Here is a 288,358-nt window from a genome sequence, read left to right on the forward strand (position 1 = left end):
GAATCATTGACTTAACTCTCTTAGAGTCAAAATGGACTTCCAGTGATCATTGGCATAATATTAAGTGGAAAAATCAGGATACTGATGAAAGGCATATATAACAGTGATGTGTTCCATTTAAAATTCAGATACATAGGGGAAAAGATCGGGAAATACCATCCAAAAAACCTTCAATGGTTTGTTATAGAGTGGGGTTATCAGGTTTTTTCCCACTATCCTCTACTTTTTACTTTTTCTTAATGTGGTTTTTTGTTGGGCAGAGAGGAAAAAGTGTTTAGTTTAGAGCAATTATCTCATGCTCTTGTATCTTGCACCATTACTATGATATGTGGATTTATGGGTAAAGTAAACCACTCTTGGCTTTTAGATATGCTTATCAAAACGTGACATGGGAGGAACAACACTTGCGACCAACTGTAGTTCAAAATAATTAGGATTCTGGGCCTCTCTGGTGGCGCTAGGGGTTAAGCACAGCACTGTGAAGCTATCCGCAGCCTCTGCAGCATGAGTTTGATTCTGGCCAGCCAGGGAGCATCCCACATGGCGCAGCAGACCTCTCCTGTGTCATTCACTGCTCCCCACAGCAGTGTATTTCAGTTGGTCTACCTGTTCTGCTCCCCACTCTGTCTCTGGTGAATCCTTTCACCCCCCACACCTCTGGCCTGTACCTCAGTTTTTGTATGCATAAATAAATAAATAAACCTTTAAAGAAATAATTAGTTTCTTCCCCAGGGGAATGGGAAGGTTGCTTTCAAAAGTGTTCTATTTACTTGACGCCTAAACAGATCTTAAAAAGAGTTGCAAAATGTGGCTTTAACCATCAAAAAGGGTAGGCTCCATATTTAGAATATCTGTCTGTTCACCTGGTTAACAGAAACCCTCTGGTTTATTTCATATATGGGCACATGCTACAACAATCAAATGGTTTTAAATTGGGGGAAAATGGAATATTTTGGATTTATATATATATATATATATATATCTCAAATAAGGAAGTACAGGGAAGTGATCTTTTGTACTTGAGGGTGATTTTATAATTTCTTTTATCTGAATGAACTTACAGGAAGTTGAATAAATTTTTAAATTTTAAATTGTGGAGGAAACATCTTTATGGAAAAGAATTCTCTTTTCCTGAATTCCATAATTTAAAAATAGGTATTTCCTCTATGCCACATGAAAATAAGAAAAATGCATTACTGTTTTACAAAGAGAAGAATATATAGATAATTTTACCTTGTTCTCTCAGAAAATTTCTAGGAGTGGAAGAAAAGCTGATATATCCTTAGGGCACAATAAATCTATTTATTGCTTCATCAACTTGAAGCCTCCACCCAAAACTGTCATTCTGTCAGATAGTCAAACTGCTCAGGAGATAAAGCTGATTTTTTTCCTACTTGAAAAATAATGCAAACCTCTGAGTGGTAGCAAAACTTAACACTAATTTGCATTTGCAGTGCCTCTAACCATAAAATGTTAGACCTGAATTGGAAGTTAAGATGCCTAATATAAACAGGATGTGAATGTCCTTCTCTGATGGGCTACTACAGGGACCTATATGGGCTCTGGGTTGGTTTTTTGTTTTGTTTTACCAAATCCAGACAGTCCCTATAAAGGGAAGTCACATTTCTAAGCTCTGGCTTTGTGGATTTAGTATTGCATTCACAGTATTGGTTATTATTGCATTCACGGTATTGGTTGACCTTCTGCTCTTAGCTGGCTCTTGAAGCTGTGTTGATGGCCTGGGACTTAGCACTGAATCCAGTGAAGCTCACTCTTGGGAACCAGGGGCTCCTCATGTCTGTATGAAAACAACAAAATATCTTCAAGTGCCCTGCTAATTCAGGGAAATTAAAAGCAAGAGACTTTCCAGGAAAATGCTGGGTTTAGAAGGTTCTGGGTCTACTGACTGCTGACTTTGTTGCCCAATCCAATATTCTAATATACTTTCTTCACCCCATAAACATTTCCAATGGGAAGAGCAAACCTCCCTGCTGGGCCTCCCCACACTTGTCTTTGAATCCAGGGCCAAAAGGGAACGGTTAAGACATTATGGACTGTTGGGTGTACAAAGCCAACCAAATTTGGAGAGCCCTAAAAATTGCTGAACTCAATGAGTTTTCAGTGAATTCCTAGAAAGGCTGAACCTAACAAAGAGAGACCTTGGGTGGTTTGTGGGGTGCTGCCCTGCAGCTGCCATGTGTTTGTCAGGGATCTGGCTCCTTCCCTGTGCTGTGGACAGTGCTCCTGTGTCCTGCGAGGACAGAGGTGATGCTGCTCATTTCAACCACTGGACTTGCTTCTCTAGTAATTGCAAAATGTGTGAGCCCATCCTCTTAGTTCACTTTGTGGCAAAAGGCAAATGATGTTGAGATAAAGAGAACCATGGACATGTATAGTCTAGGGCTGCAAAACAGGACTTTCTCTGGGGCCTCCCCAGTGGCGCAGCGGTTGAGCGCTGGGTTGTGAAGCTGCCCGCAGCCTCTGCAGTGCCGGTTCGATCCCCGGCTGCTCCCCGGCCACCAGAGGAGGGTCCCACATGGTGCGCAGACCTCTCCTGCCGCCCGCTGCTCCCCTCAGCAGTGTACCTCAGGCCCTCTGCCTGTTCTGCTCCCCGCTCTGGCTCTGGTGAATTCTCTCACCCTCCCGTGCTTCTGACTGTACCCAGTGCTTGTATAAATAAATCTTTTTTTTAAAACAAACAAACAAAAAAAACAAACAAACAAAAAACAGGACTTTCTCTGGTCAAAATTGCTCAAAGCTGGGCCTCCCTGTGAAGCTGTCCGCAGCCTCTGCAGCGTAGGTTCAATCCCGGCCAGCCAGTGAGAATCCCACATCGCGAAGTTGACCTTTCCTGTGTCACCCACTGCTCCCCTCAGCAGTGTATTTTGTCAGTCTGTTCTGTTCCCCGCTCTGTCTCCGGTGAATCCTCTCACCCTCCCGTGCATCTGGTCTGTACCCAAGTTCTTGTATAAAAATAAAAAATAAAATAAATTGATCAAAGCTGACTGGCAAATGTAAAAATCCAACTGATAGGCTTTTCTATTCTGTCCTACCTAGAGGACAGCAAAAAAATCCTTTAAATAACTGGTTGAAGGCATGTTTTGATATCACAGTCCGAAGAGTTGGGAGCTTGTACCTCCACTTAACCAGTTCTCTACCTTGGGCATGAGACTGAGCATCCCTGTGCCTCAGTTTCCATGTATATGCAGAGGGGATGCAGGAAAACCCACCTCATAGAATTGTTTTGAGGATTAAAGGAGTTAATATGTATTGCACTTGGACTTGAGGCAGGCACATAGCAGTTTAGTAGATGTTAACTACTACTGCTAACTGCCTCTGTCACCTTTTATAAAAAGTTTGATTTACATTGTTTTCAATTACACTTTTGAAATATTTTTATAAAACTTCCACATTTTTCTGCAGGTTATGATTGACTTTTCCTAGAAAGCCTGATGGAATGTCCTGTCACATGGGTTATCAAAGATTAGCACATTTAATTATAGTGAACTTTAGGGGTCTTATGATCAGATTCTTCAGTTATAATGACTTTTCATAGAAAGAATTATCAAATAGCTTTCTAAGTGCCACTATACTTATGTGTTTAATTGGTTATGCATTCAATCACATTTATTGCACACATAGAGTTGAGCCAGACTGTTCTGGACCCTGAGAATTTAGAGCATGTCATAGAAAGTCCCAGCTGTCACCTGGTTATGTTCTAGTGAGGGAGACCAACCATTTGCAAGTGAACAATAAACATGATCATTCCAGATAGTGCCAAGTACACTAAAGAAAAGAGGATATTGTGGGAGGGGCAAGAGTGGGTGTATGTGGGATGGCCAGGAGAGGCGTCTTTTGAAGAAATAAGCAACACGAGGGAGCTATCAATACATTGTTGGGGGTAGGAGAAAGCTATTCCACCCCAAAGCTAGTGCAAAAATAGAGAAGGTGCATCCCTCACACCACCTTTTCTATCAACTTCCAGCTAATCTGGTTTTGTCTGTTCTTAAATATTTAATTCTTTCATTTTCAAATGCTTTGATTCAAAACAGCAGCATTTATTAAATAGTATCCTGTGCCCTATCTTGTATTCTATGAGTATATAAAATTGAAAAAACACCAGTCTTACATCAGTTTATTAGGATCAGAAGACAGAGACTCATACATACAAAGGTTGTATGCTGTGATAAATAACTATAATCCAGATATTATAGGAACACAGAAGAAAAAGCTCTTAATGCTTTGCTGAGAAGTGGAAAATAAGGAGTTTGATAAACTTATAGAGTATGGTTGTACAAATGGTGATAGGAAGAGAGGAGAGTAAGGAAAGAGCATGAGAAAAAAGTGGAGTATATTGGAGGGGTAAATGATTAGAATTAGAGTATTTAGGGAGCAGTGATGGAGATACAGCTAGAGGCAAGGACTAGATAGCATCCTGAAGTCTTAACTCAACATTGTAAGAAGTTTAAATTTGGGCGTCCCTTGTGCCCTAGAGGTTAAGTCTCAGCTCTATGACCCTATCACCCTATGGCCTGAGTTCAATCCCCAGCCAAGGAGCTAACCTACATGGCACAGCAGACCTCTCCTATTTCGCCCACTGTTCCCCTCAGCAGTGTATTTCAGTAGATCCACCTGTGCTGCTCCCCACTCTCTAGTGAATCCTCTCACCCTTTGTACCTCTGGTCTACACCCCAGTTCTACACAGAAATAAATCTTTAAAAAAAAAGAAAAAGGAGTTTAAATTTTATTTTGAACATAACAGGAAACAATACAATATTATTAACAATGAGCCAGAATGAGCAGCTCAGTATTTTATCATAGTCTTCTGATGACCATAATTTATTAACAGTAATTCCGATGGGGGCTGTCTAAAGTAGAGCTGCCTTTAATTGTAAACATGACTGAACCCTTGTTCAGTTCAGTGAATGCAGAATGAGCTTCTAAACCACAGACTCACAGTTTCTGTTCTGGATTTCAGGTTTCACCGTCCATAATGAAGTGGGAGACTCTTTGGAAACAGACTGATCATCTTTGGAGGAAATCTCACTTCCTGAAAACCTGATATTGCACTGGGATTTGAATGTGTGTGTTTCCTTTTAACTGGTGGTGCGGGAAGCATGTGCAAAGCGCTGGGAAGTATTCCCCACCTGCAGCCCGATGGGGCCACAAGCCAAAGGGCGGCGTGCGTGGCCTTTACTCTCCAGCATGTGTGGAGACGGTAAGGGACACCATGGCTACTCCAGTTACTCTTCATTGAGAGTTTTTAATCAGAGAAGATGAGCAGAAGACAATCAATTGCAGGCTGCCTGTTAACCAGAAAGCCAAGTTTTAGAGTGCAGGTCAAAGAAAAATGTGGACTGGCATTGCTGGGGAATGGGATGGGGTGGGGTTGAGAATCAAAAAGAAAGAGGAATATTTCATTACGTTAATGAAAAAAAAGAAAATTGAAGTATAAGTGTATTTTTGAAATGGATATTGGAGAACTTTAGAAATTTGGGAAATCCCAAAGTGGATTCCTTAAAGGCCTGATTCTAGAAGAAAGTTCTTATTTCACCATTATGTTGGTACAGTATAGAACCATTATTTTATGTTGTGCCAGTGAATCCAATTGCCAGAAAATAAGTCTGAGTGTTTTCATGCATCTTTTTCTTAATGCAAGCAGCTTCTACTGACTCTTAACAAGCATGCTTAACCAAATTTTGTTGCATGCTTTAAGTGGCATAACTATTCACACTTTGCTTTTTTTTTAATATTCCTTACCTAATATGCCAATATGTCTGGGAATAAAATCAGATACAATGTAACCCTAAAAATCTGTAGCAAGCTTTAGAATGAAGTCTCCTGATCTTTCCCTTTATGTTTATCCTCAAAGTCAAAATAACCATACTTTACCTAAGGAAGATGATATTGACAATCATGATACCTTTAAAAAAATCTGAATCCAAAGTTAGAACTTTAAAGAAGTACAAGTCTGTTGCCAGCAGTTAGTCTGAGTGGGAACACAAAGGATTACCTGTTTTCAGCACTGCGTTAAGTTGAATTGCTGCTATTATAAGAATAAAGCACATAGTCAAAAAAATACTCAACCAAAGGCTTAAAATAACACGGAAAATTTTGGCAAAGTCGCTGGTGAGGAAAACCTCATCTTGTATTTTAAGAGTCTGTAGGTTGTATCCATGAATATATCAACTTTCAATGAGAAAGAATCAGTGAGAATAGTCACTGAAGGTTACTTATGAGCCTGTGATCAATATTGTTTACATTAAGAAATCCTCAGTTGTCATCTTGCTTTTTCCTGTGGAGACTTGGGCATAATACCACTCCCAAATACACATGATGATATATAAATACTGCTTTACATTCACGTGTCCTTTTGAGTGTGTTGCGCCCCTTTGATTAAACACACACACAATGTATAATAACTAAACAAAACCTAAATGGACTTTATTTTACTCACAGAACATAAGCTAGCATGTTCTGAAATGGTTCTGGTAATAGTATAGAAGATTCTAATTTTTTATCTCAGCCAACAAGCCAACATGTAATCTGGAGGATCACTTTGGATCCTGCCATTCATTTATGTCTTAAAGATTCATGTAAATTGGATGATTTTGTTTAGAAATAAAAACAGTTTAGTCCCAGTTGACCTGTCACAAAAAGCCAGGACCATTTTGTCACTAAAACAAGGAGCCAGCATCGCTGCAGCCTTGCCTGCTCTGTTGTCATCTCATTAATAAGATAAGGCATATTTTTACTTTAAAACATTCTCTGCCTTCTCAAGTATCTCCCTGAAACTAAAGGTTTGTCCATTTATGTTTAAATCCAGCCATAGATCTGTTCTAATTTTTTGCCGGACATCTTTTCTTTTTGATAATATTTTAGTACCATCTTAATTGCTTGGGAGAAAGAACAGGCGGTGTCAGTTCTAATTTTATGTACTTAAGCTTTGAACATTGTTTTGATTTCTAATCATAAGGCCTCTATAAAAAAAATAGCAAATATAAGACATTACCATTTTATCACTCAACATACCTAACATAGAAAGTCTCTATTTGGCTGAAAAAAGGAACAGTCTTTTGCCACTAGTGGTGCATGCATGTGATGCATTTTTTTATTCCATGCAGTGAGATGCACCCAGTATAGAAATGAGACTCTGGCACCTCAGTATATTGTTTTCCTCGTAGGAGAGATCACATTTATGAACCACCCACACTTTTTCTTCATACAGCTTGACATGCTTAGAGAAAATTTTTAAAGAGAGAAAATTTTAAAAATTACTGCCAGCCTAATATTTAAGAATGGAACCACCAATTATTTCATTAAAATGAGTCTTCAAACAGCAAGCTCTGGCTAGAAGCGAAGGATTATGAGCTAAACTTTTTGCACAATAAGGTTCAGTTATAGTGACTAATTTTAAAAAGCAGAAACACTGCACATCTGCCCTAGCAGCCCATTCAGTGGGCTCTTCACTGGCAGCCATAAAAGGATACAAAGGTGTAGACCACCTTACAAATAACCATGCCTCTGCCCAGTGCAGCCATTAGCTGCAGCTCTAGAAAGAAAATCAATGTGTATGTGAATTGGGTGGTTGTAGCAGAACTGCAGGTTTTTCCCTGTTTGAAGTGTGACATTAGATTAACAGAGAGGAAGTGAGTAGATTTTCCTGAGTCCACAAGATAGGGTAAGGAAGAAATCAAGCCCACCTGCAGGAAGGTTCCAGGTAAGAAGGAAAGGCAGCCCAGAGAGAATGTAAAAGCCCAAGCTTTTTTCCCTTTTTCTTAAAATGAAGCAAAAGAACATTAATATTATGGTACTAGGAAGATACCATGTGCTTTATCCTCATCTTGTTGGTCATGACCGATCCGTCTGACAAAATCAGTTCTCTGGTGATCAGGGTTAATTTAAGGTTACCTGCCTGAGAATGTCTTGTGTAGGTGAAATGCCTTGCATTTTTTATAGTCAATATTGTTTATCTTCATTAAGTAACCTAGATAAAAACTATATTCAGAGGATCATTTCAGTTATTTAAATAACTGATTTAAAAGGATGAAAAAGCAAACTCATTTCTCTCTGATTTATCCAGAAAACACATTTTTCTGGTATTCTTATCATACCCTCTATAGACACCTTGGTGATAGTCACTTATCTTCCTCTATTGTCAGTAAATCTATTGTTAGCAGAAAGTTCTGAAATGGAAGTAAAAACCTGTTAAGGCAGTAGAGGAATTGAATACACCCCTCAAAAGCACGAAATATCGAAAATAAGTCCTTAAATCCCATGCCAGGTTTTACACAATGCAATTAATTTGGTGATAGTATCATCTTTCTCAGAAAAAGCACTCCTCAAAATAATTCAAAGACAGGTTTCAAAGAGCAACCAGCAGGTCCAATTTTACTAGTGACCAATGGTGGTGGGGACAAAGAATACGCCAAGACCATTCTCATATTCACTTTCCATTTACTTTTTACAATCATTAAGCTTAAGCTCTTCATGGAAATGCAAACCATCATTAATATTACTAGAAAATAACTGAAACATAGTCAACCTATTCAAAATAAGAATTCCAAACGCTGTAAGATTTCTGGCAAAAAAAAAAAAAAAAAAGAATCCTGTGGCAGCTGTCCCTGCATCAAATCAACCCTATAGGCAAGAGTCACTTTTTGCTATGCTAGAATTTATTGCACACACACTCAAAATGTCATTCAGCTTGTCGCATTGCTAGCACAGCTACACATGTGAGCAAATCACTGTTGATCGATGTTTCTCAATTTACAGCTGGGCAATTCTTTGTTGTACAGAAGTCTCTACTACATTGCAAGATGCTTACTATCCCAGGCCCCTTTCTGCCTAAATATCAATAGCATCTCCAGTCTTTGTAAAATCCAAAAGCAAAGAGCCCTCCACCATGTCCAAATGCCTGTTTAGGAAGGCAGGACCTTCTCCCTTGAATACCACTGTCAATTTGAGGACACAGGGAAAGTGCCTACCTCAAAACAATATCTTCATTCATTGCCTTGCATTTCCTTGAGCCCTTTATAATGTCTTCCACCTCTGCTTTTACAAGCCTTCTCCTTCTGTGCAGCTTTCATTTGCCAGGTCTTCAGGGAGACGGTTCCTGGACACCTGGGTAGTTCCAGTGGGAGTAGTCTTTTGCCTTGTACATAAAGGAGAGACTTTACAGTAAGGAAACTTCTTTTTTTCCTTTGCCTCACACTTTTACTGGAACTACACTGTAGGTTTTAATGCTTGTCAATATCATCAGAATAGATGCATGGCTTAACCGCAGCTAACCAGTCACATATACAAAACTGGTATTCTATGAAAATCACCATTAGCTTTCACTTGGTAAACTGCATCCCCTAAATTCCAAAACAAGTATTCAATCTATGTACATATGCTTAATTCGATCCCCCTGTATAAATGTAGTCACGCAGTTGGACCTTTGTGAGATATGTGAATACTGAACTATGAGGAAACCTGCATTAACTATGGCTTGTGTACACATTGTTCATACTTTGATGTTGGTTCTAACACAAAACAAGATGGTTTTACTGGGGTGGAACATTATTAAACTATACTAAGAATATATAAACATACTTACCCTCTGCCTTGTTTATTACTGAAACTGAATGATAAACATGTCTTGGCATTATTTGGATGAATTGGCTAATTCATAGTGGGAATTATGAATTAATAATAATTAATTAGCCACTATGCCTTTTTTAAATATTAAAATTTCTAAATATCCTTTTTGAGGCAGAGCAACTGGGAGTCGATAAAGCTGGGTTTCTATTGTGAAATTTTAGATGGTGCTTAAGCCTTATCTTGCTGTGTAGCAATTTTTTAAAAGAATAAATGGAAGGGAGTAAATGGGGCAAAATGCCACTCAACCCTCAGGTCAATTTTATGGTGTATTAAAATGCCAATAATATTTGTGCCACTTGCCAATTTGGAGGGACTTTTCCCTGACTGGATACTTTTGCTCTAGTTTGTGTTATTAGGTCTTGACAGAGCATATGCAGAGAGAAGTCGCCATTGTAATGCTAACTAGCATCCAAAAACAAGCTGAATGAATCTAGGGTCAAACCACTTTCATCCCTAAAAATACAGGCACTAATTTTTTTAAATAATTGTTCTGTGGCTTAGAAATGTGCCAATGTGTTCAAAACATTCTGCACCGATTTCACCAGATTTAGAACTAAAAACTCAAACTTTTCTCTTTTTTTCTATGTAACAGTGATTTTAAAATAAAGACTATATGCATTCTTTTGTTATTGCAAGTTTTGGTTAAAATGATAACAATAGTAAGCTGTGATCATTATCAGACTGACTGAATGATTCCTGATTTCCAGTGAGTGGTCTAATTCTATATATTACACAGGTATAATATCTGTGAGTGTAAATAACTGGAACTGTATACTGATTAACATGACAGTTTCTCTTTTTTGTGGTTGATCTTGATCTGTACTGTATTATAGTATGTGGGTATAAATATCTACAAGTATACACACATATGTATATGTATTCCACTATTGTAACATGAAAGAAACTATGTATTATCTTTTTTATTCTGTATTGCTGTTTGTGTTATTTAAAAAGCAAAATTATGCTCTATTTAGTTGTATAATATTATAGGATACCTTGCTGTGCACAATTCCAAGTGCCTTAGAACATTGTTTAGCTTTCAAGTATACATAAATGCATATATGTATAAAATTGGGAACGGTTACCTCAATAAAAATCATTGGGAAATCCCTACCTTTGCTTGGTTCCAATTTGTCTTGTATTCAGACAGTGCTCGGTTCATTTAAGTAAAAAACTCACAAAGTCAGGCCTCCCTGGTGGTGCAGCGGTTGAGCGCTGCCCACAGCCTCTGCAGCACCGGTTCTATCCCCAGCTGCTCCCCAGCCACTGGAGGGGGGTCCCGCCTGGCGTGCAGACCTCTCCTGCTGCCCACTGCTCCCCTCAGCAGTGTACTTCAGTCCTTCTGCCTGCTCTGCTCCCCGCTCTGGCTCTGGTGAATTCTCTCACCCTCCCATGCTTCTGACTGTACCCAGTGCTTGTATAAACAAACAAACAAAACAAACAAACAAATAAATAAATAAATAACTCTTAAAAAAAAAAAACAAACAAACTCACAAAGTCTTCACTTGTAAAACAGGAATGAGATAGCTATTCTAATTGCCTATTTCTTCACCTTGACCAAACAAAATGTTCTTGTATAGAAGGCCTTGTGATCTGTACATTTTATTTAAAATATTTATCTAAAGAATTACTGCTTTAAGCAGCAACTTGCAGTATATATTTTTTAATTTTCTATCTTTCTATATCTGAGAATATTTGATGTTTGATTGTTTTTATTGATGTTATAGTGTATAAAAAGAAACTCCCTTTAGAGTTTATAATATAGAAAATAAATTTCCTAATTATGTTTACTATTAATGTATTATACACAAAAAGAAAGGCTAGAAACATAATTTGTCCAGAAAAAGAAAATGGAATATATTCTTCATGTTTTTCCATGTCTTTACAAGCCATAACTTAGCCTCCTTTAACTCCAGGTCAAGGGCAACACTATTGAGAGAGAAGCTGAAAAACAATCTGGTTACTATTAGCCTAGCCAGATTTTATAAGAGATGAAGATTGAGACCAAAAAACTGAAAATAGGTCTGAAAATTTGGACTCAAGTGTGCTATTAAAAATTAGCAATACAGGGCCTCCCTGGTGGCGCAGCGGTTGAGCACTGGGTTGCGAAGCTGCTCGCAGCCTCTGCAGCGCCGGTTCGATCCCTGGCTGCTCCCCGGCCGCCGGCGCGCAGGCCATATGGCGCGCAGACCTCTCCTGCTGCCCACTGCTCCACTCTGCAGTGTACTTCAGTCCTTCTGCCTGCGCTGCTCCCCGCTCTGGCTCTGGTGAATTCTCTCACCCTCCTGTGCTTCTGACTGTACCCAGTGCTTGTATAAATAAATAAATAAATCTTTAAAAAAAAAATTAGCAATACATTGCTGTTAGGTATAATAGTTCAACAACTACTTACCATTTTTGCTCACACTAAACCAGCTTCTACATTGAAATATACCTTTCTAAAGCCCAAGAAATGGATTTTTTTTTTCATTGTATGCTGTGCTTTAAGCCACTGGATTTATTGTAATCGAATTTCTTCTTGGACCTCAACTCAGACATCTGTACAGAATTGCTGCTATTAGCTGCTATGGCCACAGACAACCCAAGTCCTTGCTCAGCTCAGGAGTTTTGAACTCTTTGTCCTTTAAAAGGTGGTCACTAATAATAGAGCACACTAAACTCTAGGGACAGCCTGAGAAGCTGAAGTTTGTATGTTGTGTTATGAGAGGTTTTTTCTGCTCTTTTGTGAAAAATACACCATTTCTAGGGACTAAATAGTGGGGAAGTTGTAGAAGATAACTTTTCGTAATTAGAGAACTGTGCTGGGGAGGAGAAAAATAGCATTTTCAGTGCTTGTTGACCCAAAGATTTGTTCCTGGATGGACTTTTGACCTTGACTGCCCAAGTCAGACAATCTAGAGCAAGGAGCAATCAACATTGGAAAAATTTGTCTTATAAAGTGTTCCCGGAGGGGTACTCAGCAGTTCAGACTTAAGCTATAGGACATCTTTTCCCACAGTCGGTTTAAATTTAGTCCAGTGTCTGATTACCTCTGAAATTGTGGTCATTACCTCTCTGAGTCTTCCCCAACCAATCCACTTTTAATCCACTACCACATCATTCTTCCTAAAGGGCAACTCTCCTAGTCCTACTCAGAATTCTCCATTGAGTCCTCCTCCCTTCTGACTAACTCCCAAGTTGTTCATCTGGCCCTCAAGGTCTTCTGTACTTCTGCCACACACCACAGTTTCAGATCAGTCTCCTTCTGTTCCTTACTTAGGTCACAAAGAAGGAAGCCCATTATTTCCCCAATACAATATGCACCCTTCCAATTCCACAACTTTGTTTACACCATTCCCACCAACTGGAACCTCTACTAATGTCCCACCCATTCTCCTAGGAAGGATTTCAAATGTCTTCTCCAGCTTTTGCATTATAGTTTCTTTAAAATGTAAACTGCACATAAGAATTTCACAAATTTGACCTCTTATAAGCACTTCAAATCCCCAGATGTGACTATGCATAGCATTTTATCAACATGTTCAAATCTGATACATTGTAAAAGTTGTAAATAAGATTTTCTTAAGCACTGCATTATTGTTTACAAATGTAAAATTATGTTTTTTGAACTTTATAAATCTGAAACTAGTTATATAATTTAAAATTGGAATTGCATGGCTAATTGGTCAGATTCAACAATATTCTGTTTTTTTTTTTAACACAAATACTTTAATGCCAAGGACATATATTAACAAATTGTCCCAATAATTGTAAGATATAACATCACACAAAATAATGTACCCACAATTCTAAATCTTCCTTGGTTTTTAGAAATATTTAGGCACTATGAAAAGCAGATTTTAAAACTTTAAGCAAGCTGAAATTACTGGATTAATGATTCATCATTTGCTTAAAGATCAAAAATCCAGTACTGAGAAATGCATTTTATGAGCTTCCTACTTCTGGGAAAAATCTGTTTGAACAACAGAGATATATTCAGAATCATTTTCAATCCCTTTAACTTGAGAGGTTTCCAAATCCACAGACTTCAGCAAGGATTGGCCTTGTTAAACCAGATTTGAACTATATCCTAAACTATTCTTTTTTTTTTTGATAAGACAGAAGGAAGTCTGTACTCCTGGGTTACACTTAAATCTGTTCAACAATATTTCACTACTTGAAATTTTGCAATTTTTATCATATGCGTTCTCTTTTTTTTTTTTTTTTTCTTTTTTTTTTTTTTTAATAGAGGCATGTTTTTTTTTATTTATTTATTTGTTTGTTTGTTTGTTTATACATGCACTGGGTACAGTCAGAAGCGCGGGAGGGTGAGAGAATTCACCAGAGTCAGAGCGGGTAGCAGAGCAGGCAGAAGGACCGAAGTACACTGCTGAGGGGAGCAGCGGGCGGCAGGAGAGGTTTGCGCGCCATATGGGACCCTCCTCCGGTGGCCAGGGAGCAGCCGGGGAGCGAACCGGCGTTGCAGAGGCTGCGGGCAGCTTTGCAACCCAGCGCTCAACTGCTGCGCCACCGGGGAGGCCCTCTTTATTTTTTTTTAAAAAAGGTTTATTTATTTATGTATTGAAGAACTGGGGTGTAGGTCAGTGGAGAGGGGGAGGATTCACCAGAGACAGAGAGGGGAGCTGAACAGACAGATCCACTGAAATACGCTGCTGAGGGGAACAGAAGGCAGGGCAGGAGAGGTCTGCTGTGCCATGTGGGTCAGCTCAATGGCCTAGGATCGAACTTGTGAGGCAGTGCTGGCAATAGCTTGATAGTGCTGTGTCTCTAACCCCTGCTTCACCAGGGAAGCACCATATACTCTCCCTTTGACTAGACACAACTCACTTAAATGACAGTTTAAGTCTGCATTTGCTCCATAGCCAAGTCCAGTTTCATTTGTCCCTGAGCCCTAACTCTGTAATTATGCTGACATGGCACAATTAAAAATGAAAGCTGAGCTGAAGATGGAAGCTAAGAGGATTGAAGAATAAAAAGCTCAGCAAAGTCCGTATCAACCTTCTAAAAGTGGAGTTCATCCTTAAGACCAGAGGGATCCACTACAGTATTTCAGCTCAGGGGTAACATCCTCAGATTTATTTTCATCACATTGGCCATGAAGGATGAAACTGAGGATGCGATCTCAGAACCCTGGAAACTCACTATTGGGGTAGTCTGGTTGGGAAGTCATGGCATCTCAATCAAGGTGTGAACTGTTGGAATAAAGAGACTGAGAGAATTCAAGGGACAGCTGAGAGATAGAAGCAATGCTACAGAAGTGGAAAGACTAATGCCGTGCTTCTGACTTGGGCAAATAGGTGGATGGTGACAGTGCTGCTTGCTGAGAAAGAAAACAGCGAGGGGGCCTCCCTGGTGGCGCAGGCGGTTGAGCACAGCGCTATGAAGCTGTCCGCAGCCTCAGTAGTGCCGGTTCGATCCCCACCACCCTCAGAGCAACCCACATGGCGAGCAGACCTCTCCTGTCTTGCCCCACTGCTCCCCTCAGCAATGCATTTCATCAGTCTGCCTGTTCTGTTCCCCGCTCTGTCTCTGGTGAATCCTCTCACCCTGCCGCGCATCTGGCCTGTACCCCGGTTCTTGTATAAATAAAATAAATCTTTAAACAAACACCAAAAAAGAAAACAGCAGAGGTAAGATGTTTGTAAGATGGGAGGTGGAGGTGAGAAGAGGTGAGGCAGTAGTGATGTACTCAATTGTTGATATGAAATTCATTTGGTTGAATTACCTGCCTTTTGGGACATGTCCATCTGGATAGATGCTCAGTAGTTGAATATATGAGCCTGAAGACTGGGAAAAAGTTCTGGGCTGCAGAGAGGAAGTTGAGAATCATTAGCACATCTAACTGAAGCTATGGAAACTGATAGGCCTCCCCAACAGACAATGTAATTCAAGACTGTGAAGAAAATTACTGCAGTGAAAATTTAGTAAACTATTTTTTCATTGCTTGGCTTTGTTTCCAAGACCACAAAATCATAATTTGCACATCATCTGAATGCTTTGCAGGGTGCAATCTTCTAATTTAACTGAGTTTTACTGGTTAACTTCATTTAAATAAAATGGAGTAGCACCTTATGCAGGGAGTTAAGTTGGAAAGCAAAAAATGTGTCTGAAAATAGCTTTTATTGACCCAAACACAATATACAGATATACTATCTCAATGAATCCAAACAGCCTATTTATACATCTACAATCAAATATGTGGTTATTTCCTTAATTTAGCTACATGTGAGAAAATTTACATTTAGGTGCTACAGTATGTTTAAAAAGGTAAACCCTTACCTTTAATCATAAGAATTACCCCAGTGCAGTGAGGTGCTCATAACAAGCACAGGGAACAGAGTGTTGGAAGACAGGTAGTAAAAGTCTCAGTTCTTTGATGCAATAACTGGTAGCATCACTCCATAGCAATGTAATCCCTCAATAGTAATGCTACTCAAATTTTATTTCTCTCATTTGTTAAAGCATAAAGTGAAATGCATAAATTAAATGCATGCATGATGTAATTACTCCATAATTTCCACACGTTTTCATCTGTCTCAATAGTGTCATTGTTACTCGAAAGAAAGGGGATCAGAGCAATTTGTGAGCTCTTCATAAAGCTATAATGAGTGCAACTGAGACATAACAAGAGGACTCAAATATCATTTGGGAGTTAGAAATGCATAGTAAGGAAAATTAATTTGGATCACTATTTCCAAAGAACACTCATCAATGACGTGTATGTATGTTTGAGTCTAAGAACAGAAGTCAGTAAACAGAAAGTCAAGGAACAGCAGGAGTTTGAGCAGTTAAAAAGACCTTTAAAGGGCCGCCCCTGGTGTCGCAGCGGTTGAGCGCTGCTGGGCTGCGAAGCTGCCTGCAGCCTCTGCAGTGCTGGTTGGATCCCGGGCCACTGGCGAGGGTCCCACATGGCGCACAGACCTCTCTTGCCGCGCCTGCTGCTCCCCTCAACAATGTATTTCGTCAGTATGCCTGTTCTGCCCCGCTGTGGCGCTGGTGAATTCTCTCACCCTCCCGCGCTTCTGATGTGTACCCAGTGCTTGTATAAGTAAATAAATCTTAAAAAAAAAAAAAAAAAAAAAAAAACTTTAAAGAACATACATTACTGAGGGATAGAAGCAAGGAAAAGAATGTTAAGTATATAATCCCGACCTGTAAGGTACCAGAATTTGAGAGAAAGCAAAAAGGATACCAGGAAGCAGATAAGATGGATGAAGATACAAGGTAACAGAGTTCCATGATAGGAAACTAATTTGAGGCAAATCACATGACCCCTAACAAATCCCAGATGCTGGAGGCACTAGCATCAGGGGATGGTCCTCCTGTGGCCATAGTGCAATGGGAGGAAAAACTGCACTTAGCTGAGAAGCAGACCATGAACACTTCATCGCACACTATCACAAGGCAGGCACAGGTCCAAGCATTTTACCCAACAACAACCCTATGGGGTAAGTATTCAAAATACTGTCATTCCTGTTTTCTACTCAGGTGAGTAAATAGAAGCTCACTTGCCCATGTTACATAATAAGAATGACCACAGCATTTGGGTAAGTCTGATAACAGTGCATGTTGGCATAGTAAGAGGATTTTCTAGAGAATATGAGAAGGGACATGTAGGGGCAGGAAGGGCACAGAGCAAGATCTCTATGATCCAAGCAGATGGGTAAAGGAGAGTCCTGGAGCCTTTGGTGGCTTTTTCAGGCTTTTATTGAGCTTTTACCAGGTACAAGGCAGGCAGTGGTGCTGTGGGGCAAGGAGGCTGGCAGGTCTCCCAGCCTTCCCAGCCCTCGGTAAATCCTAACTCTTTCTGGCTCCCTGGCGTTCTCTTGTTCTACTACTATTTCTCTTGGTTCCGTTCCACTGGCATCCCTGTAATGCCGCCCTTATAAGTCCAGTCTCAGCCCAGGTGTGGCCACCTATGCATGCCCACACCCCACTCCAGGCGCCCGCCATCAGGCATGCATGTAGGACTGCAGGGATCCATCATCAACGCTAATGGTGGGAGGGCAGAAAAGCCTGATAATCACTTATCCTACAGAAAAGTAGGTAATGTATGAGTAAAGCATGAGTTTAATTAGAAGTAATTCAGTCGAGATTTTGCCTCCAAGAAGAGGGCGGTAAAGGGTCTATTTATACATGTAGGCCAGAAACGTCCTCAGGGCTAGAGATGGGCCTGCATGGTGTGTGGCAAAGATGCCCAAAGTTGAAACAAAAGAAAGGAAGCAGGGATGGGGTGTCATGGTAAGGAGAAAAGAGTACTCCAGGCCTGAGTTCCCCAGAGTTCCCTGCAGCACAGTGTGAAATCTCAATCCAGTCTCCTTAAAGGTCTTCATCAGAACCTGAGCATGCAAATGAGTTTTCTTGGGGGCAAGTCTCTCACAAATAGATTGCTACTCCTTGTGTTTCATCTTTGAAAGGAGACTGAAATATATAATCACTTTGAGGGGTCTTCTAGTGAAAAAGAAAGGTGTATCACAGAGTCCAGAAATCAGCAAGCAAGTCTGCCAATAAGGTTGGACCAGTTCTGGGAGGAGAACAGCCAGGTCACCCCACTGTCAGGAGGCTGAATTAGCAGGGTGCTATTGCTGGAGACATTCTATAGGTGGAGTTAATGGAAACTTGGGGAAGTGCAAGTTTTAATTGGAACTTGTCCCAAGTGCTCTTCCTCGTGTCCAACCAAGACTAACTCCAGAAGGACATACTAAGTGGAGGGTGCTAGTGAAGAATCCATGCACTGACCACATTGGCTCCAGGTGCAAGGGATCCTGTAGAGAGCTGCACGGCCTAGTGGGGGCAGGCAGAAAGGAGGCCCCCTGGTAGAGCGATGGCTCATGTCTAGACTGTCCATCTTGGTCCTCTTTATTATTTCTCACCACACGTAATGGAGGTGGGGGAGTACATTTATAATCCTTATTTGACTGCCAAGGAAAGTGAAATTCAGAGAGGTTAGGTATTTCAATCAAGATCATAAAGTCACACTAAAATATGAACCCAGAGATGCCTAACTCCCAAATTTATACTATTTTCTCTTGCTCTTTTTTTAAGATTTATTTATTTATGCATACAAGAGCTGGGGTACAGGCCAGAGATGCGGGGGTGAGAGGATTCACCACAAACCAAGTGGGGAACCTAATAGGCAGACTGAGTGAAATACACTGCTGAGGGGAGCAGCGGGTGAGTCAGGAGAGGTCTGCTGTGCCATGTGGGTTGCTCCCCGGCCGGCCGGGGATTGAACTCGTGCTGCAGAGGCTTCGGATTGCTTCATAGTGCGGTGCTTAACCCATTGCACCACCAGGGAGGCCCTATTTTCTCTTTTTTTAAAGATTTATTTGTGCATACCAGAGCTGGGATGTAGGGCAGAGGTGTGGCAGCAGGTGAGAGTATTTACCAGAGACAGAGTGGGAGCAGAACAGGCAGACTGACTGAAATACACTGCTGAGGGGAGCACAGTCGAGACAGGAGAGGTCTGCTGTGCCATGTGGGTGAGCTCCCTGACCAGGATTGAACTTGTGCTGCAGTGGCTGCAGAGCACTTCACAGTGCTGAGACTTAACTCCTTGCACAACCAGGGAGGCCCAGAATTTATACTATTTTCTATAAAATGCTCCCCACTAAAAAAAAATTGAAACAAAAACCAGGAACTTCATTCAGTTAGCACAGGAGGCTCACCACAGTTTCCACTTAATACTGTTGGGAAAATTTTGTGCTTCATTGGAAAATAATGCATTTTTTAGACAAACACCACCCTTCCAATTCTGACGTTCCTTGCCTTTGAGCTATTTCATAACTTTGCAAGTTGTGGAAATCTGATGGTAATGCAGAATAATTCTTGTCTCTAGACACATACATAAATTCTGTCCAGTGGAGGTTTAACTGTTTTCCTTTGCTCACTGGGGAAGAAGCCAGTTTTGTCTCCATTTGCACAAGCTTCTCAATATTCCGGTTGTATAAATGTTTCTGTTCTTTTGTCGTCTGAACTAATTGTACCATCTTACTGGTTCCCTCATTGATACTATGTTAAATAAAATACTGAACATGTGCTCATGTTATCTTAGGTATGGTCAAGATTTTACCATTGAAAAAACTACCTTTCAACAATTTTTTATTCAGCCAGATTATAACGCTATCTAGCTTGCCTCCATGTTAGTTGTTGTTTTAAAGTATCTTCAATTTTTTTGTATACCAAATGTAATATTTCAAGTCCTCACTGTAGTCATGTCAACAATAAAAAAATATCCAAAATAAACATTGAAAGTTCCCTTCTTTTGGAAAATTGCTCTGGGCAATTTGCTGCAGAGTCAAGCAGGTCCTTTTCTGTGCTTGCTCTATGATACATCTTGAAATGTTTTTATGTGCACATATCTTTAAACAAACAATGGCACCTATCATGGCATTCTGCAATCTACTTTTATTCTGACTTAATACATGCAGTATGTGTCCATTTGCCTTTTCTTTTCTTTTTTTTTTTTTTTTGTGGGACCCTCGTCTGGCGGCCGGGGAACGAACCGGCGCTGCAGAGGCTGCGGGCAGCCTCACAGCCCAGAGCTCAACCACTGCGCCACCAGGGGAGGCCCTGTCCATTTGCCTTTTCTAACAGCCTCACCGCAGCCTATAGCTTGAGTGGCTTGTTTTTTTCCCCAAACAATCCCTAACTAATGCAAATTTAATTGTTTTATTTTTCTTTAGTACACACAGTCTTACACTGTATGTCTTGGAACATTCATCTGAATGTATTTATGCTTTTTGTAAATTCAGTCCCTCCATAGCTCCATAAATATTGTCAAACCTATAGTTTTTAATTCCCAAAGATACTGTTTCAGGGCCTAGTTAGGTTAGCTATCCTAAGCAAGTTTCCTCCACTTTTGTGTACATTGGTTTCCTGGTACTTAAAGATGCTAATAAAAAACAAGCACTGAAAGTGAAATAAATGGAGCTAAGATGATTAATACAATTTAAACAGGCAAGCTGACTTTATGTGAAAAAATAAAAAGTCAAGATTAAAACAAAGATTCTGCTTAATTATTTTGAAATGGGGCCCACTAACTAGTGTTAATATGATAGTAGGAAAAGTATGGCTTGGATTTATCATCATGACTATAAAATATCAATTTGGGGTGATTTTAATGATAGGAAATAACATTTTACTGTGTTAAGACAAACCAGGGTTTAATATATATATATAATTTTCATAATATGTTTTGCTAGATATTATGTCCAATATCTACAGATATTAAATGATCTACTACATAAACAGTACACGGAAAAGTCTCTGACACATGGTAACTCACAGATGTGTTGACTTTTTGCAATGGGGTTGTAGGGTAAGGTAAAAGTTTCAGGCTTTTCTGCCCTCCCGCCATTAGGATAGATGACGGAACCCTATGGTCCTGAAGGCATGCCTGATGGCGGGCACCTGGAATAGGCTTTGGGCATATGTAGGGATTCACCTGGGCTAAGACTGGGCTTATAAGGGCAGTGTCATGGAAACAGACACTGAAACAGAACCACAAGAAACAGAACCAAGAGAAGCAGAACCACGAGAGGAGCAGAGAACAAGGCCATGAGAGAAGGCCAGAGAGCCCAGATAGAGTGAAGACTTGCTGGGGGCTGGGAGGCCTGCCAGCATCCCGGCCCCCCAGCACCCCTGCCTGCTGTGTATCTGGTAAATCCCAATAAAAGCCTATAAAAGCAACTGAGGGCTCCATGACTCTCTCCTTCTTTACCTGGTCTGCTGGATCAGAAAACCTGCCCCGTGCCCATTCCTGCCCCCTTACAGGGGTATATTTTAATAGTTAAGTGTATGACTCTCAAGCTACCCCTGGGTTCACATTTTTACTTCATTACTTGTGGCTGTGTGCCCCTGGAGTAAAAGGCAAATTAGCTTTCTATTCCTCAATCTCCAATCCTTTTGTAAGATTTAATGAGTAAATATATGTAAAGTGCTTTGAACAGTGCAATTAAGGCTTTTACTATGCTATGCTAGGGAAGTAAAGTTGTCAAGACAAAAATCCTTGTCCTCAATCAAGTAGTTTACTGAACACAGATGAAAATAATAAGGATCTAAAATTTAGTGTAACTAGGTAGTGTTAACAGAATGCAGTGGAAGCATTTTAGGCCCTAGTTTTGAAGAGTATGTTTCCTAGAAGCAGAAATGGCTAAACTAACACTTGAAAAAACAGAGTGGAGAAAAAGTACCTTTTAGATGGGCATGGAAAGTCAATCTTTTATAGGCACATTTGGGAACTGCAAAGAGTTTGCTAGGGTTGCATGCACGATGTGGGGGAGTAAATGAACACAATGTTAAACTAATAGGTGATATAAAATTTCTGTTTAGACTTTATCGTGAGGCCAGAGGGTAGACATTGAAAGGTTTTTATAAAAAGAAATGCCATTTTGGATTAGGTTATTTAAAATGTTCAATTTGATCAATAGGCCAATAAGGTACTACATTTGGATATTTAGAATGTGGAATAGATAGAACTGGCTGATTGGTTGCCTTAGAAGGTGGTGTGGTATATAACTAAGGGTGTTGCTTTTGTGACCCATATCAATGGGCTATACATCTACGCTCTTCTGCTTGCTGTCTGACCTTAGGTGAATCACTCCAATTCTCTGAATGCCAGGCTCTACAGTTGTAAGACAGGCTTAGTGCTATCTAACTGTACTTTGCAGGCTTAAGGCAGGAATTAAATGATGTAATGAATACAAAATGCATAACACCATGTGTTTAATGTTGGTGTTAGATCAGTAAACATACAAAGTAACAGACTATTTCTCAAAAGAAAAACTAAGTAAGTACTGGGATTAAGTGTCTTTGCACAAGACAAATTCTGTGGTTCTATCCAAAATTGTTTCCATAATTTTGTTGTGAGAAAATAATATTCCATAAATAAATATAGTGATAATAGGTAGGCCATAAAGACACAATCCAAGATAACTCAGATTGGAAAGTGTAAGGGCCGGACTGGCCACAGTGCAGGTTTTCTGATCCCATGCAGACCGGGTAAAGGAGGAGTCAGAGTCCTTAGTGGGTTTTTTGCAGGTCTTTTATTGGGGTTCACCAGGCATATGGCAGGCAGGGGTGCTGGCTGGGGGGCTGGGAGGCTGGCAGGTCTCCCAGCCCCCAGCAAGTCTTCACTCTATCTGGACTCTCTGGCGTTCGTTCTGCTGCTTCTAGGCTTCTGCTTCGGCTTCTGCTGCTGCTCCCGCTGCTGTTGCTGGCGTCCCCACCGTGAAGCCGCCCTTAAAAAGCACAGTCTTAGCTCAGCTGAATCCCATCTACCTATGCCCACACCCTACTCCAAGTGCCTGCCATCAGGCATGCATTCAGGACAAGGATCCATCATCTATCCTGATGACAGAAGGGCAGAAAAGCCTGACATTTTCTTTACCCTACAGAAAGACATCAGAAATTGAGAAAAGGAAACACAAAAAATATTGAGGCGGGAAAACAATCTTCTGACGAAACTTCGAATGTATTTACGAGGAAAATCTGAGCCAGCCAGCACCTGCCTGAAATTATCCTAAGGTGTGCTTCTGGCCTGTCTGCTTAAAATAAAACTGAGGAAGGACTCGGAAGAGGGAAGAACACCAGGTCCACTTTGTAAGTTGAGGTTTGCCAACCTCAGAGACTCTGTATTTTATTAGTTCAAATATCTACCGTCGAGTCTTTAACTCAGTTCAAAAGGTGGAAAATAAAAGCCTAAGCCTGGCGCAGCCAGACAGGAAGGCCCCTGGATCCTCCGTTGCTAGGGCAACCGACTCTGCGCCAGCCCTGAAGAGAGGGAGCCCCAAAGCTCGGGGACCCGGAAGGCTGCTCGCCCTCGGCATACACGGTGTGTTTGTGTGTTCTTTTCTACTGTTAGGACTAGGCAGTCACAACGATCCGCGGGCATGCTAGAATCGTCACCTCAGTTTCTCAGCTGAGGACCCAATGATGGGGTTGTCCTCCCGCAAGCCGCCCCCCGCCCCGGCGACGCAGCATCACAGACGCCGCAGAGACTCCCCTTCCCGCAGCCTAACTCGGCCCGGAAGAGCCCCGCCCACCTGGGGGTGGGACCAATGCTTCTCGCGATCGTTGCGGGCCCCGCCTTTCCGGCCGCGAGCTGTCAGCTGCACGGTGATTGGTCCATTTCCAGGGCCGGCTGCGCGACTTTCCTTCCGGGTCCCGGGCGTGCACGTGCGGCGAGGCCGGCAGACGCGGCCGGGAGCTGGGCCGGGGGTCGCCCGGGACGTGGCTTGTCGCGTCCTTGGGACTCGGCGTGCAGGCGCCGCTTCTCTTTGGGGTGAGCGCCGCGCGGCTGCAGCATGGTGAGCCGGCCCTGTTGTCTCGGGGGCGGGGCGCCCTGGGTCTGCCCAGGCCAGACTGGTGCCCCTAATGCCTGTGGGTACTGCGGCCTGGACGGGGGGGCTCGGCTGTGGGTCCCCCTCACCACCGCGGCCGTAATTTTCCAGTTAGAGTGAGTCTTCCATGGCCAAAACGCCCCCAATAAAGGACAGGTGAGGGCCTCCCTGGTGGCGCAAGGGGGTAAGCACCGTGCTGTGAAGCAATCCGCAGCCTCTGTAGCACGAGTTCGAGCCCCGGCCAGCCAGGGAGTAACCCACATGGTGCGGCAGACCTCTCCTGACTCGCCAGCTGCTCCCCTCAGCAGTGTATTTGGGTCTGTCTTTTCTGTTCCCCAATCTGTCTCTGGTGAGTTCTCTAACCCCCCCATCTCTGGCCTGTACCCCAGCTCTTGTATGCATAGATAAATAAATCTTTAAGGAAAAAAAAGGACAGGTGACCCGAGTAGCCTAAAAACCCGTGACGGAGGACCAGCCGCGCCACCCAGCCCTTCCTGAAGTCGGATGGAGAGAGAGTTGGCTGCTCTCCCCAGGAATTAACAGGTGTCAGCTCATCTGTTTACTCTGGGGAAAGGACCTTGCCAGAGAGTGTAAGGTTGGGCCCAAAGCAAGCCCTCTTGCTCAACTGAGATGATGCTTTCTCAGTTTGGAAAGTTAAGATTGAGCTGGGGAGTAAGAATCTGAAAGGAAGATGACTCTTACAACCTTTAGTTGTGGTTGTCTCCTGTCTTGTAATAGTTGGTATATGGTATGTACCCTGTTTGGAATTGTCTGCCCCACCTTTTCTTGTGGTAGACTCCTTCCCATTCTGGTTCAGGCTGTCAGGAACCCTCTCCCAGCAACCCAATCTAAAGCAACTCATGGAAAAATAAAATAACTCATCGACCTTGTTTGCACTCACTGTGTTTAATTTTTTCTTTACCTGAAATCATTTTGCTGATGATTTGTTTACTAAAAATAGGAACTTTGAGGTTACCGTACCTGTATTTTCATTACCCATAATAAGGTAATGAAATGTTTATTGGAGAAGGATAACTACCTTGAGTAGAATATTGTTGCTGTTGCCTGCCCTAGAAGTGTAGGTTTTAAAAATTGGTTGAGCCATCATATAACTTACTGAGGATGCCTACTCCCTCTTGTTTTCTGCATTAATGGCTTGTTCTGATTCTGTTCCTTTGAAGCCTCACAGAAAGAAAAAGCCCTTTATAGAGAAGAAGAAAGCTGTGTCCTTTCATCTGGTCCACCGGAGTCAACGGGATCCTTTAGCGGCAGACGAGACTGCACCCCAAAGGGTTCTGTTGCCTACACAAAAAGTAGGTCTTGTTTTAACCAATAGGTTTGTAAGTAGACTTTTTAATAAATAAGGCCGCTCCCTGCTATTCTCAGATAACTGACCTTATGGGAAACAAATTGTTGATTTTTGCATCATGCGTGTTTATTTTGATAGAGAGGATATGCAGATTTGGGGGGGGATAAATTTAAATGAGCAAATCTTATAAAATAAAGGTAAACTCTTAATGTTATTAACTATCAACTACAGTGCTGCATGATGTATTTGGCACAGCCAGATACCCAAACTCTGTTTTCCTTAAGATCTTGCCATTGCTCAACCACAAACTGCAGTTTGCCGCCTACTCATCTCATGAAACAGAAACCATTGGAACTCATGAGTTAGCTTTAGAAAATGCAAGATGAACCTTTAAAAGGTTCATTTGTTAATTATCAGGATAAACTTGTTAAGTGTTAATTACTAGGATAAACTAAGGAAATGTTGGGGGCCATCAGCCATGTTTACTTTTTCAGTAAAGCCAGTTTGTCTTGTATATTGAGAAGTTTCTTTGCACATAAATACAATAATCTACTTTCAAGGCCCCTTAGTCTTGTTTCTAACCCTCCAAGTTTGTGTTAAAACAGTATGTGTTTGTGTCTTGAATATTTGCAAAGAAATAATGAAAGGAGACACTCTTCAGTCCATTTTAATTTAGGTGCGCTCTCGATTAGTCTGTTTTCTGAATTTTTAAGAATTTTGTGTGTCTTTCCTATCAGCAAAAATGTTCATGTACACTCTGCCACCTATCTGAAATCTGTCTTTATTGGAGGATTCCTCTGCCTTACCTTGCAAGGGGTACTAATTCCACTATGTTATGATCCTAGGTAAATGATGAAGAAAGGCGAGCGGAACAGAGAAAGTACGGAGTGTTCTTTGATGATGATTATGACTACCTGCAGCACCTGCGGGAACCATCTGGGCCTTCAGAGCTTATTCCCACAAGTACCTTCAGTGCATCCAACAAGAGAGATGAAAAAGAAGAAACTTTAATAATTCCAGTAAGACTTTTTAGCAACTTAATTGTGAGGGAAAGTATGTAGGAATGAGTAACCTTTTTTTTTTTTTTTTTTTTTTTTTTTTTGGTGGGACCCTCGCTGGTGGCCAGGGATTGAACTGGCGCAGCAGAGGCTGCGGGCAGCCTCGCAACTCAGCGCTCAACCGCTGCGCCACCAGGGAAGGCCCAGTCAAGTAACCATTTTTAAGACAACATAACTGTTTAGGGCATGAAGTGATATCAGTCTGAAGAGCACAGAGATAGTCTGCGCCAGCATTTAAAATTGCGTGTGTGGAAGTGCTCACATGTGCCATTGAGAGAGAGAAGGTCAGTCTGTTCACTGGTGGCAGAGAGTCAAGAAAACAGCCTCTGGGCTTCCCCGGTGGCGCAGCGGTTGAGCGCGGGGTTGCGAAGCTGCCCGCAGCCTCTGCAGTGCCGGTTCGATCCCCGGCTGCTCCCCGGCCACCGGAGGAGGGTCCCACATGGCGCGCAGACCTCTCCTGCCGCCCGCTGCTCCCCTCAGCAGTGTACTTCGGTCCTTCTGCCTGTTCTGCATCCTGCTCTGACTCTGGTGAATTCTCTCACCCTCCCGCGCTGCGCTTCTGACTGTACCCAGTGTTTGTATGAATAAATAAAATAAATCTTAAAAAAAAAAAAAAAAAGAAAACAGCCTCTGACAGTGTTAGAGTTCTTGATTACAGGACATGGTGAAAGTAGAGGGAACTTTTCACTCAGTGAAAAGAAGCTTGCATTCTAGATGTTAACTTGATTGTTTCAGCATCATCCACACTGTCCTAAAATAGAACTTTTGTGGAAGGTGCAGATCTTTAACTTGTGAAAATAGCAGGCTAACCATAAGAGAGATTAAAAGCAACAGATAGAAATGAAATTCCTGTTAACGGTCTTAACAAAAGTGTGATGTACTTTATTACTCTCTTTTTTTGTATTTTAAATTTATTATTAATACTTTATCCCTTAAGTACAAGTGAGTACATATTTATATGAAATTAGTGTTATTAATTGAAGTTCTTTTTTTCCCCCAGTTTATGTTAAGGCCACCCATGCGGCATGCCTCTGTGATCTTATTTAGTCTTAGTATAAGGAAATTTCTCTGTGAGACTTTTATGTAACCTGACAGTTAAAAAAAATTAGAAGCCATTCATTTGTTGGGTTTATTGACACGTGGCAGAGAGTAAAAAAAAGAAAAAAGACAGAATGCTTCTCATTCTCATTCTCCAATCCTGTTGTGGTCTAGGCATTCTTTTCTTCAGGGAAGATGTGATTAAGGTTTCTCCTGTCCATAGTTTATTGCTTAAGAATAGTTCAAAGAATTAGGTATCAGGGTACTATGCAAAGAAATTGATAATAACTGTAGTAGTTCATTCATGCCCTAGGCTCTGGCTGTCTTGCAAAGCCACAGACTACTACTATATCTCTACCATGGTAGAACCAATCTCTACTCTTTCTTCCCAGAGCTCCACATCAGCAGTAAGGAACTAAGTGACTTATTCATTGGGGGGGGGGGGGGGGGGGGCGGAGGGTCCAGTGATGGCTCGACTTCTTTATTTTATGCAGAAGAGTTTGAATAAAGTTTTAATTCTTTTGGCAGAATTGTATTAATCAGTACAAGATTAGCTTGTAACCCTTAATTTATTTTGGGTGAAAGTAGTCTCCATATCTAGTTGAATTTTAACAGAATAGGATTCTTAAATAGACACTCCAGTAATGTTTACAAGGATGAGGGAATTATGTTTAAGGACAGAAGTGCCTTCGGTTTTCTGTTGCACAGTGTGACAATATGGGTGAGTCCCATGTGCTTTTTTGACTTGAAAGCAATTTGTCACAAACCACCAAAATTGAGTAAACCAGAACTATTGAATAAGCTATAAAAATGGAAAGTAAGACAGTAGAGAACTTAGTCATGCTTGAATGACCCTTGATTTTCCCACGGAGAAAAGCAGGTGCTGCCATGGTCAAGGCAGCTGTGCAAACTCATAATTCAGAGCTGTTGCAACCCTGAAAAAGCATACTCCTCTTAAGAAAATGGTAATCACTATCTGTACTCTGATTGTGGATGTGATTCTTTGTTCTTCTACATCGAAAATTGTTTCCAAAGGTAAATTCACTTAACACAAGCTGATCCTTTTTCAAAATCTCATTTTCCAAAGATAATGACAGTATTTTTAATAAGAACCAACACCACCTATATAGCTCACATAATTAAAAAAAAATCTTTAATATATCAAATCTTCTGTGCACTTTATATGGGTGAATTATTTCTCAGTAAAACTTAAATATGAGTCCACACAATAATTAACTCTTTGCCCATTTATGCCACCAATAAACTCATTATGGAAACTAACAGTTGCTAAGTATGTACTACTGTATGTAGCCTTTACTCATGCTCCTCAGAGATTTCATTCAGCTCAGCATGCTTTGTGAGCCATTGACTGTGACTTCCCAGCTTAGGGCCTGCTACTAGACTGAGGACAGGTTGGTGGGTGATGAGGTACATGAAGATATAACTTATGGTGATCCTCTGAATATTGACTATTAAGTTAACACGATGAACTTGAGGATATATGGCAGCACATGTTGAAGTGACTTGTGTGGTGTGAAGAGTGAGGACAGTTCAAAGAAATATTCTGGGACAGTAATCTAGAGACTTCTATTGTAGATTCTCATGGAAGAGGGAAGAACTGAGCAGTCCAATAAAGGGTAGGTTCTATTGCGGAGGAAGGAATATTCCAGTCAGGAAAGGGACCCGTGATAGTATTATGCCTGACACGTGTGCTTCATGAACTACTTCTTCCACAGGATCTTGAACATAAAGAGTGAAAAATCAAAAGGTGGTACAAATTTAGGAAGGTCACATTATAGAATATTCAAGGGGCTTAAACTGGCTTGAATTAGGTGTCCAGCAGCCAAGCAGTGATTGCAGTGAACTGTGTCACAGTTAACCATGAGTGAGATGGTGCCCAAAAGTCTGGTGTGAAATCACTATATAAGAGAAATCAAAGGTATCCAAGGATAGCGAGAAATGTTTCATGACTGACTGGGGTTTATGACTTTAGAGAAAACCTGTGCCATTACCAGAGAATGGGACTTAGTTTCTGGTTTAAATGGGAAAAATAATTTTATTTTGAAATTTAAGAATGGCATTATATGGGGTGGATTTGAATCCCAGAACTTGACTAGTATCAGGCAGACATTCCATTTAAACTTTCTTTTGTTTCGCTAAAACATGCTGAGTCCTCATGAGGATTAAAATGGAATAATATACTGGAGAACACTTTATGAAGTATTGAGCTGATGAAGGGATATTCATGTTTAAAATAACTGGAAGAAGTAAACGCGAATGCAGAATATAGTTGTGTTTGTTTCCTAGGACTACTGTAACAAGTAACACAAATTTCCATTGGGTGGCTTAAAGCAATTGAAATTTATTCTTTTGCAATTTTAAAGACTAGAGTTTTGAAATCAAGGCTTTGGCAGAGTTGGTTCCTTCTTGGGGGCTGAGAGAGAATCTGTTCCATGCCTGTGTCTTATCTTCTGGTGGTTGCTGGTAATACTTGATCTTCCTTGTAGATGCATTGCTCCCATCTTCCTTGTCTTCACAAGACTATCTGTGTGTCTTTGTGCTTCATATGACTTTCTTAGAAGCATATACTGATTTTTAGATTAGGTCCCACCATAACATAGTATCACCTCATCTTAACTGGTTACATCTGCAGGTCTTATTTCTTAGCTGTAGTCATATTCTGAGCTTATGAGCAGACATGAATTTCGAGGGGCCAGGAAAGGAGACACTTTTTAACCCTGTATACTGGTGTAGAACTATTTCTAAATAAACCTAATCGTGTAATTTTTTTTTTCAAGAGCACTGGGATTAAGTTGCCTTCATCGGTGTTTGCATCAGAGTTTGAGGAAGATGTTGGATTATTAAATAAAGCTGCTCCTGTCTCAGGTGTGTTTAATTTTCTTAACTGTTCAGGTGGAAAGAGAAACAGTAATGATAATATTTTTATCTGTAGTAAATTACTGAAACAATTGAAATATGACTGAATTCAGATTAGAGTTCATTAGGTAGGGACGAGTATGATTAGCATCCTTTTATCTCCATCAAATTCTTGGCTTTTGGCATTCCTTCTTGGAGGCAAAGTGGGAATATTATTTTTGTCTTGACCCCACCTCTTTTTAAGGAATCAAGCATTCCAAATCTCAGTCTGTTAACTTTCAAAATTTCCCCTGAGAGTATCGAAGCGCTTTATAGAAGTCTATTTTACCATCTATTCCAAATACACTAAAAAAATTATAATTTTTTTTTTTTTTTTCAGTGCCAACATTGTATTTTAAGAAATGGTGTTTGGTATTTCCTCCTAAATTCCCTTAATTATTGGCCAACATGTAACATCCATTCACTCATTAATTCACTCTACAGATTTTTGAGTTGCTTCTATGTGACAGAATTGGGTTAAGCCAGAATAAAACATTACCTGACCTGAAGGATTTACCATCAGTTTGGAAAGAGAAATAATAAATGGGAAATTATAATCACAGTACAAGTGAACAAATAGTGGTTGGCACCAACCCTCCTGTCAGGGAGCTGGCCAAAGCGTCTTGAGGAAGTGATAAGTTTAGATTGACTTCTTACACAGAAGGTAGGTAAGTAGATGATGGAGGATGAGGTGAGGAGGAGAGGATTTTCCAGATAGGAAATGATGTGCTAAAGTAAGAAAACATGAATATAGGAAACTGCATGCTTTAGCATGAATGAAGGGTAAGAATTAATATGAAATGAGGCTGGAGAGTTAGACAGTGACCATGTTAAGGGTGTTGGCAGCCAAGTTTTAATTTGAAAGTTATTCTTAGATTTTGTGCTTTTACATATAGAAGACCAAAGATGAAAGAACAAGTTAGGATTTATTAAAATTTCATAGTCTGAAAATGGAGAGTTTAGCAGGCAACAGATACTTTATTTGAGTTACTTCTAACAGTTGAATTAAAAGCCCAGTTTCTTCCTGCAGGTGAAGGCTTTCACTTTGGCTAAATAGACACAGTTTGATATTGTAGATCTCTAATGGAAGAGATTTTACCAATGGTTTTAAAGGGGGAAACATTTTTTCCCCCACATTTTTTTGCAGTTACCCATCTGTGTGTCTACTCACTAGACTGAACTTTTTAAAGTTCTTAGTCATTCTTTTATCTTCACTATATAGGTAGAATCTGGTATATAATAGGTACTCAGATTATGTCAGTTAAGTGAAGTTATCTTGCTTTCTTGAGAATTGCTCAATTTTTGTTTGCCTTCTAGGACCTCGACTGGATTTTGATCCTGACATTGTTGCAGCTCTTGATGATGATTTTGACTTTGACAATCCAGATAATCTGCTTGAAGATGATTTTATTCTTAAGGCCAATAAGCCAACAGAAGAGGAAGAGGGAAGGGATATACAGTATGTGTGGTTTGTTTCAGAGCCAGGATGACTTGGCTGTTGCTTCGTTAGTAGGGTGGCAAACAATGGATGTTCTCTCTGAAGATACCTTCAAGATTATTTAGTCTGAGATTTCTGTATTTTAGAGCAGAAAATGTGAGACTTGAGGTCTTTAGAACTATCGATAGATGGGGCTAAAGTCCAAGTTGCCTGATTACTAGTTCATTACTTTTCCAACCATACCAGATGGGTCAGGCAACACAGCTGTTCCTGCCTAAACAAGAATCCTCCCTGAAATACCCTCAAATTTTACTTGTGTAAAGTCATCTAGTTCTGTTGTTTTTAAAGTTGTTTTGACAGTTAATTTGACTCTGACTTTAGGAAATCTGAAGCTGACGATGGCAACGAGTGGGAAGATATGGATGATGAGAATGAAGGCGGTAGTGATGATGCTAACTATGACTCTGTAGGCTCGTTATCAGATGATACATCTACCCCTGGAAAGCCTCTTGGGGTTACAGAAAATCACTTGTTCTGGGAAGAGGAGACGAAAAGTCGCTTTACTGAGTATTCTATGACGTCCTCAGTCATGAGGAGAAACGAGCAATTGACCCTACATGATGAGAGATTTGAGAAGGTAAATTTCCTGAGTGAGGGACCTTCTAATACTAATGCCTAGTAAGTTTTATGTAACGTCAGAATCAAAACAAAACAACAACAGGGCCTCACCGGTGGCGCGGCGGTTGAGCGCTGGGCTGTGAAGCTGCCCGCAGCCTCTGTAGCGCCGGTTCGATCCCTGGCCGCTGATGAGGGTCCCACGTGGTGTGCAGACCTCTCCTGCTGTACCCGCTGCTCCCCTCAGCAGTGTACTTCAGTCTGCCTGCTCTGCTTCCCCTCTGGCCCTGGGAATTCTCTCACCCTCCTGCGCTTCTGACTGTACCCAGTGCTTGCATAAATAAATAAATAAATCTTTAAAAAAAAAATTCCACATTAGAAACAGCTTTTGTCTTATACTAAAATATACTATAAAATCCCCCTATCTCTAATTTGGAAAGAAGTAGTATAGGTCAAAAGATGATCAGACTTGACTTCCTCCTAAAATTCTGACATTTTGAATTTGAACTTCTATGATCACAGTCCCCAAGATTGCTGTTTCCCTGAGCATAAGTAAAATATTTCTTTTAGGGTTTTTTGGGTATATTTTTCTCATTGGTGTATTGCAAGACCTAAAGTGAATTTGAACTGTTGAACAAATGTTGAATGAATGAATGGATGGTTTCCTTCAAAGTGAAGTTAAGATAAAGGTTCTAACTTTGCTGCCCTTTCACTGAGTACTAGTTTCTCTTCTCTCCAAGAGACAGTCATACTGTTACTATTATACCTCACTGTTGAATTATATCATCCTGGGCTTGCTTTCATGAAGACAAGCAATGTTAATAACTTTTGAGTAACATAGTAAACATCACCTAAAAGAAATGAAATGTGTGCATTAATAAGAGTCTATTTAAAATGTTGCATGACCTTTTAGTGTGCATGCTCATATTTGAAGGTATATTTGTAAACTATTTTATGGTAAAGATTTCTATTTAGCCTTTTGTTCGCCAAGCTGAACAGAATGATTGCCTTTCATTTTCGTATTAGTGTCATCCTATTTATAATCTAAATGTTAAGTCTTAAATTGCCGCATATAGAATACCTTCCATGTCATATTGTTAGGGTACCAAGTCTATGCCAATATGTTAATTTAGTTGTGATCTCATGACAGTAATTAAATATTGTGTAAGAATAAATTTAATGTAAAAATGACATTTAAATGCTCTATTTTCAATGAATACTTGCATTTTTCATGGTACATTTTTCCTTTAAATTCAAGTTTTATGAGCAATATGATGATGATGAAATTGGGGCTCTGGATAATGCTGAATTGGAAGGTTCCATTCAAGTAGACAGCAATCGCTTAGAAGAAGTTTTGAATGACTACTATAAAGAGAAGACAGAGAAGTATGGTGACTTTTTCCTGCTTACCCTTTTTTTTTTTCATTTTTAAATAAGGTCTGTGATTATAGCTGAATCTAGCAAATCATCTAGGCAGAATCCTTTTGAGAAAAGTAGTACGTCGTCTGTAACCATGTTTTGCTACTAAGAGTTCTGTAGTTGGATATGACACTGGGTGGGAGCATACTGAAAACAGCTTGTCTACAGTTTTGACCTAATCGTCCTGGGGAATAACAGGTCTGAGTGGGCAGATGGAACTCACATTCCACCTGAGAATAAGGTAGCTTCTAGCGTCTTTGGCTGAAGAAGAATTCTGACTTCTGAGTGTATACATTCTTCGTCCTCCTGAAATGTCAACAATTTCAGATGTAGGTATTTATGGCATATAGAAAGATAGGAATTTATCTCTCTAGTCAGATTAATATACAGCTGGTCAAATTAATTGGCCAATCAGCATCCACATCAAGGTGATGTCTCTGTTTATTGGAACCTGATGTTCCATCATCACTGTTATGTGCAGATCCTACAATAGGGCAGGGGCTACATACTTTAAATTATTTGAATACTCTGGAAAGAGATGGGCAGTGTTTTTCAAGACTTTAAAAAAAAAGACCCTGTGTGGGAAAACTGCTGTCTTGTTTAATGAGTTCTAACCTAGCAAACATGTGGATGCATCTTTCCTTCCTGTCAGAACAGTGAATCTCTGAAATCTGCTCGGGGGGAGGGCAGGGCTGGGTAGAGCTGATCTTGACACAAAATGACAGAAGGCACATGTGAATTTGCGGATTTTTAAAATTGCTGTTATTTCCATGGAATAATAATAGGCATTTCTTTTTCCCAACCCCCATCTTCAATGAATAGTTGTGTGAAGTTAAATACTCTTGAGCCCTTTGAGGATCAGGAGCCACCAATGAATGAACTTGATGGGTCTGAGGAGGAAGAGATTGTTACTGTAGTTCTTGAAGACTCTAAAGAGAAGTGGGACTGTGAATCTATTTGTAGTAAGTATCTCATAGGGTCCATTGTACTGCTAAAATTATGATAATTTAAAAATATTAAGTACACATTGACTTTTTGAAAAATATGAAAAAAAATGTTTTAGAAAAAGTAATATTCCTATTACTGAGTTGTAATCAGTTTTAAATCCTTTACAAGAGAGACTTGAGTGTTATTTTGAATTGTAAAACACCAAAGTTGGGAATGTAGTAGGAACTCAGTAATATTTTGCTGAATTAAAAGTACATTTATTGATACATAATTTTTTTTTTTTTTTAGGTACATACTCAAACTTATATAACCACCCACAACTTATCAAGTATCAACCAAAGGTAAGTCTTAGTGGTGAGAACTATTTGAAATATGAAATAAATGCAAGAAATGTGGTATACAAATTATTTTTCACCATACCTTTATCCTTTTGTGACAATACTGTTAGGAAAAGCAACAGCAATATATTATTATCTTTTTTTGGTAGGAATGGATAATAACACTAGTGCCATTTTATCTTTATTTCAGCCCAAACAAATCAAATTATCTTCTAAAACAGGAATACCTCTCAATGTCTTACCTAAGAAAGGACTCACAGCAAAGCAAGTTGAACGAATGCAAATGATTAATGACAGTGATCTGCCTAAGGTGTCAACCCAACCACGTCCTAAAAATGAAAGCAAAGAAGATAAAAAAGCAAGGAAGCAAGCTATAAAGGAAGAGCGCAAGGTAATGTACTTTCCTCAATTATGAGATTTTAAAGAGTTAGGGGCGTGGGGAGTCATGGGAATTTTCTTTTGTAAAATTAGTTTTGCCTCCCTCTGAAGGTTTGAATAACATGAACTTGTTCTTCTTCAGGAACGGAGAGTGGAGAAGAAAGCTAACAAATTAGCCTTCAAACTGGAGAAAAGTAGGCAGGAAAAAGAGCTGCTGAACTTGAAGAAGAATGTTGAGGGTTTAAAGCTTTGACAGTGGGACCTTTAGGGTAAGGCGCATTCCCCACTAGGGGCTCCTTGATATTTACAATAATGACTGAGTGTCTTCAAAGAGACACAACTGTTTGATCTGCCATTTTTTACTGGCAGATATTGAAAAGAAAGTAGTACAATATTTGTATTTATAACAGTTAAGTTTTCTCTGCAGTTTTGTAAATATTTCAATATTTTAAAATTTAATTTTATAAGCTTAGATTTGCTGCTCTGAAATAAGTGACTTCAGGAATATAAATGTTTGGACACATTAAAGGAAAATATCTTCATAACCTAAATGGAATTGGTTTGTCTTTTTTTTTATACAGTTGTCCCAGTTGTTTTCTGCAGATGTTCTCAAATATTTCTTGGAAGCCTCTCCACTCCTTTTCAGGAATTAAGTGACTTAATTTGCTATATGAAGACAAGTGGCACTCATTTAAACTCAATTTTGAAATGGTGAGTGCTACGAAGAGTTTTCCTGAGAAGGTCCCACTTGCAGGAAACTAAATTTCCCCTTGCTCTGCACAAAGAGCTTTTGCAAAATGATGATAAAACTGAATATTAAAGTTGTTGGGACTTGGTCACTGGAAGACTTACTTTTGGGATTTAGGAACAGTGAAGGCAGGAAACAGAAGACATAATCAAGAAAATTTCCTTGGCTCAGTTAGTAACTGGCTCAAAATCAGAAATACTCAGATTAAACTAGAAAGTTTGTCTTTTAAACATTATTTAATGCTTGGAACAATTCATACTTGATTAAAAAACATAGTTGAAACCTTTCCCTGTTTTTTGGTGAGTTATTTTTTCTAAGTTCTTCAAGCCTTTTCAAGGTTCAAGCTGTGACACCATCACAATTCTTAATTATTTGGTAAACTGAATTCCTTGCTGCAGACAGGTTCTCAGTGACCCTGGTTCATATGCCCATGAACCAGGGCACATGAATGTTTTATCTGGACTATTCTGAGAAAAATCTCTGGGCACTGGTCTGAGTTTGAAACAAAATGACTGACGCAGAACTGATTTTAGCAGGTGAGCTGCATTTGGTATCTAAATTATTAGCATCTTCATCTGTAATTCAATTGACGATGGCCTTTTCAAAACTCTGGTAGGTGTTACCTTGCTCTGAGTGTTATCAATTCTAAATCTTAATTGTATTTTTTTTGAGTGGTGGAAATAAGTAGCTTTAGATAGTCTACTAACATCGATGCAAAAATCTTGACTGAAGAGCTCGTGGAAGTGGAATACTGGAAAGTAAGCACTGAAATCCCAGATTGCAGAAGCAAAGGGTCACATAATGGTTTATGAGAGTGTTGGGAATGTGCTAAATTTAAATTCTAAAAGGTCATTTCCATTATTTTCATAGCTCTCTGTTGAAAGTTCTCAATTAGCAAGAATCATGTAGACATGGAATGTTACTTCTTTTGGTGCTATTCAAATTCTAAAGAACTAATTTTACTACACCTGGTAAAAGGGTTTAAATCAATACATAATGTATTTGGGAATTTAGAGAACATGACTTCATGAATCTTGTTGAAGCATATTGTGGCTGTCTTCTAAATCTACAACTCTTAAATTTTATTTGGAGAACAAATTCTATAATATTTTGAATTACCTCACAATATTTTAGAATATATATATGATTTTAATCATTTATGATCAATGGCTAGTAACTTCACCCATGGAACTTAAACTTCCTACTAAATGTTGGGAGTCCAAAATGTTAGTTTTTTGCCTTCCGGGACCTTATCATATCAGAGGCAGGGTGTATGCAGAAAATATAACTAGTAACGCCAAGTCACTATGATAAGTACCACTTGAAATACAGATCCTGGTACTTGCTGTTCCCCCTGAAGTGCTCTTACTGCAAATAAGCCTTCCTTAAGGTTGGTGCTCAGTTGTCACCTCCCTTATAAACTCCCTGATCATGTATTTAAAAATAACCCACACATCCTTCCTCTGCATTCTTTATTGTTCCTTTCCTGTTTTGTGTTTTCCACAGCCCCTACTGGTATGTAGGTGCTGTGGAGTTATGCCTTGTTTTTCAGTCTCCTCTCTAGAACAAACAATTTTTGGTTACTGCTTTATCCCAGGGTCTGTAACTCTGACATTTGGTAAACTAAGTAGTATATGAATGAAAGGATAGTAGGGAAAGACATTTCAGTAAAGAATTGCTTAAATAGTGAAATAGAAGAGTTAATGCTAGTAACAGGAAAGAAGGGAAGAATTTACTGTATCTTAAGGATCTGTTTCATTTAAGCATTATCTATGATTGGTTTAAAATAGCTTTTTCAGATAACTTAGTACCACTTATTTCACAAGTCAAGGTATTCAAAAGCTGCTACCATTTATGTATATTACCTGTGATTTATGTATATTACCTGTGTGTGTTTTGTCATCACACCTTCATTGTGATGTCATCAAATTACCTCAGTTGGAAGACAGCTCTGGCCACCTTAGAACTTCATTGATACGCTTAATGCTTATGTGTTTCTTCCCTGTGTGTTTGATCCAGCCTGTATGTTAAACAAGTTAAAGTTAAGTTGGTTGAAGTTCAGGAGAAGGCAAGAATTCTAATGGCCTGCCTTATTTTCTTTTTTTTTTTAAGATTTATTTATTTATTTATTTATACAAGCACTGGGTACAGTCAGAAGCGCGGGAGGGTGAGAAAATTCACCAGAGCCAGAGCAGGGAGCAGAGCAGGCAGAAGGACCGAGGTACACTGCTGAGGGGAGCAGCGGGCGGCAGGAGAGGTCTGCGCGCCATGTGGGACCTTCCTCCGGTGGCCAGGGAGCAGCCAGGGATCAAACCAGCGCTGCAGAGGCTGCGGGCAGCTTTGCAACCCAGTGCTCAACCACTGCGCCACCGGGGAGGCCCCCTGCCTTATATTTTCATTGTGAAACAATAGTGGAATGTATAATAAAGCAAACATACCCACTATTCAAGTTAAAGTAATAGAATGTAGAAATTACCTGGGTCCATCTTCAATTTCATTCTCCTTCCCCCAGTAATTCTTAGGTAATATCCAGGCTTTTGTATTAGTCATTACCTGTATGATAAATCTCAACATAATGTCTGGTTTTGAACACGTGTAGAGCATAAATCTAGGTAACTAATCTGACTCTTAGAGTTCTTGGAAGGCAGCATTTGCTACCATTTGATGAAGTCATTGAGAAAATGAACTAATTGGTCTGTGAGTCTGACTAGCTTCTAGACTTTACAAGAATCCTATGTAGAGATAGCAGTAAGTAAGGTGATGAAGAGTCCTAGAGGACTACAAGTCCTCACAATTGAGGGTATCCTGGATCTCCAGCAGAAATATGCCTTGAGATTGGATGCTTGTTTTGTATTTTCTGGCTCTGTGCTTTCCATGACCTACCTCCATCTCTCAAAATCCATGGAGAACCTTCCTGTGGAGTGAAATGAGCTGTTCTGTGCATCACAATAAGAAGGGAAGAGCAGGCACTTCACTGGGACATGGTCAAGCCAAATACAGAACATATGTATACTAGGACCTGCCCTTGTCCTCAGATTACAATGACAGTGAATATCTTGGTGACAACAGTCTTCAACCTGTCTGCCTTGAATCACACACTTCTGTCTGATTGATTGCTATCTAGTTCTAGTGGCCAGTTGTTACCCTGAGAACTCCCTCCTCTTCTATGTTGAATTGCTTCTTCCTGTTTTGTAGAGCAAGTTCCCCAGTAATTCTTGAGACAGGGTACATGGAATGTAAACTTTTAAAATCTTGCACGTCTAGAAGTGGATTCTACCTTCGTATTTGATTGATAGCTTAACTGGGTATAAAATTCATGAATTTTTTTTTTTCCCTCATAAGTTTAAAGGATTTTCCCTATTTTCGTTTTTTACTGTTGGGGAATCTGAAGCTATTCTGATTCCTAACACTGTGTGTGTAACTTTTTTTTTCTCAAGGTATAAGAATCTCCAGCATTCTAAACTTTTATAATAATGTTTACTATTATAGATCTATTTTCATTCATTGTGCCTGGGTCCTTTCAATCAGATGCTCATATATTTCACTTCTGGGAATAGTTTAAAATTATTTTTATTTTCTCATTTATGTTTCCTCCTTTTCTCTCTTGAACTGTTATTATTTGGAATAATACCTCTTGACAGGTAATCTGATTTGTTGCCCACCATATGTTTTGCTCCCATTTCTACTCCATTTTCTTCTACTTTCTAGGTGGTCAGCCTAAGTTTATCTTCCACTCTTACTATTGAATTTTTCATTTCTCCTATCAAGCTTGTAATTTCCAAGAGATTTAATTGTCCTTTAAATTGCTTTTTGTTTGTTTTGAGTTTAAATACTAGAGACCGTCCTCAGATCTTTGGATATTCCTGTTCATTATTAAGACTGGAGGAAGAAAACAGCAGAAATTGAATGATTAACATTTGATGATTTTGAACTTCAGTGTAGGGTTGTCTTGAGTGGAACTCTAGCCATTGTCAGCATCTTTAGCTCTTTCCCCAGGGAATGGTCACATTCCCAAGGAAGTTTACATTTTGCCTTGTGAGTAAGGGTCTGGTAGGCAGAGTTCTGTGAGTCAAGTAGAGGAAAGTGGGTGTGAGGTATTCTTTGCTTTCATCTTAACTATGAGATTATTCACTAGATTATATATGATTACACATACATCATAATTGATCCTCATTTTTCATGGAGCCCCTACTTGCAAATCTGCCTACTCACTAAAACCTATTTGTAAGCCCAAACCCAATACTTGTGGCACTTTTATGGTCATTCACAGACATGCTAGAGTAGTTAGAAAGTTGAGTCACCAACATGCCTATTCCCAGCTAAGGGAGAGAAGGTGATGCTCTGTGTTCTTTCAGCTCTCGTACTATAAACAAGTTTCCTTTTCATGGTCTATTTAGTGCCATGTTTTTCATGTTTGCACATTTACTTGGTGATTTCATTTGTTACAAATGGTCTCCAAGCATAGTGTTGAAGTGCTGTCTAGTATTTGTAAGCACAATCTGTGATGTGCCTTATGAAGAAAATACATCTGTTAGAAAAGCTTCATTCAGGCATGAGTTAGGGTGTTGTTGGTCATGAGTTAGATGTTATTGAATGAATCAACCAAACATATTAAATTGTGTGTTTAAGCAGAAATACATAAAACAAGGTTGTGTTTTCATAGGTTGACAAGAATGTGCTAGAGGCTCACAGGCACCTTATTCTGTATTTTCCTAGGAGTAATGGTTGGTTTTTTGCTAAAGAGATGTCAGTCAAGGGGGAGTTAGGGAGGGGATGTAAGAATCTTTGGATTTTTACTGTGAATCTTCATATTTAAGCAGCCTCTTGTGACTTCCTCACCACCCCACCCACCTTCTCCATCCTGTCCCAGTTTCGGAGAGATGTACTGCTCCCAGGGTCCTATGACTTTTTGAGGGTTCACAGTGCAAATCGGGATGGTTCTCAATTCTCCCTATTGTCAGTTTGAGAAATGAATTTTTATATAGCTTTTAAGTCCTCCAAGTCAGCTACTACATTCATCAGTTTTCCAGATCAAGTTTATTTCATTGTTACCTTCTTCCCTCACTATCCTTGTGGTTCTCTCTGTTTCGATACCCCTTTACTGTAGTTTTACGGGGACTTTGGAGAAAAACAAAATTAAATGGGGTATTTTCTCTGCCATCCTAACTCATCTGTCTTATTTCCTTATTTCATAACACGTGTTCCTGGGATAAGTTATTGAGACCAGTATGCCACCCCCTTGCCAAGGGGCCATGGAAGGTGCTGATATTGCTAATGTTTACATGTTTTGGTCTACAAAGAACTTAAAAGACTTTTGGGCTCTTTGACAACTGAATGAAAACAATGTCTTCCTTTTTCCTTCCTGCCCTGCCATTAAAAGAAAAATGTGGATTGATAGATGTCTTTACAAAACATTCTTAACTTCCAACTCAGAAAGAGTATGTAGTGAAAAGTAGAATATTAATCAATTTCACTTTAGCTATAATTCAGGCTTCTTATACAATTTTTGAACTGAAATTTTTGTAATGCTTACTTTTCATTAACATGTTAAACTGTTGATCATTTCCAGATCACTTTCCTCATGTTAAAAATTGTCTTAAGATTATAACCCAATGTATAAAAATAATAGGCACTTTAATAGTCTAAATTAGACTCCAGTTAGGGTAAAGATAGAATCTTTTCTATCAAAAAGATTCTTTTTTGAATATCATGTTTTCCTTCCGATTTTTAAAATAGTAATGAATAATCTTTGTAGAAAATTGAATATGCAGGAAACTGAAGAAATAATGTTTAATCTTACCACTCAGATATATGTATGTGTACAACTGATGTCTTCAGGGTGCTCAATTTAATCATATTGTGTCTGTCATCATTTTAAATTTCTTTAACTTGTTAAAATTCTTTGATTTAAATCAAAGGCCATTGATCCTGTAGGGACTTCCATTTGCTTTGCAGCTTAGTACTGACAGATCTATATTATGGTGAGGGCTGAAGAAACAATACTTTGGAAATAGAGACTCAGTTTTAAGTCTCATTCAGTGTAACCATTTAATACCTGTGGTCTTCAAGACATCACCTAAACTTGAGGTAGGTTCCATTTTTTATCTGTTTAAAAAAAAAACAAACCGTCTCTGAGGATTAAATGACGTTCATAGGAAAAGTGTTTGGGAACAGGAAAACAACATGCAAACATTCATAAAAAGTGTCCTTTATTAGTGTTTTTTAAAGTTTTATCATTAGGATGAATAGCTTTTATTAACAGATAAGTATGGGGGATTGGAATAACGTGGCTGAAAAAGAAAAATGAAGGTTCAGTTTTACACTTGGAAGGAGAATAAAACAGAGGAGAGTGGTGTTTCTGTATGCTGTAATGGATGACCTGTGTTACAAATCCAATACCATTTGGCAGATGTGAGAAGAAATCATTTAAATCAACAATGTCTGTAATGAGCTACCATCTGATTTCTGTTAATCAGGTCTTTCTTTTTCAAACTATCTTCCCTTGGTTTCCATGACCTTGTTCTCTCCTGCTTCTTCTGGCTTATCATCATCATCTTTTTGGCCCTTAAATGTGGAGTTCTCTAGGGATCATCTCTGTACTTCTCTTTCCATGACCTCTTCCCTGGCAATATCACGCCTTTACATCACTCTCCAAACAAAGCCTACATCTGTGTTTCTAGCCTTGACCTCCCTCATTTCCATCCTGCTGGCTGGAGTACTTGCTCTCAAGTTCAGGGTTTCCAAAACTGAGGTCATTTTTCTTACTAAGATGGCCCTTTTCAAAGTATCTCTTTCTCTCTACTCCCCTACCATTTTCTCAGTCCCTTAACATTCTCTTATTGCCACCTCCCAGCTCCCCACAAACCCAGTCAAGTGGACTCTCTGACCACATTGTGTCTCCCATTTTGTTTCCTTTTCAGGTCGACACCTTTAGTTTTTTAATATCACATTTTCTCTCCTTACCTCTGTAACATTCCACAACTTTGTTCCTGTTCTTCACTCAGGGTCCTTGATTGCTTCCCTTGTTTGTAGAATAAAGTACAGACTGTCTACTATAAAATCTGCCCTATAATCAAACTGCTTTTTAAATCTATTCAACTGCAGATGAATATGAAATGAAACTTTTCTCAACATTCCATAATGTTTTGCTTCTCTCATGACACTTTCTAACCTCATTTGAAGTAATTTATGTGCATACTTCATCTCCTTTACTATGCTAGGCCCATGTATGGTTTCTCTTAATATTCCCACAGAGTTGCATAGAGCAGATATGTAGTCATTTATTGAATGAATGATTGGTCCTATGATAGAAACAAGCTTAATTAGACCATGCAGTCAGGGATCACCTGCCTATGGGTCAAGTACTTTGAGGCATTGCAGTATCTCAGCCTTTTTTTTATTTTTCCCTTTTATATTTTAGTTTGTCATTTAAATTTTAAGACACTAGTTGAATAGTAAAACAAAAACACTAGAAACCAGTGAGCATATTGGGATTTTAGCCTTTCACTTGTACAGGAATGCATACAAATGCCAGCAGCGTTATTCACTAGCCCTATTAAGAGGTCTGACACACACCACCACTCTGGGGTAATGAGTCACATCTTCAGATGCTATTCCATTGTAATGGCACCATCTTTCCTGATTGGATCAAAGTCCTCCAGTTCTACTTGGTCCATTTCACCAGTTTCTTTTACTTTCTTCCTCTCAGGTAGACTTTTTTCCCCAAAAAATTTATTAGGCAAGAGAAACCCATTCTCAGGAAAGTTTACCTTAATTTAGATGATTAGGCAGCCCTTTTCATATGGTCTATGATAAATTGATGTGCCTTCATTTTGCACACGCACAGAACTTACAGTCTGGTAGGAGTCCAAAAGATGTTACTGTTGGAATATTTATGGCTTTTATAGAAAGGGATTAACATTGTACTTATGTCCAATGCCAAACCATCAGCCACTTAGTTTAAGAAAATCTTGGATATAAAATAATTATACTCGGGTTGCCTGAAGAATATGAAATTTACCTGTTCAGTGAAGTCAAGTTTGCTAGGAGAGGAAAACACAGGTGAGTAGACAAAGGATCTTCCTAAGAGAAGTAGTTGGTGGGGAGGGAAAAGAGTGAGGATATCAAGCTATTGAGGTCTACTGCAGTTAGTCATTTCTTCTCAGGCAGGCAATTCCATGAAACTAACATAATGTGCTCTTGGATCTTCTACAGATGGCAATCAGAAATTGTTTCCCTGTGAAGTCTGTGGAAGACGCTTTGCAGCAGATGCTCTGGTAAACATAACGACATTTTGTAGATGTGTTTCATTGGAGTTAAATGAACTGTCAAGTTAGTAAGGAGGCCACAGTGGCAAAGATTAAAGACAGATGTGGAGGGTTAGCTAGGGAAGACAAGTCCATAACCTATGGCTGGTGGGCCCAGAGGACACTGAGTTAGGTCGATGCTGCCCCATGCAAAAGAGCTTGCTAGGCTCAGCCCTCTTACTACAAGGCTGCCAGATGAAAGTGTCTTGGCAAAGCTGATGTCTCTTGAGAGGTTCTGGCTTTTTCGTCTTTTCTATAAGCATCAAAAATTCAAATTTTAAGGCCAAAGCACCAGGGAAATTAGCTAGTTGAGAGGAATGAACATTGAATTTGGAGCATCTGGAAGTTTGGCTTTTAGCTGCATATTTGTCACTAATTCTGACAGTTCCCTTAACCTCCGTCTGTTTCCTGCTCTGCCACGTTTAAAGACAGAACCCTTCAATTTCAGGCGTTGTATGTAATTTGAACAAAATGGATACAAGACCTGTTCTAAGATCTAACCAGATTCAAGCTACTTGCATGTCAAGTCCTCTGATTGCTATAAAGTTGAATAAAAACTTTATTTTAAAATTAGGGAATCAAACAGGTATTAGGTCTCAATATTGTAAAGGGATTTCCAAGAAAGATGATCATTAAAAAATTAAAATGATAATCCAATTGTTAGTTGGGACATTTCAGATCAAGGAGACATAGCAGACTTAAGAGATCTGAACTATAAGCCTTGTAAGTTTTATTTCTCTGGGAATCTTTAAAATGAAATGTTTATTCTTCTAATTAAGTGTGGTTCAAATGTTCTAAATTTAGAAGAGGAATTGACAGGCCTGTTGTAGCCTGGTAATGAGTTTGCACCCCAAAAGAATGGGAGGTACCATTTGAAGAGGGACCACTTAATATCAAGTTCATCTGGAGTCCTATTGAGTTTTACTTCCTACAATGGTCTGTAGGTCACAGAGCATTTGATTAAGTGATCCGATTTACCCCTCCTTTTATTTAAACTGGTTTGCTTGTAACCAGGTGAGTGATTTTCATAGACCCTGTACTTTGCTGGTTCTCTTCAAAGCAATTTGGAGATTGTTATTATATTATATAACCACCAAGGAAGAGGATTTAGAGTGAAAGGTTGGTATAATCCCATGATGGTACAGTAGCAGACTTTATAATGGTGGCACAACCATTGTTGTTCCCTGGTTTTTGGTCCACAAAGCTGCCTACATAAAAAACTACTGGCTGGAGTGAAGAGCATTATCCCTGCCAATCATCTTGTACATACTGAAATATTTTTAAGTGTAATATTATAATAAGCTTAAATTTGCTCTGAAATGACTTCGTGAGTATGACATGTTTATATTAATTAGAGGGAAATATCTTCTTTAACTCAAATGGAATTAGTTTGTCTTCATTTATTTGTATGGTTGTCCCAGTTGTTTCCTGCAGATGTTGTCAAATATTTCTCTGAAATCTCTCCATTCCTTTTTAGTTAGGGAATTTAAGTTAATCTACTATATGTGGAAAAGTGACACAGTTCAACTCAGTTTTGAATTGCTGAATAGTAAGAAGAGTTTTATTGAGGAGATTTCACTAGCAGGAAGCAGGTTTTCCTTGGTGTGTAAGGAGTTATTTCACAGTGGTACTAACTAAGAGGTTTGTCTTTTCATTAAATTTAATGTCTTTTTATTAAATAATGATTTAATGCTTTGAACCATTCCTATAGCCCATTTGGTAGAATTAAATATGTAAAATCAAATTTGAAGTCTCTTTTTCTGTAAAGGTCTTTTATTGTTCTTGCTCAAACACAGCATCTTGTTATGTGTAACTTGGGTGAAGAGAGCCAGATGGATTTGCTCTGCTGTGATTTGAGAGTAAGAGAATGAACTTGGCTCTGAAGGTGCAATGCAGTCACCTTAGTGGGAACGGGCTAAGTGCACTGAGGCATGACAATTTGGGGATTGTAAATTTAAAAAATTTCTTTCCTAGGAAAGGCATGGACCAATATGTAGGAAACTCTTCAACAAAAAGCGTAAACCTTTCAATTCCTTAAAGCAAAGATTACAGGGCACGGACATTCCCACTGTGAGGAAGGCCCCTCAAACCAAGGTACTATCCACATCCCCTCTTGTTCCTGATTACATTCTTAAGTACGTTAAATCCCATTTCTGGCTCACTGACTCGTTTTTCCTTGATAGTGCAGTGTAATGTCATGTAAGTATAATCTACCTTTGCTATTTTCTTTTTAATCATGCTCACTTAGATTTCCAAGTGTATTTCAGATACTTTCCAGATGTGGGGAAAAAAGAATCTCATTTATATTTTCATTAGAGTAACATTAAGTCTAGCAATTAACTTCGAAGAAAGTCACTCTTAATCTTACATTTAAGTCCTTGAGTTTTGTAGTTTGTTTTCTTACTGTTATTTTGTGTTTTCCCCCAACTACTGCAACTTGCCAGTTTAATTACTCTATGTTCCAAACCTCTTTTGGTACCTTTGAAAAACAAATTCTCCTTTTTCTCTAAATTTCACAGTTCTGTTTCCTACAAATTCAAATCCCAGCTTAAAAAAACTTAAGAGTTACATAAGATGGGTTAGTATATGTTGGTTTTTTTTATTTACTTTTTCATAGGCTCAACCTGTGAGGAAATCTAATTGGCGACAACAACACGAAGACTTCATAAATGCAATTCGCACAGCAAAGCAGTGCACACTGGCCATTAAAGAAGGCCGGCCGCTCCCACCTCCACCCCCTCCGTCCATCAACCCAGGTGTGTGGCCACTTGCTTTGCTTGTGCAGTTTAGTCCTCACTTGTTGAGGTCGTCCTTGATTTGGGGCCAAACCATCATGCCATCCTCCTTTCTATAGACTCTAAAATTAGCAATCACAATTAACTAACAGAAATTAGATTACAGAAAAATTATATAAAATTCATCTTATCCTATTATTTCAATTCTACATAAAGATTATTTGCTTCTAGCTCTCAAGAGCATTTGAGTGAACCCACGGGACACCACTGTGCCAGGGCCTGGCCTTGCCCAACTCTGGGGGATGCCATGCGCACCCTGAGAACAGAGCTGTGCTGGCGAGCGGCTCCACTCTGGCTCCGCAGCTGCGGACACTCACAGCATTCTCTTTATTCTTTCTTTAGTAAAATTCCCATAAAATAAAATTCAACCCCTCTAGGTTGTATACTTTAGTGGTCCACAGTTTTCTTATTTTAAACTTTTTATTTTGCAAATTTTTAAATCCATAATAACGAGGCAGGAATATTACAATGAGCACTCCTAAATCTTCCACTGGAAGTTGACAATTGTCATATTTTTGCGTGCTTTCTCTCTGTGTTTCTTTGTTTATCTCTCTCTCTTTCTTTCTTTCCTATTTAAAAGTTTCAAACATGATAGTTACCCTTCACTGTTTCAGTAGACATCTCCTAAGCAGCAACATGGTTTCTTATGACACAAAAAGCACAATTTAAAAAAATTTTTTTTTAACTATTTATTTATGCATACAAGAGCTGGGGTACAGGCCAGAGGTATGGGGGGTGAGAGGATTCACCAGAGACACAGTGGGGAACAGAACAGGCAGGTTGACTGAAATTATCCGCTGAGGGGAGCAGCAGGAGAGACAAGAGAGGTCTGTTTTGCCATGTGGGTGCTCTCTGGCTGGCCAGGGATCGAACTCTTGCTGCAGAGGCTGCGGATTGCTTTATAGTGCATTGCTTAACCCTTTGCGCCACCAGGGAGGCCCAAGCACAATTTTTAAAAGGGAAATTGATGAATTAGTCTTCACCAGAATTTAAAATTTCAGTTTTGAGAGAGACACTGCAGAGAATGTAAAGGCAAGACACAGGCTGGTAGAAAATATTCATAAATGTTATGAATTTTGTGACATATGTTTGATAAAGGACTCATATGAAGACTGTATAGAGAACTGTTACAACTCAATATAAGACAACCCAATAAGAACAACACAAGAGTTATATTTGAACAGGTACATCACCAAATGGCCAATTATTATTTTTTGTTTTTTTAAAGATTTATTTATTTGTGTATACAAGAACTGGGTGTAAGCCAGAGGTGCGGGGTGTGAGAGGATTCACCAGAGACAGAGTGGGGAGCAGAATAGGCACATTGACTGAAATACACTGCTGAGGGGAGCAGTAGGCGAGGCAGTAGAGGTCTCCTGTGCCATGTGGGTTGCTCCCTGGCTGACCTGGGATCATGATGCAGTGGCTGGCTGTAGCTTGATCACACTGTCTTTTAACCCCTGAACCACCAAGGAGGTCCAAATGGCCAATTATTACATGAAAAGATAGCCAACCTCATTTTCATCAGGGAAATGCAAATTAAAATCACAAGGAGATATTACTGCACACCCTCTTGAATTGCAAAAATTAAAGGCTGACAATTCAAGAGTTAGCTAAGATGTGGAACAACTAGAAGTCTTATACACTGCTGATGGGAGCATCAAATCATGCAACCATTTTGCATGGGTATTTTCTTGTTAAGTCAAATATACACTGACCTATATAGCAATTCCATTCCTAAGCAAAAAAAAAAAAAAAAGATTTTTTTTTTAAATGACACACATATTGCTCAACAGCAGCTTTATTCATGCAGAATGAACTAGGAAAAACTGAAAATGTCTATCAACAAGTGAATGGAAAAACAAATTGTGGAATATTTACAAAATGGAATACAACTCTACAGTGAGACGCATGCTGTACTGCCCTGCAGTACTGTGGATGTTCTATCATGTGAAATGATACAACATGTCAAACTTGCTTTTAGAGACAGAAAACCAGATCTCTGGTGGCTAATGACTGGATCTGGGGGAATATTGACTGAAAAGGGCCATGAGGAAATTTGACAGGGTGATGGGCTTACTCTATCTTTTAATTGGGGTGGTTATATAAATATATACATTTGTCAAAACTCATTGACCTGTCCACTTAAAATTGTTGCATTTCATTGCATGTAAGTTACCCAAAGTTCATTTTAAAAAAGTAAAAACAAAACTTTTAAAAGATTATAATTACATTGTAAAAAGCATCTGAAAATGAAATTATCGAACTTCTATACCAAAAAATAACCTCAATAATTGCTTCACTTTTGCTGGGTGCTAATGAAAATGTAGCTTAGAATAATGAGTTATCTTAAAATGTTCAGGAAATAGATCTATGGCTGTAATTTTGATAATACTTCGGCAATAAGCTTCATATACCAAAACCATCTTTTATGAGAAATAATATCATTTTAATAGCAGAAGCTACAGGGTTGATGACTGCCTTCTAGTTCTTTATTTGAATAAGTGAAGCCTTGTCAGATGTCCTGCTGTGTGAATTTCTCTCATTTCCATGTTAGATTTAAAATGTGACTGTTTCTTTAAAACAAATAATTCCCTTTGTTAATCTTCATAAAGGATACAATTTATTTTTTTCCTTTTTTTTTTGCTAAAATCAAATTTTATAATTAAATTCTTTCCTGTGCCTTTATTATAATTTTATGCACCAAACAAAATGATTATATACAATAGCACATTTTCATTACTATTCAATTATTTTGATTGTGCAAGGATTTTATATTAGCCCATATATTCTCAGGCTTAAAAACTAGAAAATTTATACAGAAATAACTAGAATTACATATAAAGGGCCTAGTATGCATGCGTTTGCAAGTAAATTCCTTTTTTTTCCAGCATAATTCCCTATTTCATGACTCAAGTTTTGTGACATGCATATATTTATTCTAATTCTTACTGACTTAAGTAAGCCTGTCAATTATTCAACTTTCCAGGATGTTGTGACAGTTTATGGGCACAGTGATGTAGAATATTTATAACAGGGATTTTCTGTGAGGCCCGGGACTTGTGGTCAACCATTTTATAGGGTTGCATAGACAAGGGTAACTCAACAAAATGTTTCATTTTAAAACGATGTTTGTTTTTCTACTTTAATTTTTTATGAGTCCAGGTCACCTTTTCTGTCGTCCTCATAAGAATCCATTTGTAGATGGGCTTTTAGAATCATTATCTATTGGAATAAATAGTGCATAGTAATTTCCATGACATCATTATTGATAGAGAATGAGGTGACTCAGATTGAGACGAGGACAGAACATGCGGTTCAGTCACACTGTGTTCAGATTATTGTTGCAGGAAAATATTTTTCTGTTCTCAGAGTATATGAAATTCCCGTCCTCTGCCCCATGGGTCTGGGCTTCATGCATGTCCCTACTGGGGGTTCCCAGAGGACCCCATACCTCATCCTTTCATGGCTTGTCCCATGGAGTGGAGATAACCATCTGCCCCTTCGCCTCCTTCTCTCATTATCTCTGAAGTTTTTGTTGGCAGGGTGACATTCTTCAACTTTTCTGACTCCAGGGTGGCATACAGAACCCAACACAGAAGTGTGGCAAAGAATGAATGAACAGTTGGGATCAAGGAAGCAACACACTCATGGTCATAAGCATTGTCTTTGCCTGAACTGAGAGGGTTTATGGTGGCAGCATTTCTGATCGAAGACTTGACTTTTTAGCTGGCAAAATGGAAGAAATAATGACCAAGTCAAGAGCCAAGTTCTAAATGGTTTTCTACACCATCATGAATGAGCTCTGCCTGATAATGCACTTTCTGTTTTTGCTAAGTTGTTCCTCTCCTATTTGGTGGTTGGAAACCTAGCCTTTCTAGGCCGTTCTCATGTTCTACCCCACCCACTGCAACAAACCCTTGTGTGGATTATCTTAGGTAACTTTCACAATAGCCCGATGAAATGGGTGATACGTAGGTCCTGGGGAAATTGAAACTTCAGGAGGTTGAGCAACTTGCCCAAGTTTGCACATATAGAAGTGCAGAAGTAGGGATCAAAACCAGTCAAGCAGGCTGCAGGTCTTCACCAGTTCCCAACACTGTTCCTGTTTTACTTTCAAGAAATTTATCATGATGGGAAATAATTGTTTCTGTACCAGAATACTCAGGCCTTGAATGCAGAGACCTTCTGTCCCTAGAGATATTATATAAAATAGGGCTTGGGGGCCTCCCTGGTGGCTCAAGGGGTTAAGACACAACCTATGAAGCTGTCCGCAGCCTCTGCAGCACAAGTTCGATCCCTGGGCAGGGAGCTACCCACATGGTGCAGCAGACCTCTCCTGACTCGCCAGCTGCTCCCCTCGGAATGTATTTCAGTCAGTCTGCTTGTTCTGTTCCCCACTCTGTATCTGGTGAGTCCTTTCACCCCCACCACAGCTCTGGCCTGTACCCCAGTTCCTATATGCATGAATGAATCTTTAAAAAAAAAATAGTGCTTGGTACATAGTAGGTAATCAAGAAGTACTGAATTAATAATTAAGTACTGCCTTCCAGAGTGTAACTAAAAGATTAGAGTCGGTGTTATTTTTAAAATTACATTCAATTTCTTTCATTTCTTACATATGCTAATTCTTACATTTTTGTGTATTCATTTTAGGAAATGATTTATTCAAATAGAAAACTCCACAAATAGTTTAAAAAGGTAGCTTCAAAAAAACTCTTTGAAGCCATCACTACCTTAACTATCCATCCACACATGAAGAAACTTCAGCTATACACTAATCCAAACTTTTAGGCAGAGTCTAAGGTCAGTGCTGTCTCAGATCCTTCCTGGGGAAGGATGGTCTCTTAAGTTGCTCATATCTGTTTTGTCATATCTTAAAGGCATCTAAAATAGAACAGTAAAAACCAAAACAAAATCCCACATCCCTGCTTGCTTTAGATTGAGAGGGGGAACCCCCAATCTGGCTTTGCTGTGTCTCCAATGTTCTAAGAAGACCCTGGATCTTTCTCTCTTCCCATTTTTCTCACTGTGTATTAATAGCAAATGAAGCTCTATTGAGTCCAATGGGTATTACCCAGAACCTATTACCCAGAGCCCTGGGACACGCGAACATTGGAAACCCAAGCTGTCGCTGGAGTCACTTTCTTCTTTTCCCTTTTCTGAGCTTCCCCCCGACTCCCTCCCCGTACACATACCTTTTTTCCTTTAGCTCCTTCCTGAATACAATGAGTCCTCTAACGATGTTGCTTCATGTAGTGTCTTTTTTTTTTTTTTAAAGATTTAATTATTTATGCATACAAGAGCTGGGGTACAGGCCAGAGATGCGGGATCGAACTCGTGCTGCAGAGGCTGTGTATTGCTTCATAGTGCGGTGCTTAATCCCTTGCGCCACCAGGGAGGTCCTCACATAGTGTCTTTTTGTTAGAATGTTGATGAGGAAAAAACTCCAATCCTATCCAATGTTGAAAGAAACAGTGTCATTTGAAGACCTGCTTTTGTTTTATGTTGCTTGTATTACCATTGCCGTTTCCAAGAACCTATCGATGATGATGAGTGAGGACTCACTGTTTATTTACCTGCTTATTGCCTTTCTTGCACTGCATAGTTCAGTGCAAGAATCTAGCTGCCACAGAAGCAGTGGTATCTTGCCACACTTGCCTGACAGCTCCTGAATGGTCTTCTGCTCCACCCATGACCCCAACCTGGGCCTTTGAATCTTCTTTGTCCTTCTGTGTCATCAATACTGAATTCTGTGCTTCTAAGACAATTTTGTTTTCAGAGATCTCATTAAATAATACCCTAAATTGGGAAGTTCCTAGTTATAATCAATTTTCTAAAGATTATATCATGTAAACATTTTAAGGGCACACCTTTAAATGAAATAAGTGTCTAGGTAGTGAATTTTTTTTCCCTCTGTCATGCCCTTTACTTGAATGCTGACATACTCCCCCTCTGCCGCCTTCCCTCCCCCTCAGAACAGACAGTCACTTCTCAGAGTCTGGGACCTTGTTCTTTCACGTTGGGGCAGAGTTCCTTTCCTGTCTATTTCAATTCATATAGTTGACTCCAGAGATATTTTTGAAATGTTTATTGCCTTTCATTGTTATCTTTGCATTCAGATTATATTCAATGCCCATACTGTAGGAGAAGGTTTAATGAAACTGCTGCCAGTCGACATATTAATTTCTGCAAGAACCAATCTTCTCGCCGAGTCTTTGATCCAGCCCAGACAGCAGCCAAATTAGCATCCAGAGCACAGGTAAATATCTCTCCCCAGGTATTGGCTCTTGTACCCTTATAAGCTTGGGGCTAGGAGGTAGATTTACCCTCCTGAGAAGTGTAAGGATGAAGATAGTATCACAATCCTTTCTCCCCAGGAGAAGTGGGTACTTTTGAGGCATGCTTTTCAGCTAACAGCATGAAAAGGTGTAGAATATATTTCCACAATGACTGAAGCCTCTTAAAATAAAGACTTGAATATACCAGTAGTGTTTCTACAGTATTATCGCATAACTCTGTTTATACAATGTTGGTTATCAACATTCCACCCAGAAAACAGTTGTAAACTGGCCTGAGTGGAGGAAGATGTTCTAGGGTGATGTGTTTTGCTCTGCAGGGAAGAGGGACCTTTAGCCCTTTATTAAAAGCCACAGAATCAGCAAATTAAAGTGGGTCGATGGAAACAGCAGTTACAAATAGGTACAAATAAATAAAATGACAATCTGACTAGGTAGGCAATAGATAAACCAAGACAGAACTGGAGCCATCAGACAACCGTTTATATATCAAAGCTCCTGGGACATAACTTATAGCATAAAAACTGTTAATTTCATAACCAGGCTCAAATACCAAGAAAAGATTAAATTTGTCTAAATACTCGAGAATGTAATTTTTTTAGTGAGATTTCCATGAGATCCAGTATATGATTTCCTTTTTTTCTTTTAATATTTATGCTAGAAGAACTGGGGTATAGGCTGGGGGAAGTGGGGATGGTGAGAGAATTCATCAGAGACAGAGTGGGGAGCAGAACAGGCAGACTGACTGAAATACATTGCTGAGGGCAGCAGCAGGTGAGACAGGAGAGGTCTGCTGCACCATATGTGGGTCAGCTCCCTGGCGGGGGATCGAGCTCAGGCCTTAGCAGTGACAGGGTGATAACACTGAGACTTAACCCCTAGGCCAACAGGGAGGCCCCCAGTATATAATTTCCAATACAATCCCGCATTTGTATTTTGAGCTCATTCTCCATATCCATCAGATAGCTAGTTAATATCTACTCTGTTCAGATGCAAATCTACCTGCTTAGTTGACCAAGGATTTTTAGTTCAGAAGAGGAGGGTTTGGAAATAAAGCAGCATGTCGGTGTGTTAGTTGATCATATAGGAATGCCGTGTAAGAAGAGGCCACTGTGATTCATGGGAGGCTTCAAGGAGGCACAAACATTTCTCCTAACACATTGCGCAGGTTCACTAGCTGGGAGTTGGAGTTGGGAAAGGTATATGCAGCGTCCTGCTTTCACTCCTGGAACCCAGCATGGGGTGGGAGCCCAGAGTGCCTGCGGGGAGTGGCAACAAGGTGGGCAGGCAGATCTACAGGGGCTTCAAATCCAGCTAGTTCAGAGAGGACGGAAAGAAGAGTTGATCAGGTGTGTGCTCTAAAATCTGAGGTCAGCCCCCCTGAGGGCCCTGAACAGGAACTAGAAAGCCCCTGGGGAACCCACGGAGTCTTCCTTCCAGCTTTCCATCATCTCTCTTCTTCCTCCGGTGCTTCTGAGTTCTCTTTTCTCCACAGACCAAATTTCATGGCTTTTCTCTCTGTCCAGTTGTCAATTATTGGACTCAGGAGTCATTCTATAGGCAGTGTAGACTGGAGTGACTTGGAATCAGATTTTTTAGGAGAAAAAATATTGCAATTAATTTCAAGTTGAGTTGGTAGGAAACCAGTTAGGAACCACAGCAATAGGCAAAGAATGAGAGCCTGGAATAAGAGGACAGATGGGATGTAGGTGGTAGGGGTGTTTCTGAAATAGTTGTTGGGACTGCAAAGCTGATTAGCTAGAGCGTGAGAGAGAATTGGGGTTGACAAGGTTTTCAGCTCTAGAGCCTAGGCTGGTAGATGTCAATGCTACCCATCTAGATAAAGGGACACAGGAGGGAGGAGACAGGAGTGTTAGGGCTGGGTGGGTGTGATAAAAATAAGCGTAGAGATTCAGTCTGTACACTTGAAATAGTGTGGGAAGCAGTGTAATGTGCAAAGAGCCACATCCTGCAATCAGTAGGGTTTGACGCTAGATTCTATACTTTGCCATCTGTAGGTAAACTTGGACAAGTTACTTAAATTCTTTGAGACTCACTTTAATCTATACCTTGCTGAGTTGCTGGGTAGAGTATAGATGGTATCAGTGCCTAGCTCAGTGCCTGGCACACAGGACTCCTTTGCCTTTCCTCCTCCCACATCACCCCAGCCCTCTTCCCCTCTCTGAGAGTTGGGGGTGGGGGGTATGTCTGCTTTTGCACTTGAATTCAACTTAATTTTGAAAGGGTTTTTTCTGTATAATTCTACCTATGCTTTGAAAGAAGCAAAGGGTTTGTTACATTTCTTGAAATGGTTCTTCTAACCCATCCATGAAGTTAGTTGGCCATGAAGTCAGTGGGGCCAAAGGGAACACAGGGAAGCTGCGAAAGGAAGTGCTTTTTATTCCTGAAGAAGGCCAGCTGGCTGTCCTGAGCGTAACCAGTGACTTGGCCCTGTTCCTCTCCTTGTTTTCCAGAGCTAAGTGGTGATTGGGGACACAGAAGAAAAATTGCTTGCTTTCTGAATTGCCTGCTTTCTGAGTAAACTCACTGTAGAGTGTATCTGAACAGCAGCGCTGTTCCCCTTATGCCAGCTTCACCACTCTAGGGCCTTGCCTAATAGTGAGGCTGATTCAGAAGTGGAACGAAAAGGGAGGGTTGTTTCAGTTTTGAAGGGCTGTTAACAGCTGAAATGTGTTTCTATTTTAAACATAATCAGCTTTAAAAATGTGTTATACCCTTAACCAAAAGAGACCAATATGGGCCTCTAAAAATAGTGTTCTTTGTTTGGATGGGGATGAGCTGCCTTCTGTAATCTCATAGTCATTGTTGCCCCAGAGAGAATTTTCAGAGTAACAGGTTATCTCTATACTGTAGCTTCCATGGAAATGGAGGTGGGATCAATAGCAAGGTAAAAAGGAATTCCCAAGGAAGCTTTTGGTCCTTATTCTGTATGAATACAGCTGCGCTGCTACTGCTGCTGGGTAGGAGGGTATGAGCGGAATGTTGGAATTCCATGTTTAAAACATTTGCTGCCTGCCAATGTCTGTTTTTCTTCTCTGTTCATGTATTTAAAAACAAAATCATCTTCAAGTATAATGAAAAACTAAAATGTTCCATAACTATCCTTATTGACATTAAGTGATTTCTTATGGCTCCTTACAACTGATTTTGCAGGATTAACATATCACTGCTCCCTCAAGGGCTTGATTATGGAATGAAAGTTCCAAAACCCAGACATGGCTTTGTGTACCAGCTGGGAGGACAGCACCCAGGCTAACTTGGGTACTGGGTGTATGTCCCTTTGCCCTGGGTACAGTGGGTCCCCGGAGATAGATTCAGTTGTCTGCTAAGTGCAAACAGCTTTACCTCCTATGTGCTACCTGAGAATACAAAAATATCCCCCACCTTTCTCTTTCTGTAGGGTAGGCCTCAGATGAGTCCAAAAACCGACCCAACTGTAACAAGAGCTGTGGGAACTCTGCTACAGAACAGGGCCCTGGAGGGCCCCAGTGTGGTTTCAGCTGGGTCGGGTGAGTCGGAGTGAGCATCACAGCTCAGGTGATAGAGTGTGAGGGGCACCCTTTTGGTTTTGGGATTGATCAGCTGTTGACAATAGCTCCGACATTCAGTGTTGCGTTGGGGTATAAAGATATGTGGGTTGGTTTGAGGTTAATGATTACTTACTAAGACGGAATGTCTCCTAATTTATCAGAATTAGATAACAGACAATATACGAAGTCAGAACTGAGTATAGCAGTGGGGTCTAGAACCAGCACTCTCTGGTCTAGTAAAATTGTAAAGAGACTGAGCACGGGAGATAAAAGTTGTGTTGAAAATAAGGGAAGAAGTGAAATGAGTATCTTGAGCCATCTGTACTCCTCCGTTCATTACACTATTTCTCACAGTAGCCCTGGTAGGAAAACAACCTCAGTACCTGTTGATGGATTAAATGATAAAGATATGGTATATATTGCATGGAATATTACTCGGCCATAAAAAAGAAGGACATCCTGCCATCTAGCAATGTGAATGAACATTGAGGTGTTATGTTAGGTGAGATAAGTTGTATCTAAGACAAATACTGTGTGATCTCACCTGTGGAATCTAAAAAGTCAAGTTCATAAAAACACAAGTTGAATAGTAGTTGCCAGAGTTGGGGACAGGAAGGAAGGAATGGGGAGAGATGATGATCAAAAGGTGCAAGATTCAGTTACAAGATGAGTAAGTTCTGGGAATCTAATGTAAACCATAGTGACTCTAATCAGCAATACTGTACTTGAAAGTTGTTAAGAGTAGATCTAAAATGTTCTACACACACACACACACACACACACACACACACACACACACACACACACTAACAATGTGAGGAAATTTAATTAACTTCAGTATGCTAATCATTTTGCACCAAATCTTTACATTGTATACCTTATTCTTACACAATGTTTTCTATCTGTGGAAAAGGAAATTCAGGCTCAGAGAGGTTATTTGTTCAAGGCTCACCGATAGTAAACCACAAATCCAGATTAGATGCCTACTGTGATATCACTCTCCATTAAGCTGCATGAATAAATTGACATGCACCAGGAAGTCTACGTGACTTAGTCTCTGACCATACAGCCCTCTGTGATCAGGAGTATTATTTCTGAGATCTTAGCAAAACTAGAGAGGAAATTGCCAGTTTCACATAAAGTATCAGCACCAGAAAACCAGTACACCCTCGCCCCTTCCCACCACCGCCAGTCTGCTCTGCTCACTCCCTTCAGTTCTCTGCTGAGTGTCATCTTCACAGTGAGGGCTCCCAATGCCTATATTTAAAATGAATCAAGCCCTCTTTGATTCCCTTTGTAGTTTGTTGTTTTTTTTTTAAAAAAGCATTTAAGGCCAGATAATATTTAACAGATATTTGTTTCCCTGTCCCCTTCACCAAAAGGAAAGTATGGCTCTAGAAGGCAGGACTTTGTCTAATTTGTCAGATTTTTTATTGTCATAAACCTGCCTGCTAGAATTGTTCTTGGCACATATGAGGCGCTCCATACTTTTTGAATGAAATAGATGGCAGACAAGTAGGTGTCTTGATATCTTAATTCTCACTTGAATTATCGGCATACAAATGGAATTGTCATGTAAATTAGCTGTATGGGACAGTTTTGTGGCATTATTTATTATTTTTAACATTTCGTTCTTTCCTATGACCTCACCTGTTTACATTTAAAATTATGATCTGATGAATCCTCTCACCACCACCCCCCCCCACACCTCTGGCCTGTACCTCCGTTTTTATATAAATAAATAAATAAATCTTTTTAAAAAAATAAAATTATGACTGCCAGGTTTAGAGAGCCATTTTATTAGTCACATTTCATTTGGAGCCATTCTTGGGGTGGAAGCAGAAGCACACTGAGGGGAGGTGAACTCCCCAAAATGCTTACAACTCAGAAAAGCATTGAGTGCCTTTCCTTAATGTAAACTGGTCTCCTTGAGAATCAGATTCGCACCTATTGTCCATTGCTCTTGTTCTGGTCAGTATTAACCTATTTATAATATTAAGGTTTTTTTACAATCACTATCGATGGGCTTTGCTACTTCTAAACTGACAGTAGTGTCATCTCCCTTCCACATAAGTCCTATTACTGTCTTTCATCTGGTCAATAGTTAACCCCCTACAATTCTGGTTTACATTCTTCAACTCTCTTGAGTAAGAGAAGGATTAGTACTTCCCATGTGTGTTTTTAAATTCACACTCTGGGGAGATATGTTTAAGTCATAATCCTTATTCATCCCAGGGTCCCCATGGATTCTTATAAGTGTAGGGGGAGCCAAATCCAACAGAGATCAGCATTTCTCAAGAGCTCTTATGGAGGAGGCGGCAGTCTGAGAGAGAGGAACCTTGTCAAGGTGGAGGCATTTGGGATGAGCTTTCAGAAGAGCTAGGTTTTGACCATTGGAGAGAAACTACAGAAGGAATGAACAAAATATGAAAGGAAGATTGCTGAGGATTTACCTAAACACAAATATGGTGCATTTGGCCAAAGCATGGAGAAGCTTTGGGGTGTAAAGAGAAGTTAAACTTAGAATGGGAGGCTGGCAATAGGGCTGGGGCTGTCACTGCTCTGCAAGGGACCCCAGCTCTGTGACTGGTGCTGATGTCACATCCATGGGCTCTCTCACCTATGTAAGATAGGCAATTGTGATGGCCAGGAACTTTCATTTCTAGCGGCTTTAAGTTATCCTACTAATTTCTTTTGAGAAAGAACATTTTAAAAATGATCATGCAAGAAATTTATGCTTACTGTAGAAGGTATTGGCAAATGGAGAGAAAAGCATAGAAAATAAAAGTCACCCACAATTCCAATCCCTGAGCTGGCCCTCTTAACATGGATATCTTCTTCCAATTTTTTTCTACATATACTCCTCTTTTTTGGTTATTGTTCTCTTTTAATCAGACAGGCTCACAGCCCCATGTGCACATCCTCATTTTTTCATTAATAACTGTTGAACTTTTCGCTATGGGAGAAGAATTTCTTTAAAACATAGTATCAGATCAAAAGAGCCCAATGCCATTTATTTAGCTATTTTTTCTGATGTTGAGCAGATAGGATATTTCTACGTTTTTTGCTATACGAAAAACATCCCTTTTCATGGAGATAAGCCAGACTTACTTTGTATCCTCTTGTAAACACTTTGTGTATTAACTCATTGAATCTTTCCAGTGACACAGGGGGTAAACCTCTTTTTACCTCTACAGGTGAGGAAAGCTCAGAGAGGGTAAACAACTTGAGTAACTGAATAGGAAATGCTAGAGTCTATTGAACTTTTGTCCATCCATTTTAGTGTACATGTACCGTTGACCCTTGAACAATGGGGGATGGGGCTTGAAGGTGTGGGGGTGAGGGCCACTGACTTTCCTCCAAGTTAAAAATTCATGTATAACTTAGAGTCCGTCCTCTCCTCCATACACACAGGTTCCACCTCTGCTAATTCAATGAACCGACAAGAGGGGTGGGTTGGATCTACAAATGAGGAATCCTCAGACAGAAAAAAATCTGTCTTGTTCAAACTCACATTGTTCAAGGGTCAGCTGCATATAATGTATGCATTTATATTTAAGTGTGTGTGCGTGTATAAAATTGTTTTAGGAAAAAGTATGACTCACCACATTCTCACAAAAATTCTTGTGTTGAGGTGGGAAATGAGTTTATAGCCTCGTAATCAAATAACTACTAGTGGCTTTTTTAGGAGGGTTTTGATGTAAGAGGGACTAATTTACTGTGAAAGCATCTCTCAGTAGCAGTTTCTCCAGTGCATTTATATGGACAGACTTCAGATCACCATGAAGGTATCGTCTGGGTTCTAGAGCTGTCTTGCTTCATCAGTTGAGTGAACTGTGTTGTGTTAGACAGCTTTGTTGGAGGGAGCTCTGTTTATATTTTTGGAGCAAGTGGATTTGGTCAAACAAAGCATTTTACCTCCTGACCTGATTCAATTGTGTGGCAAATGTAGTATCAAAAGTTTAGTTGCTGATGCTTTGGAAAAAGTAAAATGTGTAGCTGTTGAGTAAAACTAACACTGAAATCCCTTTCTAGTCCTGGGTCCTTTGATAGGGTTCTTTGGTTACTCCTCGTCCATACAATGTTGATTAGAAAGAAGGTCTCCAGGACAAAGGAGACTTACTTCCTTTTCACGAAAAAAAAAACAAAAAAACAATTTCTCTGGGAATTCCACCCCCTATCATGTACCCCAGAACAGACTGTGGCATAAGTGCCCATTTCTATAAACTCCTACTTGACCATACCTCCCGTGCTGCTGGCATAAAGGAAAAGAATGGTTATTCCCATAGTAATTCCCATTACTGTGGGAATAACCTGAGAGATGGAAAGGCTCTTATGCTTTCATAGGCTCATCAAATCCTTTCTAGCATGAGGACAGGCAAAGAATTGTGTGCATCCTGGTACATTTTGAACGCCTGTATAGAAGTGGGGAGAGATGTGAATAACCCAGTTGTATAAATGTGGGTCTCAAATATGGCAGTCCAAGGGCTTCACCCTGGGTGGTGAGTTAGGGGGAGGGGCAGAGAACAGAAGGGTCCTGAGACAGTCCCTGGCTTCCTTATTTGGCCCAGGAAAGAGACTATGTGTCTGTCATTAAAAACACAGCACAGCAAAAAAAGAAAGACTTTTGAATCTAATGTGAGGATTTCATAATCATTCCTTTTTTTTTCTTGCTAATGTTTGCTTTTACATAATAACAAATCTGTTTATGTCTGCAAAAGATTAGCAGTGGACCCTGCTTCTGGAGCAAAACTCAGACCAGGATTTACTAAATCTCCTAAAAAAGATTAACTCGTCGAGGCCAGGTAAGAATAAGAAATAATCTCTAATCCAGGTGTTGTGGTCATCTAACATGTAGATACAACTAATTAGCCTTTAGGAGAATAAATCCTTAATAGGCAAACCAAAGAGAAGTTTGGGCACACCCTGGAATGGGTTAATAAAATATCTCCTCTTGAAATTTACTCTTTTGTTAAGTGACATTGTTCTTGATTATTGATTTAATAGCAAAAGGGAATGATGCCTCATTTTGACCTAGAAGGCTTCTGCCCTGTTCCCTTTTCCAAACATCCCACCAGAAAAGGACAGTTCCCTGAGACTGACACTGAATAGGAGTGCTATGAAATTGGAAACTATTTTACATTGTGAATTGTTTAGAACAATTAAAACTTTAATGAGGCCTAGATTATTTTCTCATGTGGAAACAATGGCATTCTAAAGTAAATGCCTGCACTTCTTGCTTTCAGACTGGCTCCCTGCAGCTCCTCAGCCGGGGTGACCATCTACCCAGGAATGCCACCTAAGGAGGAACAGCAGACATCTGTTTATAGACCTCTTCAGACATCACGTACAAGTAAAAACTAGCCTCAAATTCTCCTGTATACACCCTACAAAAATTTTAAAACAAAATCATTAAAGAACACCTCCATATGAATAATGCTTGACTTAAAAATTCACTTGAGTTTTTTTAATTTGGGTATTTAATAGGCTTTTAGACAAAATGCTTTGATATTAGAGCTTTGTAGTGAAAGTCTTTGGAGGACCAGCATTATTTACTTATGAGGAAATTAATTTTTTTAGCTTCATTTTTTATGTTAGCTGTGAAATCTCAGCTTTAACATTTGCCTCTAATAAATATTAGTAATTGCTAATTAGTAACTACTCCTGTTTTAGATGTAGGATTGCCTCTATGCCATGGGCATGTATACACGCGCAGTAGACCATGTAGAACTGCCTCACAGACACCAGTGTACAGAGATTTGGGGGAACACGGCAGTGTGCAGTGGAGGGAACAGGATAGAGCAAACTCTCCACCCTTGGAAGGTTATTTACTCGTCTTGGCCAAGTCAAGCTGTTCATTCCTCCATTGCTAGGTTCACAGAGCACTGCTGGGAGGTGGTGTGTCAACTATTCCTTTTCTTTGCCATTTTAATAGGTAATAAGCCCTTTGTAGAGTCATTGATACTTAACTCAATCTAAGAATTTTTATTTTTTTCTTAAACTCAGATAATTTCAATTAGGAATTAAGCCATTTTTTCCCCACCTAAATGTAAGTAGAATTCCAAGTTCCTCCACTTGTGGTGTAGCAACACAACATCTGAAACTTGCATGACCTATATGGGGACCACACACTGTTCTGTGCTCAGGTAAATGAGGTATGCATTCTGTATCCAACTGAAGACAACTAAGCATGTTCAACTATTTGTGGAAGATGAATGGCTCTTGGGAGATTTCAGCTGAGGTGAACCTTGCTCCTGCCCCGGCCTGTCCTTTCCTTTGGAAGACATTTGCCCTTGAAGAGGTGAGAGGGGTGTGGGAATTGACTTAGACATCACAGAGCTTGGCTTTTTACTGATGAGGTTTGCTGTGGCCCCTTCTCTCATTTTCTTCCCCAGGTACTTCGCCTGCAAAGCCCGAACTCTTTATGGTCATCAGCATCACAGTTCAGGCCTGTCTCACATTTGGCAAACAAGCTTCTTTGATGGGCAAGAGAACTCAAGCATCCCTTTCCCTGCTGCCCCTCCTCCCTGTATGCAGGTAAGACCAACACGTGCCCTGAACCTGGTGGGCAGAATACTTTCTGACGAGACTGCAGTAAGGAATAAGCAAATATCTAATTTATATGAAAAATGGTAGATTCCATTATAAAATGAAATGACAGTAGCCTCAACTGCTCTAGTATTCTGACCTACACATCAGAAATCATTAAAGAACTAAGAACCTACTGTATACAGTAAGTTCTTAGCACTGTCAATTTAACTGTAGCAATGTATGTATCAAAAAATAAGATAGCTTCCAATAGATGCTGAACACAGGTCAGAATAGTAGTTTCTGTGGGGGAATTAATGACCAGGAGGGGGCATGAGGGAGCTGGAAATGTTTTATATCTCTATCTGATGATTAGGTGGTGTCGAATGGAAGAATTAACCAAGCCATATGCAGAATTTGTAGTTTATTATATGTAAGATATATCTTCATATAGAAAGCCTCTAAACACAAAAGACAAAAGCTTTAAAAAAAAAAAAAGGTTAGGTTTTATATTTTTAAAACTCATTAGATACCAAATTCAAAAGATTATAGTTACATTGCAAAATATTTTTTGAATAAAAACTAATATTGACTTAAATGCATTTATTTATTGATTAAAAATAATACTTAAGAACTTAAAGCAGAGTAGTATTTTAAGCCAGACAGAGCAAAGAAAATTCTTGTTTAATATATATATTTTTAAATTCCAGTAATATTTTTCTTAAATTCCTGTTAAAAATATAATCAATATTAAAGTCAGCAAAATGCTTTTCTTGACTGACGCCTGGATTATTTTACCACTTAACCTGGCTACACAGTGTTTTTTTTTTTTTTTTTTTTTTTTTTTCTGTCAGCTGTAACTGACAACCAGTTTAGTCTTTAAGATAAATGAAATAAGTGATAACTCACATTGTAGCATCTTGTGGAAAATATTCAAACTACATTTAAAATGCTTTTTTAAAATGGAGACGTCTATTATTCCACAAGGAATTGTTTCTGTAAAACTACAGGTTGGCTATGACAATAGTAACTAAACTACATCCAACCCTGAAGGTAGAAAAATCCCTGAAAAGAAATACACAGCCTAGTTATAAGATGCAATATAAAGGTTATTTTCTTATCTTAAAAATTGTCCCCTTTTTGGAGAAATCCAGACTTTTCCATGATTCCTTACTAGGCAGTGCCACATAAAGTTATTTAGTTAACATTATTATGATCATGGCTTACGATTAAATTCAATATGACAAACACCTAAATATAGCAGCCCTCATTTGGATGTCGGTTATGACAATATGTGTTGCAGAATACTTGCTTATTACATTTGGTACAAAGCGTGAACACTCAGGACAGATTGGCACAATACATGCAGTTCAAGAACTTTATCTCAAAGGCAGTCATTACTGAATAAGCCATAGTCCAGTCCTGTTTTCCATGTCTTTCTTTGTATTATAACTGATGCTAAAATGCTTCTTAAGAACATCTTCCAGAATACGTATGCCTTACAAAGCAGTCATCTGAATGCATGATGGAAATGAGGCAGGATAGCCGGACCAGTGCCAGCTGAGAACACATGAGGGATGGGAGGCAGGGCGAGCTGGCCCAGGCTCATAGTGCTCATGGCTAGTGAGGGGTCTTGTTGCTGCTGCCCCAGGCAGCTTAACCTATGGGGCAGAGACTCCCCAGGCCCCAGGGTGAGAGTGCTATTCCCAAAAGCATTTTGGGAAGCAGGGGGCAGCTGCCAGAAGCCCAACAGAGGGGAAATGTCCAAAGAGGCAGGTATTGTTAGGTTCACAGCATCTGCAGGGAGCTCCTTGGGCAGGTTTATTTTACCAGCACTTCCCTTAACCAGGTCAAAACCTGGGCTGAGCTTGTGAGGTGACTGAGGCTCTTGCAGAGGCAAGTCCTCAAGCAAATTAATATTGCAAAATCCTTTAGTTTCCGTTTTGAGGGGCAGGCTTGCAAGTGGGGGGTATGAGGTAGAACCGGTGTTGTACTTGTGATTCTGGAGAGCTGAAGGAGGGGAGTTAGGAGGTGCTACAGGGTGCATGGGGGGAAGGGGCTCTGGCAGCGGCTGTATGGGTTGAGGGGGTTGCTCTGCAGGATTGAGGGGGTGGACATGTACCTCAGCTGGCAAGCTACTTGCAAGCCCATTCTGTACGGGCGCTCCTAACGGGAAAGGAGACAGTGTGGTGGCAGCCTTCAGCTGGAACTGGGGAGAGATGGCATGTAAGGTGCTCAGAAGGTCTCCAGGCTGCAGACTCTCTTTCATCAGCTCCTGCGAGTGCGTCTTCTTGGTATGTCGGGTGAGGTGGTCTTTGCGCCCAAATCTCTGGGCACAAAACTGGCACAGGAAGTCCTTGCAGCCTGTGTGGACCACCAGGTGGCGCCGCACGTCTTTCCGGGTGTAGAAGCATCTCTCGCAGTGGTCGCACTGGTGCTTCTTTTCCTTGGTTCCACTAGGGGGCTTTTCCTCTGCGTGGGCCTTGAGGTGGTTGAGCAGCACCTCTGTGCTCCCTAATTCCAGGGCGCAGACCCCGCAGGTGAGGTCGCCGCTGCTGGCCGCGTGCAGGGCCAGGTGCCTCTTGTAGCCCAGCATGGTGTTGTACTTCTTTCCACACTCCTCGCACCCAAAGGCCATTTTGTTGGGGTCATGGGTTTGGAGGTGGTTCTTCAGGTGGTCTTTCCGGTTGAAGGTCTTCTCACAGTGCGCACACTGGTGAGATTTCTGGGGTGAATGGGTCGCCATGTGCCTATGAGCAGAAGGAAAAAATTCACAATAGACACTGTTTTCTAAGAGCTGGAGGAAGGTGTAGAAACAATATTCAAATGTTAATAGTTTTCGATACGTGGTGGCAGAAGAGATCGTTTTCATTTCCAAAATACTTTTCTATATTTTCCAGATACTACGAACACATAAAACCTTATAATGAAAAAAGCAGGCACTACTAAAGGCGTAATGTGATTGTCACACCTGCAAAGAATACTCTGAGAACACACTTTCCTCTATGTACAGATAGATTGCTAAACAAATACAAGAAATAAAAGCTTGTGTGATCATGAAAAATAGTTTTTCAGAAAGGTTTAAATGGCTATACCCTATGCTTTTTAGAAATTTCTGGATTTCTAGAAGTGACTTAATTTGCTTTCTACACAAGAACCCTAGTTTTAGGTTATTATTCTTATGTATGATTCCAGCTTTATCTTGACAGAGAAAAAGTTCAGAAGATACTGGAAAGGCTATTCTTAACCTCAGAAGTAGTGTCTAATTGGACCCGGAATGCCAACCCACCACCTATGCTGTGAACCTTCCACAAAATCTTTCCATTAAGTCTTGGTTCGCTCATTGAATAATTTGCTGTCAGCTGTCATCTCAGGTATGTACAGCCCCATCTCCCTCTCAGACACCTTCACCCTCCTTCCTGAAAGTCAATGGTCGTTTCATAAGCAGAATTCAAAAGGACATTTTCCAGAAGGACTCAGCAGTGACTCCTAACAACAGTTATAAGCTTTTAGCTGGGCTTCAGGACACTGTCGTCCTAGTCAATCTGAAATTTCTAAATAGCTATTTCACATTGATCTTCAAAAAGTACAAATCAGTCTGGGAAAACCATCTCCATGCCATTTCTATCATAATTATAATGAATTCCTAAAATCTAAGCCATTGTTTTTAAAAAACTCAACAAATGTCATATTAAACACCAAGTACTACATATCAGTATTTCTTACAAAATAACATCCTTAATTGCAACTCTGTCTTACAGGCACAACATTGTAAAACCACACATCTAGCCTTTCTCCCTTCCAAAATAAAAACCAAAAAAACACCATGTAGCCTGCTGTGTGGCAGAGGATAGAAAAAGTCAGTTCCAACCCTTCCCTGGAGCACACCAGAGCCTAGCATGTGAAGGGATCCTGTGCCACGGTGGGTTCTGTGAGGCAGGGACCAAGGGTGCTGAGGGTAGGAGCCAATGCACTAGTCCTGGAGAATGAAATGGCGCTGGTGTCACCAAGTTCCAGATGCATTTAAACATATTTGTAAGTTGCAGAAAAGGTTTTCAGAGCCTATCAGAGGGTAAAACAACCAGTATCTACAAGATACTCAGATAGATCATCAGGAATAGATATGAGGGGAACGGGTCTACAAACTTGTCATTTAAACCATTTCCTTTCTTTCTGGTTAGTGCTAGTGAACAGGACCCCAAAGCTGTCCTGGATCATCAATACTTGCCTCTTTGGGGGGGGGGGTATCTGATTAGATTTCACTATCACAGATTAACAGTTTTGGACCTGTTATTTCCTTACCATGCCCCCGGACCACCTTGGAGAAGGGCACAGCTTCCCCAGTATCTGGGCAGTAACATCACTTCCAGCCTTCACCAGCGCCTGTCCCTCGAATTTTTTCCACTCTTTGCCTTGTATCCAATTCTTTCCCTTTTCATTCATCCCTTACTTATTAATGCAACAGTCTAAATTTAGAACATTATCATTTTATTCTTGAAATTACTTTTAACAACTTGTTTCCTTCTCTCAACTTCCCTCAGCTTGCTTCACAAGCTACAAAGTCAGTTTCATTCTGTTCTACAGTCAACACCAAATACCACTCCCTTGGGTGTCACCTGGATGGTGTCAATGATCAAACTCTCGGGGACAACTACTGACATTAAGACTTCCACCCAGGGACTCGTCCACATCATCTTGTCCACCTGTTGCTATCTTCATCTGGCTGCTTTCAGGGGATGCTGTGCTGGGACCCATGCTCTCCTTTTTAGTGAAAAGCAAGTCAGTTATTTTCTCCTTCAACCTCTGCTTATAAAATGGCGCTTATGTTGCGACTGAGAGAAATGGGCTAGGATACTATCCACCCCCCACCTTAAAAAAAAAAAGGGCAAACCGTAAAGCACCTGCCACCTCACCCTTCTGTTCCTTTACTAGGTCACTGCTCGAGCCAGAGGGGCAAGAACTGTCAGGCTGTGTCAGCAAAGGCGGTTCTTGCACAAAGTACACTGCTTCCCTTTTTCTGCCTCACTTCACACCCTTAACTGAACCAGTTGTTTCCCCTGCTCAGAATTACCACCTCCTAAATATTGCTTAAGACATCTTCAGTGTGGTTTACCACAGTAATCCCTCCTAATTCCTGTCATTCCAATAATCTGTTAGCTGCACTGTCTTTCCCAAATATTTATCTCCTATATGTGTTTCGGTTTTTACCCAGTTATAATATCCTCATTGTGGCTTCACTGCAGCAAACGCTGCTTTCAGTTTGGGGAGGATAATTACTGTGTACACAGCAGCAGCCTGTTTGCAAAACAGGAAGCCCTTACAACAAATTGGTGCACACAGTAGGCACTCAGTACTTACATTTACAGCAACTCGAGAATGGTCTATGTGAAGAACATATATGAATTTTAAAACACTTAAAAATAGGCTCATTTTAAAAAGCAACTTATTTTACGTTACATAGAATACTGATATTCTTAAGAAATAGGCGCGTAATTTCTATTTCTTTAAAGTCTTTCAAGTGCCTCCCTCCAGCAGCACTCCACAGCTTAATAATGTGACCATGTTAATACCACTCTTCGGAAAGCCTCTCTTCACCTGTGGGTGCATTTACATGTAAGCAGCCTTAAGACTGACGCTTTCTATTAGAGGCAAACAGCACATTTCCCTTAACCAGGTACCACGAGGAGGGCACCCTGGCGGGAATTCTGCACGGTCCACATACTCAGCACACACAGTGTTCGCTGTCAGTCAGAACACGGCTCTGTTTACTGACTTAAGAGCGTCACTTGTATTTTCCATATTACAAATATCCTTGGATGGCAGAAACGACATCTTATTCATTTCCTTCTTGGAATGAGTACCTAGTAGGCGTTTATAAAATAATCAGACTAAATGTACTTTTTTTTTTTTTTTAAAGTTCTTGTCTGCTGAAACAGTGGCTTTTATCCTGCGGTATATCATGAATACCTTGAAAATCTGATTAGATGCACTTACTCAACATGTATACACCTAACTGATTCCACCTGGTCGGGTGGTTTTAGACCCAACTTGAGAAGCTGCTGGAAAACTGAAGCTAGGAGTGGTTTCCTGCTCTCCATCCTCACTGTGAGGATCTGCACAGCCCTCCACCTTTCACACCTCAAATCAGTCTCCTGGCCTCTTCTCCAGATACTACCAGATACTCTAACATCCTAAGCTCCTCGTGTTTTCCAGCACTGAGACCCATGAGCAGAAAACCAGCCCTTCGGGACCACGGACACGGCCTGTCAGCAGCTGCTCCGTTTCGCCTACACCGAGCGCCCACCCCGTCCCTCTGAACACGTGCACGTCAATGCTATGGCTGTCCCGGAACCCCCTCTTACCACCCCCTAGTCATTCTATGTCCCAGCTGAAGACTGTACCCCCCTGAGAGGCCTTCCCGGGAATCACTCCCTCCCCGCAAGGCTCTGTCACGGCCCTGAGCTGCATTTTGTGTGCGCATGACTGTCTCCTGGCCAGGGCTCTTTCCAGCATTCTGTTCTCAGGCCGGGCAGACTGTAGGCGGACAGGGATTATGTGCTGAAGGGAGCGAACTGACACATACAGCAAGACTGTCCCCACACCACAGTCATCACTGGAGATACAGCTTTAAAGGCTAAAAGGCACCCACACGCTGCATCTCTTTGCCCTCACAGTGTCTGTGCTGAGGGCTTGCAAAGCCATTTCAAGGTATGTGTGAAAGTACATAACCTTTTCTAAAGCCTCTCACCTCATTAATTTATATCTGGAAATGAAGGCTTTGCCACAGTCTGGCTGCAAGCACTTGAAAGGTCGCTCCCTGGAGTGGGAATAATTGTGGATAGTGAACTTCTCCAGGGTGAGGAACGTCTTGCCACATAATTGGCAGGGGTAGGTGGCCATGGGCTTTGCTTCTCACACTTTCCTTTTCAGATGCGCTGACCAAGAGCTGTGCCATTTAAGCACAAATGCAAGGATGGTGCTGAGCGCATCAGCAGAGCCAGGGCAGCTTAACTCCAGGGGAGAGGCAGCGTCGTGGTTCTGGGCCTGCTTCTACACACACACGGGCCTCTCAGTGACCACTAGCTCGGCTTCCTGCTTTCCCACATCCCAATTTCTATGCAGTCTCAAGCTGAGAGAAGAAAGTCTGAGGCACAGATGAGATTCCAGGAACAGAAAGGTAATCTGCATCACTAGAGCTGGGACATGTCCCGGGTCACCAGACTGTCTGTGGAGAGAAGAGGAACAGTTTTCTTGCATTAGCCATGGGAAAACAATGCCTTTCCTCCCCCACCAGTTCAGAATCCACACGTTTCTTTAAGTGACTCTAAGGCTGCACAGTTCTCCAGCTTTCCCATGTGCTTTTTAAGAGGCCCTCCTGCATACGAATCCACCTGTCTGCATCTCTACTGAATGGAGAGGGGTCGCACACCCAGCATCTCAATGGTGGCGCGCACACTGTCCTTTGTGATAGACACAGCTATTTCCATAACTCGGGATTTCTACTTTAAGCCACAATTTCAGGTCAGCGTGAGGCTAGGTCAACTGATTCAAAAAAGAACCCCCCCCCCCACCCCCGTGCATTCGAGTGTCTTATTGGTACAGAAACAAAAACCACCCTGCTTATTCAAACCACAGGCTATTCCCCTACACTCACATTAGCACAACAGAAGTTGTTTATTACACCTGTTTCAACTTCCAGGGGATGAGAAGAAATAATCTGTATATGCTAAGTGAATTTGTTTGTAAAGTTACCCAGCAGAAGGACAGACATAAACAAACCGTGAGTAAAGCTACTTTACTTCACTGACGTGCCCCTGCAGGGACAGAAAATATTCCCACGGAAATAAAACCGAGGGCTCAGGAGAGAAGGCTCGGCTGCGGTAGGTGAGCAGGCACCATCCTCCATGAGCTATTCTGCTAATCGCTTCCCCTTTCATTTCTGGGGACACTTCCTCATTCCCCAGCCACACCCTGGAGAGCCAACCCAACTACCTGTGGGTATGCCACTTCTCGGGGGTGGCCTGCTGCCTCCTCTGCCTGTAGCTATTCTCAAACCCACATTATTAGACTCTGCCACCCCAAACGAAGTCACCCCAGGCCAGGCTCTTGTCTTCCCACTGGGGAGGCCATATTTTGAGGAGCCTTCCCAGGCTCAGGCTGCATCACAAGCAAACAGTGCGCCCCTGGCTACCTAGAACACTGTGCAGTTCTAGGGAGTGATTCTCAGGGGCTGGATGCTAACCTTTTGAGTGCCAGTACTTAAACAAAAAAGTTAAGAGTAAGAAGTCTTGCATTAAACACTCTTAAGGAGCTTTTGTCCACAGGCCAGCCTTTTCTGAACTTGGTCAAAGAAGTAGGACAAGAATGGTAAACGGACCAACCTATAGTAGCACACGGACGGCTGAGGCATCAGCTACCTGCAGTCATTCATTCACTGCCAGGCCCGTACACTGGTTCTTCATTGTTTAAGGTTAATTTTCATTTACCTTTGCAGTTACATTCAGATCAGATACCAGATTCTAGCTAGATGAACTTTTACTATAATAGTTCAAGCATCTTTAAAAAATACCAGCCCATAGCACATATGCACAGCAAAACTACATTCCCTTTCTAGTGAGCAAAAATCGCAGTGAATTTCTCTCATTCCTCATCAACTAAGCTCAGATGGTTTTAGTGTCTGGTCAGAGTTCATAAAGGAGCTGGCACCCTGCAGACACCCCTTGCTGTCCTGCCCCACCTGCTTGGAACCTTCAAAGCTGACGTGCGCACTTTGACCTGAAGAGCTAGCCCTGGTCCAAAGCCAGGGCACAGGCCTTCGCAGCCAGCAGCCTGGCACCAGACCCGCTTTCTGATGGCAGCACGCTCATGCCTGATTCCGCCGTGACCACATGTGACTTGACCTGAAGTCCCTTCCCGGCTCTGGCCAAGCCCATCCCCCCACCTCCCCCAACTCCTACTTCTGAGATTCTAGCTCAAGCCAGAGGCCCTACCTTGAGGCATCCCCAACCACGATCCTGTCCACAAAAAAAAAATAACACCTTCGAGGAATTCTACCCTGCGTGGCCGAGTTTTTGCTGCCAGGTCTCATGATGCGTCCTATTTCTCATCCAGCCTAAGTCTGGCGGTAATAACCACCCGGCTATAAAAGGAATAGAATTTATCATTGTATTCCATTCACTTGAAATTACTCTAAGTCTATTTAAAAAGATTAAAATGGTATATACAACATACAGTTTGAAATTTACCTTTCCTTTATTCCCTGAGCCCTCATCACTGAGGAGAGGGAGCTGCTCCTGTGGTGAGGCTTTTGTATTTCTCCCACCTACACAAACCCCCAACTTAATACATCTTTTTCAACCCCCAGTAAATTCATTCTCTCAACTCTTATTTTATGAGACATGACCGGTCTGTGGCTGCTGTGTGGGACCCACAGACTCAGTTTCACAGTCGAGAGGAAGGCATGGCCATGTTTTCCCTCAGACACAACCTTGTCGCTGATTCACCATCAGGTGCTGCCCTGAGCGTGGGAGGGATATGCAGATCCCATCACTGGTGCTATGAATACATGGAAAGATTCCCCAGTTCAAATTCCAGCTTACCCATTTGTTACCTTTGTCCTGAGTTTGTTTTCTCATTTGCGATACCCACCTGATACAACTACCCCAAACAAGAGGGATCTGAAAGCTAATCTAAAAACACACCATACAAATAAATAGTATTGCCGAGACACTAGGGTTACAGCAGACGCCATCAGCTACACATTAGCGCACGGGTCTAACTACTTAGCCACAGATGTAATGGAAAAAAGACACGCGTTCTTTCCCTACCTATAATTCACCATCCATTATTCATAGTGTGAGGAACCGGTTGTCTGGACAATACACACGCTCACACACACAGAAAGGCCATATGAGGTTGCAAGGAAAAAGCCTGCCTTCTTTGTTTCTCGACAGATAGCAACCTTGACTGATTGCTGACTAACACACCAAGAACACAAAGGAAAAAGATTCACTGACTTTTAAAAATGACTGTCCTTTCACATTGAAAAATACACTTTCAACCTCTTCCCTAGATTCCAAAGTCCAGCAGTCATGGACAGCATTACCTACATTTCCTCTGGGCTGCAAAGATGGTGGGTGTTATCAGGGAGATCAGACATGGTCATATTTTATTTACATGTGAGACACACCTCCAACTTCTTGTTTCTCATCCAACTTTCAAAAACTGAAAAAAGGTGTCTTTTAAGTATTTTTATACTAATTGCATGAGTGTCTTTTCCCAAGACTTTTATCTTTTGAGATTTAGGTCTTTATATTAATCCAAATGCTAAAGTATACACAACTGATCCTCAAATGCTGACTTGAATTATATGATAGTAAACACTCCTTAATTTCTTCATGAAGTCTTTTTTTATGATGAACTCAAAGTCATGTTATAAAATTTCCTGCACCATAACTTTGCATTTCATTCATATAGACCTAAAATATAAATATTTGTACTATTTTCATGATAGAATCACAAACTCCTATAAAATCATCTTTCCAAGAGACTATAAATTCATTGTGGCTGAGGATCAAAGCTCAGCTACTTTTTAAAAATAAACCATGTGGATAATACAACATCTCCCATCGTCATGGACTTGACCAGAACTGGCTGTTGTTGCTGCTGATTCCAATCTTTACTTGAAACCTGATGCGCTTTCTGACCACATCCTTAAAACAGACTTGTGATTAACTTTCTATTATCTGGCAAACCACCAACAATCCTCACAGAGAACTGACAAAGGGTCCCGATGATAATCAGTCTGTTCTGTGACTTGACGTACAGATTGTATTTGAGTCTTAAATACGCTAATATTTCAACACCTGTCACCCTGGAAAGATAGTAAGTCTTCCCCCAAAACATCTCAGGACATAATTTTCAATCCCCTTGATTCTAAAAATACTGAGTGAGGGATACAGATCTGCCAGTATGCCAAAGAAGGCTGTGCCATCTGCTTCATTCTGATCATGCTGATTATTTTGGGGATGAGAGAGGATCAGATTGGAATAAGAACATGTATATATGGCAACAGCCAGGAAGGCCTGTGTTCCCTGAGGGCTGGTGGTATAGGACGGCAGAGGGAGAGGTCAGAGCACAAGTGTAGCTCTAGGATGTCCCCAATGTGCGTAACACAATCATCTAATGGGGGACAAATGTTTTACAGCATTCTCAAAATAAACTATGACTTCTGGCTTCTATTTCCATTGTCCCTGGTGACACAATGCAAGGCCCACTTCTAAAAGGAAACTGAACTGCCATTTTTAGTCTTCCAGCAGGGACACACTTTAAGTTCTTTTACTCCATTCATCATCATTCCTTATGGATAAGAGAGTCCTACTCCAAATGTTTCTCTTTCATTCTCCCAAAATCTGGGATTGTTTTTATATAAATGTGTTAAGGTCAATTCTAAAAGCATCACTAACTAGGTTCTGTTTCTTATACTAAAAAATATGAAACAGCTAATTGTGGAAGGAGGGTGGGAATTCATTACTTCCTTGGGTCTAAGAGGCTCCTAGGGAGGGTACTTCCCTCAGTATCAGTTCTTTGAAGGACTTTGGTAGCCACTTTTAGCATTAAAAAAACAAACCAAAAAAAAAAAAAAAACTTCAGAAAAAGAAAGAAGATGGTAAAAGAAAGAAGATGCCCAGAAACTTCTAGGCAGGTATTACTGCTTATTTTTATTTTGTGCAAGTATTGTAAAGTTTGTTAGGTGTTGTATCTGAACTAAGATAATACTTGAAGAGCTGGGGCTCATTATCCATCTACCAAGCGAAAAAAGGGGCTCTAGGGCCTTGGTGAGAACCAGCCCCCAGAACTATGGCTGGGGTTTCAGCCTTCAGTGAGAGCAGGGAGCCCTGTGAATTTCTCTGAAATTCTGTGTAAAATCAAGAGGCATGTGCAGTGAATTATTATAGGAAGAGGGATCATAGTTTTCTTCAGATTTTCTGAAAGGTCTTCAATTCTAACAGGCTAAAGAACATGTACCTCAATAAAAAAAAAAAAAAGAGCATCCCTCTTGGTGCTATCAATTCACTTCAATACTTCACAAAGCACTGGTATTTCCTAACCCATGGCTCATACATTTTGTACCTCAATCACTACATTTTAGCAAATTAAAGTTGTTTTTTTTTAAAAGAGGTTCGGTAATAATGTTCTGTATTCAAGCAGTACAAATTTCATTTCAAATATGGGTACGTGATAATTTAACAGATCTTATATCATGTAAGACAGGCCTACGTTTCATCTAGAGGGCGGGCTGCCCTCAGAATCACAAGAGCTCACTGGTCAGCATCGTTAGCTATCTTTTATTAAAGTGTGTGTACTAGCACACACCATGAAACATCTTGTGTCAGTGAAGTACTAGGATATCACCATGAAAACACAACAATACCAGAGCTAACACACCACTTGGAGAGAGGCTCTTGCCCCAGTTAGATCCACACAGTTAGATCCACAGCTTGTCACCCTGCAAGTCTCTTTTAGTGGCCCACAAGCTCCTAAGGCCACAGATCAGCCCTTGTGCTGTTTATCTGAGTGCTGGGTTTTCTCACGCTTCTCTCATTTCCACATGTGCCCTTTCCTGGGGTGTCCTGAAACCTCTGTCCACCAGGCAAAGCCCCACTTCTCCCTGTCACTCCAGGCTCAGGAATGAGTTCTTTTTCCTCAGAAAAGTGAAACTGCGAGACCACAAGAGAAAGTGACTAACAGTCCAGGTGACAACCCAGGGGGTTGGGCTAAGGTGTCCATGTTGGAGAAAAAAGATTATGAAAACCATAGCAAATGCTAAAGAGGAAACTGGTAAGAAACCGCCTTCACCGAAGGTGGTTCTGTGTTCCCTCCAGAACTGTCCCTTCAACAGCCCCGTGGGCATCTCTACCTTATGTCTGGACAGTGGAGCTGTGTTTAGCGCTCAGCGGCGGGAAGAACCACTGGCTTTTCCTCTGGATCCCCTTAGCCCAGCCTACTGAACAGCCACATTTGCTGCCTACTGTCACCATGATCAGAGACTTGATTTTGTTCATCCAGTGACTAAGCTCTTATTTTCTTAGAAACAAGGCCTAAAATAAGCAAGAAAGCTGAAGTGATTTATTTATTTAATGTTCAGAAGAGAAAATTAATGAGGAACTGTCCAGTTGATTGCACTATAGCATTAGAACATCGAATCTATGCACTTGACTTAGAAAATTTGAAAGAGGACAGAGTGCTAGCTCTATTCACAAACAGTATGAGTAATATCTAGTTAAGGATGGCAAAGAATAGAAGTATGTAGCTCCAGCCTCTCCTGAAGCGCCACTAAAACAGTAATGACTGTTTTTTTCAAAAACAGTCTAAGATAACAGGAAAGGAGAAAACTGTAGCAAAATTTTGGGATCTGGAAAACAGGTACTAAGCAGCAACCTAAGAAAGCTAAGACAGGAATGAACAGCTATGAAGAAACTGGATTTACCCTGTAGAACCCCTCAAAAGTCCTAGAAATTTAAGCACTAGGCACCTCTGGAAGTGGGGGTGAAAGTGTAGGTATAAAAACAGAAAGAGCATTTAAAGTCTGTTACTGACACATTCAGCCCTCTGACCCCCCGTTCCTAGGAGAGTCCACGAAAGAGGGCACAATGCTCAAACAGGGTGAATTAAGTGGAAGTGAGTTACCCTCCCCAACATAGCTACTAGGAAATGGACAATCCAGGGCAGAAGACTGAAGGAATCTTCCCTGGGGAAGCTGACCAGCGTGAGAAAAGAGCTGACAACAAGGACAAATCGCAGTCTCCAACAGTTGACCTGCATTACCCTACAAGGAAGCCCAGTTGGCAAGCGCTACCTAAGTATATAAGCTTCCATCAGCTTTATTTTTTTATAGCTACACTCATAAATCAGTAGGCAATCAGAAGAAAGCACCTAGTAAGAAATACTGATGGAGAACAAAGCTAAAATAAAGAAGAAAAGAGACTATGGAAAGAAAAAAACCTTCAAAAACATCTATCATTAATATCCTGGACAGAGATCCGCCCCCCGCAAAAAAAAAAAAAAAAAAAAAAAAAAAAAGAGATTTTTTTTTTTTTAAAGAAAACAACAAAAAAGGCTTATTTTGAGGGTACCTGCTAGTTTTGAATATTAACTAGCCCTAATGTTCACTGAAGCAACCACATGAAACAGCCATTTAATATAACCCAGAGATAAATTCTCAGTAACATCATTCATAGATTGAATGGCTCAAATATGCATCACTAGATCAAGAAACAGGAAAAAGCAGATCAGCTTTAAGTTAATAAAACAGTTTACTATTTTCATCATATGATAAAGGTACATTGCTTGTTATTAAATAATTGCACTAGAAGTTGTGAAGCATACAATTAAGTAATAAAAAGAAATGAAAGATATAAACTTATAATTAAATCTTTCATTATCTACAGATGATTGACTACATAGAAAATGCCAAAGAATCTACACATAGTGTATTAGAATTGGAAAGTTTGGGAAAATATTTGGTTATAAAAATCAAAATATTAACCCAACTGCATTTCTAAATGCTAGCTACAGAAATATAAAATACCATATACATTAGCCATGAAACAAAGATATCCAGGAATAAATCTAACCAAAGACATTCAAGATACTTAGGGAGAAATGAAAAAACTACACAGAAAACATTAAAGAAGACCTAAGTAAAAGGAGAAATATACCATGTTCATGAATAGTGAAATACAGAGAGAAAGAATTATCGTTAACTGTGTCATTTCTTTCCATGTTTATATAACCATTCGGTGAAGTTCCAATAAAAATTCATCCAGGTTCTTTATTGGAACTTCACAAGATCAAACCTTTCATGGAAGAGGAAAAATCCAAGAATAGCCAAGATCTTCCCAGTTCTACTGGCTCAATCTCATCACTAAATAGATCAGGATTTCTTCTAAAGAAGAAAAAGGTGAATGAAAACAGATAAAAGATTTTTTAAGGAGAGTGGGCTACAGTAAATAAGGCAATATGATAAAGGCACAGGATTATACAAGTAGACTAATGGAGTAGAATGAATAACTGAGAAACAGAAACCAATATGACTGGCAAAAATTAGAAAGGCAGGCAAAGCCAAGCCATGGTCGGTGACAAGAGGTCTCACACAACACAGCAGTCACGGGTAGGATATGTATAGTCAAAGATGCTCTTGCTTTAAAGTTAACAGATATGATACAATTCCTCTGATCTACAAAGATTTATGCATGAAAAACAATTATTTTAAAACCCAAGGAAGATAAGGAATATGTTTGTCTAAGGAGTGATCATTTCTTCCTTGGGAGATCAAGGGAAGTTTGAAGGATAAGCCAAAGTTAAAGTTGAACCTGCAAGTATATCAGATGTTCAAGAGTGAGGTGGTCTATTTTGGGCCAAGGGGATGAAACAACCCATGACATTTGAAAATAAGTGGCTCAGTGTGACTAGAATATGGATGCCAAGATGGGGGCATCAGCAAACAAGCTGGGAGAGAAAGGCAGAGACCATGTCATAAAGAGACAGTGATATACTGTTTTGCTCTATGAGGGGACGGTGGATTTTCTGTTGTAATATTTTAGCAGGTTGATTTAACTTTTTAGTCGAGGCTAGCCATTACCCCTGGGTTTATGTGGAGTTGGAGAGAGGGGGATGCAGTGAAAAGAAGAGGATATACAGAATGCAAACAACACATTGTCTCCACAAGAACGGGAAGAATTCATGGCAAGGGCATGGGTGCAGGAATCTAAGCCTCAAAGAGTCACAAGTCTGCGAGTAGCCAATCTGTAGGAGGCAAGGATGACCAGGGAGCCAGGCTCTGGGAATCCATTCTCAGCAATGAACGTGTCAGATCACGATTAGTCGATCATTTTGGCATGGATGTTAAGATACACTGCTGGGTGGTTGGACCAGGGGTAATGAGAGCTTTTCAGCTTCTGCCATATCTCAGAAGAGGTAACAGTAGCCTGGGAAGGAAGAGAAGGCAGCCTGAAATGACACACTGTCCACAGACTAGTTAGATTAAGACAGGTTAGGTGAGAGGAAACAGACAAAGGTGGTGATACAGAGACAGGAAGTATGAGTCCCAGATCAAAGTGTCCAGAGACCCAGGAGTTGGAAGCTGAGTTTTACAGAGGTTGAATTTAGTGCCCAATGGTTATCAGCCAGCCAGGAGACCTACAGCACAGAGGAGCTGAGGTGTTTTTCTAGACAAAGTCGTGACTGATCTCCTTTGGCTTTGGAAGTGGATGATACGGTTCTGAATCTGGTTTCTGTAAGTGACTTTATAAATCACCCCGAGCTCTACATGGGTGGCCTCAGATCCTGTCAGTCAGCTCACATGATCCTCCCAGAACACCAATGTCTGTCCTCCCCTGAGTGGGTGGTTTGGTACTATGGGTTGTCCTGGGGGTGAGAAGGAATTTGTTTTCTTTGTGGCAGGCTGCAGCGAGACAGAGCCTCCCTGAGGATATCTACTCTGCACGGGAAACAGCATGGAAACAGGCTTGTGAGGACTTGTAACTTGGAGGCTCCAAGGACAGAAGCAGCTTTCCGCCTTAGAGTCCCCCAGCTTCTCCTGAGTAAGATAATGTCGTGACAAGTCTACGGTGACAGAAAATAAGCAAAACGAGAAGTTTGCACTCAAAAATAAAGCAAAACTTGGTACGATGCCCCAAACTCATTTACAATAGTATAAACAAGACCCTCGGAGCCTCTCAGCACGGCCTGGTGGCCGACTGTATTGCACTGAGGCAGGCTTTTCACAGATAGAGCCTCTGTTATTTCGTGTCCAGCAGGCTGTGGTCAAGTCTAGCCAGCCCAGGTTCACCTAGAGGTGGGGTGAGGGAGGTGGGGACAGAAGAGGTGGAAGCAGGCAGAGAATGCCAATAAAACTGTCTCCGATGTACTGGGAGGAAGCCGTAAAAAGCAATGGACAAGGCATTGTTGTAACTCACATTCCAGGAATGTGACTCTCAAAGAGCCACGGAGACTGAGGGGAGCCACACTACCTGAAGACCGGGGGAGCGGGGTCCTCCCCACAGACAGGGACTGGCCCCTCCAAGTCATGTCCATCGGGCAGAAAGGAAGGAAGGAAACATCTTTATAGCTTCCTCGATCTCCCCCCACCCGCCCCTGTCACCACATACACTGTATTCTGAAATATAAATATTTAGGAAAAATAGACAAAAGTCTGCAAATAAGCAAAATAGGTACGTGCACCCAGAGAGAGAAGTGGGAAGTGGAGGGCTGGCTCTCAAGCTGAGCCGGAACAGGCCCTGTTTTATAAAGACTATTAAAGAACTCTGGGTAGCCTGGAGGGCTGAGGGTGGAGAACGGCCCTGAAACCCAGACAAGAGCCTTCATATTAGGAGAAGATTTTCTCGTCATTAGAGTCAGTGACGAGCTATTCCTTTGTGACAGCTGAAAATATATCCCCCGCCTCCCTCCCAACAAATCCTCTGCAACTCGCCCTGGGCCCTTCCAGGGTCTGCTTCTAAGCGGGCAGCGTGATCTCTTTCCCTGGGGCTCTTAAGAGCAGGGCAGGGAGGAACCAAAACTTACCTAATTAGCAGCAGGCCTATTGTCCTAATACAGTTACCATTCTAGGCAAAAGAAAAGCCTGGTTCCTTCCCAGGAAGTGTGTGAGGGTAAAGGCTCACACAGAGACAAGAAACTGGAAAAACATTCTAGCCACATTGATGATGGGAAGGCAGATCTGTGAGTGAAAATCTCTTGAAGGAACCTTAAAAATTTTATGCGATCTGGACAGATGCTCAAAGACTTGGGTGGACTATTTGATCCTGAAACAACAAGATGTGGAAATAAACAGAAATAGGGCTGAAAGCACAGATAGACACTCAGCAAAGTCCCCCTGGGTGGCGAGATGAGAGCACTTTTGTTTTTCCCCTGTGACTATCTGTCCTTTGTGGGACTTGATAATGACCACTGCGATGGAGTTGAAGTGAGCCAGGTGGACAAATGTGGTGCCTGCACAGGGTGGTGTGGGAGCTGCCGGGGCAGGCTGGTGGGATTGCAAGTGAGTGCAGGGGGCCAGCAGGAGATGGCTGCAGAGAGGCACCCCCATGGTTTCACCTTCCTGCAGTATTAGGAATCTCAGGTTTTCTAGAAGAAACTAGGGAGCTGGTGAAAGTGAGGCTGTTTCATCAACTTTGCATTACAGAGACAAAAAGCTACAAGTCATAGTTGTCCTTCCTTCATGGACAACTCAGCCCTGAGGGAAAGCAGATTTGAAAAGTATCATTCTGAAACTCTAAAGGCCTCCAGCGAGGCTTTCTTTACACAAGACCAAATCTGATTACAGTAGGTTACCAATGTGATTGGCCGTTTTAAGCGACAACTTGTACTATTTTATTTCCATCTTTTTCAGTGGAAGAATAGCCGGAACTTAGAGCTAACAGTGTACACAGTCATGGAAGAAGAAACAGCACTGCCCTCGCCCCAAGGCGCACCCATCTCCCCAGAAGCACACCTGCCCACCTCCGAGGCCATGGGCCTTGTTTATTAGATAAAATTATGACTCAAGCTTTAGAGAGAATGTTCTCCTTGCCTTTCCATGTCACAATCAATGTCAGTTCAAGTGATGTGAAGCAAATTGTCCATCTAGAAATACTGAATTTGGAAAGTAAAAACATTTATCACTGGTCCCGGAAGACGGCCTTGCTTTGTAAAATTTTGCTATTTAAACTGAGCAAGAGCGCATCAGGTCTTCTTTTTAAAAGTGCCCTGGAGAGACCAGGCAGCTTTTTGCGCTGGCTTCTCTGAAAGGGAGCAAGAGAGCTGGGGACGTGGGGGAGAAAACTGAAAAGCAGCGGAACACTAGCCAATGAGGCCTCCTCTACTTTTCACCTTAAGTATTTTCTCTCCCCCTTTCTCGGCTTTAGGTCCTTTGTTTGCTTAACAAACCATCCCAACCGCACCCAGTGCTGTGGGGAGGAATGTGCGCTCCCTCAGTAGCCGGCCCTGCCATCCACATGTGTGGTCCGTCCCACAGCCATCCACAGCCAGGCTCCCATGTCCGCCCTGCGCTGCTGTGCTGGAGGCCAGGCACCTTGCTGACAGCAAGCACGCCTGCTGCTCCTTCCCAGCAGCCTAGAGCCATGTCTCAGGTCCTTCTTCCCTTCCTTTTGTGCCATGACTGTGCTGTCCTTCCTGTCTGGACTTGTCCCGGGCAACTCTGGAGACAGACACTGCCTGGTACACCAGCCACCCCCTACCTGTGTTCAGCCCACAGCCGCCCCACCGAATCCTGGGCAGACACATTCCAGGATCTGACTGGTTATTGTGCCTAGTCATCTACTGTCACTCACATGGCAACATGGCGTCAAGATCCCCCCCACCCTCACCTAATTAACTGCCCGTGCCTTCCTTTCTCGGTGCCTAGTAGATCTGTTGGCCACGTTGGAAGGAATTGCAATTTCTTGGTCAATAAATCAAAACATGATTTAGTAAAATGGTATATTTCAAAGCAAACCAAAATAACAGTTGTAAAGTATATTTCACCGGAATTCCTAAAGCCCACTCATGCCATCTTATCTAATAATTTCCATTCGACAGTCCTATGAGACGGTAAAAGGCTTTTTGCTATCCCCATTTAAGAGATGAGGAAAATGAGGCTCTGAGGACTTAAGGTCCTGACCCACAAGCGCTGGCTAATGTGATCCTGCTGAGGATGTAGTTTGCTAAGCCAAACGCCTGGACCACAGTGAGCACCCAGAGTGTGGGGGTCCATGAATATCACTACTGACCATATCAGCGAGGATGACCAGGGACCAAACCCAGTTGTTCTTAGTTAAGCACAGTGTCTTTCCATTTACACCTTGCATCCTCCCAGCACCAGCGGCATACTTCACAAGTAGCCAGACTTCACAAGTAGCTCTTACTACCACATCTCCAAGTAACACCTCAGAGGGAGTCGCTGGATTGCCCAGGGCAACAGATATGTGATCAGCATCTTCCTCAGGCTTTGCCTCATCTCCCACGAAGGGGAGGGCAACCTTTTACACATCAATGTACATAGGTCAGGAGAGCAGCTAGGGCAGCTTGGAAGCTCTTGAACTGACAGGGTTATCCAAGAAAACTTATAGGCCTGCAGGTATTACGGAGGCTGTGGACAGAGGACAGCAGAGGACAGGAGAAGCTGCTAACTACCTCACCTGACAGATGACGCTTTCAAAAAAGAAAGGTGACAGAACTCTGTTCAGAGGTATTTTGCAGTTTGAAGGGGAAACGTGTTTATTCTCTGTAAGAACTTTTTAAAAGCATTGGACCTCCCGCATTCTTGACTAAATTTTGCTGTTTCCAGTAATGAATAATATGCCCTGACAAAAATAATTTTAACGAGCTACCATTACTTTTGTACCTACTCGGTGACAGGAAACAGCTGCAAGGCGCTCCTGGTCACAGAGTCCTCCCAGAAGTGTTCTTGAGGATTCAAATCTGTAAGAAAAGATCTTACATATCTTCAGTAAAGGAAACTAGAAAAACACCCCTCCCCAAAATATGTCATTAATTGAGCTTTGCTTCAAGAGCATACACACAATGTGTAGACATCTCCTAGCGCTTTCTCATGCATTATAGTGGACAATAAATTGATTTTAAACTTTAAAATCCTGTACATATTTCCTCAACAGACCCACCACCCATAATTTTAAAATGTCTCAGATATGTCATTTGACAAAAGTATTAAACACTTAGATAATCCGATATATTTAAAAGGTGCGATAAAAGTCATAATGTTGTAACTTAAAAGACTTTCAGTATCTCATACATTCTTGTCCAAGAGGATCTTTAAGTATTTATATCATATCCTTTGTCCTACTTGCAACTGGATTAGAAAAACCTTTAAGTTTTCCCCTGCTTTCTGCAAGTAGAAAAAAAAAAGAAACACATGAAATTGCTTACATAAAATATTCAAAATAGCATTGAGAGGAAATGGTATTTTTTTAAGCCAACAGTATTAGAGCACTACAATATAGGTATGCAAATCTATGCAATAACAGAACCTGAAACAAATTATGAATGGAAAAAAGTCAGCAATAGCCAGTGGGCATTCATTTTCAACAAAAGCATTCCATAAACCTATAGAATTATCAAATTTGCAGGGTGAAAAGTCTGGAATCTCCAAATTGAATACACAAATCAGTGGTTACCAAACCTGGCTATGCACCAGAATTACCAGGGAAATCTTTTAAAAATAGACTCCTAGGTCACAGTACAAACTATAATGACTGCAGCAGTCGCTGGGGCCCCTTTAATAATCACCGGGGAATTACATTTGGACCAAGTCTTCAGGAGCCGTCTGCAGCCAGCTTTGTACCACTGATCCCTGTGAGCATTTGGAAACCGGTATCTTTGTTCACCAATTAATGATAAAACTTGGCTTCTTCCAACTAAGACCATTCTAAACCAGTCAATCCTCTTAGGGGGAAAGCTTTTCAGGATTTTCTTAACCAGTCCAAAGGTGAATCTATTATGAAACAAAGCCAATTATATCTCACCTAAGCGATTTATTCACTTGGTTGACTGCTTTCTCCTCCTAATTTTTTTTTAAAAGGGGGGTGTGTGAATGGGAGGCTATGTCCATTTATTTTATATGAGATCTTTTTAAGTTAAAAACATAAAAATTAAGGCCATTTTTAAACAACTAATGTTTAAAAATAACCCATCAGAATTCAGAATAAAACTGGATAAGAGTAGGTTCTCTGAATCATTGGGAAAATTTGTTTTAAATGTATTCCTTGCTTTGCATGTATAAACAACTCACAAATCATCACAGTCCACCTTCTCAAAATATTCAACAATTAGCATGGTGGGTTCATGAACTAGTCTCCAATTCTGTTTCAAATTTTTTTTTTTTTAAGAGCTTTTAGAAAACATGAAAGCCAGAATAAAATTCTTCTGGATGATTCTTCCTTTGCTCCTACCCATCTCACCAATGGACAATCACAATTTATGAATTCAGGAGAGGCGGGGGCTGTCTTCTGCCTCACTAGAAAGGACACACATGATGTGAAGTACGCAACCAGGCAGTGGAGTAGCTGAGCTTCATTGTCAAAATATTCAAATTATCACCAAAAGAAAGCGATTCCTTTCTGATTTCAACAATACTCCTTGGCCTCCGAGGGCTCACAGGAGCTTATTCTTAAGCTGTTCAATGTAAGCAGCACTAGTGAAAGAGGAGAACTCTGGCAGGGAGGAGATCAAATCCCTCCGCCTTCCCCACCTGCCATCTCAGCACCAGCCTAACGTTTAAATAGTTAACAATGCAGCACAGAGCCTGAAAGCACGCATGGCCCCGGGGGAGAAAATCATGTGCACTGTACGACAATTTAATAAAGCAGAGAGAGACAGGAAGAATAGCACATCTAAGTTTGACGGGGTGCTACTGGCAGACTGCTTTTCAGGTCAGCATTTAGATTTCAGAATCAGAGAACAAGATTTTAATGTCAATTATTTGTGGGGAAAGGACCTTATTAAAAAAAATGAGCCCCTAACATTAAACATTCCTAAACATAGATGTTTCATAGATCCAGAGTAGCAAGAAAAATCTTTTTTTTTTTTTTTTTTTGAGGGGGGGTGCAGTAACAGATTTGCTTCAGTAAATTATTTTAAATAAACAGGAAAATGCTTTGGGGGAAATGATCTGTTTTTTCACTGACAACAAAAAGGAAAGTTTCACGAATCTAGAGTGTATGATTTCTAGGATGCATTTTTGCTGTCATCGTATGTTTTTCTGGGTATTTGCTTCTGAGAGCAGCATTTCAGAACCGTCCTTTTCTCTGTTAATGAACTGGTTTAGCTGCCTGCTGAGCATTCACTGAAACCTCAGCTGAACAAAGGCCATTTCCCTCCAGTTGCAGCTCATTCACTTCTAGTTACTCCTGATTTTGTGTAAGCGAAGTCTTTCAACTGACTTTTGCTGATGATTTGAGTGGGAAAGAAAGGGACCCAACCCCTGCACTGGTTTGAGCAAAAGGCTTCTCTACATGGAAGATGTGCAAGCCTCGCAAATGAAGTTTTCTTTAATTTTCTAAGGGCTGTAATTCTGGGTGGAAAGGAGCCCACCAATTTGGTAGATTACAGACCACTAAAGCTCACTGCAGTGAGGTGGATCACAGTGCACAGTGAGATTATAACCCTGAAGCGGGACTCTAACTTGAATGTCCATATTTGTCTCAAAACTGAATTGTTTTAAAGATGACACTGAGGGCTTGTTGCAAAAGGGTTGTTTGGAGTTTGCAGATTTGTGGGCCTGGCACCTGGCCTTGTACCTTCGCACATTATCCCTGGGGAAATCATTTACAACCCAAGGCTTCAACTACCCCTTGATGTCAGAAGTCACCCCATTCTCTGCCTTCAACCCTGAATTTTCTTTCAAACTCCAGACAAATCCATTTCCCTATGTCCTATACCTCTTAGCTTGGGTATCTCAGTGCCCCCAAAGATTACCTAAAGCTGGGGCCCCATGCAGCTCACCCTCTTGACTGACTCCTCTAACAGTGCCACTATGGATAAGCAACATCTGGATATGTCCTCTATCACCTCCAGCCATGCCCAAGGAGTTTGTCTTAGGACCTGGAGATTTCCATGCCACCTGCTAGGTGAGGGACTAGTCTGAGGAGCGCAGCTGTTTTAATCACTTTAGGCCCTCAAAACAACCATTGAGTAGGAAGCACTAACCCTATTTTCTTATGGGGAGACCAAGGCTGAGAAGTGAGGCTAATTTGCCGGTGGTCACACAACCAGCAAGCAGCTGAGCTAGAATTTGCATTCAGAGTGTGTGATTTGAAAGTCGGCGTTATTAATAGGTCAGTCTCTTCACCATGTCACTTCCCAGCTTCCCCCAAGTCAGAAACTCTGGAGTCATACTAGATTTTTCTCACTGACTAAGCTATACAGATTCTGCGAGCTTATTGTCTTTCAAATGTTTCCTTCTCTTTGTTTCCATAGTTACCAATGTTTGGGTGATGTTTTGCCTGCAGGATCAGTACAGCCTCCAAATCAGCCAGGACAATTCTGGGATTTTATTTTGTCGTCCCAATAGTTTTCCTTCCTAACTCACTTAAAACAGGTGGCAGGCTTTGTAATTCTGTGTTTTAGCCGAGAGCATTGCAGAAGCACTCTGCCATTGTTAACATCCACACTCAGTGAGATTTTGCCCAACTCCGGGAACTGAAGGAGAGGGTGGAAGAGAAAGGCACGCCTCCCCCCATCCTGATCTGCAAAGGAAAAAGAGCTGTTGACCCTCAGCTCAGCAATGGGGCACTTGTACAGCTCTGGTTCCCCAAGCAGCCTGTGCCCCAGTGAGGGCAGCTGCCCTGGGGATCTGCTCTGGGAGCGGGACCATAGGCAAGAAGATTGCAGGTGCCATGAGTCACCCTGGGGCAGTGAAATGCAGAGTTTTGAGAAATCACTACTACCACCAAAGGCCAGAGGCCAGACCCTCACCTACCAGGTCCCAGGGAAATCTCCAGATTCTAGGTGCACCCCATACATGAGATACCTAACAAAGTCCCTCTAGTTTGGCAGAATGGAGACTGAAACGTGAACAAAGATCTTTGTGTGAAAGAAAAAGCATTATTTGAAATTGTGGTGTGAGATTCAGACTTGTGAGGTGCCTCCAAGAGAGGCAGGGACCACAGGCCAGCGTGTGTCTATGCCACAGGCTGCATTCTAAGTTAGGATGAATCCACACTACTTTTCAAAAAGGGCCACCCCCTTTTTGCAGAGAGAATGCTTGGATTCTAAAGGCACTGGTGACCTGGTGGCAGTCCTGTGCTTTTAGAACTCCAGGCAGATAGAGAAGGAAGGAAGGAAACACACACAGATGTTAAAAGTTTACTCACAAGATTAATGCCTCTGATTCCTATGCAAATACCTAGAAAGGGAGAGGCAGAGAAAGTTATCTTTAAGACCTTTATCTTAAACTCTGAATTACTTGAAACCAAGAGAAAAAAAATGGAAGCCTACTCTACAAGCAGGGCCAGAGCTGATAATCCTGAGGCCCTGACGCCCCAGCTTCCCAAGCCTGGCAGTGCCTCCCAGACCAGCCTGCTGGGATAGGGACTGGAGCTGTTGGTTTCCATGAGATGGAAACGACAGTGCTGGAAACAGAGGTATCTGTGAAAGAGGAGACTCCCACCTCAAGAGATAGGAAATAAATTCTCAACATGAGGAATCTGTTGATTCAAAAGATACTGCAAGTTAGCGTAGGTCTCTGGCACGAAATGAAATGCCTAAGGGGCTCTGACTTTGAGGTCAGTCAAGTCTTCCAAGCAAGTTTCATTTTAGTTCTGTGGCTAAATAGCTGAGACCTTCCCTCCATGAGGCTTATGAAGGCCCTGCTGAAATCCATAGCTACTATGGCCACGGAACATGACAACCATGCATGGGAGGGTCCTTTCCAATCTATGGTATCCACAAACTTGGCGGGGTGGAGTGGAGTTGGTAAGGAGATAGCATGTTGGAGACTGGAAGACTAGGCCACTCTATCGGTCCAAATTCAGCTTTCATGGGGCTTCCTAAAAACCTACTACCAGTCCATGTGTATGTCAAGTTAGATCAGCATAATGTGACATTTCCACAGACTGGAGACAGAGGTCCACCCTGACTCCTCCGTCTGTTTTTAGACTGACTTCCCTTTAGTCTAATCACAATGCTGCTGTTAGAATGGTTCTTCTAACATGCAAATATGTTCCTGTCACTTGACTGTAGGGAATTCAATGGTCTCATTAATTTCTGTCAATTGCAACCAAGAGTCCTAATTAATCAGAACCATAGGAGGTTTTAATCATGAGAGCAATGTGCTCAGGTTTGTGTTATAGAAAGCATCCTCAGACATAGACTATGCTCCTGGCTTCATCCATTACACACATTAAAATCAGTAAAGTAGCAATTCCTTTGCTGGGGGTGGGAAGGGGTGCGGGATCAGTGGGAAGACCACAAAAACCAAAAGCACATATGCTACACAAAAATAAATGTAACTTCACAGAAAAGTTCTAGATCTTCCCAGAATCAGAACAAATAACACTCAACAGACTCTGAGTTAATATACGGAGTAGATGAGAAACACTACAAGGAAGTAACATAAAGCAACCATCATCTTAATGTGGTTCTAATTTACATGCTGATTGTGTGTGTCTGTTTTATGAATTACTTTTAATTCCTGTGCTCCAAAAAAGGGAAAAAATTACCTTGGTAAATGCCACATCATGGATCAATTTATTCCCCAAATAAAGTACCCTTTGTTATAGCACAAAATGCATATAACTTCCAGCATTATTTTTAAACATATTGATAGGGAAACATGATTTACTAATTTTAATAATATTTGACACTCTCCTGGATTATGATACCCAAGTCCCTTCCTCCCCCAACTGCCTTCATTTTAACTTCTGATTTATCCAGGAGTCAGGAAGTAAAGGAATTTTAGTAACATTTCTTAGATAAGAACTTTTCTTACCTAAAAGTGGTCAGATAATGCGTTTTGCTCGTCCTTATTCTGGTATGTGAGACGCATACTCTCCTTGTGCCAGGCTGTGCTCCAACAGTTCGTTAAAAACCATTAACCAAATGACAGAACTCTGGTAGGTCCAGTCAAAGGAAGCCGGTATGGTACAGTGAGGGGGTCTGAAGTCAGATGGGGCTGGGCCTGAACACTGGTTTTTGCCACTTGCCAGGTTTATAATCTTAGGCAAGTTCCCCAATTTTTCTTTATGCCAATATCCACCTACCATGCAGAGCTGTGAGGAGAATGTATACTATACATGCACATGTATCAAGTAGATATGACCTGTTATTAGTAAGTATCAAGAATGGTTTTACACTGGGTAAGTTCACAATTAAGAAACATTAATAACTTGTTTCAGAATACAATATATATATGTGTGTGTCTAGATATGTAACAGAAAATATAAATTGATTCACTTCAGTAATCTTTCTTTAATTTGGATCATTATGATACAATTCCATTTCCTAACATGTGCTTGTAAAGGAAATTTCTATTATTTCCTGCATGCTTCAAAGTTTTTGTATGTTATGTGTTTGAAAGATACATAAATTCTTAAGCAGTGCAATAGTATTTTTTGTACTTTTATAACATGTCACATTTAAAAAGAGAAAACTATTACAAATGGGCCTGGCATGAATAGGTCTTTTAGGTATCACAAATGATATACAGATGTGATTATGGCATATTTAGATTTCACTAGATTTTTCCTTTCGACTGTATTGGTGGGGGAAGTGAACTAGTTTCAGCTAGCACCATTTTGAGAATTTGAATTTAAACATACACATCTAGTGCACTCTTCACTTTGCCCTTCTACCAGGGGCAACTGTGAGTAGCCTCGTGAGAAAAATAAATTAGGAAGTGGTTTATCTACTGAGAAGTTTAGGGGAAAAAATTTCAAGTATTATATGGAATATAAAAAAAGTTAAAAAGAAGATTGGAATAAAAAAAATATGGCATATAACAGTCAAGGGCATTTTACCAAAAAATGCAGAGGCCAAGAGATATGGTTAAACAACACCGTTAGCATGAACACCATGGGATGGGAGAGTCACTTGAAGGTGAAGACAACAGTGGACTTGATTAAACAGAGAGTTCATATATATTATGGGGAAAACAACCGAAACATTGGCTATGAAATACAAGGCTGGAGTTAGGAATTACTATTTTGAAATAAGCAGTTTAAACAAATCATGTCCACATGTATGGTGGAGAATGATAATGAAAACTTCTGATAAGTATGGGGGTGCTCTGCCGACCACAAATTCCCTCAGACACTGACTTTAGGAGCATACCTATTTCATAACATAAGGAAGTTTGGGCAGAACCCATAAAAAGTGAGAATCATTTTATTTCAGGAGCATGGCTTGGAGACATATACTACACCGTAATATATGTTATATTAAAATATGATTCTAAATGGAGGCTAACACTCCAAATTTTCCCCTGCTATTTTTCTTTTGAAAATGTTAAGAGAGGAAAATCACAGTTTTTGTGAAGCAAGTCAGCACACCCCTTTATTTCTAAATAAATAAGAGTAGATATCAAAGGTAGTGCGCAGCACGTTCTTGTGATTTTTCTAAAGCGGGAAGAATGGGCCTTTTCCCTCAAGGTCTGAAGTTCTTCAAATGCAAAGTCTCCAACAGCAAGAGTTCTCTGAACACAAGCCCCTCGCCCAGGTAGAAGCCAGGGCTGTGGTGTATGCTTTAACACAGGAAAGACGAGAACACAGATCCCACTGGCCAGAGACAGCACACTGGGCAGAAGTTAGAGGCTTCGGCAGAGACACACTTACCTTTCTAGGCTTGAGGCACAGAGGCGTTTTAGATGTGACATGAAACAGAGGCCACATCAGACATGAGAACAATCCTAAGGGGAAAAAAGTCAAGTTTTAAAAACAAGAAGGCACTGAGAAAAACCACAATGGTACTGCGTGAGTTGACATTTATATACACAACATGAGTTCAGGAATGCCAGGATGCAAACCCTCACGGCACGCCACAGCACCATATCCTGGCATTCCAGAGGCATGCCTTTATGTTCTCACGGAGATGGAGTGTTAGAAAAGCAACAATGGTGGCCTCCCCGGTGGTGCAGGGGTTAAATTTAGTCTTAGCACTATCAAGCTATCAGCAGCCACTGCAGCACGAGTTTGATCCCCGGCCAGGGAGCTAACCCACATGGTGCAGCAGACCTCTCCTGGCTCTCCCGCTGTTCCCCTCAGCAGTGGATTTCAGTAGATCCACCTGTTCTGTTCCCCACTCTGTCTCTGGTGAATTCTCTCATCCCCCCACACCTCTGGCCTGTACCCCAGTTCTTGCATGCATAATTTTTTTTTAAAGAAAGGGAACAGTGAAGTTGGTGGGTGCAGGAGCTGTGGTGCCAGGATGCCAACATTCAAATTCAGGTGCCTCCTGGAAGCCCCACTTAGAAACCTCACACAATTGTTGAATATCTGAGCTTTCTCTCCTGTAAAATGGAAATGATCAATTCTAGCTGCAGCCAAGAGCCTTCCAAGGATTAACGAGTTCCTCTGAGTACAGCGCCTAATTCTGAGCCCAGTAAGCAAGAAACATTCAGGTAAATGCAATTATTTCCCAGTGACCCCAACTCAAAAAACCCTCACAGCCTCAGGCAGAAACTACAATCTCTTAAACGTGTAAACTAAGAACACAGTCCTCTGGGAAAAGGAAATGCCTGAGTCCTCTGAGGGTAAAAACAGGGAGGATGGAGGATTGTAAGGAGCAAAGAAAGGTCACCAAAAGGCAACAAAACAACAACAACAAAACAACGACAAACCCCAAACAGAAACACCTTTACTTAACACCAAGGTTTTTTTTCCCAAAGATAAGGCTGTAACAAAAAGTAGAGCAGCCTGGCGAGCAGAATTTGTTGACAGTAAGCTGCCCAGTGAAGGGGTCACTTTAAGTCATTCTACATTTCAGAGCAGTCTTTACTATAGTCAGTCTAGTGCGTAAGGAGGATGTCTCCTCTCGCTTGCTAGATAAGACTTTATTAGCGCTGCTGTATTTGGTCAGTTTGGGTGGACAGGAAACTCTCTGAAAGGGAGGTATGTGGTATCTTTCTACTAGGAAGTTTGCTTGTGTAGATAAACACACACATACACAATACAGAGACCTAATATATGTCGATCCCCAAGCCTATTTTGAGGATTTGACTCTCAAATTACTTGAAATTATTCCTAGCCATTACGGCAGGCTTCAGAGAAAAGGCACTTTGATGGGGATTATGTCGGCGAACTTACTTGATTCTATAAGCACAGCAAGAACCCAAGTTTTAACAGTCACTTCCTTGGGCAGTTGAAGTTCTTTCTATCAATAAGGACAAAGACATGCCTCATGGCTGAAAGCTGAACTATCTAGTGGAAAACTGTGGTTTGATTTGTATTTTCCTTCCATCCCCTTCCCTCCCTACTTTGGTATGATTTCACATGAAATTACTTCCAGAAACACAGAGGACTGAGCAGCCAAGTGAGAGGGCCTAAGTGCTGTGCTTACTGCTTTATTATCTACAAGTTAATACTAATGGGGGTGAGAGTTTATCAATGATCAAGGCCACGACAATGTTCTGTTTCCCAAGAAATCTCTAATCTCCGCAGAATCACAGGCTGGTCACTCTACCACATCTATAGGGTCCATGTGACCACCCATTTCTCTACAAGATTCCTACTACAACTCAAAGATGTAGACCTGTGTTTTCAACTTCATCTCTACCTCTAATCAAGACAGAAATACGAACAGAATTCTTTCAGAGCCATCCTGGTGATAAAGACAATGTGGAGAGTAAAATATTAGCTAGTTCCTATACTTGTGTGCTTGCTTATCTTCCTCTCCATTTCCTAAAAATTTCCATTATGATATTTTAAAATTTATTTTTATTGAGGTAACATTGCTCTACAATCCCTTACTTGATTCGGAGGTACAGGATCACACCTCTCCAGGCATATGTTACCACACCACACACACCCGCCACCCAGGCACCCTAGCCTTCAACCACAATCCACTGGTCACCCACCACACTTTGCTCTCCACCCTCCTCCTCCCCCTCTGGCAACCTCAATTCTACAAACACATTTCAGGGTTTGTTACTAGTTTGGGTTTATCTGACCCTTTGTTTCTCCATATTTCACATGTAAGTGAAACCATCCAGTATTTGTCTTTCTCCCTCTGATTGACTTCATTTAGCATAACCCCGTCCATGGAGAGAAATGCATATTGTTGCAATTCATTATGATTTTAAAATGTTATTTTTCCAAAGAATGTTGACAACTATTCTCTACATAAAAATTCGGTTTAAAAAGAAAGAGATTTTAACTTGAGAATGGCTCAGAAATTGAACCTATCCTAGGTAAGTTCCTGTGAAATCACAGTGCAAGATTTTTTAGCATGAGAATTTCCCTTACACTTCTCACTTCTTAGCAGTAAAGGTGGTCATTTACTTCACTTGAGAAGGGATTCAAGACACAGTGGTGGTAAATCTGGTGAAAGAAGTTGTCAAAGGATGTTTTGTTTAACATCAAAGACATAATTGTGTAAAATGGAAGCTCTGTCCATCTCAATCACAAAATCTAGTCAAGTGACTATCTACAAAATTTCAAATTAAAAACACTTTCATTTTGCTGAAACTATCTCAACAATATGCTGAGATTTTTAGGAAAAATTCAGAGGAGAGAGTTTATATTTGAAAAGGAAAATGCCATATACCTTTCATGTCTATTGTTCAGAAGCACAAAACTGGGCAAATAAAAAAAGTGTTAAATATTTCTCCACAAGATAAATATTTTACAAAGCAATAGTACCAATCAGGTAATAATAGATCAATCAGGTTTTCCTAAAATGTAGAATTTGCAGTAGAAGACTGGATAAGTAATTGCATTCAAAGTAATGTACAGGGAGCTATCAATCCCCATTCATTTAGCAGCGAGCCAAGAGCTTTGCTAGGCTTGGAGATATAAAAATGAATACGACACAGCTGCTTTACTTCCAGCTAAAAGAATACACCTAAACAAAGAGCTACAGGGCAATGTGTTAAGTGCTATAATAGAGGTGTGCACAAAGGGCTGGGGGCCAAAGGAAGAAGCCATAAATTCTTCCTGGGAAATCAAGCAAGTGAGGAGAGATGTAAAAAAAGGTACGCTGATGTTTCATTGGGAAACTCAAGTCTTTCCTTATGGTGTTCTAAAAAGCCAGGCCAGTAATTTTAGGATTTATGAACTATTCTAATTACAAATGCCATAGTGGCCTATTAGGCAGTTTCATTTATGTTTGACACACACTGCCAGCTATAATATTCCAAGTTTAAAAAAAAATAAACATGTTATCATAATAGTCCCACATGACACACACAATCCAGAACAGCGGGACTAGCTAGCATGAGTGAAATTCAGCTACAAAATCCAAAGATGTTTTGAAACATCAGTGGATGAAAGATACATTCTAGAAACTAGGTTATATTAATAATGCTTATTTTATCCCTTTTTTCTGCTGAAAGAAAAACAGAAGAATCACCTGATTATCTCATGGTTAATATTTGTCTTTCTCTACTTCTCTGTTTAAAAAAGAAGGGTGTTGAATCAACTTCTACTTAACATCATTTATTATGCATACCATATTCCTACTTATAACATAGTTGTGACAGAACCTCCATTGTTCATTACACACTAGCCCCAAACTCGAGTAATTCTAATGTAAGCATGAGAAACCACCGTCTCCTTTGGGGTGAATTTCCAAATTCCTCTGTGTTAAATTGAGGTCTAATTTTCCCTGTGCCTGGTTTTCACAAGAAGGTCCATTCCACCCCATGTGCTCCTTTTCAGCTGTCAATAAACAGAGGCAGTGAATTCCCCCACGGCTTCACAAAGCTAGTTAGGCAGAGCCATTCATTCCTTCAGGAAAACAGGGCATTGATTTCAGCAAGTTCCCAGGGAGCAGCTGTAACAAAGAGATCAAAGGCCCACCTCTCTTTCCCTCCACTGCTTTCATCAGGCCAGGCCCAGACAAACAGCGACAGGTCTCCTTGAGAGGAGGAGAGGGCCCGGCAGACCACCTCATGGTTCAATTCAAATTCATCCGTTTCCTACATTCCAGTGACAGTCCAGAATGCTAACCATGACAAACCAGCACAATCCCCCAGCATAATATACTGCTCGCTAGTTCATCCAAGGTCAGAGGGAGAAAACCAGCACTGAGGGTAGCCCTGCGCGTCGAGGGCCTGTGGAGCATCAATGGCCCCCTGACATTCCATAAATAAACTTCTGCTCACTCTCCCTTTTTCCATCCTGCAATCCCACAAGGGACGGTCTCAGTCAGTCTGAGATTTTTTTTTTATGTCACTGTACCCAAACTCCTTGGACACGTTATTCTCGATGCAATACTTGTAATGATGAGAGGGGTAACGCTGAGTGATGCCCTCGGAGTTCACCCCCATCTGAGGAGCTGAGAGAATCAGCCATTCTCAGGGCTTCCCTCAGGGCTGAGCTCCAGTGAAGGCCACAGGACTAAAGAGAGTGTCAGTTTGTGTAAATTCTGTTTGCAAAACAAAAATGTGAACAGAGATAGAACAGTTGGCTTTTTGGTTTGAGCTAGGTAATCAGGGAAACTGGCAATTCAAGCTGCTCAGTGACAGGCTGTGTGAATGAGCTGTGTCTCTGTGTGTGTGTGTGTGTGTGTGTGTGTGTGTGTGCGCGCGCGCGCGTGTAAGTGAGAACAGGGACCCTGGAGGATTTAGGAAAGAAAATGGATTATCCTGATTGGCTACCTACACTGAACAGATGTAATTAAAAGGCCTCCAAACTCTCCTTTGAATTCTGAGCTGCTTCTTGACACCACCTCCGTGAAAGCTTGTAACAAAATGCGTTCGTTTTATTGTGCTCCCTTCCATTTCTGTCACTAATCCTGAGTAAACACGGGAATAGATGGGTTAAGTTTCAAAATTCCTAAACCAAAAAGAAAATAAACAATATTGGAATGAGAGCTATGGAGAACTCATTCCTTGACACAGAACACAACCTTCCCATGTGCCCATCTCAGAGCTTCAGTGTCGACCTAGGGGATCACCAAAGCCCCCAGAGCTATCCTCCCTGGTATTCATTTCACTGCCAAAGATGCCATTTTGTACAGCCTACTGAGCTGCTCTCAAAGAGAAGACTTTCACTTATTTTTCAAGTCGGGACAGAAATAAACTTGGAAAATACAGAATTCCACCCTGCACAGGAAAGGCTGTGTGTCAGCAGGCAAAGTATGGCAGTTACATTAGGGACCTCAGAGCTGACATGGGCACTGATTCACTTCAGGCCTCTGTCTTCTTACGCTTTCAAAACAAAGACAGAGATGCCTCTCAAGAACTCGTTTATAAGATATTGTGAAATCACCATTCTTCAAAAACAATGTATCTCATCAAATAAATAAAGCTGGCTGCATGACTAAAATCTCCTCCTATAATAGATCACCCTGTAATTCAATAGAGCTGTTCTAGAGACTCGCTAAGTTTACATAAATCAAATCATTTTTAAAAAGCACTCAAAGTTTATTACTTAAAGAAATGCTATGGCAAATGACGAAATACACTCATTAATTCATTTATATATCTTTCAAAAGCATTTATACAGCACTTAGAAACATCCATTTGATCTCCCCACAACCATCTGAGATAGATGGCTTTATTAAGATGGTTTTATTAATTTCTATTTTTGATTAAGGAAAATGGGCTCAAGGGTGGTAATAAATTGATTTGCTAAAGTCACAGAATTAATGAGCAGCAGAGTCATAACTTAAAGTATTTTCTTTCTAAATTCTAGGATGTTTCTGTTGTACCTAGTTACCATGAATGCAGATAATTATGCACTGAAGTTCTCTCATTGTAATTATTATATATTAAGTCATCATCATCTATTTCTAAATCCAATGCACTGTGCCACTTCCATTCAATGAGGTAGTCTGCAAGAGTGTGGATTCTGGTATGGACTCTTGGTGTCACTTCTTAAAAGTTTTGCAAGGGAAGCAAAACACTATTTTCAGGACCTCAGTCTACTCATCTGTATGAGAAATACCACCTTATTTCATAGGGTTTGTGAAGGATCAAATTAGAAACTCTAGACCAGCATTAGCATATAACAAACACCCCAAAATGGTAGCTATTATAATTGATATTGAAAATCAAACCAATGTAAAATTTGTCTGAAAGTAAAATGCTTCCCCTTCAATAAAAAGACAAAATTTAACTTTCAGGCTCTGGATTATACAGCTCCTTCAAATGCTAGAAATTTAGCACTCAAGTTTAGGGTGTTCCGGGGGGCAACTAATGAACCAAGAACAACCTCATAAGTTACTATACAAAATAGGGACACTAATTTTCTTCTAAAAAGTTAACTGAGACAAAGTCCTGGTTTCTATAAAGTAATGATGTGATTTGCCTTTACACTCAGCTTCACTTCTTGCCATTTAACCACTTTAACTAGAAATGGATTGGTGCCACATGAAGAGAAAATCACATACTAAGGATATGTCTTGCATGTTACTAGTGCTTTTTCAAATTTTCAAAGAATGAATATATGTCTTCATTGACTCTCCCACAACTCACTAGGAGAAAACAGATTAACTTTCCAACACAAGAAAAGACCACCAGTAGTAAACCACAAAACTTATTTTTAACTCCTTGTCTTGTTTTTTATAAACCCCATCAATAGATGATGGTATGTAGATGTTACAGTACAGAGTGTACAGAATAATGTGGGAAGACAGAGACAGAGGCCACTATGTCTGGGAGAGTCTGAAAAGGCTTTGGAGAGGAGGTGACATTTATGCAACCTTTCCGCGGTACTGAAGTACATCTAGAATATTCCTCATTGTCCTTGAGTTTGAAGAGATTTTTCTCTGAATTCTGAATATGTCATTCAGTACTTAGTTCTTCTTTACTGTTTTTGTTGACTTGCAAACTTAAATGGATACTTTTTTTTTTTAATCTAAGGTTTTGTCAATTAAAGAGGCAGGCAGTTGCAACTACTGTGGTTTTACGAGTACCTCTTATGGCTCTAATTCTACAGTTTTGTGATTTTCAAAATTATTTCTCATTCTTTTACTGCATTACCTACCATGTAACACATCATTTTTAATGGCAAGTGAATCCATAGCCTGTTAACACTGAGAAATTTTTCCCCTTTCACTAACATTTATCGTAGAAATTAGGAACTAGAAAGAAGACTTAAGAATGTCTAGGGGGCCTCCCCTGGTGGCACAGGTGGTTGAGCGCCGCACTGTGAGGCTGTCTGCAGCCTCTGCAGTGCCAGTTCAATCCCAGCCGGCCGGCCAGCGAGGGTCCCACATGGCATGGCAGACCTCTCCTGTCTTGCCTGCTGCTCCTCTTAGCAGTGCATTTCGTCAGTCTGTCTGTTCTGTTCCCCGCTCTAGCTCTGGTGAATCCTCTCACCCTCCTGCCCATCTGGCCTGTACCCCAGTTCTTGTATGAATAAATAAATAAATCTTTAAAAAAAAAAAAGAATATCTAGGGCTCACTAAAGAAACCTCGCGTATAGCTGGTTTCCTTCCAATGAAGAACTAAGAATTGGCTTCTTTATAACCACCTCCCACTGTCCTCTCCAACACGATACATTTTTAAATAAAAGACATGCAATTTTCACCATCTCTTACATTGAGCCATTAATTTGAGGCTGTTCTACCACAGGCATAAAGTACTGTAGATATCCCAGTAAACACAGCTATCCTAGCACCCTAATTATGTAGAAATATGTTTTCACTTTCTTTCAGTTTAAAATACTTTCTAATTCCTTTTTCATTTCCTTTTTTGTCACATAGGTTATTTGGTAATTTGGTAAAATTTCCCAGTGCAAACATTTAGGGTTTTCTTTTCTGGAAGGGTTTTTTTTTTTAACTACTAATTAGATTTCTTTAAGAGATGTAAGACTGTTCAGGTCATCCATTTCTCTTTGAATATTAGTAATTTGTATTTGCTGGGAATTGGCCCATTTTATCTAAGTTATCAAACTTTTGGGCTGAAGTTGCTTCCATCATTATGCTTGTAATATCCATGAAATCAGTGTTATGGCCCCACTTTCATCCCTGAAATGGACAACTTATATCTTTTTCCTCCCTTGGTCAGCTGGCTAGAGGTTTATTACTGAGCTTTTCAAAGAAAAGCTTTTCATTTTGTAGATATTCTCATTTTCCTATTTTCAATTTTGCTATTTTCTCTAATTTTTAGGTTTACTTTCTTTGCCTTGCTTTGAGTTTAATTTGTTCTTCAAATCTAGTTTTATAAAGTAGAAACAGGTTACTGATTTCAGGTTTTTTCCTAATATATGTATATAATGCTATAAATTTTCCTCTAAGCAGTTTTAGCTACACCCTGAATATTTTTATAAACTGAATTCTCATTTTCATTTAGTTTAAATTTTAAAATTTTATGTGAATCTTTTTTGTTGGCCCATGAGTTAATCAAGTGTTACTAATTTCCAAAAATTTGACAATCTTCCATCTATCTTTCCCTATTGATTCCTAGTTTAATCTGTTAAGAGCCTGAGAAGGTATTTTGTATGATTACTTGTCTTTCAAATTCAAGGCATTTTGTATGGTCTGGAATGTATCCCTAGGTAATTTGGAAGTGTGTCATTCAGTAACAAGATATCTTTCCTGATATCCTTCTGTTCTAGTTTAATTCCATTGTGGGCAACAGGTATTTTTTGGTGTGTGATTTAAATCATTTTAAATTGTTTTCTTATTCAAAAAAGTCCATCTTAAGAAATGATCTGGGTGCACTACTTTTGATGGCTTGAGTGTTCTATAAATGTTTATTAGATCAAGTTGGCTGATAGTGCTGTTCAAGTCTTCTATATCATTACTGATTTCCTATCTATTTGATCTATTATTCACTGAAAGAAGGGCATTGAAATATGACCATAATTGTGGATTTGTATGCCCTTCCTTGTGTATACTTAAACTCTTATTAAGTGCAGGCAACTAAATGGATGAATTTACCACTTTATTTTTATGAAAAATTCTTGTAATACCTAGTAATATTTGGGCTAATTTCTACTGTGAGATTAATGTGGTCATTCCAGGATTTGTAAAAACAAATGGTGATAAAATGTATATAATTTTTCATCCTTCTGTTTATAATCTACTTGTGCCTTTATAAACAGAAAGCATGCTTTTCATAGGCAGCAAAGAGATCTTGTTTTATTGCTTAAGTCTAATTTGACATCTTTGTCTTTTACTTAAGAGTATTTAGACCATTTATACTTGATGTGATCATTGACATAGTTTGGCTGAATGTACCACATTGTCCCATCTATTCTCTATTTCCATTTTCTTTTTGTTTCTACTTTCTTTTGAATTGATATTTTTTCCCAATTTACATCTCCTTTGACCTATAAGTCTCTTATATTTTAGTGGTTGATTTTGAGTTTAAAGTTATATCTTTAACTTATCATCATGCATCTTTTAGTGTTTATTATACCATTTTACAAATAGTATGAAAACATATATTTCAATTTTCCCCTCCTGACTTTGTGTTATTAGTGCTGTACATGCTAAAAACCATACAGTGTTGTTACTATTTTTGTTTAAGCAATCAATTATCTTAAAAAAATTTAAGTTAGAAATCTTACACATTTACCCAGGTATTTGCCATTTCCACTGCTTTTTATTTCCATATGGTATTATTTTCCTGCTTTCTCAAGGGTTTTCTTTATTATTCCTTGCAGTGTGGGTATAGTGAAGATGAATACTTTCAACTTTTGCATGCCTGAAAGTCTTTATTTCACTTTCTCTTTTAAAATATCTTTTAACTAATTATATAAGTTGACAGTGTTCATTTAGTTCTTAAAAGATGTTGCTCCACTATCTTCTGGCTTACACTGCTTTTTATGAGAACTCTGCTGTCATTCTTTAATATAGAGGGTCTTTTTTCCTCCATCTGCTTTGAAATATTTTCTTTTTATTACTGGTCTTAAACTATTTGGTTGTGTGTGTAGTTATGATTTTCCTCATCTTTTTGTGTACTTCCCTGACATTTAAGTGTCTTAGATTTCTCTATTCTTTTTATCAAATTTGGCAAATTGTCAGCCATTATTTCTTCAAGTATAGTTTCTGTTCCTGCTCTCCATTAGACACTCTAATTATATATAATTTTGGCAGTCTAAAGCTGTCCCATAGCTCAATGATTGACTGGGTTTTTAACCCAATGTTTTGTATTATATCATTCTTACTACTATGTCTTCAAGTACATTAATTTTTCTTTTCACAATGTCTCAACTGTTATTAATCCAACCCAGTGCAATTTTTATCTCAGATGTTTAGGTTGTCTCTAGAAGATCAATATGAGTCTTTTTATATCTTCTATGTCTTTCCATAACAAGCTATGCTTTCCTCTACAAGCTTGAACATATGAAACAAAGTTACAATTTTTAATATTTTTGCCTAGTAAAATACTTATTAAAATGTAATTAGTGATTAAATTAAATCTGCTAATTAAATTTGTTTATTAATATCTTTATAAAATCTGTCATTGCTGAACCTCTTTCTATTGACCCATTTTTCTTCTGACTACATAATTTTCCTATTTCTATGCATATCTGATGTCAATTGAATATTACATTGTTTACCTTGTTAGGTGCTGAATATTTTGTATTTCTTTAAATATTCTTGAACTTTATTTTATGGGATATAATTAAGCTACTAGAAACAATTAAGTACTTTAAACTAGGAATCTGTAAACTGTGGCCCACAGGCTAAATGTGGTCCCCTGCCCATTTTATAAATAAAGTTTTGCTGTAACACCACTACCTCCATTAATCTGCATATTGCTATGGTTGTTTTAACATTATAATGGCAGAGCTGAATAGTTACAACAGAAATCTGATGGCCAACAAAGCCTAAACTATTTTCCAAATTTTTACAAAAAAATTTCATGATCTTCTTTAATAGGTTACTTTTAATATATTTTTAGGCAAGATCAGGGAGCCTTTAGTTTTGGGCTAATTTTGCCTCACTATTGAGGGCAATGCCCTTTTAAATACTCTAATGCCACTTATATTACTAGATTTTCCATTGTGAATGATGGGAACACATTTACGAGCCCTCTATGAGCTAAATTTTCCTTTCCGGTAGCTCTTTCCCAGTCTTGATTAGTTCTCTTACATGGGAAAATCATTTCTTTACCTTCTTTCAGGGCTCACTATTTTGTGCTGTTTGTTGTGCAATGTCTAAAAACCTGTTTCATATATTGTGTGTGTGTGTGTGTGTGTGTGTCTCTTCTGTTTAAGGCAGGAGAATACATCTAATTCCTCTGAACTAGATTGTAGCTGGAAGTGAAGATCCCTCAGTATGAAAGTTCCAGTTCCTTCAAATGCAATACAAAATCCTCCCGCATCCTGCTTCCCCATCTTTATGAACAGAACACATAAAAATTCCTATCCTCATGGAATTTATCACAGAATGAAGAGGAGACATATAAGTAAAATACGTATCAGGGAGTGACTAAAAAATTAATGACAAGATATGCAGTGCAGGGAAGACAGGGCAGGGGGAAACAAAGGTAATTTGAAATAGGTGGTCTGGGCAAGGAGATGACAACTTAGCAAAGATCTTGAGGTAAGGAAGCAATGTGTCATGTGGCTGTTGTTGGGAACATCCATGCCAAAACCTGAATGTAGGAGCAAGAATATTGGTATGACTGAAGCAGTAAGGGGGAGAATAAAATATTAGGTCAGAGGTAACAGGGGCTCATATCATGGAGGAGCTGGTAAACCTCTGTAAAGAGAGGCATGGGAGCCACTGCAGAAAGTAACATGATCAGACTCAGAGTTTTAAATAACTTACCTGGCAGCTACTTGAAGAATGGATTATAGGGGAGAAAGTATAGAAGCAGGGAGACCAGCTAGGTTATTTTAATTAAAAAAATATATAAAGATTTGCACCAGTGTGGTACAAGAAGAGATAGAAGTATACACATCAGCCCCACAGATGGCATTTTGCTACTTCTATACATAATCCTGAGAGGAAGTGATGCCAAAGAAATAGATGTACTTAATCAAGATGTGTAATTCAAACTTCCTCAAAATATCTATCACCTAGTGGTATCAAAAAAGTGAAACATTTCAAAATAATACAAAACCCAAGTAACTTACAAATTTTACTCCAATTTTTTACACCAGGTTACACTGATTCAAAAGAACACCTGTACCCCTATGTTTATTGCAGCACTATTTACAATAGGTAAAACCTGGAAACAACCCAAATGCCCAAAAACAGATAACTGGATCAAGAAAATGTGGTATAGATACACAATGGAATATTACTCAGCAATCAAAAAATATATACAGAAAAATACACTCATGTAATTAGAAAATATAATTCCTTTGGAATGAAGGATAAAAAAATTAAAATATCAACTTACAAAGTCAATGGTGACGGTGTTGTCAGGTGGCAACAACCTAAAAACAAAATTAACAATTATTAGTTTTATATATTAGCCACACATGCATTTTTTAATTATAATCTTATTGAGATGATTGCAGATTCATATGTGGTCTTGAAGGACATCATGATTACCCTTCACACAGTTTCCCCCAATGGTAACATTTCACAAAAGTAAACTATCACAGTCAGCACATTATAGTAACACAATCCACTAGTCTTTTGAGATTGTACTTGTATGTGTATATATTTAGTTCTATAGAACTTTATCTCTTATTAAGCTTACATTATCCACCACCACAATCAAGATACTGTACTGTTCCATCAGCACAGCTCTCCCATGTTGCCCCTTTATAGCACACCCATCTCTTTCCCTTCCCCACATGCCCCTTCTATCCTAACTGCCCACATATCTATTTTAATAGTAAAACAACATTCACTTGTGAACAGTAAATATTTTACTTTTGTGTAAGAGAGACATATAGCTAGTTATATGTCAAATCATGATTAAAGAGTTCCATTTTTCTGTATTAAAGAACAAGTAAGTTTTAGTTTAAGCTCTAGGGCAGAAGTTTTCTCTCACTGTTTTCCTCAGAGACTCATTTCAAAAATCAAAAGGTAAAAGATAAGCTAAAAGTATCACCTGAACTCACAGACTGTAGAGTTTTAATATATATATTTTAAAAGACTTAACTTTCATCCATAGTAAATTTGAGGGGAAGGTGTTTTTAATTTCACATTCCACTTATTCTCTGCTGGCATAAAGGAAAACAATTGAGTTTCCTATGTTTACCTAACAATCCTACAATCCTGCAATAATCACATTCTGGTGGGTTTTCCTGTTGTTGATTCTTTTGGATTTTTGACATAATTACGTCATCTGTGAACAAAAATTTATTCCTTCCTACCCAATCTGTATACCTTTTATTTCCTTATCTTGTCTTACTGCATTAGCTAGGATTTCAGCTGCAAAGGAATGATGAATGGGACATCATTACCTTGTTTCTGATTTTAGTGGCAAAGCTTCTACTTTGTCACCATTACATACAACTGCTGTAATCTTTTTGCAGATATTCCTTTTTAAGTTGAGGAAACCCCTTTGTTTACTGAGAGCTTTAATCATGAATGAGTTTTAGATTTTGTTAGATGTATTTCTGCAACTCTTGATAGGATCACGAGTTTTCTTTTTTAGCCTATTGATGTAATGGATTACATTAACTTGTATTTGAATATTGAACCAGCCTTGCATTCCTGGGATAAATCCCCTTTGGTAATGGAGTATAATACTTTATATACCTAATATTTTGTTAAGTTTTGAATCTATGTTCATGAGAGATATTCACCTGTGTGTAGTTTTCTTTTAATGACTGACTGGTTTTTGGTCATAGGGCAACAATGGCATTAAAAAATGAGTTAGGAAGTATTTATTCTGCTTCTAGTCTCTGAAAGATTATTATAGAAAATTTGTATAGCTTCTTTCTTAAATGTTTTGCCAAATTCATGGACCTGAGCTCAATGCTTTCTGTTTTGGAAGGTAATTATTATATTGGTTTTTTTTTTTCCCCCCCAGATCAGCTCTTTCTTTTGTGCTTTGGAGAGCTTATGACTTTTAGGGAGTTGGATCATTACACAGGTTACCAAATTTGTGAGCATTGAGTTGTTCATAGTATTCCTCTATTATACTTCTAATGTTCAAGGGATCTGAAATAATGCCCTTCTTTAATTTCTGATATTAATAATCTTTTCTTAGTTGGCTTGGTTAGAGGTTTATCAACTTTATCTTTTCAAAGGAGTAGCTTTTGGTTTCATTACTTTTTTCTATTAGTTTCCTATTATCTTCAACTTCATTGATTCCCATTATATTATTGCATCTTTTTCCTGCTTTCTAAGATTTAGTTTGCTTTTCTTTTTCTAGTTTCCTGATGTGGAATTTTAGATGACTGAATATTTTATGTTTTTTCTTTTCTAGTATATGTATATGCTAAGCATCTCTTATTCACCTCTTACTCTGTATCACACAACTTTTGATAAGTTGTATTTTATTTTCATTTAAATATAGTTTTTAAAATTTCCTGAGATTTAACCTATGTTTAATTTATAAGTATGTTGTTTAATATACAAATATTTTGAGATTTTCCAGCCATCTTTCTGTTATTGATTTCTAATTTAATTGCCTTATGGACTGAGAGCAGACACTGTATAATTTCTATCTTTTAAAATTTGTTTAAAATTTGTTTAGGTGCATTTTATGGTTAGAATATGGACTGTTTCGATGAAGATTTCATGTGAGCTTGAGAAGAATATATGTTCTGCTGCTGTTAGAATAAGTGTTTATAAATGTCAGTTATATCTAGTTGATTGATGGGTAGTGGTGTATTCAACTCTGTTCTTATTGATTTTCTACCTGCTGAATCTGTCCATTTCTTATGAAGGTACGTATAGTCCCTATTTTTCTAACAATAAAATTTTGAGTGCTTATGGTATAATCCATATATTTTTGATATAATCCTCAAAACAATCCTATGTTGACAACAAAACAATCCTATGTTGGCAAAAAGAACATGGTTCTTTTTGAATTATGAGGAAATTCAGGCACTAAAAGATTTAAGTTTCCAAGACTGTACAACTTAGAAATGGTAGATCCTGACAACCTGGGTCCAGGCTCTTAACATCTAGGCTATACTGTCCCTCAAGAAAATTTATGACAACATCAGGCCAATCTGTGTAATCATTAGTTCCTATGAGAAACAATTAAGCCTTGGTAAGTAATAGTCACTGCTCATAAGCACTAAAGTCCCCCTCTCTCTACTGCTACATACATGCACTTTGGTGTATATAGTATAAGCACAACAAACGTATGGGTCTACTTTCTAAAACATTCTACAAAATCGACTGAATTTTTCACTTTTTGCTTGCATATTCCACAACTATAACATCTATACTGTTTTTTCTTAAATTGTTAAATTCTAAGGGGATAGGCACTATCTTATCTATATAAATAGGTATACAAGGAATGATAAAAAAAAAAATCCAAAAATGCCTTCCTTGAGTAGAAATCATAGTAAATACAATGGCAGTTTGGTTCTTCGGAGTTCGTTGTTTCCAGAAACCCAGACTCTGACATGGGGAGGGAATAAAGACTTTCATTGAAAGGACCCAGCATCAGGGAATATAATTTATTTACCTGCCAGTAATATACGGCTAATTAACCCACAATAATGGGTTATAAAATTACAGAATATATTTTTAAAAAAAAACCTGACCAAGCCTCTCTTAGTTCACAAATTGAATTATCACAGACTGAATGGCTAAAAGAATCAACATTTAGGGCCTCCCCGGTAGTGCAGCAGGTTGAGCGCCATGCTGTGAAGCTGCCCACAGCCTCTGCAGTGCGGGTTCCATCCCGGCTGGCTGGCAAGAATCCCACGTGGTGCAGCAGACCTCTCCTGTCATGCCTGCTGCTCCCCTCAGCAGTGTATTTCTGTCATCTGCCTGTTCTGCTCCCTGCTCTGCCTCTTGTGAATCCTCTCACCCTCCCGCGCTTCTGACCTGTACCCCAGCTCTTGTATAAAAATAAGTAAATCTTTAAAAAAGAAGAATCAACATTTATTTCTCATAGTTCTAGAAGCTGGAAGTCTGGGATCATGGTGCCGCATGATCTGGTGAGAACGTTCTTCAGTGTGGAAGACTTTCAACTTCTCATTGTATCCTCATATGCTGGGAAAAGACCAAGCTAGCTCTTTTCCTTTTTTCATGAGGGCACTAATCCTATTCACAAAGGCACCATCCTCATGATCTAATTACCTCCAAAGACTCCAGCCTGCCTTGGGGATAGGGTTTTCACATATAAATTTGGGAGGGGGCATTAACATTTAGTCCAATACAATGACCTTACATAGAGAAAAAGGCAATCCAGTCAGTCCTGAAAGACCTCACACTTCAAAAATCTCACACCAAAAAATAAGAGCTAGGGGGGAAATTTGGCATAGACTATTCAAAACTTTTGCAATTTTGCAATCACAAAGCTAACCAAATGGACATCTTAACTATAACTTGGTGAGACCGGGTAGATAGCTCAATGTAACTGAAGAGTACCTCAGAGGATATTAGAAATGCACAGAAACAATACAGTAGGAAGGCTACTGAAGTAGAAATAGAGAGGGAGGATTTAGAAATAGTTTCACAGTCAGGAGAGACTTTATTCTGCCAGCTCAGGCTCAGTTGGGTTCTAGAACCAGCTCAAAAATGCCCGCAAATTTTCTAACCTTCCCTCCTGTACTCCAACTGATCCCCTCATTCCCAACACTTGTACATACAACTCTTGGCAAACATCCCCACTTCGTGTTTCACTGACAAAATAAAAGCTATTGGACAGAGCATCTCATCTTTCCAAAGCTAACCCTACAAATCTCCCTTCCTAGAACCGACGATGAACCCAGCTCTCCATTTTCCCCTATATTATCATCCTCTCCCTTTCTACTAGAGATGCTTCTCCCTAGTGTACAGGCAAACTATGGTATTTCCCAACTTTTCAAGAACGAAACTCTCACTACCCCAATATTGTCTTCCAGCTTTCACTATATTCCCAGACCAATTTTTGAAAAACATTGACAACTTAGATAGATAATCACCATTTCCTCACCTACTATTCCCTTTCCAACCAACACCCTTGGCTCTTATCTTCACCACTCTATCAAAGGATCATTTGTCAAAGTTATCAAAAGCAATTTTTATTATCCTCATTTAAGAAATCAGGACACTGAAGCTCAAGAGAGATTACTAGGTTGAGATAGTAAAGACACACCTTTTCTTGAAGATAAGCAAGCACCAAGGCCACCCCAAAGCACTAGACTAAAAACTTCCTTTTCTAGGAACCCCCTCTTCTTTCCTCCCTTGTGTCATTCTCCTTGTATGAAATCTCAAACTTACTTCTTGGAATATCTCATTTTTATCATTTATAATTGAGAAAAATGACTCTGCTTGATCTATGAATATTTTATGTGTAAACCAGTTGTTGTGTTATTTTAGTTGTCATAATGACCTAAGAATACATGTTTTTCCCCCTTTATGCAAAAACATTTAGCTGAGAAAGAACAAAAGCCTTTTCAATATCAGACAATATTCAATATCAGCAGTAAAAATAGCACTGGATATCTCTACACTGGATAGCATTTTGCACCCCAGGCTGCCTATTCTTCATTATGGTTACATCTCATAGCTTCTTAGTTGTTCCTATTGCATGGTAACAAGGTTAGGCATCACTCAGTCCCAATATTCCCCAAAAGTTATGGTTTATGCAAATTTTCTATAAGCAAACACAAGAAACTAATTTATATTTCTTAATGGGACTTAAAATAAGAATTATATGATATGCAACCTGTAACTCAGAGGTTTTCCATTCCTAGGGAGCCAAACTGTAAGCATTAAGTACAGTACACATGTATTTTGCTCACCTATAGTCTACTCTTGTTTTCTAATACAGACATTACACCTAGGTAAGAGGGATTTACAGTGAACCCCTTCCTCTGGAGAGTGAAGTCGAAGGGCCTAAAGGCACACACACACCAAGTTTCAGACTCCCCTTCTGGACTATGCACCAAGCTCCTGCAACCATGGACTTTCTTGTCCAAAATACTTGAAGACTGCTACCAGGGATGGAACAGTCCTCTTTCTCAGACCTGTGTTCCTGAGAATAGACTGTACCATTAGTGGAAGTAGTCCTAGAACCAACAGCTGACCAAGGGTAGTAATTATAAGTATGTAGACACAGCTCAAGTGTGTGCCCTTCAGGGTACAGTAGGGGCCAACACAGGAGCAGAAGGAAAGATGAGCCAGCATCTGTGAGTTAGCTCTCCCTACACTTCCATGTTTTAGAGCTGCAGAAATCTCCTGACTCCAAGGATTCCATGCTCAAACCTGGTTTTCCAGGTCTTATGAGATACTTTTTTCATGGAATGAAAAAGCATATTTTTCGTTTCTTAACTTACAACTTTAAACTATTTCAATACATAGTACACATTCTTCTATTTACATTATTGCTTGAACTTTTCCATCCCCTTATAGTTAGAGAGGGCCACATGATTAGTTCTAGGCTATTAATAAAGTTAATTACTGGCATAAAACCACTTAAAATTCTCTTGACCTACCATGGCAATCAAGAAACACAAGTGTTCTAGAAAACACAGTTGCAAGATAGTGGTGTATCCACAGACCTGAGTCTCTGGTAGTGTGCTGAGATTCCCACAAAACCACAACTCAAATTTAGTGGCAACAAAAAGAACCCTATTTCTCAGTGAAGCTGCTGGGGAGTTGGTGGCACAACATAACTTTATCCTATACTGATTACATAGAAATTGGTACCAGAAGTAGAATGCTTCTCTAACAAAGATCTAAAATATATGACTTTGGCTTAATGGTCAGGAAGCAGTGAGGAATTAGATCTCAAGGGCAGAGAAGACAGTGATGTATTTTATACACTGCTAAGATATTTGATAAAGTATTTACCTCTGGTACCTCAGAAGGCAGATCAACTGCCTAATGAACTTGCAACCCTACACCACAGTAATAGAGATTTTGGAGCAAATGATAACTTTCTCTGCTTAGCTTATCTTTTTCTTCTTGGGACATGTTAAAAATGCCTTCATGTTTGTTGTGGACAAAATGTATCCAGTTGATATAAATACAGAATTACAGAAAGAGTATAAGATTTTATAAGTTGTGGCTATTAAGTCCTATTTCTCCTTTATGATCTAAAAGAGACGATGCCATTAAAAACAGATTTCTGCATTATCAAGTTTCTTTTGTTATAAGTTGATTTTTTTATTAGTTCTAGGCAAGTCACTATTGCCACGATATACTGTAGTTGGGTTTTTACTGCAGTCACCTGCTTTCCACAGATATAGGAGCTCCTTTTCTTTTGGAAACCTTTTCTCTTTGTTTAACTTCATTTCCCTCTTACCAATGGGGAGCTGAAGGGACAGTTCAGGAGGACAGTTCAGGATGATATATAACTGATGTTGTATATCATCAGGATGTGCTCTAAAAAGCGAGGTAGGTGCTGCCTGTACTACAATTAGTTCTACATTAGATGTTTCTAAATCTTCAGTGATGATCTTATGTAGTCTCAGATGCTATTTATTCAATGAAGCTTGCTATTCCCAATTAAAAACAATATGTAAAGGCAATTCAGACAGGAAAAAAAAAAACCCAGGTAAAAGAGGTGACTATGCCACCTCTTCCATCCATCAAAATAATTTTCCAGAACAGGGATGCTGGCTTCTAAACAGCTGAGAGCTTCTAAGAGAAGATCCATGAAATAGGGCAAAATTCAGAGTATACAATCTCTGAACAATCTTTTGAAAATATCCCAACCTCATGGACGAACCAGTTCTCTTCCCCCTCTTTCCTTGAATCTATTTTAATACAAGCCAGTCCAAGAAGGGGCAGGGAAATTTAATGAATTTAGGCAACTATAAGACATTTTGAATTGTTAGTACAAGAGAACATTGAATTACCTTCCTGTTTAATACACACAAATATATACTACCTATTTCAATTTCTAAAAATCTGGATAACATATTTACCTTTTGAGGGCAGAATATTTTCTATCCCCTTTCCCTATGACATTGGCAGTAGAGGAGAGCTAGAATTAATAATCGCAGAAAAGTGTCAGGAAAAAAAAATCAACAATTTCTTGTATAATACAGATTTTAGAAGATGACAGGGATATTCTACATCATGTCCTCTAAGAATATGAACATCTTTCCCCAGCTATTTAAAAGCAATATTCTAGATTGCAGTTTTCAACATTTCTTTGCCTACAAGGTAATACCCTTAAAACATATGACACTAACTTCACGTTTCACAGAAATGCAGACAGAATTAATCTAACACATTTTAATATACTTCACACAAGTTCTCCAACCCCCAACAGGAGCTAAACTAAACTCACTGTATTAACAATACTAATATTATGCCTAGAAAATTATGGCAGAGAACAAGAGTAGCATGTGCTACAGTATTTTCCTGGTCAATTTAAGAAAACAAAGGTCTCACTTACCCCCAAAATTAAGATGTTAAAGCCCTATCTCTAATGTAACTGATTTAAAAATGGGGCCATTTGGGAGGTGATAAAGTTTAAATGAAGTATAGAGTGGAACACTAATCCAGTAAGACTGGTGTCCTTGTAAGAGAATAGAGAGACACCAGAGGCCACTTTCTCTTTCCATGCACATGGACTTACAAATGGTGGCCAGAGGCAAGCCAAGAAGATGCCTCATCAGGACCAAATATGTTAGCACCTTGATCTTGGATGTCTTGCCTGAAAGTGTGAAAAAACATATTTCTGTTGTTTAAGCCATGCAGTCTGTAATATTCTATCTGGGCAGGCTGAGCAGACGAGTACACAGTACATGAGTACTGTGATGTGGTGTGTGGCTATAACAAGGGCCTAAAAACACAGGAGAGACTAGAATGGGGTAACGATAAGACTCTGGGAAAGTTCTGAGGTCCAAGCTAAAAAAAACAGGCCTCACTTATTCTGATGGGAATGTTGGTGGAAACACAAGGTGATCCTGGAGTCAGGTGGCATGAAAACCATGCTATTGGAAGCTAGATCCTTGTTATAAACTGGCAAAGTATGAGGCTGAGCTGTGTTCTGGTGTTTTGGGGAAAGCACACACAATGTGATCAGGAGATTTCTAATCAAAGTATTGAAGGAATGGCCTGGCTGCTCCTTACTGCTTCCAGTAAAGTAAGAGGGCAGAAAAAAGGTGAAGGAATCAAACAAAACGGAATGAGAATTTGAAATTTTGGAAAAATTCTCAGTCTATGTTGCAAAAAAACTGAGAAATTAAGTCATGGAGAGAAAACCAAGGGTGCGGCTGTACAATCACTACATCAAGAGGTTACCCTTGGAGTTTTAAACCAGCCAAGTCAGCAGAAGCTAGGAATGAAGAAGGGATTACGCCAGTAGAGACATGGGCCAGTTGGAACCAAAGGGAACACATGCATGGAATGAGATAAAGGAAGGCTTTTAGATTTCTGAGATTCTGTAGATGAGACAAGAGAGCTATTTGGCTGCAAATGCTACTCAGGAAAAGAATGACCCCAAGGGCAATTAAGAGATCATCTATACTTTACTCTCACTACAGGCCCAGTTCACAAGGCTGTTTCCCCCTTCGTTTCAGAGGGAGGGTGCCCCCATTCTTGTTTCAGTGGGCCAGGCAGCCCCAGCAGGGTGGGGCTGACAAAAAACTTTGTGGGTATGGCCACCACCTAGGTTCCTGGAGACAGAGGCAGGTTATAAGCCTAAAATGGTAATTCATGAAGTTTAAAACCTAATGCCTGACCCCATGCCTCTGAATTACATACAGTGTTGTAGACCAATGTTACCTCAATAGAAATAGAACATAAAACTAGTATTTTACTAGAAAAAAAAAAAAGTCTAATGGAATTTGCCTGATAGATTTTAGCCTCAGCATCAACCCTTTTTTCTTTCCTATTTCTCCATTTTGAAAGGAAATGTTTACTCTCTATCTGTCCCACCATTGTTTTCTGGAACCACCTAATTTGCTTGGTTTTACTGGAACACAGTTCAAGAGAGATTTTGCCTCAAGATAAATCATGCCTCAAGGCTCATCCATACCTGATTCTGATGATATTGAGATACGATTTTATATTCTAGAATTCTGAATTGATGCTGGAACAGTTAATATTCTTGGATGTGTTGGAATGAATGTATTTCGCATGCAAGAAAGACATGAATTTAGGGAGCAAGAGTAAAATGTAATAGACTGAATGGTGTCCTGCCAAACCACATGTTGAAGCCCAAATTGCCAATATGATTGCATTGGTCACAGGGTCTTTACAGAGGTAATTAAGATTAAATGAGGTCATCAGGGTGGAATGCATGTCCTTTTAAGAAGAGGAAGAGACCTCAGAAACCACACTCTGTACACATGCAGAGAGGAAAGGCCTGTGACGACACAGCAAGACAGCCTTCTAGCAGCTGAGGAAAAAATCTTACTAGAAAACAAATTTGCTGGCACCTTGATCTTGGATTTCTAGACTCCAGAACTGAGAGTGAATACATTTTTGTTATTTAAGCTACCCAGTCTGTTTTGTCATGACAGCCTGAGCAGACTAATACATCCACCCTTCCTGAGTCTAAGATACTTCAGAGTATCTTTACCAGGAATAAATGAGTACAAGTAGTTTAATATTCAGTGGGTCCAAATCTTAACTATCTCAAACAGAGACTTTTGTTTCAAGGTCTAGTAATACAAAATATTTCCAATGAAATGAAAACTCTATATCCACTGACTGTACTAATAGTGGCCAACAGTAAAATTAACACAAATAGAACAAAAATTGAGACTTCCAGTCTCTTTTTAAAAACATAAAACATAAGGGATATTTAGGAGCTAACCAGCCCCAAAAGATGTGCAAGAGCACTTGAGCTCCCAGAATAATATTGATTCAATGCAATGCTACTGAGAAAAAATATATAAGAAACTACTGACATATGCATCAACATGGATGAATTTCCAAAAATTATGCATATGAAAGAAGGCTGACCAAAAAGAGTGCATGCTATTTGTTTTCATTTAAAGTTTAGATAAAGTGGTGGCGCAGCGGTAGAGCGCTGGGTTGCGAAGCTGCCGCGGCCTGTTGCCCTCTAAAGGGTCCACATGGCGCGCAGACCTCTCCTGCCGCCCGCTGCTCCCTCAGCAGTGTACTTCGGTCCTTCTGCCTGCTCTGTCCCTTGCTCTGGCTCTGGTGATTCTCTCACCTCCCGCGCTTCTGACTATACCCAGTGCATGTATAAAAAAAAAAAAAAAAAAAAAAATAAAGTTTAGATAAAGTGAAACTACAGTGATGGAAGTCAGAGGAGTGTTGCCTCTAAAGGGACAGATTGGCTAGGTGGTTCATGAGAGAATTTTCTCTTCTGTATGGATATGATATTGTCTATCTTGACCTAGTGGTTACACAGGTATACATATATATATAAAAATTCATCAAGCGGTATATTAAACATTGGCACAGTTCATTTGCTTTGCCCCATGGATTTTATTCTTCAATAGAGTCAAAGTACTTCAAAAAAGATAAGGAGTCTATTTTCACCTTATCAGTTAACTAGTAAAGGTTATTAGGGAAATGTAAAATTTTCTACTTAAAATTAAAACAATGATCAAATTATGCTTGTGCTACTCAACTGTGTTACTCACTGACCCAAAAACAAGCCAAATGACACTATTCAAGTCTTCAGCATTAGAAACAATAAGAATGAAGAAGGAAATTCCAAGGGGCATAGGAGCACATCGGTCAGCCCAAAGCTACTAAGCCTGGTCACTCAAGCAAAGACTCCAGGTAGCACATGGCAATGGAAGTGGAGTCGTTTCAGTAGTGTGTTTTACCATAAATACATCTGTTTAATAGTTTTATTCATTTAACTATTTTTAGCACCAAGGTAGTATGGCATATAAGAAATAGCCAGAGCTTTTGAATCAGACAAACCAGTTTTGCCACTTACTAACTATATGTATTGGGTAAGTTTCTTAATCTCTTTGATACTGAATTTCTTCACAATTTAAAACAGAGACAATAATACTTACTTTGCAAAATTGTAGCACAATTATAATAGGTTCTTAAGAGTAGTAGCTATTTAGCAATAGTTCTTTGTATGCAAAGTATCATGCTATGTACTGGAACCTTATCTCTAAGAACCTGACCAACTAGAAGTGACATTTAGATATAAAGATTGGTGATGAAAGGTAAGAAGTTAACGAGGACTATAGATTAGGGTTCTTATATAGCTATGATTTGGAGTATCTTCTGACAGGCCTTGGAAAGTTTTTGAAAAGTCCACTGAAGTCCAAAACAGTGCAAACTTCAGATACTGATGAGTAGCTAAGACCAACAAAGCCACTGGACTGATTCCGAGGAGTAAGGCTACAAAGCTGGCAAAGCCAGCTGGGACTATACAGAGAAGAATCTCTTCTTTCAAGTCCTGGGATGGCACTGAGGATTACTTTCAGGGAACTGACCCTACTGGTCACTATATGATAGGAAGGGAAGGAAAATCTCATTACAAGGGGAAATAGCATAGAACGACAAGGGTCTGAATTCAAGATGCTGACAGCAGTCAGAGACAGGAAAGATGTTAAGAATTTAATATTTATTAATTCCTTAAAAAATACATTAGACATTTGAGTTTCCCTAAATGTCTAAAGGAGGCCAGCACTCAGCCTTTGAAATGATCCTGATTGGTCCCTAGTTTCTCAGAGCAAAACACCAATTTGGCTGGCACTGCAAAATGCTCAATATATATCATTCGTAAATGAATCTTTTAAAATACTGCAACTATTGAAACCTCCACAAATACTAAAACATTTGAGGTGAAATATGTACAAAAGGTAAAAACATTTCTCTTTCCTGCTGAGTGGCCATTTCTCACAATATATGCCAAGTTCTGAATTTGCTCAATTCGATATTTAAAAAAGATTTCATGTGCAAGAGCTATCTCTATCTCTACCAAAAGACTCAGATAGAAATCGCCCTAGAAAGCTGGGAATGTTGCCACCACAGTTGCTAAGCTCTTGCGAAATTTTTTTTTTTTAGGAATCTATCACTCATTAGTATGCCTTTTGCTATGGCAAAAGAATAGCCACGGTATGACTAGAGAATATTACATGAAAAAAATTAAAAGTAAGCTAAATCCAAATCATATAAAAATATGTGAGGTACCCAAAAGATAATTTAACAATTGAATTTATATAATTATTAAAATTAAAATAATCTACCATATTAATAAAAAATGAGTACTTCCTAGGGGCTATGCACAATTCTTAGCCCTTTCTCTATATTAATCCTCTCAATAATATTCTATGATAGACTCTTGTTACCTACATTTTATATTAGATTACACTGTATGGGGAAGGAAGAAGTAGAACTAGGAATTGAACCCAGGCAGTTGGTTCCACAATCAGAATTCCAATTAATAAATGTAGAAAAGAATGCAGGAACTTGCCAAAATCTGGCAAAAGACCTCTATTAAAAATTTATATTAACATCTTTAACAGTGAAATATTGAGGTGCCTACCCTCAACTCAGGAAGAAGCAAGGACATCTGTTTGAACACTACTGTCATGTATTGTTTTGGGGTTTTCAGCCAGCACAATAAGGCAAGAAAAAACAAAAAAGGAATAGTAGAAAGATACATTTAAACTTTTACAGATGACATGACTGTGAAATTTAGAAAATCCCCAACAATCTAGAAACCACCAGAACTTAAAAAATGAATTTAGGGGGGCCTCCCTGGTGGTGCAGGGGTTAAAGACAGTGCTATCAAGCTATTGCCAGCCACTATAGCATGAGTTCGATCCCTGGACAGGCAGAGAGCAACCCACATGGTACAGCAGACCTCTCCTGTCTCGCCCGCTGCTCCCCTCAGCAGAGTATTTTAATACATCTGCCTGTTCTGCTCCCCACTCTCTCTGGTGAATCATCTCAACCCCGCAGCTCTGGCTTACACTCCAGTTCTTGTATGTATAAATAAATAAATCTTTAAAAAACAAAAAAATGAATTTAGCAAGGTCATAAAATACAAGTTCGAATATACAAAAATCCATTGTATTTCTACACACTACATGATGTTTGGAAAATAAAATTGAGTAAAAGATATAATTTTCAACACTCAAAAAAATAAAATGCCTAGAAATAAATGTAATAATATAAGTCCTCTAATACTGCAAAACACAAAACAAAACTAAGAATTGCTGAAGAAATTTATTCAATGAAGAGATATACCATGTTTATAAATGGGAAGAGTTTATTAAGATGTCCATTTTCCAAAAAGTGTTCTGTAGAGCCATACCACAGGCTTATCCTAAAATTTATATGGAAATGTAAAGTAAGTACTTTACATACTATTCCATGGGATGGAAAAGTAAAAAGTATTCTTAGTAAGTGGAGGATTCACACCACTGTATGTCAAGACTTACTGTGAACTATAGTAAGAAAGTACAGTATTAATAGAGAAACTGATAAACAGTTCAAGTGGAATGGAACAGATTCCAGAAACAGACCCAAATATATGATCATTCATTTTCAATAGAGGCCACTGAAATTCCATGGGAAAAGAAAGGTCTTTTCAATAAATGTGTAGTGCAATTGGCTGTCCACATGGAAAATAAATCTTGACCCCCTCACTTCAAACCACACGAAAATCAACTGAAGATAAATCAAAGACCCAACTGTGAAGACTAAAACTATAAAATATCTGGGGAAAACCATAGGCAAATGTTTGCTGTCTTTGAAAGTGGACAAAAATGACGATGAGGGAAAACTCTGTGGGCAGGGTACAAAAAAGCATTTATTTGACCTGACCAGTTCCCTCCCCACCAAAAAAAAAAAAAAAAATGGTTGAACTGGACTTCATGAAAATAAATCTAATAAAGCTAATCTAAAGGCACTATTATAAAAATAGGCAAACTTCAGACAAGCGGAAAATACTTGTAAACATGTACTTTAGACATTTTATGTAGAATATATAATAAACTAAAGGTCACTAACAAAAGGGTAACCTAATTTTAAAAAAGTAGGCAAAAAAAGTATGAAGAGATATGTTGAAAAGAAATCTGAATGGCCAATAAAGATATAAAAATATGTTCAACATTAATATTCATTGAATTGTAACCAACTTACCCCAAACCATCGATTCATCTCCTTGGTATTATAACCAAGAAGCCATGAGGCTATCTTCAAGAACAGATATGAGGAAACTTCAAGAACATTTGCAGTGATTTATTTGTAATAGCTAAAAACTGAAAACAGCTTAAAAGTCCATCAACAAGAGAATGGAGAAAAAATTGTAGTATATCCATATAATGTAATACTATAGAGGAGACATCATCAAGCATTTTCTGTGAAGGACCAATTAGTAAATAGTTCATGCTTTGCACATCATATGGTCTGTTACAGTTATAAATTTTGATGAATGGACACGGCTATATGCAATAAGATTTTATATATGAAAATGAGCTGTGGGATGGAATTGGCCCACAGGTCATAGTTTTCCATTCCTTGCTCTAAAGCAAAAATACATAAATAAAACCCATTAATACATGGAACATGGGCAGATCTCAAATAATTCTATGACGAACAAAACACAAAAAAGAATAAATTAAATGATTCCACTTATATGAATTTCAATAACACTCGAAAATGATCCATGTTGATAGAAATCAGAAGAGTGGTTGATTGGGACACAGGAGAGGCTGCATTGATAGGATGGGCTCGGAGGATATTTTTGCAGGGATAAAAATGTTTAATATCTTTTATGTCTGATGAGCACATAGGCATACACATGTATAAATTTTATCAAGCTATATGCTTTTCTTGTTTTTTTATTGTATGTCACTTATAGCTCAATTTGGAGAAAAAAACTTATACAAAGATTAGAAAACAGTCTAAGAAATCATCTAGAATTCAACATGGACAAAAACCAAATAAAACATAAAAGTTAAGATTAAAAGTCATCCATAATAAAGGAGTGGGTCTGAAAGAATTCTAGCCAAAGTTCTTAAATAATTGAAAAAAATGGAAGAGGAAAAAAAAAAAAACACTGAAAGAGATACAGGATGAAACTTTCAAGAATTGATAAATGACAAACCTTTTAGACAGGAAACACTAAATCCAGGATAAAGGAAATGTCCGCATCTAGATATACTGCTGTACAACTGTAGAACACAAGAGAAAAAAAGAAGATCTTAAAAGTGGGCAAAAAAAATATTACCAACAACTAACAGTTATTTGACGTAACTGTAAGAGTAAAAGTAAAAGTCAATGGAATAACTGAGGGCTTGGAAACTGTCAATCTGGAATTACATATTAAACAAAACCACTGTTTAAGAATTAAATAAAGACATTTTTTAGATAAAACCTGCCATCAATGATCCCTTAATAAAGAAGCTTCCAAATTTTTATCTGAGAAAGAAAATAGAGCTCTGAGAGGCAAGAAGTAATGATAAGGAAAGGATGCCTCAAAAGGAAAAATTACAGTATCATATTGATAGGAGGAAAAAAATAATTAAGATGGAGCTCAATTCCGGATAACAAGCATGTACGCCAGGAGGATAAATAGTGCGAAAGTAACCTTGAATTATTTCAGAAAAAAATAGAATAAACTTTTTTAAGAAAACTACTAAAAAAACATGCAATTTTCTCACTAGTCAGGAGGGGAAAAAAATGGAGTAAACAAAAACCCAAGAGGTGGCAAACAGAAAAAAAAACAAACAAAAAGAAAAAAAGAATTAAAAACAAACATAAAAAAGAATTCTAACTTTAATCCTAAATTAAATCTGTAATTATATTAAATTTAATTGGGTTGAGCTCCAGCTAACGGACAAAGATTGTCAATATGGATTAGAAAAAAAACAATTAGCATTTGCTTAGAATATCTCTTTCAAATAGGTGAAACCTAACTACTAAAAGAAAGTGTGGCTATGGTGTAATAAAGGAAAATGGATTTTAAGTTAACAGGCATTTGCGGGAGGAGGCATAGCCCATCACTATAACATGACAAAGGGTCCAATTCACAGAAATTACACCCTCATCTATACTTTAAACTTTTATAAAGCAAAGTTGACAATTATAAGAAATTGAGAAAAATCATTTTATTTGGTATTTTATTACACCTATCTCAGTAATTGATAGGTGCTACAATTCTTAGGCTTGATCTGATACATGTACATATAGATACACATATGCATGCACATACAGACACATATGCGCACGCACACACACGCACTCGCGCACACACACACACCTACCTTGCCCTCAAATCTGTGATTATATATTCTTCTCAGTCATTCAAGGAATAGCTGAAAAACTAACCATGAGGCCACAAAGCAATTCTCAGATTTCAAAGAATCAGTGGCATAAAGCCCTCATTTGCTGACTACAGTGTGAGTTAGAAATCAATAACAAAAGGATAACTCACAAAACCTACCTTTGGAACTAGGGGAAAAAATTCTACAAATCTCATAGGCAAGGAAAAAAATACCGTCGTGAAAAAAAGTTTTCGTTCTTTTAGAACTGAAACTGTACTACATCTGAAGCAATAGTAAACAAAAAATCTGTAGTACTATAGAGGTAAATGACTCAAGCAGAGATCCCAGAAATGAGCCCCAGCATATCTGAGAATACGTATGTGACAGACGTGGCACTGGGATAATGACCTCTCCACATGGAAAAAGGAAAATGCATTATCATAAACAAACAAATATATGCATTTACATATATGTGTGTCATAAATAAAATATATACACATGCATGTCAATTAAGAAACCGTATGTATAAAAAATAACTTTCGGGAAAAAAAAATTCAAAATATACTTCCTTAAGGATAGAGAGGATTAATCTCTGGACACAAAAACACTGAGAAAAGATCATCTACAGTTTCTATAAGCAACAAAGGATTTGTACCTTGAACAGTGCTTTTCAATAGAAAAAAAAAATATCTGTAATGATGGAAATGTTCTGCTATATGATAGAGTGTCACATAAAACAATGTAACATAATAGAATACAATAGCCACTAGTCACATGCAGGCCACTGAGCACATGAAATGTGGACCAAGAGTGATGAAGGAGCTGAAATTATAATTATGACAATGTGTTAGCATTTTACAATCCTTGATGAAGAGCCATGGATATCGCTCATATTTTTATATGCATTTCAGTACTTCATTTTTTCCATAAATTTGATTTTAGCTTAAATTGCTATATAAAATGTAATCCCAAGTTTGTAAAAAAAAAAAAAAAAGTGTAAAAGTCACTTTTTAGAAAGCAAACACCACAGTGTTCCCAATATTATCTGTGAATGTTAATCTTCTAATGTGTTTAAAATGTTACAGATTTTCTAAGATACAAAAGCATATAAAGAATTTAATGAACACCAATGCATCCATCCTAGAATTTATAAAACATTCTGATATTGTTTAAATTCCCTAGGGACCTCTCCTGATTAGAACTTTTTTCTAAAGAGCAGCTGGAAAATATGAATAATAGACTAGAGCCTTGGCTTAGGGCTTCATTATTTTTTGACGCCCGTATCTTACTATATATTTTGGGAAAATGTAACCCACAAACCTTCTATGTATCATTTTGCAAGAGTTATCAAATAAACATCCATAGCCACATCTGGAGATAAAGCATTTACAGCATCTCAAAAGTCATCAGCAAGCCCCTTCACAGCCCCATCTTTCTCCCCCAGGAGGTGACCACTAGCTTGGCTTTTATGGCATTTTTTTCTTTAATACTTTTAATGATTGTCTGCATCCCTGGAGAAAAGCTTTATTTCACCAGGTTCTGAATTTCACATAGATGATATCATAGTACTCTTTAGCAACTTGCCTTTTTTTTTTGGGGGGGGGGCGCTCAATATTATTGAGACCTATTTGTTTTAAAACAGAACTACTCTATTCACCGCTCTACAGGGTGGGTTGTATTTTATGACTAGATAATAATTTACCTTTCTCCTTCAGATGGACATGAAGGTTGCTTCCACCTTTAGGGTATTACAAGTAACACTGCAGCAGACCTTGTACACGTCTGCTTCTGTATATGTATGAAAAATTATCTAGGGCAGTGGCTTTCAAACTTTTTTGACCATGACTCATACTAAAGAATGACGTTTTCCATCATGACACACATCTGTGTGTGTATAAAACAGAAAAAAAAAAGTTTCACGAAGCAAATACCCTATGATCTGATACACAGTCTGCTCTTTTCTATTCTGTTGCTTCATGATTTACATTTTCTGATTATTATCCACCGAGGTGGTGTCACAGCCCAGTAAAATGGACTTCAAACTTTGAAAAACACAGCTCTAGAGGCTATAATATCTAGGAATGGAACACGGACATCAAATATCAATTTTTCTAGAAAATTACCTTATAAATAAGTACTCTTACCTCAGCATATATAAATTTACCACTCGATACTTCTAGAGCTAAAACCATGAAAATCAGATCGTCTTATCTTTTCCTTCCTTCATTAAGCAGTATTAATCACACACCATGTGTTAAGTATCCCCTGGACTCTCGGCGAGACCGCTGGGCTAATACGCTAGGGTGGAGGGGGGGGGTAGCAGAAGGGATCAGGACCTCCGTGAGGCCCCCAGAAAGCTAACGGGGGATTGAGGGGGCTCTGATGCTGCCTGGGGAGGGAGGGGTTAGGAAAGGATTCCTGGAAAAAGGAGAACCTACGCTGAGTATTTCTATTTTTAATTTTTATTGGTTTCCTAAAACATAAAAGTAACACATCTGTTGGAAAAAAAAAAAAGTCCATATTACAAGAGTATCTGGATGAAAAAGCAAAAATTCCCACCACCGTTCAAGTTTGATGCTGAGACCAAATACCCGGAGTTGCACTATCAATTATCCTGATCTAAGAAATTTCAGCAGCCCACATCACAAAATAGTTTTCGGAGTCTACCAGCGAAGCGCCCCGAAAGTGGAAAACCCGTCCCGTTTTCCACAATGATGCGAATGCAAACCTTTTGCGTGGAGTCCTATTATTACTTTCAAGACTTTTTTTTCCCCCCTTTGGCCTTTTGGCGAGGTTAGAGCGGCCGCTTTCAAAACCCGCGTCTTTTCTCTGCATCTCCACCGTCCGCGAACGCTCCCCGGAGGAGCATCCACGGCGGCCAGCCGGGGGAAATTGGGTGCGAGTCGGCTCGGCTCGGCGGGTGACAATTCCCCGGAGTTTCGCACTGGGTCCCGAGCCCCGGAGCCGGCACGTCCCCGGCGCGGCACCGGCACCGGCACCGGCACACCCTCCCCGCGCGGCACGGCCCGGGACGGCGCCCGCTCCGCGGCAACGCCGCCCGCCCGCGCGCCCCGCTCCGCCGCCGCCGGCCCCCCGGCCCCCCGAGCCGGGCCGCCGGCCCCCCGCCACCTACCCTGCGGGGTCCAGAGCCCCCCGGAACTCAGGCGCGGCCGCTCGGGCGTGCCGCCTCCGCGGCCATGACGGCAACCGGGGAAGCGCCCCGCGCGCCCAGGCCCGCTGTCCGCCGGGCAGGGAGGAGAGCCGCCCCGTCCGTCCGTCCGTCCGCCCGCCGGGCGAGTGAGGCCAGAAGACGCCCCAGACGGGTCTAAATCAGGGCTCGGGGCGGTCCCGACAGGCTGAGTGACAAATGGCAGATGCCGTGGGCTTTGCCGCCCTCGGCAGCCGCGAGGATGGCTGCGCCGAGGAGGCCGCGCACAGGCGGAGCCCGGGAGCCGGAACGGCGCGTCCGCGAGGAGGGCGCTGGGGCCCCTAGCGGGGGCGTCACGTGGCAGGAGGAGGCCCCGCTGGGGAGCCAGGGGGTCGGCGGCCTGGGCGGAGGAAGAGGACAGGCGTCCAGACGCCGGGCCGACTGAGTCATCCGTGTGGGCTCAGCCAAGGTCGCCCAGGTGCAGGGCTGGCACAGGTAGCCCCGGAGCGGCCCGGAGCCCCGGCCCCGAGCGGGGACTGTTCGCTGAAGTCACCAGCAGGATGAACCGCCCCGAGCCAAATCATAAATGAGAAACACGACAGATGCTAGGAGAACGCTGCAATAGGCCAAACTGCCTTACCTCCCATTCGTGCCGCGGTGAAATCATGGCAGCCTAAATGCGACCACTAATTGTGAGCCCGGCACCGTGCTAAGCACTTTGCAGGTACATGCAATCCTCGAGACCACCCTGGGGCGGTGGGTGGCACTCCCCGTTGTGGAGATCAACAGACCGAGGCACAGAAAAGAGTGGATGGAGACACTTTTAGAGGTGTGGAGCACGCTGTAGGCTTTAATTTAAAAAATGTAAATGTTAGCTGGATTGGAGAAAAAGAAACTGAAGGGAATCTCTAGTGGCTGCTCTCTCGCCTGCAACATATGCATGCCTGAAAGAGGTCTAGGCACACGGAGGGAAAAGACTAACAAAGCTAGAAGGGGCTCACTACATTATTTCAGACAGTCTCTTAGCTCTGAAAGATGAAGTTGTTAGCTTTTTACACTTCCACCCACTTGCACCGCAACCTCCCAATTTCCATTGCTTATGTTACTTTTGGCTTCCTGGCACTCAGAACACTTACAATTGCGCCTGAATCTTAGTCGTCCAGATGTTCGCTCTTGAGTCAATATTTAAATGAATACAATGTTCATAAGGTATCCTTTCCTACATTTTTTTATTTTTATCTATTTCTTGATGGACCCCTCTTTTTCAAACAGTTTTCTTAAGGAGTACCTTAATGTTTTGTCTGCATTTTATCTCCATATAGAAATAAAAATTGAGTTGGGTAGATATTTTGGATTCACACCCTCCTTCAAAAACTAACAAGAAGCAATTGTCTTACTGCTTTTTGACGTCATAGATTTCTGTGGAGAGATAGTAATCCCATGTGATTTTTCCCTGGAAGGTGATTTTTCTGCTTGGATGACTGATTATCAGTAAAGGATAGGACATAAATTTTACCCTTCCTGTGCTTATCTGTGCTATATCTCCTGTCAGTTATTCTGTTATCAGTTTTTTTTTTTTTTAAACCCAGTATATAGTATAGGTTTCATTTATGGATTCCATTCTTTTCTTAGTATAAGAAAACTTCAATATCTGAATAAATTTGTCTTTCATTGGTTGAATTTCCTACTCCAAAGTCACCAGCTATTCTTATATTTGATCTTTGTTTTCCATATCCCTCTTCTTTTGATTTGCATGTACGCCTTCTCTCAAAAACTGTCTGTTCGCTACTTTAGATTATTGGATTTTTAAATCATGTTTTGACTCAATTTTCTTAACTATGCAATTTTCCTCTTCATCACCTTCTCACCTTATACTGTCCTTGAGTTGCTTTAAAGGATCTGCATTCTTAATGTTTTTCTGTAGAGTGAAGCACATATAAGTAACACAAATTCCTGTTCCTTGGTCATATTTTCCTCCAGACTTGGTTCTTCATTTGTCTTCTACAAGGTATTTCTTTGCTTCTCACTCCCACCTCCCATGTTATAACATATTTACATAGTAGCCATGTCATATCTTTTATTTTACCCTTACAAGTTAACAGAGCTTGTATTTACACTAATATGCTAAGGATGAATTCCTGGTGCATGTTCCTCTTCATCTGAGACCTCTCTTGCCTATACTGAGCTTCAGTGGTAAGCTTGAATATTGTTTTTATCTACTTTTTCTGTGATCGGAGGGCTTTAGGATGAGGGGAGGGAAATGGTGGGAGAACTCAGCTTGAGACTAGGTAGACCGCTTATTGGGGAAACTCAGCTGTCACTTCTGATACTCCTTTAAGGTCTCTCCAGTCCAACTTCAGACCAGCCAAGAGAGCTTTCCGTGCCTATGAATTGAATCATTTCCCCGATTCAGCATAGTACTCTAGAAGGTAGCCAACTTTCCTTCTCCTGGCAAGATCCAACGGTGGTATGTAAAGGTTCGTTGACATTTCACAAGGCCGTCACTAACCACCTCCCCAGTTGAAGGACATTTGTGAAAATTCTCAGGATCTGGTCTGATCATCTTTTTCCTCAGCATGTCTTACAGGGGACAGGGATGATTGGAGCTACAGCATGCATCATCAGAATTTTTGGTGTCTGCTATTCTCACATTTTGCATTATAAAGCTGCTTCTTTCTTTGGCTGCAGATTTTTTTCCCTCCTCTTGCTTGCTTTTCTTTGCATGGGTTATGGTACTTTTATTTTTTAGTGCTTCTTGTGCCATCTTTATCCAAAAGTTAGTTAATTATTCTGTCTCTCTCATTGGGGATGAGTTACATGAAAATCCTTTTTATGGGTTACATTATTTCCACACAGTTCTCTTTGAACAGGTCTATGCTGACTTGGAAGGTGACACCCTCCTGTACCCTAAGTCTTCTTCCAATGACTGGCATTACAATGGGCCCCCACATAGGTTTAAGAGCAGAAGCTGCAAACCCAAATCTCTAGGAAATTTAAAACAAAGAGGAATTGGATTGTGGGAAGTGAAAAGAACACTCTTTATGAAAAGGGCATGTGCTGTATAGCTCAAGCAGTTGCTGCCATGCTCGAATTCAGGGCAGTGTTGCCAAGCCTGTAAAATTTTTAGATAAATATGCTATTTAGTTTTTCAATATAAAATTTCCTCACTTTGCACACATTATGGAGGCCAAATGAAGTATCCCTTAAGGTCAGCCTGGACCTGCGGGTTACCAGTGTGGTCTCCTGTTATAAAGAACCACACAAGAGAAATTCTGTGATCATTGTTTGTAAGTATTTTGAGACACTGTTTTGTTCTATAGACTTCAATGACTTCTCAAAATTCCCTAAGCAATATAAAGCAAAAAGATTCATGTTGTCATATTTACAATTTCACCCATGTGAGGAACCAACAATTTCACCATTAGGTGTTTTAGGGGTAACTGCTATGACAGATTTAAATTGAATACAAGGCAAGCAGTTTATACACATTATGATCACATCACCAAAATAGCAGGGAAAAATTTTCAATTGATATAGAAAAGGTACTTGATAAGATCTGATACCCATTCTTGAAAAACAAAACAACAAACTAGGAAAAGAATGGAATTTCTCTGACTTGATGGGTATATCTGTTTCTTAGGGCTGCCGGCAATAAATGCCCACAAATTTGTAACTAAAACAAGAAATGTATTCTCTCACAGTCCTTGAGGCCAGAAGTCCGAAATAAAGTGTCAGCAAGGGCTTCACTCCCTCTAGTGGCTCTTGAGGAGAATCCCTTCTTACCTTCAGCTCTGGGTAGATGTTGGCATTCTTTGGCTTCCTTGGCTTCTGGCCACATCACTCTGAGCCTGCCACCATTTTCACATCACCTTCTCCTCTGTATCGTGTCATATGTTTTTTCCTGTGTGTGTCTATCTTACGAGGAAGCTTTCGTTAGATGAGTATGCACCTGACCAACTTGGTGTAATCTCATCTCAAGAATGGTAATTACACCTGCAAAGAATTTTTTCCCCAAATAAGGTAAAATTCACAATTTCTGATATGAGCACATACACATATTTGGGGAGGGACTCTTTCAAAATTCTATAATGGGTAAAGTCATTGTGGAAATTGATAAGTGGATTCTATGATTCTAAATTTTATATGGAAATGAAAAAGCCTACAAAAACAAAACTGAAAAAGATGAATGAAACTAGAAGACTTAACTATCTGATTTTAAGGTTGTTATAATAATCAAGACAGGATGGCACTGGCACAAGGAAAAATGGAACAGTACACTGAGTTGAGAAATAGACCCACATCTATGATCTATTGATTTTTGACAAGAGGTAAAACACAATACCACATGGGGGAAAATATTGTGGGAACTACCTAAGTGGAGAAAAAAAAGAGCTATATTTGTACTCACACCATAGAAAAAAGTAAAATCAAATGATATGACAAATCTAAATAAATTTAAGAATGATAACAGTTCTGGAACTGCACTGTCCAATATGGTAACCACTAGCCATGCTACTGAGCATTTGAAATGTGGCCAGTCCAAACTGAAGTGTTCTGTAAGTATAAACTATATTCTAGTTTCCAAAGACTTAGGATTAAAGAATAATGTAATATATCTCATTAATTATTATATTGATTACATGTTGAAATAACATTTTGTATATACTGGTTTAAGTTGAATAATCTAAATAAACTTCACCTGTTTATTATTAGAAAACTTAAAATTACATAAATGGCTCCTGCAATATTTCTGTTTGAGAGCACCATACTGGAAGAAAACCCACGACAGGCAAAAGGTAATGACCATAAAAGAATAAGTTGGTAATTAGATTTTAGATTTTACCAAAAATAAAATCTTCAAAAGAAACTATGAATGTATTTAAAAGTTGAGTTATATATTAAAATAGTCACTATATATATATATATATATATATATATATAAAACAGAACTTGCTTGAAGAGCTCATACAACTCAATTATATGATAAACAATTTAATAAAAATGGGTAGACTTGGAAAAACACTCCACCAAAGACACATGAATAACCAACAAGCTCATGAATGACATCCAACATCAGTGTCCTAATGACTAACGCAAATTAAACTCTCAATGAAATATCATAAATACTCCCTAGAATGGGGCCTCCCCTGGTGGTGCAGTGGTTGAGCGCTGGGCTGCGAGGCTGCCTGCAGCCTCTGCAGGGCCAGTTCGTTCCCCGGCCACCGGCGAGGGTCCCACAAAAAAAAAAAAAAAAAAAAAAAAAAAAAAAACCACACTCCCTAGAATGGCTAAAATTGAGAAGACTGACAGTATGCAGTGTTGCCAACAGTGTAGAAAAACTGGAACTCTCATAAATTATTGGTGGGGATATAGAATAGTATACTCCCTTTGTTGGAGAGTGGTTTGAAAAGTTTCTTAAAATGTTTAGCATATTGTTATACTATATGACCCAGCAAATCCACTGAGTTATTTTTCCAAGAGAAATAATAACATGTTTATACAAAGACTTATAGAGAAATATTCATCTCAGCCCCAAACTGAAAATTACCCAAACATAAGTAATAATATGAACAAACTGCTTATCATGTCATAGAGGAATCTAAAAATTATGAGTAATAGAAGCCACATATAAAAGAAGATATACTATATGATTCCATTCACATGAAATTTTAGAAAGACAAGTCTAAGGTAGAATGACAAAAAGCAGATCAGTGGTTTCTGTTGTAGAAAGGCGAGCGTAAGGGAAATTTGGGGGTAGTGGAAATGTATATATTGTGATATAGTGAGACATTATGTAGAACTCTATATTTGTCTTACCTCGCTGAATGATATACTTAAAATAGGTACATTTTGTTACATGTAAGTTAAATTTCAGTGAAATTCATTACAATTTTTCTATTATTACTTGATTAAATGGGGAAGATGATGATTTTATCCTCATCCACAGTCGTTTGAATCAGACTTCACCTTCTGCTTTTTCATTACTGGCTTTTCCATTAGCACTCCCTTGTCTATTATCTGTTCACTTTCTCACCTGTGAGGGTTTAGAGATGAAACTCAAACCCAAGTCTTTCTTCTGACTCCTAATCCACTGTTCTTTCACAATAGCCAGCAGCCGCAGGAACAATCACATTACACAGTTTACATTTTGCTTAACAGATTAAACCATAACAACTTGAAAAAGTCTCTGTCAATTCAACTCAGCAAATATTCAATAAGTGCCTAGATTTAATTTTCTCTAACCAAAATATAAGTAACACTTCTTAGAACTACATAAACATATAGTTCTGTTGAGACCTGTGGCTTCTGGCCAAACCACCACTCACTGGCCTAATGCTGGTCTCTCTCAATCTTCAAGTCCCTTCTCCTTTTCAGAGGCTGTAATTCTTGGCTCGCTGGATTTCTCCCTGCTCCCCTGCACTTGTCATTCTTAGCAACAACTTCTCCATCCAGGTATCACTTCCTCAATCAGACCTCCCATGAGAACATTTTTCCAAAAAAAAAAAAGCTGATGTCCTTTGCAATCTTCAATTGACTGACATTTGGTGAACACAGGAAGCACGTAAGGCCATGTTTGGTGTATATAGTTCCTCCACTGAAATGTTTTATGTAATGTGGTTAAAGCCTTCTGGTACATGCATGGTGGAAAATGCAACATCTAAATGATGGTGTTGCTCAGTCATGTAAAGTGAGACAGGAACTGGTGACTCCTCAGGAAGACCATGAAGATGCACCTCTGATACAACCAGCTACATGTTTTCTATTTTTATAATGAAATGTCCAGGTTTGTTTCAAATTATACAAAGTATGGATGGGAATTTTAAAGTTTTAAGAAAAGTCAGTGTCAAACTTGAAACGAAAATGTCACATTAAAAATGGGGATTGGGGGCTTTTATTATAAGTACCCAGAACCAGTGAGAAGTGATTTAACATAGAATCAATGGCATCAATTTCCATTCCTGTTTCATGTGGCATGAATAAAACCAGCTTGACAATGATTGACCAAATGCTGGCCTTTGGAATGGAAAAATAAAAGCTGCACACAAATGCCAAATATTGATATTTATTCCGTTTTCCTATCTACCATAATTAAATTTTCATCACAACATTCAAAAGCAATAGGCAAGAAGATACAAGAAAGAGGGAAGGTGGTATAGGTTTTTCATAATTTAGGAGCACCAACCACTCATTTTAAAGTAAAAGAATATGGCAGGTTGACTAAACCTATTTATCTTCTCTTCCTTCTAAACCTCTGCCAAAACAAGGACATCTGAGGAGAGACAGGAGTAGCAGTTGAGAAAGTTCAGTGGATTTTGAAAAACGAGAAGCAAAGGCAGGAGTGGTAAACTGGCTTAAGAGTGAAGACATGTCCCCATGGGGATGAACACTTAGCAATACCAGTGAGCAAGAAGGCCAGGTCAAGGGCTGTGGATGCATGAGTTGAAAGTCTTTATTTTGGGGGGCCTCCCTAGTGGCACAGAGGGTTGAGCTCTCCGCAGCCTCTGCAGCACAGCTTCGATCCCAGCCAGCCAGGGAGATACCCACATGGCATGGCAGACCTCTCCTGTCTCCCCCGCTGCTCCCCTCAGCAGTGTACTTCGGTCCTTCTGCCTACTCTGCTCCCTGCTCTGTCTCTGGTGAATTATCTCACCCTCCCACACCTCTGGCCTGTACCCCAGAGCTTGTAAAAATATTCTTTAAAAAATCTAATATAAAAAAAAATTTAAAAAGGGGGGCCTCCCCAGTGCTGCAGCGGGTTGAACGCTGCACTGTGAAGCTGTCCACAGCCTCTGCAGTGCGGGTTCGATCCCGGCCAGCTGACAAGAATCCCACATGGTGCAACAGACCTCTCCTGTTGTGCCGCTGCCTCCCTCAACAGTGTATTTCTGTCATCTGCCTGTTCTGCTCCCTGCTCTGTCTCTGGTGAATCCTCTCACCCTCCCCCACCTCTGGCCTGTACCCCAGCTCTTGTATAAAAAAATAAATCTTTTTTTTTAAAGGAAGTCTTTATTTTGCATACAGGTGATCAGACCCCTTCTGCTAACCCAGGTAGTCAGACAATCATGCAACTCCCCCCTTAGAAGAAAAGCAGTTATATGAATATTCTGAACTGAGACCCATAAAGTAAGAGTTAAAACAGAAGAATTACTGCACATCTAAAAATTGAACTAGGGGACCACATAATTATTTGGCTTTAAATCTAGGCCTTTTATTAAAATTTGCTTAAAATATTTTTAAAAAATGAATCCCTTTGCACTAACTGCATAGTCATTTCATTATATTCTTTATTCTTCATCTTAATTACAATTTTTCTTTTTTTAGAATTGGCAGTGTTGGTCCATGAACTTTCCCACTAATTAATCATGCTTATCAGAAAATATATAGTTCACTTCCCCTTCCAAAATGTCCCAAGTGTCTCTTAAACACATTAACACATTAACTGCTAAACTGTTATCCTAGTGCAGGGGTGAGCAAACTCTGCCCCAAAGGGTCAAACTAGCCCCCCTGCTGTTTTTTTGTAGAACCTGAAGGTTAAAAATGGGTTTCACAGTTTTCAGGTGGTTGGAGGTGGGGGAAGTCAAAACAAAAATATCTGGTGACACGTGAAAACTATGTGAAATTAAATTTCAGTTGCCATAAATAAAATTTTATTGGAGTGCAATTACTTGCACTCATTTGTGTTCTGAGAGGAAAGAAAATGTTTGAAATCCAAGAAATAAATTGTTTATCACTATTTTTATGCTACAATGGTAGGGACAATATGGCACACGTAGTGGAAATATTTATCATCCAGTCCTTTGCAGAAAAGGGCTGATATGTGCCCTAGAGTGCCACGCACAATTCTGACATAAGCTCATGCCACTCTGGCTCTTGTTTCTTATTAGTCTTTGGCTTTCTTGATAATTCTCCAGGCTGTTCTTGTCCCTGGACTAACTTAATCTTCCCCTCCTTGCTATGGTTGCCTGTCTTACTGCCCCTGGGTCCCTGGTCCTCTCCGGAGTCACAAGACTATGATTCTCGCTCCTCTTCAAAACTCTCCCCAGCTCTTCACCTTTACTCAAAAGCCTGTCTCCCCTCATAAGATGCCCCACATCTGCGGGCTTCCAGGTTGGAGAAGATGCAATAACCAATACCTAAGCAAGGTTGGGAGGAGATAAAATATAGCAATAGTCCTTTCTCCTACCCCACTCTAACTCAATGCTCTTTTACATACATGTTAAAGCATTCCATTTTGGGGGCCATGATAATCATCTCTTCCACTTTCTCCCCACTCCGTGTCCCTGTTATCCACAGACTCACATCCATAGATTTTGCACAATGGAGGGCTTTGGCACTTGGCTTGCAAAATTTCTCCTCTAGTTGCCCCATCATCCTGGGCCAATTTGACATCTATGGGGGTGTTTTTTTTTAATACTGTGGTCTTAGAATTCCTTCATGTCCTCCTAAGTGAAAAACCTTCTCTGCACTTCAGCAATTCTCTGGATTCATGGCAATCCCCTAGACAGTAATGCCCAGAATAACTCTACCCTAAAAATCTTAAATTCCAGAATCCCCATCTCTGATGATAACTTTCTGTACTTTCAGGTCTCTCTTTTACTCCCAGGATGTTTACTCAGCAGGGACACCCCCATCCTCCAGTTTCAGTTTCTTCCCTTGCCTGCCTAGACAGCCGGCTTCATTGTCTTATGACACCTGTCTTTACATTGAAACAAAGTCCAAAGCTCCACTTCAAGAAGCTTAGTAGGAACAGTTTAGAAAAGTTGCATTTTGCAACTACTAATTGATACATGTAAGAACTATCAATGGAAGAGGAGTAAGATATTTATATAGTTCCCAAGTCTCTATCGCCCCTACAGATTACTTATTAATTAGAAAGGTAAGAAAGTAACTTTACAGTAAGGAAACAACAGTTACTACCTAAACCAAGTTATCAAAGAGAGTATCACCAAAAATGGAACAAATTGACATGTGCCTCTTGGTTCAAAGCACTGTAAGAACACAACATCACTTACACATATTCCTGCTAAAAACACAAAACCAAGGTTTACAATGAGGAAATAAAAATCAATCACCGAAAAATAACTCAACTCTATGCTTTAAAACAATGTTATGAAAGACAAAGAAAGACTAAAAATCATTTCCAGATTAATGAGATTAAACACTACACTGAATTCAATGTCAGATCCCAAAACTTCTGGCTTTTAAAAGCTGTAAAGCCACGGAAACAATTGGAGAAACTTGAAAATGGACCAACATTCAAAATAGTATTGTGTCAATGTTAAATTTCTTGAGTGTAATTGTTGGACTGTGGCTATGCAGAACAATGTCATTGTTCCTGGGAAATAAATGCTGAAGAATGTAAGATTAAACAGTCATGAAGTTTAACTTCATGTCAACTGGTTCAACAATATATGTAATTCTCTGTAAATGGTAAATATGGTAAAATGTTAACAACTGATACATCTACATGGAGGTATAGGAGAATTTATTTTTTCAACTTTTTTTATTTGTAAGTTACAAAACCACAATAAACTATTGTTTATTCAGATTCAACCATATGATTATGATGCCCCCATGTTCAGACTGTGGATAATTCCCACAAAGACCAAGCTATGCCTAACATTGCCCAATCATCTCCTGTCCCATTTGTGGGATAGCTTTTCTAAACCTTCATCCCTTTCCTCAAGCTCTCCAACACTGTCACCACCATTCTATTTCCTGGAAGAACAAACTCTTCACTTCCTCTCATTCCCAATACTTATGGGATTATCTGCCTTTTCTTTTGTACAGAATTCCTATGCCCCCCTCTTGAAACACACTCCATAAATCAATACCCTCAAGCTCCCATCTCCTCAAACTTCCATCTTTCGCTCTCCGCTCTTTCTTTAAAAACTAGCAAACCATTCATATTTCTCCCAACTCAAAAATATTAAAAACCCAAACACCAGATCTCCTGTAGCTGCATTTTGTAGTTCTGCTTCTCCCCAAGATTCTTGAGAGTCACCTCCTTTTGGATCTCTATATACTCAGCCCCATTCACTCCTCAGTCTTGGGCCCCTGGGTGTTGGCTCTCCTACAGATACTTCTGTCACTGGAAAGTCAATGGGAAGTCCACTGTCTGGGGGTCTCTCTGCTGCTCTCCACTCCTTCCTGCTTGGAATTAACCCTCTCCCTCTGTTTCTACGATTCCCTTCTCTCCGGACTTTCCTTTTCTTACTCTAACAGTTCTTTCTGAGTCTCCTGGGAAAGGAAAGTGTCTCTGCAAGGACTGTTTTGCCAGGGGATTTCAACATCACCCTCTTTCACAGGTTCCTGAAATGTTCTTGGCCTCCTGGTCTTCTCGCTAGAAACCTAACACCTAGGTGATCTCATCTAAAACAGCAGTCGAGTAGTAGCAGCAACAAATATATGCCAAACACTGCACCAAGTGCCCTTACGGTTTATTAGTTTGACACAGCAATCCAAGTAGGTACTATTATCATTTGCAGGGTACACATGAGGAAACAGTTTAGGGAGTTTAGACAACTTGCCAAAAATCTCTCAGCTAGTAAGTAATGAAGTTCAAAACTCTCTATGTCAGATTCCAGAGTCTGTGCTATGCTACTCCCACAAAATCATTAAGATAAGACAACATGGGCATAATTGCAGAGAACAGAAACAGAAACTAAATAGGTAATAGAACATTCTGACTATGATGTTTGAGTGAGTCCATAATGCATTACCCTAAAATTGAAGTTGAAAAAGGACTTCAGGTTCTGCATTTATTTAATAACACTGCAGAGTGGGATAAGAACTCTACAAGTTCTATGTTGTCAGGAAAATTTAGCAATTATTACTGTACCTTTTGTGTTACTATTGTGTGGTTTATTAATATCTTTTCTAAAATTATTTCATCTGTAGATAATCTTCAAGATACTGTACCCCTACTTTCTTTTTTTTTTTTCCAAAGATTTATTTATTTATTTATACAAGCACTTGGTACAGTCAGAGCGTGGGAGGGTGAGAGAATTCACCAGAGCCAGAGCGGGGAGCAGAGCAGGCAGATTGACGATACATGCTGAGGGGAGCAGCGGGCGCGGCAGGAAAGGTCTGCGCACCATGTGGGACCCTCGCCCAGCGGCCGGGGATTGAACCGGCGCTGCAGAGGTTGCAGACAGCTTTGCAACCCAGCGCTCAACCACTGCGCCACCGGGGAGGCCCCTGTACCCCTACTTTCTGTGAGCCTTCCTATTCTGTCACTCAGAGAACATCTTTGAGGGAAAAACACCTTTTATAGAAAATGGAATCTGCTTTTTAAATGATGGAGTAACTACCAAGAGGAAGGATATAGAGAAATTCTAAACTGCCAAATTGTTATCTTGTCTTCCTACAAATGTGTAGCATGTGTGATACTGGAGGCCACTTCTGTGAGCAGTGCCTCTCAGACATAATCCAATAGATTTTTGCCCTATTGTCATTTTAAAGTTACTGACATTTACTTTACTCTGACATGTCATTGAACAGTTGAGCTTTAGGCAGTGGGAGTAATAAAATTTCACAAAGAAATTAAATAGGCTCAATGTCTGGATCGTGCAGTTCTTTTCCTCTGTGAAAGCAATTAGAGAGGTAAGGAGATCTAACTGTATGTTGGTAGCACTCCAGGAGGGTTTCAAAAGGTCAGTTGGTTATAGAATCATGGAACAAAAATTTAAAAGATACCTACTTTCAGAAAGGTAACTTAATATTCCTCGTGTTACAAAAGAGGCCATCAAGACCCAGAGAGGCAGACTACTAAGACATGGAAGGGAGAGAAGAAGGGAGAACAGTGGTTATCCAACTCTCCTCCTTTAACCAGAGCTTCAAAATCAAAGAACTTTGAAAAACCCACGTCCAATAACATGCCACAGCAGGAGAACATATTTGCAAATCTGATATCGCATTTCTTTTTTTTAAAGATTTATTTATTTATACAAGAACCGGGGTATAGTCCAGATGTGCAGGAGGGTGAGAGAATTCACCAGAGACAGAGTGGGGAGCAGAACAGGCAGACTGACCGTAATACACTGCTGAGGGGGAGCAGCGGGCGAGAGGAGAGGTTGGCCACACCACATGGGTATCTCCGTGGCCAGCCAGGATCAAACCCGCGCTGCAGAGGCTGAGGACAGCTCAACTGCCTGCGCCACTAGGGAGACCCAGATATCCCATTTCTGCTAAGTGATTTATATTCAGGGAAAAAAAACAGATTTATATCCAAATACATAGAGTACTTAAAACTAAACAAGGGAACAACCCAATTAGAAAATGGGCAAGAGATCTCGACCACTCACTGATGGAAATATTTAGATGTCATCTAAGCACATGTAAAGATACTCCACATCACTTGTCATTGGGGAAATGTAAATTAATCTGAGATACTATTATACATTTATAAGAATAATTGAAATTCAAAAATCTTGCAATAGCACATTCTGGCAAGGATACAGACCACAGTCCATCATTGCTGGCCGGGATGCAAAATGGTACAGCCATTTTGGAAGACTGGAAATTTGTTACAAAATTAAGCATGTACATACCATACAATCCAGCAATCATATGCCTTTGTATTTAGCCTGTTGAAAAAAACTTACACAAAAATCTGCATATGAATATTTATAGCATCTTTATACATAAACATCCCAAACTGATGGCAACCAAGATGAATGGACAAACTATAATATAGTCATACTATATCCTTACTGTGGAATATTATTCAGCAATCAAAAGTAATGGGCTACTTTTCATGAACAAAATATAAGAATTTTAAATGCAGGGCCTCCCCTGGTGGCGCAGGCAGTTGAGCCCAGTGCTGGGAAGTTGCCCGCAGCCTCTGCAGTGCCGGTTTGATCCCAGCCAGCGGCGAGGGTCCCACATGGCGCTGCAGACCTCTCCTGTCTCACCTGCTGCTCCCCTCAGCAGTGTATTTCGTCAGTCTGCCTGTTCTGTTCCCTGCTCTGTCTCTGGTGAATCCTCTCACCCTCCTGCACATCTGGCCTGTACCCCGGTTCTTGTATAAATAAACAAACAAACAAATAACTAAATAAATCTTTAAAAAAAAGAATTTTAAATGCATATTGCTAAGTAAAAGGAGCCAGTTTCAAATTCTGCATACTATATGAGTCCATTCATGTCACATTCTGGAAAGGGCAACACTATACAGACAAAATAACAGATTAAACTCACCAGGAGGTTTAGGAAATATGGGTACTCCAGTTGAAGTTCAGGGGATTTTGCAGGACAGTGAAGCTACTCTGTATGGTAATGTAGGAATGTTAGAGGAACTGCCTGGGGAAGATGACAGGTGTTGGCAACACCTCCCAGGACCCCTGCCTTAGCAAGGAGGGCAATCACTGCAGTTGAGAGAGAAGAGGGTACTACCTCCAACCTAGTGAACTGACGATCCAGACTCCACCCCCTGATGTTCTACTGGAATCCTCCATGTGTGCAGCTCTGGTCCTTGCACTCTTTAGGCGGCTTCCAGTTCTGCTTCTCCTTGGCAGGCCAAGCTCATCTCCATGCCCCCAGTTCCCACTTGCTCTTTGGCCACAGTGGACACACACACAGAGAATAATAAGATGCATTTATATAGGGAATGAGAAAAGAGACCAGAGGGAGACAGAATGAAAAATTTATGGCCAGCATGTAGCCAGATGCAGTCAGTCTTACCCCAGATAGTATCTGTGGTGCAGAGACTGGAGTCCAAGCCAAAGCAGCATGTGGCAAGATGGTGGCTCGCCCTCTCAGCAAAGCAAGCAGGACCCACTCATGCAAGATGGAGGCTAGCTGGCTGAGCAGAGGAAGCAGAGCCAGCTGCACATGCAGAAGGCAAAGGGAGGAAGCAAGTGGCTGTCCACTGCAGCCCAAAGGCAAGTGGGAGCTGGCCACAGCTGCAAGGAGCACAGTATGACCCACTGAGGAAACACAGAACCAGGAACCACCCAAGGAGTCCAAAATGTGGTAAAGGGAGAAAGGAGAAGGGGTGGTGTGAGATCTGTCTTTTAAGGTCCTCAAGCCGGTAGAGCTCCAGCCCCAGTACCCAGCGCCTCTGCTCAGGACGTCAGGGATAGAGTATGCAAGTTGATCTGCTGGCTTGGAGGTTTCTCTACCTTCCTTCTCCCACCTGCCATCATTGTCTGATCACACAAGGCCAGACAATGCTGCGCCCCAGGACTGGGGGAGGCACTACTCCCTCCCCTTAAGCAAGCCAGGCTGTGCCTGTGACAGTAATGGCGACATAAGACTATACATTTGACAAAAGCCACAGAACTATCAGTAAAAAAAGTAAACCTAAAAAAAAAAAAAAAAATCAACTAGGAGGTCACAGGATCCAGGATGGAATGAGAACAGTGAAGAAGACTCGAACTGTATTACTAATGTATAATATTTACACCAAAGTTTACACAAATATCTGCACATGAATATTTATAGTAGCTTTATATACAAACACCCCAAACTGAAGGCAACCAAGATAGCATAAACCTACTGAAGGGTGTCAGAGAAAAAAGGTGTTGGCCTAAGTAATTTTGGAAAAGACTACAAGACAAAAAGGACTGTACATAAGGAATGAACTCAAGTAAAGTTGATTCCCCTAGGGGTGTAAGTTAACAGTTCTGAAACCACTGTACGGTACATACTGGGGATGAAAAATTAGTGAACAGATGGTGGATAGTGAGAGCCAGCTCTCTCTCTCTTTGGAGAGGATGTTACAGATAAGCAAGAGAGGAATGCTAGAATAAGTCATGTTGTACTGGATTAGAGTGACAGATCTCATTATGAGCTCATGGTTAGATTAATAAAGGCACCGGGGGATATAGAAATAGTTAGAGATGCATGGCATACACAGGTTCATATCTCCCAGTTCTTTCTGTTGAGAAGGCTTAGATGCAATGTCACCATCTAGCAAGAGCACTACCAACACTCACGGTTAATACATTATATGTCCGTGGTATATTTGTCACAATCAAACAATAGTGACATAATTAATAACTAAATTCCTTACTCATTTCAGATTTCATTTGTTTTTCTTATGTCTTTCTCTGTTCCAAGATCTTTGTTTCTAATACCATTCTCCAATAAAAGGAACCAGCCCCCCTCAGAGAAATTGCTGATTTTAGGGCTGGGGCAGGGAATACATAAGATGAATCTGAGGAATATTGTAGGACCAGAAAGTACAGACGTGCTCAAAACAAAATGATAATGGTGATGTGTTGAAGGGACAAAGAACCAACCAGAAAGACTTGCCAAGGACAAAATCTTGATTTGACTTGATCAATGATTCATGTAGTATTGAATTGCAACCCAAAGCACAAAATATGAGTCTGTACTATATAAATAAGATGGATGAATGAGTGAATGAATGAATGAATGCGAAGAGATAAAACCTGTGCAGCAGAAGTGCAAGTAATTTGTTCAGATACTCTGCCTTTAAGACTTAAGCATATCTTACCACTCCAGGTAGAGGCTGCACCAGGTGAATTAAGACAGTATGGAAAGCAGAAAAGGATCACTTGGCAGTGGAGAAACCTGGCAAACACTGCCTCAGCCAGATGGTCAAGGTCAACATTATAACTGATAAGTCACATTCATAGCCGCTATCTTTTCCATTTATCTATTGATTTCCTTCCTCCAAATCCCAATTAACCATGAAAAAAAAATCAAACTTTTCGCAAAACACCAGACCAGTTCTTCTGAAAAAGGAGTCAAGGGAAAAAAAGATGTGAGACACTGTTACTCCACGAGGTCCCTAAGGAGACATGCAGATTACGTGTCATGTGTTCCCCTAAATGGGATCTTGGAACAAAGAAAGACATAAGAAAAACAAATGAAATCTGAAATGAGTAAGGAATTTAGTTATTAATTATGTCACTATTGTTTGATTGTGACAAATATACCATGGACATATAATGTATTAACCATGAGGAAGCTGGAATTTTCTCTACTTCCTTTGCAAAATTTTTTAAATCTAAAATTACTCTTTTAAAGCGTATTTTTTAAAAAAAATTGCCTGAGCGCCACCTGAAGAAATCTGAATTCAATCTGGGAATACCAACTGCAATACAGCTACAAATTGAAGCTAACTTAGAATACTAAGTAACATACAACAAGAAATAGACAAAAATCTATCTCTAAAGGTATTCTCCAAGTTACTCTAGGTTCTTATTAACCAACTCAATCATTCATATGTTTGAAAAACATTTACAGAAGGCCTACTCTGTAGGAGCTCTGCAAGCTACTGGGAATCAATACCTAATGAGTCAGTTTTCCACATAATGGGTCTCAGCCCCTTTTAGGGAGTTATGAAATCAATCTGGTGTGTCACAAGTAGCATTTTCTCCCATACAGACATGAAAAGATAAATATATGCTACATTATCAGGATGTAATTTTTAGTATAGAGTTTTACTTCAGGAGATGATTTTAAGGACATGTGTGTTTGTTTTGGAGGATGATGTAAAATGTACTTCTTAATATAGGTTGAAGTCAAAGAGCTTTAAAGCTACTGCAATAAATGATATCCTGGCTTCAAGGAGCTTCAATTTAGTAGGGGAAAAGAAACAAGTCACTGAAAAACATTTTGCAACTATAGCATAATGAAACTATTTTCTGGGATTCATGTCAAAAGCATAATACTGCGACACAGTCCACACAATCTTAGCTTAAGTACTATCACTGCATATTTATAATTAATTTACTTATAATTTATTCTGTTATAGACTGAATCATATCTCATCACCACCCAATTCATATGTTAATGCCCCAAAAGGTAGATAATTCCCTTATAAAATAGGGGTGAAATCCACAGGGAAGACCAAGTGGGGACACATGGAGAAGGACGATCATCTATAGGCCAAGAGGAGAGACCTCACCTCACCAGACACCAACCCTGACAGCACCTTAATCTTGGACTTCTAGTATCCGGAACTGTGAGAAATTAAATTTCTGCTGTTTAAGCCACCCAGTCTGTAGTATTTTACTAGGGCAGCACTAGCAGACCCATAAATACACTAATACACCTCCAAAAGGCATTTAAGGAAGCTAATTAACTACAATGTTTTTCCCAGCTATGAAATTTAGAGATCTGGCACTCAATTGCTACATGAATTTTCTGTACAAATAGCCTAACAAATTTCAGATGGTCTAGTTTTATAGAAATCCATGCATCCATGGTTTTCAATAATTCAATTATACCTAAGCCCCTGATTTGTTTGCTAGTTATCTAGCTGTTATTTTGAATTAGAATGAACACATATTTCTAATTTGTAGATTGTTTCCACATGCACACAGTGATGCTTAAGATCAATTAGTATTTAATCCTTTGGATACCCTGCAAACCATTGTAATTACTGGCAAGCAGATGGAAAATTTTCTATCTACAGACAGAAAAAAGTAATTTTCAATTTAAGATTTCCAGGTTGGATCAATTCACCTCAGGCTTCTCAAATGCAAATTAACCATAGTAATAAAACTTAGTATTAACATTATTTTATTGGAAACAAAATTTTTAAGAAGTTAAATCTATTTATGTAGAATAAAAAGCAAAATTGCAAGTAAGAAGCTTCTTTTTTATTTTTTCTTCAATTCCCAAAAAGAGGCCAGAGAAGAGGAAAACGGACAAAATAGTAGGAAGGAAAGGGGGAGAAGCAGGTCATGGGTGGAACAGACAGGCAGATGATGTCAAACCAGAGGGACTAAATGAAAATAGCCAAAATGACAATAGTGATCTCCACTTCCACCTAACTCCAGCATCAACTGCTGTGAGCTGCAAAGAATCTACGAAAGTAGCACATTTAGACTGGGTGGTTGTACAACGGTTTGATTTACACAAACATAACTTCTTGCCCCAACAGACAAAGCTTCCTTAAGTGCTCCTCCTTGAAATGAGGTTAGATATTTAAAACAGTGTCTTTACTGGGAAACACTGATCTGCAGGGGAAATCCTCATGTTCGCTCAATTTACTAGTAATATATCATTCCCATTACCTCAATTACCCTAGCCTCACTGATATGTGTACTCCTGAAATTAATGAGATCTTAAAGAAAGGATTTTACCAATATTCCCCAACTGTCCTGGGTTGGCCTTCATTTGGACATGACAACAAATACATGCATTGCAGACAAGGAAATATAAAGAAATCAAAACTCCAAAAATGCATAGGACGGGCCCTTTGAAGTCTCAGAACCCCGAAGAATTCAACTAGTGGTTCGTACGATTCTTTATCACGTTTACTTATTACAATTTTATGCTATAACCAAAGGTGGGTTCCTTTGTGAAGTTAATTATCTAACTATATACAGTTACTGTATAAGCCATTAACTTTTCAAAGATTTGTACCTCTTTTGAATACTATCTAAAATTAACTGTTGCTCTTGTTTAAGTGTCCCAAAGCATACTGGTATAAAACAAATCATAGGTTTTAAGCTATGTTTTTAAAAGGTGTCTATAGTCTAGATGCAAATGCTACATTTAAATTGTGGTGGCAGCACTAAGAGTAAATACATTTGTCAAAACTCAAACTATACACTGAGATTAGTTGCATTTTATTGTTTTGCAAATTATAACCAATAGGATCCATTTTTTAAAAAAGTCCACCAAGCATTGAGCATTGTGAGGCTGTAGAGAGCACACAGACACACGAAATTTAATTTTAAAAGGCCAGACCACTATTAAGAGGAAGACTTTAAAAGAGAAAAATAAAAATTCACTATTACATGTTAATTTTAGGGTACCACTGTAATTTGAGCTGCGTCTTCTCTACAGGGAAATACATAAAAGAGAACATTCCCCGAGATTCTGATATCCCACAACAGAAGAAGAAAACAAGAAAATCTGGATAAACGAGCTTTATTCTGGACAAACAACCATTGGATTTCTTTGCTCCACTTCTGGGCTGGAGAGGGTGTGGAGAATGTCAAGTAGCCAAAGTCAGTGGATTCTACAAAGTGTCTAATATGTGACACATGTGGAACTACAGTACCAGCCATGCTATATTTTTTCTTTATTATAAAAAGTCATGTTGAATAATAATAATCTCACTATCCACTTACTATTATTAATCTACCTCCCACTTTTCCTCTCCATTTTTATGTAATTGAGAAGATTTGGGATTGACATGATTTTCATTCTGATCTCAACCTGAACATAGACATCTATCTGACTTGTTAACTAATAAATGAATACCCTATGACATTCATTGTAAATCTATGATAAACCTTCTGTAAATATTTATACAGGTTATACAACAATCCATTATGTAAGTATATCCCATTTAAAGCAATCATTTTCCAATTACTGAACTTCATTACTGTTATCAAAATTTTTCATGTACAAAGAATGCAATGAACAGTTCTACACATAAAGCTTTCATATAACAAAAGTTTCTGCATGACAAAACACACAATTAAGCACAGTTAAAAGATGACAAGCTGGGGGAGGGGGACTCGTGACCAAGGTCTAATTGCCTTAATATAGAGAGAGCGCCCTCATATCTGTAAGGAATAAAACAACAACTCAATAGAAAAATGAGCAGAGGATATGAGCAGACACAGTTCATTTAGTGAACAGATAGCTCTTAAATCTATTAAAGGATGCTCCTCATCGTAACAGAAATGTAAATTAAAACTATGCTGAGACTTTTCATTTAGATCGGCAAAGATTTCAAGATTTTAACACATACTGTGCTGCAAGGGTTTGGAAAAGGCACGCTCTTCTGCGTGAACTGCTAGCGGGGAAGATGCGCTGGTTCAGTCCTAAGAAAAATAAAATGGGCAAGATCGATCAAAATACAAATGTGGAGCCTCCCTGATGGCTCAAAGGGTTAAGACGCACGCAACCTATGAAGCTGTCCACAGCCACTACAGCAAGAGTTCGATCCCCAGCCTGGGAGTGACCCACATGGCGCAGCAGACCTCTCCTGACTCACCTGCTGCTCCCCTCAGCAGTGTATTTCGTCAGTCTGCCTGTTCTGTTCCCCATTCTGTCTCTGGGGAATCCTCTTACCAACCCCCCCCCCCACACACACACACCTCTGGCCTGTACCCTAGTTCTTGTATGCATAAATAAATAAATCTTTAAAAAAATAAAAATAAATAAAAAATGTGTGAACCCTTTGATTTCACAATTTCACCTTGGAGAATTCATCCTGCTGCTAAATGGCATATATGCTATATGCCATACAATGGAATAGGATCCAGATATTTACCCAACAAGGAGGGGGAAGGGGCAAGCTCTTCAAATGCTGATGTAACAATCTCCAAGTAACTGTTAAGTATAGAAGCAACATGCTGACCTTTTCAGATAGCAGGCTACCATTTGTACATAATTGAGATATGGAGAGGGGAATGGGGGGGGAAGGGGGGCAGGGTGAGAGGAAGAGGGGGTGGGAGGTAATAAGGGAAGGGGAGAGAGAGAGAGAGAGAGAGAGAGAGAGAGAGAAATTTGGATGAATAATAAATATTCCTCTGAAAGTAAGGATTTTTCAGAAAACCTAGTGTCTGGGGTTTACAGTAGCAGTCAAGCCTTTTCCTCTCCACTTGTAGTGTCTTTTGAATTAAAAAAATATTTAAATGCATTCCTATTAGAAAAACAAAGGTCGAATAAAAAAGAAAGCTTAGATTAGTTCTTTAAGATAGACATCTAGAAGTAGAGCCATCCAGACAGAGCATAAACATGGAATGGCACTTGACCGTGGAGCTGCTCTTCCGGCAGGTTCACCAGATTCTATTCCTGGCAGCAGTGTCTTTGACAAGCATGACAGGTAACACGGCTCTTTACACAGTCATGTGTTGTTGGGGGCATGTTCTCAGAAATCCGTCATTAGGCAATTTCACCTTTGTCTGAACATCACAGAGTGTATTTACACAAACCTCAATGGCCCAGCTGCTGCACACCTGGCCATGGCCACAGTGGATAAGGAGGATGGTCCTAAAAGCAGTCTGTCACTGGCCAAAGTGTCATTAAGCAACAGGATTGTAGTTCATAAAGTGATTAGTAATAAAAATGATGCCTTTTCTAGTGTAGAGTTTGAGCATTTTTCATATTTTGTTAGCTCTTATATGTGCTCTTTTGTGACTTTAACCTGTCATCACCTGGTCCCCTTTATTTTGGGGACACTGCTTTTCCTAAAATACAGTATACTGTATGTCAACCTTCTCCCTGTCACTTATTTCAACTTTTTTAAAAACTAGTTTTTATCTTTTAATTTTTAGATGTTTGACAGAGATTTTTAGCTTCCTGTGGGGTCAAGTGTAGTCATAATTTTCTCTTTCTAGAAGTCAGTTCTATGTTGCTGCTATGTACCAAACAATGACTGAGTCCTCAGAGTACAGAGGCAAGAGGCATAGTTGATCAGGGATAACAGTCATGTGATGGAGGTTCTGATCCAAGTAACAATGAAAATCCACATATATTACAGATGCACAGAGGTGGATAACTTAGCAGTGCAAGTTACTGGAAGAGATTATTCCATAGATTATGGAAGATAAAGACATCAGTCAATAAGTAAAGTAAAAAAGGGTGTCACTTGTTATAGACCAAATATTGTGTTCCCCAAAATCCCCATATGTCAAAGCCCTAAACACCAGTGTAATGGTATTTGGAGGTGAAACTTTTGTAAGGTAATTAAATAATTAGGATCTCCAAATTAGTATTAGTGTCCTTGTGAGGGGTGGCAAATCCAGTGCACACTCTCTGGGTTCCAAGGAAAGGCTGTGTAAGGAGAAAACCAACCCAAGCTGGCACCCTGAGCTCACATTTCTATCTTCGGACTTGTGAGAAATAATGATCTGCTGTTGAAGCCAACAACCTGTATTACATGTTTATAACAGCTTAACCTAAGACAGAAACTGGTACTAAGAAGTGAGGTACTGTGGTAATAAATAACTAAAAATATGGAATGGGCTACTAGGTAGAAGCTGAAAGAGTTTTATAGAATATGCTAGAAAAAGCCAATATTGCTATAAAGAGACAAAGGAGATTCTGGTGAGAGCTCAGAGAGAAAAGGGGTTAGATGTAGAGAAAGCTTCCAGCTACTTACAAAATACCTAAGTAATCATGTACAGAATGCTGGTAGAAATTTGGACAGTAAAGGAATTGTGATAAGGTCGCAGATAGAGATGAGGAAAGTGCTATTAAGCCATGGAAGAAGGCAATCCTTATTCTAAAGTGGCAAATCATGGCTGAATTGTGTTCATGTGCTAGAGTTTTCTGGAAAGTAAAACTTGCAAGTGAGGAAATTAGACATTTAGCTGAGATTTCTCAGCAGTTTTGAAGCAGCCACTTGGTTGCAATGATTTATAGTAAAATATAAAGAGAGAAATGAATTAAAGAGGCATCATTATGCAAAAAGGAATCGAAACTTTCAGATTTGGGAAATTCTCAGCTTACCCATATTGCAAAATGTGAGAAAGCATATTGAAAAGAAAACAGCAAGGGCAGAGCTGACTAGCCATTTGATAAGGAGATTAGTCTGAGTGAACCAGGGACATAAGCAGGAGCACTGCCAGTTTTTTTTTGTTTTTTTTTTTTTTTTTTACTAGAGTGGGTGCAGATGGGAAGAAACAAAGGCAAGCTTGTGGACTTCTCAGATGCTACAGGATCTCACCACGGTTATTTGCTAGCAAGCATGCACTATTTTTCAAAGATGAGGAAAGAATGACACTGAAGGAAGCTCAGGGATCATCAGGGCTGCCATTCCCACCAAAGGCCCAAGTACATGGGCCCAGGGACAAAGCTACCCCCACCTCAGTTTCATAAACTGCTGCTGCCCAGCAGAGGTGCACAAATGTTGGTTATGACCCCCATCTGGCAGAGCCACAGAGAGAGGACCATTGCCGCAGGGGTTCCAGAAGTAGATCATCCACCCAAAGACAATTATTCCAGAACCTTAAGGTTTAATGGACTATATGATTCACTAGGTTTTAGACTTACTTGAGGCCCTATCATTCCTTCCTTCTTTCCTGTTTTTCCCTCTTGAAAGGCAACGGCTATCTTACGCCTGTCCCACCATATCATTTGGGAACACATAACTTGTCTGTTTTCATAGGTTCACAGCTGGAGAGGAATTTTGCCTCAGGATGAAATCATAACATAAGGCTTATCCATAGCTGATTTACATGGTATTCAGATGAGACTTTGGACATTAGAGTTGATGCTGGAATGAGTTAAGGTATTTGCAGCTGTTGGGATGGAATGAATGTAATTTGCATGTGAGAGGACATAAATTTTTTGGGGGTCCTGGGGCAGAATACTAGGACTGAATGTTTGTGTACTCCCAAAATTCCAACATTGAAGCCCTAATCCTCAATGTGATGATATTGGAGGTGGGGTCTTTGGGAGATAATTAGGTTTAGATGAAATTAGAAGGGTGGAACCCCCATGAGGCCAAAGGGGTTACAAATATCAAGGAAAGGCTATGTGAAGACAAAACTAGGAAGAGGGCCCTCATCAAGAACCCAACCCTGCCAGCCCCCCGATCTTGGATTTCCAGTCTTCAGGATTCTGAGAAATGTTTGTTGTTTAACCCCCAGTGTACGGTGTTCTGTTCCAACAGCCCAAACTATGACACTAGGAAGAGAGAAGACCGTAAGTACTACACAGATACAAGAAGGGATTATCTACCGGAACTGCCAGCTGCTTGTCATTACCAGAGTATACCAGAATGGTGAGGAGTAATGCCAAAGAGTTACTGAAAAGTCAGCTCAGACTTGTGAACTATAGAACTGTGAGATAATTAGTATTTTAAAGCCACCGAGTTTATGTTAATGTGTTACGGCATCAATAGAATACTATATTGACTTTGGAGTCTGAAAGTAGTATTCTTTTGTAACAGACACGTAAAAATGTGGACAAGCCTTAGAATCAGGCAGTAGGTGGTAGCTGGAAGAATTGTGAGGAATACAATAGATAAAAAGCTACATCATTTTGAATAGACTTAGTGGAATTATGGACATTGAAAGTACTGCCAATGAGGACTCAGAAGGAAATGAACACATTCATAGAAATAGCCACGCCTAAAATTAACCTGTAAGTACAACACAGTCACCATCAAAATCCCAGCTAACAACTTTTCAGAAACTGAGAAGCTACTCCTAAAATTCACAGGGAAATTCAAGGGAGCCAGAAAAACCAAAGTAATGTTGAAGAGCAACATCAAAATTGGAGGGCTCACCCTTCCAATTGAAAAGCTTGCTATAAAGGGACAGTGATCAAGAGAATATGCTACTGGCATAAGACTAGATACAAATCAACAGAACATAATTGAAAGTCCTGGAGAAAAACCCATATATCTCTAGCCAGTTGATTCTTTTTACAGGAATGCTCAAACAATTCAATGGAAGAAAGTCTTTTCAGCAAATAAATATTATACATCCACACAAAGAAATAATATTGGCAGTGACTATGACATGAATGATCTTTGAAAACATTATGCCGAATGAAAGTCAGTCACAAAAAGGATCACATATTGGATGATTCCATTTAAAAGACATTCCCAGAAGAAGCAAATAGAGACAGAAAACAAATTAGTGGTTGCCTAGGGCTGGGGAAATGGAAGGCCTGAGGGGGATGACTAAGGCACATGAGGTTTCTCTTTTAGGAATAAAAATGTTCTAGAATTGATTACAGTGATAGATGCACAACTCTATGAAAATACTAAATGCCATAGAACTGTATACTTTAAGTGTGATTTACATGGTATATTAATTATTTCTCAGTACATTTTTTGGTTTGTTTTTAAGGAAAAATCACTTTAAGGCTCATAGTCAAATTGCTGGAACCAGTGACAAAAAGCACATAGGGAGAAGACAGGATATGGAGTTAAAAGACAAACCACAAATTTGGATACAGGCTTAGTAACCAGAATTCTACAGAACTACTATAACTTAATGGGAGGGATAAACAACCTAAATAAAAAAAAAAAAAGAGCAAGATATATAAATAGGGACTTCACCGAAGAATAAAACAAAATGATTAAGAAACAAAAAGATAATTGAGTTCATTAGTAATCAGATAGTATTTACAATATCATATATGATTTCACACCCTCAGATATAAGTCTGAAAAGAACATTTACACCACTGATAAGAGTATCAAATAGCCTAACCACTTTGAATAATTCATAATGTATATAACAGTTTATCTTCTATAAACTAAGCACTATATTAAATATTTAGAACTTATACTATGCAATGAATACAAAGGGGTATACACTAAATGCCCCAGAAATACCATTCCTTGGTATAGATCTTAGAAAAATTCGTTATGTATATGCACTCCAGGAAATAGGTGCAAGAATGTCATAGCAGAAATGTTTATAATAGCAAAAGATCCAATTGTTCATCCATGGGAAAATAAATTGTGATAAATAATGACATTCTTTATGCCAATAAAAGTGGATGAAATTATACTTGAGTTAAAAAAGATAGAGCTCCTAGGCCTCCCTGGTGGCACAGGGCTTAAGACACAACCTAAGAAGCTGTCCTCAAACTCTGCAGCAAGAGTTCGATCCCCAGCCAGGGAGCAACCCACATGGCACAGCAGACCTCTCCTGACTCGCCTGCTACTCCCCTCAGCAGTGTATTTTGGTTGTTCTGTTCCCCGCTCTGTCTCTGGTGAATCCTCTCATCCCTTACCCCCCACACCGCTGGCCTGTACCCCAGCTCTTATATGCATAAATAAATCTTAAAAAGATAGAGCTCCAGATAACTCATATAATTCCACTTTGAAAGTTCAGTAATATGCAAACTTATATATACAAAAATACTGAGTAAATCTATGATAAAAGGGAATAATTAAAATCTGTATGGTGATAAAACTTAAAGGCAGATGAGGAGGAAAAGACTTGAGGAACATCAAAATTGATGGGAAATAGTAGATACACAGGGTTTTTAGAGTATTGGAAAATAGAAAATCTTAAAATTTTTGTATCTAGTCAATACCTCATTTTTTTAAATTCTTAAGAGATTAAAAGTTAATAGGAGACAAAGTACAGACAACTAACCTTGATTAATCCTTTAGATTTAGTAGTTAAAAGGGAAATTGGGTACAAAAGGTGGTCTGACTTTATTCTTTTCCAAAATAAAAAATGGTTCTGCAAACATAGGGGTTAACAGATGAAAACCAATGAAGATTTAGAAATCAGTAGGTTAACAGTGGGGGAGGAAGTGGAGAAGGAATGGAAGAAACCAACATCTACTGAGAGCTGATGCCAGATACGACTCCAATCCCTCTATCTGCTTTACCTCTGGCATGCGCACACAACTCTACCACCAGTTCCCATTTTATCAGATGGAAAAACTGCAGCCCACAGAGATTAAGTAACTGCCAATGACCACACCTACACATTTAGAAAATATATAACCATATTCTAAGTTGGCAGGTATGAGCTCAAGAGTCAGGGTTTTACTCTTCTGTGAGGAAAGGACATAGTAGAACTGAGGGAACCAAGCCTGGAGAGACTGGTCTTGAATGGAGAAGACAGGGTAAATGGTTAGGGGTGACAAGATGAGCAGTAAGGAAGCCATTCGTGATTTATAGCCTCTATTTTATTTGAATGAGGGAGGAGGTCACCCAGATAAAGGCTGGTTTGAGCTAAAAATATTTAGTGATCTGATGAGTTGAGAGCAACTGAGACCAAATAAGGGAGCAGCAGAACCACAATCCCCATGACATGCTATTCCAGGACATACACCTATTGCATGAGATGCTACGTACAACCTCCTGCACTTATTATTAGTTTCTTTTGACCTTGATTGGTTGAACTAAAGTAAATTAAATGTCCCATAATGCAATTCTGCTATTAACACCTTTTGAAACCAGCAACCAGAGCTCACTCAGCTTTCCTGCCCAAAATCCTTCTCAAGGAAATTTTCTCTTGTGTGTTTTTCTTTTTGGGAGACAGGAGAACAACATCAACACATTAAGGCTAACATTTCTTCCACATTTCTGCTTCCACAATTACATTAAAAACATTCTGGAGAATAAGTTCATGACTTGCAAAGAAGAAGCATACATTTAAATACATCTCTGTCCTCGTCCCCTCAACAATTGAGTTCTGCACATCTCTGAAAGAAATAAATTACAATATAGGAAAATAGAATTTGCCATAAGGGCTTCCCAAAATATATTTTTACATCAATTTACAATTCAGAATGCCTTTACACAGTAGTTCACTTTTGTTAGCAACGAGCTCTATCTTTACATATATCTATCCAATCCCTACCCATATTATCACAGATTCCAAATTAATGATCTTTTCCTACAGTCTATTAAAAATACCAATTTAGGAAACTGTTACCGTTTTATTACAAATAATATCTCCAGGCAAAATTCAGTGACTAACGTTTAGAAATTAAATGAAAAAAATCTTAAATCAGTTTTAAAATAAGGTAGTATATAATTTTTAACAATTTATATTATACTCTTGGCTTTATCATAATCAGATAATGTATAAAACATTGTTTCAATTAGATACTTCATTCCCCCAGGTTTTTCTATATACCATGCAATTTAATTACAAAATAAGTAATGTTTCAAAAGATAATAAAAGAACTCAGAATAGTAAACTGCAATAAGCAAACGGTGTAGAATATCAGGAAAGCAGTGGTAATAAATGCACGTGGTGATAAATGGGAAAAAAACAGCTCAGAAGTTTATTCAGATGCTAAGTAACTTCCACTAGTGCTTTCATCACAAAAATTCTAATTTATTGCTAAGCGCTCTTTTAGCTAAACAATGCACACACTCAAATACAAGCTAAAGATAATCAGGTACCTCTATTTTTATCACCAAATATATCTTACTTGTTGCCCTTTCAACCAGTTGCTTTCAATTCTTTTTACCACATGAGCAGGATAAAACTTCATGTTGCAAACAAAAACATGAAATAAAAGTTTTATCTAACAAGTTTTTACCTTACTAGTGCTGAGATACTCTAAGATTTAAAAAATAATGCTGGCTTTATTCTACCAAATTAAAACTGAAGAGTTGGAAAAAATACTGCCTTAATTGCTTTATTTTACTCCCACGTTCTCTTAAATGACGTGATCCATGTTGCCATTCAGAAAATGAATGTGGTTTCCCAAGGACCAGAAAAGGGTATATGTGACTCCCAAAGACAGTGTCTCTTCATATCCATAACATTTCACATAGTATGGAAAAGGGTGAGTCCCCACCAAGGGAAGAGCAAAGAAAAGGTACACAGGGCCATCCTGATATTCCACTGGAGTCCCCTGGAATTAGGCAGTTTGGTGTAAAGACTAGAATCCTGAATCTAGAATCAAACTTCTAATTCTAACACTTTGAGCAAAACACTTTGTAGAGAGTTCATCTTCTCATCTGTAATGAATAACATGGGGCCGGGGCTTTGTTTCATATCCAGTGCTCTATCCCCAGAGCCCAGCACAGTTTGTTGTAGATGATCAATAGATACTGTTAAATGAATAGATGAATAAATACCATGTTTAGGGCCTCCCCGGTGGCACAGCGATTGAGCGCTGGGTTGTGAAGCTGCCCGCAGCCTCTGCGGCACCGGTTCGATCCCCGGCTGCTCCCCGGCCACCAGAGGAGGGTCCCACATGGCGCGCAGACCTCTCCTGCTGCCCGCTGCTCCCCTCAGCAGTGTACTTCTTCAATCTGCCTGTTCTACTCCCCACTCTGGCTCTGGTGAATTCTCTCACCCTCCCGTGCTTCTGACTGTACCCAGTGCTTGTATAAATAATCAATCTAAAAAAATTTAAAAAATATTTAAAAAAAAATAAAAAATAAAAAAAATAAATACCATGTTTATAGGATTGGAAGTAAGAGGTCATTCAATGCTTGATTTTGTTTTTAAATTCAGTCAGAAATAACTGGAGCGCCAATATGATGGCAGTTTTGTACCACCTTGGGACTGGCTAAGTGCTCTCCTCTTTCTTCCTGCCCCCCAAGAAAAAAGGTGGGGGGACTTTATTTTTCCTTTTTAACAGCTAGACCTTATGTAATATATGTTCCTCTCTTTACTTATCCAGCATATATGCAACACTGGTACCCTGTTAAGCTACAAATGTAAAAATTGACCTATTAGTCATTAATTCTTGAGTCGTTCTTTCTGGTATAGTCTCATGCCAGCTTCAATGAGGAATAGTTTCCAATCCTTGTAGTCTTAACATGATTCTCAACACATCCCTCTAGGTAGCCACAACCAAATATGATGCAACTATAGTTGTCATCTCTAGATTCAAGCCTGTAAGTAGTTGGAGAAAAAGTCTTTGCTAACATTATCACATGAATCCTGTCCAAATACACACCAAACTAACTTTCCCTCCTAACTCCATAAGGGAAGAGTTGCTCATTTCTCGATGTAGTCTAACAAAATGCTACTATTTACCTGTAAGTCTTAAATTACTTATGTCAAATGGTGATTGTATCCACAAATCCAAAAAGACGACTTTACCATCATAAGGTTTATTGTGTAACAAATCACAGATGTGGAATAAAAATTAATCTGTGTTCAATATAACAAATAGTACAGTCCTTCTGATAATCCATTTGCCAGAGGTAGCTAGGATTAGGTTGGTGTATTTTCCACCAAATTTCCTTTATATTTATGCAAGAGGGGAAAAAATATGTGCATATATATGCATATATGTGTGAAATAACACTGGAGCTATTTTGTTTACATAAATATTTCCAGAAAATTTTAAGTTTGTTAAAGAAATGAGGGTATTTAAGTAATAGAGGACTGATAATGTAAACTTTAATGCCATTTTATTTTGTATCTAACACAGCTCAGTGTTCAGAATAAAACAAGGGGAAATGCATTACCCCAGCACTTTCTCACCATGAATTGCTATAATGAAAGATACCACCCAAGTTTTGCTGAAGCTCCTAAACAGGAGCTTTCTGTTGAAAATACATCCTATACATAACGGTGGTACCACATAAATTGAAAAATACCTAATTTCTTTTTATATGAGAAAAATGAAATGATAAATGAGCACAGAGGCACATTCATAGAAATTCATATTCATAGACATTCTCGAAAACACTCTTGCTCTGAAGCACAGGGTGCTCAGCAGAGAAGGAAGCCCGCCCAGTCCTGGTTTAACTTTCATTTTACATATAAGGAAGCAGACTCAAAGGTCACAAAGCCAAGAACAGAGGCAGTACTAGAACCACAACCCACCTCTCTTGCTGTGCTTGCTATACAAAACCACACTGCCTCACCATTCTTTAACAGGAGGAATTGTATTATATAGATGAGGTTTTATATGGCTTAAATACAATTGCCTTTGTCCCCAAATCTCACTTCTTAGCACCCCAGATGTCACTATCCCAAGACCCCCTGCAACCTTCAAGCCTATGATTCTTTCTCCTAACACAGGCTGGATTCTACATTCTCTTCCAGGAGCCACCCTCCTGCTGGTCCATCTCCTCTCTGCCTAGAACCCTGCCCTTACATTCATCCTTAGCAAAGTCCTAGGGCCCCCAAAAGGGAAAATTGTGTGTGTGCTCATCCCCAGAGCAGATCCATGGTTGTCGGAGTTATGACTCATAAGTACAAGTGCCTTTAGGAAAGGCAGAGACGCATACACATTATTAATGATAACATGACCTGAGAGAAAGAATTGGATGCACACAAATGATCAGATACACAAGTTCTTGTCTTGTTTGGATGCTGTGTTCACAGAGATACATACATCCTTGTTCCAAACACACGTCCACTCTTAATTTGAGCTAAAATGTCGCCTTTGCAAGCTTGTGTGATAGTGGGACCCTTACTTTTGTTTTTTTTAAAGATTTTTAAAATTTATTTATGCATACAAGAGCTGGGGTATAGGCCTCGCCTGTCTCACCCTTACTTTTGAAAGCAGATACAACCTTATTCATGTTATCATGTAGGAAGCTGGACATATACAACAGATATGTCAAGGTAGCAGCAGGTGGAAGACTTCAGTTTACTCTTCTTTCACTCCTCCCAACTCACTCGTACCTTCGGGCACCTGGAGGAACCCTAGCGTTCCAGAGAACTAGTTTGAGAACCACTACTTAATGTATTTTGACACATTCACTTTTATGAAGCAATGTCAACACTTATATAAAGACAGGGTAAATGACATGTGTAAAATACTGCAAGTTGTGGGCCTCCCTAGTGGCACAGAGGTTGAGCGCTGGATTGTGAAGCTGCCCGCAGCCTCTGCAGCGCCGGTTCAATCCCCGGCCACCAGGTGAGGGTTCCACATGGCGCGACAGACCTCTCCTGCCGCCCTCTGCTCCCCTCAGCAGTGTACTTCGTTAGTCTGCCTGTTCTGTTTCCCGCTCTGGTGAATTCGCTCACCCTCCCATACTTCTGACTGTACCCAGTGCTTGTATAAATAAATCCTAAAATACTTCAAGTTGAAAATAATGAATAATGTTCTATATCTCACTGCTAAAAACTTAATGCACCCACATTTCCAAAATTTTGTGAGGTATTCATAACTGTCTTATTCTGTATTGGATAATATGTGTATTATATAGGACTTTCCCTCTGATTTTGAATGCACCCACCTGTGTCCCCAGCCAAGGGCCATTCCATCAGTGCGGGGAGGAGCCCAGTGCTCAACTCCAGCTCCACCCAGGCACACTGCCCATGGCGCTCCAGGAAACTGTACTCTTACCATTCCCGGGTGCTACCTGCAATGTACCCCCAAAATTCCAAACTTATACATGGCTAAATGACACTATATTCCCTATGATCCTCCTGCAAAATTAATACAAAAATTGGCTTCAACAGCTCATTCCTTTAGCCTCTCTGCCTTAAAATGCCAGCTTAGACAACAGGGCCCACAGGGTAAGGGTTGTTGGGGGTTAAGTGGAGCTTTGTAGATACACCTCTATGAAGAAATATCACTTTCCTTACCCCACTCACGTGCAGCAGGCTGAAGTACAGGTCCCAGAGTGCCATGAACAAGACTGCCTGAGCCAGCGAGCTACAGGGAACTAAGGACAGCTGAGCAGCCAGGGGAAGCTATAGAACACAGAGGGCTGGTGGGTTCTTGGGCTCTTGCTTCTCTGGCTTTGACTTGCACCCAGAAAAGTGGGGGAAATTGGAAGGAGACTTGTGGGGGACAGACATGTAAAGATACTTGAGAGAGACATGTGCATGACAGACACGCAGAAAGGCTGTCCTTGGCAGAGACAATGGCAGCCATTATCTTGAGTTTTACTTTGATTTTGATCATCTTGTCCCAGACTACTGGTCCCTTTCATCTCCTTTCTGTGTTTCCCTGCTAGAAGATACCTTCACTTGTGGCAAGCTTTTTGACCAGCTGTTTGGCTGGGCATTTTCTCACCAAGGGGTGGGTAATTTTGGTATTTTATTGGGAAACTTTTTTTAGGGATATCCTTCTCCTCTCTCTCTAGGCACACTAATTCTATTAAAGAGCTAACACTCCAAGAGTCTGTTTCCTTTGTCTTCATGTAGTGGATCAAAGCATCCCCTTTAGAGGGTGCACCCCTTAATAGTTTGGGGCCCCCAGATACCCATCAGTCATGTGTTAACAGTGCCAAATGCCATTCCATCCCCTCCACCTCATTCCCCTCCATTTCATTTACCTCTAAATGCTACTTCTCTCTTCCTTCAGCTCAAAGTCCTCAAATTTGACTCATATAAATTACACCCAATGGAACCTATTATTACTACTATTACTATGGCAGTTGTAGCATCAATCAGATCTCAATCCAGATTTATCTGAGCCAATATTTGATTATTTCCAATAACAGTAACTCCAAATTCACACACTTGTACTGAAGTTAAAATTTATGTTGAGGGCAAAATGAAAGGTCACTGCAGGAGGCAGGAATGCAGAAGCCCACCTAGAAAAAAATCAGACAATAAACCTTTCCCACCCTGGAGATCTTTTCCCACCCTACAAATCCTTTCCTGGCGTGCAAACCCAGTTTCCCACCTGACCACTCCTCACCCTATAAAAGCCTGCCTCCCCCTGGCAATGAGTGCAACTTCACTGACTCCCACCTTGGGTCTGTGAAACTTGCCTGGGGGCGGGCAATAAAGTTTTCTGCCTATAAGAAACTTGGCCTGGCTCTCCTTTTCTTTACCACGCTGATCCTTTCACAAAATAGTGTTCAAAGTACTTTCAATTTGGGAGAGATTATCAAAATTTAATAAATCAAAGTCGTGAAGTTCTGACATGAGATTGACCAACATAAGCAAAGGCTGGTGGTGATCTGGGAGTCAGGGAAAGGGTAACTTTCAGAAAAGCACATCATCAGGCCTCCCTGGTGGTGCAAGGGGTTAAGCACAGCACTGTGAAGCTAGCCACAGTCTCTGCAGCATGAGTTCGATCCCTGCTGGCCAGGGAGCTGCCCACCCACATGGTGCAGCAGACCTCTCCTCTCTCGCCCGCTGCTCCCCTCAGCAGTGTATTTCAGTCAATCTGCCTGTTCTGCTCCCCACTTACCCCTTGCACCTCTGGCCTGTACCCCAATTCTTGTATGTATAAACAATCTTAAAAAAAAAAAGCACATCATCAATCAATGCATCACAACTACTGTGCAAGGGAGAGGTCAATCAGTCTGCCAGCAAGGATGTCCCTGTTCTTTGAGAGGTAAAGGGTATAACCTAGGCATCTTGGGCTTCTGGCACTAGCACTGAAACTCAGTATTTTTGTTCTTTTCTGCAAGTAACCCTTCAGCCTTTAACTGGTTTCCCTGCCATGATGAAAATGCCAAAACCTGTTATTGAAAAAGCAAATGCACCTGCAAGGCACTTTCATCTTTCAGATATAAATTAAATATCTGAAAATGGGATGTGTTTGACATTATTACAAGGTTAACCCAACATCTGAGCAGGACTCAAGGGTCTTTGTGTGTAATAACAAAGGTCTGAATGAAAGTCCTCTCCAGACCCCTCCCCTTCAGTTCCTTTCGCTTTCTGATTTCTAACCTCTTTCCAATAACATGAAAATTATTTATACTTTAATCAATGTGATTCATGGCCCTAACCCTAACTTTTCCACATATTTTTAATATATTTAGCAAATGTACTCAACAGCTAGATGCTGCCTGTCCTAGCCACTGACTAAAGCTTATATCATGCCTATTTCAGGGAGCCTTGTATATATTTTTTTTAATTAATAAATTTTATTTTTATATTCCCCATACAATTGCAATCCCCCCATTTTGACCCCAATCCCTCCCCTCCCGCTCCCCACCCCCCAAAAAGTGTCTCTGGTTCATAGTTTTTGTTGATTTTGATTTTCACTTTCTTATAGTTATTCATTTTCCTGGTCCCTTATTTAAGTATTCTAGATTCCTGCTATGAGTGAGACCATCCGGTATTTTTCTTTTTCTTTTTGGCTTATTTCACTGAGTATGATCCCTTCCAGCGCCATCCATGTTGCTGCAAATTGCATGTGTTTATCTTTTTTGAATGCTGAGTAATTAAAGGAACTGTTGTCTTGCCACTAACAAGCTCCCATTCTGGGTGGCCCAGGGAAGTAAGCCTTTTTGGATGCCTGGGGCAGTTCTGGGGGATGAGCCTGGAGGCACCTGATTGTTACTTTTTTGTTTCTCTTCTCACTGTCCTTGGTGCCACCCACTGCTCCTGCATCCCCCCTGGTGACCAGGGTAGGAAAGGCCATTCTCAGCCCTGAGGCGAGGGTGTGTCTCCTTTCCTCCAGGAAGCTTTTTGAGAGCCCTCTGATCCCTTCCGTTCCAGATACTGGAGGATCCCAACTGGCATTTATATTCATTTCATCCTTTGTTTCTCCCTATGCTAAATGTTGAGTGTCCTGGCAGTACCCCAAATCATCCTGAACCTGTAACATTTTTGCTTGCTTAATTGAGAAGGTTAAAAATGCTGAAATGAGAGAGATGAAATCAGGGGCCTTCTGTCCCTAAAAGTAAAAAAGTGATTTATGATGATTAAGGACACTCTTTCAAAGAAAAAAAAAAAAAAAAGAGCCCACACTGTGCACTACTCTCTCAAAAAATTCTTCCTTTATACTTTTTTGGGTTTTACAATGAAGAAATTCTTGGTCATACTTCACCATTGCAAATCCCCAATTAACGTTCTAATTAAAATCTGATCCACATCCTGAGCTCTTTGTACAGAGCTGTAACTCCCTCCCCATCTCTCTGGGGACCAGGCATATGTGAAAGGGGATATATACGAGGAAATATTTCTGCACCAGAACCACCAGCTGCAGATGAAAGCAGTTAAGTTGCTGAGCAATAAAGTGGACTCTTTTTCTAGTAATATTACAACACATTACTGGAAGTTGGAGAGAGGGGTTCCCCCTTTTAAAGCTCTTCCATACATGAATTCCTTATGGTTTTCCCACTGTCTCCTTCCTCTCCAAATCCTCTCTCCCAGCAGGAATTGACTCCCACCCATAAGCCACAAGGAGGAAGGCTTGATTTTCATAGAAGTCAACAACGCAAAGTGGAGAGTCACGGAGAGATGGATATGAGTGAAGAGCTGTAACAGACACCCCCGGTTACAGCCTTTAGACTCTAGGGAGAGGCAGCCTCAGCCGTAACAGAATCGGCCAACAGCTGGAAGCAGGAGAAATACACAGGCTAAATTCCCAAAGACAGAACTTCTCGCTTCAGTTCAACCACCGGTTAGCTAGAAGACTAGCAAGTCAGCCTCTCCCAATTTCAGTTTACTCAGCTGGGAAAGGTTAGCACCACCTGACCGACCTGCAGCACTTCCAGAAGGATCAAGTAAGGTGAGATAAGAACAAGGGCAGTGGTCACTCCTGATTGAGGTCTTCTGGAGGCCCGGTGCCTGAGCATCACAGCTCTTGATCCTCACAGCTCTTGATCCTCACAAGAGTCTTGTAGGCCACAGTATTTATTAGCTTCATTTCACAAATTTGCAGACACAGCTGGTTAAAGGCCTCTAGTCACTCAACCTCAGGGCTGTTCAGCCAATGCTGAACCGACCATATTATATTACCGTCCTCAAGGTTTTGAAACAACTTTGAGACCCAAGAGTCTATAGACACGTTCAATCAAGATGTATGGCATAATTGGGCCTCAGTTTGATTCACCCATTTCTTTTTATTCTTCCTTCCTCATAAGCATTTGCTTCTTCCCCTTTCCACCAGCCACCATCAATTCTCTAAAACTCTGTTTTCCTCCCAATCTCCCTCCTGTAGTTATTTCCCTTTTATTTTTTTATTTATTTATTTTTTTTTGGTGGGACCCTCGCCGACAGCCTGGGAAGGAACCGACGCTGCAGGGGCTGCAGGCAGCCTCGCAGCCCAGCGCTCAACCGCTGTGCCACCAGGGGAGGCCCAGTTATTTCCCTTTTATTCTTTTTACAGTTTTCCTTTGGTTCCCTGTCAGTTAAATCACTTTAAGCTTTCCTCATTAACACAATGAGAAACCCCCCAGAAAACACAACTTGTAACAGTTCACATAATCAAGAGAATTTTTCTGAAAATTGTTTTTGGGCAGAACTAAATATGCAGTAAGAATCAGGCACACTTAAATTTTCTTCCTTTTGCTTGTTTAACAACCTCTTTCTTGGATTAACTTTAGTCATGGCGGAGACTTCTACAAAGATAAAATGACAGAAAGCCAAGTGAAGTTTTGAAAGAGTGATCCTGAAACCAAAAGTCATTTCAACCTGAGATTGTCAACGTATGATTACACTAGAATTTCATCAGACTGAAAAATAAGAACACAGATCTGACTGTGTAGAGAATCCTAATTCTCAAAGCTTTTCACATAAGAGCACTGTTCACCCAGCTCCATGCCACCTCTCATCCCTTTCCCCTGGGACTGGTGTAGCTATGCTTCCTCTGGGCCAAAGGGCACACTGTTCTCTGCTACATTTATTAACACTGCTACCTTTATTATCATCACAACCAGGAGGGGTTGTGTTTCCACATTGCTGTCTTCCAGACAGGGATGGCTAGCATGAAAAAACAAAAAACAACCAATGCTTTATTCATATTTGTATTTCAAGAATGCCCAGTACAACAAGATCCCCAACACAGAACTGTTGAATAATAGAACAAAAACTCACATTTTTCAGGAAAACATTCAGCCTTCAGACAGACTGAGGTTACCTGTTAGGTACTGGCTCTTGATGTGCTTAAATGAAAATAATCTCAAAGTCTTTGTTTTTTGAGAAGAGGAAACACACCTGGGGCATACTTCAGATCATTGTCCACAGATGGAGCAGGCTGGAGCCTGCTGGCTCTTCATCAGGATGACACTGATTTTCTGAATTACAATTTATATCAACACTGTGACAGATCTAATCAAAAGGAAAACAAATCCACTTTCCTTTTCCCTGGCCTGGTAATTCTTCAACACCCCTCTTGCTTTATCCAAATATCACTTGCAGAACCAAAGAAGGCCTCCTTTTGTTGCCACTGCATGCACCAGAATTTTGTATCAAGATTTTGATTTCTCCTTTTTCAACACACATAACCTATAATAGCTTATTTTTATAACAAGTTCTTCGGGGCCACTTTACAGATAAGAAAACACTTTAGGGCCTCCCCGGTGGCGCAGCGTTTGCGCGCTGGGTTGCGAAGCTGCCCGCAGCCTCTGCAGCGATGGTTCGATCCCCGGCTGCTCCCCGGCTACGGGAGGAGGGTCCCACATGGCGCGCAGACCTCTCCTGCCGCCCGCTGCTCCCCTCAGCAGTGTACTTCGGTCCTTCTGCCTGCTCTGCTCCCTGCTCTGGCTCTGGTGAATCCTCTCACCCTCCCGCGCTTCTGACTGTACCCAGTGCTTGTATAAATATATAAACAAATCTTAAAAAAAAAAAAAAGACTATCCCTTTAAAAAAAAGAAAAAGAAAACACTTTAAAATGTGTTCAATAGTCACACTGAGTAAAAACCCCCTTGTGCGACCTCTTGATTCCTAAACAGGCACCCCCAGCAAAACTACCCAGGAAGCTTTTACAAACGCACACGCCAGGGCGTCAGGCCCAACGCTTCAGATTCTGGACTCTGATCTGGGCCCAACGGGGATGCTTTGAAACACTCCAGGTGTTTCTGGGAGGCACCTCAGGCCGCCAAACTCTGACACTACAAATCTTACAAGACCCTGAAATATTCCTTGAGCTCTTGGAAGTTATTTTTTCATTCTACGTGGCTGAACGGAAACTCAGGAACAAGGCATTGGTGTAACTGCAACAGTGATCACTTATTTTTCTCAATGGAAAGAAACCCGGGTGGCCTTCCTGGGGGAAGCGCTCCCTACACTTTAGTAAGCACCCGCGCGAAGGCTGAAGTCAAAACAACTCGGCTGCGAGCTTGCAAAAGCCCCCGCGACCTTCGCCCGCCCCCCGACACCCCCCGTGTGGCGGGGGACGCCAAAGGCCCGGGTCCTTTTCTCCCCAAGGCTGTGGGGACTTCCCCGGTCGCCACGTGATCATTTTTTCCCCCCATCAACTGTCTCTCGGGGGACCACGACACTTGAACTTGAGTGTCGCGTCTGGGGTAGTTGAGAAATTGCGCCCCTGCGGTCATCGCAGACAGCGCCGCACCCCCGCGCCCCCAGGTCCCCCGCCTCGGGGCGCTCAGCGCCGGTTGCCGGCCCAGCACGCCCGCCGGAGCCGGGGAGCGGGGGAGCGCGGGGCGGCGCTCCCCGGCCCGGTCCCCGCCCCGCCCCGCCCCGCGGGAGCGCAGAGCGGCGGGCTCCAGAGAAAGGGGAAGGAGCCCCGAGTCGCACAAAGGCGGGGCGCTCGCCCCGCTGCCAGCCCAGGCGCCTCCGTCCAGCGGCCTCCGGCTCCGCGGCGCCTCGGGCCCGCCCGGCGCGAGGGCACCTGCTGCCCGCCCGCGCGCCCACCTGCGCGCCCACCTGCGCGCCCCGCGCCCCGCACGGCAGCAGCCCCGCTCTCCGCGCGCCTCACCTTTGGGTCTTGCTGACGCGCTGCCAAGTTTCTCCCTCTTGGAAAGTTCTGGAGCGGGTCCCCACGCCTCGGCCCGGGCAGAGGGGGGCCCGCGGGCCGATCGAGGCGGTCGCGGGGCGAGCAACGCGGCCCGGACTTGGCGGCGCGAAAAAGGAGAAGGGGAAAGGGAGGAAGGGGCGGGGAGCCTCGGCGGGGCGATCCCCTCCGACCCCAGCTTGCCCGCGCTAGCCACTGGGGACTTTCGGCCACCCGGCCCGGCGACGGCCACTTGGTCTCTCTCCCCTGGGCGCCGTGGCCATCGCCTCCAGGGGCTGAGTTCGGGCCTGGGGTCAGGCTGCCCAAGTTCAGCTCTTGCTCCACGACTCTCAGGGGTGTAACCCTAGGCCACTTATTTTGCCAGTTTCTAGAGAATCGGGAGAATAAAAGTACCGACTCGGGCAAACCCAGGTTTTGTGGCCCAGGAGCTTAAACAAGGTGGGCGGGCAGCGAGCGGCCTTCCCCAAGGGAACAAATAAAATGATGGGATTCAGGTTTGGGAAGGAACGCATGGGGAGAGGACCTGAAGCTAAAGCCTCATGAGCTTCACGTGTCAAGCTCAACTCTGTGAGGTTCTTTGTGAAAATGCTGCGGGATTCAATGATGCAAAGCGCCTGAAATGGGGTCGGGGCCCACTCACAGGTGTTGTTTCCTGAGTAATCAACAAGGTGGACCTGGCACAAGAGGAAAGCAAGCGGGTGTCAGTTATTTGCCAAGTATTTAAAATACATATTGTACTTTATTCGTGCACAAATGTGTTTTTCTTTAAGATTTATTTTATTTATACATACAAGAGTTGGGGTACAGGCCAGAGGTAGGGGAGGGGGTAGGAGGATTCACCAGAGACAGAGTGGGGAGCAAAACAGGCAGACTGACTGAAATACACTGCTGAGGGGAGCAGCAGGTGAAACAGAAGAGGTCTGCTGCGCCATGTGGGTAGCTCCCTGGCTGGGGCTCCAACTGCTGCACTGGCTGCTGATAGCTTGATAGTGCTGTGACATAACCCCTTGCACCACCAGGGAGGCCCTTGTACAAATGTCGTGCCAAGTTTACAGCTCAAAAACCCAACACCCAGAGATGTCACAGAACTTGCAGAAATTGGACATGTTGAAGTACCCAGTTTTCCCCACACACACAACTGCACCTCACAAACATGAATATGTAAATATATTGCTATAATTCGTTACTTGAGCAAGAAAAGAATGACAGAAGAAATCCCCCCCAGTGCACAAAGTGCTTCAGAAATACCTATATTTCTGAATTTGGATGACAAAATTTCCCCAGCTCACTGACAATAGGTGGTGGAATGCCCTTGAAACTCCACCCCTGCACTTGAAGTGCCTGCTGCAAAATCAATAAATGGCTTTATTTCAGCATATTCATGTTACATGTTTGCTTGCTCAGCTAGCACCACATGTTTACTTTTTCGATTGATTATTAATACTACTGCAATTCAGATGAATGAGTTTATAACCTATCCTCAACGGGTTTGTAAAATAAGACAAACAATAACACAAGGAAAGGAACTCCCCTTGTGCTGGGCCCTTTACATTCTTTTCTCATTGAATTTCCACATCCCTCTGCTGTTGTTATGGTTACCTTTCATTAACTGATGAGCTTTTAAAAGCTCAAAAGTATATGGTGGCTCAGTTCTCACAGTTAGCCAGGATTTGAACCCTGCTTTCCTTGGCTCCTCAACATTGACTTTTTTTTCATATCTAGGGGAGAAGAGAAGAAACCACCAAAAATGCATGAAGTCATGTCTTGCAAGGTGCAGAGGGTGGGGGTTGGGGGGTGAAATGAAGGTATCGATTTTCAGTAGGTTTTTTCCCTCTTAAATTAAGTTTCTGTAGCACAAAGATTAAACATCAAGCTTAAAACCCTCAACTGGTTTTCTAGGGCACGGAAGGAAGATTGCTTGGTAGAGGGCCAGGCACATGACAGTGTGTTGGTGGAATGAATTAATATATAAAAGAGTTAGTAAAACAACACTTGGTTGTGCCTATTAGATAAGAAACCTGAAATGCACTTGATTATTGTAAAATGACAATATGACAAAGAGGGATTCCCCCTCCTTTTTCTCATTATATCCATTATTGCATTTCTATTGGTCAATTAAATGGACAAATTAAATTTTAGGAGAGAAAGGAAGGAGAAAAGAAGAGAGAAGAATGAAGACCACAGGAAAGGGGATAAGGAAGGAATGTGAGGAGGGGCAAACTTTCCCTTGCCTGTTCTTTAGAGGAAAATGATTTTATATCTGAAAGAAAATAAAAAATACATTAAATTCTCTAACCAAATTGTAGAACTGAAGCCACAGTTTTTATTGTGTTCATGTGAAAACAGCAATATTTTGTTCAGACAGAAAATAAAACCTACGTCTAAGCAATACATGCCCTTTTCCAAACATGCTAGTGGGTGTATTTTTAGATAAAGAAGCCAAGTTCACTACCTCTCCTCCAGGCAGGGAAGCATTCATGCAGGAAGTGAACTTTCAACGACTTTCAAACACAAATTCAATTAAGGAAGTGAGAGAGGGGGGCAAACGTGCAACTTTCAAGGAATAGGTGATTTTTCAGAAATTCTGAGGAGGGGATGAAATGGTGGTTCTAATAAAAGGAATCTCAGTTAATGTTTTAATGCTTATCAGGTGAGCTGACTCCTGAGCGTGCAAGCTCCTTAGCCCATGCTGGTAAGCACGCTGCAGTTGACCACGTGAGCTGCTTTGCTCTACATATGGAGGATAGTTAAGTGAGGAGCAAAGGAATTCTGGGTGCTTTCTTAAATGAAGATGTGAAGCCTGAAATTTAAAGCAAATGCATGCCCCCACCCCAGATTGAGAGTACAGCTCTCCTCATTTTCATACCTAGCTAGGACAACCCTCATATCCAAAGGTCACTGGCATAGCCCACAGTTCTTAAATCGCAAACAGTCTCTTAATTGTGAACAGTTTGCACAATTGTGCTCTACATTAATTCTACTTTTCCCACCTATCCTTTCCCAGCACTTTCGTACACCAAATCCCATTCTGGATGGTCATCTGCTGAGAGCTGATATCAGGGATGGGGTGATGGGGGCAGGGGTGGGGGAGTGCTATCAATTGTTTACCAAATGGTCAGGTTCCCCAGGGAGCCCATGTTGTGCAGGGGCCTAGTGCCCATTGAATATTCATGGCCCATACCCAAAAATGGCACAGATGGCATCTCGGAGGAGGCTCTGTGTCCCGTCCCAGTGCCTGGAAGCTTCTCTACCCAGTGAGTAGTAGGGAAATTCTTGGTGGTTCTAGGCGATAACCTCAGCCCCTAGTGACAGCTTCAACCCCTCCCCCCCATTCTGACTGCACAGCCTGGCAAGACCCAGGAGCTAGATTTCATCTTCTTGGGTTCCCAGCACTCAGGTGGCCAGACACCAGCAGCAGCAGCTCTCTCTGCTGGGGCTCCAAGGTGCGGGAGGGGGCTGTAACTCTCACTTGCCTCCCAGGCTGCTCAAGCCTGACTAAGCCTGGGCTTACAGGAACCATAATGAGGGATTTTGTAACCATTTCTTTGTCCTGGTAATGAGAGCCATTTATAACATTCGTGCTTTTTCTTATACATTTGCCTTTTGAACACATTTCCAGAAACTCATTAGTTACCAGTGTAAGAGACTGTCTTAGCAAACATATTACTCCAAGGGTAGAGAATTCCCTTCTCACACCACAGCTTCTAGTTCTGTCTTGTCTAGCTTCCTCTTTTTTATTTCTTTATGAATTTTAATCCCTAGGACCCTTCCTATTTTATTAGTTCATTACCTCAATTTGACTTCCCTTAAGTCTTTACCCAGTATAGGTCAGGTTTTTTTGTAAATGTAAATATTTTCTTATTACCAGGGCATTCTTCATTCCTTTGGCCTCCTTGCATTCCCTGTCAGGAATCTCTCCCCATCTACTTTCACTGTTACTTTCCCCAATTGTCACCTGCTATTGGGACATCAGAAACGTGGTGTGTTGATTGGATGCACTGTGAATTTATATAATCTCAGAAGAGCATTGAACACCTTAGCATCCCTTTCATCCCATTGCATGCTCTACCTCTGCAATTTTAAATCTTTTCCATCCAAGACCATTACTGGTGCCTGGCCTCGCCCCCAAAGATGAGATTGCCTTCTACTTTAAGTAGAAGTACTTCTCCAGAGAGCTTCCATTATTTTTGGTTGTTCTTCCTTCCCTCTGAGAAACCATTTCTCCTTGTAAAAGCTGACCCCTGTGCTTAAACCCCAAGCCCCCAACTTCTCCAGTTGAGCACTATCAATGGTCACCTTTTACCTGCATTTTCAAAGTCCTCCACTTTGTTAGCTCTTGGGTTTCTGCCTTTAAGCTGAGATCTCTATTATCCTTTTAAAAAACTGGTAGTATTTCTATAGAAATTCCCTTTGTTCTGCTATTCATTCCAATTTTTGACCTGTAGTCAATGTTCTCTTACAACCAGATTTGAAGATCTATTCCTGTTCCGAAGATTTGACCCTTAGTCTCTGCTGAATCCCTTAGAATCTGCACCATGAACTCTGGCCTCCTGCTATTCTACTTTGCCTCCTTCCTTAGCAATCAACAGTCACATTCTGGCTGCTAATCCACAAGACTAACACTTATCCTCAACTCTAAATCATTCACCTCCTGCCCCTCCACCTTCACATTCTCTTCCCAAAGGCTTTTGTAAGATATATTTTTTATTGAATTACCATTTTTTAGATACTTGTTCATTTTTTTCACAGTAAAGAATTTCTCCCCCTCAGGTGTGGTCACCATAGTTCTCTCACCACTAGATCAACCATAATCTACTTTTTATTTTTTGAAGAAACTGACAGGATTTTTTTATTGGTTACATGCCATTTACCTGATGTTACTCTTCTTTAGAGGTCTTGCTTCCTTTGACAATCCATCAGTTCGAGCATCCCGACACAAGTCAGACTCCTGCGCATCTTACTTCATACACCAATTATCCTAAATTAGGTAGATTTTATATATTTTCTTTCAAGCTTTTCTATCTATACACTTGCTGCAGATAGGGAGGAAGGGTTGTATATTGTCCCAAGGAAATATCTAGCATCTCTAAGCAAAGGCAAAACAATCATCAAGAAACTAAAGAAAGATCTCTGTGAAATTATGGTCCATTCAAAGCTATTATCTTGTATTGAGGAAATAATGTGAGTTCTGGCAGAAAACAACTCTTCCCTAGCTTCTGTAATTTTCTGTCTTCTGGTTCTCGAAACACTCAAAATACTTCTTTTTCCCCATCTATTCCTCCTTTCCTTTCCCAAGTGTGGGTGGTCCCAGCTCTAGGCCTTTCCTTTATCTATCTTCTCTCATTTTCCTTTCCACTTATATCCTTAATAAGCTCATTGTAAATCACTTGTAGGCACACAAATTCCACATCTCTAGCCTGGAAAGATCCTGAGTCATCTTCTGCTGTGGTTCCCACCAGCTTTTCTAACTCAGTATTCCAAACTTAACTCACTATCTTGTCATAATAACTAGTTTCATATTTCGATTTTCATAATTCTAACAGCTTTTCCTTTTTCCGAGATACCCAGATTTGAAACTTTAGTGTCCTTTTTCTTGCTCATTGTCCCTTCTCTTCCATATCATGCCTCCCAAGTTCTATCAAAAGTATGTTAGAATAAGCTTGACATTTATATTCTTAATATACCTATCTTACTTTGTTTTGAATTATATGACAATGACACATGTGACTGTTACAATACAGAGAAAAAACTGTAAAAAAACTTCAATAGTACTATTTAGACGCTCAGGTTAATATCAGTGATATTTATTCACTCTGCAAAAAAGGTTATTTATGGCAAGCACAAAATGTGAAACTCAACTTATACCCGAAATAATAATTTGATAAAATTCCATGAAGTTATATTTTTGTCTACTAGAAAATGGGCACAAGTTTAAAACTGTATATCATTTATATCATGTTTAAAAGTAATTTAATCTACTGTCCTAAACCCTACCCCAGAGGTCCCCTGATTTGTCATTTCAGGGACGGTCCCTCAGGTTCAAAGTCACAGCTGTGAACTGTCATTGCATTGCCAGGACAATGCTACAGCTGCTCTAAGCCCAGCTCATCAGGTCTCAACACATGACTTTCACAGGCCACCACCAAAGTATTGCTGCTGCTACCCCATGATGCCCTCCAGGACCAGTGCTGAGGCTTTGATCCACCATCCTCAGTCTGTGCCACTACTGCACTGTGTCCCAGGACCCCAACCACTGCCACACCTTGTCATCTCGGGGTCTGTGCCACTGCAGCATCATCTACCCGCCAACTACCAGACAGCCAGAGTCACCGTGGTGAGCTTCAACCCCCAGATACTAGTTTCATGGAATATTTGTAGATATCCTGGACACCAGTGCCACAGCCACAAAAAGCGCACCTGTGGACTATGATACCCATGAATTATGGTAGTTCTACATGCACCTAGTCCTAGGATACTGACTCCAGTTCTGCACAGAGAGCTCTGAAGCTCAGCATGCCAGACTGGCTGCCAAGAAGGACCCGCTTGGATAGAGCATCCAATTTTAGGCAAAAACATAAATAAATAAAGGAGAATAAGAAGAATCCCCAACACCTTTGCCTCTGAAGATCCCAATAGGTCTACCTGCCACTGCCACCTGCTGATGCTCTGAAGTCTGTGTCCCTGAAGATCCTGCAGTCTGGTTGGTGTCAGCCTCAGCAATGGAGTAGCATTGAGATTATGGCACTGGGTCATCTCAGGAACCAAAGATGCTGCATGCCACCTCTCTAGTACCCGTAGAGCCACCTTCAGGTGAAAGTCTTTCCCTACTGAAGTCAGTCCAAGGAAAACAAAAGCTGGAAGAGGTGACTGTGCCCTCATATGTGCACACAGCAACACAAACCCATCAGGAACACAATGACCAAAGGGAAAAATTGATATGTTGCTATTAGATTGCAAAGAAACGGAGATATGCAAAAGAATTATCTAGGAAAAATTCAAAATAATTATTCTGAGGAAGAGACTCCAGAGATCACAGGTGGAAATTAATAAACTCAGGAAAGCAATACATGAAAAAAAAATAGAATCAAAAAAGAAATAATAATCATAAAAAAAAGAACCAAACAAGTTCTGGAGATGAAGTATATTATGAATGAAACAAAAAATGAAATCAATATTTTCAATTAGGCAAGTAGGCACCATTGGGTAGAAGAATCTACGAGCTTGAAGACAAATCTCTTGATATTATCTAATAAGAGGAGACTAAGGAAATTCGAATGAAGAGAGTGAAGAAAGATTACATACGCTATAAGACATGATCAAAAGACATTATTACCAGCATTACAGGAGTCCCAGAAGGAAAGAAAGGGGAGAGGAATGGAAACCTTATTTAAATAAATTATAACCCCAAACTTCCCATATATTGGGAGAGTGATGGCCATCCAAGCACAAGAAGCTCAAAGATCTTCAAACAGACTCACAACAAGGATCTCTCCACCAAAACACACAATCAAACTCTCAAAATTCAAAGACAAAGACAGAACTTTGAAAAAACAAGATAAAAAAATTATCACAATCAAGAAAATTCTGCTAAGACTATCAACAGATGTCTCAGCAGAAATCTGGTTAAATTTGCAGACCAGGAGATAGTGAGATGATATATACAAAGTGCTTAAAGAAAAAAAAAAAAAAAAAAACCAACCTGTCAACTAAAACGACCCAGTAGAAATGAAAATAAGTGAAAGAAAGATAAAGACTTCCATAAATTAAGAAAACTATGGGAATTTTCGCCATTGCCCCAGATTAAAAAAAAATGCTAACGTCAGTTCTAGTTGAAACCAAAGGATGCTAATTTGTAACTGACAATGAAAGAATAAATTTTACCGGTAAAGGTGATATAGTCAAATTAAAAATACTCTAGTCCACCCATGCCAGCCTGTTAGGGTGATGTCTGTCAAAAGATAAGTGATAACAAATGTTGGGGAGAATATGGAGGAGAGGGAACCCATATAGACTGTGGTGGGAATGTAAATTGTTATAACCTTTGTGGAAAACAATATGGAAATTAAAGTTAAAAATTTAACCCTCATATGATGCAGTAATTCCACTCTAGCAATTCCACTCCATATATATGTATATATATGCAGGAATTGAATTCAGTATATTGAAGATATATCTGTACACCTAAGTTCATTACATTATTCACAGTAACCAAGAGCTAGAAACAATATAGGTGACTTTGTTTTTTCAAAGTTCTTTCTAGATACCCCAAAATGTTAGGGCATGTGCAGACTGCCAGGAAATGATACCACACTGGCAAGCCCAGCCCAGGATAGAAATCAGCTAATCACTGCTTGACAAACTTTCCACCAATCAATACCACTCTGACTGAAAGCCTCATTTGCAAAAAGCAAATATATAAGCATATGCCCCCCTGTGCTCCTTGGGTATTTAGTTCCAGGGCTCTTTGAGTTTGCTCTTCTCCTTCCTTGGGATGGGCCGGAATGGGATGGGATGGGATAGCTCCAAATAGAAAAAAAGCTTGCTGTATTACTCAACCTGTAAAGCAAGAGCTGAAACACTATGGGAGGAGACCTATTAATCCTTCTGCCGTGGTACATGAACTGTAACACTTAAGCTGTAACAGGGTTCCAATAACTGGACTAGAAGTTGATATGACAGTTGACATTGTAGATGCTATTATTATACTAACAAAATTAGCAATAATAACTTATAACATAAAATGATAACAAACTCAATTATGTCAAAAATGTGTGTTTACAACTTTATTTTATTATCGTGCTTCGTTTTAAGTCAAGATTCACACAAGTTCTACCCCATTGTGTTTGCTTGGTATGTATCCCACATGCCTTTTAATCGTTTTATTTTTATGCCATTGATTTGTGGGAGAAACTGGGTTCAAAATGTCTCCATGTACCAATAATACTGTAGTTGTCTTTTTAGTCCTTTTTTTTTTTTTTTGGTTTAAATACTTGTTTCTCTATTCCCATATTTTCTATTAACCAATTCCATTTGGTTTATTTTTTCACATTTTGTATTTTTCTCCAAGATTTTAGATTACTCATAAAACACAGGTCTTTAAGTGATGGTTTTTCCCCTCTGGATTCATCTCAATTGGTTCTTGATATTTCAATAGTACTAATTGTGATAAATTATATTCTAGTGATTTCCTTAAGAGTAGACTGATATATTAATGCAGGATCTGAAGGCAACTTAAAATGGGTTAAATAAAAGAAAACTGTTGTAAAAGAAATTCAGAAACTGATTATCATGTTATATAGTTATGTTCTTTTATTCAGCATGTACTGCTAGAAGAATATTCTGTTTTTAAAATTTTACCCACTTAAAAAAGAGATAAAATACTCCCATGCACACATTACCTTTTCTGGATGATGAGGATTGGGTTTTAAAGCTTTTAGATACATAGAAGCAATTATTTTTAAATAACTGCAAAGATTTAGTTTATGCATGTGCAGTCATACAGTTCTTCATAGATTAAAAACCAGAGCTTAGTGAGGTGAAGTGTTTTTTCCATGTAGTATATATAAACATAGCATTCTCTCTCTCTCTCCAGATATATTTATAAATTATACCTAAATAATTTTCATAAAGATAGTTTATATTTTTTCTGTAGACTTGGTGATTTCTCAATTTTATGGAAATTTCATAAAGGATATGGTACCATTATTATAATTACTTACATTCATTGGGTACCTAATAACAACCCTATGAAACAGGTTCCAGTGTGAGGAATCAGGCACAAACTGATTAGGTTTCTTTTACAATTTTTTGTTTTGGTTTGTTTGTTCTTCCACAGTCAGTAAGTGGCAGGGCTTGGATTTAAATCTAGGCAGCTTAACCCCCTGCTCCTGGAGGTCTGTGCTGAGCCTTAGATCCTTAACCTCCATGCTGTGCAAAGCCTGCACTAAAGCGTTCTAAGCCCACGGAGAAGTCACTCATTCGTTTTTAGTGTGTACAGACCAGTGCTCACCGCTCTCGTGGCTCCTGGAGCTTCTCCAGTTTCAGAGGGTGTTCAGGGATTCCCCATCCAAATAAAGCAGCATGGGATGGATCTGAGAATACTGCTGAAGAGCAGTGGAAATCCCCCGCTACTGAAAGACTTGAAAGAGTCTAGCAATTTCCCTTCCCACCTCTCCTGACAGTATCAGGCAGAGGTGGTATGAAGCAACTGTAGCTGTGGATCCACAGCTGAATCGGAGGGATCCATATTCAGCCAGCGAAGGACAGATATCTGGAGCCACCGTGTCTTCCAAGAACACTGAACAGAGTGGAGTTTGCATTTTGAAGGTCAGTTCTGAGAGGACAGGTACAAAGTTGCTTGTCACACCCTCTTTTATCCTTCATGCTGAATACCTCACTTTAGATCTTCAAAGACTTTTGTAAAGAATGCCTTTCTAGAAATATAAAAGACATGATGTTAAAGTTGCAGTTGGTTTGGTTGCAGAAACCCCTCTATGTATCTGAACACTCAACACCATCTAAAGAAATGTCCTCCAGATTATGTATATTAGTTCCTTAGAGCTGCCACATAATGTGACACCCGTAGATACGTCACATCTATGTATCTAGAAGGTCTTGCCTCATAGTTTTTAAGGCTAGAAGGCCAACATCAAGGTCCGGTGTTGGCAGAGTTGGTCCCTTCCCTCCCCTCTGGCTTGCTCTCTCTGTTTCTGGCAGTTTATTGGCAATCTTTGCCCTTCCTTGACCTTTATCTTAATTTTTTCACCCCATTTTTGCCCTCCTGTTCACATGGTAGTCTCTGTGTCTGAATTTCCTCTTTTTGTAAAGTTACCACTCATACCGGATTAGAGCCCACTGCAATGACCTCATTTTAACTTGATTAGCTCTGTAAAGACCCTCTTTCCAAGTAAGGTGACCTCCTCATGCACTTTAGGTGAGGACTTTCACCTAGCTTTTATGAGAGACAAAATTCAATGTATTTTTGGGTAACATTTAACATTTTGATTTTTAGGTTTCTTCTATCATTTTTATTTCTGTTTCTTTCTCAAATTATTTGCGATAAATTCCTGTCCAGTGACAGATGGCAGGACTTTCTTCTTCTTCTTCTGTACCCTGCCCCTCCACCTCCTTCTCCCTCTTCACTCTAGTCATCTTTTCTGACATTATTTCCAGCTTAAATTTCCTTTTTTTTTTTAAGATTTATTTATTTATTTATTTTTTAATTTATTTATACAAGCACTGGGTACAGTCAGAAGCGCGGGAGGGTGAGAGAATTCACCAGAGCCAGAGCGGGGAGCAGAGCAGGCAGAAGGACCGAAGTACACTGCTGAGGGGAGCAGCGGGCGGCAGGAGAGGTCTGTGCGCCATGTGGGACCCTCCTCCTGTGGTCGGGGAGCAGCCGGGGATCGAACCGGCGCTGCATAGGCTGCAGGCAGCTTCGCAACCCAGCGCTCAACCACTGCACCACCGGGGAGGCCCTCCAGGTTAAATTTCTAACAACATAACTTGCAGCATGCAAACCTTTGCTCAGAATTCCCCATGACTTCAGTGCTCACATATTGAGCCCAGACTCCTTGGAGATCATTTGCAAACTGGCTCTGATTTATAGCTTTCCTCAAAAACCTACTACTCTAGATTTTTCCTGAACCACTTGTCCCCCTAAGGTCCATATTTTTACCTCTAATTATTTCACAACATCTATTTTGTTCTTTCTAAATGCCTCTCTTTTCTTTCCTTTTGTTTATTGGAGTCACAGCCTTACTGAAATGCCAGGTTTAAGACCCACCTCTTTCAGAAGAGGGTCCCTAACTACACATTGCACCCTGATTTCAGAGGCGAAAAAAGAATATTTTAAAATAAATTAGGGCCTCCATGGTGGCACAGGGGGTTAAGTCTCAGCACTATGAAGCTATCATTAGCCACTGCAGCAAGAGTTCAATCCCCAGCCAGGGAGCTAACCCACATGGCGCAGAGACTTCTCCTGTCTTACCTGCTGCTCCCCTCAGCAGTGTATTTCAGTAGATCCTCCTGTTCTTCTCCCCACTCTGTCTCTGGTGAATCCTCTCATCCCTTCCCTCTGGCCTGCACCCCAGCTCTTGTATGCATAAATAAATAAATCTTAGAAAATAAAAATAAATTAAATACTATATGTAGCATGTATTTGACTGATTGAATGTTTAACAGACAGTATTAGTATCTAGAAGTGACAGATGTCATTTATTTTTTCCAGCATCCAGTCCCCCATTTTCTCTCAGTGGACCCATCCCCTCGCCTACGGTGGGCACTGGCAGTTCTAGTGGCACTGACTCTACCTGGAAACCAGGGTGAAACACATGGCCACAAGTGAATGAATCAACATGCGGCTATCCCTAGCCTGAATGGTGGGTGCAGGAAAGTCTGGAATTTGAACGTGAAAGCATACAGTCTTTGGAGTTATTGGCAGCCTTTAAGAAGAGCAAGAAAAACAAAGTTCTGGTCACATATTTGAGAGCTGGATGGTGAAGCACCAAGACGGAAACACTTGGGTTGGTGAATGACATGAACTCCTAAGCTCCCTTTTTTCTTCAATCAGTGTGGCTGACATGATCTTTCTTTTGTAGTTGAAATAATCCTGACTCAAAATAAGGAAGAAAAATCCCTAAGCATAGAAATTCATGGCATGCCGACTATGTACCAGCACTGTGCCAAAAAGGAGTAAAATAGTCTCCTCATTTAAGCTCCTCTTAGGTAGAAAGGAAAGTCTCCACCGGCCTTCACCAGACCAGAGTAGCAATTTACACTGACGCTTGTACGCGGTGTAGACAGTAAACACCAATTACATGTGACTTGGTCAAGGGAGTTTCTGTAATACCCTGGATAACAGATTCAGTCTGGACTTTTACTAACCACTTGTTTGTGTGAAACTGTCTTTTTGAAAACCATATCTCAGGCCTCCCCTGGAGGCGCAGCAGTTGAGCACTGGACTGCGAAGCTGCCCGCAGTCTCTGCAGCACCGGTTCGATCCCCGACCACTGGCGAGGGTCCCACATGGCGCGCAGATCTCTCTTGCCTCCCACTGCTCCCCTCAGCAGTGTATTTCATCAGTCTGCCTGTTCTGCTCCCCGCTCTGGCTCTGGTGAATTCTCTCACCGTCCTGCACTTCTGATTGTACCCAGTGCTTGTATAAATAAATAAATAAATCTTAAAAAAAAAAAAAAAAGAACACCATATCTCTCATTTCAAAAAATTGAGACATGGCACCAATTAACAAATGGATTTAACATTATCTCTTAAAACCAGCAGTGCTATTTCAAGGAAGTGGTTACTAGAGATACCTACATAAAATTTGAGGGTAGTTTGAATTAAATCTGTTTAGCGTCCTGTACTGTGCACTACTGATATTCAAGGTTCAGTTGCTTGGTGGAAATCTGGAACAGAAAACACTCAGCAGGTTAGGCTGAAGAACAAAGAAAAGATATGCCATTCTGGGGAAGGACATTTTCTGGAAGAATAAACGCCATACTTACTTCAGTGCTTAACACGGCAGAAATAAAGCAACTGATGTTGATTGTTAACATGCTGTGCATATAAAATTGCATTTCAGCATTCCAATAGTCTGACAATGAAAGATTTCAGTAATTTAGAGCTAGTCAGAAGAAAATAGAATACTTAAAGCTTGCAAAAAAACAGTATTATTACATGCATACTTGAAAAATGAGCTAGTTATGATAAATACTAATTGGAATTTAAAAAATCAAAGGCATATATAATGTTATAAACCAACATTACCTCAATAAATTTTATTAATAAAAATAAAACACAGAGTTTCAGTAAAAATCTACATGTGTGTTATATTATTTGAAACTTAAAATGGAAATGTGTGCACTGTGAGAGCCTATTTTTACCTTGGTTAGGTTTGGCTTTTTTTTAAACCTTGCCTAAAATTTTGTAAATGAGGCAAAAGCAGGCTTTTATATAAATTAGAAACAATACATTGTAATGGAAAGGGACCTGAAAATCTTTAAAATACCTAGTTTGTTTGTAGGACAAACTTTATTTATGGAGGAAGGGTAAATTGAATACATAGAAATACAACTTTCAAGAAGGCAGGAGGCAATTTTATAGCTTCAAGTAACAAAGAAACTTTCCATATGATGATAACTATATATCTCCATCTTTATCTAGGAACATGTATATTTAGAAATATATATACATTTTCTAAAAACTAAAATATTCCTTTGCAAAATACCTAAGCTGTAATGATTAGCTCCAAACTTTGATTTTATAAAGAGTGCTTATTACATGACAACTGTGACCTTTCTCAGCACACATGATGCTCACGTAAAGACAGGCCCTTTGTTTGACTCTCCAGGAACAAGCCAGAAGTTTCATCTGCCTTCCCATTAGAAACATTTTCAAGAGTCCTGACCTGGGTTAGTTTGTACTTTGTATGTCATTATAGAATTTGCAGTGAAAAAAGTTACAGGTTTAAATACTCCCACACCTATGGTCTCATTAAAAAATATCTCCATTAAATAAATTTATCATCCTTAAATTTTTTTTCAGAGATTTGATACAGTAGCATGACTATCCAATGCAAAATTAATTAGTATATTAAACATCTTCAAGTTCTCCTAATACTAATGAATAATTCCTACAAACTTCTTCTACTATACCCTCCCATGAAATGATATATAAATATTATCTAGCATTCAACTTTCCACTAATAATGCTTATTTTATCAAAATTAATGTGTGCAATCAAACTATGGATTTCTTCGTGCAAATGTCTCACTTATTACCTTAAAAATTAGTATCTCTATGACACACATTTCAGAGTGTGTGAAGTTTAATTAACACTGCATGTTCAGAATATGTGAATTCCAAAGAAGTTCTAGGGCCGAGAGAAAAGGTTAAAGATGTATTGGTTTCACTACACTCATTATCTGTAGAGTTTCTTTTTACAGAATAGCAAGAATCAAGAGGAGATAAATGGGAAGAAAGATAGAACAAAAGCCAAGAGAATACCAGAGAAATAGAGGAAAAGTGAATGTCAAATCAGCTTTCAAGCTTATGAATGTAAATATGTTGACCTTTCACAATTTCACTTTCTAATAATTACAGGTCTCTTTAAATTAACTGGAAAACTACGTATTTAGTACTTGTTACCACACTATATTCATCATCTCCAAAGTGGATTCTCACTGTGATCTATTTTATCTCAGATTTCATTTTCTGTAAGTTGATAATTATTTTCTACTAAATATGTGAGATATTTTGTTTTTAACAAAATACTCTTTCCTCAAGAAACTGAGAGTTGCTCCATATAATGTATCCATATAAAATGTTCTCATAAAGATGGATTTGTACATTTTCTTATCTAACCAAAAGTATATTCTGAGATTTATTTAGCCTGTGAATTGCATTTTGTGAAGTTGTCATGTTATTTGGGTATTTGATATTTTGCACATTGCTTATTCATTGCCAATTGATAGAAAAAGTGTGTGCTTTTGGAAAGACATTAAGGCTAAAAAAAAATACAAACCCTATTATGCTTACTAGAATGATAGGATTAACATCACTGAGGTGAGGTTTTTTTAACACAAAACATCAATGTTCCGTTTTGAGCACAAAAGTTGGAAAGATCCATAATCAATATAAGTTAAACACTTTTTTTTTTTTTAAAAAAAGGTTTATTTATTATTTATGCATACAAGAACTGGGGTATAAGCTGGAGGGGTGAGAGGATTCACCAGAGACAGAGTGGGGAGCAGGACAGACAGATTGGCTGAGGGGAGCAGCAGGCGAGACAGGAGAGGTCTGATACACCATGTGGGTCAGCTCCCTGGCTGGGGCTCGAACTCGTGCTTCACTGAACTCATGCTTCAGTGGCTGCAGATAGCTTCACGGTGCTGTGCTTAACCCCCTGCACCATCAGGGAGACCAGTGCCAGTTAAACACTTTCTATGCCTATGTCAACTTTAACCAATCACCATGGCTCCTTGTGCATTGTTTGTTTGTTCATTCACTTATTCATATTAAAAACAATGCATTGTAATGGAAAGGGACCCAAAAGTCTTTAAAATACCTGGTTTGTTTGTAGGATGAATGTCATTTATAGAGGAATAAATAAAGTTCAATAAACAAAGTTCTTGAATGCCCATTATTCTAGAATCTGGAGATCCATTAGCATACTATGCTTTCCTTGGTAATCATCTTTACATGTCTTCAGTGCCTGGTTTGAACTTTATATGGTTTGCTGATAACATGCTGCTAGTGTTGGGCAATGATGTTTTCAGAGCTCTAGTGTGTTCAGTGCTCAGCTCCATGATGGACAATGTCTGCTGAATTACTTTTTAATAACACACCATCACCCAAAGTTTGATTTAACCTAGGAGGGAGACACAAGTGATAAGAGAATTTCAAAGTTCTTGTGTATATATTTTGTCCCAAATTTTATGGGAACATAGACACTTTGCTCTTTCTATTAAACTCAGTTTTAGAAAAAGTTCCAAGGTTTATTCTTAAATGGTTTTTAATCTGCCTACAGTTTTTATTCATGTTTTAGATGTGCTTCCTTTTTATTGAAGTAGCATTGCATTATATATAATATTATACAAGTTCTAGGTGTGCATAATTGAGAATCAACATGTATATAGACCACATTAAATCTACCACTAGAGGTCCAATTTTATCCTTTTCTGTATTTGTGTCCCAATTTGCCACCCTCTCCCCTTCCTTTCTGATAACCACTAATTGGTCTTATAGACCAAGAGTTTATTTTTATTTAGTTAATTTTTTTCTCTACATACCGCATAGGACCAACCTGATACAGTGTTTGTCTTGCTCTGGCTTATTTCACAAAGGTTCATTTTTTTTTTTTTGTAAGATGGGATGGAAGAAGTAAGTATAAAAGACTCTTGAAAGAGAGCTTGGGATGATTAAAAGGCTGCCTGGGCCATTAGATAAGAAATGGAGACAGTGGGAGGGAAAGGGGATGTGTAGAGAGAAGGCAGAAGGAAAAACAGGCGGGTCCAGATGAAAATTAGAGCAGAAGGAGCTGCCTTATGGAGACTCAAGTGTTCAAGAGTCTGTCACCTCTTACTCCGATCGATTGTCTTCTTCCCCGTGAACAGTAAGATGCACAAATTAACATTGGTGAAATGAATGGCTCTGAGTCAAGGGAAGGAAAATAAGAACCCTACATTTATACAATGCTTTAAACCCTTTAAAACATGTGATATACATCTGTGCCTGGGATACCACCTGGCCCACACCAGAGGAGGTATGTATATGAATGTTCATTGTAGTGCTGTTTGAAATGAACACTGAAAACAATGAAGTGCCTTTAATTGGAATGGCTATCTAAACTGTAGTATGTTGCCATGCTGTAAAACTAAAAACTATGTATCCGTAACTCTCAATTGGGATATATATCAAAAATAGGGTATGTGAAAAGGCAAAGAAATATATGTATAACACAGTACTATTTTATATATTTAGACAAATTTATATACACATAATTCATGCCATAAAATTCTCTCAAAGTACATAATTCACTGACTTTGATATAGTCCATTATTAATTTTTTAAATTTAGTAAAATACATAAAATTTATCATTTTTAAGTTTTAAATGTATAATTGAGAGACAGTAACTAAACAATATTGTGCAGTCATCACCATTACCTTTTTTATTTTTCTCTTTAAAATTTTATTTTATATATTTTTTTCATCATTTCATTTTTTGCACAATGTATGCATTTTCATCTTGGTTATATTCCCCATGCAATTCCCATGCCCCACCATTACCCTTTTAAAATCTCTTCATTATCCTAAATAATTCTGTAACTATTAAGAGTAACTTTCCATTGTGTCCCTCTGCAATTCTTAGCTAACCACTCATTAACCTTTAGTTTCTATGAATTTACATAGTCTATGTACCTCCTATAAGCAGAATCACAGTCTTTTTGTATCTTGCTATTTCAATGAACATAATGTCTTCAGGATTCATCTGTGCTGTAGTCTGTATCAGAACCTTATTTCTTTTTAGCGAGTAGCATTATATTGTATGGGTGCATGTATAATGTTTGTATGTGTATATATATACATGCGTATGCATGTATAATACATAGCCATTTTGTTTGGTGATTCATTTGTTGATGGGCACTTGCATTGTTTGCACCTTTCGCCTATTCTGAATAATGCTGCATTAACATTGGTATACAAATATTTGTCTGAGTCCTTGCTTTCAGTTCCTGTACATAAGAATGGAATTGCAGGTCATACATAATTATATGTTTATAATTATATGTTTAACTTTTTGGGAAATCAAACAGTTTCATTTGTATAATTTTGAAAACATAAAACCCTTTACATAGATACACAGATAGCTAGATAGATATGTATGGGCTAATGGGTAGACTGGAAGAATATTCTTAAGTGGGATAGCCATGAGAAAAGGAAAAATTGACTAGCAGCAAACAAAAGAAATAGTAATTTTATCTGTAATGTTTCCTTCCATTTTGTAGAACATGTTCATTATTTCCAAAATTATATTAAAAATAGAAAAGAGGAAAGTCAGTTTTGATAAAACATAAAGTTGTTGGCTTGAGAAAGAAGAAATATCCATGGCATGTTATTCTTTGTAGTTCTCTTATTTCTTAATAATGAATTTTTCTTTAAGTACCTATCTATTGAGCCTCACATCAAAATTGAGGGAGATAGGACTATGATAGTAGCCTCCCTGTAAAAGGCAGAATTCTGAAATAGACACAGCATTCTGAAATCGACAATTCTGAAATGGACCAGAACCGAGAGTAGGGGTCTGGTCTATTAGTGGAGGTCTTGGAGAAGAGAGGGAGGCTGAGGAAGTGAATACCCTAACCTCTTTGATGCTGTGTACAACTTCTAAAATTACCTGTAGAACTCCCCTCCCCCCATTTTTAATGGTATGAAGATATTGTTTTGAAGATCACTGCTTTTGTGAGGAGACATGGTGGAAATAAGGATAAATTTCATTAAAGCAGGAGGATATGATGATAAGAGGCAAGGCTTGGGGGGAAAAGATAACAGCTGAGGACAGTGGATAGGAAATGAGAGACCTGGAGAGAAGGAGGGATTCCGAGGTAACACAGATCAAAGAGATAGTGCTTCAAAGGGCCATTTGGAGCAGACCATTTGTGCCCTGTGAGAGAAGAGATGAATTCTTCCAGGTCTTGATTTCCTCCCAGCACCCCTCAACAGTTTCTGGTTTTCACTATTTTCATAAGTGACTGGGGATGTATGCGTAATGTGTGTATTGTATGCAAGGAAAATGAAGGCTATGAAGAGCCTGGAAGGAATATAGGGTGCTAGATAAAAAGCCAGTTACATAAAGAATAAATTGTCATCCCTCTGAAGTAGACCAATTAATGGCTGCAAATCATTCTCTGCTGATGCTTTGTCAGTACACATCTCCCAGACACTAGTAAAAACAGTCATCAAAAACGTCCAAATTCCTAAATAATGTCTTTTTTCCATGCCTTTGTCTTGGAGAAGAATGAACCTTAGATATAGCGTCATAACTAATTTGTGCACTATAATGAAGTCTCTTATCTTTCTAACATCTAATATTAATATCTAATATCTGTAAGTTGCTAGTCTCAGAGAGATGAAAAGAATCAGAATACAAAGAACTCTCCACTCACAAAGGTGTTCATTTTCAGCAGAGGGAATTGCAATCTGAGGAAAGGAAAGTTACCTGTGGTTTTGAATTCTACATACACACAGCACCAGACTCATTTTCTTCAAGCCCAGCAAATACATTTCTCTATTCAAATTTCTTTCATTGCCGAAAGCAGTATCTGCCCCCAAAAAAAATCCAAAAAAAAAAAAAAAAGATACTTCTCAAATTAATCTTCTTAATTATTTCTTGAGAAAAGGAAGTCCAAGATCAAATAAGTTTAGGAAGTGATGAACTGGGCAAACTTTCTTACTTCAGAACTGTAGGGTAAGGAAAAGTGTCAGGCTTTTCTGCCCTCCCGCCATCAGGATAGATGATGGATCCTTGGGGTCCTGAATGCATGCCTGATGGTGGGCACCTGGAGTAGGGTGTGGGCATAGGTAGATGGGATTCACCTGAGCTAAGACTGTGCTTTTAAGGGCGGCGTCACGGGGACGCCAGCAGCAGCAGAAGCCGAAAGAGAAGCCGAGAGAGAAGCCAAGAAGCAGCAGCAGAAGCAGAGAACGCCAGAGAGCCCAGATAGAGTGAGGATTTGCTGGGGGCTGGGAGGCCTGCCAGCCTCCCGGCCCCCCAGCACCCCTGCCTGCCATATGCCTGGTGAACCCCAATAAAAGACCTGCAAAAAAACCACTGAGGACTCTGATCCCTCCTTTACCCCATCTGCTGGATTAGATAACCTGCTCAGTGGTCAGTCCTCCCTTACAATTGGCGTAAGTCGGCAAGATGATCCATGCAGACGGGTATTGGAGCCCTCCGAAGACCTGGAGGGACTAAGGAGTAACAGACTTTGCCTGTGACGACGCTGGAGGTGCCATGGTGGCACAGAAGGTGGACACCGTCCGGGAGCTGCGGGATGAGACCTCAGCTAGAGGAGGAGACACCGGAGAGAACCAGTCAACGACACCCGAGAAGACCAGCCAGCGATCCCTGAGGCAGCAGAATCATCGGCGAAAAAAGGACCATGATTCAGAGCTCACCAGTGCTGATGTAGGGAGAGGCCAAGGGACTTGGACTAATGGACTCACACTGATGAACTTGGACTGACAATCCAGCCAGAAGGAGGAGGCCCTTGCAGGTTGATACATTTTGGGATGCTGGGGATGGAACAGTTTTGTTTGTAAACCCCAGGAGATGGGAATCTGGGGGTGGCCTGTGGGCCTTGATGGCCAAAAGCAGCCTGTGTATGCCCAGCAGCCAGGCAGAGGAGAAAAGCCAACTGGGAAGGCAAAAGCTGGTACTGATGCTAAGTTGAGAAGCCCTAAGCGGCTGTTAAGCAGCCTGGGTATGCTGAAGCCCTGTGAGTCTCGTAAAATCACCTGTGGGGGATGCCCTGCTCATTCTTGAGTGAGGGTGAGGAGCTGAGGAACCCGTCCTTGGGGGATGGGTGGGGAACATGGCTTGGGGTGGAGCCCAAGCCACATGTAGAGTTTGGATCCCCGACCCATGTGCTTGTGCAGTGGGTTGGCCTGAGTGCAGGGGTCTGCGAGTCGCATGGGTGGCCATGAAGGCCGAGTGTTGGAGCGACAGCAGACAGAAACCCTGAGGGTTGGCGATTACCCCCAACAGAATAGAATTGCCAATCCCAGAGAGAGTGCATCCTGGGGGTGGATGCTGTGTGTGGCTTGTAGCCGAGACTACAGCCAGAGAAGGCCAGGAAGCCTGATGGCTCCTGGTGTGTTACAGTAGATGCCGTGAGTGATTCCCCTCCCTCGTATGAGCAGTGCCTTCGGCAGCAGATTTGGTGGCTCATCTGCTGGTACCAATAATTGTCTTTTGCACTAGGTTGGGGTCCTACCTGGACTTATTTGTGTTCTGTTGTATTTTGTTATATTGTGATGTATTTGCTTTTGTGGGCCATGGCTGCATTGTTTGTTTGCTAAATTGTATATATGTAGATTATATGGCAGAAAACCCTGAGGGGGTGTTCTGTAGGGTAAGGAAAAGTATCAGGCTTTTCTGCCCTCCCGCCATCAGGATAGATGATGGATCCTTGGGGTCCTGAATGCATGCCTGATGGCGGACACCTGGAATAGGGTGTGGGCATAGGTAGATGGGGTTCACCTGGGCTAAGACTGTGCTTTTAAGGGCGGCGTCACGGGGACGCCAGCAGCAGCAGAAGCCGAAAGAGAAGCCGAGAGAAAAGCCAAGAAGCAGCAGCAGAAGCAGAGAACGCCAGAGAGCCCAGATAGAGTGAGGATTTGCTGGGGGTTGGGAGGCCTGCCAGCCTCCCGGCCCCCCAGCACCCCTGCCTGCCATATGCCTGGTGAACCCCAGTAAAAGACCTGCAAAAAAACCACTGAGGACTCTGATCCCTCCTTTACCCCATCTGCTGGATTAGATAACATGCTCAGTGGTCAGTCCTGCCCTTACAAGAACTTAACAAAAATAATTTGAAGCATGAAATTGTGATGTATAGTTTTGGAAACCTTGACCTACTCGATGAAGAGCCGGGATGCTGCAATCAGAACCAAGTTTTAAGTCCAGGTGCCACCACTTACTGCTGATGGTATTAAGCAAACAACTCCGTCTCCCTCTGCAGGTTTGCTTGTTGGTAGAATGGGGTAATACCCTCCCAAGATGGTTATGAAGGTTGGGAGATAATTTTCTTAAGTTTTTGGTGCACGGTGACTGCTCAGTAAACTGTACCTGTTATGTCATTATTATACTAGGGTTTGGAGCTTAACTTGCTTTTCCAGCCTTATGAAAAAAGCAGGAGGCAAAGCAGAGGACCTTTTAATTAAGTTATTGGAAGTAATGCAGCAGCTTTAACGGTAATGAGTGATCTGAATTTCCCTGTGCTTGTGAGGGCAGCTGGTAATACACCTAGAGACCCATAATGCCTCACCCTAATCTGAATATGTATAAATCCTGTCACTCAAAGTCCTGCTCAGAAGCCTCCTCCTCACAAAGTCTTCACCCTCCCTCCCTCACCGGCAGCTTGCAATAATTTCTTCATATGAACTCCTACAACCATTTTTCTCTCTTTAGCACTTAACACTTGCTACTACAAACGGGTTATTTTTGTACTGCTGTTTTTATTTTCCTATCAGCATGCTTTTAAGGGTAGGGTGCAGATCTTGTCCTATCCTTGTAGAAATAATATAGTGATTTGTAATAATCACTACATATTTGTCAAATGGAAAACATGCTTATCGCTATATAGTTCCCAAAATGGCTATTTACATCGTTGTAAATAAACAGAAAGAGTTGATTTTCTCATAATTAAGCAAGACTCTACAATTTAGGGCCTCCCTCTTGGCTCAATGGGTTAAGCACAGCACTGTGAAGCTATTCGCAGCCTCTGCAGCAAGAGTTCGATCCCAGGCCCGCCAGGGAGCACATGGTGCAGCAGACCTCTCCTGTCTCACCAGCTGCTCCCCTCAGCAGTGTATTTCAGTCAGTTTGCCTGTCTGTTCCCCGCTCTATCCCTGGTGAATCCTCTCACCCCCAGCACCTCTGGCCTATACCCCAGTTCTTGTATGTATAAATAAATAAATCTTTAAAAAAGAATTTACAATTTAGAGCTCTTTTCAAGAGTAATTTCTATTAGAGTATCATTTGCTGCCCTCCTGTGTTTGATACAAATATTATTTTATACCAGAACAAAAAAAAAGAATGAAGCTTAATATTTTATTTGGACTGTACTTTGTTTACCTTCAGATCCTTGAATGAATTTTTTTCCCCACAAAAACAATTGTTCTTCCCATTAAAATCTTTATCCAATGTATTTCAAGTTACATAATTTCACTTAGAATTATCATAATGTTCATATTGGTCTGATATTCCTTCAGTATAATCTAGTAAGCTTTTAACAGTTCTACTTTTTATCTGAGACAATAACTGGTTTCAAATTATTCTAATATAATTCTTACATACTAAACCTGTTTGGGCAACAGTGTACTTGAGACTTTATAGTCTGGAGCTATAAAGAGCTGGTACAAATCTTGGCTTAGGATAATTGCATGCATAGTAACTGTGTGGCCTTGGGCAAATTACTTTCTGAACCTGTTTCTTTTGTCAAAGATAATAGCTCCCAAAGATCACATAAAACACAAGGACACCATACAAGTTATTAATATGTTGTTGTTACTACCGTAGGAAGCACATTTTCAAACATTTCTTTGGTATTATCTATTTGGTTAAAACTGAAAAATGCTACGAACATAAATTAGCCTAGACCTGGCCTGTAACTGGAATAAGTCCTCTTTCCATAGTCAGCACATCATTTATTGAACACTTGTGATGTACCAGGTTTGGATCTAGACACGTATCAGATAATGAAACAGACAAAAATCCTTACCCTTGTGAAACCTAGCAGTATAGTATTAAGAATTCTAGCCAATTCATGGAAGTCTTTCTCTAAGTCGCTATCCTGTGAACTGTTGCAATTCTCACTGTCCATATTACTCATGGGATTCTTTTTGTGAACGACCCTATACTAGACATCCCGTCCCTTCCTCTTTCTCTCCAGGGCAGGTTGTCATCTCTCTGGCTTTGCTGCAGCCTCCAGTTAGGGGCCTGAGCTCATTCGCAGGCCCTTTGTATGCCCTTATCAAGGTTTGTATGAACAGGGATTTACAGCTTGACTGTCACCTACACATAAAGGGAGAAAAAAACAGTGTTGCTACTTCTATTCCTGCGCTTCAAAGAAAACGACAGACAACATTTGTTAACTGATAAAATTCAAGTTTTTAAGCAATAACTTAAAATTGTGGAAAACTTAAACCGTTCCTGTGAATTTTTTTTTTTAGGATTTATTTATTTATACAAGCACTGGGTACAGTCAGAAGCGCAGGAGGGTGAGAGGATTCACCAGAGCCAGAGCAGAGAGCAGAGCAGGCAGAAGGACTGAAGTACACTGCTGAGGGGTGCAGCGGGCACTGCAGGAGAGGTCTGCGCGCCATGTGGGACCCTCGCTGGTGGCCGGGGAGCGAACCGGCGCTGCAGAGGCTGCGAGCAGCTTCGCAACCCAGCGCTCAACCGCTGCGCCACTGGGGAGGCCCCGTTCCTGTGAATTTTTAATGTAACAGAGAATGAAGAGTCCACTAATCTAGTTTCAGATTCCATGTGGTAACTTTTAAGAAGTCACCACTTGTTGGGTTTTGCTAGAGTATCAAAGAATATTTGAAAAGACTATTAAAATAGTTTCCCCCTCACATTGTAATAAATTATATTTCTTTATTGGATTTTTTTTAATACTTCAATCTAAACTTCACATCCCAATAGGTTGAATGCAGAAGATATGAGAGCCCAACTGTCATCTATTAAGGGATCTGCAAAATGGTTTTTACAAAAACCCATTCCTTTCACTAAATTGTTTCGGAAATAGCTGCTTTCTGTAAGAAATGTTTCTGCCAGCCTACCAAGGTTTTATTATCACTTTAAAATACTAAGTATTAAATTTTTTTGTTATAATTTCTAATTTGGTGAATATCAACAGTCAAAACCTTCATAAACAAAGGTAATGTAGTAAGAGTCCCAAGGCCCAAAGGTTTGAAAGCCAGGGAGCTGACCCACCTGGCGCAGCAGATCTATCCTGCCTTGCCCACTGCTCCCCTCAGCAGTGTATTTCAGTAGATCCGCCTGTTCTGCTCCCCACTCTGTCTCTGGTGAATCCTCTCACCCCCTACATGTACCCCCCCAATTATGGCCTACACCCCAGCTTTTGTATGCACAAATAAATCGTAAAAAAGTATTTGATCAATATCAAAATGAGCATTCTATTTAATACTTCGACCCTACCACTACTCCCAACCCCCACAGCCATCTTCTAACACTTGCTAATTTATATCTACGGTTCACCTGGCCTCACTCTCCGTGAGCCAGTATAAGCACCAAATGCCTGAAAACTACCCTCTACATAGGCTCGGCAAGTATTTGTTAAATGTCGAATGAATGAACTAGCTTGCCAATTTGTCAATGCTCAAGAAATGGTAGTTCCAAGAGAAAGAGGATGCAATTTACAGAGATGAGAGGACAAGAACTTTTTTTTTTGAATGAGAGGCGAGTAAAGGCGGGATACAAGGATCACAAACCTCAATACTGAAAGCATTAATGGGCCTGGGAAAAGGTTCTGGGTAGAAGTCGGGGAGGGAGAATACTGTCGGGATGGAGCAGAGAGCATTGACGTTTCTAGACAGTGACCGCTGGCTGAGCCCCCTCCCCTCCTTCGGACTCCCACCAAATTACAGTACCTAGAGCCCTCACTGGACCCCACCCGAACACAAACAGTCCACACCAAGAGTCTGAAATTTTTGGAAATTTTATGGAAAAATTTTATGGAAATATTTTATGGAATTTTATGGAAAAAGCAAGAATGACAATAAACTAGTCAAAAGACGAGCTACCAGATCCGTTCTCACGAGCGTCTCCCCTAATGCTTGCTGGGTTTAGGGTCTCTGCAAGGTCACAGTTCTCTGGGGTCCTGAGGCTCCCAACACTGTTCTGAAAGGTCACCGACAGGTAAGTCAGCTGGGAGACGCCCCAGGTAAGCACCGCTGAATAAGGACAGCACGAGCAGCAGGAGCCATGGAGCATCGGCCCACTGGGGGCAGAAACACGCAGGGGAGACAGCAAACGAGAGACGGCGGCAGGTGGTCCCGCACAGCGCTCGCAGGCGGGGCCTCAGTTCTCCTCGGGCTTGTCGGCTGGAGGCCCGCAAGGCTGCAGCATCTTCTCCATCAAGTTGAAGCGGACTCGCGCTTTGCTCTCATTCTCCGCGATGGCGAAGTAGTTGAGGAGGTCGAAGTGGCCCATGTAGGAGCAGTAGGAGTCGCGGTGCTGGTTCACCAGCCACTCCCACTTGGTGGTGTCGGCGTGGCCGGTGCCGATGTACTTGGACTGCAGGTGCTCGAGCTGGCTGTGGATGGTGTAGCGGTCGGTCATGTCGCCGCTCCCTCCTTCGCCCCCAGGTCAGAGGCCGCAGACGAGGAGATGCCGGAGTTACACGCCGGGGAGCCGCTGCCGCTCACAACCTCCGGACCCGGGCAGTCGCACGCGAATGGCGTCATCGCGACGCAGCTGCGTGGCCCGCGTGCTGGTGCTCAGAGGCGGAAGCGGAAGTGTGTTCTGTCGCGGAATTGGAGTTGCCTAAGCGACGCCACGAGTAGCCCGCCCCTTTAGAAAGCCCCGCCCCCTCCGTGAGGCGTTGCTTTCCGGTCGCTGAGCCGGAGCGTTGCATTCTGGGACTTGTGGTTTCCATCGGTCCTGAGCGCGGGCTTGTGCGACCGCTGGTCGCCGAGGAGAGCCGGTGCGCGGCCTGGTCTTGGGGGGTGTGTGGGAGGCGGGGAGCCTCCCTGAGTGTTTGGCGGGTGAGAGTGAGAGGAGATGGGACGGGACTACAAGCCAAGTGTGAAAGTGAACTCTTGGCATAATTCCGCTTCCGGAGATAACGTGGAGGCCCCGCAGCCCCTTCACCCCCAGAAATGGATCACCCCGAAATCGGGGGGTGCCAGCTGGGGTCCCAGCCGTGTCACCAGCAGGTGGGGTGGCGTCAAAGTCGCTGCACGCTGGCGGGGCGTTTCCCGCCTGCTGACCACTGTGCAGGCCCTGCCTCGCACGTGCGGCCTGCCGGGTCCCCCTCCCCGGCCCTGGCGGACTCTGGGGCCGCGCCCCGCGCCCCGCGCCCCGCGCCCATCCCCCGCCGCCCGGCCCGAGCTGCTGCTGCGGCACAAGCTGTTCCCTCGGCGGGAAATGGTTTTGTTCCCTTGGCGAACACTTCTCTCTTTAAGTCAGGCCTAAAGCATCTCCTTGAAATTGGCTTTGGCTACGCCAGACAGATGTAAATTCTTTCTCTTTGCATTTTGTGTATCTCCTCGGTAATACCGCTTTAGAGCCTTTTTTTTTTTTTTTTTGGCTGAAGAAGTTCTGTGAATACAAATATTTGAGAAAATTAGTTTGCTTTGGGGATATCTTTTAGGTAAACATACTTCTTCGGGGGTTTGATAACTTCCATGGTCTAGCAGAGGATTGTATTCTCAAAAACTTTCATGATCTCAAAAAACATTTGGTAACTGGATAGGCAAGTACATTACAGTCAAGTAGAAGGAGCTTTTTAATGGGAGAAAGCTAGCTTTAAAATCGTTTTATTCTAGTACAATGTTGCAGTTAGAGGGTGAATAAGACTAGGGATCTGATGTACAGCATGATGACTACAGTTAATACTGTGGTGTCTATTAGAAATGTGCTCAGATAATAGATTTATGGTGCTCTCACTGTAACAGAAAAAAAGGTGACTTCTATCCTAAGTGGAGGTGAATATATATTAATTAGCTTGACTGTAGTAATCATTTCACTATGTATGTGTATCTCTCATGTTGTACCCATTAAATATATGTTTTTTATTTTAAAAAATGACAAACTATTCTTTATGATATCAAGTGCATTTACCAGAAATGAAAAAAAAGTAGTTTTATTCTTTTCCTTAGATTATCTTATAACAAACATTCAGTTCTAAAGTGTAGAAACTAGTAAAAGGCATATCTGTGGGTTTACCATCCAGCTATGTCAAGCCTTGTCCTGCTACCGTTTTCTTGTTTCTGCTTTTGTTACTTGTTTTGAATTTGTATTTTTAGTGGAATAAAATTTTGCAAGTAAACTTGAAGTTCTCTGTGGTCCTTTCCATAATCTATTCATTTCAGGATATTATCTTGACTTTAGAGTTGATTATTCCAGTCTTTTTTTTTTAAGTGATTGCTGAAAGTATGTATGCATAAACAAAAGGTATTATTCTTATGAGTGTCTTAAAGCTTTTTTATGACATCCTGTATGCATTTTTATAGTTTGCTTGTTGTTCTCATCAATATCCATGTTCACATATAGCTTTAGTTCATTTCTACTGTTGTGTAATTTGCTCCTAAATTAAAAAACTATAACATATCCACTCAATAAAGGGTATTTAATTTCACACTTTTGCTATTATAAATAATGTTGCAATGAATATTCTTTTGTATATATATTTTTTTACAAATGTAAAGGGGTTTCTCTAGGGCATGTGAGAATGAAGTTGTTGAGACATATTTGCTAGATGTAGCCAAATTGCTCTCCAAAGTGGTTATACAAATTGGCTGTCCCACCAGCAGAATGAGAGTTCCTTCTGACCCACATCCTTTCCAAATCTTAGTGTCCACAGGTATTTAAAAAAAAATTGAAATCTGATGTGTTGGAATGAAATTTCATTGTGCCTTTCTTTACATTGCATATCCCTGCTTATCAGGGAGACCGAACATGGTTTTCATGTGTTTATTGGCCAATTATATTTCTGCTGTGACTTATGTATTCATATCCTTTGTCTACTTTCTTACTGTGTTTCTCTTTTTCTTACTAATACTCAGTTTCTAGGCTTGCCAGTTATAGAAAGTCAAAAATGTTTTGGTCAGGAGACCCTCTAGAAGAAAGCATTCGCCAGAGAGTCTCACGGGAACCAGACAAGGCTTAGTAAAGGGTGGTGCATAAAGGGACCCCTCCTGGAAAGGAGAATTTGTCCTGGTTGGCTCACAGGGGAAGTTGTGGGGAAGGGTGATTAAAGGATGGGTTTACAAAGAGGGGCAGAGGAGAGCAGCATCGCAGTTTGTTCTGGATGGGGTTATTCCCAGGCATGCACAGATGGGTTACATTTCAACTTTTTTTTTTTGTGGGACCCTCGCTGGTGGCCAGGGATCAAACTGGCCCTGCAGAGGCTGCAGGCAGCCTCGCAACCCAGCGCTCAACCGCTGCGCCACCAGGGGAGGCCCTACATTTCAACTTTTTAAAAAGATTTTATTTATTTATGCATACAAGAGCTGGGGTACAGGCCAGAGATGCGGGGGTGGGGGGGGTTGTGTGTGAGAGGATTCACCAGAGACAGAGTGGGGAGCAGAACAGGCAGATCTACTGAAATTCACTGTTGAGGGGAGCAGCAGGCAAGTCAAGAGAGGTCTGCTGCGCCATATGTGTTGCTCCCTGGCAGGCTTGGGATCAAACTCATGCTGCAGAGGCTGTGGACCGCCTCAGTGCGGTGCTTAACCCCCTACACCATCAGGGAGGCCCTTAGATTTCAACTTTGCATAAAGCCTTTCAGTCTTCTCCCCTCCAGGAAGTTGTGAGATAATCATTAGTCAGGATCTAATGCTTATGGTCTAGCCTGGCACCTTTGGTCAGTCTGGTAGGCCATATTCTTTGGACAGGATATTGGGATTGGATCTGCCATTCTGTGATCTAGTCTACCTGTCCAAACAGGTAATTGAGCAAATAAACCTTACTCAGTCCTCAATTTAATTCCTTGTTTGAATGGAACATGGGGCAACTTTTATGCTACTGGCTCTAAATTTCTTTCACCTATGCTAACTCAGTTACATGAAATGAAATATTTTTTTCCAGTCTGTGGCTCATCTTTACACTTTTTTAATGATATCTTTTGTTGTACAGAAACAAAAAGTTTGAAGTAGTCAAATATATCAATCTTTCTTTCTGGTTTATGCCGTCAGTATTCAGTTTAAAAGTGAAATCCAGAAAATTTCTTTTCTACCCTGGGGTCAAAAAAAAAAAAATAGTTTCCTTCATTTTCTTCTTTTTGTTTTTCTTCATTTTCTTTTTTCATATTTAGAATTTTATATCACCTGGAAGATTTTGTTTTGCTTTAGGGGGTCTAATTTTTAAATATTTTCCTATATGGTTAACTAATTTCTAAGTTATAAACAATTATTTATTAATGTACTTTCTTTCCCCACTCATCTTTAGTGCTTCTTTTGTATATCAATGGCCCTGTTTCTGGCCTTTCTATTCTATTAATCTCTGTCTGTAGTTACATCTATAATACAGGATATTAATTATTGTAACTTTATTGTAAGTCTTGATAGCTGACAGAGTGAAAGCTTATACTGTTTTCTTTTTTCTCACTTGTCTTAGTCCTTTACTCTTCCACATGAGTTTAGAATTGTCAGTAAAATCCTCATGAAAATTGTGATTAGTCAAGCGAAGCAATGTAAATTAATCTTATTTTTATAACACTAAGAATGATTCTACAACATGATAGAATTCTTCAAAGTCAAAAATCTTTGGAACTAGATGAAAAATACATGTAACAAGAGCCAGGGTGGATTGGTTTACTAGGGCTGCCAAGACAAATTATCACAGTCTGGGAGGCTTAAACAATAGAAGTTTATTTCTTCACAGTTCTGGAGGGTGAAGTACAAGATCAAGGTGATGGCAGGGTTGGTTTAATTCTGAGTTTTTTCTCCTTCACTTGCCAATGACCATCTTCTCTCTATAACTTCACATGGTTTTCCCTCTGTGAGTATGTGTGTCTTAATTTATTCTTATAGACACAGTCATATTGGATTAGAGTCTACCCAGATGATCTCTACTTACTTTAATTTTTAAAAATTTTAAAAAAGATTTATTTATAATACAAGAACCGGGGTACAGGCCAGAGGTGTGGGTGGGTGAAAGAATTCACCAGAGACAGAGTGGGGAGCAGAACAGGCAGACTGACCAAAACACACTGCTGAGGGGAGTAGCCGGTGAGACAGGAGAGGTCTGCTGGGCCATATGGGTTGCTCCCTGGCTGGCGGGGGAATGGAATTTGTGCTGCAGTGGCTGTGGATAGCTTCAAAGTTTGTGTCTTAACCTCTTGTGCCTCCAGGGAGGCCCTCTACTTACTTTAATTGCCTCTTTTAAGCCCCAATTTCCAAACACAGTCACATTCTGAGTTGCTGGGGGTTACATTTAAATTTTTTTTATTATTGCAGGAAAAAATGAACTTCAAATTGAATTGAAGTCACGTTTCCTTTTGAAATGTGAAAATTATTTTAATTATTTTTGGCTGTAAGCAAGTTTTTCTCCCCACCTCCTCCCTTCAGGTTTTAAATATTAAAAGGATTTTCAATATGCACAGGTGTTGATATCATGTTTCACACTAGGGGTCGCTAAAACAGTATTAAACACCAACAAATAGACAATGGTTGAGAACATTTCATAATTAGGTGCTTTTAAAAAATAGGCACCTTGATTTCTTAACCACAATATGCAGAAAAGTTACCCTGAGAATGAGACGCTGAAGACAAGACTTTGGATTGCTGTATTTTTAAAGGCAACTAAGGCTTTGATCAACTTAGGAGAAAAATTTTACTTTGGGGTTTTAAATTTAGTTGGACTTTGTGGTGATGTGGAATTTAAGGTACTTTTCAAAAGAAGTTTGCTAGACACAATTTTATTTTTCTGTGGTAAAAATGTCTTTAGTTTCAGCTTTTCCTTTCCTAGCCATTACGGATTTTGTGTATCTGGGCAAATCTAGAACGTCCATTTGGGGAGGGTTTTGTCTCTCTTAGGGCATATACTTCAAAAATGACAAAGTGTTCTATACCTTTTTAATAATCTCTTCTGGGGAAGATATGATTGCCATGGACATGTGTTTTTTTCTTTTTTCTTTTTTTAGAGATTTATCTATTTATGCATACAAGTACTTGGGTACAGGCCAGAAGTGTGGGGGTGAGAGGATTTACCAGAGAGAGAGTGGGGAACAGAACAGGCAGACTGACTGGAAACACACTGCTGAGGGGAGCAGTGGGCAAGCCAGGAGAGGTCTGCTGTGCCATGTGGGTAGCTTCTTGGCCTGGGATTGAACACATGCCGCTATGGCTGTGGATAGCTTCATAGGCTGCGTCTCAACCCCTTGCGCCACCAGGGAGGCCTGAGCTGGTGCAATTTTTAAACATAATTTCTCATAGGAGAAATTTCACAAAGGAACTTTGAAGCCCTGCATATGTTTTATAGTTGTTGCAGTAATGCGGAATCTTGCTACATTATTATTAGTAACTCATGTAGCACAGGCAGTAAATTAATATTTGTTGAATCAATGAGTGAATGAATGCTCCTGACAGTGATAGGGAAGAACTGGAAACAACCTTAATACTAACGATAAAGGAATAATTACATAAATTGATGTAATCTGGGTATATATGGTATATCTCCTATTTGAATATGTTTCATTAAAATATGTAACTTTTCTGCATGATATTAACATAATGACTTACCTGTAGTTAGTACCCAATAATTATCTGTGAGTTAGAATATTGTTCTCACACTGGATTAAGCAGAGATACTCCAAGTCTTAAAGCATTCCTCAGGAGTTGGGAGTAGCCACCTCAAAATCATAACCATCCTTTACCTTAAGTCTAAAAGATATGTATTTGAGGGGGGAGTAAATTTTTTTTTCTAGTGTTAATGTCAGAGAAAAAGTCCCATGACAAGACTTTATAAAATTATGAATATAGCACATTTTAATGTTTTAGAGTTACCTGAGTTATCTAAAAGTTTTGCAATGAACAGGTTGTCAAACCTGAGCCAGTTCAGTGTCTGAGCCATCAGTAATCATAAATTAGACTATAGAGTCTAAAAACAAGAAGTGAAATGGATGGGGCTGATCTTTTGTTCAACATTTCGAGTATCCAGTTTAAGCATGTGATTCATTATAGTCTACCTAGAGCAAAAGCCCCTGGTGAAGCTGGAGGAAAAGAGCTAAATTTACAGTTTGCCTTTGATTTGAATTTGAGCAAATGCAAGCTTGGTCCAGGTCTTTGGGAAGGTTTAATGCCGCTCAGTTTTAAATCAGCACAAGGATGTTGTTTCGATTTTTTTAGAAAAGATATGTATATAGGAGAGAAGTGATGGTAATCCTATCCAACTATAAGACTTATGATTTCTTTCATTTTCAGAAAACAGAACCATATTTCAGAATCTATGTGTGTATTTTTGTGATTTTATTTATTTGTGTAACATCTCCTTTACCTGTCACTTGTGAGTGTTTCTTAATTTAGAAGTCCCCAGAGGATCTTTGTTAATATGTTGTGTTCAGCGACCCAAAAAGCAAATGACACAGGAACAAGCCTAATATTTTGAATGCTCTTAGTTTTGTTTGTGGCAGCTTAAAGGCAAAGAGGAATTTGGTGGGTGGAGCAGATCAGCACACATTGCCCTGGCTAATACCAAAGGTGCCATTTCCTGTTCTCACATTTTCTTCAGCTTATGTAAACTACTGTGCAAATGCAATTTCAATTTTCCCCACTTCCAACTAGATATCTACCTTTAAGTCTTGCATAAATAAATTCTAGCATTACCAAGGCTGAGGACCGGCCCTAATATATTTCAGTGAACTAACTACTTCAGTTGTTGGAGGAACTGATTTGTTCTGTAGAGATATTAAAATATTTCCAATCAAGGTTTCATTTGTGGGGCCCTCAAGATAGCCAAATGCTTCCCTGGCCAACGGCGAGGGTCCCACAAAAAAAAAAAAATAAATAAATAAATAAAGATAGCCAAATGCTATGCTGGCATGCCCTTTCATCTATAATTTTGTGTTCCCTGAATTGTTAGGATGCTTTCTGTATTTGGCTTGCTAGCTTTACTTTCAAAGGTAAGAAAGGCACCTGGATTTTCTGTCCTAATTTTGGTGGTCTGCCCCTTGACCAGGACAAAGTGAGCTTTGACCTGGCCCCCTTTATTTTATTTTTTTAAAAAGCTTTATTTATTTATGTATACAAGAGCTGGGGTACAGGCCAGAAATGCAGAGGGTGAGAGAATTCACCAGAGACAGAGCAGGGAATAGAACAGGCAGACTGAGTGAAATACACTGCTGAGGGGAGCAGTGGGCGAGACAGGAGAGGTCTACTGAGCCATGTGGGTTGCTCCCTGGCCAGCCGGGGATTGAACTCATGCTGCAAAGTCTTTGGATTGCCTCATAGTGTGGTGCATAACCTCTTGTGCCACCAGGGTCCTGTTGGGCTCTCTTCTAGCTGTACCCTCCCATGAGTTGAAAAGTCCATAGGTCAAGGGGACATGTCCATTCACATTCCCATTCTCTCAAACCCTGGTTCAAACACACACAATTAAGCTTTGAGGCACGTATTCCAAGTACTCATGCCCTAAGTCCATTTCCAGGGCCTGTGCAGACTTCTCTGGGTCTGTTCTAAAGGTTGACCTTGCTGTTGACCTTTGGGTCTGCAGTGAGCTCAAGGAATAGCTATGGCTAAGATGTTTACCTGGTTAATTCAGAGAGGCAAATTTAGATATTCCATCTAAGGGTTTGGACTTTGAGTCCACTTTTAACTTAGAGATCATTTTTAGAAGGACTTCAGAAAAGATTACTCTGAACCTGAACTCCCCCCAGGTCCCATCCAAGTCTTTAATTTATTACTGGTAAGTGATCTTAAGATTGTGTGTTTAGCACAATGTTCTGCTCCAGGGGCAAACTCAGGTTTTCTGAAATGTTAAAGTTGTTTCATTTAGTAGCTAACGGACTTTTCAACCAGAGCACTATTTGTAATTAAATACAAAGATGATATACTAAATCAAAGCATGCCGTTAGTAATATTATTTTCATGTTAAGTTTAGCAATAACCTGCTTATAGATATTATTTTAAATATTTGTAATACTTAAAAGATTTGGCATATTAGACTATCTGATAGATTAGTGTTACACTATTCACTTAATGTGTGTAACTGACTTATAATTTCAAATTAAAAGAAGTAAGAATGGGGGCAAATTTGTAAATGGTAGTCTAGTAAGTAAAAAGAAGAAAGTTCTGGGCATCTGGGTATTAGTATCAACTCAGACTCTGTATCTAAGAGTCCTTCAAAGAGTCAGGTAGTCCCTGGCCCAGCACATGGCTACCTCAGTGCATGGCCACAAGACCCTTTAGGAAAGAACTGGGGAAACCACTGTTGTGCTTGATGTCAAGCCCAAATTAAAAAGAACAGGTAGAACTGATAGTGTTGCTCTAACAGCAGCACTAACATGGGAACAAGATTGAGCCAGTCTGTGATGCCTTGGACTCTGTGATGCCAGAGGCTCTGCCTGGAGTGGGGGACTCCCCTGCCTAATGAGTTGACATCACAAGGGGAGTTTTGACCCCAACACCTTCACTGTCACTCTAGTGCTGGCAACTGCAATCTCATCTTCAGTGGTTTGTCTTCTTCCCCTCTTTATTGCTAATTGAATGCTATGGAATGCTATACTTATATTTTTGTAATATAGATCCCCTCCAATAAAATCATTTTGTGGAGATATGCAATAAGTTTGAGTCATGCAATAAGTTCCACTCTGGTGGAAGTTAGTGCTTTTGAGAGCTGAATCTTATATTACACACATGGTTTCTGCTATTCTGGGTTCCATCTTCCCTACGACTATGAGAGATTCTAGCTCTGTGACAGCACCTCCTATTAAGTGTAGTTTACAATTGAGTAGGAGGCTCTTTCAAAGATTATAGTTAACTAACAACTTTCCAAGTCTTATTTAGTAGACCCTGTCTAACATGTTTATTTCTCTGGGTCTCTTAATTCCTTCCTCCACAGTCTGACAATTCTGGCATCTCTGCTTGATTTAATATGAAACATTGTTTTGCAAATTTTGCAAAGTCCATTCCACTTATATACTGGAACGAATTCTTGGGGCCCATAGGAGGACACTGACTTCTGTATCATGGGACTCCATGTTAAACTTGATATTCTGCTTGATATTCTGCTTCCTCCTTGATCGTGGACCCTTTGATTCCCCTCCTGAGCACATGTCCAGTGAGTTCACCCTACAGTTTGACCTTAGTTATCAGTATGGTGAACCGGAAGCTCCCTTCTGTTCCTATGGTGAACAGACACACCCTTCATAGTTTTGCATTTAATGGCTTGCATTAATGTATTTAATTTTCGCAATTTTGACAACATTTGCTACTTTTTATTAAATTCCAAAATGACAACTGTTTATTCAAAGTAAGGATCCAGTTATCTAGAAAATCTAGTATTCAGAACTAACCACTGGGAAGTCATAGTATTTTCTGTTTATTTGTTAGGCTTTGTTTCATGCCTGAAAAAGTCCATGAGTTGCTGTCTGAATGATTCGTCTCTTTTCATCTCCCCCCGCCTGCCTTGAGAAGTTAACTTACATTCATTGTATTAAAAAAAAAATTCAAAATTACATATAGAGTTAGGACTAAAGCCGATTCATTTATTTGCATTCCCCCTACATATTCTGTAAAACTTCTTACAGCTCATGATTCTGCTGGAGTGACATGCCATCCTGAACTCTATGCCCAATTCTTCCCATACAAGAAGTTTACTTAATCCAAAGTGGATAAGAGAATCAGTTATGATCAGCTCAGAAACAAGAACTAAGGACAAAAAAAAGGTCAGAGAGATCACAGACATGGGGTAGACAGGGGATATATAACTTAAAAAGAATTAAAATAAAATTCCGTTTTCTCAGGAAAAGGTGTCTTTATAAGGACAATGGTAAGGTTTATTTTTTATATAACTTATTCTTAATTGGGACTTTTTTGTCTGCTTCAAATTCTATAGCCATAGTTTTCCTGTCTTACCTTAATAAAAAGCTGATGAAATGGGCCAAAATGGACAAAAGATTAATATGAATAGGACTGTGGTCATATTTTAACACAGAGACAATATAGTATTGAAACTACTTTCATTTCTACCTTTCCTGTCACAAAAAAACATAATAGAAATCAACACTACAGCTCCAGGCCTCCCTGGTGGTGCAAGGGGTTGTGCACGGCGCTGTGAAGCTGTCTACAGTCTCTGTAGGACGGGTTCGATCCCTGGCCAGCCAGGGAGCTGCCCACATGGCACAGCAGACCTCTCCTGACTCGCCCGCTGCTCCCTTCTGCAGTGTATTTCAGTCAATCTGCCTGTTCTGTTCCCCACTCTGTCTCTGGTGAGTCCTCTCACCCCCCATCCCCCCAACCCCTCACCTCTTGCCTGTATCCAAGTTCTTGTATGCATAAATAAATCTTTAATTAAAAAAAAAAACCCTACATATCTTCTTTTTTTTTGTTTTTCTGAGTTGAACTGAGAGGTTAAAATAGAGTTAAGAAACATAAGGGGCATGCTAGATGACCAAGCAAGTGTTTGCCTGAGATAAGTTATACTTCTGCTAAAAATTAAAAAAAACTGTCACTTCCTTGTTAGCTGAAAATAGCTCTTACAAGTTGTTCTTGATGCAAGTCCATATTAAGCTTTGTATAGTAACACAAATCACTCAAAACAATTCAAATGAGTACAATTAGGTTTAGGAAGAAGTATGTAATCAATACGAGATTACTGATAAAGCATTTAATCCAATTTAAATGAGTGCTTTTTTCATAGAGAGTTGACTCGAGGTTTTCTCTTTCCTTCCATAAATTCAGTGCTCACACACCAATTTCATTTCATAAATGTGTCATGCAGCTACTAGGAAAAATACAGAGACTAGGTGTTCCCAGGACTAGAAAGGTGAATAAGTGAATAACAGTAATTTACAATATGATCATGGTTATGAATGCGAAGTTTTCATAATTCACCATTATAAGAGGCAGTAGAAAGAGTGGGTATTCAGAGAATGGGTAGGTCATTTTATTTTATTTTTTTAAAGATTTATTTATTTATTATTTATACAAGCACTGGGTACAGTCAGAAGCGCGGGAGGGTGAGAAAATTCACCAGAGCCAGAGCGGGGAGCAGAGCAGGCAGAGGGACCGAAGTACACTGCTGAGGGGAGCAGCCGGCAAGCGGGACCCTCCTCCTGTGGTCAGGGAGCAGCCGGTGATTGAACCTGCGCTGCAGAGGCTGTGGCCAGCTTCGCAACCCAGCGCTCAACCGCTGCGCCACCGGGGAGGCCCGGGTACGTCATTTTATTTTATTTTTATTTTTATTTTTTTTATAGAGGCATGTTTTATTTATTTATTTATTTGTTTGTTTTGTTTATACATGCACTGGGTACAGTCAGAAGCGCAGGAGGGTGAGAGAATTCACCAGAGCCAGAACGGGGAGCAGAGCAGGCAGAAGGACCGAAGTACACTGCTGAGGGGAGCAGCGGGCGGCAGGAGAGGTCTGCGCGCCATGTGGGACCCTCCTCCGGTGGCCGGGGAGCAGCCGGGGATCGAACCAGCGCTGCAGAGGCTGCGGGCAGCTTTGCAACCTAGCGCTCAACCGCTGCGCCACCAGGGAGGCCCGGGTAGGTCATTTTAAATAGAAATTATAATATTGAATTTATAAAGGAAATATCATTTGGGATAGGCGTGGAAGTCTGCGCCACGTTTCAGAAGTTGGTGATGGCCAGGAAGGTCATTGGGGAAGGGAAGTCTGTCACGAGAAAAGGGGTGGACATCAGGAAGCCCAGAGTGTGTTCAGGGAGTGGCTAGTTGAGAGGAATAAAGAAGGGATAGGAAAGAGGGAGATCAAACCAAAATGGAATTTTGGAAGATTTTAATATCATATTCAATAAAAAGGCTTGGACTTTATATATAGCAGAGACCCACTGAAGATTATGGGACAAGAGGTCAACTTATTTAAAACTGTGCTTTGTCGCAGCCTCTGAGGCGCCGGTTCGATCCCCGGCTGCTCCCCGGCCACCGGATGAGGGTCCCACATGGTGCGCAGACCTCTCCTGCCGCCCGCTGCTCCCCTCAGCAGTGTACTTCGGTCCTTCTGCCTGCTCTGCTCCCCGCTCTGGCTCTGGTGAATTCTCTCACCCTCCCGCGCTTCTGACTGTACCCAGTGCATGTATAAACAAAAAAAAAAAAAAAACAAACGAATAAATAAATAAAAACACATGCCTCTTTATAAAAAAAAAAAAAAAAAACAAACTGTGCTTTGGAATTATGACTAATGAGAGTGACCTAGGAACACTTGAAAGTGGGGTCATATAGACAAATTAGGTGGCTGTGATAATAATCTAGGGGAGAGATGAGGTCAAATTTTGGAGAGCCTTGAAGTGTTAGGCATCTGTGATGAGGACTGCTTGTAGCCCACCCATGTCCATTTCCACATTCTTCCTTTACTTATAAACCCTCCAGTTTTAGCTGAGCTTGTTTCCACAGAGGTGAGATTAATTCCTGCCTTCCCTGCAGTTAGATGGAGGCACGTGCCTCAGGTCTGAACAACAGATGTATGTGGAATCTGCCTGAGAAATATTAAACAAAGGTCTCCTATTGATCTTTTCCCCTTTCTGATGTTTAGAATGTGGTGCTATCAACTGAACATTTGTGTCCTCCCCACTCCAACTCCATAGGTTAAAACGTAACTCTTAATGTGATATCAGGAGGTGATGATGCCTTGGGAGGTGATCAGGTCAGGGGAGCAGAGCCCTCCTGAATGGGATTAGTCTCTTTTAAAAGAAGCCCCACTGAGCTCTCTTGTCTCATCTGACAAGGAAAGTCACAGCTGCCTGAGAACTAGTAAGTGATCCTGCAGTAGACACCAAATCTGCCAGAACCTTGATCTTGGGCTTTCCAGCTGCAGATCTGTAAGAAATACATTTCTGTTGTTTACAAGCCACCCAGTCTACAGTATTTCTGTTACAGCAGCTTGAACGGATGAAGACATATGAACATAATGGCTAAAATTGGAGGAGCCACCTTAGGCCATGAGATAACTTCAAACATGGAAGCCCAATAGAATGCTAGTAGAGCCCTGAGCCCCTCACAGCCTGGCTTACCATTTGATACCTGGAATGCTTACCTCTGCAGCTTTATCTGAGAGAAATAAGCTTTTATTTTGCTTCAGCCATGGTTATTGGGACTTTCTGTCATTCATAGCTGATTCTTTTTTTTTTTTTAGATCTATCTATCTATTTATTTATTTATTTATGCATAGAAGAGCTGGGGTACAGGCCAGAGATGTTGGGGGGGGGGTTGAGAGGATTCACCAGAGACAGAGTGAGGAACAGAAGAGGCAGATCGACCCAAGTACACTGCTGAGGGGAGCAGCGGGCGAACCAGGAGCGGTCTGCTGTGCCATGTGGGTTGCTCCCTGGCAGGCTGGGGGATCGAACTCATGCTGCAGAGGCTGTGGACAGCTTCACAGTGTGGTGCTTAACCCCCTGTGCTACCAAGGTGGCCCCATTCATAACTGATTCTAATCCAATTTAATACAGCACCAGTCTGTGAGCTGTAAAAGATCTTAAGCGGGGGAATGAAATTACGAATATAATCCATAGCAGGAGACTGTCTGTGCCCCGTATCTTGAATGAAGCGGAGAGAGAAAATACTTCAGGCAGAGACCTTGGACAACTAACTCAGCAATCTGGCTTGAGAGGGGACCTTGTCTAACACGGGGCACTGGGAATGAAAATCAAAGACCATATGATGTCATCCCATGTCACGTGACGATTTGCACAGTCCTTTTGTAATATCTACGTGTTTGTCCTTGTCATTCCTTCTGATGAGAAACCTCACCTTCAAGACCCAGTCCTGTGAAACAGTTTTCAACATTCTCAAGTAGAATATTTTCCCCCCTCTCAAAAGTCTTCCCATTCATTTATTTGTTCATGCTGTGAGTGTTCTTTCCAACACATAAATAAATCTCAAGGGTTCTTTCCTATTTAAATTCAGCATCGACGACAAGGAGGACAAGCCTGTCCAGAAGCTAACAATCACAGCGTGCTTACTATGTGCCGGGCGGTTAATTAGTCCTTCACATGCTCAATCTCACTGAATTTCTCTGAGGGAATAATAGCCTGTCTCCAAGAACCTTCTGAGATTCTTCTCAAAGAACCTCTCTGTACTGATGCTTAGAACACAGTGCTGAAGACTAAATTCTGCCTTTCCCAGCTGGATTATCTCCCTGGACCCGGGAGATACATGCATATCCATGCTATCTGAACATAGAGTTCTGTTTCTGCCAAATTGCTTTTCAGAAAGCCTTTGGGGAGGTGGCTGCCCCAATGGCTGAAAGCTCCCAGAAAGGAGAAGTTGGGAGAGATTGTCATATGTTGTCATCTGCGTTGTGTGTTAGCTGCAATTCCTCAACAACAAATTAACTCTACATCCACTGATACAGCAACGCAACAAATATTTATTCAATACTTGTTTGTGGACTTACATTCTGTAATTTATTTTGGTAAAGGAAATGAAAAATAATGATTTTATTTCATTTTTAGGTTAGCTAGTTGTTCTAATACCATGTGCTGAGAGAATAACAGTACCTATTTCCCCCTCTAATTTGAAAATACCATATTCATCATTTGTCACAAACTCATTTCATGTATGTTTGTCTGCTTGGATTTTGTAAACTCAAATTTACTAGTTATTCCTGAAAATATGACCTTGGAAATGTGTTTCCTTTTAACTTTTAATTTCTAAATAATTATAGACTCGGGCCTCCCCGGTGGCGCAGCGGTTGAGCGCTGGGTTGCGAGGCTGCCCGCGGCCTCTGCGGCGCCGGTTCGATCCCCGGCTGCTCCCCGGCCACTGGGGGAGGGTCCCACATGGCGCGCAGACCTCTCCTGCCGCCCGCTGCTCCCCTCAGCAGTGTACTTCGGTCCTTCTGCCTGCTCTGCTCCCCACTCTGGCTCTGGTGAATTCTCTCACCCTCCTGCCCTTCTGACTGTACCCAGTGCTTGTATAAACAAACAAAATAAATAAATAAATAAAGCATGCCTCTATTAAAAAAAAAAAAAAAATTATAGACTCATAGGAAGTTGCACAACTAGCATATATCCCTCCTCTGCACGACCGTGATGTGGTAACATATATAACTGTACAATATCAAAACTAGGAAATGGATATTGGTAAATTACTGTTAATTTTAGGTATTTGGTTTTTACCATTTAAAAAACTTTCTCACTGGTATGCATGTGCATGTAGTGCTATACAATCTTATTCCACATAAAATCAAAATTCCAAGTAAAAACCATTAAAATGATGGCACAGATTGATTTCATTACCTCTTTTCATAATTGCACTCATCTCTCACCCTCTTCTCCAGTCCCGTCCCTGTTCTAGGCAACCACTAATCTGTGTGCATCTCTGTCACTTTGTCATTTTGAGAATGTTTGAGAATGTTTCATAAATGGAATCATACTGAATATAATCTTTTGAGTGGCATTTTACTAAGGGTAATGCCTTGCGTCCATCCAGGTTGTTGCATGTAGCAATGTTCATTTCTTTTATTACTGAGTAGTGTTCAACTGTGTGGATGTTTTTGCTGAATTATTCATCAATTACAGGTCATCTGAGTTGTTTGCACTATTTTATTATTATGAATAAAGCTGCTATGAACATGGCTGAATAGGTTTTTGTATGAATACAAGTTTTCATTTCTATGGAGAAAGTGCCCATGATTGTGACTTCTGGGTTACAGGACATAAGCATATTTTGTTTTGTAAGAAATTGCAACATTTTATTCTTCAACTAACAATGTAGGAGAGATACCATTTCTCTGTATTCTTGCTAGTATTTAATATCATTTTTTTAATGATTTTTTTAAGATTTATTTATTTATGTATACAAGAACTGGGGTACAGGCCAGATGCGCGGGAGGGTGAGAGGATTCACTAGAGACAGAGCGGGGAACAGAACAGGCAGACTGATGAAATATACTGCTGAGGGGATCAGCGGGTGACAGAGGAGACGTCTGCCCTCCGCCGCACCTTGTGGGATTCTCGCCGGCTGGCTGGGATTGAACCCGCACTGCAGAGGCTGCAGACATGCTTCACAGGGCCGTGCTCAACCACCTGCACCACCAGGGAAGGTCCCTAATATTATCATTATTTTTCCTTTTTAAAATTGTGTATCTACATACCACAGAATTCACCCTTTTTAAGGCATACAATTCAGTGAGTTTTGTATGCACCATCACCACAATCTAATTCCAGGAGATTTTTATCATTTCCCAGAGAAGTCTGTATCCACCCCTCCCTCTAGCCCTTCTTTCCCAACTACCAATCTACTTTCAGTCTCTGTAGAGACTATTCTGGACATTTCCTATAAATTGAACGATAATATGTGATCTTGGTGTTAACACTATTTTTAAATTGTTATTCCAATGGGCGTGTGGTGGTAGCTCACTGTGGTTTTAACTTGTATATCCTTAAATGGCTAATAATGTGAACATCTTTTCTGTGCTTATTTGCCATCCCTACTTTGTTTTTTGGTGAAATATTTATGTTCAAATCTTTTGCCTGTTAATAACTGGATTGAGTTTTTTTTTTTTTTTTAAAGATTTATTTATTTATATATACAAGAACTAGGGTATAGGCCAGAGGTGTGGGGGGGGGGGGTGAGAGGATTCACCAGAGATGGAGTGGGACACAGAACAGGCAAATTGACTGAAAACACTGCTGAGGGGAGCAGCAGGTGAGTCAGGAGAGGTCTGCTGCGCCATGCAGATTGCTCCCTGTCCAGCCCGGGGATTGAACTTGTGCTGCAGTGGCTGTGGATAGCTTCATAGGTTGAGTCTTAACCCCTTGCGCCATGAGGGAGGGCCTGGATTGAGTTTTGAGAATTCTTTAAATATTCTTTAAATATTTAAATATTCTTTAAATATTCTTTGAATATTCTTTAAATATTCAAAGGTACAAGGCCTTTGTAAATATAGGAATTGCAAAAATTTTCTCCTATAGTTTATCTTTTCATTCTCTTTGCAAGGTCTTTTATAACTCAAAGCTTTTTATTTTGGAAATATATTAATTTCCTCTTTTAACCATGATTTTGGTATCTCCTTGCCTAGCTCTGAGCCAAAGAAAACATACACACACACACACACACAAACACACACGCTCACGCAGTTTTGTGGCACATTATAATCAAACTACCAAAAGTTAGTAATGCAGAGAAAAATCTTCAAAGGCACTAAGAAAAAGGGAATATTAAACATAGACTTTGAAAGTGCTGTAGGGGAAAGTATGAAAGGAATGATTACTATTTTATTTTAATATCTATATATGCATGCACATGTGTATGTGTGTACAGACACGTAACACAGGGAGTAGACCTTACACAACTGGATTGCTGGTTAAGTAGACTCTCTAAGGCCAATGTTGGAGCTTGAAGTCCAGAGAACAGGCGGACAGGAAGTGGGCAGACAGAAAGGAAGTGGACAGGGAGACAGGAAGTGGGGAAATATACAAGAAAGAAAGATGGAAGTAATGTGGGAAATCTCACAAGGACAGTCTGAGACTAGGTGTTTTCCATTGTCTCCTCTTGATGGTAGGTGTGTCCTGCAGAATCTGAGACCCCTTGTGAATGGAGCTAAGCACTTGGTCCTGGCCCAGATATTAGAAACAGTGAAGGTGGATCCTGGGGCAGTGTAGCAAATGGAGGCCTGGCCACTGTCACACCAACAAAATCATCCAGCAGATAAGCAACAATGTGCATGACAGACAAGAATTTCCTCCAAATCTCACACAAAGCTTTCTCCTGTGGCCCTGCCTAGTCAGAAACATAGAGGAAGGGGAATTCTGGAAAATGCAGTATAGCCTCGCCACCTCACATGATATTTCAGTTTATTTTAGCCAAATTTTAATAAATTGGACCTTTTGTGCGTGCGTGTGTGTGTGTGTGTGTGTGTGTAGAAGAACTGGGGGGTAGGCTAGAGGTGCAAGGTGTGAGAGGATTCACCAGACAGAGTAGGGAGCAGAACAGGTGGATCTTCCGAAATACACTGCTGAGGGGGAGCAGCAGGTGAGACAGGAAAGGTCTGCTGTACCATGTGGGTCAGCTCCCTGGCAGGGGATTGAACTCAGGCCATAGTGGTGATAGCACTGAGACTTTATCCCTCGGCCACCATGTAGGTCCTACAAAATGGACCTGTTTATAAAGATATCTGAAATTCACCTGTAAAAAGCAATCTACAAATTTCATAGGTTGAGATGTAGTTTATTGTGGGGTCCATGCCCTTGATCTAGTTTACTGTGGGGTCCTTTGCTGAATGGAGAATATATTCAGCTAGGCCCCGGCATAAAACAAGTCCCAGGTGGGTCTTTCTTTCCTTCCTTTCCTTCCTTTCCTTCCTTTCCTTCCTTTCCTTCCTTTCCTTCCTTTCCTTCCTTTCCTTCCTTTCCTTCCTTTCCTTCCTTTCCCTCTCTCTCTTTCTCTCTTTCTCTCTTTCTCTCTTTCTCTCTTTCTCTCTTTCTCTCTTTCTCTCTTTCTCTCTTTCTCTCTTTTTTCTTTCTTTCTTTCTTTCTTTCTTTCTTTCTTTCTTTCTTTCTTTCTTTCTTTCTTTCTTTCTTTCTAGATTTATTTATTTATACAAGCACTGGGGTACAGTCCAGAGGTGCAAGAAGGTTATAGAATTCACCAGAGACAGAGCAGGGAGCAGAATAGGCAGATGGACCAAAGTACACTGCTGAGGGGAGCAGCAGGCAAGACAGGAGAGGTCTGCCTCACCATGTGGGACTCTCCCTGGCCGCCAGGGCATCGAACTGGCGCTGCAGAGGCTGCGAACAGCTTCACAGTGCTGCACTCAACTTGCTGTGTCACTGGGGAGGCCCTCAGGTGGGCTTTTGATGGAACCTATTATATTTACATAGGTGAGTACGAGGTGAGGAGAACAAGCAAGCACCAGCAGAAAACTCTCCCCACAGCTCCAACCAGCCTGGGGCCTGGGGGCCCGGGCTGCTCAGAGACACAGCTGCTGCCAGAGCCTGTAAGGAGCAGAGAACTGCCCTGACCCAAACTTATCCTACTTTCTGTCTCTGCTAAAGTCTCCTGGGGACTCAGATCAGCTGACAGAATGGCAGAAAGTGGCTGTGGGCAGACACGCAGCGAATAGCTAGCACTGAGAATGATATCTCATTCAGCCAAACTTCCTAACATTTTACCCAAAGAGCCTGAAATAGTTATGATGATAAATACTCTAATGTAAGGTTTACGGTTTCTGTGAAATTTGCTCTCCCCTCTGGCATTGAAACATATTCATCATCTTCTTGACAAATACTATTAATTTTCATTTTTCCTTAAATGGAACACTGCCCTATAAATTATTTTCATAGCAAAGAGTGGCTCAACTCTTAATAAAATTGATTTATGGAAATCTGCCATGTTCTCACTCTGCTACTCATAAATTGTCTGCATGTAGTCAACTTTCTTAAGTGTTCTGAGTCACAATAACTTATGGCCAGGCGCTGAAGTACAATCCAACTATTCCAAAGCTGAAACTACATAATGGGTTAATATGTCATTGAAGTAATAACCTAAGAAAGCTAGCAGCTCAACGAAGTCAAAAGACTGTGTACTTACTTCAAAAAGTCAGAGGATTTAAATTTATGATGTCAGTGCCACAAGAGCACACTCAAGTGCACTTTTATTCCTAAATATAAGTTTAAAAAGTCAAACACACACACACAAAAAAAGTCAAACACAAACCTCTAGCTTTTTCTTTGTAATATATTTAGTACCCTACTTCTTTTCCTCCATCCTTCTCTCTCTATTTCCCTCCCTTCTTTTGAGTACCTTCTTGCACACTATTAATTTAATCCTGATTATAGGCTTTATCCCCATAATGCAGATGATAAAGGTGAGGCTCAGGAACTTTATTTTTTTATTTTTTAAAGATTTATTTATTTATTATTTATACAAGCACTAGGTATATTCAGAAGTGCGGGAGGGTGAGAGAATTCACCAGAGCCAGAGCAGGGAGCAGAGCAGGCAGAGGGATCGAAGTACACTGCTGAGGGGAGCAGCGGGCGGCAGGAGAGGTCTGCACGCCATGTGGGACCTTCCTCCTGTGGCTGGGGAGCAGCCGGGGATCGAACTGGTGCCCCAGAGGCCGCGGGGAGCTTCTCAACCCAGCGTTCAACTGCTGCGCCACCGGGGAGGCCCAGGCTCAGGAACTTTAAATAACTTGCTCACTCTCTCCAATCAGGAAAGAACTACACCCCACCTCCTCACCCCACCATCCCACACACACTGAAAGCAGATAATCTGTTTCCAAACACTCCCTATTGTAATGAAATGCTTTATTATATCATATATATTTTTAAAGATTTATTTTATTTTTATGCATACAAGAACTGGGGTACAGGCCAGAGGTGCAGGGGGTGTGGTGGGGGATGGGTGAGAGGACTCACTAGAGACAGAGTGGGGAACAGAACAGGCAGATTGACTGAAATGCACTGCTGAGGGGAGCGGTCGAGTAAGGAGAGGTCTACGGTGCCATGTGGGCTGCTCCCTGGCCGGGGATCGAACTTGTGCTGCAGTGGCTGCGGTTAGCTTCATAGGTTGCCACCAGGGAGGCCCGCTTTATTATATTTTAAAAGGCCACTTACCTGCTTGCTGACTCTAAACCTACACTTTATGTGACCGATCATTTTAAAAACCAGGCTTCTGTCTTCTACGAATGTCCTGCTTTGCTAGGGGGATGTATTAACATAGCCTTCTAGGAAAAGTTTTCTTTGTTGTTCAATCCTCTTTGCAAACTTATCAGCTCCATAGTGATAAAATAAGCTCAAGTGGGAGGAGTGACCTTTGAAAGCTCCTTTTCAGGTCAAGAGATAATAAGTTGGCTATTGAGACACAAGTCATCATATGCATTGGAAATGTACATAACCAGCTCCCAAACGAACTCAAAGGTCTGTGTTTGTCTATTTAATCTTTTTCATCACACCAATGCTTCTTTTTAAGCATTGGTGAAAGAAAGGAAAGTGTAAGATTTTCTTAGACATGTGTTTTCAGAAAATCACTTTAGAAAATTTGCCACTTTCCTTTGATTTGTTAGGGGGAAAAGAATGTCCTAAAGCTAATTCCATACAGGCTTTGTGGACTCCACCCCCACCCCAGGCCAAAGCCAAAGACACTGGGAACTTCAAATCCCATCACCACCAAAGGGAAGGTGGCTGGGACCTGAGGGTGGGGTTAAGCAGCCAGGTTGATATAAAGCCAGACACGTGGGCTTGGAGGGGGTCCCCCATTTTGGCTCTCCGCCAGCTGGGAACTTCTGGCCAGCTCTGAGAGTGACTTTGGGTTTCCAGGTCGGTGGATCGGGTAGGACACATTAAAGACTTTATTTCCCTATTTTCTCCCCGAGTTGTACATTTTCCTTATTTCCTTTTCCCTTGTAAATAAACCTTTTATTAACCTTTTGTGTGTGCCTGTAGTGGAGTATTAAGAAGTCCCTTTTAAGCGCGCGGGTGAGGACTCACAGCCAGGCAACCCGTTCAATATTGGGGCTGCCCTATAACACATCCACAATGATAATAATAATATTACTGAGTTTTTACTACTGACCAGTTATTACTGAGCACATTTTGAATGTTGATGATCATCAGTGTTTCGACAAATAAAGTAAATGCAACATACATTTTACGGCACATTTATTCCATGGAATTTGTTTTTCTTGCCTTTGTATCAATATAATATCTAGTTTTATAATGAGTTTGTATATTTTTATTTTTTAATTGTTATTGCAGTACCATTGTTTCACATCCAATTTCAGTCTATTGACAGTAACTATCTACATGATTAAAAATGAACAGCAATACTGTTCAGATTTTACTTTGAATCTATTTTTATCAAAAATGTAAATTAATGGATATGCAAGAACCTTAAAATATTCAACACTATATTAAAATAAATCTAAAAACAGTTAAAATGACAATGAAATACCATTACACATTTAAATATAACCCCATGAAATTGTTAGGGGGAAATGATGTCCTGAGCTAATCCCATACAGGCTTTGTGGACCCCACCCCGACTCCAGACTAAAGCCATCAAGACATTGGGAAAGACAAATCCCATCACCACCAAAGGGAGGGTGGCTGGGACCTGAGGGTGAAGTTGGGCAGCCAGGTTGGATATAAAAACCAAACACGTGGGCCTTGGGCTCTCTCTGGCTCGCGATCGCTCGCCTCCTGGCTTCACCGCTCCTGGCTGGCGGCCAGCTCTCAGAGCGCCATTTTGGGATTCCTGATCGGCGGATCGGGTAGGACTCATTTAAAACTTTGTCTCCCACTTTTCTCTCTGAGCTGTACATTTCCTCATTTCCCCTTCCCTTGTAAATAAACCTTTTATTAACCTTTTGCGTGTGCCTGCAGTAGAGCATTGATAAGTCCTTTTAAGCGCGCGGGTGAGGATCCACAGTCAGGCACCCCGTTTTGTATCGGGGTTGCTCTACAACAAAATGATGATGAAGTAGCATCAGGAACACTCCTTCATTACTGGTGGAAATGAAAAAAATGATATCGCCACTTTGGTCAACATTTTGCTGGTTGTTTACAAAGCAAACATGCTCTTATCATGTGATCTGATAATTGTGGCCTTTGAAAGGTGAATGTATAAGCACATTGAATACATCCATACAATAGAACATTACTTGCCAACAACAAAAAAGAATGCCCACCGGAGCCTCAGGACAGATGTGGAAGAATTTCAAATACATATTGTTAAGTGAAAGAAGCCAGTCTGAAAAGAACATACTGTATACTATATGATTCCAACAGTACAACATTTTGGAAAAGGCAAAACTATGGAGATAGTAAAGAGATCAGTAGTTGCCAGGGTTTTGGGGAGAGGCAGGGTCAGGTGAATAGGCAGAGCTCAGAAATAATTTAAAACATTGGAATTATTCAGCAGGATTCTATAATAGTGGATGCGTTTGTCAAAATTCAAGTGGAGAAGACTCACGCACAAAATCCATAAAATATACAACAGAAAGAGTAAATCTGAACATAAACTATGGACATTAGCATTAATGTATCAAAATTGGTTCACCAATTGTGACAAAAGTAGCACACGAATGCACACACTAATAATAGAGGAAAGGAGGGATGTGGTGGCGGGGCTGGTTAAGAGAAGGTGGGGGAGAGGTTGGAGAAGATATAGCAACTCTCTACTTTGCTCACTTTTTCTTGTAAATCTAAAATTGTCCCTCCAAATACAGTCTACCAGTTAAAAATAAAAATATTTTTTACAAACATTTTAATGAATAAAAAACTTAAAATTTACTTAAATAAAGCAAAATTTCAGTAATGTAGTAATTCAATCATTTTGAAATTGTTATTAGATGCTTAATCTTTTAAACTGGCGACTGCTTCCTGATTAATTTATCTCTATCATTATGAATAATGTTATTCCTACTAATATTTCTGCTAGGAAAGGTATTTTGTCTGACATTAATATAATTACTCTTGCTTTCTTTTGCTCTGTGATAATATGCTATCACTTTTCTATTCTTGTTTTTTTAACCCATTTGTGTCATTGTAGGGGCAGGAAGAGCACTGAGCAGGTTATCTATTGTCCTATGCAGACGGGGTAAAGGAGTCTTGGAGCCTTCAGTGGCTTTCTCAGACTTTTATTGAGTTTTTAAATGTATTGCAGCAGCCAGATACATGGCAGGCAGGGGTTTCAGGGGGCCAGGTGGCCAGGAGGCCTCTTAGGCCCTGGCAAGTCTTCACACTGGGTTCCCTGGCTTCTTTCTCCCCTTCTCTCTACTGCTACTCTTCTGCTTCTCTTGGTGACTAACTCAATACTCCCCACCATGGCCCACAGAAGTAAACAAGATAGTTTGCAACAATGTAACAATTGAGGGTACCCCATCAGGTAGGGCAATGGTAATGGTGGGAGGGCAGAAAAGCCTGAAAAACCATTTACCAAACCATTTACCCTACAATCATTATATTTAACAAATATCTTGACTATACCAACACAGTGGCATTTTGATTTTTTGTCTATTCTCACTATCCACTCTACCCTTTTTTTTTTTTTTTTTTTGTCTTTAAGATTGATTTATTTATGCATACAAGATCTGGGGTACAGGCCAGAGATGCAGGGGGGCTGAGAGGATTCACCAGCGACAGAGTGGGAAACACAACAGACAGATCCACTGAAATACAGTGCTGAGGGGAGCAGCAGGAGAGACAGGAGAGGTCTGCTGCGCCTTGTGGGCCATTCCCTGGCTGGCCAGGATCGAACTTGTGCTGTAGAGCCTTGGGATTGCTTCATAGTGTGGTGCTTAACCCCTTGCTGCCTTTTAATTAGAGCGATTATACTACCTAAGTGATATAGTTAGAATATGTTGTGTTGAAGTCTAACATCGTGCTGTTTTCTATTTGTCCTGCTTTTCTTCCCTTTTTCTTTTTCTGCTTTCTTTTGGAGCAACTGAGAATTTCAATGATTCCATTTTTCACTTTCCTTGTTGGCATGTTACTTAAACTCTTGTTTTATTATTTTAGTTGCTTTTGGATTTCTAGTGTACTCATTATCTTATCACAGGCTACTTTCAAGGCATATTATATCTCTTCACAAATAGTGTAAGAATCTTACAACAATGTACTTTCATTCCTGCTCAGACTGCACTATTGTGACACCATTTATATTAATTTTATTTAAACAGTTAATTATCTTTTAAGACATTTAATAATAAGGAAAAAATCTTGTATCTTTACTTATATAGTTACCATTTCTGATTTTCATTTTCTATGTGTAGATTTCCATATCTCAACCTAGTGTCATTTTCCTTTTTGTGTGAAGGACTTCCCCTTTTACATATCTTCACATACATCTTAAAGAATGAATCTGCTGGCAATGAACTTTCAGTTTGTGTATGTTCAAGAAAGTCTTTATTTTACCTTCATTTGTGAAAGATATATTCACTGGGCATTGAGTTAGAGGTTGACAGGTTTTTGTCCCTTAGTATGTTTTTTAAGTTCTCCATATTTCTCTGGTGCATTATTTCTGGTCTGAAACTTGCTGTCATGCATATCTTTTTTTTCCCCCTCTCCACATACGGATGTTTTACTCTGGTTGCTCTAAGATGTTCTCTCTGTGTGACTGGTCTTGAGTAATGTTATCCTCAGCAACAAACATCATGAAAGTTTGAAAGAACAAAGTTGATTACTCACAAGTCCTAGTGTATATGCAGAGTCCCTGGGGCCACACAGCAAGGTTGTAGACAAAGACAAAGAGAGAGAGAACCTATTATTCAGTCTTTATTGGTTTAGAGGGTGGGGTGCCTAGGGTTTTGAGGAGTGGCTCTTGGTGAATTTAAAACCTAAGAGAGGGAAATAATGTGCAGAGATGAAAAAACAGGGTCAGTCAGTGACTTACTTACTTTGGTCATCTTTAGCTTCCTAAAAGGGACACTTCATGGGTGGAGCAGTCTGGCTCTTTATTTAGCTGTGGGGGTGGTAGCAATGTGCTTATTCAAATTGGATGTCTTAGAAATGGATGCCTTGAAAATCAAAGCTCAATGTCAGGCACTTATATTACAACCAGAAAAGTTAACTGTCAAGTGATTATACTGCAGACACACACAGCCTGAAAGAGAGGGGAAGACAAAAAGTATTTCATGAAAATGGAAAACAAATAGGAATTCCTATATGAATCAGACAAAATAGACTTTAAGTCAAACACTGTAATAAGAGACAAAGAAGGTCATTATATAATATTAAGAAGGTAATACACAGAAGATATAAAATTTGTAAATGATTATGTACTCAACATAAGAGCACATAAGTATATAAAGCAACCATAACAGAAGGAAGACATAGAGAGCAATAAAATACAATAGGAAACTTCAAAATCCCACTTTCACAGAAAAATCAAAAAGGAAATATAGAACTTAAAAAGAAATAATATATATATATTATATATATATCTGACAACAAAAGCAAAGGCAAAAGCACAAATAAGTGGATCTAGGGCCTCCCAGGTGGCGCAGCGGTTGAGGGCTGGGTTGCGAAGCTGCCCGCAGCCTCTGCAGCACCGGTTCGATCCCTTTGATCCCCGGCCACTGGGCGAGGGTCCCACATGGCGTGCAGACCTCTCCTGCTGCCCGCTGCTCCCCTCAGCAGTGTCCCCTCAGCAGTGTACCTCCCCTCAGCAGTGCCGCCCGCTGCTCCCCTCAGCAGTGTACCTCAGCAGTGTACCCCTCAGAGCCAGGATTCACTCTGGCTCTGGTGAATTCTATCACCCTCCCGCGCTTCTGACTGTACCCAGTGCTTGTACAAATAAATAAATCTTTTTTTTTTTAAAAAAAAGTAAATGCCAAGAAAGATAATTAAAAAAAAAAAAAGTGGATCTATAACAAGTGAAAAGCTCAGCACAGCAATGTTAACCAGTGACAAAATGAAGGGGCAACCTACAGGATGGAAGAAAATATTTACAAATAATATACCCGCTAAGGGGGTTAATATCCCCCTTATATACTTAAAAAAGTATATAAGTCATACAACTCAATAGGAAAAAGCTCAAATCATCCAATTAATAAGTGGTCAAAGGAATTGAATAAATATTTCTTCAAAGAAGAAACATATAATGCTCACAAAGTATATAATGTCCATATAAAAATGTGCTCAACATTGCTGGTTATCAAGGAAATACAAATCAAAGCTACAAGGAGATATCACATCACACCTGTCAGAATGAGTATCACCAAAAAAAAAAAAAAAAAAACCACAAAGAAATAATAAGAGTTGGCCAAGGATGTGGAGGAACAAATCCCCTTGTACACTTTTGGTGGGGTGATATACTGGTGCAGTCACTATGTAAGACAGTACAGAGGTTCATCAAAAAATTAAAAATAGAACTATCATCTCATCCAGCAATCCCACTTGTGTGTCTAAAGCCAAAGGATGTGAAAACAGGACACTGAAGCAATTTCTACAGTCCCATATTTTTTCAGTGTTATTCACAATAGCTAAGATATGGAAACAACTTAAATGTTCATATATAACTAGATATAAATATCACACATATAAATATGTATATATACACACACATAATCATGGGATTTTGCCCAGATATGAGGAAGAAGGAAATCTTGTCATTTGCAACAACATGGACAGAGCATGGGGGTATTAAACTAAGAAAAATAAGCCAGAGAAAGATGAATACTGCACAGTATTACTATTAGATGTAATTTTTTAAAAGTTAAGTTCATTGAAACAGAGTTGGAAATTGATTATTATTGCTGGAGAGTGAGGGAAAGGAAGTTTAGTAAAATGAAAAATTTTCAGCTATATGATGAATAAGGACTAAGGAGCTAATGTAAACATGGTGCCAATAGTTGATAACATTGTATTATATAATTGGAATTTGCTAAGACAGTGGAATGTAATTGCTTCCACCAAATGAATGAATGAATGAGCAATGAAGGTGATGGATGTATTAACTAACCAGATGGTAAGGATCCTTTCACAACTTGCTAAGATGTACACTTCATACATCTTACAATTTTATTTGTCAATTATTTACAATTATTTGTCAAAGCTGAAAGAAATTTATAAATTGATGATTCAGGAGGAATGCATAGTTTCAAAGGAAAAATCATAGCAATGATAATGAGGGTCATTCAAATGAGTGCCTTTAATCTTCAAAAATAAAGAGAATCATATAAATAACAAGTGAAATACAAAATATTCCAATGCCCTTTTCTATTTTAGAAAACGTGTGGTTTTTTTTTATCAAAATAACAAATCTGTGCTGTTCATTTTAATATTATTAATAATACACTTTTAAAGTGTGGATTGGCTTGGATTTTACAGATTTTTAGAGACTCAATAGTCATAAGGAATTTACACATGTTGATGTAACATTGTATTTATATTACAAATAACACTGTATGTCATGCATTCTTTTTCCTTGAAGGGGGATTCCAGTCATTGCCTAAGTTGGAGAGATCATATTTTAAGACCATGAAAGAAATAAATTTTTCCAGCACCCACATTTGCATTATAATCTATGATACCCGATTTGCATGTGGACATTTGTTTTGTAAATGTTTCTTTGCGACTAGGGATGTAAAATTGTGGCAAAATTTCCTGTTTCAAAATTCACCTTTGCCCATCATCAACATGTAGAAGAGAGTTTAAAAAAATTAGCCTGGCCTGGCCTTCTTTCAACACCCAGAGCTAGTCATACCAGCTCCTACCAAAGACTCCTCATACTCAAGGCGCCTAAGGAAGGTGAGGAGCTGCGACCTGAGAGGAAACATCTGTCCATTTCTCCAAGGTATCATCCACAAGATCATCATCCAAGGGTGACTAACCTTCAAGAAAAGACTTTGTCCACTGAATCTGTGCATTCACTGCTCAGACTTCAGTCTGATTTCTCTGTGTCGATTGCTAGTAAGTTCATCTTAAAAATATGTCTATCATTTGAAATGTTTGTGTTTTTGTAGTGCCAATATTATACTTTTATGTTTTCTTTAGGGTCACAGCAGGATGCCAGGTATGGTCCAAGAGCTCAAAGTAATCACAAACCATCTTTGAAGATGCCATCTGTCCACTGAACGGTGTGTTAACGGGGAAAGTAGGGCGAATCAAGACATGGAGCTGCAGCAAGGGGACGAAATGGATGAAGAGGAGGAAAAAGCGAACACAACCAGTTCTCAACCCCAAAGTAAGGCTTTTTGGTGTAGAAGTATCTACTTTCTAAATAGATAGCACAAATTCATGTAAGTGAAGAAAATATGGATGTAAAAAGGTTTATCCTAATTGTGAAAATTATACTTGTTGGGAATTAATTCAGTTATCCAAATTCAATGCCAGTATTTAAAGATTTATAACTAAATTATTACATCTTAAGTGTGATGACTTACTTGTTACATTCTGGATAGGCTTTTCTGTTTCACTTGTATCAGTTCCGCAGGATAGGACAGTGGTGCAAAAGGGTTTACCAGAAGTGACTATTGAGTAAGTTTCATCTTAAAATACTTTTGCAACTTGTTATGCAAAATCACAGTTGCACAAAAATTGGTTTCCATTAAGAGCTATTAAGAAGATCAATTATACTATCTCTAGACTAGATTTTTAAAACCCATTTCTTTCTCAAAGAATGTTCTACTCATTTGCATAGAGCAATCAGTGCGTGCTAAACCTCAGGACTCTTACATGTATATCAATATGTGAAGAAAGTTTTTACTTTGTTGAAGTTTAGGTTAAAATCAAAACACAACAGTGTCATTTTCAGGAATTATAAGCAGGGACAAAATTTAATACAATTAATACAATTTTTATCTAATTTTCTATTCTTTTTTGTGCCACACACACAAAAATAAGCTTACTAAACAATAGGAAATTTGCTATTCTATGAGGATTATCTGTTGTAGTCACTCCTTCATTTTTTTTTTCTTTGTGGGACCCTCGCCGGTGGCCGGGGATCAAACTGGCGCTGCAGAGGCTGCAGGCAGCCTCGCAACCCAGCGCTCAGCCGCTGCTCCACCAGGGGAGGCCCTCACTCCTTCATTTTTTAAAGTAAAATTTCCAAGCTTACTTATATTTTGACACTGCTCTTTGAGCTCAGTAACAAAATGAAAGAAATTATTTGCTTTGGAAAGTCCTTTTCTTGATTCTTCTGTGGCCTTTGAAGTTCTTAGATTCATTATTGGTGGCTAAGAAAATGGGCTTTAAATTTTATTTATAAATCCTCTTTGAATTGTCTTAAGTTGAATGCGCCATTTGGGAACACTATTACCATTAACTTATATGGAAATCTCATAGAGCATCCCAAGACCCAAAAAATAACCTACCAAACCATACCAAATAGGAACTTTCTACTTTCAGATAACAGGGGAAACCTGTAGATTCAGTTAAGGAATATCACAAACTTTTGGAAACGGATGATGGGGGTTAAACAACAAAAGGAAAATACTTAATGCCAGTCAACTTTAAACTTTAAAATGGTTATAATGGTAAATTTTATATCAAATATATTTTATCACACATGTGTTAAATACATCTTCAAGGAGTTCACAGACTAGCATAGAAAAGAGACATAACCTGAGTATTTTGAGGAGGGCTTTGGAGGAGTTGCCTGAGAGGGGTGACTGGGGCTAGCTGACTTTGCAGCCCTGACATTCAGTGCAAACCAGAGATGGCGGTTGTCTACAATGTGATGCATGTGGGGGACAAGCCTTTACACGGCAGCCACGCGCCCTCTAAGTGTTTGTCCTGTTTCATCTGGGCTTTATCCTAATGTCCTCATCAGTCCTCACTGTCTGCTCAAAAATCTGCTCAAAAATCCAGACTGAAGATGAGAACCAGTATCTCCGGAAAAATCTGTTTATCTGGTAGACGAGCAGGGGGTGTGCAGATTGAGCGAACTCAGGTCATTCTAGCCCTTGTCGTTATCAATATCTGAACCCTTTCCAATCCAAGCCTTAGAGACACCACTCTCTGATATCTGACTAGGATTGTCCGGACTGAGTCTCTCCACAACTGTGACACCTTCTTAGTGCCTGGACTCTCCAACCCATTTGCATCTTTTAGCATTCCTCCACATCACCTCTCATGTGATAAAATAAGCCCTCAATGCTACTCAACAATCTGATTATATTTTCAAAGTCCATTTACTCTCTCACTGTTCCCCTTTCTCTCTATTTCACCCTTTCTCCTCTGTCCCCAAATTCTCTTTATTCTTCACTCTCAGCTGATGACTTTGCTTCTTAATTTGTAAAGCATGTTTCTGTCCCTACATCAACTCATACATTCAGACCCTACTCCCATCACCAGGGAAGAAATCTATCTTCTATCTAATGTCAACTTTCTAGTTAAGTATTGGATCCCTCCCAGCTTACCTGCTCATTAACATGCCTCAATATTTATCTTTTTTCATTCTTGCATTATCACATTTTCTTTCCTTTTTTGGCTATTCCCATGAGCATATAAATATGTAAAATCTTTAATTTAAAAAAGTATCTCCTTTGACCACACATTTCCTTCCATCTATGGCCCCATTTCTGTCTCCATTTATTCTTTTTATTTTATTTTTTTGAGCCTACTTCAAACAGATTTTTGTTACCACACTCTACCAAAAGCCTTCTTATCAAGTTTACCATTGATCTCCAATGGGCCAAGCCCATTGCTCAGTTTTCAATGCTATTTTTATCCACTTTAGCAGCATTTGATAAGAGTTGCTAGTTCTTGAAACCTGTTTTCATTTGACCCTGGAACCCCAGTTTTTGCAAGTTTACTGCTGATCTCACTGATTATACCTTTTCAAGATCCTTCATCTCCAAAGAAACAGGAAATGTGTGTGTGTTAGAGACCCAGAAAGTTGATAATAAAATTTCAGCTAGAAAATCAGTTAAGTTGGTGATTGAAATTAGAAACAGTTAAGTTGGTCTGAGTTCAAAGGCTGAGAAGCAGGAGAGCAAATGGTATCAGTTCCAGTCCTAAGGCAGAACATCGATGCCCCACCTGTGACATTGATTGCCTTGAGAACAAATTCTCCCGCTTCCTGGCCTTCTGTTCTATTTATGCTTTCACAAGATTGATGAAACCCATCCACTTAGGGAGGGTAATGTGCTTTACCCTTCTATGGGATTCACGTGTAAATCTCACCCAGAAACATCCTTCTAGACACACCAAAATAATGGGCACCAATGGGCCAGTCAAGTGGACACATAAAATTAAACCTCACAGCTTCCTAACTTGTTGGTCTGCTTTCACTTTGTACACTAATTTACCCTCCACACAACAGAGGACTAAAAAACCAAAACCACATCATGTCACCCCTCTGTTGAAAATTCTTCAATGCTTTCCTTTCTCAAAGTAAAATTTAAAAACTATCATGATCCCTAAACCATACTGTTCTGCTCCTCATCCCAACCCCAACACCTGCCACTCCTGCCCCACTTATTCTGTTCCATCCACACTAATATTATTCAAGAAGTCAAGCATGTTCCTGTTGCAGGAGACCCCTTGACTTGAAATGGACTTAAAACAAATATCCACATTGTTTTCTCACTCCACTGTTTTTTATTTTTTAATCTTAGAGGCCTTTGCAATAAACCTATTTTGCTAGCTTATTAAAGCACCTTTCATTTCTCATATTTTGCTTTACTTTTAAAATAAACCTTCTTTTGTGTGTTTGAGATTTACAAAAACTTTGCAACAGCGGTAAAGAGAGTTCCCATCAACCATGCTCCTGTTTTCTCCTACTATTAACACCTTACACTAATGTAGTACATGATCACCTCTAATCACCCAATCTTGATCCTTTATTATTAAAAGTCCGTATTTGATCCGGGTTTCCATAATTTTTACCCACTGGCCTATTTCTGTCCCAGGAATCCCATCCAGGACACCACATTCATTGCATTACAGGGCTCCTAAGCTCCTCTAGGCTGTGGCAATTTTACAGACTTTCCTGGTTTTTGAGGACCTTGAAAGCTTTGAGAAAAATGGGTCAGGTATTTTGAAACCCCACTACTGGAATTTGCCTGGTGTTTTTCTCATGATGAGATTGGGATTATGGGTTTAGAGAAAGAAGACCACAGAGATAAAGGGCCATTTCTCAAGGCTACATACTTTATCAGTATGATTTATGACTGTTAATGTTGACCTTGAGCACCTGGCGAGGCAAGGTTTGTCAGTGTCTTCACTGTAAAGTGAAGTTTTTTTCTCCTGTAAAGTCTCTTTTTTTTCTCCCCTCCTATACTGTATCTTGGCAGAGAAAGTCACTCTATCAGCCCATACTTAAGGAGTGGGAAGCTATGCTTTTCCTCCTTAGCAGTTGGGGTTTCTTCTTCTTCTTCTTTTTTTTAAAGGTTTATTTAGTTATGCACACAAGAGCTGAGGTCCAGGCCAGAGATGCAGAGGAGTGAGAGGATCCAGCGGAGACAGAGTAGGGAACAGAACAGGCAGATTGACTGAAATACACTGCTGAGGGGAGCAGTGGGCGAGACAGGAGAGGTCTGCTGCACCATGTGGGTAGCTCCCTGGCCAGCCTGGGATCGTACTTGTGCTGCAGAGGCTGTAGATTGCCTCACAGTGTGGTGCTTACCCTCCTTGCTCCACCAGGGTGGCCCTAGAGTTTCTTCTTACATGTCTAGATTTCAGCACTGGAGATCTCTTCACCACTTATTTATTCAATCATTCATTTAGATCATCATGGACTCACGTTTGTGCTTTCATTTCCTACTTTGGGCTGTCATCCAATAGTACTTCATTTATTTTGTTGCTCAACTTGTTCCAGCGTTGGTTTTGGGAGATCCTTCAGCTGGCTGCTACGTCTCCTTGCCAACCCTCATCACCCTCATCAACGAAGGGCTTTTCTCCTTTGGGGAGCTTTTTCTTACTTTTTTAAGCCTCAGCCTTAGTTTTCGAGATACTGACCGCCACCGCGCACACATCCTCTGCTCACCTGGCTGCCCTGGGCTGTCTCGGTCCCCGCGCCAGTGCGCAGTTGGAACGGAATGACCGAAGCAGTCGCGCAGGTACAGAAACCCGGGGTGGGTTCCGGAAAGGCGGTGCTCCGCGTCGGTGGCTCGGAGGGGGCGCAGGTGCCGGGAAGCCCCAGCCGCTGGCCGGACGCCCACGCCCAGCCGTCGGCGCCGGGGAAAAGCCCCGCGGGCGCGCGTCACGAGCGCAGGCGATTCCGGGGGGAAAGTCCGTCGGGGCAGGCGACCTGCGCCGGGGGCGCGAAGCAGGGGGCGCTGGGCTGGAGCGGGGAGCGCCTCCTCGGGCCGCACGCCCCAGCGGGATGGGTCCGGGGCGGCCGGGAGGCTGCCGGGGCGGGGCGGGGCGCGGGCCGCGGGCGCGGCCGTCGGGGGGCGGCGCCAGGGCCCGATCTGTGGGCGCAGCGGACGCCGGGGGGCCGGGTCGCCGGCCTGCAGATGCGGCGGCGGCGCGGAGCTCGGGCGGCCCGGGAGGAGCCCACCTGCGGCCGCTGGAGGCTCGGGAGCCGCGGCCGGCGCCGGGGGCCCGGCGGGAAGTTGCGCCACAGGTTTGCTTCCCCCTCCCGGCGCCCTGCGCGGGACAGGTGCGGGCGGAGGAGCGCGGCGTCTGAGTTCTCACGGTCGGTCCCGTTCCAGTTTTCTTGCTTACGCTCTTTCTCGCTCCCTCACCCCCTCCCGACCCCGGAGGCGGGGCGCACCCCGCTGGCCTGTGAGCGGAGAGGTGCGGGGCTGGGCCCCCCTCCCGCCGTGGCCTCGCTTGCTGGGGATCTCGAGGGATGCATACGGTGGGGTGATGCTCTGACCCCAGTCCTGGTTCACGCCGCCCCTTGGCACCCCAGGGAACGCGCCTGTAAAGCGGAGAGAAGTTACCCCATTGGGCAAGCGACTGCGCATTTCGGCCTTGCTGGAAGTGAACCCAGCGATACCTGTTGATGGCTGCCCTTGGGCCCACCCAAGACTGCTTTTGCTTTAAGTCAAAAGCTCGTGTTTTGTTTTTCTTTAATTAGGGGAGGCTGTACCCCACCCTCGCCCTCCTTCGCCCCCCCCCATTTGATCACCTGCTTCACTTCCTATTAGGTTGCACTTTCTCAAAAAACACCAGAATTGGTACTTCATAAGTTGAGCTTGACAGTATGGTTTGGGAGCCAGAAAATGCGGGGAAATTGATACTGCTTTGAAACAGCTCCTTCCCACACCACCTAAGAGTTTCTTTTCTTTTCTTTTCTTTTTTTACTTAAAGAATGGAGACAAGAAGGGGCAGCACCTTTGAGAACCACACTCTCCACAGGGAATTCTAGCCTCGCCTGGGGTGACTACAGAGACCTCTTTAACTTCCTGTGGTTCTCAATGTACTTGTGTAAGTCGTTTCTCAGCAAAGGGAGGAGTTGTTATTTCCACATTGGTATCCAAAAATGAGTCACAGGGTTCCTTTCTTAATTGTGAGCCTCTGTTAATAAACTTTTGAAAAGCCAGGTTTGCTGTTTCCATAGTTGATATAACACTGAGAGGTGCAATGCCTGCACTGCTAAGCTGGGGCGTGTGTGTAGGAAGCAACAGTTCAGTTTTCAGTTTCCTAAAGCGCCTGATGGTACCACATACCAGCTAGGGTCAGTGGGCTGATGTCAGATAACCATTAAAATCATGTGCTTTGCCACAGAAGCCCAAGAAAAAATTAATTTCATCATTCAATAAGTGGTTTGGTATGACTTTCACTGGTAGTATATGGTAGAAATACCTCGTTTTTCACAGTAATTGCATGTGACTGTAAATCAAAATGTCTTGGAGTTTGTCTTCTGCAGATTAGTGGCAAAACCACGTGATAGTTTGTGAAAAAGGTGGATAGGAGTCCTAGCTGAGAAGTGAAAATGTGTTAGCCTCATTCCAGCTGAGCACTAGCTGTTAGAAAGGGGCTGTGCAAGGTAGAAAAGCCTGTTGGTTGGCGCTCATCTGACTCAGCTCAGCAAACAGTTATCCAGCACCTTCTTTTAACTCTTTGCTGAGCTCTGATCAAACAACTGTGAAGAAGGGCTCTTTCTGACAAGAGTCCCATACTCCCTTTTGGAAGGTGGGCAAATCCTCTGGAAAATCCAGTAGAAGGAGGTGAGTACTCTTAACACACGCAGGGCTCCTGTGTCAGTGAGAGTGACATTTCTGCATATTTTGGGATTTTAAAGGAACTGGGTCGCTGAAAAACTGAGGAAGGCTGTGAGTTTAATCCTAGTGAGTGTCTCATTCAATAAGTGATTTTATTGGGTTGTTGGAAAAGTCATGATGTATTTTTACTTGAAAAACATAGAATAAATATTTCATGACTTTTCTGACAACCCAATAAGATATCTTCATTAGACAGGCATGATTTTTAGTGTCTGTATTAACCATGTTTCTTGGTATTTAATAAACCCAGCTTGTTATTGCCCCTAGACAATTACAGATACTGTTAGTTATTATCCTTTTAAAAACTCATGTCTAATGAATGATTTATAACTTCACAATACCCTGTGGAAGCAGCTTTCTGATTGATCATTGTTTTTAGAGGGCAGATCAATCTATTCCAACATGTTACAGCTTTATGAGTCAAAATGAGCAAATCTGTGTGCAGTTTACTGTTGGCATTGAAATCTGCTGAGGTGCTTTTGTACTTGATGCTGAAGGTATTTAATTTCTTTGACTCCATAAGAAATCCCAGCTAGTGAGGGAAACAAGGGTAAACCTGAGACAGTTTAGCCTTAATTTCCATATTTCATTTCTCCATCTCTTCACCACTATACTTGAACTTGACTTTTTTCATCAGTGTTAGGAAATATGTGGGTCTTAATATTGGAGGAGGAATTGCCAGATGGAGGGAGAGGCAACCCAGGAGAAGGGTGGGCATTGCAGGATCAGGGAATCCAGCCTGATTAGTGTAGTCCAGGGACAACATAGGAGGTGAGGCTGGAGAGACAGGCCAGGCAGGATCACAAAGGCCACTTGCCACATAGGAGCTGTGCATCTGTCCTGTGAATGACTTCAAGCAAGTGCATGATATTGTCAGATGCATGTTTTAAAAAGATAACTTTGAATTCAGATGGAGGCTAAATTGGCAGAGAGAAACAATGGCCTTCGGGAGACACAGAGATTATTGTAATATTTGAGCTAAGACACTAAGGCTTGAGTTGGACAGTGACAATGAGGAATGAAAAAGAGGGAAGTGGACAAATATTTAATTGATGGAACCTGGCCATGTCTTTCTACGAGGGTCCTAAGAGAGAGGGAGGAGGTTAAATGGCTCCCACATTTTTAGGTAATAACTGGGGTAAGAACCCATGTGACAGAGTAGGTATAGGTTAAAGGATGAGAAACTCACACAGAGCTTGGTATGTAATCAGTGCACATTAACATTTTTTAATGAATAATAATAATAGCTAAAAATTCTTGAATGCTTATTATATTCCAAGCACTATTCTAGAATCATGTGACATATCTTTTATTCCTCACTGTAATCCTGAGAGATCAGTATAGTAATTAATCACTTTGGATAGGTGAAGAAAATGCACTGTTATTAATTGACAGAACCAAGAATTGGTACCAAGGATCTGGCTTCAGAGCTTAAATTCTGAGCAATTCAGCTTTGATATGCTGTTTCCATGAATGAATGGTGTCTTTGACATGGAGGTAAGTGCAAAGTGGAGTCCCTCTTCAGATCCTGACCATTCTCCCTCATCAGGAAGAGCCTAGGACATAAGATGGGCTCTCAGTGGCCTCACTGTCTGCCCAGCACTCTTACCTCACCTCCACACCAAGAAATCTAGGAATAAGCCTAAATTAATCAGAAAATTTGTCCTGATGATTTTAAACATTTTAATGTAGACTCAGTGACTGGAGGCTCCCAGGTCTTCCACAGCTATCCTTACAGCTAGCTCCCTGGGTTTGCACCCTTGGCAGCCATGGAATGTTCAGCTTTTCCTGTTTCTTAGATGCACTTAAGGTTTTCTTGCTCTGAGCTGTAGTGGCCCTCTATGGGGAAATAGAAATGCTGGCCAGGGGGTATTCATCTGCAGAACATGTCAACTGGCGTAAGAATAACAAAAGCAAGCAGGGACATAACTCTAGATCTTGCATTCTGCTTTCTGGGGCTAATTTTGTTCTGGTTTTATCCTGTAGCAGGTGCTTACCTGCTCTTCCTACCTTTATCTCCCAGAATTTTCATAAGTAAAGCTAGCCCTGCTATGTCCCCTGTTCTCTTGCCTTTAATGAATAAAATGATTCACCTCTCCTGGGATCAGGCCCTGCTTAGGATTTGTGCATCCGGGTAGATTTCTTTGTTTTTGAGGAAGATATTTTTGGCTAATACTTGTCCCTGCCCAAAAAAACTGGCCTCAGCACTTCACCTATTCTCATTGTTTCATGATTCACTCCACCCTGATTTGGAGTTACATTCTGATTTTTGTTCAGCAAGCAGGGTCTAATTATCTTTTTCCCAGAGGTCTCTATTTTGGTTCATTTAGGAATCATACACACTAATTTAATATGTACCTAAACTGAATCAGCAAGTTCACTGAATGTTAGAAGCTTTCAAATATTCAAATATCTAAAACTCGAAGTTTTAAAATGTTTCATTCGGCTTTTTTTTTTTTAAGATTGATTTATTTGTTCATACAAGAGCTGGGGTATAGGCCAGAGGTGCAGGAGGGTGAGAGGATTCATCAGAGACAGAGTGGGGAACAGAACAGGCAGACTGACTGAAATACACTGCTGAGGGGAGCAGCGTGTGAGTCAGGAGAAGTCTGCTGTGCCATGTGGGTTGCTCCCTGGCCAGCCGGGAAATTGAACTCATGCTGCAGAGGCAACGGACAGCTTCATAGGTTGTGTCTTAACCCTTGCGCCATCAGGGAGGCCCACATTCAGCTTTTCTTATGATTTACCAGGAAATCAAGACTTTGCTCCTTTTCAGTTCTATGAGACTTACATGAAGCTTGCTGGGATGATCCAGCTTCATGTTTACCGCTTGGCATGAATTCCTATGTGGCCCTCTGCGATTCATTCAAGCTCAGATAACCAAGCCAGTCTTGGTTAATATTTCATAGTGGGTTTGTCATATCTTTTCATTCAACTATGGTTTTCCTGAGAGCAGGGAGCCAACAGAATTGGGGGTTCCCAGCATCTACCTATTTCACCCATTCTGTGACTTGTGCTGAGAATGAAACCATCTGTCAGAATAAGTGGTTGGCTACTCCTCTGAGTTGTGGATACCTACATCATTTGTATGTTTCATTCAAATTCTCGTAATGGTCAAAACTTTGCTCATTTTCACTGTGAAGTAGTTTTAGAACTGGTAATTTCCAAATTCCTTCTTGACCTAATTAAATGTTGTCAATTAATTTGTATGCTCCCTTCCAACCCTCCAGTAGATACAGTGTCAACATTATCCAAAAAATATTAACTTGCTTAGAAAAATATTTCCCATTTTGAATATACAATTCTTTTAATTGTTTCCCTGTTTAAAGGGTCAGTTGACCTTTGCGATTAGTCATCACATAACTTCTTGTGTAATAATGTGAATTTCAATTTTTCAGAGCAGTGGAAATTGCACTATTGCTATCTTCATATGGAAAGAGCCAACAAATGTTGGTCTGCTGTTTCAGTTTCAGGATTTCAACAGCTTCTGTCTTACCTCATGGTTTATATCTGGTTTTCTACTGTATGCCTGCATGTATTGATTATTGACACAAATGTGTGTGTTTGATATAAAGTAGGGCACAGTGTGAGAGCTGGATTGTTTAATATTAATGGATTTCACACCTCCTTCTTCCTTCTTTCCTCATTACTGCCTGGTAAACCAACATATAATGATGTTAGCTGCCAACCTTAGGTAGCTCTTTGTAATTCACAAAGTACTCTCAAATAGATTATCTCTTTGACAAAGTAGAAATATGTAGTAGTATTGCTGTTGTATCTATTTGCATTCTGTAGAGGAGGAAACCCTTAGAGAGATTAAGACCACCCACGATTACTCAAGACCCACCACACCAAGCTGTCAGCACTTAATTGACAGGGCCAATTTCAGTACATTAGATTAAGTTCCATGGACGCAGGTTCTGAGATATGCATACAGGAAGGTTATTAGGAAGTGCCCTGGGAACAACTGGCATGGAGAGAGGAGAGCAGACTATACAGAGGCAGAAACTGAACTGCATGGGCACTGGAGGCCTCAGCATCAGGGATCTTGAGAGCTGGGATGAGCCTTTAGAATTGTTCTACTATGCAGAAGCAAGAGTGCTTGTCATTGTAGTCCCGCATTAACTAGCCATTGGATATGGACTGCCCTGGAGAAGAAGGTTTAATCTTGGGTGAGCAGATCCCTTTAGTCAAGGGCAGTTCCTAGAGCTGTGAGCCTTCAGCAGTAACATTCCTGAAAGCTGGGGAAGGAGGGCGCTGATTCCGAAGGGGATGTGACACCACATCAGTTACTTGCATGTGTCTGTATGACCCACATCATTACCCTACTGAGTGAAGCCCAGAAAGCTGGCATTTTTCCAAGGCCATAAAGGGTCTAGAATAACTTCCAGTCAGCAAGAACACAAAGTAGCTTCATCCTAGGAAGATTAGGAGACCTGGTGAGGGTGTGCTGGGCTGGGGGTGTAGCGTCTAATAGAGAAGGCTAAGGGCACCCAAGATTGTCCAGACCCAGAGCAAAAGTACCACACATGCAGTCTTTGTTACAATTCTAGGTTTTAACATTGTTAGGAGGTAAAACATGTAGCTTAACTTTTTTTCCCTCCCCTTCTATCCTCTCGTTTTTCCTAGGATTTTTGAAAGGCCCTATACAAGGTTAGTGAATCTTACTGTGTAACCTGTATATTAAAAGTACCATAATTACCTGGGATATTTAAAAACATTTCCCCACCAAAACAACAAAAAAGAAAGTCCACATCGATATTCAAGATCAACTGAAGCAGAATCATGAGGAGCCGAACCCATAAATTGACATTTCCAACAAATTTTTCCCAGAGGATTTTGATAGATGCTATAGTTTAAGAATCATTGCCCTCAACCATTACGCCCTCAATGGTGACCACGCCTATTGCGATTTTTCAAATTAGCAAGAGGCCCTGGGAAGTATGGGATGTTAGCGAGCACCTGAGTCTGGATCCTGAAAGGCTTCATAGAGTCACAGTCTTCCCTTGCCTCTCATAGCAAATTCCTGGCTCGCCAGCAGAGCCCAGCCCCAACTCAAATTCCTTGGCTGTTTTTAGACCAAGATTGCTGGAGTGGGGGAGGGAAGGAGGAAAGGTTGGGAAAGGAATAGAGAAAGAAGAGAGAAGTATCTGATTTGGCTTTTAACCAGCTGGGTGAGAAATGCCAAATTTGTTGAATAGTTATAGTTGGAGGGAGACAGTCAGTGAATTTATAGGAATTGGTAAACTCTAGGAAAATTAGAGGTTTCTGAAAATTTTATGCCAGGTGCTTTCTTAAAACTAAATGACCATTCAATTGAATGAGAATGAGAATAGCACAGGAAGTTCAGATATTCGTAAATGTGGGAAAATATGTTATCTGCTTCAATGAAAAGGACATTCTTCATTTTGTTATCAAAGGGAAAAGTACTTTTTTTTTTTTTTTAAAGATTTATTTACACAAGCACTGGTTACAGTCTGAAGCGCGGGAGGGTGAGAGAATTCACCAGAGCCAAAGTGGGGAACAGAACAGGCAGACTGATGAAATACACTGCTGAGGGGAGCAGCGGGCTGCAGGAGAGGTCTGCGCGCCATGTGGGACCCTTGCTGGTGGCCGGGGATTGAACCAGCTCTGCAGAGGCTGCGGGCAGCTTTGCAGCCCAGCGCTCAACCACTGCGCCATGGGGGATGGCCCAAAGGGAAAAGTACTTTTAAGCCTGTCTCCTTGCCCACTAGTTCCTATTAAACTACTTAGAATCATCTAGGATGCCATCTTCTCTAGGACTCCACTTTCCCCATTATCCAGACGGGAGTTGGCCCCTATCTGGAGCCCAAAAAGCTCTCTCTCCCTCACCCCTCTAGCATCACCTAGTTATTACTGTCCTTCCTACCAGCCTGTGAACACCCTGAGGGCAAGGACCATCTCTTTCACCCTTGCATACAGAAGACCTGGCCTCCTCAAGTAATGAAAGAATAACTATTGTGGTAAACTGAGTTATTCAGCAAATATTTGTTGTGACTCCTGCATGCTGGGAGTACACACAAACATCACAGCACAGCCCCTGACCTCACAGAGCTGCTGGCAAACAGAGGAGACAGGCCATAAAACAATTAACCATAGACCATGGTGAGTATCAGGAAAGAGGAAGAACAAGATAGAGTAAGATCATAGCACCAGCAGCTCAGCCTTGGAGATGGTCAAAGATCTGCCCCTGCTTGTGAGACACGATGTGTGTGAAAGTAATGCCAGGAGACTCACATTGGTTATGAGACCAGAGATCTCATTTTAACAGAGGAAGCCCTTTTGGTCTATTTAGTTCAGAATTGACCAGTCCTCTGTGTGTGTGTGTGTGTGTGTGTGTGTGTGTGTGTGTGTTCAGTATGATAGCACATATTTGGCAGAGAGAGAACAAGAAAATGACTCCTTTATTTAATGAGTCACATGCAAGAAACAGAGAAGAAAGTTCATATGCTGTTCTCATTCTGTATAATATCAATGGCAATTAATTGGTTAATATTTTTAACATGTAACATATGGTAAAAATAAGGATGCAGTAGTATTGTTGCCATTTGTAGACTCCATCAAGCTTAGAAGCTCATGCTGCAACCTATTTCTTTTCTGGTCAGTTCTTTTATTATGTTTGTACCTGCTTATTCCTCCCTCTAAATTATAAACTTCATTGAGGGCAAGGATGGTGATTTCTTGATTTTTCAATCTTTGGATCTCCTTCAACTCTTCTACTGCAATTTATTTTTATTTACTATATTAAATAACTAAATAGTTTCCAGTAGAGTATCTAATTAAGAAGAGAGAATCCTTGTATTGAGAAAGTAACCAGATTGCTTTGTGATTGAGAACCTCTTTTTTGTTTTAACTGACATCACAAAGCAAATATGCTAAGTGCTAATGTGCATATTTAACCAGTGACTATCTGATAACGAAGAACACCATCCATTTGGCTGATTGCAGTGAAGAGAGGATTAAGACATCATGGAACAGCACTTATTTGAAATAGAGGGAGTAGTATATTTGCTGTGTCTCATTTAAGTCAACTTAAACATACACTATCAGCAGCTTCAAACAACATTGCTATTAAAAAATAAAGTGAGGGCCTCCCCTGATGGCGCAGCGGTTGAGCACTGGGCTGTGAAGACCGCAGCCGCTGCAGCACTGGTTGGATCCCTGGTTGCTGGGCGAGGGTCCCACATGGTGCGACAGACCTCTCCTGACACGCCTGTTGCTCCCCTCAGCAGTGTATTTCTTCAATCTGCCTGTTTTGCTCCCCACTCTGGCTCTGGTGAATTCTCTCACCCTCCCACGCTTCTGACTGTACCCAGAGCTTGTATAAGTAAATAAATAAATACATAAATAAATAAATAAATAAATAAATAAATCTTTAAAAAGAAAAAAAAAGAAAGTGAAAAGTGTAATGCAAGGGAAAATACCCCACAGGTGTGAGTGTTCTTTTAAGGGAACGATGTGTGATGTCCTCATAACTGATAGCCACTTTCTCTGCCAGGCTTTGTTGTATTCCTTGGTTTATTTCAAGTATAATTTAATTTATGTTCTAATTTTGTCTTGCTTTTACTGTAGTATTGTATATAAACTGTAAGTGGCGAAGAAATAATCTAGACATTTGTTCCTCGGTTTGATATTTTGCATGTTTCGAAATTGGTTTATTGCTAAAGTATACATAATGAGCTTAGTCTCTGTGAACCCAGTGGAATACTTTGCTATTTGTAAATGAGCTCAACTTTTATGTTTCCATTAAGAATTATAATTTTTTAATAAAAGGGTATGGCAGTGAAATGAAAAGATTTCTCCTTTTGAAAATGTAGAACTGTTTAGAGGATGAAGTTTGTTTCTTTTTTTTTTTTAAGATTTTATTTTATTTATACAAGAACTGTAGTACAGGCCAGAGGTGCAGGAGGGTGAGAGGATTCACCAAAGACTGAGCAGGGAACAGAACAGACAGACTGACTGAAACACACTGCTGAGGGGAGCAGCGGGCGAGACAGGAGAGGTCTGCTGCGCCATGTGGCCATGTGGAGATCTCCGCAGCTAGCTGGGATAGAAGTGACACTGCAGAGGCTGCGGACAGCTCCACAGTGCTGCGCTCAACCGCCTGCACCACCACTTGAATTTTGTTTCTTAAAGACTAAATTATAGTGGCATAATGTTTCAACTCATCTGAAAAGATTAACTTTTGGCAAATGAAAATATGTCCATCCCCCTCCCCAAGGACAAGCACTTTAAACTGTTTTTTGTTGATTCTTTTGGTATTGATATTTCTATCTCCAAATAACACATTTCTACAGCTGCTTCTTGATTTTTCCATTTTAAGGCATTGTCTATTGACCTTTCTCCGTGGAAAATGATTATTTAGCTCATTTTCAGCTCTCCCTCTGTCAGGCAGGCGCCCTTCTGTCCTCCCACCTGCACCAGCCTGTCAGTACAGCTGTATTATAATTTGAGTTAGATAACTATTCAGTGATTATATTTATATGAGTAAGAACGTGCTAACCACAGCCGAATGCTAACCACATTCACTTCCCAAGAAAGATAGGAGAGGAAAATGGTTAAGACTTTGTATATCTGAACATGTCTTTATTCTGCCTCCATTTTTGGTTCATGCTTGAGTTTAGTATAGGATTCTGCTTTGAAAATACATTTCCCTGAAAAGTTTACAGTTATTGCATTGTTCCATTATTTTCTGGTTCTTCGCTGTGCTGTTTATCTTTTTTTTTTAATAGAGGCATGTTTTATTTATTTATTTGTTTGTTTTGTTTATACATGCACTGGGTACAGTCAGAAGCGCGGGAGGGTGAGAGAATTCACCAGAGCCAGAGCGGGGAGCAGAGCAGGCAGAAGGACCGAAGTACACTGCTGAGGGGAGCAGCGGGCGGCAGGAGAGGTCTGCGCGCCATGTGGGACCCTCCTCCGGTGGCCGGGGAGCAGCCGGGGATCGAACCAGCGCTGCAGAGGCTGCGGGCAGCTTCGCAACCCAGCGCTCAACTGCTGCGCCACCAGGGAGGCCCCAACCCAGCGCTCAACTGCTGCGCCACCGGGGAGGCCCCTTAGCTGTGCTGTTTAGAAGTCCAGTGTTTGACTCCTTATGTAATCAGTCTCTCTCTTTCTTTCTCCTCTCCCCCCTCCTTCCTTTTATGATATCCTCACTGCAGTTTCTTAAAGGAGAGGACCTCTAAATTCCTCATGTTTTCTCTATTATTTTCCACCCCTTTTTCCTTTATTTCTACTTTATAGAAAGGGATCTTCCATTCTCTTGTCTGTATGATATAGATCATTGTGCTTGTTAGTAGGTGAAGGGAGAGGCCTGGGGTGTCCAGCATTCCACATACGCCATTCCTATCATCCTGCTCTTTCCAGGAGGATGCTTCTCTTTTCAGTTGGATACCTCTGACCCACTCTGGATTCAGAGTCTCGTCTGTCTACCTCTAGACAGGTCAGGAAAAGCAACCGTGGATGTTCTCACTTTGTGAAAAGGCTGCTAACCCAATCTGTGTGTTGTTACTCCACTATCACCAACTTCTCCCCATATTCAGCCTTCAGTTCTGATTCTGAGCCTTTAGGACTTTCTTTTATGGTATGATTTAGGTTGCTTCTTGACCTTTTCCATTGTTAGTGTAGGATTCAACTACCTATATCTGCTAGGCTAGTTATATCACTTGTCCATTTGCTTAATTTCGTTGCCACTCCCTCTGAAATTTTGCTGCCATCCTCTCCTCTCCTATTCTTTATCATACTTAGCATATGCCTTTATGAATGTTTCGGTAAATGAGATTTTGGAAGGAGTGAAAATAATGTTCAGTTTGCCTTCTTACACACAATACATAGTGTATCTTTGAAAATACAAATGTGTTTTCTAGATTGAGCAGCATATTAAGTTACTACAATGCAAGAGCAGATATATTAATCAAAATAGCTATTTATTCTCTTAAAAATAGAGAATGAGGGCCTCCCCGGTGGCGCAGCAGTTGAGCGCTGGGTTGCGAAGCTGCCCGCAGCCTCTGCAGCGCCGGTTCGATCCCCGGCTGCTCCCCGGCCACCGGAGGAGGGTCCCACATGGTGCGCAGACCTCTCCTGCCGCCCGCTGCTCCCCTCAGCAGTGTACTTCGGTCCTTCTGCCTGCTCTGCTCCCTGCTCTGGCTCTGGTGAATTCTCTCACCCTCCAGCGCTTCTGACTGTACCCAGTGCATGTATAAACAAAACAAACAAACAAACAAACAAACAAACAAACAAATAAATAAATAAAATGCCTCTAAAAAAAAAAATAGAGAATGGTACATAGGCCTGGGATGTGTAAGTGGACAAATTTGAATTTGGGTTGGGATAAGACATATCTGATTGGAAGGTGTGTCTAGAAGGATGGTCATAGAGGAGATTCTTTAGGCCAGGACTTATGGATGGCAGTAAGCAAAAGGTAAACAGCTCAACTCATAACTCATCTGTAGATTTACCTATTGACATTCGAAGAGAGCATTATGTTTACCAACATGAGTTAAACCATAAATATTGAATTTGCTGAGAATACAATGTGTGTGAGACACCTTACTAAGTACCACTTAAGTTGATAATGTTGGTTTAGTTGATTCCAGTTGGTTTAGAACCAGAAGTTTAATGCAGGTGTATTTGATTTTGAAGCCTCTTTTAAGTACTAAGCTATTATAGTTTTGTGTCGTGTTGAAATTAAGAAAATTTGTGTGATTACAGAGAAAACTGAAGCTCTATTTACCTCATTATCTCTTAGTTGTTTTTTTTAAAATATTTATTTGTGCATACAAGAACTGGGGTACAGGCCAGAGGTGCAGCGGGTGAGAGAACTCACCAAAGACAGAGTGGGAAACAAAACAGGTGGATTAACTGAAATACACTGCTGAGAGGAGCAGCGGGTGAGACGAGAGGTCTGCTGAGCCGGGGAGCCAGGGATCGAACTCGTGCTGTAGTGGCTACAGATAGCTTCATAGTGCTGAGGTATATAACTCCTTGTACCACCAGGGAGGCCCTAGTTTTGTTTTTAAATATGTTGAGAATGGGAAGTTGTATAAATCAGTTTTAGTTCCAGATATGAAAGGTATTCTAAATATTTAGAAGATCTTAGTTCACATACTTGAAATGTTCATTTCTTTCTTTATAGAAGTCTTACACAAGCTTTTTATCTGCCTACCTAAAAAATGTACTTTTTTAAAGGACTAAGATTGTATCTCTTTTGCTCACTGAGCTAACCTCATCCTCTCATATTGCAGGGTACATAGTAGGTGCTCACTGAATACTTGCTAAACAAACACATGTTTCTCTGCTGGGGTAGTGTATGCAAACACATGTGTCCTGAAATACTTGGATAAGAGTATCAATCCCATAATCTCTTTTACTTAGTAAAACTAAGTCTGTATTACTGGTTACCCAATTTCATTTATAAAAATAAGATAAAATAAAATAAACCTAACATATCATTCTTGTCCTGGGGGAGAATCAGATATGGACGGGAGACACAGGGATGAAGGAATTCACCAGAGACAGAGTAGAGAACAAAACGGGTGGATTTATTGAAGTACACTGCTAAGAGAAGCCCTGGGCTAGACAGAAAGGGTCTGCTGCACAGAGTGAGGGTCCCCAGGCTCTATTTATACTCCAGCCATCATTGACTAGATAGGGTGACTTGTCTTGGTGTGTCCTGATTCATGAACTAGATAATGGATCATCAGCTCTTTGGCTCATCAGCTTAATTTCCAGTTTCCCAGGTCAGTTCCATCTACTCCCTTTATCCATTCAAGCCTCTCAGACGTGCCTGCTGGCCAAGGAATGGGGCATTGGGTTTTTAAATTTAACAATGATACAAAACAATTGTATCTATGCACGTGTGCACGCTCTCTCTCTCTCTCTCTCTCTCTCTCTTTCTCTTTCTTGCTCTCTCTCTTTGTACATATATATATTAGTTAATAGAATTGAAACATTTTAGTATAATTTTAAATCATAATTCTAATGAATACTCAAAATTACGGTATTTCACATTATATGATTTCATTGTGGCTGGGGTTATTCTACCTGATTATTGATAATTAATTCATGAGAGAACATATAAAGTTATTCTTTAGTCATAGAATTTTCAGCAATTTGGGCCAGATAGGAAGTTATCCACTGATTCCAGTCATGAATATTACCAAACCCCTGCAAAGATATAGTAGTTCTTCTATCCAGAATAGAACCTGACATAGAAGGTAACATTTTAATTCTCTCACTATTTAAAAGATCTGTGAGTTTATTTTTCAACACCTATAGGTGTGGATTCTATCTAGCATTAAATAGTCCAACTCCTTCATGGAACAGTTTACAAGACCAGGGCTCTAACCACTGAACTATGGAGCCCGCTTCAAATGTTTAAATTGGGGTAAATGTATAAGAAATTTGGTCAGTTGCAGCTTTTTAGATTGTTTTGTAAGGAGTTGTATTTGTCCATTTTGATAGACATAATGTGAGATTTTCTCCTCTTTTTGTAACAGAGCTTTAAATTCAGAAAAAGATTTTACAATAAAAAGAGTTGGAATAAAAGTTATATAAAGCCTCCCCAAATCTGGTCAGTATTCACTTAATGGTTACAGAGATGGGTAATAAACTGTTAGTAGGACATCAGCAGATGCACAATTTATACTGTCACTGAATTGACATTAGTTTGCAAGTGAATTAAAATTAGGAAATAGATGACACTAGGTAATCAATATGGAGAACTTGCTGTCTGCCAGACAATGTTCTAAAAGCTCTATATGGCTTACCTCATTTAATCTTCTCCTCCTTCCTATATAGTCGATATTCGTATATTGGAAGACAGACAGAAAGTGACCGGAATGACCTGCGACAGGAGAGTTTTAAGAAGCACTCATCTAGGGGCCTCCCCGGTGGCGCAGTGGTTGAGCACTGGGCTGCAAAGCTGCCCGCAGCCTCTGCAGCGCTGGTTTGATCCCTGGCCACCAGGGAGGGTCCATATGGCGCGCAGACCTCTTCTGCTGCGCCCACTGTTCCCCTCAGCAGTGTACTACGTCAGTCTGCCTGTTCTGCTCCCCACTCTGGCTCTGGTGAATTCTCTCACCTGCCCATGCTTCTGACTGTACCAAGTGCTTGGATAAATAAATAAATAAATCTTTAAAAAAAAAAAAAAAAGAAGCAGCAGCACTCATCTATTAGGAATGCCTTCTCTTGCCAGTGGAAACCAGAAATCGGTGAGGTTACCCAGGCTAGGCCCAGTGTTGGTAGAGGTGGAATTTGAATATGGTTCCACATGTTTCCCCAGGCTGAACACTCAGCCTCTCTTACACTTCCCTGAGTAGATCTACAATTGTAAGCAGATTCTACAACTCTGAAAAGAAGTATCTCAATTGCCTTTGAGGCCCTGACAGGTAAGTAGGGCCATTTTCAACTTATGATGTTACTTAGGAACCTAGTTCACATCCCACTAATTATTATTATTATTTTTAGTGTGGTAGCAAGAGATATCTCTGGTCTAGTCTTTGGTGATGACAGTTTGGAAGATGGTAGTAGAATCGTGTTTAGAAGTTGTTTTTGGCCAACCTGGTGTTTTTCATTTTATAATCTGAATGATAAAGTTATGATATATTTAAAACTATCTACCTCCATTTAAAAACTGGCTTTTCAACTTCTCAAAACCTCTTATCAGAGCAAAACTAAGCCAAGGTTCACACAATAGCTCTTGTTGTCCTTTGACCACTGTAGAAGAACTCCCCTTTAGCACACTGCATTTCCAGTCAGCTTCTGCATTCTTTCTTGTAGAGGCTATTTGGGTGTGAGATAATCTTTTTTTAGCACCAATTATTTTTTTTCCTCACCATTCTTGTGACCACATTCCTTAAAAGGAAAGGAAAGCTGATGTCAGACTCATTAAGAAGCACATGCTTCTTTTAAGTATGTGTTTTCTGTTCATTCTGCATGCACTATGAATAGACTGTTAGAAGTGTAAACTGCCTTAAAATCCTGGTGTTTGATTAGACTATGGTCATCAAGGAGGGGACGTAAATCATCGGGACAGTTCTCTGGTACATGCTGCTTATGTTTGTGTTTTAAAAATTGTAGCCATCCAACTTTGGTTTTAAATGTATGAGCATTTACTTTTCAAAAATTGTAATTTATCCATGATTCATATTACTCTCCTAGGTCTTTTAACGAAGAAAACACAACTAAAAGAGGGCATATTGGTGAGCTTTGTCGGTATAACAAACCATCCCCAAGTCACAATTTGTGATTTCTCATGTCTGCAAGGAGTAGATAAAATAATCCATGTAAAGCTTCTCCAATATAAATAGTAACTGGCAGAAATAAGTGCTGGGTGGTTCTTCCCCCGGGCTCAGTCACACGGCTTTAGTGGTGGGTCACATGAGTACTGGCCTTTCTCTCCATGAGTCTTATCTTCCAGGAGGTGAGCTGGAGCTACTTAATACATGGTTCCCAGTAGCAGCAGGGGCAGGTCTCCACCCATCCCTGTGCTAGTGCCTTGCAAGCTTCTGCTTCCATCATGTCACCTTGCTCAAGCTATGCTCATGACCAAGTCCAGATTCAGAGGATAGCAGAATCATCACCACTTCTTTTTTTTTTTTTTTTTTTTTTTTTATAGAGGCATGCTTTATTTATTTGTTTGCTGGTTTCTTTGTTTGTTTTGTTTATACATGCACTGGGTACAGTCAGAAGCGCGGGAGGGCGAGAGAATTCACCAGAGCCAGAGCGGGGAGCAGAGCAGGCAGAAGGACCGAAGTACACTGCTGAGGGGAGCAGCGGGCGGCAGGAGAGGTCTGCGCGCCATGTGGGACCCTCCTCCGGTGGCCGGGGAGCAGCCGGGGATCGAACCGGCGCCGCAGAGGCCGCGCGCAGCTTCGCAACCCAGCGCTCAACCGCTGCGCCACCGGGGAGGCCCTCATCACCACTTCTTGATGGGACTTACTGCTGGGAATTTGTGGTCATTTTTTTTGTAATCAGGTATAGTCTGCCTCTTTATAATAAAAATTATTCACATTTCTCCTATAAGAAAAACATGCTCATTCCTGTTCTAAGATTCCCAAGAGTGCCATCCCATTGTGGAATCAGACTCTAAGTTCAGAGACATGTCCATGGTCTGTATCACACCTGAATTTAGATGAGACTCGCAGATACAACTCTTCAGATTGGAATCCTCTTGATCCTGAGACAATGAACTAAGAAGACAAGTTATTTCCCCCAATACATCTAACATAAAAGGGTGAGATAGGGAAAAGAACACTAAAATAGATACTCCATTAAAAAAACAAAAACCACAAAGCACCTAAGCAGATACAAAGAACAATTACCATGCCATAGCAATTTTATCCAATTCCATGCTCTCAGGCTCCCTCCACACCCCCCTGCCACCCCATACTCTTGGGCCAGGGAATGTTCCTTGATTAAGACCCAGTTCTGATCCTCAGGAGTGGTTCACCAATTATCGTTCGCCACCACTGAAGCATTCTTCTCTTCCATAAGTAATGACTTACTTTTGTTTTATTGGCCTATTTCCTTCTCAAATAAATTTGGGGACCCAGAGAACTCTTTTCCTTTGAATGGTCTTGGTCTCTTGTAAGTCAAACTTTTGTGCTTGCTGCTATAATTCTCTCACTAACTTTGAGGATTTCCTGTGACTCTTATTATGGTCCATACCACTAAAACCCACCTCCACAGCTTTTTCCCAAGTAAGACAGAACTCTCTCTACTTTGGTTTGAATATCAAGCTACAATAAGATAATACCTTTAGGAGTCTTAAAACCACTTTTGTTTTGCTAAGAAGGTTAAATTTTATGAAGGCATCACATTAAGGTTTACAAAGCTCAAATTTTCTGAGGCAACTGCTTGCTTTGAGAATCTTTCTTCTAGCCAAAGAGACTAGAGTGGTAAGGACATTTTATTTTTCCATTCTTGTGAGTTCTGGCTCCTCTCTCTGTTTTCTCTAAATAATATTTATTTGGAGATACCAGATAATTAATGGTTAAACTCATCTCTCTTGCAGGACCTTATATGCAGCAAGAAGCACTCAACTAATTGGGAAAATATTACACAAACTATTAGTAGAGGCTTGAAAAGTGATGAGGAAACCTACAACATTCAAGGCAAACTATTATATAGTAGCAACAGTCTGGAAATCTTTGCTATTAGATCTAAAATTCACTGTACATATTTTCAATTTTTGATGTTGTCACAGGCAACTATTTTGCCAGTTGTCTTGCTACTTTATCATGTGGTTTGCATTTCTCCCTGACTGTTGTAACAATTTCCTCATTATTTTTCCAGCCCCTACCACAGTTTGCATGCCATTTCCCCAATTTTTGCTTAGTTACCTCACTGCTTTCTATCTGCTGTCTGATTCCAAAACCAGTGTTGAATGTTTTAGGTTTTTATTACAGAAATATGCTGCTTGCAGGAACCAGTTTCTGTATCAGTTAATTTTTGCTGCATAAGAAACTGCTACCAATCACAGTAGCTTAAACAATAGGGATCTGTTATTCCTACAGTTCTGTTGATCGGCTGAGCTGTCTTCTCATAGTATTCCTCGGTTTATTCATGTGGCTACGGTCAGTTGGTGGGTCAGCTGGGTGCTCACTCCCTGGGCTGGGCCTTACCCCCATCAGGCTAGCCGAGGCTTCTTCATATAGCTTTATCAAGATTGCTAGTAGTCAGACCTCCTGCACAAACGCTTTTCAAGTCAGCTTTTGCATCATATTTATTAATGTCCCATTGGCCAAAGCAAGTCCCTAGCTTATGGCTACACTCAAATTCAAAGAATTGGGAAAGTAGTCTATGCCCCTTGACTATAGCAACAGCAAAGAATCTGTGGTAAATCTGCCTACCTCCCAATCTTCTTCAAAGAGTGTGTACAAATTTGGGGGTAAAGAATGGATTACTTGGAGGTAAGGTAAAGAAAGTAAGATGTGAATTTATGGCCATCACATCATGAAAAGAGTCTAATAATTTGATGGTTTCACAGTTCAGATATTGTATGGTACTAAAATGGTAAAATTAGTAGCTGTCATTTATTGAGATTTGAATATTTGCCAGGCTCATGAAAATGCTTTACATATATTAAAATGTTAGTGCTATAAATAGAAATGTCTATTCCACAATTTTTTCCTTATTAATAACCATCTTTTTATCGTTATTTGTAAGTTACTTAAATACAGTGAGCTTATTCTCTTTAAAATTAAGGTACTGTGCAAGATAATCATTAATGTCACTTTCTGCTCATACCTCTGATTTTACTTAGCATGGTTATTGGATTTATAGAAGAGGGACTACATTAAGTGACTCCCTATTATCTGCCAGATTTCCATACCAATTGAGAAATAAGAAGGGAAAATCAGTGAGAGGTTAGGGTGTCACCTATATTCCTGATAAAGACAAGGTGGAGGATGTGGCTTCATCAGTGGGGAACTGTGCTTTATAGTCCCAAACCCTGAATCAGATCGACTTAAACTTCCATCAACTCTCCAGTGACTGACTTCTTCCACCACATCTAGCAGCAGAACAGTGGGAAACACAAGTTCTTTAGGGTAAACCTACTTCCCAGAAAAAGAGAGCAGGCTGGGCTACCATAGATGATTTCTCCCTCTGATTCACTAATCAGGTAAGTGACTCCAACCCCCTTGGCAGGAGAAAGTGGAGAGAGATGTCTATAGGGATGGAAATGGCAGAGTGGGGATGAATGTTTCTTCTTACCAGTATTGACATTACACACCCTCAAGTCTTTACACAGATTCAATGCAGGATTAAGTGGACAGAATATAAACACAGGATCTGGGCAGATGTGGGCTTAAATCCCGTCTTCTTATTAATGGAATGAATTGAATAAGGAACTTAATTCTTCTGAGATAAAATGATTAGTCACTTGAAAACTGTTACCCTTGTCAGCTATTGGGTTATATATCAACTGTCCAGCACAGACTGGCTCGTATTGAACATTCAATTTTTCACCAATATTTGTTTTTTCTTCTTTGCTCTATTTAGTAGGTTGACTCTAGAGGATTGCTGAGCCCTGTATAACTTGCCATTATTAAGTGCTTGGTTGTTGTCTAATTTCTTAGTCAGCTACAACCTGTAAAGGGAATGAGAGGACTGTTAGTAGCAGTATATGGAGATAATTGGGGTCAGGTTTGACATTTTAACCCTAAGCAAATAAGAATGTTTTAAAGCAAACACCATTATGTTATTGCACAGTTCAAAGATGTTAGTAATGACAACCTGAGTCATCACTAAGTTGTATCCAACATCCTCTCTTTAGGGTAAGGAAGCAATGAATCACATCAGTGTATTTGCAAAAAGCCATTTATGTGGAAATTCCTGCCACATTGATATTGGGTAACCATGGTTTTTCTGTACTCATGCAGAAAAAAATGTCAGCCAAGAGAAATGGAGCCATCACTTGTCAAGATTAGAACCAGTGACTCAATGGTCATTATCTACAGGAAAGAGAAACAGAAAGAGGAGTATAAAAATGCTGTAGGATTGTCCTTAACTGATATTATGAGTTGGGAAAGAAAAGGTTGTTGACAATTCTGGAAACACTATTGATTTCTCTTTTTTAAAACTATTCTTTGGGGTAGTTATTTAAGTTTAATCAAAGACATACATATTTTCAAATTGGACTCAAGATTTGTTCACCATCATTTTTTCCTACATAGATTTCTTCCATACTTTCTAGTCAGAAACTTCACATTCCAGACCCAAAACCAAATCAGATGTAAGATAGAGCAACAATGCTGAAGCAATGCTTGTAGAAATGCTTGTCCAGATGATGTCAACCTTGACCCCTGAGTGCGCTTCTCTTTCTCACTTAACTAGCTTATCAACCAGCATTTCCTCAGTTATTATTTCCATGCCCTGACTGTAAAGTTTTTATCTCCAAATATCAGTGCTTGGTTATTTCAATGGTTTTGGTCATTCATAACTACCGTGAGTTATCTCAGCATTCATAAGTGTGTGAGCTTTTGGGAAGTTGTGAATGAGTTACTGCCTGATTGGTACTTCAGGGACTGAAGCAGCAGTGCTGAAAGCTCTAATGTGCAGCCATCATCCTGGGAAAGAAGGTAGTGGTTCTAAGACTGAAGATACTTCATGTGCTCACCCAGATCTAGGATATTAGATGCTAATGACTGTCCCAAGTATAGAATCATGTTAGGGAGTACTATGGTCAGAATGATGTCTATGTTCCCCCAAATTCATGTGTTGAAATTTTAACCCCCAAAGTTACGGTGCTGGGAGACAGGGTCTTTGAGAGGTGATGAGGTCATGGGGTGGAGCGTCATGAATGGGGTCCACGCCCTTATTTAAGAAGCTCCAGAGGGCTTGTTTGCCCCGCTGCTGTCTGAGGTTACAGCTAGAAAACAGCCATTTCTCACCAGGAAGCATCGCCCTCCCCTGCCTCCACCCCCTCACAGAACCCAACCCTGCTGGCACCCTGATCGTAGGCTTTCAACCCCCAGAAGAAAGAAAGAAATTTCTATTGCATATAAACCCCCAGTCTGTGGTATATTATTATAGCAGACAGGGAGTACATGGCTTAAAAGATTAAAAATTTTGGGCCTCCCTGGTGGCACAAGGGGTTGAGATGCAACCTATGAGGCTGTCTGCAGCCACTGCAGCACGATTTCAATCCCCGGCTGGCCAGGGAGAAACCCACATGGCGCAGTAGACCTCTCCTGTCTCGCCCGCTGCTCCCCTCAGCAGTGTATTTTAGTAGATCTGCCTGTTCTGTTCCCCGCTCTGTCTCTGGTGAGTCGTCTCACCCCCTGCACCTCTGGCCTGTACCCCAGTTCTTGTATGCATAAATTAATAAACCTTTTAAAAAATGATTAAAAATTTTTAGAAACCTTTTTATTGAGGAGCCTCAGGAAAAAGAAACTAATGTAGCTTTGTGGTTTACAGATGGGCTTTCAGGTCAGACTTTCCGAATTCAGATCTCTGCTCCCCATTTATTGATGGTGTCGCTTTAGGCAGGCGCTTACACTTGTGAGGCCTTCCGTGCTCACCTGTGAAATGGGGATGGCAGTAGCACCTCCCGGGGGCTGTACAATGCCTAGCGCGGTGTTTGTCATGTTGCAAATGTCTAATAACTCTTAGCTATGGAGCAGACTAGATGGGATTTCCTGCAGGAGTAGCTGCTTTGGTTTACAGAGCATTGCCTACTGCTATCAGTAAAATTCTGATTGTCCACTGGCTATTTATCAGCTCTGCATGTCTGACTGCCTTCTGCTCAGACTCTGGTAAAAATCCCCATTGAGGGAGCTGAATACAGGTTTTTGGTGTTTTTTTAAAATTAATTTTGGGGGCCTCCCCGGTGGCGCAGCGGTTGAGCGCTGAGTTGCGAAGCTGCCCGCGGCCTCCGCGGCGCCGGTTCGATCCCGGCTGCTCCCCGGCCACACCGGAGGAGGATCCCACATGGTGCGCAGACCTCTCCTGCCACCCGCTGCTCCCCTCAGCAGTGTACTTCAGTCCTTCTGCCTGCTCTGCTCCCCGCTCTGGCTCTGGTGAATTCTCTCACCCTCCCGCGCTTCTGACTGTACCCAGTGCATGTATAAACAAAACAAACAAACAAATATAATAAATAAATAAATAAAAACATGCCTCTATTAAAAAAAAAACTATAAAATTAATTTTGGAGCAGAGGGAAAGGATAAAAACCTTTTAGCAATCTGTATATTCTAGAAATTCAAAGAATGATTTTTCCCTCTTAGAGACATTATTTTTTAAATCAAGAAGTGGAGCAGAATGCTGTGTCTTATGCTTTTGAGTGAAAATATTATTTGTGGCTTGGAATCACCCTGTTTGAGCGCGTGCACTCATTGCCCTGGAGAGCAACACCACTGTGCCACGTGCTGGAAAGGACAGGGAAAATACTGTCATTCATGGGCTGTTCTAGGCCCTGCCAAGTGTCTGTGGAAATGACTAGGCAGGGGCACTGGATGAGGTAGTTGAGGAAGGCGAATTTCAAGCAAATGCACAGAGCTGCATGGGTCTTGCTCAGCACAAGGGCCTGGAAATCCACCCCGTGCCCAGTTCACCAAGCTCCAGGCCCCCGGGCAGGTAGCATCCACCCAGAGGAACGGGCTCACTCCAGTTTTCTCAGTTGTCACGCGATCCCCACACTAAGGCTCATGCAGGCACCCGGTGGCCTTGTGGTCCACTCTTGGCATGGGGACATTTTGCGCTATCTTTTAACAATATTTTAAAAATGGGCACAGAATCAATATGCAGGAGACATAGATTATGAAATCTGAAAATCAGAACATGATTTTCTTCATTATTGAGCTGAGGGAGTTACTGCTCCCAAGTCCCATTTGGAGTGTACACCTTGGGGCGGGAGCTTGTTAGTTTCACCAACAGCAGAAAACTGCAGGTGAAGCCTGTGTGTGTGAACATGTACTTCAGTCCCTAGTGAAACAGGAGCCCTGAACTTTCTAAACTTGCATTTCTTTTTCATAAATACAGAAAGGAAGACCCTTCCATGCCTTTTGATTTTCTCCCCTTTGTAATCTACAAGGTGACCTCTATAATAAACCTTTCATCACGAGTGCCTTGCCCTGAGTTGTGTGAAGTTTCTCGCTACATGTGAAAATGCTTTGACTTAGTTTGTAAAACAGGGAATGGTTTTGTTGCCTGGTAATAGGCAAAATTTTCTTAAAGTACATATTACTTTGTATATGTTAACATTGGTATTGTGTAAAGACCTCCTTGAACTGTGTTACTCTTTTAAAAAGAACTTATCGCCAAATATGATTATATTCTGAGGTCACTGGGCCTGAGGACAGTGGTTCAAGGCAACCAATAACAGTGTACGAACACTTTTTTTTTCTAGTTCCCCCTAGAATAAATAGGCAGAAGGCCTCACTTTTTTTTTTTTTAAAGATCTATTTATTTATGCATACAAGAACTGGGGTATAGGCCAGAGGTGTGGGGGGTGAGAGAATTCACCAGAGACAGAGTGGGGAACAGAACAGGCAGACTGACTGAAAAACACTGCTGAGGGGAGCAGCGGGAGAGACAGGAGAGGTCTGCTGCGCCATGTGGATAGCTTCCTGGCTGGGCATTGAACTCATGCTGCAGCGGCTGCGGATAGTTTCATAGGTTGTGTCTTATCCCCTTGCGCCATCAGGGAGATAAGACTGCATTGTGTTCATAATTGGTCCTCTTAGAAGCAACTAAGGAGCAGTAACTTTGTGGTGGTTCTTTGTAGCCAGCGCTTGGTATGTTGGTTACTTGTGCAGTTATCACCACCACTCATGGATCTTCTGAAGCAGGGACAGACCTGTTTTCTGAATCTTTCTTTTCTGATTGAACAGAAAAGGGTTTATGTGTCAAATACATTAAAGTTCTTGACAGTAAGATCCAGGTCCCAGTGAGCAGCAAATTGACTAAATAGAGTGTTCCATCCTTCATTTTACACCATGAATGCTGATAAGAATTTATTCATGTAACATGGGTAAACTGGTGGTGGAATTTCTATGGGGACTACACCTGAGAAAAGAAAGCAAACATTGTTTTAAAAAAATGAAAAATTATGTAAAATATATATAAATAAATTAATTTAAAAACTTTTATTCATGTTCCAGAGGGTTTCTCACAATAACAAAGCTCAATCAGCTTTGCTCATACTCATACAGTTATGCTTGTCCATCCTAAATTGAAAGAGAATAAATTCTTGCTAACATTCTTGGATACTCTGTCCTTTGGACTTCATAATTTGTTTTTATGCCTGCTTCACTAGATTGAGAGTGAGTTCTTAGTTGATCTTAATGACTGATTACTTATCTTATAGATAACTGGTCTTTCTGCCAAGTAGACAAAAGATTGTGCTTTTGGAAGCCAACAGAGTTCCAGTGGGTAGAGAGACCAGTAACTACCACATTCCTCCCTATTACTTGTTAGCTCATCAAGACTGCCCCCAGCCTGAGAACTGTTATAAGTTGTCTGGAACTGCATGTTTATGAATAAAAAGATAACATGGTGTGGTATCATGGAATGGGTCACAAATTTGAATGTGCATTAGACTTACCTGGAGCTCATCTTAGACCTATGAATCAGAAACTCCATACCATTTTTTTTCAAATTTATTTATTTATATATATTTTACATCATTATTCATTTTTAAACAATATTTGCTTTTTTCCCCTTGGTTGTAGTCCCCATAGAAATTCCTCCACCAATTCACAGTGTGCCATCACCACAGTCCCCTGTGTTCCTCCCTCTCTCCCTCTGATCCCTCTCCCTGCCCTGCAAGATGTCTCTGAGAAACTCCATGCCATTTATAGAGCTCCAGAAGTTTGTTTTCTCCTAAAGTTTTAGAGCTCCTGAGTTACCATCATTTCTCTGTTCCTTTATTTTCTCTTACATAAAATCTTATTGCCCAAAGAGAGAAACCCTTCGCAATTTCCCCTTCTCTGTGCGTTCTCAGGACAGGAGATGTGTGTGCCTGAAAAGAAAGCTAGAAAGCAGAAGCAGTTGGTGGTTCTAGCAATCGTCGTCAATTTTCTTTTGAATTTTTCATGTCCTTGTGAATGAGAGCAGGGTTTATTTTAACAGCTTTACAAATCCAATTTACCAAAGTTTATGGCATCCTTTATCACAATGAGACGGGAAGGTAAGTAGAATTACTTGATTTTTTTTCTCACCATAGGTATCTCTTTTGGGTCTCACAGTATAGAACCAAGCTACTTTGGGTGTAGGTTATTTTGATGTTCTCTCTTTGTCTACTTCTATATTTTGGTGTAATTAGAGCAAGGGAGAAATTTTAACCTTTGGGGGACATGCTCAGAAGTAGGAGTCTCTTAGTTGACTCTCAACTGTAATTTTCCAAATGCTGGCTTCCTGGCAACCAGGAGACCTCATAGTTCAGTGGGACCAGCTCATCTGACTCTGGGCCAGGAAATATGGGCAGGAAGGCAAGGTGATAGCAACCTTCTTGTGTATATCTCCATAGAAAATCTAATTCCCTCACACCAATCCTTTCTCTCTCCTTACCAGATTATGGACTTGAGGCTTCAGTGGACGTTAGGCCTTCCCCTGCTTCGGGACCGAGTTAGGTCTTGAGCAGGAATGAGGACCCTAAACATCATCTTCCAAGTCCATTTTCTATATGATTGAATTGTGTTTTGCATGTTATATTACGAATGAAATGATTCCACAAAAAGCTTTTTCCTGGGTTTAGGAGAGCAATACAAAGCATGGGACCTGTCAGGACTACCAAGAGACCAACCAAGATGCGTGGAAGGCATCTTTCACCTACTGTTAGCTTGTTTATTAAAATGTATTCATCCTCAATTACATCATCCTATTGCATAGTAGAATATATTTGATACTAACAGAAGCAGATCAATACAGCTCAACTCCATGCCAGCTAGCCAATGTTCTTTCTCTAGGGCACATAAGGTGTTAATCTGTTTGTAATTCCTATGTTTTGAGGACCTTAAGGAGTTAGTCCTTTAAGCAAATAATATGGATAGTTTTGTGGGATTTTATTTAATTTTAAAATCTACATAGTTGTCATAAAATTTTTTGAAAATAAAGACAATAACCAGAAAGTAATTAAAACTATAATTTGGGCCTCCCTGGTGTTGCAAGGGGTTAAGTCTCAGCACTATGAGGCTATCCGCAGCCTCTGCAGCATAAGTTTGATCCCCGGCCAGCCAGGGAGCTAACCACATGATGCAGCAGACCTCTCCTGTCTCACCTGCTGCTCCCCTCAGCAGTGTATTTCAGTAGATCTGCCTGTTCTGCTCCCCACTCTGTCTCTGGTGAAACCTGTCACACATCACACACACACACACACACACACACACCCCTCTGGCCTACACCTCAGCTCTTGTATGCATAAATAAATAGCAAAAACTTTAAAAAAAACTATAATTCCACAATTCGAAGACTACGAATAACATTGTGATGTGAATTATTCAAGGCTTTGCTTCAGGATGTATATAGTAGTGCTGTACATTCACCTTTCATTACCTACTTTTTCTACCCACAATGGCATTTAAACTTTTCATACCATTAGCTAGCTTTCTGCATGCTGGGGTTACATAGCAGCCAATATCTCATTATTGCTCATTTAACTTAATTTTGAATTTCAATAAAAACAATTTGGTGATGAAAATATTTACAGCAAGGAGCCTGCATATTCCCTTAAATTAAATGGCTATAGAGCAAGACAAATACACATTGTAAAAGCTTTTGATACACATTGCTAAATGGTCCTTCAGAAAGGTTCTCGTTTCTCTCTGATGGCATTTTTTCCCAAGAGTTCCCAGAATCCTCACCAATTTTTAAAAAATAAATATAATTTTAAAAAGTCCTGCCTGCTTGGTGGGCAAAAAAAACTTAGTGGTTTCCTTTGCATTTTCTTGTTTAATAGTGAACCTTCCTTATACTTTTGATATATTTGCTGAAGCAGGGTAGTGTAAGTCGTTAGGTGGGGCTACTGGAGCCTGATTTTCACTAACTGATGAACTTGAGTAAGTTCCTTATTCTCCCCATGCTCATGTAACCAACTCTGGACATGACTGTCATGGTGTCCATATGAAGATTAAAGCAGGCCTCACACGGTAAGTGGTAGAAAGTACCCAGGCAATATAGGAGCACCTGATACGTCTCAGCTACTCTGTTCTGTATGGTTTTTGTTTCTTCTATGAATCGCCTCCTTTATTGTCTTTGCTTGGGGAAGTGGTTTTGGGTTTGTTTGTTTGTTTGTTTGTTTTTACAGTTTTTAATAGCTTAAGCATGTTAACCCATGATCTGGCATATATTGCAATTTCCTTCTAATTTTTGGTGTCTTTATATTTTATCCAAAGTAAAGAAATATTTGGATATCTGATATTCAGGCCAGGAGCTGCATCCTTTTTTTTTTTTTTTTGACTCTCCATCCTGTTCTAGGAGAAACACCTTCCCTAGGATTGAGAGGAACTAGTATTGATTATTGTCACCAGATAGCAGAAATGGCATTTTAAGCAGGGTAACATGTTATATTAAATGTCATCATTATGGAATAAAACTTTTGCTTAATTTATGTAAATATTCATCAGGCAGATGAGAGGCCATGGTTAATATTTGCCCATTTTCTTTTGTCACTAAATCCAACTTGTCAGTGTTCCATTTAGTGATGCTATAAAGTTAATGACTTCAGCTTGAGATCAAGCCATTAAGGGCTACAACTTTTCCCTTCCTTTCTGTAAATTATCTAGTAGGAAGAGAATCTTTCCATGTCATGGCAATACCTAATGGAGGTATCCAAATATTACCTCAATTAAAAATTAATTTTAATAAAGCAAAATGTTCATTATTTTGGCACATAGACATGCTACTAAAATGCCAAAATTTTTTCACTCAATTAGAAAAAAATATGGACATAAAGAATGTTATTTTGGGCATCCCTGGTGGCTCAAGAGGTTAAGCACAGCACTATGAAACTGTCCACAGCCTCTGTAGCACGAGTTTGATCCCCAGCCAGCCAGGTTGCTGCCCATGTGGTGCAGCAGGCCTCTCCTGCCTCACCCGCTTCTCTCCTCAGCAGTGTATTTCAGTTGGTCTGCCTGTTCTGTTCCCCACTCTGCCTCTGGCGAATCCTCTCACCCCCGGCACCTCTGGCCTGTACCCCAGTTCTTGTATGCATAAATAAATAAATCTTAAAATAAAAAAATGGTATTTTGCCTTGCTAGCATTGAAATGATAAGAACCACACTATAAAAACACCTAAATTCTGCTTGAACTGCCAATTTGTTTCAGAAAGCATTAAAAGTAGGCAAATATTGCTACTGTGTGATGGATAAATGGGTGTGTGTTACATTATTTCTACTAGCCTTGTGTATGATTGAAATTTTCCATATAAATTTATTTTTAAAAAGCAGTTTATGTTAGGGCCTCCCCTGGTGGCACAGCAGTTGAGCGCTGGGCTGCGAAGCTGCCCGGAGCCTCTGCAGCGCCGCTTCTATCCCCGACCGCCAGCAAGGGTCCCACATGGCACGCAGACCTCTTCTGCCAACCGCTGCTCCCCTCGGCAGTGTACTTCTGTCCTTCTGCCTGCTCTGCTCCCTGCTCTGGCTCTGGTGAATCATCTCACCCTCCTGCGCTTCTGACTATACCCAGTGCTTGTATAAATAAATAAATACTTTTTTTTTTTTAAAAAAAGCAGCTCATGTTAGTGATGCTTACAATAGAAATCTTGAGAAAAACTGTCCATTTATTTTTGATTCTTCATCTGGCTTTGAGTCCTGTCTCGCTGTTTATCATCTTTCTGCTCATTTCTTCTGTTTACCAAAATCACATTGCACTCTTAACTATTTCCATATCTCGTTCACTTTTAATATCTCTCATCAGAATATATTTTGGGCTCTTTCCCAACTACTTCTAATCCCAGTACTGAACTCAAATGGAAATATGTATTAGTGGTATTGGGCAGAAGTTCAGCAAGGACACTTCTCTTTCAAATTTCATACTTTATTAGATTTTGGACTTTATTTCATTGTTTTGCTTCAAACATGTTTTACTTTTAGAACACATTGAAGAGAAAATAATTAAAACATGACTTGTATGATAGCGATTTTAAGAATTGTTGTGATGTGCACTACTTGGACTGCTCACCTGTGTTGAAAGTGACACACACAGAGAACTTACCCCCAAACCTTAGGTATAAATTGCCCTTGTTTTAATATCTCTACCTTTGCAAGTCTTTTCTTCCTATTTTTCCTTTTCTGTGTCTGTTTTCATTTGCGATTACTGGACAGCATAAGAAAAAGAGATTGGTCTTCAGTACAATCTAAACTTTTAAATTGCTGATTGAGTTGTGGGTGCCAGTGTAATTGACCTTCAGATGCCTACAAGCCATAAAACACAACGGTGGTAGTGGTGCTCAGTCACCTAAATTCTTTACTACCCAGAAAAATGTCAGATAACATTTAGTGCCCTTAGTCCCTTTATCACCCACACCCAAGAGTAAAAAATTGGAATCGCAGAGCAGAACGCTTCTGTAAGCTTCAACACCCTGCCTGCAAAGATTTAACTCTCGCTAGAGGAATTTGACCTTAGTATCTGTCCTTGCAGGCAAAATGAAGGACCGGCTATCGGAGCTGCTGGAGTTAAGCAGGCACTATGATCAGCAGTTCCCAGATGAGGATAATGAGGTGGACTCACCCCAAGAGCATATCGTATTCGAGACGGACCACCTCCTGGAGTCCTTATACCGAGACATCCAGGACCTTCAGAGTGAAAACCAGCTGCTGCTGATCGACGTGAAGCGCCTGGGCAAACAGAATGTCCGCTTCCTCACGTCCATGCGGCGCCTCAGCAGCATCAAGCGCGACACCAACTCGATTGCCAAGGACATCAAGGCCCGGGGCGAGGCCATCCACCGCAAGCTGCGCGCCATGAAGGAGCTGAGCGAGAGGGCCGAGGCCCAGCACGGCGAGCACTCGGCCTTGGCGCGCATCTCCCGCGCGCAGTACAGCGCGCTCACCCGCACCTTCCAGCGCGCCATGCACGAGTACAACCAGGCGGAGATGAAGCAGCGCGACAACTGCAAGATCCGCATCCAGCGCCAGCTGGAGATCATGGGCCACGAAGTCTCGGGCCACCAGCTCGAGGACATGTGTGAGCAGGGCAAGTGGGATGTGTTCTCCGAAAACCTGCTGGCCGACGTGAAGGGCGCACGGGCGGCACTCAACGAAATCGAGAGCCGCCACCGAGAGCTGCTCCGGCTGGAGAGCCGCATCCGGGACGTGCACGAGCTCTTCCTGCAGATGGCCTTGCTGGTGGAGGAGCAAGCCGACACCCTGAATGTCATCGAGGTCAACGTGAATCAGACCCTAGATTACACGGGGCAGGCCAAGGCCCACGTGGGCAGAGCTGTGCAGTACAAGAAGAAGAACCCCTGCCGGACCATCTGCTGCTTCTGTTGCCCCTGCCTCAAGTAACAGGTGACCCAGGTCACAACCCCTGACCTTCTACTGTAGGGAAAGGGCTGGGGAGTACACTGGGAATGATTTGGGGGTGTTCTGTACTGAGGTGCGTTGCCCCAATCCAAGTAGAGCTCAGTCTTTGGGAAACAAGACACTCTAAGAATTCCAACCCTCCATGTTCTTGGGAAGGTGGTTGATGCCCTCCTCTCTCTCTTCGTGAAGACAGATACCTACTCAGGTGTGTCAGGTCATTCTGGAGCACATGGCCCTCCTGATGGAAAACCCAATAAGTAGACTTTGTGGTTTACCTTAGGGTAAATGTCCAAGACATGTTTCCTAATGAAGATTCAAAGAAAAAGTCAGTTCTGCATTGACTGATACAATGCACTCATCATCAAAACTTAAATTTGCTTACCCTATCCTGAAAACTTTTTAATTTCCAGGAGATGGACCTTGGGAAAGATTACATGTTTCACTTCTGGTTCTTCAAGTGGTTTATGCTAAGTGATTCCTGCTGAGATGTTTATCTTCTTTCTGCTCACCTCCCCTACTTTTTAAAATCACATTTAGCTCATATTATTTCCTTATCTCATTCACCTTTAATATCTTCTAACAGAACCTATTTGGGGTTTTTTTCCCCCAACTATTTTTTAAGCACTGAGTATGGAACAAGCACTCAAAGTATGTATTAGTCACATGTTATATTTTTATAGATAATAATTTAAAATTTCTTTTTACTTGATTATTATGAATGCACATAACTTGGTAAAATACTAATATTCACTAATATGTATACATAATGACAGTTGGTTTGACTTTTGTAAATAAGGATATAAAAAGCAAGAAAAACACCTTTACTGATTACTGGCATTGATTGGTTGATATGAGTTTATCTCCCTCCCTACTACATGGTCCAGTTTGGGTTATTACTTTATTTTTTATAATAATTTGTAGGGTACAGTGACAAGGGCAGATATCAAAGGATGAAGATGCATATAGAACTAGATAATAAAATAATATTCTTGGAAATAATTTTTTTTTGTTTCACTGTGGACCATACTTTCATGGCATTTTATTTTCCCCTCTAAAATAAGATTTTATATTTCAAGTTCATTTAATAAACATTAAAAATATCTCTTTCAGGTATTTGTGTCTTGACCATTTCAGTCTTAGTCAGATTACCTCTACAATTCTTTTTTTTTAAAAAAGAGTTATTTATTTATACAAGAACTGGGGTATAGGCCAGATGCGCAGGAGGGTGAGAGGATTCACCAGAGACAGAGCGGAGAATAGAACAGGCAGACTGATGAATTGCACTGCTGAGGGGAGCAGCGGGTGAGACAGGAGAGGTCTGCCGCACCATGTGGGTTTCTCCCCTGCGGGCTGGGATTGAACCTGCGCTGAAGAGGCTGCGGACAGCTTCACAGTGTGGTGTTCAACTGCCTGCGCCTCTGGGGAGGCCCCACCTTTTCAATTCTTGTTTTAAAAAATTCTACCAGCTACTGGCAGGTTGCAGCATCTAGATGGAACTTGGAGAAAGGGAGAAGGAATGGGGGCATGAAAAAGAATTCACAAGGAGGTGTCTTGCTTTCTCTGCCCAGATGCTTACAATAATTTAGCAAAATCATTAGGTTTTAGAGATTTGGTTTCATTTGCAAACTGTGTAATGCCCTTCCCCAGCTTAGCAAGTTTCCTGTCTTCTGAGTCGACTCTTAACCCTTTCTAGTTATTATTTAATAAATAGTCAAGTTTATCCAGTGTTCATAATTCTCAGCTCCACTGGACAGTGAAACTTTCAAAGCAGTGGAAAGCAGGGTATATGAACTCTTAGGAATTCACTGACTAAGCTGTTTATGACCATGAAAATCTAGCCCTGCACCTAATTTTCATTTCATGGTTAAATATGAGAATTGTGGAAACCAAGTCCCACTGGGCTCGTCTCAGATTCCTCCCAGTTTCTTTCTCAGCTAATGCTTTAATTCCCTTTTCCCTAAAAGACAGTCTTCGCACAGTTCCCTTGCTATGTCTTTCATAGTAGAGAAGAGGTATTCTAAATACAAACCACCTGCTAGTTTCCACAAGAGAGAATTGTTCATGACTTCAACTTGTTGAAACCCATAAAGCATGTTCTTTGCTTTGAACCGTTCATAAGAGTAAAGCAGTGTGTATTTCTTAATCCCCCACATCACATGTAGGAGAATTAGGTCAAACCTAGACGTTAATATACCAAGAAATTAGAGAACAGTTGTCTGAAAATGCAAAAATTTTTTCTTTCTGCTTCTTAGTAAGTGTCTGAGGATGGCATCATGGTTAAGAGCACAGATGCAGGATCCCACGCTCTGGGATTAAACCTTGACTCTGACACATGAGAGCTTTTTGATTTCTTTATGGACACATAAGTCAGCCTCTCCGTAACTCCATTTCTGTGAAATGGAGATATTAATACCTGCGTTCTAGAGTTGTAAAAAGAAAATGATTAAGTAAAAGTGTTTAGAACAGTGCCTGGCACCTACTAAGTGCTGTTATCATTGTTGTTATGGCATAATAATATTACATTAATATTATTGCATATTACATACTTTAGTGACTGAAGTAATTAATAGTAGTGAACTTTTGAGAAAAAAATAAATTCTTATTCTGTTACTAGTCTTTAATAAAACGAAATAAACCAAGAGTCTATCTTCTTTGGATATTATGGTTTTTATTTTCCTAGAACAAAAAACTGTTGCCACGGTGGCATTTCTGTTCCTTCTTACATTCAGACATGTTCTGAAAAAGAAATGAGATATTCCATTCAAAAAACAGTCAAGCAGGAAGCAGCTGTTCTGCTCAATTTGGCAAGTGCTTTCCACTGATTCTTCTGTGTGTCAGAAAGTCCCAGAAGGAGTCCAGTTGTGGAGGCTGGATCACAATAGATTAAAGGGAGGGATCAGTTGGCTTTTCCCACATCCTGCCCTGTCTCCCCGGAGCCCTTCTTGGCTCCCTTCCACGTGAAGCAGGGGGTGAGATGTTAGCTTTTCCCTTAGGAAAGTGATTCCAGCACCACCGACAGATGCTGAGGGGTTGGCTTTACCGCATCCCCTAATGTGAGCTTGGCAAACTAAGAAGGGTGACTTTGGGCAAGCAGAAGACTTCATGGGAAACCTCAAGTCACACACTAATGTCATTTAGAATATGAAATGACAGTCACACAACGTGCTAAAGATCCTTCAGGGGCTGAAGGTGGAAATCTTTGAACACTATTGTAACATGCGGTGACTACTTCCAACTAGTAAAATGCCAAGCCTGACAACCACAGCCACAAATTCCAGATGGTGAAAATTCCAGGAATATCAGGAAAAGGACAGATGCTCACTTAGGAAACACTGGTGTCCAGGGTAATGCCAGTTAGGGTTTTTTCAAAGCCCATCAATAATTCAAAAATGTTTGGACTGTGACATCACAAAAATAAGTGTGTAGCCTTTCAAGATAATGGCTTGAACATAGAACTAACTGTCTTTGCACCAAAGCTTTGCACCAAACTGTCTTTGCACCATACCTTTATTTAAAAACTGCCCCTATTTTTAAAAAAAAGATTTATTTATGCATACAAGAACTGGGGTACAGGCCAGAGGTGTGGGGGGTGAAAGGATTCACCAGAGATAGAGTGGGAAACAGAAGAGGCAGATTGACTGAAATACACTGCTGAGGGGAGCAGCAGGCAAGATAGGAGAAGTCTGCTGCGCCATGTGGGTAGCTCCCTGGCCAGCCTGGGATCAAACTTGTGCTGCAGAGGCTGCAGACAGCTTCACAGTGCTGTGCTTAACCCCTTGCACCGCCAAGGAGGCCCTGCTCCTATTCGTTATAGTTAAATGTCATGTGCAAATATTTCAGGCTTTACAATACAGTGTTTCTGTCTTGACAGAAAACTATTGAAGATTTTGTATAGCTTAAAACAATGAAATTGGGTAATATAGCCTTGGATTTTATGTGAAAATCCTGCCCTTAATTTTCCACCATTAGGCATATTTCTACTCTTTAAAATAATGCAAGGTGCCTCTAACTATAGCATCCAATTCGTTCATTTGTAATCAAGAGGATGGTTTGAAACATCCCCTTGTAATTAGAGTAGCAATTGACTTACTTTTCATTACAGAATTCAAAAGCATTACAATTAATAAAATGGTGCAATTAGAAATGGCAAATGAATAGTATTTAGAATGTAACCAGCATCACATAAATATTGAGCTTTTTTATTACCAGAATGTGTTATAAAGAATGGGCAAGTTGCCCTATACACTAGAAATTTCAGTTATAAACTTCAGTTGTATTTATTGGTAATAAAGAATTCTTTTTGGGTGAGACTATAAGAGATGCTTTGAAACCAGTGATATCCTAAAAAATGAACACTGAATGACAGTTTTTTAACACTATCATTTAAAAGTTCTTGAAGTATTTTTACACCCCCTTTTAAATTGCAAGCATCCTTAGCTATTCCTTGGCCCTATTCCATTTTTGCTAATCTATATCTCTGCATTTGCAGTCCCATAGTCAACTTTAGATATATCCCCTTCTGTATCTCATGATGCCATTATAGTCAATAGTGGGTAGAAGCAGAGCATGCCTCACAGGCATACCCCTTTATCTATTTTCACATGCCCTGCTATTTGTATATGCTCAGCCTAGCTATCCTAAACAGAAGTTCTTAAGTCAAGTAATGAGAACACACAAGTAATCATGTGTCTCTATGTTAATGTTTCTATGTCAGGGTCTTTATTCTCAGCCTGTACCACTTCCCAGGACACATCCCTTATATTAGTCTGGGTCCTGTGAGAAGCAGACTCCAGGTAGGAATGGAACAGGGTAGAGATTTTGTTAGGGGAAAACCTGCAAGAGCCCATGGGAAGGGAGTCTAGGAGCTGCGAAACTCTGTGCTGGTGCTGGTGAGAGAGGAGGAAGAATGGCAGTGTCCTAGGCTGCGGTGCAATCTAAAATGGCTCAGCAAGTCCATCAGGGTCACCAGTGTCTTTCTGGATAGGCCTGCTGTAGGGTCCCCACGGCACCCTCACCCCCCGCCCCGCTTCACTTATGCTGCTGCAGTTGGCAAGGTTCTCCTGGCCAGCACTGTCACCAGGCACACCATGCTTCCTCTGCTACATTGCTTTTTGATTTTTAAGGGCAACAAACAGGATCTTCCTTGTTTTTTGATCTTCACTTTCTGTATACTATCTTTAATTCATAGGTATTCAAATGTTTGTGGGCTAAATGAGGACTTTTTTGGAAAGTATAAAGCTTTGGTACAAAAAGGTATACTTTTTTGGAAAGTGTTTCTTTTATAGCATCAAACCTAATATCTGCCTTCCCTCTCTCAGGAGGCTCTGTGCTGGATGCCAGACCCAGAGTCGGTGGGAAAGTGACCTGAGGGTGAGGAGTGGGGCTTGGTGAGGGGAAAAAGAGATGGGGCTGGAGAAAGATCTTGGGCGAGAAGCAGATCAACCAAGAGAACGGTCAGTTTGCAAAGGCTGTGCAGAGAAACAATGGAGGTTGGTCACAGGGACAGCAGCCAGCGTGACGGGGTTGGCGGGGGGAACGCCAGTCTAGCTGCATGAGATGGAGTCTGGAAGTATAGACCGTCTTACAGGTAGCCTCAGATTGGATGCAAAGAAAGTTGCAAATCTTTTTATCTGGAAGGGAATTCCTCCCCCAACCCTTGTTATTCCTCTGGTCATGTAAAATGAGCATTATTATTATTATTATTATCATCATCATCATTATTAAAGACTTATTTATTTATGCATACAAGAGCTGGGGTACAGGCCAGAGGTGTGGGGGTGAGAGGATCCACCAGAGACAGAGTGGGGAACAGAACAGGCAGACTGACTGAAATACACTGCTGAGGGGAGCAGCGGGCAAGTCAGGAGAGGTCTGCTGCGCCATGTGGGTTGCTTCCTCGCAGTCCAGGGGATTGAACTCGTGCTGCAGTGGCTGTGGACAGCTTCATAGGTTGTGTCTTAACCCCTTGCGCCACCAGGGAGGCCCATATTATTATTATTTTTGACAAAATGTTTTGGCTCAGCATCCTCAGGTTTCAGCACAACGTATGCCTCTCCAACGTGGCATGTAGTGGGGTGCAAAGTACCTAGCACTCTGGTCCTGGCCATGAGAGGCTGTGTTTCAGGGTGGCAACTTCAGACTTCAGTCCAAAGATGTTCTCCATTGCTGAGGTGGATTGGGTAACCCCTGAGTGTGTGTGGGTAACCCCTTCCCCCCACACCCCTTAAGGACCCATGTTTTTTCCAAAAAAAAAGTTCTACCACATGTGTACTCTGCAGACAAATACCTACAATGCCATTCTTTCCTCTATAGAAATTGAAGACCAAGGGGAGATTGGAGGACCCGAAACTGACCATCTTTGAGCTGTGAGTTGGGCGGGACTGCAAGAACTCCTCTTTGCTAATGATCATCTGGCAGATCTGCTGTTTCATGGCCCAAGACACCTCCCAGCTGCCAGCAGCTGGTGTACCAACTCTTCCAAAACACAATTTCTCACCAAATGGAGAAGCATCTCCAAGGGGTAGAGAGGATAAACAAGGAATGTAACCCCCAAATAAAAGGAAACTATTTGGCCTATGAGAGCCAAAGACAGGAATTTTTCTTGAGGCTAGAAATGTTGAACTGGTTCATTCTTTTGCCCTGCCCTATAGTTTACCCTGGTCTAATGCAACCTTAAAAGGACAGGATGAAGTAGCACAGTTTCTTTGTAACTCTCATATCCATTTTGTAATCTGGTTTATGAAAGAAACCTGTCAAACAAGAAATGTTGCTTGTAACTTGTAAGATATTAAGACCTGCACTCACCCTGGAGAAAGTGAGAAAGCAAGCTTGTTCTCTAATGCTGCCCCTCAGCAATCCAGCAGCTTCTTCTGTTTGTCACCCGAGCTGGTCATTAACAATGTTTAAGTGACTTTGCAGCAAATTCTTATTTTCAAGGGGAAACCACAGCATAATTAGCAAAAATTGCATCGCCTTCCACTGCTAAGAGTTTCAGTGCAATGTTAAAAATGGACTGGCAGAATACCCTAGGGACATCAAGATGGCAAAAGACAGCCTCTTCTTCTCGGTAAGACAAGAGCCTTAAAATCAATACTCTGGGAAGGACTAACCCAGCAGTGTGAATGAATTTGAGGCTTAACAAGGACACCCAAAAGGGCAAAGTGGGAGGAAGAGGCCTCAGTAAGGTGGCCAAAAATTAGAAAGGGGAAGCTGAAAATACTAAAGTTGCTTTCCTGTGAACCAACCTAATTAGTTTTCACCTGAAAATAAATTTAATTTCAAATTAATTAAATGAAGTTATATAATTTAATTTAGATGAAATTTAATTTCATTGAAATTTTTCAAATAAAAATTGGAAGCAAAGAACTTGCCCAACTGAAGAGATTGGTAGGGACAATGATTACAGCTGGAAACTGAAGGTTGTCTTTTTCCCCTATGAGATGCATTTAAGTAAAATTGTGTCTATCCAGCAGTGCAAGTAAGTAACTTGTGTGTTATATGGCATCCTGTGATAGAATTTCCTTTGGATTTAAATTCAATGTGCTAAGGGGGATTACAATTTTGGCCTAATACCTAAAGGTCTTTATAAATTTCTGATTACTTAAAGCCTTATAGTCATTTGCATACTAACTTATTCTCTTTTGACTTTTTTTTGTAAAAAAATTAAAAAAGGTCTGACTGTTCTTACAAATTGATAAAATATGATTTCTACTTTTCCTATTACTGCACCTTCTTGCACAATAATTCCCTTTAGTCTATTGTTTCTTTGCTTGGTCTAATTTTACCCAAAAGAAAAATTTTAAGTATATATGTATTTCCATTTTCAAAATTTCATAGTCTTAAAAACAAAGTGGATACTGTGGTTTATACCTCAGATGAAAACTCGGAGTATTAAAGGTATATGCCATGTAGCAACTAAGCAACTGATTTACCTTCTCAAACTGTTTTACAAAAACAGAAGAGAAGGAAAACATTCATGAATTCAGATTTATATTATCAACTCCTCTGACTTATATAAAGAAGAAAGTAGATGTAATTTGTCAAAGGCCAAATACCCTATGTGAGCTTGGGGGGCTGCATTTGCCTTCTCTTGGGCTGTATCTGCTCACAACACAACTATAATAAATCATCAGATGTGGGTAAGGTAACTTAAAAAAAAAGGGGAGGGAAATTATTGCTTCCCAGTGCTTGGTAGCATAAAAACACAGTTACAGCATATATTTTTCAAGGTATTAGATCAAATGAGTTAGCTAACACACCTGGATGGAAAATGGCCAAGGATTCTGCTTTTGACTCTTTCCTCTCTACACATTTTTTCCCAATTATTTATTTATTTATTTTTATTGAACTAACATTGCATTGTAAGAGTATATATGTTTCAGATCTGCATCATTAAAAATCAACATGTGTATATACTACATTAAGTGCACCACTGAAAGTACAATTCAACTCTTTACCATACAATTGACCTCTTTTACCCAATTTACCTACTTCCCTTCTCCCTTCTGGTGACTACTAATTGATCTTATAGTCTAAAAGTTTATTTTTGTTTTCTTCAGTTCATCTATTTATTTGGTTATTCTGTTTACTGCAATGTGAATGAAATCACATGGTATTTTTTTCCTTCCTTCCGACTTATTTCACTAAGCTTAATAACCTCATGGTCTGCCCTTAAGGTTGTTACAAATGGCAGGATTTCATCCTTTTTTATAGCTGAGTAGTATTCCATTGTGTATATATGTATATATATATATATATGTGTGTGTGTGTGTGTGTGTATATGTGTGTGTACGTGTGTGTATGTTATTTATCCAATTTTTATCCAATCATCTTTTTGGGTGATATCTTCTTTTTGGGTGATATCTTCTTTTTGGGTGATATCTTCTTTTTGGGTATATATTTTTTGGGTGTTATCTTCCATTCCATGTCTTTGATACCGTATAGTCAAAATTTCCAAACCTTTATGGGGAGGAAATTGACCACTGATGAGCCTAGCGGACCCTTTTAGTTTGCCTAACAAGGAGCAAACATCCTCTCAATTTTAGCCAAGATATCCAGGTGCATGAGCATGAGTGGGCAAGCTCCATGAGCAGCTGTTACCCAAGCAAGACACTTTTCATCTGTTAGTGAGACTGGTCTTCTTCTCATCTTTAACAAATAATTGTTTTTGAGTAGTAGAAGTCAGCTTATAATGTATCCAGCTGGGTCCTGTTCAAGCATACCACGAGATGATGAGCAATTACACACATTGCCCCACTGTGATTCCGGCCAGTACCATGTGACACCCATTGCATTGGCCTGAGTCATTTGCTCAGTAATCTATACCTTTATCCTACTGAAAGCTTGCCCATTCTTCTTCAATGTCCCACAAATTCCTCAAACTTGGCATTCTAGTCTTCCTACTGTGAACCTCCTTCAGTTAATGGAATCATAATCCCCCTTTCTTATTACAAGCAAAACATCTCTGTCTGCAACCAAATGGAATTAAAGAATTCTTGCTAATACAAAAAAAAAAGGCTTAATATTTGTGGGCTATTATGTGATTAATATAATCCAAAATGTACACCATACTTGAAACTTCCTGTCTGAATTTTTCTAGATGACCCCATAAAAGAGTTATTTCACATATCAGAAATTGTGTTTTGATTTACATTTAAATGTAAATAATCCGTGGTAATGTGACTGTTCACTCAATAAATGTCTGTAAAGTGCAGAATTGATATTACTTCACGTGTGTTCAAACTTGCAGGCATATTCTTTTCTGTATATCACTTGTCTGGACCAACTTCCTGTGGTTCTGTCGGCACAGCATGAGTTCTAAGAGCTCCTTTCACTTTCACAAATGTCTGGGTTTGAATGATAAATTACATTCACCCAACATCTATATGATATACAATCTAGGGGTTTCCTGACTTGACATTTTCTTCACTCAGCCTGCCCTTTAATGCCTCACCAGTTTAATGGGAGCCCATGTTCTGAGAAGCTGCAGGAAGCCCTGTCCTCGATAGATAACCCCTGTCCTTGGTGTGAAGCCCCCACGACAGTCCTTTCTTCCTTCACTGCCACTGCCTGCTTTCTTACTAACCAAAACCAAAGTAAAATAAATATTCTTAAGGAATAAAGAAAAATTTAAAGTAAAATAACAAGGAAGGGAGAAAATTCAGAACATTGAAAATGATTAAGTTAAATCATAAGGGTTAAAATAAAATGTAATGGAAGGTGAACAATTACAACAAATTACTTTCTAGCACTTTGAGATACCTGAGTGTGCTTTTAGATTTATTTTTTAATTTTTATTTTTAAAGATTTATTTTAATTTTTATTATGAGCACAAGAACTGGTGTGCAGGCCAGAGGTGCAGGGGGGAGGGGGGGTGGTGAGAGGATTCACCAGAGACAGTGGGGAGAACAGGCGGATCCACTGAAATGCACTGCTGAAGGGAGCAGTGGGTGAGACAGGGGAGGTCTGCTGTGCGATGTGTGTAGCTCCCTGTTCGGGGATTGAACTCATGTGGCAGAGGCTGGTGATAGCTTGATAGCCTGAGACTTTAATCCCTAGGCCACTAGGGAGGCTCCTGCTTTTAGGTTTAGTGAAAAATAAAAATAAAAAGCAACAACATATAAAACAAAATAAAAACAAGATTAAGAAAAAATTTTCTAACCTCAATTAAGAAAAAGTTTTCTAACCTTTTTAAAGGATGTAAAACTAATAATATTTTTAAAGAAAATACAATTAAAGACAATGTAAGGAAAACCAGATACAGGCAGAACATTTAAAGGGCAGGGAACTAAAATAGAATAGGGAAAACTAGAAAAAAATTAAGTAAATGAAATGATAAATGGTATGTGCGTCTCACAGTAAAGTGAACTCAAACACTGTTCCATAAAACAGAATTTGTCTTTAATAAAGTTGGAAAATAAAAAATGACAGGAAAAGAGGAGAGGAGGGAGGTAGAATTATTTAACAAATGTTAAAGTAAAAGGAATACTCTGGCAGCAACCCTACCATGAGATTAAAACTTGAGCCTGCCTCAGAATCACCCAACTCTGAGATGTGGACCAAGAAGCCAGGGTGGGCCTGAGAATTTGCATTTCCAGCAAGTGCCCAGGTGACCCTGATTCTTTGAAAACATGTGTGGTTCTCATAGACATGTGTGTGTTACAATTTTTTAAGTCACTTGCCATGTTTTGAGCTGCCTGATGGAAAGGCCTCTGGACGAGGAGCTGAGATACTCCCAGGCTGCTGGCAGGGATTTGGAACGCAAGCCCTCGCTGCAACAGCCTCAAAGGAACAGAATCCTATCAGCCATCCCTGGGGCGCTCTTAGAAGTAGGGCCTGCCTCATCCAAGCTGGGAGCCCCGGGTCAACCTTGAGGCTGAGGCATCTGGCAAAGCTGCACCTGGATCCCTGACTCTTAGCCACTGTGCGGAAAACAAATGATTGTCGGTATAAGCTTCCAAATTTTGGGATAATTTCTTCCATGACAATAGATAGTAACATAGCCAGGAAAGGGCAAAAACAAAGGTTTGGGAAATAGTGGGGGGAGAAAAATCTCCTATAATTCTAACACTCAGACACAACCACTGCTTATTTTTTGCATGTTTTAGTTCATTCTGCATATATATGTATATACATATAAAGAATGTGAATAAAATTCTGCATCGTATATTTTCATTTAACATTAAAGCACATGTATTCCCATGTTGCAATAAAATTTTTTGTACTTATTTTTCTATTGAGATATAATTAATATATTATGTGTACAACTGGCCTATATTTAAAGACATGTTATCTTCTACAACGAATGAATTGTTGGGTTACAGGTGAGTGGTTTCTGGTTGTCTATGGCTCAATAAAGAACAAAGTCTTTTTTTTTTTTTTTTTTTTTTTTTTATAGAGGCATGCTTTATTTATTTGTTTGCTGGTTTGTTTGTTTTGTTTTGTTTATACATGCACTGGGTACAGTCAGAAGCGCGGGAGGGTGAGAGAATTCACCAGAGCCAGAGCGGGGAGCAGAGCAGGCAGAAGGACCGAAGTACACTGCTGAGGGGAGCAGCGGGCGGCAGGAGAGGTCTGCACGCCATGTGGGACCCTCCTCTGGTGGCCGGGGAGCAGCCGGGGATTGAACCGCCGCCGCAGAGGCCGCGGGCAGCTTCGCAACCCAGCGCTCAACCGCTGCGCCACCAGGGAGGCCCAAGAACAAAGTCTTTAAGAACAAAGTCTCTCTGTCACTTACCATTTTGATATCTTTGGAGTCTGATCCACTCATGGTCACAGGCTGACTAACGCAATTCCAAGAATTAAATCTTCACACATTCTCACTGAAGGCAGGAAAAAAAGGGAAGGAATAGTAAACACATTCACTTCTTGAAACTTTTATTTTGTGATTCAGAAAGAAAATATCTCAGAGCCCTCATTCAACTTTCCCTCATCTCTCGTTGGTCAGAGCTGGCTCACTCACTGTGACCACCCTCACTTCCCCTAATCTGATACACACACCAATTACTGTCAAGACAAGACTATGACAATTCTGATTTAGACCACAAATGATTAAATTGCTTTGGACAGGAAAGGAGTCTTCTTTCTTTCCTAAATCAAATTAGGGAATGGCTATTAGAAAAGTCACAGATATTGGCCACCACAGGCTCCTGTCTTGAGTCAGGTATCCTGGAAGATAATTGATATGTTATTTCACTTAATTCTTACAACTTTATCTGAGCTATCATTATATTCACTTAACAGATGAGGGAACTGAGACTTGAAGAAGTTAAGAAGAAAATAGCTAGAAGAAAATACAAATTTGAGCTATGTTTACTAAATTTACAATTTAAACAATACCTTTATAGTATGTGTCCAGTTGCCTGTTGCTTGATCTATAGGTCAGAAAAATCATTGTTATAATAATGACAATGCTGAATTATGTACAAAATGGCTAATTTATAGTCTGCTTTCTATATAGCATATATGTATACATTATTTCATTAAGATTTGAAACAAAAATGTAAATTCTGTAAGCATTAAAACAGGAAATTCTGCCAAGAACAATACATTCCAAAGGATATCACATATCTTAATTTTTATAACAATAAGTGAGATCAGGTAGAATTGGAAGGGCACCTCTAAAATCTAACTAGAAACTTTCCAAGTTTTGTACGACTTACATTTATTTGTAGTTAACTAACTTACAAGTTACTTATCTCACTTTTTAATTCTATGTGTGGTGGGAAGATAGGATTTATGTTGGGCCTTGGAGGAGAGTTAGACAAAGAATAGCATGGGGAAAGGAAGAAGAGAGAAAAAAAATGACTTTGAATATTCCAGGGACATGGAATCCCTGTTTAGTATGACTGGGACTTAGGGGATGTGAATAAGATTTCATGTTCTATTTTATTCACTTTTGTATTTGAATTTTATACAACTTTTGTAACCTAACTCTGTTTTGATAAAGCTATTTTCATTTTGAAAAGATAAAGAGAAAAATAAGGGTAGACGCTGTATTTCAAAAGTTCTTAGGGCAAACAAAGTCAATGAGTGGTCTTGTAAAGCCTAGGCAATCCAATCAGGTGTTTGCAAAAAGAATAGAAGCAAAGTTGAATATCAGCAAAGAGGTGAGCAGATGATTCTTTTAAAATATATGCATGGAAACAAAATATATGCCTGTGAATGTGATATCAAAGCTAGAGAAACTAACTTTGGCTAGTATATGTATGTTAGCTATCTATAGGTATGTAAAAAATAACACAACTTTCTTAGCAACTTAAAATAACAAATATTTATTATGTAATTTCTGAGGGCCAGGAAATCAGGGCTTAGCTGAAGGTGATCAGGGCTGTAGTCTTCTGAAGGCTTGATTGGGCTGAGGATCCGTTTCCAAGCTCACTCATGTGCAACCTCAGTTACTTGATGGTGGTTCTTCACAATGAGGACCTGTCACAGCATTCCTCATGAAGTGACCCTGGCATCCTCCTGAGGAAACGATCCTAGAAAGAGAGAAACCACGATGGTAGCAGCTGGGACTTTTGATGACCTAGACTCTAAGGTTGCATATCACCTTTTCCATGTTATTACACTCATTAGAAATTAGTCAGTACATCTAGACCACACTCAAGGGGAAGGGAATCAAGCTTCATGTTTTGAAGGCAGCAGAATTCAAACATTTACATGCCTATTGTCTACACCACCACAAAATGCAGAAAGAATATACCGATACAAACAATCACAAACAGTGACTAACAGTTTAAATCGGGTGAAACGTTTCCCTATACATAAGCCAAATGCAATTTCCTGAATATGAAGCCATTTCATTGTTACAAAATCTGTCTTAATAATGTCATTTACTCGCTAATGCCATCAATTTTAACAAATGCCATTGCACAGCACTTTTCATATTTTGTTCCAGCTCTCAAGTGGACATTGGTCATGGCTTGTAGTCTCCAGCATCTTTTGAACACCTCTCCTATGTGTGGGGAATTTCCTTCATTTTGAATGCCTGCTTCTTTTTTTTTTTAAATTTATTTATGCATACAAGAACTAGGGTACAGGCCAGAGGCGTGGTGAGGGGGTGAGAGGATTCACCAGAGACAGAGTGGATAACAGAACAGGCAGAGTGACTGAAACACACTGCTGAGGGGAGCAGTAGTCAAGTCAGGAGAGGTCACCATGTGCGTCACCATGTGGGTCACTTCCCTGGCCTAGAATCGAACTAGTGCTGCAGTGGCTGCGGACAGCTTCATAGGCTGCATGTTAACCACTTGCTCCACCAGGGAGGCCCTTGAAGCCTTTTTCTTAAGGAAGAAGCCAGAACTTTGTGTCCCAGCCTTCCTTACAGCTAGGACCTAGGATGCAACCTGTGTTCTTCCACCTGGACATTCCCATGGAAGGTTTGGAACCAGCAGTGTGGCTCAGACTCCAGTAAGAATGGAAGAAAGAACACCAGTGTTGGATGAGACCTTATAGTCTTCATCTCAGGGCTCTGCTTTCCCCTGTGTTAGCTTTATTCTCAGATAGCCTGTTTCCATTAAGGTATCCCAGTTTATCGGTTTCGAATTCTCATCATCCATTGCTTCATTAACAACCACAATGTAGGGGTACAAGACAATAGCAATTTTATTCTGCCCACAGATTCTGCAAATCAGGAATTGGAAAAGGATACATTAGGGACAGCTTGTCGGAGTCCATGCTACCTGGGCACTTAGCTGCAAGGATTCAATAACTGGGACCTCTTGATAGGTAGGAGTCAATGGAAGGCACATTAACGCACATTTGTAGCAGTTAATATTGGCTGTTGGTTGGGGCTGTGGGACTGGTAGAAAAGTTCTGCAAAGCCCCTGAGGTATGGCCTTCTGTTGCCTTAATTTTAAAAATGGAGTTATGAATACTTGTGGGATTGTTAAGAACATGAAATTAGGTAATGGATGTAGAGTGCACCTGGTGGGTACTTGATACACCTTTGTATTACTATTACCATGCTAAGTGCTGTCAACACGGAATTTTATGAAACTGGGGCCTCTGACAAGTGGTGCAACAAGATGGAGATGGTGGGTGGGGATCCTGGATGGTGACTACAAGGCTGCCTCCAGGCCCAGCAGAGTCCAAGCTCCTCTTCCTCTCAGCAGGTCAAGGCAGAGCCTGAGGAAGCTGCTCTGTCTGGTCGTGTGCAGGCCTCATGCTCAGTAGGAGGCACACTGTGGGGCAGGGACACAGGTGCTGGCCTCTGGTTCCTCGTGATCCAAAGCCCAGTCATTATCTTGGGGGGGCTCCAGGGGGCGTCTATTGTATGTTCTCGAATGGATCCTGCAGACCAGGGCAGCAGCTTGAGCGCCAGGCTCCCCAGGTCAGGACCATGTCCAGGGGTCACAGGAGTTGCAGGAGGTGGTGGTGCTGCGGCTGTCTTCCCGCAGGACCTGGGGAGTGAGCAGCCCTCGGGCCGTCTACACGTACTGGAAGTTCTCAGTCAGAGAAGCACGGCCTGGAGTGACGAGGGCTTGGCTGCCAGAGGCCCCCCGGCCACCTGCGGCGCTGGCACCCCACGCCTGGCCCTGTGGCCGATGCCAGGGCCATGGCCGGGCGACCTGGCCGGCAAAGACCATCCTGGAGACCGAACCCCGCGCACAGACAGGAGGGGGCGCAAGGCCGCGAGGTCCCGGGGGCAGCACAGCGACACCCAGGTGCTCGGCTGCGCCCTGGTGCCCCAGGACGCCGCAGCTCGGAGCGCGCGCAGCGGGGGCAGGGCCTGCGTGTGCAGAGGGGGTCCCGGGCAGACCCCCCATTTCCACAGCGCCTCCTCCTCGTGTGACCCGAGACACAGGGTCAGCTGAAAGGCCGCCCGTGTGTGTGTGGGGGGGGGAAGGGGGGGACAGGGTCCCCCCAACTCTGGTTGTGCCCGTGCAACTCCACCCTCGACAAGGCTCCTGTTTGGAATAAACCGAGCAACGCCTCCCCCGCCTCGGGCTGCACGCGGCGGGCGCCGGCCCGTGCAGCGCGTCCCCCGGGGGTGCAGAAGTTGGCGGCCCGGGGTCTGCGCGCCCGCGCACCTCCAAACCGAAAGCAGAAGCGGCGGGGCCGGGCGCAGCGGGCGCGCCGAGCTCCTCTGCAGTTGCCGGCGCTGCCGCGGCGGGCGGGGGGCAACCGCGAGCTGCGGCGGCGGGAAAAGCGGGGCTCCCGCGGGGAGGGGGCCCCGCTCGGGCGGGGAGAGGCCAAAGAGCCGCGGCGGAGGCGCCCCCGCGGCCCCGGGGAGGGTGCGGGGCGCCGGCGGGGGACGGCTGCGTTTGTAGGAAGAGCGGAGGAGACACCGTGCGCCTGTACCAGGATGGCCGAGTGGTTAAGGCGTTGGACTTAAGATCCAATGGACATATGTCCGCGTGGGTTCGAACCCCACTCCTGGTAGAAGCGTTTTATTTTCTCCCCTTCCTTGTTTGCGTTTTAAATACACATTTCATCGACTACGCCACGCCTCAGCCTCCGAGAATTCCCTCTTCGGGCGGGGACAGGCGCTATCCCACGGCGCGCGGGGCTGGGCCGGGCCGGGCCGGGCCGGGCCGGGCGCTGGGCCAGGCGGCGCCGCCCGCGGGTCGCACCCCCGGCTCTGTCTCCTGCGGGGCGGAGAAGCCCGCGGGGGGAGCCCCGGGGAGGGGTGAGCCTGGTCAGAAAATTGCCTCTGCAGGGAAGTCCTCCTACCTGGACCCCCTTCTGAGGCTCAAGGGAACCGCGTGCACAGTTCTTCCATTGACTTCGTGAGGGGGGAGGCACTTTGTTGCTCTGTTCTAAAATGGATCCTTACTGGCAGTCGGTGTAGGATTTTAAAATGCTAATGGCATGGTCTAGTTTTTTGTTTATTTTTAATATTTTATAAATTCCTCCTCTGGGAGGAAGGGGTTTGAGATAAGAGAAAGGGATCCTGGTCATGCTCTGTTTCCTGACCTGGATGGTTGTTGCCAGGGTATTTGCTTTATAAATTATTTGTCAGATCAGTGTAAAAGAATAATACAGTTCAAAACACAACAAAGCAAAACTGGACAATTATAAATCAGAGACATCCTGCAGGGGAGGAGGCAGGAGAGGGATCAGAGGGAAGAGGGAGGAGCACAGGGGACTGAGGTGATGGTGCACAGGTGCATTGGTGAAGGAAATTCTATGGGGACTACACCTGAGGGGGTGGGGGGAAGCAAATATTGTTTAAAAATGAACAATGATGAAAAAAATAATATATATAAAAGAAATTATTTGTCAGTATCTGAGTTGTATGCACTTTTCTATGTATAGAAAATACATAGCTCACAATAAAACATGTTCAAGTAGAAGAAAAGGAGAAAAATGAAAGTTTTAAAACCAAGAGGAAAGATAGTTGCAAAGACAGCACATTGCAAAGAACTTAAAAAAATCGTTTAGGGGTAAGATACGGACTAGATGTTCCAATAAATGCAACCATTTAAGTCATAAATTAACGTTGATAATTACTACCACCTAGTCCCTGGGCCTCATTTAGCCACCAGCTGTCTTTTGTAATAAAGAGTCATGTGTTTTGTTTACTTGTCACATCTCCTTAGGCTTCTTCAGCCAGGCCAATGGCCCCTTACTTTCATGATCTTGACATGTCTGGAGGTGACAGGCCAATCATTCTGTTGAACATCCCTTTGTCATTCTGCGTTTGTGTGTCTCCTTGTGATTGGATTCGGGTTAGGCGCACATTGGCAGGGTTATGGCAGAAGTAATGCGGTGTTCCAAACGCATCCTCTCAGGTGGCATGATTTGAAGGCATCCTGCTACTGATAATTACTTAATTCACTTGATTAAGCTTCTCTGCCAGACTTCCACAGTTACTTTTTCCCTTTGCAGTGAATGCATAGTTTGAGGGAAGTGTACTGAAGCTATATAAGCATCACATTACTCGTCCAACTTTCCATTGTATTCAGTTATTTATGGAATCATAGTTTTATAAGTATGTACTTACGTTTTTTTTTTTTATCTTAGTTAATGGTTACACTCCATTCTGCAATTATTTGTTTTGATGTTCAAAGTGTCCCACACATGGCCAATGGGAGTTCAATCAAGGTCACTTTTGACAAGTGACTGTCGTTCTTTGGCACTTCCTTACTTCCTAGTTCAAAATATTCCATGCTCACTGTAGGGTCAGTGAAGCTGGTCAGGTTTTATGCCGCTGGCCTCTGTGGCTATCACCTGTGGCCTTGAACGCAGATAGCGCTTGGGAGCGTGGGTGCAGGGCATGAATGCCTGACTGTGGACACCTGGAGCATAGTATGGGCATACCTGAGTGGGTACACCTGAGCCTGGAGGCTGAGGCTATAAAGGCAGCGTCACACAGACAGGGCTTAGCAGAACAGCTAAGAGAGGACGAGCGATGACTGTAACAAGGAAAGACCATGTGCAAAAGCGCGAGAGAGCCTATAGCGCCAGCAGGGCATGGGGCAAGCTCTATTGATTCACTCAGACCGGTAAAGGTGAGTCCTGGAAACATCAGTTTTTTCAGGCTTTTGCTGATCTTTCTACACTATTTGTAGTGAGGCAACCAGGTACAGCGCAGGCTGCAGGGGCAGAGGGTTAGCCAGCCTCCCAACCCCTGCCAAATCTTTACTCTCTCAGGGCTTGCTCTGACATTCTCTCTTAGCCTTTCTCTATCGCTTTCCACTGCCCACCATCCTCTGTGGCGCTGCCCTTATATCCCTGACCTCCTAGGCACAGATGTGCATACTTATGCACGCCCACACCATATTCTACGTGTCCACCATCAGGCATGCATATCCTGAGCCCAGGCTCCCAAGTGCCTCCTGCATTCAAGGTCTCGGAAGATAGCCACAGAGGCCAACAGCACAAAAGTCTGACCATCACTTACCCTACAGAGCCCAAAGAGAAAGAGTAAAGATTTGCTGGGGCCTGGGAGGCCTGCCAGCCTCCTGGCCCCTCAGCCCCTCTACCTGCCTGCTCTCCTGCCTGCGCTACACTCACCTTGCCCCAATCCAGTCATAAAATCGCTATTTGCCAAAGCTTTCTAGTCTCAAAGATTTCTCTTTATAGTGGAGAAAGGTAGTTAGAAAACAAGTATTGGGTGCTACATGTGCTCGTTGCTCTGATATGTTGCTGTTCTCAAGCCCTCTCGGTGGACAGAATTAGGGTGTGTGTGTGTGTACGTACACATCTGTGTTTTATCTTTCTACATTTCTATTTATATTTTTATCTAGGAGTTCACACCAATACCTCCAACTCTAATCCAACACTACAGATTTTGTTCTCATTTTCTATTCATCTTTGTAATTCCATAAACTCACCCCCCACCCCATAGTGTAACATTTACCTTGTTTGGGCACATATAATGGCTTTATAACTGAATTACTTAGGAAGGGAAGGAAAGAGGAAAAAGAGCATTTAAATACTTTGGAAATGAGCATCCTGCCAGCATCCAAAGCAGACATCGTTAGACAAGCAACCCAATTGCTGCCTCCAGCCATAGAACTATAGTCCAAGTAGCTTTAGAAGGATAACATGGATTACGTCCAGGGCACTCAAGGAGCAGTGCAGGAAGCCCCAATGTCCCCAGAAAGTTGACTTCATTTGAGAATTGGAGAGAGGTAGGACATAGGGAAGAGCAGGGAGGAGAGGAAAAGAGATACAGGTGGGGGAAGTATGGTACCTGGAGTCTGCTAATGTTATTTAAGACAAGAAGCAACCTGATTAATGTTGGTCTATCTATGGCCATTGACACTATTGGCCTGTCCATATATGCTCAGGGCGAGGGAGCATGTTGAAGTCACAGAAAATCATGATTTCTGGAAAATTGCTTAATTTCATCAATAGCCAGATAGTGTAGCTCTTTCTTCTTAAAAACCGAGCAAGGGAAGGAATAAGACTGATTGCAAGACTTCAAATATAGGGGCTTGTGCTGATTCTGGTGTTTGCATCATGATGTTCAACACAGATATGGAGAAATATGACTGAGAAGAGGCACTAGTGCAGACTTTCACTTTGTTCCTTTAAAACTCTGTTGTAAATCATCTTTGAGTCAGTAGTAACCAGTTACTGTGCTTTAGCAGAGATGGCAAAAGACCAGCCAGTGTTCTTCCTGAGACTGCTGAAATTCTGAAAATAGATCACAGACAGAGATGCGTCACAAAAGGACAAAATGACATCTGAAAGCTGCTGGTCTATAGAAACAGCAGAAAATCTATCAGAAAGAAAATCTATCAGAAGCCTCCTAGGGGCCTGAATCACAGGTTTTCTGTTGATTGATACATATGGCCTACTTAGCTGCAATCTTCAAACACCAACTTAGAGGGATTTTATTGCTTTACTATATCCTTCTCTACAAATGTATCATCCATCTCCTCTTATTAGCTAGATACTCTAAGTGAATTTAATTTGAACACAGCCACCTTTAAAATATGACTCAATTTATAAAAGTTCAAATCCCCCAAGGAGACTCAGTAGAAAGAGCCCTGAGGTCAGACACATCACCTGCTTTCCCGGGTGACTGTCTCTCTGTCCTCATCTGTAAATTAAAAAATAGGATTTACTTCCATGGCGAGTAGGTGAGACTGAATGAGCTGTACCATTCTTTTTATAAAAGCAGACGTTCTCAGTTCTCTTCCCTTTTCTGGAAACTCATCCTTAGTGGAAGCACAGCAGAACCACGCCGTGCAAGTCGGAAGCAATGTTACCTTGCATGTGTAAGACCACTTTGCATTTTTTTCAAAACACTTTTGCATTCACAGTCAGCTTTGACGGACAAGATCACATGCCCAGGTCCATTGTTCCTATGTGGTGGGGACAGTTAGACATAATTTTCCTCAATGAATTGAAAAGGTTATGATTTCCCTTCACTCAGAATTATGTATATATAAAACCCAAGAATAGCAGTCGTGCTTAAAAAAGGAAAACCGTCCCAAAATGGAGGAGGAAGATGAGATTTCCCGGTGGCTTAGCGGGTTGAACACAGCGCTGTGAAGCTGTCCACAGCCTCTGTAGTGCCAGTTCGATTCCCCGCCGGCCAGGGAGAGTCCCACATGGCGTGGCAGACTTCTCCTGTCTCACCAGCTGCTCCCCTCAGCAGTGTATTTTGGTCCCTCTGCCTGAATTCTCTCACCCTCCTGCGCCTCTGGCCTGTACCCCAGTGCTTGTATAAATAAATCTTTAAAAAAAATGTGGGAGGATGTTTACTTTTCCTTGAAAAGTAGATCTATTATATTAGACTCTTCATTTAAAATTCTTTAATATTTTCTATTTAAAGTTGAATCATTGATACCATCCTTACACTTAAAATGGTCATTTAAAAATAAAAAAAAGTCACCACTTTGAATTCTAAATTAAGAGTGTAGCTTGGTAAGCATTCATGTTCTGGCTTTGAACTAGTTGTAAGTCATTTAAAATGGTTTGATTATTTTCTATTACAGAAAAGCTGTAGGAAGTGTTGCCAATACATTTAAACACTGACACCTGCTGGTTAATTTGAGGCAAATTTACTTGTAAAATTCTGCCTGGTATTCTGACTTTAAATCTGATAAGATGTTGTTTCACAGTAACTGTAGTCAGGAGCACGTCAAGCTATGTTTAGTCCAGTCAACACACTTATTTTCTTTTTTCTCTTTCAATTGGTGATAAATGTACCTTTGGAAAGAGTCCTGAATCACTAACACAATTTACATGAGTTGTTCTTTGAATTGTTTGAATAGCATCTTAATCTCATATTCGTCACCTTTGTTTCAATATATACATTTTTCAAAATCTGGAACTGACTATGAAGTTGAAGAATAAAGATTTGGACTAGCTCTCCATTTTAAAACACAGAAGTGACTCTCAATTTGAAAAATACTGAACAAGACACTTCCTTTGTCCTTGTTTGCAAGTTGGAATTTGGTGATCTTAATTATTTCCTGTTTTACGTTTCACTTTTAGATATAATTATAGCTAATCAATGAACAAGTTGAATGTCATACATTTGCTAATTGTTCAAATGTGATAAGTGGTAATGCCCTAGGTTTTAATGAGCCTGTTCAATTATAAAGAGGCCATGGAAGCATCAGGAAATATAACTCCAGGTTCCCTGCATGTAATTACTGACTCTGCTGTTGGGTAGAGGGTATTGTGAGCCACCTGACTTGTCATTTTCATCTGAATAGATCTTATATTTCTGAACAACTTATCAGTGTGCCTGGCAGAGAAGTGATGATTGCAGCCAGGTTCTTATTGAAGTGGAGAATATCCCTGGCAGAGTGTCTCCAGCACACTGAGTGCACCATGTCAATACCTGTTGAAAATATGAGCAACCGTGAAGCCCACCGACTGTATTCTATAGTTAGTTCTATGTCTTGTATCCATATCAGTCCTCTGTGTTTATGTTTTACCATATACCCAGGATTTGTATTAATGGTATGAAGCTGCAAAAGGAACTGTCACCAAGACTTTTTGATACTCACAAGTCCCTAGAACCGAACCAAGGGTCATGGGGTGGTGCAGGTGGCGGGAAGCCTGACTTGGAGCCTTTATGGTGGTTTTCACAGGTAAGAATGGGGGAGGCTGGCAGGGTAAGCAGGTTAGGATTGGTTAGTTTGGATAATTTCGGCAGACTCTGGGGTGCCAGGTTGTTCTGAGTTGCGTGGGAGCTCTGGGAATCTGCTAACCCCCGACGGACAGTCTCTCCCTGTTCAGCAAGGCCCCACCTGCTGCAGCATCCAGAGCAAAGAAAATAAGAAAATATAGTTACTCTAGCACAGGCTCAGGCACTCTCACACTTCTTTTCCTTCTTCCTTTTACAGCTAAGTAGACATGTTGTGATTAGGAGAATGAAGGTTCAGAAGCGCAACAAGGGCAACACAGATTTTATATTTTTTACAATATACCCCTACTATTCAAGTCTCTAGTTTATCTTTGGGTTTAAGTTGTATTTTCAGTTATTTTATTCATTATGGTGTGGAGACGCTGCCAGTTACTAAAATAATTTAAGAAATTTCATTGAAAATGTGGGTAACTAAGAAGAATGTTGAATATTTGTCTCAATTCCAAAGTGTCCTTTATATGTAAACATAGGCGTGTGTGTGTGTGAGTGAGTGAGAGTGTGAGTGTGAGAGTGTGAGTGTGAGAGAGAGTGTGTGTGAACTGCGTGGCCTATGTCCTAAGGAGAGCCTCAGAACTCTGACTAGGGGTCAGCCAATGCAAGTTTTAACCACAGTTCTCATTTGTTACAGAACTTTGGACTGGTCGTTTACTTTCTCCAAATCTTTGTTTCTCACCTACCAAATAGGGTTAATAATTCAAGTACCTATCAAACAATTTGTGGTAAGAATTACATGTGATGTTGATAAGCACTGAGAAAATGCCTGGCATACAGGATATAGATTAACCTGTTGTTATGCTTTGATGATTCTTATAAAGTATGCCTGAACTTTCAGCAATGCACATCTGAAAATTGTATAATGTTAACAATGCAATGTTGCTTCAACAAAGAAACAGGAAAATCAAAAAATCATAATAAATTGTATTTAATTGACTATAATACTGGCTTTGCTACAAAGGCAAAAAGCTACTTGTGGAATTTGATTCTGCTATTAGACATACATTGTATTTGCCATGGCGATTGAGTAAAATAAAGCCAAATAATTAACAAATGATACAATTTTAAAAGGACATCAACATTTGGGGAGGGACATAGATTACATTCTTCTGATTTGTATATGAAATTTTTTTTCATTTAAAGGTCTTTAAACGCCTACTTTTCCATCATCCACAATTTGTTCTTAAAACTCCGGGTAATTCCTTGAATACTTTTCATGTTAAAAAAAAAATAGCACAGAGTTCTAAATTCTAACTTTTAAAATACACGATAAGTGAACTTATTGTTCCCCCTTTGGATGTCACACCCACTGGGTTAGTCACAAATAGCTATATTAAGGATGTTGTTCACATTTTTTAAACACTAGCAATTCTGACCCACCCAGTTCTGCTTCAATTTTAAATGTGAACTGACTTGGTTTTTTTAATTCCACATGAGAAAAATAAAAAAACCCTTCACTTTGAAGATGTGCAAAATATTACTTAATGTCATGCTTTTAAGTATGGCAAAGTCCTTCATACAGTGTAGACTGACATTAAATTGATAATTGCACAGGAGAGCTCTTTACTATGACTTAGTATAATGCCTAATTCTATTAGTGCACTGCAAAGAACAACATGGAAGTGTACATGGAACCAAAGTAAAATGTCATAGCAGCCTAATGAGTTGAAATGACTTCAGTTGTGTGCTAATTGAATCAATGAGTCGATTTCCTTAATGTTGACTTTAGTCTCTTATGAGTAATCTCAGACCATGAGGATGAACTTGTATAATTCTGGGTGAAGTACCTTGGGTGGATCTAGAGTATAAGAGGAGTCCTCCCACTGGATTTTGTTTTGCTTGTTTCTCTATTTTTCACAGCACCACAAATCAGTGTAATAAGTGCCTATAGAACACACAACAGTCTTCTGCTCAGGTTTTTGGAGTGTCTGGGAAATTTTTTTTTTAAATGAGTGATTATTTTGATTTTTTTTTTTAATAGAGGCATGTTTTATTTATTTATTTGTTTGTTTGTTTTGTTTATACATGCACTGGGTACAGTCAGAAGCACGGGAGGGTGAGAGAATTCACCAGAGCCAGAGCGGGGAGCCGAGCAGGCAGAAGGACCGAAGGACACTGCTGAGGGGAGCAGCGGGCGGCAGGAGAGGTCTGCGCGCCATGTGGGACCCTCCTCTGGTGGCCGGGGAGCAGCCGGGCATTGAACCGTTGCCGCAGAGGCCGCAGGCAGCTTCGCAACCCAGCGCTCAACCGCTGCGCCACCAGGGAAGCCCATCTGGGAAATTCTTGCAGAGAAATACAGTATGGAAAGTGGACAATCTCCAGTTTCAAATGAATGATTAATTCATGCAGTGCTTTTTAAGTGACTGGAACAAGCAATAGTAGGCTCATTGTCAGGATATAGCAATGAGTAAGAAAGGCTAGGTCTGGGCCTCCACAGACTTTACATTTTATTGGGGAATACAGATTTTAAATAATCATGTTAATTCTCCCATAGTCACAGTTTTCTGCTACAACCGTGGGACACAGTTCAAAACAGGGGAAGAGAAGCAGGGACTTTCCCTAAAACCAACAAAAGGTGAATGGAGAACCCCAGTAGCCACCTGCCCTTTTCCTGGAGGGAGTCTGTGTGCAGCCAGGGCAAGAGGGCGGGAGAGAGAAAGAGAGAGGGAGACTAGGAGGGAAAAATAGAGGGGGGGGAGGGCAAGGAGAGAAGGAGAGAGAGAAAGAAGGAAGGAGGGAGTAGGAGGGAGTGAGGAAGCAAGAAAGAAAGTTCCTAAAACCTAAGTTGAATTCCTAAGTCCAGTTATGTGTGAATCAACTCCACCCTTGTAGTTCTAAGCTTTGAGAGTAAATTCCTCTTTTGTGTGTGGGCAGACCCTAATTTGTGTTGCTTTCTTATTGAAAAGTATGCTTCCTAATGTAGTTTTTAAATATTGGCATAAATTGAGCATATTCTAAAACATCAAAGAAGGGGGGAAATGTAGTGTTTCATAAGGGAAACAAGTAATGGCTTCACAAAATCTAATCATGGAATTGTTGAATAATAGTGTTGGAGGGGTTTACTTAGACAAAGTTTCCAATAAAGCTGACTGAACTCACTGATTACTCTCGATGGAGGGAAACTAGTCCCTAAACCAGTAGGCCTTAATGGTGATGGCCAGGAGAACATTCTGGATGCGAGTGGAACACTTTTGGTTTGTCATAATAATTTGGGAGGGGAGGCTAGTGCATTAGGGGGCGGGCCAGGGATGCTGGATATGTGACAGTATATGGGAGTCCCACTCAATAATCATCTTCCTACAAGATTTTTGAATATCTAGCAGGATATTGCAATAGATGAATGATCCCAGTTGTTGAAATAGAATGCAATTGTCCCTGTTGATTTAGGGGCGCATCTCTGGCCTGGTCATTTTCTGTGGATGGTCATTTTCTGCTGTGTGCACAGAGAAGCAGGACAATCTGATGCAGAGAGAGAGAAAAGGATGAAGCAAATGCCTGGAGAAAGCAGGGAGGCGAGACACTCGTGAACAAGTGCTTAGGTCCCAGTGGATTTCCTAGTCCCCATTCCAGACCCGAGGAAGCCTGCTGAGTCCCGCATTGCTGTACTCATGACCCTTGACACAGATGACCTTTGACCTGGCCACAGCAATATGCCTGCCACTCCTTAAGAACAGAGCCAAGCAGAGGGAATCTGGAGCAACCTAAGGTTTCAGTCTCTCTTGGACTGTGTCTCATTTGAACTAATGTAACTGATTTTTTTCTAAAGACTTATTTATGCATATAGCTGGGGTGCAGGCCAGAGATGCGGGGGGTGAGACGATTCACCAGAGACAGAGTGGGGAACAGAACAGGCAGTTTGACCGAAGTACACGGCTGAGGGGAGCAGTGGGCTAGACATGAGAGGTCTGCTGCACCATGTGGATTGCTCCCTGGCCGGCAGGGATTGAACTCATGCTGCTGAGGCTGTGGACTGCTCCACAATGCAGTGCCCTAACCCCTTGCGCCACCAGGGAGGCCCCTAATGTAACTAATTTTGAAAAACTTTTATTTGAAATAATTGAAAACTTTCTGAAAGTTTTCAGAAATGAAATGGATGCCACTAGTTGCTGTAAGTTTACCACTTTTGTTTCATCTCTTCTTCCCATTCCTACTCTCTCTAATTTCCTGAAATCATTTGGAACTGAGTTATAGATAGGATGCCCTGTTACTCCCACCTATTTCCAAACACAGGGCGGCTCTCCTATATTACTCCAGGATAATCCTCAAAATTTGGAAGTTGATGTGAGTATAATATTATTGTCCAACCGATAAATCTGGTTCAAGTTGCATAGATTTCTTCACTAGTGTCTTCATAAACACATTCTCCTTTATAAACACCCACTCCATGTCTCTAGTGTGGGCTCCTCATCTGGAAGAGTTTCTTAGACTTTACTTTCATGACCTTGACCCTTTTGAAGGTACAGATGAGTTGTTTTAGTAGAATGCTCTTCAATTTATATTTGTCTGGTATTTCCTCACTATGATAGCCAGGTTATTGATTTTTGACCAAATACCCTAAACGTGATAACATGTTCTTCTTAGTATATCACACCACGAGGCATAGGACATAGATTTGACCTACTTCTGGTGGTTGTGACTTTTAAAACTTAGATGATGTTGGACAGGTTTTTCCACTGTAAAGTTAATGACTTATTATTTTGTGCTTTCACCTGTATTAGCTTTTATTGATGATTTTTGTCTGAAACAATAATTACTATGATTTTTGTCCATCATTTCTTCTACATTTATCAGTTGACATTCTACTATAAGATAGATTTTTGTTGTCTTCCCCATACATTCATTCATTTAGTTATATCAATATGGGCTCATGAATTCCTGTTTCATTCCATTAGTTATATTCCATAGTCAGAATCACAAAGTAAAATTTGACTGTTCCACTTTTCTCAGATTTGACCAATAGGAGTCCCTTCAAAACTGATTCCTCTATCCTTTTGGCAGCTTTCATCATTTTTTGAACATATTTTTACTTTCTGATACAAGCTGTTCTATCACACCTAAGATGCTTTCCTACATTGAACTTGAGTTACTCATATCCCCCATGGTATGATTCTTTTTAAAATAAAATGGTGTTTAGAAACCAAAATATGTTCATTACTATGGGAATATCATTGCTTCTAGTTCCTTTTAGCAAAAGCTCTCTCTCCCTCTCCCCCATATACACACACAAATACACATGTCATCTGTATCTATCTATTGATTGTTATGTGCATTTCTGTATATACCTCCAATTCAAGAATAACTCCACAAGGTTAATGACAACCTTCTCCTCTTTCATATATTTAGCTGCCATATCCAACATCCACCATTCTCAACATATTCACTTATTTACACAATCCCTCAGTATGTAACCAATTTCTGATCACATCAGCCATCTCTTATCCCTAATTCATTCCATACCTGCCAGCTAGGTGGGTCCAGGCTCCTTGCTCTGGGCATGCTGTGCCTGACTCCATTCCCAACCCTGAACCATGCCCACTTCCTAAATAGCTGTGAATCTCAAAGTTGAGCAGCTCTTCTAATAGTCTTTATTTTACCTGTTTTTTAAAAAATTGTTGAGATAATTTTGAATTTTGATTCTGTTATCCAGTGCATTAACTGTCCCTCTAATTTTTGAGTCAGCCAAGTATTTATTGCCTTTTTATTATTCAAATTGTTGATAAAATCTTGAGCACAACAGGGACAAGACTCTCCTACTATTCAGAGATATTCTTTCCATGTGGAATTGAGACCCACTCTTTGATATGTCATTCAACCAGCTCCAAATCTACTTTTAATGACTATCCAGTTTGTGTTTATTTGCTATTGCAAATAATGACAATTTATTCATTGTGACCACAAGAATATCTTGAGATATGTTTTCTAATAGTGTGCCAAAATTAAAATGCATTCAATTTATGCAGACTCTAGAGATCTTATTAAAAATAACTTTATGTCAATTTGAACTAAGATGTCATTAATGAACCCATGTTGGCCTCTACTGATTATTGCTTTACTATCAAAGGGATTAATTAACTTGCTCAAAGTATAGCTACTGAATGAAGACCTGGAATTTGATTTTGTTTTCAGGGATAATTTTTAAAGAACTGTTATCAGTTATTTCAGACATGTTCTTAATTACAGTTATTCTTATCTTGAACATGCATTTTTTTTTAATTCTTACAGTGTGCTAATTGTTTCCAAAGCCACAACAAACTGTAGCAAAATGAAGTAAAGTATGAAGAGGCAGAAATCCTGATAAGGGTAGAAGTGACAATTGAATGTAGATGTAAATGATAAATCCAAGTCCAACTTTGTCCTCTATTTTTTTTTTTTTTTTTTTGCGTAGAAGAACTAGGGTGTAGGCCAGAGGTGCAGGGGGTTTGAGGATTTACCAGAGACAGAGTGGGGAGCAGAACAGGTAGATCTACTGAAATATACCTCTAAGGGGAGCAGGGGCCAGACAGGAGAGGTCTGCTGCACTATATGTGAGTCAGCTCCCTGGCTAGGGATCAAACTCTGGCTATAGTAATAGCCCTGAGACTTAACTCCTAGGCCACCAGGGAGGCCCCAGCTTTGTCCTTTAAATAACTCAGCAGAACCTACTCCTATTGTCAAACAGAGTAACTTGGTGAGCAATGAGAAAAATGGCAAGTTTTGTTGGCTGATCTTGCCCCTCTATCTGCTTGAGGACATTGTTAGTTAAGACCTAGAATTTGAACCCAGGCTGGTATATCTCTGACACTTTCTTCTTTTCACCATGCCCCGTCAGCTTACGTGGGGTTGGGGAAAGGACTCCCTGTTACTATTTTTTTTTTAAGATTTATTTATTTATTTATACAAGAACCGGGGTACAGGCCAGATTCGTGGGAGGGTAAGAGGATTCACCAGAGACAGAGCGGGGAACAGAACAGGCAGACTGACCAAAGACACTGCTGAGGGGAGCAGCGGGCGCGACAGGAGAGGTCTGCCACGCCATGTGGGACCCTCGCCTGGCTGGCTGGGATTGAACTGGCACTGCAGAGGCTGTGGACAGCTTCACAGCGCTGCGCTCAACTGACTGCACCACCAGGGTAGGCCCTCCCTCTTACTATTTTTCCATTAAGCTACTTTAATGAGACAGTGTTAAGTCTTGGCTAATTAGTGTGCTCAAGGCCAAGCCAAATGTTAATTGAGTAGGGTCTAGGAGTTTCCAGTGCCTCAGATGCTTGGGGGCTTACTCAGGCAGCCATTCTTCATACTTTCTTGAATCCCTTCCCAAAATGTCCTACTGAATTGCCATTTGATGTATATATTGAAACCTAACTTTAAAAAGTAGGTGTAAGTCTGTATTCCTAAACACAATTTTGAAATTAAACTGTTTGTACATGTGAAATATTTACCCACTTTAATTTATCTCTTGGAATATCAGTATTTCAAGTATTAAGACTCTTGTTCTTTTTTTAACACCTTTAATCTAAGAGTCATTAGATGTTAGAAATGCTACCAAGGGCACTAAAAACATTCCCAAGTACTTGATGGCTTTGTTAGACCAAAAAAAAAAAAAAGGAGAGAGGGAAAAAAGGAAACAAAAAATCTTCTAAAGTACTAGGAGTGGTCTGTTGAGACTGTTTTGTTGGATTTAGTAGAATATTCTATGCAAAGATTACATTCTAAGGTTGTGGTCCTATTGAGGGGTCTGTAAAGATAGCAGAAGAGGAAATATTCTGAACAAAGGAAGATTTAAGTTGACTAGCAGGGAGAAAAATCCCCACAGAGGCGTCTACAAGTGTGGGAGAACTGGTTGGAATACTGAGAGATGAACCCCACAAAGTAACAGAGGCACTTCTATGGGGAAAAATCCCAAGCTGGCAGCCACTCAGACATGTCCACCCACAGGACTCGGCCATGGATGTCTCTAGGGCTCGCTGAGCTTCTGGGGTAAGGGCTCCGTGCCCACCCATCTCAGGAAAATGACCCGTGGGCCCAAGTCCTCATGTGATGGATGCCCACCCACATGGAGATGCACATGGAGCTGAGCAAGCACTAGGAATCTTGAAAACAGATCCTCTGGGTTCATGGATTTGAGCCATACAATTTTTTTTCTTAACAAAGTTATCCTGCAAAAGTATTATTTCCATTTCCTGTTGTCTTCAAATAAACATAGATATCTTCTCCCTGTCTTATTCATTGTTCAGAACACAATATCGCTGAGAGTGCTGCTTGCCTCCCTTCCCCCTCTTGTATTCTCCACTTCATTCACAGTAATTGAAGCACAATGTTTAAAAGGACACAGAACTGCCTGAAATAAAGACCGCATTGTCCATTTTCTTTCAGCAGGGAGCAGCAGTGTGAGTAAGATTTGGCCAGTGATTTGTAAGTAGAAGTGGTACTGGACAGCTTCCAGGAAAACATTCTTTAAAAACTGTGAGCATGCCCTTTGCCTGCTTCTGGGAACAGGGGTAGGGTGGCTGTAGCTTCCATCATCACATTGACTGCAAGATGGAGGCCACCACCTAGTAAGGGAGGTGAGATAGAAATAGCTTTCTCCTGAAGTCCTAGTTAAGCAAAGCCTCCACCCCAACTCCAAAACACCAATCTTTGGATGCCCATGAAGACAGAAATAAACATGCTTAGGGAAGGTTTTTCCATCTGCAGTTAAAGCAAGTCCTGCCTGACATTAGTACAAATAGTAGTAGTAGTACAAGAAACACAAGAAAGAGGTCATTGACCATCAGCCCATCCTAACATGAGCATTTTCTTTTATCAAACTTCCTCTCAATTCTGCTCTGAAACATGGAGCCTCAGTTAAAGGGAATTTGCAATTTTCAACTTCTCTGCCTGAATATGGACCTATAAAAAACGCTCACATGCTTTTTTTTCTTCTAAGAGAAATTCCAGTCAATAATAATGATATTAAGGTGCTAAGCAAAGAAGGCAGCAACCTCTCCATATTTTTAAAAGTTTGTTTCAGGGGCCTCCTGGTGGCACATGGGGTTAAGATGCAGCACTGTGAAGCTATC

At 40.6% G+C, this 288,358-nt stretch overlaps 6 protein-coding genes, 2 long non-coding RNA genes and 1 other non-coding gene across 22 annotated transcripts in view; 6 read left to right on the forward strand and 3 right to left on the reverse strand.

Moving 5' to 3' along the window:
- PHACTR2 (phosphatase and actin regulator 2) overlaps positions 1-10,752 on the forward strand; it is a 135,264-nt gene extending 124,512 nt beyond the window's left edge. The window contains 1 exon segment of the mRNA XM_037520503.2: positions 4,979-10,752. Within this exon segment, the coding sequence (XP_037376400.1) occupies positions 4,979-4,994 (16 nt within the window). The 3' untranslated portion in view covers positions 4,995-10,752.
- Positions 10,753-23,834: 13,082 nt separating this feature from the next.
- Positions 23,835-36,472, forward strand: LTV1 (LTV1 ribosome biogenesis factor). 2 transcript variants are annotated; one of them, XM_037520505.2, is made up of 12 exons: positions 23,835-23,954; positions 25,169-25,300; positions 26,142-26,315; positions 30,191-30,278; positions 31,626-31,767; positions 32,128-32,383; positions 33,620-33,747; positions 34,603-34,742; positions 35,017-35,069; positions 35,257-35,457; positions 35,587-35,713; positions 36,026-36,472. In XM_037520505.2, the coding sequence occupies exons 1-11, from the start codon at positions 23,952-23,954 to the stop codon at positions 35,695-35,697; spliced, it is 1,428 nt and encodes a 475-aa protein (XP_037376402.1). In that variant the 5' UTR covers positions 23,835-23,951; the 3' UTR covers positions 35,698-35,713; positions 36,026-36,472. The 2 variants fall into 2 exon arrangements, with proteins under 2 accessions (XP_037376402.1, XP_037376403.1); XM_037520506.2 differs by lacking the exon at positions 36,026-36,472 and having other exon boundaries at positions 35,587-35,989.
- Positions 36,473-36,489: 17 nt separating this feature from the next.
- Positions 36,490-62,598, forward strand: ZC2HC1B (zinc finger C2HC-type containing 1B). 3 transcript variants are annotated; one of them, XM_037520507.2, is made up of 8 exons: positions 36,492-36,728; positions 44,407-44,468; positions 46,473-46,592; positions 47,116-47,254; positions 53,416-53,555; positions 57,014-57,122; positions 61,870-61,948; positions 62,390-62,598. In XM_037520507.2, the coding sequence occupies exons 1-7, from the start codon at positions 36,701-36,703 to the stop codon at positions 61,932-61,934; spliced, it is 663 nt and encodes a 220-aa protein (XP_037376404.1). In that variant the 5' UTR covers positions 36,492-36,700; the 3' UTR covers positions 61,935-61,948; positions 62,390-62,598. The 3 variants fall into 3 exon arrangements, with proteins under 3 accessions (XP_037376406.1, XP_037376405.1, XP_037376404.1); XM_037520508.2 differs by lacking the exon at positions 62,390-62,598 and having other exon boundaries at positions 36,491-36,728; positions 61,865-61,903; XM_037520509.2 differs by lacking the exons at positions 57,014-57,122; positions 62,390-62,598 and having other exon boundaries at positions 36,490-36,728; positions 61,865-61,943.
- On the reverse strand, positions 38,127-39,167 carry LOC119252945 (uncharacterized). The gene is made up of 3 exons (XR_005126953.2): positions 39,076-39,167; positions 38,669-38,745; positions 38,127-38,212 (listed from the first exon to the last, which is right to left on the reverse strand). It is a non-coding gene; the product is annotated as an uncharacterized LOC119252945 (long non-coding RNA).
- Positions 62,599-63,108: 510 nt separating the features above from the next.
- On the forward strand, positions 63,109-71,057 carry LOC119252948 (uncharacterized). 2 transcript variants are annotated; one of them, XR_008552799.1, is made up of 4 exons: positions 63,109-63,444; positions 63,539-63,680; positions 66,867-67,045; positions 69,589-71,057. It is a non-coding gene; the product is annotated as an uncharacterized LOC119252948 (long non-coding RNA). The 2 variants fall into 2 exon arrangements; XR_005126954.2 differs by having other exon boundaries at positions 66,881-67,045.
- On the reverse strand, positions 64,081-164,550 carry PLAGL1 (PLAG1 like zinc finger 1). Of its 8 annotated transcripts, XM_037520514.1 has the most exons (9): positions 124,638-124,948; positions 120,346-120,412; positions 104,653-104,689; positions 92,018-92,091; positions 88,562-88,593; positions 84,484-84,576; positions 84,080-84,152; positions 70,420-70,896; positions 64,081-66,421 (listed from the first exon to the last, which is right to left on the reverse strand). In XM_037520514.1, the coding sequence occupies exons 8-9, from the start codon at positions 70,569-70,571 to the stop codon at positions 65,182-65,184; spliced, it is 1,392 nt and encodes a 463-aa protein (XP_037376411.1). In that variant the 5' UTR covers positions 70,572-70,896; positions 84,080-84,152; positions 84,484-84,576; positions 88,562-88,593; positions 92,018-92,091; positions 104,653-104,689; positions 120,346-120,412; positions 124,638-124,948; the 3' UTR covers positions 64,081-65,181. The 8 variants fall into 8 exon arrangements, with proteins under 8 accessions (XP_037376411.1, XP_054553875.1, XP_037376408.1 ...); XM_054697900.1 differs by lacking the exons at positions 84,484-84,576; positions 124,638-124,948 and adding an exon at positions 164,528-164,550; XM_037520511.2 differs by lacking the exons at positions 84,484-84,576; positions 124,638-124,948 and adding an exon at positions 125,293-125,312.
- Positions 164,551-190,499: 25,949 nt separating this feature from the next.
- Positions 190,500-191,265, reverse strand: SF3B5 (splicing factor 3b subunit 5). Its single transcript, XM_037521001.2, has one exon. The coding sequence runs from the start codon at positions 191,145-191,147 to the stop codon at positions 190,887-190,889; it is 261 nt and encodes an 86-aa protein (XP_037376898.1). The 5' UTR covers positions 191,148-191,265; the 3' UTR covers positions 190,500-190,886.
- Positions 191,266-225,090: 33,825 nt separating this feature from the next.
- STX11 (syntaxin 11) lies at positions 225,091-258,831 on the forward strand. 3 transcript variants are annotated; one of them, XM_037521003.2, is made up of 2 exons: positions 225,091-225,158; positions 255,378-258,831. In XM_037521003.2, the coding sequence occupies exon 2, from the start codon at positions 255,383-255,385 to the stop codon at positions 256,244-256,246; it is 864 nt and encodes a 287-aa protein (XP_037376900.1). In that variant the 5' UTR covers positions 225,091-225,158; positions 255,378-255,382; the 3' UTR covers positions 256,247-258,831. The 3 variants fall into 3 exon arrangements, with proteins under 3 accessions (XP_037376900.1, XP_037376901.1, XP_037376899.1); XM_037521004.2 differs by lacking the exon at positions 225,091-225,158 and adding an exon at positions 225,656-225,739; XM_037521002.2 differs by lacking the exon at positions 225,091-225,158 and adding an exon at positions 226,309-226,476.
- Positions 258,832-273,065: 14,234 nt separating this feature from the next.
- TRNAL-UAA (transfer RNA leucine (anticodon UAA)) lies at positions 273,066-273,148 on the forward strand. Its single transcript has one exon. It is a non-coding gene; the product is annotated as a tRNA-Leu (tRNA).
- Positions 273,149-288,358: the final 15,210 nt, after the last annotated feature.

This window comes from Talpa occidentalis, unplaced genomic scaffold, assembly GCF_014898055.3.
Source record: "Talpa occidentalis isolate TD23 unplaced genomic scaffold, MPIMG_talOcc4v2.1 talOcc4.2, whole genome shotgun sequence".
In the NCBI taxonomy this organism is placed as follows: domain Eukaryota; kingdom Metazoa; phylum Chordata; class Mammalia; order Eulipotyphla; family Talpidae; genus Talpa; species Talpa occidentalis.

What these genes read in the sequence shown, in the direction of transcription:
- LTV1 (XM_037520505.2), top strand. An exon ending in AAGAAACTTTAATAATTCCA is followed by an intron (nt 26,316 to 30,190) that starts GTAAGACTTTTT and finishes TTTTTTTTCAAG; the next exon opens with AGCACTGGGATTAAGTTGCC. An exon ending in GAAGAGGGAAGGGATATACA is followed by an intron (nt 31,768 to 32,127) that starts GTATGTGTGGTT and finishes CTCTGACTTTAG; the next exon opens with GAAATCTGAAGCTGACGATG.
- ZC2HC1B (XM_037520507.2), top strand. Translation starts at nt 36,701, where the DNA reads ATGACTGACGCAGAACTGATTTTAGCAG. An exon ending in GGAAGGCCCCTCAAACCAAG is followed by an intron (nt 46,593 to 47,115) that starts GTACTATCCACA and finishes ACTTTTTCATAG; the next exon opens with GCTCAACCTGTGAGGAAATC. An exon ending in CCCTCCGTCCATCAACCCAG is followed by an intron (nt 47,255 to 53,415) that starts GTGTGTGGCCAC and finishes CTTTGCATTCAG; the next exon opens with ATTATATTCAATGCCCATAC.
- PLAGL1 (XM_054697900.1), bottom strand. Translation starts at nt 70,571, where the DNA reads ATGGCCACCTACCCCTGCCAATTATGTGGCAAGACGTTCCTCACCCTG. An exon ending in TCCAGATATAAATTAATGAG is followed by an intron (nt 66,422 to 70,419) that starts GTGAGAGGCTTT and finishes TTCTGCTCATAG; the next exon opens with GCACATGGCGACCCATTCAC.
- SF3B5 (XM_037521001.2), bottom strand. Translation starts at nt 191,147, where the DNA reads ATGACCGACCGCTACACCATCCACAGCCAGCTCGAGCACCTGCAGTCC.